The sequence below is a fragment of the Schistocerca piceifrons genome, chromosome X, assembly GCF_021461385.2.
Source record: "Schistocerca piceifrons isolate TAMUIC-IGC-003096 chromosome X, iqSchPice1.1, whole genome shotgun sequence".
NCBI classification, from domain to species: domain Eukaryota; kingdom Metazoa; phylum Arthropoda; class Insecta; order Orthoptera; family Acrididae; genus Schistocerca; species Schistocerca piceifrons.
The window spans coordinates 821,799,584-822,087,941 of record NC_060149.1 but is presented as its reverse complement, the minus strand read 5'-3'; the positions used below and the strand labels follow the sequence as shown (position 1 = coordinate 822,087,941).

The 288,358-nt window shown below is 41.4% G+C and overlaps 1 protein-coding gene across 1 annotated transcript; it reads left to right on the top strand.

Moving 5' to 3' along the window:
- Positions 1–112,687: 112,687 nt before the first annotated feature.
- On the top strand, positions 112,688–279,592 carry LOC124722897 (trafficking protein particle complex subunit 10). Its single transcript, XM_047248038.1, has 20 exons — positions 112,688–112,931; positions 113,033–113,250; positions 113,329–113,522; positions 114,557–114,752; positions 118,959–119,070; positions 119,233–119,420; positions 130,838–131,053; positions 138,421–138,606; positions 142,107–142,339; positions 145,136–145,242; positions 159,944–160,232; positions 181,835–181,963; positions 184,725–184,851; positions 216,314–216,529; positions 228,871–229,056; positions 231,318–231,548; positions 238,536–238,718; positions 259,809–259,986; positions 270,921–271,064; positions 276,478–279,592. The coding sequence occupies exons 1-20, from the start codon at positions 112,898–112,900 to the stop codon at positions 276,627–276,629; spliced, it is 3,519 nt and encodes a 1,172-aa protein (XP_047103994.1). The 5' UTR covers positions 112,688–112,897; the 3' UTR covers positions 276,630–279,592.
- The last annotated feature ends 8,766 nt before the right edge of the window (positions 279,593–288,358 follow it).

Genomic DNA, 288,358 nt, shown 5'->3' with positions numbered 1-288,358 from the left:
TTTCTTTGAGTGATTCTAAGTCTGTCACGGTTGAATCGGGTGGCCGGTAAAGGCATCCGATAATTTACTTGAGTTCACCTTGACCTGTTACACTCGACGGGATAACTTCATAGACAAACCCATTTTCGACTTCGACAGACACAATTTTTTTGTCTGCTGCAATGAACACTCTCCCTCCTATGGTCTTTAATCTGCCTTTTCGATATATATGTTTCATGTCTCGCTAAATATTTCGGAGCTTTCTACTTCATGTTTCATCTAGCTGTCGGTTCCCAGAATAATTAGAGCCCAACAACTTTCTTGGAGGGCAATGAAGTCAGGAACTTGGTTACGAATATTTCAACAATTTATTGTTGATATTTTAGCAGTCGATATGTCTTACATTGTAAGCTATCTAATTTCGTTCTCTGGGTATCGACTTGGAGAGCATTCATTAGAGTACCTCAAACTACTACTTCGCCTAAAAAAAGTGTATGTTTCACAAGTGCTCTGCTATTCGAGAACGTACTTCCTTTATGTAATGCATCCATGATATATTAACGGGAATCGTACAATTCTCTACCCCACAATGCACGTCCAGAAATCTGCAGGCAGTATCGTCACACAATTGACGGCACCTTTGGTTGAGACCTCCAGTTGTGATCTCTGCTTGTACTCAGCGAGCGAGGCCAGCTGTCTTCACCACTTCCGCCCATCACTCGTACGAACTAAGGATGCCTCAGAACCTAACAGGCACGCGTCATTGGTGACGACATGAGCCACACATTGTTCTGTACCGAATCAGTGCATGCCAGGCCAGTGGGGGTGCAACGTCGTACTGATAAGTGAGCTGATACTGCTAAGTTTTCTTTCCTTTTTTTTTATAATTTGAGCAGATTGTGTAATCACATACCCTCACAACCTGTGAAGTTTCATTTCCCTCTTCCCCTTCTGGGAGCCTCACTGTTTTTGTCAGGTAGTGCGTATTTGTGGTCGTTTGCTGTTCAAATGGGTCAAATGTCTCAAAGCACTATGGAACTTAACATCTGAGGTCATCAGTCCCATAGACCTAGAAGTGCTTAAACCTAACAAACCTAAGGACATCACACACATCCATGCCCGAGGCAGGATTCGAACCTACGACCGTAGGAGCAGCGAGGTTCCGGACTGAATCTCCTAGAACCGCTCGGCCACACCGGCCGGCTCGTTAGTTGTCTATCTCAAAATATTCTGTGTCGGATTCTCTACCTTCTCTGTAATTTAAGCCCAAAAGGTTTCGAATAACCACATGAAAACTCAATATCCTGGCTGGCATTTAAATTCTGCTCCTTCTTAACCACATCTCCATCACATACAGCGAGGGAAACGAAGTACGAGTATACAACTGATATTTCTTGCCAGTGAGAAAATAACCTTTCGTTTTCGGTGACCAAATATTAAAGTGACGCTACATGACAAAAAACAACAGCAACGGATATGTAGGCTGTTGTAATAAGTCAAGTATTTTAAATAGTGTAATTAAATATCTCAAAACATACCATTTTTATGGTGCCATTTATTTTTACTGTTTTTATTTATTTTCTATGTTATAGTGATGAAAATCTGAGATGTTAATGTGATCAAATTTTAAACTACGGCGTTATACATACAGCTGACCAAATACAACGTGAATCGTCGTTTTGTCTCTGAAATGTTGACACGTTTCTTCGGCTGCCAAGCGATCGTAGCACAGACTTGGCTGTGGACGGAATCAGCTTGCCGTAACATTTTGGCAGCGTTAACAGGGTCGTCGTTTCTCAGCTGGGCAGGTGCGGAATTTGGCCAGCCACTATGAGTGTGAAATACCGAAAGTATCACTGGTCGTTGGTGTGGCATCGAAAGTCGCCAGAATGGAACCGACGTGTGCGACGTAAGTAAAATGCCTCGTAAGCATCCGAACGTAGATCCACTTTCTCACAGCATCGTGTCTGTGCCTTTATTTAATAAGTTGTTTCCTCATGACAGACAATGGGATTTACTTATTATGTTCGCCGGCCGGAGTGACCGAGCGATTCTAGGCGCTTCAGTCTGGAACCGCGTGATCGCTACGGTCGCAGGTTCGAATTCTGCTTTGGGCATAGAAGTGTGTGATGTCCTTACGTTAGTTAGGTTTAAGTAGTTCTAAGTTCCAGGGGACTGATGACCTCAGATGTTAAGTTCCATAGTGCTCAGAGATTTTTTTTTTTCTTATTATGTTCGTCGGACTAGTGTTGACAGGCGTCCTTTTAGTCAGCAACGGCATGCAATACACGAGAGCATACACTCGAATAATAACTTATTTATATTCTAACAGCTAAAATACGAAATCAACAATTGAACGACAAGAAAATAAGAAAAGATTAAAAGGAAAGGATTGTTGAAAACAAAATTTTATCTATGGGGAAGAGGGCTTGACATATTAATCACTTCATTTTTTTTTAGACACAGTCGCATAATATGATGAAAATCATATTAAGTTTCGGGTAGATTGTACAATAGGAAAAGAAAAAAATAATTACATTAAAATCTTAAAATCTGTAAAGTTTTTGCCTTGTGTAAACGCAAACCTATTGGAGTAGAACATGAGGAAAGTCTTAAGTACCTATTTCATTGCAACTATCTTACATAGTTCCTTTTTTATGCTGCATATTTGTTTGTGGGATGTCTATTGATTTTTGGGATACTATTTACTATGAAAAATTCATTTGCTTTTTATATATAATTATTTCGTTTTAGTGCGACTAAACTATCACCTTTACGATACTGCAGTGTCTGTTGTGCTGAAGTACGATGTGGTGCGGCGACTACAGCCGTTATGAAATGCATGAAATGAATTCGCGGTTGCGAATATGGACAACCATCAGCTGTATAATAAATGGAATGACGACATTGAAAATTTGTACCGGACTGAGATTCGAACCCTTATTTACCGCTTACAGGCCTGTTTTTTTTTGTTATTTATTTATGTTCCTTAAACGTTACAATTTGCTACTCAAGTAAGGATTAAACAAAATCGTAGTTAATCTTACATGCTTTCTGTCACTTAAAAAATAAAAGGTAAGTTTCATTTCCAGTAGTTATTGCAACAACGTTTTGTTTATTTTTTATTAATGAAAAGAAAAAAGGCAAGCTGGGCGACAAAAATGAAATAAACTGTGTAATGATACATCTGAAAAGAGGCCTTGACGAGAATACGAGTACATACGAGGGCTGGTTAACTCAACCGATACCTTGACGATGAAATACAACGTTCAACACGTGGGTGAATATGTCACGATACCGCCGCAGGCACAAACACTTCCAATATGCAGTGACCATACATTGGTGCAAGGCGAGTGGGTCCCTATCAATCCCTCCATCTACAATATAATGAACGTACTGGCCTAATAATCAAAAATGGTTCAAATGGCTCTGAGCACCATGGGACTCAACTGCTGAGGTCATTAGTCCCCTAGAACTTAGAACTAGTTAAACCTAACTAACCTAAGGACATCACAAACATCCATGCCCGAGGCAGGATTCGAACCTGCGACCGTATCCGTCTTGCGGTTCCAGACTGCAGCGCCTTTAACCGCACGGCCACTTCGGCCGGCGCCTAATAATCATGCAGTGGTATTTGACTTTGCCTTCGGAAAGTAGGAGTCTGGATGCAATAGGATATCAGCTGAAATGGCAGTCTCACCGGATAGAATTAGAAACGCTAATTGTTCTCTAAACTAGTGCCAGTTCCCTTCGTGACTATGACAGGTAAATCTCTATTGTAGCGTGTCTACGACTGGACTGCGACTGCACTGATCAGTGACACTAAGTGGAATACGAAATAGGCGCTCATTGGTGGATATCAGATTGTGTATCACTTGATACCACTAGGACGCAGCCGCCATTGGTAGGACAGGAAGGTTGAGATGAAATCATACCATCTTCCAAGAAGTTTGCGGTGATGCCCGTTCAACCGGCGCCGTACAGTCATTCCCTCTCCCCCGCATTAACAAAAATGCGGTAGTGAGATGCTGCATCTGTAGAATAGCAGCTCTCAAATAACTGACAGCAATATGAAATTCAGGGACATGTTTTAATCGGAAATTCACTCGACCAACATCTATAGGCGGATCGAGACTGCCCAGCCGCAGATACTGAAAAAACCGAGACGTGAATGTGTGGATTGCATGAGAAATAGTCAGCACAGTGCGCCCGACAAATAACACAGACGATATCCTTTGAATACAGGAATGTCTCAAACCCACGAGAGAACGCGCACGCGCAACCACCTCGTATCACCTGACGAGGTTAGCACACTGGGACTCGCATTCGGGAGGTAGACGACTCAAACCCCCGTCCAGCCAACCTGATTTAGGTTTTCCGTGATTTTCCTAAATCGCTTCAGGCAAATGCCGGCCGGCCGAGGTGGCCGAACGGTCCTAGGCGCTTCAGTCCGGAACCATTCGGCTGCTACGGTCGCAGGTTCGAATCCTGCCTCGGGCATGGATGTGTGTGATGTCCTTAGGTTACTTAGGTTTACGTAGTTCTAAGTCTAGGGGACTGATGACCTCAGATGTTAAGTACCATAGTGCTTAGAGCCATTTGAACCAGCAAATGCCGGGATGATTCCTTTCAAAGGGCACGCCCTACTTCCTTCCCCACCCTTGCCTAATCCGATGAGACCGATGACCTTGCTGTTTGGTCTCTTCCCCCAAGCCACCCAACCAACCAATCACCTAGTATCGTAATCGAAAAATGTGATAGTCCACAAGAAACGACTAGACAGCTGTTATAGTTTCACAGCTATCACCGCGGTAAGGGAAATTTCTGATCGACATAATATGCTTTCACAAAAAGTTGATATGCAGAATCCGAACTTTCTGAAGCAGCGTAAGGGAACGCCGTTCATGTTCCAGGATTGCGCCTTGTATCTTCTTCGTTACCGACTTCCAATTAAATGGAGCCATTTGAAGTTGAGAGCGGACAGTTATGAGTCCTAAAGATTCATGTTCATCGACCATCGTAGCCCACAGAATGACAACATTATCAAAACTCTATCAAAAATCTACATTTGCCTTCTTTGATAAAAGGCAATAGACATCCAACGTAGTCTTGAGCAATGGAATCTCACTGGAAGAACGGAGTAACACAAGCACATATCCGCGAATGCGCGCACCGAGATGTCTCACCGAACAGTATCCATCTGTGTAACTGAGTGATGATTCTTCGAAGAAGCGCTCACGTGAGAGAACGTATAAAGACACTGAAAGCTGAATTCACTGAGGATAACCTCTAAAGATGGTAATCGGGTGTGTGAGTGGGTCATTGGCAGCCACCGAGGTTTGGATATCCGTAAACAATTTATACAAGGCCCTGCGCGCCACAGTTGTGAATCCAGCGGCTTCCAGTACCTGCAACAGGAAGGCTGACCCGGTCGAACGTCTTGTCAAAATCCAAAAATGCCAGAGCACCAGGACATGACATCACGACATTCAGCTACCAAGACCAGAATGGTACGACCAGGAATACCGCTTTGATTATCAGCAACAATTTTCCCCAGTAACGCAGACAACCGACTATTTACCGCCCTCCCACAGTCTTTTAATTAAAATTTAGTAAGATAATTGGACGAAATTTATCAGTTTCTGCCTGGCCAGAACTTTTAGGAACTAACACAAATTTTCCAGCTTTAAACGAGTCAGGCACAAACCCTCAACATTTCATTCAAAAGCAATGTAAATATAGTACCCAGAAAAGGCCAAAAACGCACATGAAACTCCTTAGGCATGCCATCCAACCCCAGCGGCTCACAGGACGACGATCTGACAATAAAGTCATAGGCATAGTCACATTGAAAAGCTCCTCAAATCGCAGCATTATGAGCCGGCGTGGTGGCCACGCGGTTAAAGGCGCTACAGTCTGGAACCGCGCGACCGATACGGTCGCAGGTTCGAATCCTGCCTCGGGCATGGATGTGTGTGATGTCCTTAGGTTAGTTAGGTTTAAGTAGTTCTAAGTTCTAGGGGACTGATGACCTTAGAAGTTAAGTCCCATAGTGCTCAGAGCCATTTTTGAGCAGCATTATGAACAGGTGTAAGTCTACGATCCAGAGTCTGGATAAATAAATCGGATGACGTATCGACAGTAACGGGGACCTCATACAGCCCAACGTAGAGCTGGTGTAGAGCATGCAATATGTCCATTTGTGCCGTCACAACACTGCCGTCCTCTGTCTTCAGAGACGTGATACATGCACTTTGACGACGAGTATGAATTCGAATCAGATGATATAAAGGAGTCAATTCATCCGCTACCAAGGATCGTGGTTTGCATCGCATCCTTAACGCTTCCATTTGACGCTACTTGAACCGTAACAATTGCCCCTTTACACGCCTGACGTCTGCAATCTGTAGCGGAGCCTGATGGGCACTTTCATAAAAGTGACTTAAGAGAGAGTAGTAAAATTCTTGCGTTCTCCGAAATTCCCGCACTCTATCAGCGCAGAATCGCATCAACGTTTTTCTGAGCCTCGGCTTTGCAGGCTGAACCCACCATTCCAAAACAGAGGCGTATCGAGCAGTTGAACGGAGACCGTGGTCCCAACACTTTCCGGATCATCTCATCGACGGAGAGATGCTCAAAGTGCACCACATTCAGCGTCCAAGGCGATCGAAACAATTTCATACTGTCGCGAGTGATTTAAAATAACAGTAATTGTTCAGTGTCAATGAAGCTAGAGGGGATAACATTGACAGCCAAAATCCTATCACACATCCTATCAGACAAATAAAGTCAGTCAAGCCTGCTGCTAGAAGTTGCTGTAAAATAGGTGTATTTGACAAATGTCGGATATTTACAGACCGAAACATGTAGCAGTTTCTTGCAATCCCGACAGAAATTAAAATTTGGCGACTGATCTACAGGACGCCACACACAGTTAAAGTTAACACCTATCAAAATATTCTGCCGGCTTTTCCGTAACAAGTAAACCACCTCTTCCTTATAAAATCGGGAGCGGTCCAAAGTGTGTCTGGTACGGGACGATGCATACAAGAGAATAAAGGTCAGGTGAAGAAAATTATTCTTCTACCGTTATCAAAAACTTCAATCCCTGTGATTGGAATGTCCTCCCTAAAAAACAAGGCAGTTCCCGTGCAACATTCGGGAGCCACCTTACACACAATGCAAAAACCAGGCAGAGATAAGCGAAAATAAGCATAAGGATCGTAGATAAACTGACGCAACGAAGCGGGCCGCAGGTCCGATTCCTCCCTATTAATATTCAAAGAAATAAATGTGGTGTCACCGCCAGACACCACACTTGCTAGGTGGTAGCTTTTAAATCGGCCGCGGTCCGGTAGTATACGTCGGACCCGCGTGTCGCCACTATCAGTGATTGCAGACCGAGCGCCGCCACACGGCAGGTCTAGAGAGACTTCCTAGCACTCGCCCCAGTTGTACAGCCGACTTTGCTAGCGATGGTTCACTGCCTACTTACGTTCTCATTTGCCGAGACGACAGTTTAGCATAACCTTCAGCTACGTCATTTGCTACGACTTAGCAAGGCGCCATATTCAGTTACTATTGATATTGTGAATCATGTACCGTCAAGAGCGACGTTCATCATTAATGTATTAAAGTTAAGTATTCCACCAGCTACGTTCGTTTTTCTAAATTCTAATTTCCTTGTCCTGTTCCAGACCTCACGCCAGCCTGCGTGAGCTAAAACGCGTGCATTTCGGCCTCCTCTAGTAACACGGTGTTGGCTCTCCTGTCAACCACAACAAGAAATGTATAAGCCTGCATACTTTAACAACAAGAAACGGAATTCGAGCTGCTGACCAAATGAATTACGCGATCAACGTGTTTCAAGATCAACTGTGGAGTCCAGTGACGAGTCAAAGGGTAGGGGGCCCCCATCCCTGCCTCTGGAATCTTTATGTTTCTTCTTTTCACGAGCCACCGCCCGAGCTACTACGAGACAATACAGCATCAACAGTCGGGGAAATAGGTGGCTCTTAAAAATTAAACAAAGTAATTGGCAAACGAGGAGCCACAGAGGGCCACTCCGTAGAATGGGATGCTTGCAGTTCAGGTAGACACACAACAGATGGGTCAGGCATCACAACATCTGGGTCGACAGGTAGGACTTCATGGCCACCAATCGCCTCCATTGGCGTAACAACGGGTTGTCGTTCAGACGACTCCTGAATGGGTGACATCAAGGAAAATGAAATTTTTGGGGCGTATCATTTGCTACTGTTGAATCATCGGAGCAACAGAAGTCTCAATGAGTTCCCCATCCTTGACTGGTTTCGGAGGAATCACCTCAACGGCAGGAGGAACACTAGGAGAGGAGAGTAGCTGTTTCCGCGCTATCGATCCCATCAGGAACGCAGAACTAGCACTACAAGATACATCAACCGACAAAGTTACTTCAGGGAGCGGTGGATGAGAAGTAGACATACCTGATTCCTCCCCATCCTGCATACGACGTCTCTTAACTTGCACTGAGGACACTGTCAGCTTGGTAACATCAGTTTCAGGATCGTGCTGCGAGGGTAAAGGCGGAAAGTCGGGAGCAGTAAGTGACGCATCCCTCTGTTGTTCCATTGCACCCGGGGAAGACACGGCGTCAACGTCGTGAGTAGAAGAAACGAGATTAAATAACGTCAATTTCTGTTCGAGTGAGGACTTCAATACAAATACCCGCCGCGAGCAATTAGATCTAAGGTGGCTACTTTCTTTGCAGGAAAAGCAAGCCGCCACTTGCCAATTATACTTAATATGAATGCGGTAAGCCAGGCCTGTAGATGCTATAACATTGCAACCGGTGTTGAGTGGACCAGTGTTCGCGTCGTATGCCCCTCACATCACCATAAGGGAGGTCCGCCCCCGGCAGCTGAGTGGTCAGCGCGACAGAATGTCAATCCCAAGAGTCCGGGGTCGATTCCCTGCTGGGTCGGATATTTTCTCCGCTCCGCTCAGGGACTGGGTGTTGTGTTGTCCTAATCATCATAATTTCATCCCCATCGACGGGCAAGTCACCGAAGTGGCGTCAAATAGAAAGAATTGCACCCGGCGAACGGTCTACCCGACGGGAGGCCCTAGTCACATGACATTAATTGATTAACCATATGGGAACAACATATTTTTAAGGAAGCTGTCGTCAACATTTGGCGGGAGACTGAACACTCGGACATTGACATCATCCAATGCTGCGTTAGCAATAAGCACCACAGTAATGGAACCATTATGATGCTTAAATGGAACTGCAGAACCATGACGCAAAAGGTACCTATCTACTTGCATTGGGCCCAAGAAATATAAGACAGTATGAACCGGTTCAGATGTCACATGAATTGTATTAACGAGCGAATCGTCAATTTCCAATGATCCGAGCTGCACAGAATGCGTGGATTTGTCGAAACTAAAGCTGACTGTACCTTTTCTTGGAACACACTTGGAACTCATGGCGGACATTACGAGAGGACTACGCCGCTGGCAACGGATACACACAACAACTAACGCTACGGACCAAACAACGATGTGACACACATGAAGACACAGACAAGACAGGAAAAACTGTCCATACGCGCGAGACGCTGCGATGAGGCGATAAACTAACAACCTTCCCGCCCGGTGCTCGAGGTGGAACTGAACGAACCCGGATTTCCCGCTTATCACGAGCGATCACCATTCACTTTACCACTAGGTTACCCGTGCACGACTCACGGCCACACCCAAACTTCCATACGTCGTCAACCATGTGTCTACTACCTGCACTCGTACATTCATTACGTATATTCCTGTTCAAGGGGAATATTTTAATTGAAAATCGTTTCCCCAGTGCTGGTGGATAAATGTGATATTGCGGTGCTTGTGTTCTTCCGAATTACGATGCAATGTTCCTTTGGACATACAGGGCACTGCTGTAATGTTCGTAGTGTTTAATTTCCATCAACATGCGGTGATGGAACCCGGTTTGCATTTAATACTGATTGATATCCGCAATTCTATCTGAAGCCAGCATTTGTCAGTTTGCAACATTATTACGCAACTGCGAGGAACATCATCAGAGGAATCTGCATCTCGAAGCAGATAGGAGTCTGTCTACATGCGTGCTCACAAGATTATTTTTCTTGCCTCGTTACCTTCAGCTTGCATCCCTCAGTGAAATATTTATGCTCTCTGTGTCTGTACGACACCAAGGTTACTGCTCTCAAGCGAAGCGACTGCTTCTAAACAACAACATTAGGGGCCAGGCATGACAGAGATATGAAACCATCGCGACCCATGACTGCTCAACTAACGAAGACTACTTTAAATTGGATACAAGGTACGCACATCTCACTCGACTGAGTCCCAGATATGCTCAACAGAACTGAATGAAATGATAATTAAATCAAGACCGTAAGCTCTCGACAGGTGTTGATATGCACATCAACGGGGACAGTTGAAAATGTGTGCCCCGACCGGGACTCGAACCCGGGATCACCAACGTACATGGCAGACTTTCTATCCAGCTTTTTTTTTCGTTGATGTTCGTTGCATTTGTTCGGGATGGACGTCCATATGACACCCGTTGAAGTTCAGCGTTGATCCATTAACTCAGTTTTTTTATTACAGAGGGCAGCTAACCCTCTGACCGAACACACTGAGCTACCGTGCCGACTTCGGACATGTCCAAAAGAACAAATACCATCTTCATACAACAGAACTGAGGTTACGTGACTTGAGTGTCTAGATGTTAACTGTTCACAGCAGTTGACTCTGGAGGCAGCGGTCTTCTGTAAATCGAGGTACTCAAGGTATACCCTTGACACGGCGGCACGTGGAAAGCCCAGGGCCTGCGTGACCTCGGAGGAGTGTCTTATATGTCGGGCAGCCACGATATGGTCGCTTTCTAAGGCACTTATAGGGCGCTCCTTCCCATCCTATACAGGACTGTCACGCCGACCCTCTGTACGAAGCTAGACGTGCATCATTTGCAGGATCCTAGAACATATTCTAAGCTCGTACAATGCGACGTACTGGGAGGAAAGGAAGCTCCTCTAAAAGAATCATCGTGTGCTATAAAGTTTGTTCTGTTCATACACGACGTCGTGAAAACAATAGATTCAGGTGATAATGTAGAACCTGTCTTTCTAGATTTCCGAAAGGAGTTCGACACTGTAGAACGTCGTCGCCTACTGATCAAGATACGATCATACGGGGTATCTTCGCAAATATATGACGCACTCGAGGAATGTTTGAGTAAAGAAACCCATTAAATTATACTGGACGGAGAAAGTTCCGGAGAAACGAAAGTAACATCAGGTGTGCTCCAAGTAAACGTAATAGGGCCTCTAATGTTCTACGTACATCTAAATCGCTTATCTGATAGGATCGACAGATATAGGCAATAAAAAACCTCATTCGTAGCATTTAGAAGTGCAGCATTCATATAAATAGGACAATTGCTGCATTTGTAAATGGTATGAATGAGTGTTTTGATTACGTGTTTCATGTGGACTAAAATATTCAATGCTTTGTGTTTCAATATTCGTGACGAATGCAATGTTTTAAGTGATTTTCGTACCAGATGATCCTACGGCCGAAACCGGTAGTAACAATAATACCCAGTCATGCAGTTCAGTGTCATGAGTTTTTGAAACATATATCGACATCTGAGAATTGCCTGAAAAATATCTACGTAATTTTTTTCAGCGTAAATCGATTCTGCATTAAAGCATTAAAATATCTAAATTTCACTGCCATATGATAATTACAGCCCACACTTGACCTCTGTCAGTAGCTGCACTTCAGTTGTAACCAGCCGTTACACCGTCGTACGGGCCAAGCACCTGCTGTGATGGTACGGGTTGTTGTTGGGTACATAACACAATCACCTCTGGTTCGCATAGCCACCTCGATAACTAACGGATCTGGACTTGTGACAGTGGCCATCACGGCCTTTCTATGTTGGTACTGTGAACGACAGAAAGCAAAGGGAAACTAAAACCTTTACGTTACCTGAGGAAACAGAGCTCTACTATTTGGCTTAATGATGACAATATCTTCTTAGGTAAAGTAATCAGGAGGTAAAATAGTTGAGGAGACAACACAGGAGGGTGCTGTCATCAGGGAAAACAAAACTGGTCTTCTACGTGTCAGTGTGCGGAATGGCCGATCGCTTAATCAGGTAGGTATGTTAGAGAATACATATTATAAATAGCCGGAATTAGTGGTGTGCGGTGACAGGAAGAACAAGACTCCTGGTCAGGTTATCAACGAAAAATCAAACAGGGCCAATGGAGAAGCACACTATCCGATCAAAAGTATTCAGATACCCCTACGTAATGCAAAATTGCCCACCAGATGTCACGAAAGGCAGACCCACCAGTATAAATGGAGGTGGTGAGTATTTTGTTGTCAGTAGAGAAGCAGGCTCGGTCAGTGAAGAGAGCTCTGTGACTTTGAACGTGGACTAGCCACCGAACGTCCTCTGAGTAACAAATCCATCACGGACCTTTAATCCTTCTAAAGCAGCCAAAGTCGACTGTTGGTGATGTGATTATGAACCGTAAACACGAAGAAACAACCACAACTAAACCAAGACGTTAATTTCTTGTAGTATGGATCCAGAGCATATAGAAATTTTTAATTGATATCACACTGCTTTTAGCTGTTACTGTTTTTATTTTACCATTGCAATTGCAGCATCTGTGCCATTTCCAAGCATAAGATTCCTGATTTGCAGGTTGACCATGGGCAGAGATAACAGTCGCCCAACGTCTGTCTGCAGGTCAAAAACCTTATGCTTAAAATGATACAAATGCCGCAGTTGCAATAGCTAATAAAAAGAGAGACAGCTGATAGCAATATGATATCATTTAAATAACCGAGCCCAGGCAGATGTCATACACTTACAGACAGAGACCGTCGATTATTGTCGAGAGCCGTTGTCAAAAAATCGCATGAAAACAGCGGAAGGAACTATACGTGAGTTCCAAAGTGCTACCAGAGATCCAGCTAGGACAGTGACTGAGCGTAAAGAGTTTCAGCATTCTCTACTGCGTACAATAGAGGATCAGTTCGGAGATAATGATTGTATCAGCAAGACAATGCACCCTCTCATAAAGCAACGTCTGTGAGGCAATGGTGTTTGGCAATAAAATTCCTGAAATGGACTGATCCTCCCACAGCCACAACCTCAACCCGATGGAACACCTTCGCGGTGAGTTGGAACGTCAGCTTCGTTCCAGACTCATGCGTCCAGCATGACTACCTTCTTCGGTTTCGACTCTTGAGGAGGAATGGGCTGCCATTCCATCACAGACATTCAGACTCCTCACTTAAAGTGTTTCCAGCACCAATCAACTTGTCATGAAGGCGAAGGATGGACACACCCTACATCAAAGTTCATTAATAGGTGTCCGGATACTTTTCAACAAATAGTGTTAGTTTACACTGTGTAAGAAAGTATCCCCTTCAGCTTCTATGAGCAGCGTGGTCAACGAGTTATCACAGTGGTACAAGTTTATATCCATACTAGTTCCACAGATACTGAAGAGATTGAAAGAATGCATGAAGAGATAAAAGAAGTAATTAAGATAGTTACAGGAGTGGTATCGGAATTCAGTTCTAGGAAAGACAGTTTTGTTCAGAGCATAATTTAATCATTGCCGTCACAGGGTTTAACAATTATGAAAGACAGACTATTGTGGACCAGATCTGGAAATGCGAGAAGATTTCAGATAGATTATGTAATGGTAAGACAGAAATTTCGAAACTAGATTTTAAACTGTCAAACATTTCCAGCTTCATGGAATGTAGATAAGTTGAAAGAACTACATGTTCTTCAGAATTTCAAAGGGGGCATTAGGCAACGATTGACTGGAACGGGAGAAATGAAAGTGATAGTACACTAAGGGTAGCTGTTAGAGATGAAATAATAAAGGTTACAGAGAATCAAATAGGCAAAAATATCAAAATAAAGTAGAAGACCTTGAACAACACAACACATGCTGAAATTCTGAAGGCAGAAAGGATGAAACACAACAAGTGAAAGATTATCTATAACTTGCGTAGGAACCAGATTGCAGTTATAGGAGTAGATGAACATTAAACAGACGGAGTATTTAAGAAGAGAGTGAGAAAGGGTTGCAGCTTATCTCCGATGTCAATCAGTCTGTACATTGAGCTGTCAGTAAAGGAACCCAAAGCGAAATTTCGAAAGGGAGTTAAAGCCAAGTGACAGGAAATCAAAATTTGAGATTTGCCGACGACATAATTATTCTGTTAGACACGGCAAAGGACTTTTAGGAGCAGCTGAACAGAATGGATAGTGTCTGGAAAAGATCTTATAAGAATAACAAGAATATGTCTGAAACAAGGGTAATGTATTTTATTCTAATGCTGAGGGAACTAGATTTGGAAATGAGATATAAGAATTAGTAGATGAGTTATGATTATTTGAATACGAAAATAACTGACGTTGGTCGAAGTAGAGAAGGTACAGGGTGACAGTTATTGAACTACATGAAAAAAAAACGTAAATTAGTTACAAACTACGGCGTGCACACACTTAATTCAACATGTAAACGTCTCTACAGATATTCAGATTTAGGTTATGATATGTTCGATATGTCTGCCATCATTGACAATGATGTGGCGCAGACGAATAGCGAAATTCTGCATGACCCGCTGAAGTGTCGGAATATCGATGCTGTCGATGACCTCCTAAATAGCTGTTTTCAGCTCAGCAGTGGTTTTGGGGTTATTGCTGTACACCTTGTATTTAATTTAGCCCCACAAAAGGGAGTCGCATGTGTTCAGATCCGGAGAATATGGCGGCTAGACCCTGAATGCGGTCCCCAGAGTGCTCCTCCAGGACATCAAACACTCTCCTGCTTCGGTGGGTTCGAGCTCCATCTTGCATGAACCACATCTTATCGAATTCAGGGTCACTTTTGATAATGGGGATGAAATCATCTTCCAAAACCTTCACGTATCGTTCGGTACTCACCGCGCCATCAAGGAATATCGCACCAATTATTCCGCAACTGGACATTGCACACCACTCAGTCACCCGTTGAGGATGAAGAACCTTTTCAATCTCGAAATACGGATTCTCAGTCCCCCAAATGCGCCAATTTTGCTTACTGAATAACCCATCCAAATGAAAGTGGGCTTCGTCGCTAAACCAAACCATCATGCCACGCGGCCAGCCGCGCAGTCTGAACGTCCTAAAGCAAACCGTTCAGAAGTTATGACGATTTTATTTCATATAGTTCAATAATTATCATCCTGTATGTAATATAGACTGTCAATAGCTAGAAAAGCATTTTGGGAAAGGAGAAATTTGCTAACGGCGAAAATGAATTTAAGTGTCAGTAAGTCTTTTCTGAACATGTTTGGTTGGAGTGTAGCCTTGTACAGATGAGAGACACTGGCTCTGAGCAGTTAAGTATATGCTCTTGAAATTAGATGGTACAGGAGACTGCTGAACAAAATTGGGGAGAAAATAAATTTATTTCAGAACCTAAAAAATTGGTTCAAATGGCTCTGAGCACTATGGGACTTAACTTCTGAGGTCATCAGTCCCCTAGAACTTAGAACTACTTAAACCTAACCAACCTAAGGACATCACACACATCCAGGCCCGAGGCAGGAATCGAACCTGCGACCGTAGCGGTCGCGCGGTTCCAGACTGTAGCGCCTAGAACCGCTCGCCCACTCCGGCCGGCTCAGAACCTAACTAAAACAAGAGATCATTCGATAGAACATATAATGAGGTATCAACGAATCGTCAATTTGGTAATAAAGGGAAGTATGGGAGACAAAAGTTGTAGGGGGAGACCAAGGCTTGACTACAGAAAGCAGGTTCAAAGAGATGTAGCTTCCAGCAGCTATGCCGAGATGAAGGGGCTTATACAGAATAGACTGCTATGAAGAGCTGTATCAAATCAATCTTAGGACTGAAGACCACAATGACAGCCGCGCGGGGTAGCCGCGCTGTCTAAGGCGTCTTGTCACGGTCCTTGCGGCTCCCCCCCGTAGGAGGTTCGAGTCCTCCCTCGGGCATGTGTGTGTGTGTGTGTGTGTGTGTGTGTGTGTGTGTGTGTGTGTGTGTCGTCCTTAGTGTAAGTTAGTTTAAGTTAGATTAAGTAGTGTGTAAGCTTAGGGACCGATGACCTCAGCAGTTTGGTCCCATAAGACGTTACCACAAATTTCCATTTACCACAATAACAACAACGTAAGACGCATGTTGCGAATGCAGGTCTGAACTATCTCGATGCAGAAGGAGTTCTATCGTTTTCTAGCTAGCACTTTCCCTAGATTTCTCACCCACTCAACACATGGTTTCCTAGATTGCCAAGAGACTGGCTATCCACATGTTGCCAGCCACTATGATTGATGAACTTTGGTATAGGGTTCGAGTGGTAAGCAAAGACGTAACCGTATCTGTCATGAAAGTTCAGTTGGGTTAGGTCGTTCTTGTTGCTGTCGGAGTCTGCAGGTCTTTGTACTAACTTTCGTACCCTGTATTCCCCAAAATCACCTACAAATTTAATCATGTACTCCTCTTGCTATACTGTATGTGTACAATAAGTGGAATTTCGTTATTTTATATCCTTCCTAGGGCTGGAGTTCTAATGGCCAGGAGTGTACAAAGATGCTCCCGTGTTTCCTCATAGAAATATTTCTTTTCAGTTAATAATATTTTGGCACGTTAACTTGCATACACTCCTGTTTAGATAAATAGCGTCATTAGCTATCTTTCAGCTATGGAGACGACGGCTTTGGCTTCGCTGCTGTGCAGCCCACATGATGTACGACCCCATATGACTGTGTCCACGCTATTCACCTGGAGCAGTCTTGAGCTTCAAGCCCGGACCTCAGACTGTCTTACGTTAATCCGCAGACATCGTGCCTGCTTAAATATCTGTTACTATTACTTACATTGTTTGTATCGCGTAGCCACTGGTCTGGGCCACTTTTATTTGCCCCACACTGATTATTCATAGAGGCGTGGGCTCCTGACCAATACCGCAATCTCCATAGACCACAGTTCTGCTATTATCGAAGTCCGGCCAGAGCTGGTAGATGTTTCTCTATCTTATACGAGAAATAACACATTCTTCTCACAGAGGACCAACATTCAAATGCGATTTATGGATGAGAAACCCCTCTATGAAATCTTTCCCTGTATATACAGAATAAAGACAGCGTTACTCCTATCTACTTTCTGTGGTTATGCTGAAATGTTAATGGTTTGCATATCCAAGTATTCAGTACACTTCATGCGAATTTGACGTTCTTCATGATGCTGCAGTTTTAATGGTCAGTAGTGTATTTAACTTCTATTTCATATATTACTTTAGATATTTTGTAAATAAAATTAATAACAATTGATTTCACTTTAACGAGAATTTCTGAGTGTGGCTGATGTACACGATCACAACTAACGAAAATATGTACACGGAGATGTCAATCAGCGCCCGGACTTTACTGGATCCTGCCACATTACCACGTGTAGTTCACGACCACGATGAATAGTAAAATAAATTCCCTCGAAGAAAACGATTTACTGACAAACAGCACGAGTTCAGAAGATTTCGGCCTTGGGAAACACAATTAGTCCTTTTTTCACTTGAAGTAATGTGTGCTATCGACAGTGGTTCTCCAATTGATTCCATATTTCTAGATTTCCAGAATAATTTTGACACCGATCCTCACAAGCGACTTACAATCAGATTTCTTGTCGACGGAGTATCATCTCAGTCGTGCGACTGGACTCGTGGTTTCCTGTCAGAAATGTACAGTTCGTAGTAACTGACGGAAAGTCATCGAGTCAAAAAGAACTGATATCTGGCGTGCCTCAAGGAAGTGTTATAGGCCCTCCGCTTTTCCTAATCTATACAAAAGACTTTAGGAGACAATCTGAGCACCCATCTTAGAATGTTTGCAGTTGATGCTGTCATTTATCGTCTCGTAAAGTCATCAGATGATTAAACTCAATTGCAAAATGATCTGTACGAGATATCTATCAGTATGGTGCAGAAGTGGCAACTGACTCTAAATTATGAAAAGCGTTAGGTCATCCACATGAGTACTAAAAGAAATCCACTAAATTTCGGTTACACGATAAATGACACAACTGTAAAGGCTGTGAATTTAACTAAATACTTAGTGATTACCATTACGAATAATTTAAATTGGAACTATCACATACATAATGTTGTGGGGGAAGCCATCCAAAGACTGAGATTTACTAGCAGAACACTTAGAATGCAACAGCTCTACTAAAGAGACTGCCTACACTACACTTGTAATGAGTCCTCTGGAGCACTGCTGCGCGGTGTGGGATCCGCGTCAGATAGCACTGACGGAGTACATCGAAAAAGTTCAAAGAAGGTCATCTCGTTTTGTATTATCGCAAAATAGGGAAGAGTGTGTCATGGATATGATACACGAGTTTTCGTGCTAATCATTAAAACAAAAGCGTTTTTCATTGCTGCCGGATCTTTTCACTAAGTTTCAATCACCAACTGTTGTGTCCTCCCCCGGTAGCTGAGTGGTCAGCGCGACAGACTGTCAATCCTAAGGGCCCGGGTTCGATTCCCGGCTGGGTCGGAGATATTATCCGCTCAGGGACTGGGTGTTGTGTTGTCTTCATCATCATCATCATTTCATCCCCATCGGCGCGCAAGTCGCCGAAGATAGCCGGCACGGTAGCTCAGCGTGTTCGGTCAGAGAGCCGGTTGGCCTCTGTAATAAAAAACTGAGTGGAAGGACCAACCAACGAACTTGAACAGGATGTCTTGCGACGTCCGCAACGACCAAACGCAACGATCAATAAAAAAAAAAAAAAAAAAAAAAGTGGCGTCAAATCGAAAGACTTGCACCAGGCGAGCAGTCTACCCGGCCCTCGTCACACGACACAACTGTTGTGGAGTACGGAAGTACACTCTCCGGCACAGTGGTGAATTCTTTGGTTTGCTCCTGGAGTATAATGAGCGGAACTCAAATTTATAAAATATTAGATGGCATTTTATTTTATTTATTTTTTTTTTTTTTTTTTTTTTTTTAGTCACCGGTCTCCTGACTGATTTGATGCGGCCCGCCACGAATTCCTCTCCTGTGCCAACCTCCTCATCTCAGAGTAGCACTCGCAACCTACGGCCTCAATTATTTGCAGGATGAATTCCAATCTCTGTCTTCCTCTACAGTTTTTGCCCTCCACAACTCCCTCTAGTACCATGGAAATCATTCCCTGATGTCTTAACTGATGTCCTATCATCCTGTGCCTTCTCATTGTCAGTGTTTTCCACATATTACTGCCGGCCGGAGTGGGAGAGCGGTTCTAGGCGCTACAGTCTGGAACCGCGCGACCGCTACGGTCGTAGGTTCGAACCCTGCCTCGGGCATGAGAGTGTGTGATGTCCTTAGGTTAGTTAGGTTTAAGTAGTTCTAAGTTCTAGTGAACTGATGACCTCAGAAGTTAAGTCCCATAGTGTTCAGAGCCATTTGAACCATCTGAACCACATATTACTTTCCTCTCCGTTTCTGCACAGAACCTCCTCATTCCTTGACTTATCAGTCCAGCTAATTTTGAACATTCGTCTCTAACATCACAGTTCAAATGGTTCGATTCTCTTCTCCTCCGGTTTTCCCACAGTCCATGTTTCACTACCGTTCAATGCTGTGATTCAAATATACAAAATTTCTTCTTCAAATTAAGGCCTATGTTTGATACTAGTTGATTTCACTTGGCCATGAATGCCCTTTTTGCCAGTGCTAGTCTGCTTTTGATGTCCTTCTTGCTCCGTCCATCATTGGTTATTTTGCTGCCTAGGTAGTAGAATTCCTTAACTTCATCTACTTCGTGACCATCAATCCTGATATTAAGTTCCTCGCTGTTCTCATTTCTGCTACTTCTCATTACTTTTGTCTTTCTTCGATTAACTCTCAGTCCATATTCTGCACTCATTATACTGTGCATCCCATTTAGCAGCTCATGTAATTCTTCTTCACTTTCACTCACGATGACAGTGTCATCATATCATTGATATCCTTTTACCTTGAATTTTAATTCCAATCCTGAACCTTTCTTTTTACTTCCATCATTACTTCTTCGATGTACAGATTGAACAGTAGGGGCGAAAGAATGCATCCCTTCTTACACCCTTTTTAATACGAACACTTCGTTCTTGGACGTCCACTCTTATTATTCCGTCTTAGCTCTTGTACGTATTGTATACTACCTGTCTCTCCCTACAGCTTTCCTCTATTTTTCTAAGAATTTCGAACATCTTGCACCATTTTACATTGTCGAACTTTTTTTCAAGGTCGACAGTCCTATGAACGTGTCTTGATTTTTCTTTAGTCTTGCTTCCTTTATCAACCGCTACGTCAGAATTGCCTCTCTGGTGCCTTTACCTTTCCTGAAGCCAAATTGATCGTCATCTAACACATCCTCAATTTTCTTTTCCATTCTTCTGTATATTATTCTTGTCAGCAACTTGGATGCGTAAGCTGTCAAGCTGATTGGGCGATAATTCTCGCACTAGTCAGCTCTTACAGTCTTCGGAATTGTGTGGATGATAATTCTCCGAAAGCGAGATGATATGTCGCCAGACTCATACGTTCTACACACCAACATGAAGAGTCGTTTTGTTGCCACTTCCCCCTATGATTAGAAATTCCGCTGGAATGTTATCCACCCCTTTTGGCTTATTTGACCGTAAGTGCTCCAAAGCTCCCTTAAATTCTGATTCTAATACTGGATGCCCTATCTCTTCTAAATCAACTCCTGTTTCTTCTTCTGTCACATCAGACAAATCTTCTCTTCATAGAGGCCTTCATTGTACTCTTTCCGCCTAGTCCACTATGTACATATAGATTTAGATGTAGAGTACACTATAAATATAGAGATTTATTTAACCTCGTATAATCCATTTCCACAATAACGCTCTGAGTATTTACAGCTGTCTCTGACTATTAATGTATCGCTTGATACAGACAAATTTGCAAGACTCTTCCCTTCAAGACTAACTGACATAATGTTCACATAAAGTTCTTCCTCAGACATTTATTACACTTGTTGCCCATCTGAGACGATTCTGTCGTCCTGATCGTTAACTGCGAACTGAGCCGTGCCGTAAGTAGATAGTCGATTGCGACGGCGTAGCAAAGCTCTAGAAGGCGTGGCTATGCTGGCGTTTCTCAGTCCTCTGTGCGGGATGTAGCGATTATCCTTTTCCGTGGTTTCGTTGCGAGGTACCAGCCTTGCTATGGAACCCCGCTCTTTGGACGACACCGCACCAACTTTCTCCTCAGAATGTGAAAATATTTTGTTGGTACCCATCTATATACGAAAAACGATCATCAGAATAAAACAAATCAGAGCTGACACGGAAAGATTTAAGTGTTCGTTTTTCCCAAGCACTTTTCGAGAGCCTAACGGTAGAGAAATACGTAGCTTGAAGGTGATTCGCTGAACTCTCTCCCAGGCACTTAATTGTGAATTGCAAATTAGTCATGTAGCTGCAGATGTAGATGGAAAAAGGAAGTCTCGGAATTTCTAAGCTATTGTGACCTGCCGTTATCCACCATCCTTCTACGAAGCCACACGAAATGAGCGCAGTTAATCCAAATTATATCCTCTGCAACATTAGACAAAAGGGTGTATAATCAGGAAAGAGGATTCTTGATTAGAAGGAAGTAGGTTTCCCCTCAAGCTATTACTATGTTCCCCCAGGCCACCACTCTCAACATTCTTTCACCCATACTGAAATAAAGACGCCACAAAAATCCTCAAATGACAGCAGCGCGTCCGACAATCCTACTCATGATACAGTGGTGTGCCAGGGACCTAAGACAGTAGTGAGCTATGTGGACAGAGATGACCTAGGCGGAAGTATGCTCTATGTTGTTCTCACAGCGGTCTCAGCCCATTTGTGAGTGCTTCGAAAACTCATAGCCTGTGGCAGAATAGGCCAGTACATGCGTTTAACTGGCGAGTAAGTCAGAGCTTCCGAATAACGCACTCCGTCCGAATATCTGAGGTACTACACCATAGGTGACACACAAGTTTGAAGCTGACGGGAAAACAAGACATTCGACAGAACGTGAGCTGGCCTGTGGTTGCGAGTTATCAGCTTGTGTGCTCCAAGTGAATATTTACTAAACTGCTATATGCGATGCGAAACCGATGGTTTCGCTCATTTCACCCTGTGTGCTCTGCTATAGTTTACATACCATAAAGAGAAGCATTTTCTCTGTGAATGCTATTGCGATAGCTTTCAAAGAATTATTTAGTTTTAGTTACGTCTGAACAATGATACGTGGAATTTTTTTTCTCAGAGCCAAATACTTATTCTTGTCAGAAACAAAAGTCTGTATTTCATTGTTTCATTTTAATTTGCTTTACTACTTGTCAATGGAAAAAATTTCTGTTATCAACATCAAAATTAAAAGTACTCCGCCGCGCGTTTCGAGGCGCCATGTCACTTACTGCGCGGCCCCTCCCGCCGGAGGTTTGAGTCCTCCTTCGGGCATGGGTTTGTGTGTTGTTCTTAGCATAGGTTAGTTTAAGTAGTGTGTAAGTCTAGAGACCGACGACCTCTGCAGTTTGGTCCCTTAAGAACTCACATACGTCGGAACAGTATTCCTTTAGCTTAAATCCAATCGCTATCAACATCCTTCTGACAATTTCTTCATCTTAGGCAGCAAAATGCTCATGGTAACCACCAAGGCACTTTACAAAGGATTCACTGCTATGAATTTTTGATGTTTTATTCTAAGGTGTTCATAAGAAAGCATTAAATCTGAAACATTGATTCTTCTCTTCACCCCCGCTCCGAAGAACTTGTTGTTGTGGTCTTCAGTCCTGAGTCTGGTTTGATGCAGCTCTCCATGCTACTCTATCCTGTGCAAGCTTCTTCATCTCCCAGTACTTACTGCAACCTACATCTTTCTGAATCTGCTTAGTCTATTCATCTCTTGGTCTCCCTCTACGATTTTTCCCCTCCACGCTGTCCTCCAAAGCTAAATTTGTGATCCCCTCATGCCTCAGAACGTTTCCTACCAACCGGTCCCTTCCTGAAGAACGTACAAATACGAAAATTTCTGAAAATATTTATATGTAAATGCATCACAAGCTTCTGACAGCAACAGAGGGAAATCAGGTTCAATAATCTGAAGTCCCCGCTTGTTGTTCAACAGGAGGAAATTGGAGTTTCAGAACCAAATGTCGTGAAACCGCCGTCTCTGGGAAAACCACTTCGTGACCAGCACTATCAAGCAATCAATACGAGTGCTGTTCACGAGCCAGCACGGATCTCGTCACCTGTCAACTTCGTTATTTAGCAGTCTGTCTATATGCGCTCCGCAGTACACTCACAAGGGGAGGCCACGACGTTTGGAACGCGGATTTACTGTAAACTTCGTACACTCATAGTACTCCATGAGGACAACAAAATGTGTAAGCAGTAGCGCGTACTTCTCAAGCGTTACTGAGAAAATCACAAGATAATTTCGATTGTCATATATATGTGGCTGTGCGTGGCCATTTTTACCATGAAGCGGCGGCAGCCGAGTGGTAAAAAAAAAAAAAAAAAAAAAAAGTGGTTAGCGTTCAAAACCCGTAATCGCTGGATCGCTGAATCGAGTCCCGTTCGTCAGTTTTTTATTACTTCTAACACAATCATTTTCTTTACTGTTTATATTGCAGTTGATATAATGGGAAAAATGCGTGTAAACGGATGAACTTTTATTAAATTTACAATGTTATTTGGCAGTCTACAAATTTTTAGTATCACAAGTGATATAATATTCTTAACTATTGACTAGTAAACGACTAAACGCATGATGTGATACTAAAAATGTATGCTTGTCCATGATTTGAGAAATCCCTTATACCTGGAAGGAGCCCGAAACTACTTGTTACCTGCAAGTATTGACCGGCACGCTTTCGACATTACGAATACAAGTTCAAAGATGGTATTTTTCGTAAAAACATAGAAAACATAAAGTTAAACGGCACCAGCAGCATTGATTAAATGCTATGTTTCTGCATACGCAAGGTCTTTTGAGGTTTTCCGTGGACAAACAAACCTCGTTAACATTTTCAAAAACCTCTTTCTCAATCGATAATTTGGAAGCAAACCATGCAGAACGCAGCACTTCCTTAAATATCGACGCTGATAATTGGTCATGCAGTATAGAGTGCATTTCAATAGCGTCTTCACTAGAAGCAATTTCTCGTTCCCTTTCGATTAAATACGAACAATTTTGAAGAAACGGACAAGCATACAAGTTCAGTATCACTTTATGCGTTTGGTTGTTTACTAGTCGATACTTATAAATATTATATTATTTGTGATAGTAAAAATTAGTAGACTGCCAAATAACATTGTAAATTTAATACAAATTCATCCGGTTACACGTATTTTTCCCATTATATCAATTGTAATATAAATAGTAAAGCAAATGACTGTGTTAGAAATAACAAAAAAAACTGAGGAACGGGACTCGATGCAGAGATTACGGGGCTTGAACGCTAACCACTTTTTTTTTGTATATTGTTCGTTGAATTTGTTCAGAGCGGACGTCCGAAGATATCCGTTTATGTTCTTAGTTGATCCATTCACTCAGTTTTTTTATTACAGAGGGTAGCTAACCCTCTGAACGAACATGCTGAGCTACCGTGCCGGCATCACTCGGCTGCCACCGCTGGGTGGTAAAAAAATGGCCATGCACAGGTGTATATATATATATATATATATATATATATATATATATATATATATATATATATATATATATATATATATATATATATATTTCGTTCGTCATATATATATATCGACCGAAATTTTCTTGCGATTTTCTCAATTACGCTTGAGAAATACGCGCTACTGCTTACACGTTTTGTTGTCCTCATGGAGTACTACGAGTGTACAAAGTTTACAGTAAATCCGCGTTCCAAACGTCGTGGCCTCCCCTTGTTAGTTCAGAGCCTAGCAGACTTTGACTTACCATGCCGTCTGCAGTTCGAGTTGATGAGTCTCCATATCCGTTCTTCACAAAGCGAGCCACCAAGATTGTTATCTTATGCGTAATAACAGCTGCACGACCGGGCGAGGCGGCGCAGTGGTTAGCACACTGGGCTCGCATTCGGGAGAACGACCGTTCAAACTCTCGTCCAGCCATTTAGGTTTCTATGAATTTCCCTAAATCACTTCAGGTAAATGCTGGGATGGTTCCTGAGAAAGGGCACGTCCGACTTCTTTCCCCATCCTTCCCTACCCCGGTGGGACAGATGACCCCGCTCTTCGGTCCCTCCCCCCGAATCAACCTACCAAACAGCTGCACGACGTACTCGTATACCGTACGTCTGGACTGGACATTCGGATGCATCTTGGTTGGTTCCATTAACCGTAACCGAGACATAATGAAAGGCTATTCCTTCACTTATTAGCACAGCCGTGTTTTGCAGTCTTGTAAATCTGATACAGCCTAGTCAGCGAAGGGGCTTTGTCTACTGTATTGTTCCATTAATTTATTTTCTTAAAGCAGCAATCATTGTATGCAAGAAAAAGTTTGCAAAAATTAGTAAATCCAGTATAGACTGTGTTATCTGTTATTTTGCCACCTGTTTTTTTTACTGCGCACGTAAATCTCTAGAGAGGTTCTTCGTACTGAACAGAAAGCTCGAGACCTTATCAGTTCATGTTTTTCAAATACCTGAGCAAATTACAGATAGTTGAAAGAGTGCAAAATATTCTCGGAATATTTTTCTCCCATATGGTGCGTAATATTATAATACACCAATTATTTATTGTTACCGGCCGGGGTGGCCGAGCGGTTCTAGGCGCTACAATCTGGAACCACGCGACCGCTACGGTCGCAGGTTCGAATCCTGCCTCGGGCATGGATGTGTGTGATGTCCTTAGGTTAGTTAGGTTTAAGTAGTACTAAGTTCTAGGGGACTGATGACCTCAGATGATAAGTCCCATAGTGCTCAGAGCCATTTGAACCATTTATTTATTGTTCTTTACAGAAAATTAGCGTGATTACAAAAACATTAACATACAATTAAACAAAGTGCGTGGGAAGAGTGCGTATTCGAGACTTAATATTTTAGGATACCAAGCACACTAAGGATTGATATGTTATAATCTGACAGCAGGAGTTGTGCCTAGTCTTCTAAAGACATTAGACTTTTATTCAGATGGAGCGGAGTTAAAATTCCCGTCCGGTAATGAAGATTTAGCGTTCCACTGGTTTCCTCACACCAATTAAGGCAAATGCCAGGATGAATATTCAGACAAGAACACTGTCGATTTGCTTCTGCATATTTGTCTAATCTTAACTTGTGTTCCGCCTCTAATGATAATGACGTCATTATTTGTTTAAATCCATCCTTTCCACTCTTGTCTTCCTATTGATTTCTTGAGTGACTTTTTAGTTGCAGTTGTGCTTCAGCCACTCATTTGTCTGTGGTGTTTGTAGAAATAAGGAAGTTAAAGAAAAGATTCAAAGAAGAGCTGAGCAAATTTTCGGGGATTTGGTTACTTAATGAGAGCGTCACAGAAATGCTCAACAAAGTACCATGGAAGGTGTGTTGTCCAGGAATCCTTCACACTCGGTTCGCTAGACAAACAATTAACCAACTCGTACAAATGAGTTTTATTACAAAAAGACACTTACAATACTTAACTTTGATACGTGTCGCAAGCAAAGGGCGACATACAAAATAACCAGTCTTCTTCAGAATAGAGAAACACAAGTCTATGCTACATAGAGATAGCTAACGAAGTGGCTAGCATTGAAGCTGCTATCGAAGTGTGCTGACACCAGTCGGGCGCAGCGCTTATGTCCTCTTCTCCTAGGGGCCACTGCTGTCGCGTTGTCGTCCTGGAAGGTGGTCGGCCAGCGTGTGATTGGCTGACTTCTTCTCACAGCCGTCTCTTCTCTTTCGTTCCCGACAGGAGCACCGGCGCTGACTTGACGTCATAACAGAAGGCACTCTCATAATTCCGAGAGGTTACTTTGCAGTACGGGCCCAAAACCATAATACATTCTCCACCATACAGCTGACAACGAGAGATTAGGTGAGATATATGTTGGAGGATATAATATGTTTCTTCACTCGTATTCGAAAGTGGTTTCCTGGGGATTAAAGAGTAAGAAAGTTACTGTTAATGCATTATGTGAAATAATCGATTATCATTTTCAGATTTGGTCAAGACTGTGTAAAGTGCAAAGAATTTTAGTTAAATTGAAAAATTTCATATATGACATTAATTAGCTGAAGAGAAGTGAAACAGAAGAAGTAGCGCGATGGAGTAGCTCTTGATAATGACTGTAATAACACATGACTGCATTTTTTTCAAAAGTCCCACCTTCTACAGTGACAGGGAGTAAATAAGTCAAATTGTACGTACTTCTTGTGAATCAGCGCTAGCTGTGGCACCAGTGTCAGTTGCAGGAGGCGGTTAACGACAAGTCACCTGCTCTAGAATCTTGACGGGGACGGGCAATGCAGGCTACCCGCATTGTTAACCCACGTTCGGCGAATAAGCATGAGAACAGTAACCTGAAACATCTGCACGTACTGCATGAAGCTTTCACAGTATGCGTCAGTGTCAGACAATGTATTACTCTACCACAACTCAAATTCATAAAAAGAACATGAAAATGATTAATGGCATAAGTGAAAAAGAGTTACTGGTTGGCAACAACAAAAGAAAGAGAGAGAGAGACGAAGAGACCAGTTAGGCAGTTAGTCCTTAAGCAGTCAAGGCGGTGGCAACATTAAACATTATTTAGGTGCAACGGACCACGTGAGCCCACGCGAGTGACAGGGTCTGTGACCACCGACACAGAGTTAGCACCTATACTTCACGATGAGCTATCTGAATCATTATCAGGCTGTGAAAGAATACACGGACCTCTAAAACTATGTCCATGAAGACGAGATACAGTACAGTAGCTCGCTGGGAAACAGTAAAACATCGAATGTTGACAGTCGATCACATAAGTCCAGACTGGTCTTGGTGACGTAGACAATAAGGTGACAAAAGTCATGGGATACACCTAATATCGTATCGGACCTCATTTTGCGGGCGTAGTGCTGCAACTCGACGTGGCCTGGACTCCACAAGTCGTTGGAAGTCTCCTGCACAGATACTGAGCTATGCTGCCTCCACAGCCGTCCATAACTGTGAAAGTGTAGCAGGTGCAGGATTTTGTGCACGAATTGACATCTCGACTATGTCCCATAAATAATCGATGGGATTCATATCGGGCGATCTGGATGGCCTAATCATTTGCTTTAACTGTCTATAATGCTCTTCAAACCAATCGCTAACAGTTGTGGCACAGCGGCATGGCGAACTGCCATCCATAAAAATTCCATCGTTGTTTGGGAGCATGAAGTCTATGAATGGCTGCAAATGGTCTCTAAGTAGCTGAACATCCAGAGGACCCAATGCACTGCATGTAAACATAGACCACACCATTACGGAGTTACTACCAGCTTGCACAGTGCCTTGTTGACAACTTGGGTCCATGGCTTCGTGGGATCTGCGCCACACTCGAACCCTCTCATCAGCTTTACCAACTGAAATCGAGACTCATCTGACCAGGGCACTTTTTTCCAGTCGTCTAGGGTCCAACCGATATGGTCACGAGCCCAGGAGAGGCACTGCAGACGATATCGTGCTGTTAGCTGTGGTGTCACCGTCAGACACCACACTCGCTAGGTGGTAGCTTAAATCGGCCGCGGTCCATTTAGTACATGTCGGACCCGCGTGTCGCCACTGTGTGATCGCAGACCTAGCGCCACCACAAGGCAGGTCTCGATATACGAACGAGGACTCGCCCCAGTTGTACGACGACATTGCTAGCGACAATACGGACGAAGCCTCCCTCTCATTTGCCGAGAGACAGTTAGAATAGCCTTCTGCTAAGTCCATGGCTACAACCTAGCAAGGCGCCAACTGTAACAGTGCATGTATCTTACGAGTCGCATTTGTATAGTCAAGAGAGATGTATCACAAGGAGACAGTAAAGTTAAGTATAAAGCAGCTACGTACTTTTCTTGCTACCATTCAATAGTTATCCTGTTCCAGACCTGACGTCAGTCGGCGTGTGTGTACGCGTGCCTTTCAATCGGCTACTTCAAGTGGCGTAACCGTCTTGTTACGTCACTACATTAGCAAAGACACTCGCGTCGGTCGTCTGCTGCCGTGGCCCATTAACGCCAAATTCCGCCGTTCTGTCCTAAAGAATACATTCGTCATACCTCCAACATCGATTTTTGGTTACTCTACACAGTGTTTCTTGTCCGTTAGCACTGACAACTCTACGCAAGCACAGCTGCTATCGGTCGTTAAGTGAAGCCTGGCCACTGCTTTGTCCATGATGAGAGCTGATGCCTGAAATTTGGTATTCTCGGTACACTCTTGACACTGTGGTTCTCGGAATATTGAATTTCCTAAAGATTTCCGAAATGGAATGCCTCATGCATGTAGCTCTAACTACCGTTCCGCCTTCAAAATCTGTTAATTCCCGTCATGCGGCCATAGGTACGCTGGAAATCTTTTCACCTGAATCACCTGAGTACAAATTACAGCTCCGCCAATGCACTGCCCTTTTGTAACTTGTGTATGCGTTACTACTGTCGTCTGTGTATGTGCATGACTTTTGTCACCTCAGTGTACTTTGTCAGCGTAACTTCGTACACATACACACTGTCGGAAGATATATAAATGATTAGAGTTGCGATTCTCTATTCCAGGTTAATCGGCCACCAGAGTGCATTCGTGTAGTTGTGTTCAGTGTTGTTACCAGGCCTGGTAGGGTATCTAAGGGACGCGAACAGTGTTATATGTCGTGTGATCACTGTGAAGGACACACAGATGTCACATAGTCGTATGAGACAGTGTTGTCAAAATCTGACAGAAATTCGAAGCGGAATCATTGTGGTTCTCCATTTGGACACCTGCTCAGATCGTATGATATCCAAATTTGTGTAGCATTCGTATGTGACAGTGGCCTGATGTTGAAGTGCTTGGGAAAAAGAAGGGTGGCATACTTCTCATCAATGTTCTGGTTGACCACGTCTGACCACCACAAGGAAGGATCGCCGTGTTGTGCACCAAGCACATCGTAACCCCTTCACATCTGCATCTGTCATCTGAGAACAAGTAATCGACTATCTTTAACAGTCTGTGTCGTCCTGCTCCATTTCTCGGAGACTAGCAGCAGCCAGACCAGAGAATTACCCTTTTATGTGTAGGCTGCCGTTAACAACTCAACATAACGGATACATATGGAGTTGTGCCATGTCTAGAAAGAGTGGATTGCTTACGAATGGGGTCTCACTGCGTACAGCGACTAATCGCTGTTCTGCACTACCCCAGATGACCACAGTCGGCGAGTACGGTAGCGACCTGGGCAGAGGTTCCATTCTTCCAATGTTTTGGAGAGGTATAGTGCGTGGAGCCATCGAGTGTTACTTCAGGTCACAGCTGATAGTGGTTGCGGTAAGTCTGATGGCACAATGGTACATCACAGACATCCTGCGTCCTCTTGTATTACCTCTCATGCGACAATAGCTTGTTGTCATTTTTCGACAAGAAAGCACCCGTCCACTCATGATACATGTCTGTCTCAATTGTGTACGTGATATTGGCATACATCTGTGGCCAGCAACATCCCCATACCTACTCCTGATAGAACATGAGTGGGATCAGCTCAGCATCAACTCCATTCCCGTGTCTATATCCTGGATATCAGTGACCATTTAGAACAATTGTGGGCCAGATTGTCTCAGGAGAGGTTACCACTTTATGTCACTCTTCCCAACTGAAGCAGTGCATCCAGGGCATAGAGGTGCTACCTCATACTGGTAAACGGGCTCCTATTGCCAAGTTCTTTGTAAATTTGACTCGAGTTTGTAATCAATGCAAAACATCAATAACCTTTCATCCTGTAAAGTTTTATTTCGATCCCTCCTCTCTCCTTTTGGGAGATTCATTCTTTTTGTCAGGCAGAGTATGAACAAGGATAATTGCTATTAATACCTTTTTTTTTAAAGTAAACAAGATTTCAGCTGATTCAAACGAAAGGGTTGTGAGAACAAAGAGATCCCAATAGTGAAAACTGGTGGTGGCCACCTTCAGAATCAGTCGAACATCTCTACAAAAGTGAAAAACCCCTTTCCCATGACGAAAACGATGAATCTTCGTGTTGGGGTCTCCACAGGACATCAGAAGCATGTGGAGGGTGGTGGTGGTTGCATGGGTATGGGGCCATGGGTACACTGTTCTACAGTCACTCAATGGTAGTCCAAAACTCATGGTGATTGGTCGATTCAATAAGCAAAATGCACACACCATTCTCGACAGACTGAGACATTTATATAAGAAGACATTGGGGCCACATTAGTACCCCCTCGTCCATGGGGCTTCCATGAAACCAGTCCAACAGTTTTGGATCGCGGTTTAGAACGTAAAGTTCTCCAGCTGCTCGCAAATACTGACAAATAAAAGCGTGTACAAGGTAAAGACTCAAATTTCCCCATTGGGCAGTGAAATACTGTTTTTCTGAGGTGAGAAATACAGTCCTCTTTCAGGTCAGTGCACTCTGATGGACGTCTTTTCCGGAATAGATTTGATTCTCGAAGTGCGATTCTCGAAGGCCTGCAAAATATCGATTTGTGGCTATCATAACCTCTCCATCGGAAACAAAACATTCAGCAGCCACAGACTGCTTAAAATGTGAGAATAGGTATGAGAAGCAGGCCACAAAGTCTGATGATACGATGGATATTCCAAGAATTCGTACCTAAATCCCTCAGTTTTCTTGTAGCTAAAACCCTTTGTGATCAATTTCGTTGTCCTGATGATAGATGAGTTCTCTCCAGACCCTTTCTGAAATTTTTTTTATTTCACTTGTCTATAAGTAATTCGTAGCATTTGTAAGATATCTAAAATATATGATTAACTCTTTGCAAGGTGTTACATAAGAAGTATCTCTTTTGCATCCCACAAGACACTCAGTGTTTATGCCAAGAATATAAAGGATAAGCAGCACTTGCTCTCTGTACCACGCTTGGTGTAAGGCACAATGGACCCTCAAATTAAATATTTTACACATCTAAATTGTTCTGTAACCCATGTCAGGAGTTACAGCATTAATCTGACATCTAAAATGTTTGCAAAATGATACCAGTAACACAAAAAACAATGACTATGTTGACTGTTACAATGTTATTTCCACACACATATGTCCTTCAAAACTGATATCTAAAACATGAGTGCACACTCTCAAATTAAGTGCCCCAATGCTGTTCCCATTCTAAATTTTTACAAAGCACATGTGGCTCAAAATAATATCCTAAGCAGATAGCTAACATTCCCTTTTTAGGCTTAAATGATATGATGTATCTAAACGAACTTGACCGACACTGTAACTACACAAACACATGTTGGCTACAATGCTATGCTAAACAGGCAATCACACAAACAAGCTGTCACAATTACTGGCAAGTACTGAAAGATGCAATTAATTTTATTTTTAGGTCCACTCTTGGTGTAAGGTACAATAGATCTTGAAATTAAACGTTTCCACGTATATTTGTTTCATAAAACTTTTCAAGTGTCACAACGTTAATTCGGTGTCTAAAATGTCTACAAAAATACTTCAACAATACAGTGTTTATTTCTATTTGATATCCTCATCTTGTCAAAAAATACATCAGCAAAACGCACATACACACACGTGCGCGCACGGGCACACACACACACACACACACACACACACACACACACACACACACACGAACATAAACAGTGTTAATGTAAAGCGTTAGAATGATGTTTATGTCAAGTGTTAGAATGGTATCTCCACATCTAATATATGTATCAAAATACATGAAGGGTGTTGGCATTTCGATTTGATGCTGTATGATTCGTGGTTCATAGAACAAACTGAAATCGCTTAATGTTTTACGAGTTTTTCAGGAAGTCTTCACTTTATCAAGCACCGTTTTAACGGGAAAGAAGATAATGCATCATGTTCTACACTACGAAAATGTAATCAGTGATACTGACAGGGGAATATTGCTTTTTATTTGCATTTGAACTAGGCCTTCTTCAGGCTATGTACGAAAACGAACTTTTGAGGAATGCTGCAACATTTATTGATTGTAACTATGGTACCGAGGTTCGCCAAAACGTTTACACAATGTATTTATATAATCAGATGCTAAATAATATCAAAATCTAATCGGAATCCTTCAAAATACGAAATGTAAAAACACACAACATAGCTACAGACAGACTGACCAAGCACCATTATATAATGGCAAGAAAGTGTTTTGACAAGGCCTTTATTGTCATATATCACTATAATTACTTATTTTCGTAACACACAAACAGACCTTCATAAGGCACAGAATACAAAATATTTGCATACAATGTGGCCAAAGACAGTTGTAGAACAAAGAGAGATCAAACATGGCCTAGAGAAAGGGTGGTAAGAGACAGAGATGAAACTTCAGTGTCTCGAAAATACCATATTTGCACCAAAATAAAATTATTTATCAGGATAACAAAGACTTCGGGTATGAATCACTTGCAGGTTGCTTATCGTAATACACAATTATAATTACACATACCCGATCATGAACAAAAATTTGAGCTTTGCCCCAAGATTAAAATTATTCTCAAAGTATGTAAGATTTCGAGTACAAAACACATGTGGCATTACTATCATAACATCCTTGCACTGTAAGATTTAGAAAAAAACACACATGGCTTGAATAAATTACAATTTTAATGATAAGCATAGTTCTATCTTCGTAACACCCATTCAGTTTATCAGGAAACATAAAAACGTGTTCTACAACTTAAGACAACACATATTGACACTGCTGTCTTACAGCCTAAAGATCACTTGTCTATGAGAATTACCAAAGTAAGAAATGTTATTCCCACACCTAAATCTGTCAAATATTCTTCTGTAAAACTGATACTAATATCATACAAATGTAATAGTGATCCCTACACTATGGTATGAAATTCATGTTGCAGTTCAAACCATTTGTCATCTTTGCTGTCATACTGTGTGTACTACATGACACTTTGATGAAATCGCATAATGAACAGCATAATACACTTTCATATAGGTAGGAATTGAATGTGTTCTATACTTTAAAACACCCACTTTCAAAGTCAACAAACATTATACTGTGACAAATTGTGCCATGTTATAGCCAAAATGTAAAAAAAAAAAAAAAAAAAAATGCTCCATTTTACTGCAAAAATTGTAATAAATTGCTCCATACATTGCCATGCTCTAGCAAAATTGTAACAAATGGCCCCTATGACGCCATTGTTACAGCAAAACTGTAACGAACTGTACTATAAAAAAACCAATATCTGACAGTGTGTATGTGCCATGGGTTTTAGCCACTAGATTAACAGCTACTTAGGACGTCAGCCACTGGAGGTGTCAGCTATGGGTGCTGTCAGCCACTGGAAGTCTCAGCTAGTGGGGGTGTCATAAAGTTCGTTTTCTTTGTGGTCTGTGTGAACGAAATTCCGTTCCGCTCCATTGTATTCCATTTTAACGGCCTGTGTGAATGAAATGCATTGTGGAATTTTCAATCTATTCTGTTCCTGAATGCACACAATTTTCTACTTACAAGCTAAGAAATTGCGCTCCATGTCACAGCAAAACTTTAACAGATCGATCTTCATGTTACAGTGAAATTTCAACAATTTTCCCGCCATGTTACAGCAAATTGTAACAAACTGACCCATGTACAACAAAACCGTAACAGTTACCATGACTCATCGAAATATGATAGGATTTCAAATTGTGTTAATGCACATGCACAGATGTCAGCACAATTTAGAGACTGACTAGCACCCCCTTTCAAGGTGACTACCACTTCCACTCCCACCCCCACCCCCACCCCCAATGATGTTCAATTTTTTGGGGTGACCACCATTACCACCCTGGGAGCAATGATTGTCAATTTACATGCTGACAACCAATCCTACCTGAAGGGGGTGGGGGGAAGGGGATAGTGGTCGGCTTACAGTGTGACCACCATTCTACTCTCAGGGATGCTTAGTTTACAAGGTGACCACCATTCACTTCTGAGAGCTATGATGATCAAAATGTACTTTACATTGAAAGTTTGATCATCATTAGTGATCATGTTTGTTTTATAATGTGGTAGAACAAATTTTTAAGTGTTGTGATAAAGTTAATGTATGGTACTAAGATCGAATCATGCTCATTGACTGGCCTATAATTTCTTTTAGTAGTGCCTTTAAGCAAACAGCATGTATTAGGGTAAATAATATAGGCGATTTAGATGTGGAAATATTTAATTTGAGAGTCCATTGTGCGTGTAAAGTATAGTAGGCATATCGAATTTCAGTCATCAAGAAGTAATGATTAACATATAGGTTTTATCAGTAGTGCTGCAGTGTAAGCCATTAGTATCTTTTAAAAATCTTGTAAAATAATTAAGTTATGACACTAGTGCTATGTCTCTTGTCCTCAAAATCTTGCATATTTTTAGAAATTTTTTTATTTCAGTGCAAAGCTCGAATTTTCATTCATGATTAGAGAACTGTACAGTGTTACGCACTCGAAATCTTTACATATTTTGATATGTAATTTTATATTGATGCAAAAATTGAATTTTCAAGATAACAACTTTCATTTCCGTTTGGTTATATCAATGTCTTTGGCCAAGTTTAATCTCTCCCTTGTTCTGTATTTGAGCACATTTTACGTATATATTTCGTATTTCGTGATTTACAAAGGTCTCTTTGTGTATTATAAAAATCTTCAGGTTAAGTGATACATTACAATAGAGATCTCGTCTGAATATCTTCTTTCTAACGCATAATGGTACTTGATCTGCTTGTTTTTCTGTGGCTAGAAATGCCAACAGCCTTTATATATTTTGCTACATATGTTGGACGTGGTGACGCCATTGTAACACTTGACATACAACACATATGTACACACATGAATGTGTGTGTGTGTGTGTGGAAATACTGCAAATATCAAAATTTACGTAATGTCTTGACAAATACTGTTGGCTCTGAGCACTATGGGACTTAACGTCTATGGTCATCAGTCCCCTAGAACTTATAACTACTTAAACCTAACTAACCTAAGGACATCACAGAATACCCAGTCTTCACGAGGCAGAGAAAATCGCTGACCCCGCCGGGAATCGAACCCGGGAACCCGGGCGCGGGAAGCGAGAACGCTATCACATGACCACGAGCTGCGGACGATAAATACTGTTGAACATGGTTCAAAATTAGATACTTTTGATAGTTCTGACGACAGCCAAGATACCTGCTCTGTTGCCGCATTGTCACTAGCTGTTTCATTCTAATGGCCGCTAAAATACTAGGCTGTGATTAGTTATTTTGTTTTAATGGTGGGTAATACACTAGACCCTGACTTGAGGAGAGGGAAATGAGGGGAAGGAAAGGGGGAGGGAGAGGAGCAGGGGGAGAAGGAGGGGGAAAGGAAGGGTGCAGCTTCTCATGTGATGGTGACAGCATAATTAATAAGACTGATGAAATCATTGATAAGGGACATGATCTCCTAGATAAGGGGTCATGGCTTCTGACATCATATATTTATCCACGGCATGTGTATAGTTCTCATTAACAGTTGCACTTTTCAGTGTCATTGTAGTGAAAATTGGTGTGCAGTTTTGACAGATTTACTACTACTACTTCATCTTCCACCCAGCGCTTTGATACTTTTTCATTGCTGATATGTAGCGGCAGCGAATCGTTTCAGAAAGTAAGTTGAGTGTTTCAAAATGGGGGAAATACCGTTTATTAAAACGTTTTCGTGTTTTCTTTTGGTCAACTGCCTCATCCATTTTGGATAAAACTTGCTCGAACTGTCTAAGGTGTCATAATAGTTAGCACAATGGATTCGGATGGATGGCAGCTGGAATTCCAGTCCAGCCATCTAAATTTTGGACTCCCATTGTTTTTCTGAATTTCTTAAGGCAAATGCCAGACTAGTTCCTTCGAACAGAACACAGCCAAACTTCTTTCTTGCATTTCGAATATGTGTTCTGTCAGCTATTGAGCCTGAGTCCTCGGTCATCACATTCTACATGTACAATTTATCATATTTCTTAGACAATTATTCGTCGAGTGTCTGGTACCATATTGTGCACTCTCTCAACATGTTCATATATATTTGCAGTTTTGGCACTTAAGGCCACGGTGTAATTCAGTCACCCAATTTTAGTTGTTGTACATATGGGAACAGATTCCTTATATACCATAATCAACTTTGAATGACTTGGTGTTAGGAATGAATATGCCAAAAGAAGGAATTTTGTGATGGCACTAATTTTGAATATTTGTGTTCCTATGGGACCAAAGTGCTGAGGTCATCGGTCCCTAGGCTTACACACTACTTAATATAAAGCAAACGAGGAAGGACTCGAACCCCCGACGAGGGTAGCCGCACGAACCGTGGCGAGGCGCCTGAGACTGCGCGCCTATGGCGTTACACTCCAGTTTATTGATTCAAAAGAAACATAAACAACATGGCTATTTTAAAAAGCTGTTTGAACATACGTATTCCGCAGATGAACTTGACTCTTGTGTTTCGTTATTGCACATGTATCAGCGAAACGGAAACAAATTTTCATTGATGTCAACGCAGTATTTCCACTATGCAGCGATCTTTTCACTTTGCCACTATATAAAATGAGGCGAAACAAGCGAATGTGTCTCGTGATAGTGACAGGGCACACGTCACAATAATAAGAGAATGTGAGAGGATTCAAACTCGACAGAACGATGAGCCTCTGGAAATTACGTTTGTCACATTGTGGCAATTTGCGTCGCGCAGTGCATGATACTACTACAGTGGCACAACATGTGGTTCAAATATCCTTCTTCTTTCTTCTGATATTCGCAGAAAGAGATATCCTTGATGATTATCAGATGTAAACGGGAAGAAGATGGACCACTGTTGGCACGCATTCTTGCTACAGTAGACAACAGCTTCCCGCTCCCCTGAAGTTTTCTAAACCAGGGGAAGTCTCTAATTATTGCTTGGACCACAGCGCTGTATTCATCTTACGCCAGATTTAAAGGCACCAATCCATTTCTCATTCTTCCGCGGCCAGTTTCCATAGCCATAATTTGAAGTCGGAGGATGGTAGACTGACGTTCATTATAGGACCAGAAATATTGCCCCCTTCGGCAAGTGTTCCACCTTGCCTCTGCAACCTGCAGAAAAATTTGAAAAATGAGCGGCATACGAAATTTCTTGGAGTATTTCTACTTGGGAACAATAAATGCACATGCTACTGCTGTGTCCTCTTGATATCCAGAGCCATCAGTGTACACATGAACAAAGAGTGGCGTACAAAGATTAACTTTGTAAGAAGGCTGTTTAGATGTAAGTAGGCTGTTTAGGTTTTCATGTTGGTAACGCCACGTAGCGCTCTGTATGAAAATCACTGGCTGTGCTGTGTGAAGTCTGTGGCTGGTTGGCATTGTTGAAATAGTCGCCGTTGTAGTGTTGGGCAGTTGGATGTGAACAGCGCGTAGCGTTGCGCAGTTGGAGGTGAGCCGCCAGCAGTGGTGGATGTGGGGAGAGAAATGGCAGAATTTTGAGAGCGGACGATCTGGACGTGTGTCCATCAGAAAGAGTAAATTTGTAATATTGGATATCATGAACTGATATATATATGATGACTTTGGAACATTATTAAGGTAAATACATCGTTTGTTCTCTATCAAAATCTTTCATTTTCTGACTATGCCTATCAGTAGTTAGTGCCTTCAGCAGTTAGAATCTTTTATTTAGCTGGCAGTAGTGGCGCTCACTGTATTGCAGTAGTTCGAGTAACGAAGATTTTTGTGAGGTAAGTGATTCGTGAAAGGTATAGGTTATTGTTAGTCAGGGCCATCCTTTTGTAGGGATTTTTGAAAGTCAGACTGCGTTGTGCTAAAAATATTGTGTGTCAGTTTATTGTTGATCAGAATAAGTAAAGAGAATAATGTCTGAGTACGTTCAGTTTTGCTCAGCTGTTTGAAAGGCAAATAATGTAAGAGGTTTATCAGCACAGTCATTCGTAAATTTTTCTAAGGGGATGTTTCAACGTAAGCACTGAAACTTGAATTAATTGTGCCGAAGCCATTTTTGATAAAACTTTAATACTAAAATCGAAATTTTCCAACTGGTATCTAAGTAAAATTCAGACAGGGAGAATGTAGATATCGGATTGAATCCAACGATCTATGGATGCACTTAGTCTAATGCTACCATTTGTAGAGGACAAAGATTCCGCATTTCCGTTGTGGATCTTATGAGCCGAGGATCGTCTGTCATTTATCGTATGAGGGTAGTTAATTTACAGGGTGTCCGAAAAGACTTTCCCTGATTACATAAATTGATAACTCAGGCTAGAAGTAAGGTACAAATATGAAACTTGTGTCGAATTGTTTACAACTATCAGAGGTTTGTTTTCTGTTTTAGGTTCGCAGTTCGTAAGTAGTGGATGAGGTGCAGTGCCCAAGAAGCCATGTTAACCAATCAGGAGAAGGCACAGTAGGCAGTAGTGGTACCATGAGACACGATCACCAACCACGGTGCAGAGACACTTCCAGACAACATTTGGAAGGAATCCACCTGATGTCAACAGCATTAAAGCCTGGTATGAGAAGTTCAAGAACACAGGATCGGTTGCTGACCTTCCGAGGTCTGGTCGACCGAGAAGCTCAGCAGACAGGGTGGAAGCTGTAAGGCAGTCTTTTCTGCGAAGTCCGAAGAAATCGGTGCTTAGGGCCTCACGTGAATTACACATGCCAAAAAGCTCTCTCCATGGCATTTTACACAAACGTTTATTGTTTCGAGCATACAAAGTGCAAATCGTTCAGACCTTGTTGCCCAATGACAGTACACGTCGATATGACTCTGCGGTCGAAATTCTATCACGTATTGAGGACAATGATGGTTATCTCAGACGAATTGCCTTTTCCGACGAAGCGACCTTTTTTGTCAGTGGAGTAGTGAATCGCCATAATGTGCGCATTTGGGGTTCGCAACCCCCTGGCGAGGTCATGGAGTGCACTAGAGGCAGTCCAAAGGTGAATGGTGCGCGCTATTGCACGATCGAATTATCGGACCATTCTTCTTCGCTGAGGCTACCATCACATCTGCAGTGAATCTAGAGATGTTGCAACTGTATGATGTTCTTCAGCTGCTTCAGTATCACCCCGATGTCTTGTTTCAGCAAGACGGTGCACCGCCTCATTGGTGTTTGGACGTCCGTGCCTATCTCGATATGACCTTTCCTGGAGGATGGACTGGTCGTAATGGGCCAACGGTTTGGCCTCCACGCTCTCCTGACATAAACCCATTAGACTTCTTTTTATGGGGTTATGTCAAAGACGAGGTCTACCGAACACGTGTACCAGATCTTGAAACCCTGCGGCAACGGATAACCACAGTCGTTGAATCGATCCCTCCAGTGATGTTGGCTAATGTGTGGACGGAAATTGAACATTGCCTAGATGTGCTACGTGCTACCAAGGGTGCTCATGTGGAAGTTTACTGATGCGTGAAAGAAACTTTGATAGTTTGTAAACAATTAGACACCAGTTTCATATTTGTATCTTACTTCTAGCCTGAGTTATCAATTTATGTAATCAGGGAAAGACTTTTCGGACACCCATTAGACTGCTGACTATTGTGCCAAATAAATTTCCTCGCCCGTACTGACGCCGAGCATTCAATGGAGGTTCAACATCTTTTATTAGTAAGATGTACCTTGAGTCCATGACATTGTCCCATGGTATATTCGCAGGTATCGAAGAGGTACCGTTTCAAGTTTCCGAACTACGCGTTTGGCAGCGTTGTGGTATGAGAAGCATCCATAACCCACCACAGAGCAGATGAGGCCCACGTGTATGGTCAAAAGATTGTAATGATCCACATGCCACAAAGAGGTACACATTGCTCTGCAAGTAATTACGGATACGGGAAAGAGACAAACCAAATACCTGAAAGTGTTAAGAACGTTTATCATTTCTGTAATAACTAAGTAGTAACCATTTGTAGTTTTGATTATGGTAGCTGTAACAGTTTTAACATTCGTTTTAATACCCAGTCACTGTTTTTCCTTGGATACTATGTGTATAATGATTAATTATAGGCCTGTCTGTCATGTTCGTCATGATAAATTTCTGCAGAAATAACCTCGTCCTAAGGATGACTTCTCTGCGTAGTGAAAAATACTTTATATCCGTCCAGCGTTCAAACAGGAAAGAAACTGTGAGTCTGCCAAACATATGGCGACATACGCCACGAGGAAAGTTTCAAAAGATGTCAAGGAAAACGACCGTCTTCGCGTAATGCAAAAACATAGCAACTTCTTCAACTTAATTTTGCAACTGCTGAATACACCCAGTTGAAAACATCGCTCATCAGTTTAAAGGTAAAAACTCCTAGTTTAAGCGCAATAATAGCTACTGGACAGTAATTTATTTAGTGCTGAGGACTTCCTTATGCGTTCAACGTTATATATTGCATGTTATGCATAACTTTCACACACAACCTTTAAGCATTGGCTAATGAATCAGAAATCTAAATGTATTTGCGTGGTCAGGTATGCATGGTATATTTTCGGATTTCCAACCGGGTGGTCGAGTCAAGTTTTAAGGATAATATTTTGACGATTAACCTAGTCATCGTCTTCAAATGGCTCTGAGCACTATGGGACTTAACATCAGTGGTCATTAGTCCCCTAGAACTTAGAACTACTTAAACCTAACTAACCTAAGGACATCACACACATCCATGCCCGAGGCAGGATTCGAACCTGCGACCGTAGCAGTCGCGCAGCTCCGGACTGAGCGCCTAGAACCACGAGACCACCGCGGCCGGCCATCGTCTTCAAGTGGTGTAGCAGTTGGCTTGTCTCCAACCAGGCTGCGAAGTATTGTTGGCGTCACGCCACTGTTTCTAATCGAGATTGTCTCCAAGCGCCCTCTGCACCCTTCAACGAGCAGTTATTTTCTGTGCCCTTGCCGTAATTCCACGAAACACACATCCCGTAATTGTTTCCCTTCTCTAACGGATGAGAGCCCTAGGAAAGCATTAACAAACTGAAAGCAGTATTCAAAATGTTACAAAAACTAAAACTTCTGTTCTTATTATAAAGTTCTCCGACGTCCTTATCTCGATGGACTTTTAAATTCGCAGATGAAAGAACTGCACAACGACATTGGCTTTTTGATTACATGACGTACACGATTCGTTTCTTAGACATTCATGAGAAAATCCTCGAGGAACTGAAACATGTTAGAAAAACAAAAACACATAAAACGTATTTACAAAAGAACCGATATACTTGCCGTCCGGTGTGGCCGAGCGGTTCCAGGCGCTTCAGTCTGGAACCGCGCTATCGCTTCGGTCGCAGGTTCCAATCCTGCCTTGGGCATGGATGTGTGTGCTGTCCTTAGGTTAGTCAGGTTTAAGTAGTTCTAAGTACTAGGGGACTGATGACCTCAGATGTTAAGTCCCATAGTGCTCAGAGCCATTTGAACCATCTGAACCGATATACTTCATACCTTCCACAGATCTTAAGTTAAATTGTCGTCACGGGTACTGAAAGATTAATAAATTATACATTTTTCATCATACATTAATTAACTATGTTATCAAAAGCAGTTAAATATATGCATATTAAAGAGCGTAATATAATTCCTAGGCTGTTTTAGCCAATAATCGTCAGATCAAAAAGAGTTTGCAAAGCACACTTCACTCTGATCGTATTTCTGCACTTATAAATTTGCTAAAGTCAGATATTCCAAACATTTTTGAAGTGTAATATGATTCAAAATAAGTACATCAACTGGTTGCGCTAAGAAAATTATCAATACAGTAGGAGTAGTTGGTCACCAATACATCCTTCTCGTTCATCTTAAACTGCCGTTTGTTAATAGCTAAACGTCTTATGGTTTCTGTTAGTCTTCTGCTTCTTAACGAGGGACACCTTCCTGGAACAAATTGAGTGACTTAATGAAGATTGTATTTATTCCTAATATTCATTCCGTGAACTGAGCAGTTGAACTGAAATACATATGTATTACTTAAGATAAATTCCATTGGGGAATAAATCTACTGAGAATGAGTAAGTCAGTATACTCGGTATTTTGAACAAGCGTCTGTAAGAAGCTATGAATTTAAACCACAAATAATTCATGTTATATATTTTCAGACTTTGGCTTGGTTTGATGAGTTGCAGAAAAGTATCTCGTTTTATGATAATCCAGGAAATGTCGGCGACAGTTGATCTGCATGGCTTCTGTCGGTAATGTTATTGATGTTCATCGCTTCTGTCTTCGATTGCTATGGTAGTCAGTCACACACTTGACACACGACATTGGTGCAGGATACGGTATATTCCATCTTTACTAAGCCTAGGTCATTTTCAACATTACAAATAAAACGTTTTTCTCTGTTGGTGGGAGCGAAATGTAATGAATGTCATGTTTTCTTATGAGTCTGTCGACGTTTCCGAAGACTGAGTCCGAATAGAGCAGACCCTTGGTACTTCTTTTTTTTCTTCTTCTTACCCGACCTCGGTCTCTTCCACAGGCGATGTCGATTTTAACTACAATGTCCGCTCGATTTGTCGTTCTGAAATGAATATTCCTTTAGTGTCTTGGTCCGGTGAGGCTCTCTATTTTTGACAGCACGTAATTTTTATGTGGACCACTTACGATTCAGCAGTTTAGCCTTCAGTCTCAGCAAAAGAAACGTGCTGCAACCGCTTTGCCTTGTTTTCGAACCGTAAATTTAAGGAATGATGCGTTGTACTGAGTTACTTACTCCACATGACGCCAATCAACGTGTATATCATCTTTTAAATTTCTGATGATGAAAGGTTGTTGAAGTTATATATGGGACTGCTGTGGTGCCTGTTCGTATAATTTCAATATTACGAAACTTTCCACAATGGTGGAGCGATCAACGCTCGGGGTGAATCACATAATGGCACCAGCGGAAAAATGCTTCCATAGGAGCACAAATAAGGCGATTATACTCCTGTTTACTAAAAGACTGATTCAAAAGTGGGGCACTACCTGCCTCATTCTACCTTTCTCAGCACCTGTAAAAATTTTCCCACAGTTCTGGCATACGGATACATTCTCATTTTTTTAAACATGAAACTCACACAAGCTCCCCTACCTGTAACTTGCTCACACCCGCTAGTTCATTGTTGTTAAGTCGCTTATTCCCATCCACTCTCGCTTGCCAATTCTAACTCACTCACTCAGCCCAACTCATTGCCACTATCTCTTCATGGCTCTCTAACTGTCTCACATCCGAGCCACAGTCTCCTTCGTTCTGTCCTACTAATAATGTCCCCTCTCACTGACAATGTCACTGTCTCATTCTTGCTCTCTCTAGCCGCTGCTATCTCATTCATTCCTTCCCCCTGCTACTGCATAGCTCACTTTCAATATCTCTCTCTTCTTCGTTGTCATTGTCATAAATACTGTCTCTCATTATCACTGGCTGTAGCCCACTTCCACTTTCTTCTTCTTTTTATTCCTCTCATAATGGCACTGAATCCTTTACACTTTTCCCAGCACTGTCCTGTCACTGTCAACTACACTACTGGCCATTAAAATTGCTACATCAAGAAGAAATGAAGATGATACACGGGTGTTCATTGGACAAATATATTATACTAGAACTGACATGTGATTACATTTTCACGCAATTTGGGTGGTTTAAAATGGCTCTGAGCATTATGGGACTTAACTTCTGAGGTCATCAGTCCCCTAGAACTTAGAACTACTTAAACCTAACTAACGTAAGGACATCACACACATCCATGCCCGAGGCAGGATTCGAACCTGCGACCGTAGCGGTCGCGCGGTTCCAAACTGTAGCGCCTAGAACCGCTCGGCCATTCCGGCCGGCCAATTTGGGTGCATAGATCCTGAGAAATCAGTACCCTGAACAACCACCTTTGACCGTAATAACGGCCTTGATACGCCTGAGCATTGAGTCAAACAGAGCTCGGATGGCGTGTACAGGTACAGCTGCATATGCAGCTTCAACGCGATACCACAGTTCATCACGAGTAGTGACTGGCGTATTGTGACGAGTCAGTTGCTCGGCCACCATTGACCAGACGTTTTCAGTTGGTGAGGGATCTGCAGAATGTGTTGGCCAGGGCAACAATCCAACATTTTCTGTATCCAGAAAGGCCCTTACAGGACCTGCAACATGCGGTCGTGCATTATCCTGCTGAAATGTAGGGTTTCGCAGGGATCGAATGAAGGGTAGAGCCACGGGTTGTAACACATTTGAAATGTAACATCCACTGTTCAAAGTCGAACAAGAGGTGACCGAGACGTGTAAACAATGGCACCCCATACCATCACGCCGGGTGATACGCCAGTATGGCGATGACGAATACACGCTTCTAATGTGCGTTCACCGCTATGTCGCCAAACACGGATGCGACCATCATGATGCTGTAAACAGAACCTGCATTCATCCGAAAAAATGACGTTTTGCCATTCGTGCACCCAGGTTCGTCGTTGAGTACACCATCACAGGCGCTCCTGCCTGTGATGCAGCGTAAATGGTAACCGTAGCCATGGTCTCCGAGCTGATAGTGCATGCTGCTGCAAACGTTGTCGAACTGTTCGTGCAGATGGTTGTTGTCTTGCAAATGCCTCCATCTGTTAACTCAGGGATCGAGACGTGGCTGCACGATGCGTTACAGCCATGCGGATAAGATGCCTGTCATCTCGACTGCTAGTGATATGAGGCCGTTGGGATGCAGCACGGCGTTCCGTATTACCTTCCTGAACCCACCGATTCCATATTCTGCTAACAGTCATTGGATCTCGACCAACGCGAGCAGCAATGTCGCGGTACGATAAACCGCAATCGCGATAGGCTACAATCCGACCTTTATCAAAGTCTGAAACGTGATGGTACGCATTTCTCCTCCTTATACGAGGGGTCACAAGAACGCTGGTCAACTGCTGCTTGTGTATGAGAAATCGGTTGGAAACTTTCCTCATGTCAGTACGTTGTAGGTGTCACCAACGACGCCAACCTTGTGTGAATGCTCTAAAAAGCTAATCATTTGCATATCACAGCATCTTCTTCCTGTGGTTAAATTTCGCGTCAGTAGCAAGTCAGCTTCGTGGTGTAGCACTTTTAATGGCCAGTAGTGTATATTCCACTGCCTCTGCGTCCCTCTCTTACTCTCAGACTCCCGTTGTCTCCTTCGCTCTTTCTACACCACAACTACTATCTGCTACCTTCCAGTATTTATTAATTTTCTGTCTCTTTCCCACTCCTATTTTATTTTCTTTCTCAGTATAAAAAAAGCTCTATGTTCGCATGGCATAATTTTTGGTAAAACATTTTAAGTTGCTGAGTAGAATGAGATTGGTGGTAACCCATTTTTCAGTCAGTGTCTTTTAGTAAACCAGACCATATTTGAGCATTTTTCCGCTGTTTCTGTTCTTTTCCCTGCTACAGCAGAGTAAGACACACATATGGAAGGAATTTTGAAGTAAAGTCCTTCCGAACAGGCCTCGGAAGGCCCAACGGAACTGACCGATGAAAACAACTTTATCTATCAGTAAAATTTTGATAGTTTGCTTATTTGGAACTGAAATAATGCAAAACTATATAGTTTTGCACTTCAGCCGGATTTTATGTACACAAAAATATTACAAATGCTTCGGTACAACAACTAGCACCTCTTATGAGTACACTTTACAGCATATTTCACCGTGTTATTCGCTCAGCAAACTACGTTTTCGCCTCATACCGTATTTTACGTGCGTAATTTACGTGTACCAGTAGGATAACTTTGAACTTTTGTGTCTAGGAAAAGGATAACGATACAAAGAAAATTTTGAAAGTTGTTCAAGGTTGGTATCTTAGAAATGTTATATCGTAAAAATTACAACCATTTGCTGTGCATTGCCGCTTTGAAATCCGCGGCTCGGTTTAGCTACCCAAAAACCATGTGTTTCGGATTTTCTCAGAAACCGCCCGTGAACGAAATGGTGCCTCCATAAGCCCCTTAAGGTTTTGGTACCCAAAAACCATGTTTTTTGGGTGTGTATTGATATCGAATAAAGTTTTTTAAAAACTGGAAATTGGCACTTCTACATAAATGCCTAGAGAATATACCGTTAAGCTTTGAGCAACTTGATGCGGTTGTTTATTAATTAGATTTCGCCTCACGCCGGATATTTCGCGCTTATTTTACTTGTACAAGTAGGGTAACTTTGAACTTCTATACCTCGTAAACGGATAATGATATCAAGAAAATTTTATAGAATATCCGAGATCAAGATGTTAGGAATATACAGTAACAATTTCAGCCACTTTCTGTTCATAGCCGTTTTGGAACCTGCAGCTTGATTTTGGTACCCAAAAAACTTGTTTTCGGGTTCAAAATGGCTCTAAGTACAATGGGACGTAGCATCTGAGGTCATCAGTCCCCTAGACTTCGAACTACTTAAACCTAACTAACTTAAGGACATCACACACATCCACGCCCGAGGCAGGATTCGAACCTGCGACCGTAGAAGCAGCGCGGTTCCGGACTGAAGCGCCTAGAACCGCTCCGCCATAGCGGCCGGCTCATGTTTTTAGGGTTTTCTCAGGAACCGCCCATGAACTAAATGGTGCCTTCATAAGTCACTTAAGGCGCACCGTAGATCACATCTAATGCAAAAAGATCCAACCGATTTGTTCCATTTGCCATAGCTGGAGGAGGTTATAATATTCAAACTTTGACCCTGTATTGTAGGATAGTTACAGTAACACGATCCTTCTGTTGGGTATACAAATGAACCGTAGCCCAAGGGCTGTCCAAAACACTGAACCTACCTTTGTATCACCAACAGAACCAGATTTATAAGGCTCGTAAAAATCCCGTTTCTTTTTCCGGCGTTTTGGAGCATATTAAGAAGCGCATGCTCTCACATGCGTACCGATTAACTACAAGAGGAAACGTAATCCCGTAAGTTCAGAAATTAAGTACGAACATATAAATGTAAATTGAAGATCTACCTATCACTTACTTTGAATAACACTGAAATACAAGAAAACGATGAACAAAACGCCCCTTCGTCGTACTCCAGCTTGTGTCCCACAAGAAGTAAACACTTCATTTACAGTTATAGTTTGTATTGTTGGTTGATAAGTCTCTTCTAGCATCGTCCACAGAACATAAAGAGGGTAAATCAGACCGGGATTCAAAAACCAAACGTTCCATCTGACGAGACGTCACAGCAACGCACTGGACTCGTAGCAGGGAGAATCGGAGTTTTTCGGAACTGGGCCACAACCGATTTTCTTTCCCGATTCTTGTCGAATCGAAACTTGTGCTCTGCTACAAAGACCTTCATGTCAATGGGGCGTTGAACCACAAGCAAGCAAGGGTGGAAGACTGGGTTTAACGTCCCGTCGACATCGAGGTCATTAGAGACGGAGCACAAGATCTGATGGTGCCAAGGATGGGGAAGGAAATCAGCCGTGCCCTTTCATAGGAATCATTCCCGCCATTTGTCTGGAGCAATTTAGGGAAATCACGTAAAACCTAAATCTGGATGGCCAAACGCGGGTTTCAACCGTCGTCCTCCCTAATGCAAGTCCAGTGTGCTAACCACTGAGCCACCTCGGTCGGCACGTTGAACCACAACCTTCCTCCTCGGTTCCTTCCGCAACCTGCGAGTGACAGTCAGTGTCTTACTAACGAGTTGTATCACCAAACGTGACTGGGCGACTCGTAACTTTTCCTCCACTTTCCCTTTCTCCTCTCCTCCCATATTTCATCTCCTAGGGCGCTCGCCATAAATGGTCCGCAGGAGGATCTCCGCGTGTCCTGTAAGAGAAAAGATGTGATCTTAACTTCTCCCACGCCCCACGATTATAATCTGCGGTGCTGTGTCTTCATATCACCGTCCGCTTCATTGATGAAAAAAGATTCTCCCTGACTCCTTTAACAAAGCGTCTGCACTAGTTTAAGTGTTTTACTCACTGTACGTCATGTACAAACACTGCGCGAAAATTGAATCACTATGAATGAATGCTCAGAGTAGCTTGAAATAATATTCCATGTAATAAATGAGTAAAACCTTCATTATATTTTCCGCGATGATGACTTCTAAACATTGTGACTTGTGGATAAAAATCACCTCAAGAAATTTAGCCAATGACCAGTATTTAAAACTTTCTTTACGTCAAGAACCATGGCGAGCTCTGGCCTATTTTCAAATGGCTTCATTGAGTTATACAGGGTGATTATAATTGAAGTTAAACTTTCAAAACGCTGTAAAAATAACACCACTGGTCAGAATGACGTCAAATTACAACGGAATATTATCGGAGAAGGGGGAAAACGTATGGCACAAGAAAAAAAAAAGTGTGAAAATTGATCAGTAGATGGCTCTTTATGTGTCAGAACACGTAAATGAAAATACCTGCCGGCCGATGTGGCCGTGCGGTTAAAGGCGCTTCAGTCTGGAACCGCGTGACCGCTCCGGTCGCAGGTTCGAATCCTGCCTCGGGCATGGATGTGTGTGATGTCCTTAGGTTAGTTAGGTTTAAGTAGTTCTAAGTTCTAGGGGACTGATGACCACAGATGTTAAGTCCCATAGTGCTCAGAGCCATTTGAACCATTTTGAAAATACCTGTCATACGCACGACCCATTGAAGTTGGTATAAACTTGCCGGGTACATGGCTTTTCCTGATTTCGCGTCCGCGACGTTCGCCATGAGTGTCTCAATGCAGGATCGTGCTCTGCTTCTAAAGCCGTATTACAAGAATGATGACTGTGCACACGTCGCTCTGCAGAAGTTAAGGACACTGAAGGGTTTGAAAATACGCGTTGGTCCGATGACTGCCGTGGGTCCGGAGAAAATGTTTAGGAAATTAGAAAAGACTTTTTTTTTTGTGTGAAACCTGGCAGAGGGAGGAAATGAATTGATTAGGCGTCTGTGGGAGCAATGACCACAGCAATGCAGGAGGCAACGACTGGTGGTGTGCAAACGTGTAGTGTACGGAGAATTGCCCGAACACTGGACATACCCGTGAGCACGGCGCGTAAAATCCTACGAAACATCCTTCTTTGTTATCCATTCAGAGTTACCCATGTGCACGAGTTGCTTCCTGTTGACCTGCCAGCAAGAGAGAGGTGCTTCCGTTCCTGTTACCTGTATCGTCACTGGTACGCGCTGTGAGTGTCTTTTCCGCAACCACGTCATTCTGTGGATGTGTGGATGGGATCATTTTTGTGCAAGATGGTGCACCTCCGCACATTGCAAATCCAGTTAAGCAGCTCCTGAAGCGCCGTTTCGTAAATGCTAGAATTATCAGCCGCCATTTCCCTACAGCCTGGCCGTCCCGATCACCTGAACTTAATCCATGTGACTTCTGGCTGTGGGGCTATCTGAAAGATGTTGTGTTCAGCGTTCCGATTCCAAACTTAACTGCATTGGAGCCACGTACTGCGCAACACATTCTGAACGTGACCTCGGAAACACTTCGATCAGTTGTGGAACATGCTGTTTCTCGAATTCAACTTGTTGCAGAAAACGGTGGACAGCATATTGAACATACATGTTTTGCCCCAGTCACAAGGAAATTAATAATCCGATTTGATTTTGATTGATGATTTTTATGCGGTTTTTGGCCTCAGGACAATTACAAACCGATATGATTGATGCTTTTTATGTGGTTTTTGGCCTCAGGACAATTAAAAACCCATTTTTCCCAGCCGATGTGATATGACCTTGCTGTGGCGTATAGGCTTACTTAACTAACAGTATCACTCATGTACACCCATGCACACTGAGTAGTACAGTTTGTTTAATGTCAAACGTACACCTTAGGCATTGTTGTAGGATTCATTCGATATTTGAAGTCGACCACTATTAAATTATGAAGCTTACAGTGCTATCTATTGCTACATTTTGTAACTATTTATTTTTCTTCTGCCATAGTTTTCTCCCTTCTCCGATAACATTTCGTTGCAATTTGTTGTCATTCTGACCAGTGGTGTTATTTCTACAGCGGTTTGAAAGTTAAACTTTAATTATAATCGCCCTGTATATTTATAATTATTTAGTGGACTTTATTGTGACTGTTGCACCTGTCCTGTGCGAAAAACAATATGATGCTGCAGGCCGTATAAGAAACAGTCATTAATTGATTTTTATTATGTTTGAAGTCCACCCCGATAGCTGAGTGTTCAGCGTGACGGATTGCCGTCCTACGGGCCAGGGTTCGATTCCCGGCTGTGATGGGGATTTTCTCCGCTCAGGGACTGGGTGTTGTGCTGGCTTCATCATCATTTCATCACCATCCGGCGCGCAGGTCGCCCAATGTGGCGTAGAATGAAATAAGACCTGCACCAAGGCGGCCGGACCTGCCCCGCAAGGGGCCTCCCTGCCAATGGCGCCAAACGTTCATTTCCATTTCCATTATGTTTGAGAATATGTCGACATTCCAAAGATAATAATAATGAATTTTTGTAGTACCGTCTGTAGCTTCAGTTTTTTCATTCATAGATATACCAGTGGCAAGGCTGTAAGGCTTCAGCACTGAGTTCTGTAATGTAACTTATGGGTAATTTTCGAACGTATACGAAAATTGCAATTTGACTCTAGTAGTAAGTTCCGACTAACGTGCCGAGCGAGGTGACGCAGTAGTTGAGATGATGGGCCCAAATTCTGGAGAAGTGGAGATCAAACTTTGGTTTTCCGTGGTTTTATCAAAATCGATTAAGATGAATGGCGGTGTGGTTCCTCTGAAAAGGTGACGAGCGTTTTCCTTCTACATCCTTCTCTTGCCAGGGTTTGTGCTCCGCCTCTAATGACCTTGGAGTCGACGGTATGTTAAACTCTAATCTCACATCCTTGCGACCATAATAAACGCGTACGGGCAAGTGCAGCAATAGTGCGCAACTAAGCAAAAATTATTATTTTGAGAAATTCATGATATGTAACCTAAAGCCAACTGAATGCAGGTTTGCTGTAGTTTCTTTAGTTTTACTATAACAAATCAATTTACAAGTGAGAAATAGTACAATGAAATTTGACTGCAAATACCGTAAGATAGTTATCCGCAGTGGTTGCGGAATTGTGCGCTCGAGAAGGAAACGTTATGTTAAATACACATGAGTGAAAATAATCGCCATTTAAATTATCTGCCAGTTTTCGTTAGAAAATTAGAATATTGAAACGTATTTATACTGTAACATGGAATGTCTAATCACTTTCATTTTCACATTTCAAAAATTTTACAATGTTAATTTCTTGTATAAACTGTTATCGCAAACAAAATCTTGGGGTGTCTTCTCCAGTAGTGCATACATGCAGCATGATTCCAAGAGTAGCTCCCAACACACCAAAATTCTTTGTTTTTGCCTGCTTCTCCACAGATGCAGTATAACTCATTAAATTCTTTATTACGTGTAGGCAGTGGTTTCCATGTCCCACTAAAGTGGCTATCGTAATTATCGACCTCAAGACAAAAGTTGGAAACATCCGGTACCTCTGGTGACTCTGGTGTTTCCTCCTTACTTCGAGTTTTATTTCTCCGCTGTCATATTATTATTTCTCAAACCAGTCTTTGTGTCTTTTTAGTCCTCACTTTCTTTTTCATTTCAGCTCCTTCCACCATTTTTTTTAAAAAAAAGAGAAAAACACGGTGGTGCTGAACTCTTCTCTTTCAGAGTACCACTGACCCAGCATATTTCCTTAGTAAGGCAGTTCCTCAGAGTTGGAACAGTACAGTAATTTTTCTATTTTACAAAAAATGATGACACACAAGACATAAAGTATTATAGACTTAATAGCTTCCTCCTCTCTGTGACGTACACACATTCATGAAAACTTTCCCCAGGCGCATATAAAAATCATTGAATTATGATCAGGCATCGGAACAAGCTGGAATTACAAGTGAAAGACGTTTCTCAAGTCGTGAAAGAAATTATTGTCCGGAGAAGTAAGTCTGAACTAGGCCGCCCTGTTGGCCGTGCGGTCTAACGCACTGCTTTCCGGGCGGGAAGGAGTGCCGGTCCCCGGCACCACGAATCCGCGATTCGTGTCGAGGTCCGGTGTCCCGGCCAGTCTGTGGATGGTTTTTAAGGCAGTTTCCATCTGACTCGGCGAATGCGGGCTGATTCCCCATATTCCGCCTCAGTTACACTATGTGGGCGATTGCTGCGCAAACACCGTCTCCACGTACGCTTACACCATAATCACTCTACCACGCAAACATTGGGGATACACTCGTCTGGTGTGAGGCGTTCCCCCGGGGGTTCATTGGGGGCCGAACCGCACAATAACCCTGGGTTCGGTGTGGGGCGGAGGTGAGGTGAGTGGACTGCTGTAGCCGGTTGTTCAGTGACGAAAAAGAACTCAAAAAGGAATCACGCGGTTATTCAGAGGAATTCACAACAAATTTTGAGTCAGTTGGCATTTCTACTATTTTGTACAAGGACAACAACAATGTCAGTTTCCTCTCCACTTTTGTTGGAGAACTTCCAAAATCAGAAGTGAGAAGGTTTGATAGGAAGAAAAAGAAGCACGTGATAGTGCCTTCCCCAGCAGTTGTTTCTGTATACAGTTCTCACAGGGGGAATGGGAGATTTGGTGAATCACGCACTGCATATTGCCAACATCTCACATGACAGATACATCATAGACATAATGATCGATATGCCTTGGGTATTCGGTAATTTATTGTGGCCTCTCCTGTTGAACGAAGCTGGCAGGCTGCCCCATGTGCCACTGTAGCGGACTCCGAGATTATTGCACAGGGAGACGGGTGAAACTGGAATGTCACAGAAAGAAAGTAGTGAAAGATATCATCAACACAGTTGGCACGGAGCCACTACTGAACCAGTCACACGATACAACAAGCACCAGAGGTTGTATCAGCTATATAGATGACTGCTAATAATAGTATCTGTGAGAACAACGGAAACTTTAGGAGAAAACAGTGGGCTAGCTCTCAAATACGAACCAATTGACACGTAAAATATAAATTAACTATAACAACAACAAAACAATTTATACACTGATGAGACAAAACAATATAAACACTGCCCACCACGATATTGACTGTCGTTACGAACAAGTGGCGCAGTAAGAAAAGTATTCTATCGACGATACGGGCTCCAAAACGGGAAATCCATTGGCATGAACGACTTTGATAAAGGCAGGCTGTTGCGGCCCGGCGTCTGGGAACGAACAGGTCGGAAACGGCGAAGCTGGTCGGCTGTGTTCGCATGCTACTGTCGTGATCATCTACGGAAATTGGTTGAATAACGGTGAAACGGCGAGTGGGCGACGTGTTGGACGTCCACGCCTCATCACAGAACGTGGAGTGGGGAGGCTTGGTCTCCTTGCAAAGATCTGTTGCAGACCTGACGGAAGAGTACAAGGTGATGCAAGTACAAATGTTTCGGATCACTCTGTTCAGCGCACTTTCTTGAAGATGGGGCTCTTCAACAGATGATTCCTATGTGTTTCCACGTCGACCCGACGGCACGGACAACGATTTCATTGGGGATGGGATCATGGAGATTTGACCGTGGATAAACGGAAACGTGTCGCCTGCTCGGATGTATCATGTTTCTTGTTACACTAGGTCTGTGTTCACGTCTGGATACGCCGACATCCTGATGAACGACTGCCTGAAACACGCACAACGGCATAGATGCTGGCCGACCCACCATTTCATGGGTCAACCAAGACTGCATCAGGTGCTTACAAATCGTCCAGCGGTCTTCGCGGAAGCACCACCCCTGGACGGTATGCCATTGATCCTCAGTGGGAGGACAGTCTTCTTTTCATCTACGATGGCCAGTGTGCAGACCATGGCTGCATCAGGTTTGCTGCGTGTTAGAGTGCAAGTCGGCAAGTGGATAGCAGGCAGACCATGATCGACCGGCTTGTCGTGGTTTCACTGAAATTCAGTAGACTGTCATTCTCTCTGATTCTTGCGACACGGAGAGAATGGCGGCGTTACTGAATGAATCTTTGAGCCCGTTATTTAAAGAGCCCAGTTCACATACATGACGCGGTAGATCTTATGAATTTACCCTTGTTTATTGGTCTCATCAGCGCCCATTGCGTTGCTGTAGTGCCTCAATAAATATTCTGGATTGTCGAGCTCGGAACTTTCTGCAACTCTTCACTATAGCTGTAACGCTCAGGTGCTTGAAGTTATGGAGCATTACTTCATACTGCACTGTTATGTTGTATTGCGAAGTTTGCTGTTTCGCTTCCATTAAAAAAATGGCTCTGAGCACTATGGGACTTAACATCTGTGGCCATCAGTCCCCTAGAACTTAGAACTACTTAAACCTAACTAACCTAAGGACATCACACACATCCATGCCCGAGGCAGGATTCGAACCTGCGACCGTAGCAGTCGCGCGGTTCCAGACTGAGCGCATAGAACCGCTAGACCACCGCGGCTGGCTCGCTTCCATCACTCGGAGGTTGTTTGGCAATACTCCATTACATTGTCGGTATGACATGTTGACATTGTGATTGGCATACCGGCTCCGATCTGGCTTCCCCGTCTCTGAGTTCACCAGGTAAAACTTTAAAAAAATTAGGCTTGCACAAGGAATTCATTCTGGGGCACAACATCACCTTATGGTCTTGAATCCAATTTGTTTCTGATTTTATGTACCTACCTTCCATTTGGTCGTCATCAGTCTTTTCTTTTCTCTTAGGCCGGCCGGAGTGGCCGAGCGGTTCTGGGCGCTACAGTCTGGAACCGCACGACCGCTACGGTTGCAGGTTCGAATCCTGCCTCGGGCATGGCTGTGCGTAATGTTCTTAGGTTAGTTAGGTTTAAGTAGTTCTAAGTTCTAGGGGACTGATGACCTCAGAAGTTAAGTCCCATAGTGCTCAGAGCCATTTGAACCATTTTCTTATCTCTTAGAGACCAGAAAAGAGTTTCCTTGATCCATATACCCTTTGCTTGCCTTGCTACGTATCCCATCCGTCTTTATATCATTTTCACTACAGCTGTAATTCCTTCTTCCATTCCACTTCCTTCGAGGATCATTTGTTTTGTTTTCCCGCGATGTATCTCCATTTATCCTCGGACAACCTTCGGTTTTCGAATGGTTTTCTCATTAAAAGTCCTGCTGTAAATAAAAACTGTTGACTGAAAATTTTCTTTTGAGGCAAACCACAAGCTTCGTTTTTTTTTAAAAAAAAGAACGTATTTAGTTTATCAAAGGCGTCCAGGCCATTTTTAGTCTTTTGTTTATTTCTCTTTCCCTCAGTGGAGTCATTGCCTCAGACTGGTCTTAAGTTCAAAAGCTCAGGTACTGCTTCCAGGACTTCATAGTGAGTTTGTACTATTCTATCGTCAGTATGTTCGTGATACGTTACTTAAATGATTTCCACTGATTTTCACTCTTGCTTTGAAACTTGCTATTAAATTCTTCAACTAGATGTTGAAAGTGTCTCACAAACTGCACAATGTCACGAGCAAAACGAAAATGGTTCATACATATTTCCAGTTTAAGAACCTGGAAAGTTTCTCTATGGTTGATGAGAATAGTTTTAGTGACATGTATTCTTCTATCACCATCTTGACGAAGACTAAGCAGTAGCACTGACTTCTACATTCTTCATTATATTAAAGAAAGTTGAACCAGTGTCTCGTTTCTCAAATGTTTTTAGCACAGGGTGGGGCAAATAAAAGTTGCCCAGAGAATAGGTCCAGGTGGAGTATTCGTCTTCATGACTGACGTGGTATGACGGTCTCTTGCGACAGGCGTCGGGTTGATTTGGTAGGACTCAGAAGCATTTACTAGTAAACTGCAGACACATTTCTGGTGTGTGGACACTTCTCAAATGTTTTTTGACTTGTTCAAAACAGATCCTACCTGACGACATTTTCGGACTAAGAGTTGCATTGAACTAACTTTACTGGCACTTTGACACCATTAAACTCCTCAGCAACCAACTGACGACACCGTTTCCAAGACTTTGGTGTCGTGTACCTTTGCACAACTAACACCCGCTGCTGCGCTGTGAATACCACCATCCCCTTGGCACCGCTCCACTGCTGAAACAGACCGCATTACGCTCTGAACCGGTGTGGATCACGTGGCGGACGTAAACGTAGTGTGCGCGTCGCGGGGTGTGGTTATACACATAACATTCACGTCCAGTCGTATCCACTTGTCTGGACCACTTTTATATGCCCCATTCTGTAGAACATTCGTGACCCTGGATCAAAGGCTTTTTCAAAATCTATTAATTTAAGGTAAAATGGTAATTCGGACTTGTATTGTATGGAACTGGGGACCTAGAAACGACGGAGAGGCTGCGTCCCCGCCGTAGCCCATGGGTACTGAAAGACATCTTTGGTTCAGGTAGTCTAGTATTGGCCTTATTTCGTATAGTTTCTCACTTTCAGTACCTTGGAGGTCTGGTCGCCTCGAGTTGTCATTGAAATACAAAGTACTATGCAGCCCCTCGAAGTACTTCTGTGACAGTCTGTTTTACCAACTCAACTCCAAATACATCACGGATGTTGGCTGGTGGGGCCAATGCACTGATGATGCATATGTCAAAATATTAATAAATGTCATAATTTGTACAATCAGTTGCCTTGTTTGGATTTTGTTTCTTCCACAATTTTTGATATAATTTCATCAGTGAGGAAATATTTAAAATACTGGTACGTTGTAGATAGCTCTAGAACTGATTGCTGCAATTTGTCCTTTCCTGTGAATGGGAACTTGTCAGAAGAGGAAGAAAAACTTTGCTTTTCCCGTAAAAGATGATTGTTTTTTTATATTTCTTCTATTGGCAACAGGAATTTTAGTTCGAATTTCCTGTATCGGATATATTTGAAATTGGTTCTGTTAAGATATCAGTTCCAGGATCACTGTCGCTATCTGCAGATTCTAGGGCTTCGGCATTTATTGTTGGATCTTCGTCAGAATCGTCAAATTCCAGCCCATCTTCACATTCTGAACGGCAAAGCATCGCCATCAATTCATCTGATGTCAAAACCTTACATTTCCACTATCAAAATACGCAATGGAATCCATCACAGTGATGTTTCGTCAACAAGTGTACAGGAAACTGAAACAAAAGCATATAGTTGTAATTTGTATAATGTAAGAGTTCAAAACAGCATTACAACCATATCATGCACTTTTGCAGATGTGCAAACAGGATAATATTACTTATTTGTAAATTAGCAGAAATGTGCATGAACACGAAGACACATTCACCACTGTTAGAGACTCGCGAATATATATATTATTTTCGTTTTCACCACGCGCACACACTCTCACAAGATGGCGCTTCATGCCAAACTGAAGTTTCTGTGTACGCGACGACTGTAAGTCGTGTAAGTCGACAGTGGCAAATTCTTGTGCACAGTTTTAGATACTCAGCATTGCAGTTGTAGTGTTGGCAGGAGAGCCAACACCGTGTTGCTAGAGGAGGCCGAAATGCACGCTTTTAAGCTCACACAGATTGGCGTGAGGTCTGGAACAGTTAAAGGATTTGAGTCTAGCAAGTAAAGTACGTAGCTGTTGGAATACTTAACTTTAATCCACAATTGGTGAACATCTCTCGTTACTGTACAAGCTTCACAATATTAATTATCAAATGCTATGGCGCCTTGCTAGGTCGTAGCAAATGACGTAGCTGAAGGCTATGCTAACTATCGTCTCGGCAAATGAGAGCGTAATTGTCAGTGAACCATTGCTATGAACGTCGGCTGTACAACTGGGGCGAGTGCCAGCACGTCTCTCTAGACCTGCCGTGTGGTGGCGCTCGGTCTGCAATCACTGACAGTGGCAAGTGTGGTGTCTGGCGGTGACACCACAGCAGTTGTGTAAAGGGGACTTCAGTGTCAAACTAGCAAAGACACTTGAGAAAATTTCGCTTAATTCCGCTTTGCAGATATGCAAAGCTGCGTAGTGAAGGACTAAATGAGTTTGAACATGGTGTTATCGTCGGCACACGAGCGATGGGACAGAGCATCTTCGAGGTAGCGATGAAGTGAGCATTTTTCCGCTCGACCATTTCACGAGTGTACAGTGAATATCATAAATCCGACATCGCTGTGACCGAAAAAATAACATGAATTTTCTGAAGATTTCTTATTCTCACAGTCACAAATAATTCCACTCAGTACTAACTGGGATATTTTTAAAGGGGAGGTAAGATTCCAGACCTCCAGGAGAGGCACCACAGGACATTTTAATTTGCAATATCCTGAATATAGGTTTGAAGGCTTCCGTTACATAATATACACATTTGAATTCTACAGAGCGAAATATAGCGACGTGAGATAGAAGAATGCTGTGTGAAGACATGTGGCACTGCACTTTGGCACAGTTAAGACCGAATAACAAGTCTTACATTTCCTCGAACCTATAAGTTTCATACATCAAACTCTTCCAAATGATGTGTGCTACAAAATGAACACTTTTTGAAGAATTTATTTATTTATTTTTGACGTCCTATCAAGTTTCTGGCCCGGTGCGGAAATATCGTAGATATGGGGCTGTTCCAATGATAACTGGTGTCTCGCCCACGATTCACCGTGCTTCTGTTCACTGCCAGGTCTCCTAGACATTCTGCAAGTGCCTATGAATATCTACGATTCCGGTTTTCCGCCAAAAGAAACTCAATGACGCTCTCTAGTTGGAGCGCACCTCCGTTACAGACACCATTTTGAAAACTATGCATAGCGCCGCCCCCTGTCGGAATTATAGACACTGAAGCGGGGATATTCCACGATGTCCGACAACAAATACCGCATATTTTCAACCGATACTGGACGGAAAAAAACATACTCCATTACTTATTGAAGGCCCCTCGTACATTCCAAGTAATGACCTTGTCGTCGACAAGGTCTTTACTTGGAATGTTTCATTTTTTTGCTTCTAGAGAAGTATGGTGAGTTTAATTGTCCGTTCCTTGAAAGCTCAAAATGAAGCGGCAGCCTCGTTATAGATCTCCACCAACGTGGGTAAATTTCCTTTGGCCATAAATTGAAAACAAAGAATTTTTTAATAACGTGCTATTCGAGATCATTATACGCATAGCAACACTCAGACTATTTTCAAAATATGGACAGAACTTTTCCAACAGGTCAAGTTAACAAAGGACTTGCATTACGGCACATACAGTGACAACAAGACTAAAATTTTACAGTTCTCCTGGCGAAAACTTTCACCTTGTCCTCATAACAACCTAAAATCCGACGTAAGGTGTAAGACACCTTATCGAACTGCCAACCTTATAATAATAACTATAGTTACTGTTCTCGCTGTGAGTGCCGTACAGCGCAGGGCTGTCCCCGGCAAAGCGACGCAGATACGTGTCCTCGATTTTCAGGTCAGCTCAGCTGATTTATAACTTAGCATGCTTCCAACTGGGTGGGCCGTCACTTTCGTATGTGGCTACTATAAAACAGTAGTCCAAGGGCTCCTTTTGGCTTCTGGCCATACACGTGCTCCAGAGACCTGTCGACCTGATAGCTTAGGAACAGAGTATCGGAATACTGATGGAAAACCCTCTCCGAAAATCACAGCAGTCACACAGATATCTGCATCTACTACATCGATATTCTGCAGTAGGGTAGTTAACATCGTACCACATGTAAGGGGTTGTGCATGTTCAAACCGCGTATGAAATGCGGGAAGAGTGACTGCTTAAATGAGTGACTGCTGCTTGTGTGCTTATTGTAATCTAGAAGCACACAAGTTTTAGACCGGTTTAGGCGCTTTCAACGTGTAAGATGAGTGTTGAAGGCCAACTTCGTTCTGGACGCCCTCCAATATCGCAAAGCGAGAAAAACATTGAGAAAGTAAGTAAAAAAATCAACGAAGATCGTCGTTTCACGATCGACCAAATTTCAACAGAGACAGGCGTGAGTTGGAACTTGTGCCAACGGATTTTGAGTGAGGATTTGCACAAGAAACTTGTTGCCACTAACTTTGTCGGTCTCCATATTCGCCAGGCCTTGCCCCATGCGACTTTTTCCTGTTCCTATGAATGAAAAACAACGTTGAGAGGGAAGCGTTATGATGATATGGAGGCAGTAAAAACAGCCTCGCAAACGGCAGTGGGAAAAAGAACTTAACAGGTGCCTCACATGTAATGGAGAGTACTTTGAAGGTGACTGAAGGAATATTGTAAAAAGGTTCATGAATAAATTTTTATAACAAAAATCCGTTTTTTTTTTTTTTTGGCCCACACCCTAGTGGAAACATGGCTCAGCGTAAACACGATGCCAAAATACGGCATGCATTCATCTAATTACATCGTAAACCTCATTTCGTATGAAACAATGCGTACGCAAATTCATTGTGACCATTTCTCATGTAGTATATGACATGTAGAATATTAAAGTAAGTAACCTACCATTGTAGCAAAATTTTCCTGAAAATAGTCAATTGTGTTGTCACGCAGTTTACTAAAATTATATTTATAAATGGTAATTTTTTATTTGAGGTTCCAGGTTTCTTCTTGCAGAGACTTAGTGAATGTTCCTCATTGAAGGTTACGTGGGTCAATGTTTATGCGTTAGAGAACGGAATGAAAAACAAAAATTCCTAATAACTGTGATATTTTGTTCTCTTTGGATTTAAAAGAGACCAGAAGACAGCAGAGGCAGCTGGAATGATTTGTACCGTGTATGGGGTAAGTGCATCTAAGAAGTGATCTCAGAAAATAATTCTTTCGTTTCACGTGCGATCGTTTTGATGTGATTTTTCGCCACATGCACGTGAACTGACGAATGAAGTTTTTTTTTTCAATTTACCACTATTCAAGTTGTGCCACAAACTCCTCTTCTCCCCAATTCTATTCAATACCCCCTCATTAGTTATGTGATCTACCCATCTAATCTTCAGCATTCTGTAGTACCACATTTCGAAAGCTTTCCCTTGAGTAGTCCCCGCCCGGAGATCCGAATGGGGGACAATTTTACCTCCGGAATATTTTACCCAAGAGGACGCCATCATCATTTAATCATAGGAAAATAATACTTGGTCATAATAAAACACTGCCTGAAGCAAAGACCAATGTGAGTCCTGAAATGTAACTTTTTGCATATGGTGGCACAAAGAAGGTGATTTGTGTTAGGAACTGTATCCCAAGGCTGGTTCTATCGCAGCTGGCACCTATTGCCAACAACTAAGATTCATTGCGGTTCCAATATAAGAAAAGCGACCAACGAAACTGCGTCGAGTGTTACTACTGTGAAGTGAACATCTGTCTCCACTTTGCTGATTTTATAAAGGAATCGATCCAGGAGCTTGGTTAGAAACCCATCCATACACTACTTATTCCAATGTTGCACCCTCGAACGTTTACCTTTATCGCTCCTTATCCAGCAGGCATCAAGAAATTTTTTGTGCCTGAAAATACATTTAAACATGGATTGACGACAAATTTATTTCCAAACCAGGAGCTTTCTACAGGCGTGGGACCCAAAACCTAACTGAGCATCATGAGACAGTTTTAGTTAATGTGAAAGACTGTCGTTGGTGATTAATTTCTCTCTCATGTTTTTCTGTTGTATTGAATAAACGAACAAGAAACGCTATAAAATATACACTGCTCATTTACAAATGAATTTCAACTTACCATCATGAACTTACAATGAAAGATTAATTTAACAGAATAATTAGTGTACACAACATGAGACAGCTCAGATGTGTACGCATTAGTAATGATATTATGCACTTTTGACATCAATGTCATCTGTGTCAACGTGCAGTCCTGAGTCCTATTCAAGAAGCATTTTGGGACACCACAAAAGTATGTAAATTTGGCAGCGAGAAAATACTCAAAAAGAAACCCAATTAAATCATTCAGTGAACACATACATCAAATAATGTATTCACAAAAACCAAAAACTTTGGCTGATATAACCAGAAAAACATAAATTTTAACAAGGTTGCAATGTCACAGTTTCTTAAATTTTTAGATTGAGATATAGGCATACTAAATCAAGGTTGTGAGAAGACATTAGAGGGCGAAATTAAGATTTCTTTACTGATTATCGATCTGGAAGCTTTTAGCTAAATAAGATAAGAGGTAAAAATGTGACATTGTTTAGGTCTCCAGCGAGACTGGAACCAAGTGCTATTACAGCGTCCCCTAACCATTTAACTGGTGAGCTGATACTGCTTGCAGTACATTCTCATTTCCGTACTGATTTTTAATGCAGATACTTTGTAATGTAAAATATATGATTAGTTATTGACTCTGCATGGAACAACGTTCCTGGAATCATTTCATAAACTTAATAATCCAACATTACACCTTTGAAATGAGAAACATACAGATTATTTGTTGGAAATGACCAAAAATATCAAGTGAATTTAACAGCCACTCCAAGAAATAATTTGGCAATCACACAGTTGCCAAACATAGTCAAAAATGTTGCCAGTTCTCCGTTAGATTAGCAACACGAAGGTAAGTTTGACAGCCGATGTGCTTCCCGAGCTGGCTAACACTTGGTAAACTCACGCTTTGAAAATGCAGTGGTACCAGCTACTTACACATTGACTGGGAGCCAAAAGAAAGCGTAGACCGGTGGGTTTTACTTGCATTCCTATAATTATGATTTGGATCAAAAGTGTTGTTACAGGTAACATCAAGAAGCATCGACTGCAACTCGAACAACATAACTGCACAGCAGAAGGAATTATTTGGGTGACTCTCTTCTTCAATATCTATTGTAGCTATTTCTCTCTGCAAATTAAAAATCTCATTCGGCGGAAGCGATTCGCTACTTTAGCGTCTCGAGGCACTATTAATATTATGGGTAAACAACTTGTTTTTTGATATTACACACTTAAAAACAGTTCTACTTAACAATGCCTTCACTGGCACCACTTTTAATACATAATAACACAAATGAAAAGACAAAATAGCTTTGATTATAAAATGCGAACATCCACAAATTTCATAAGCTTTCGAAAAACTTACAGCTGCAAATTAGAAAAGCAAACTGCACAACGAAGTCTTGCACAATGACAGGATTTCAAAAGTTATGAAAAAAATTAACAAGTGAATGAGTGCACTACGACTTTTTTTCCACCCTCTGATAGCATGAATGGAGAAGTAGTTGTGATGAGAATATGCTGCGAGGAGCATAAAATTCTGTCAGTAATTTTAGATCGGACCAGATGTCCTGGTAGAGGTGTTCGACCAAAACAACTGTAACTATGACAGTGAATTTGAAAATGCTGGTAAATCGCATAAGAAATACAGATTCAGATGGTATTGAATGCTTTATTGTGCTTATGACACACTTCGGGAATGGCCCATCATCAGAAAACCTGGTGACAAATAATAAAGAGAAGTGCAAAAATGATACCGTACAATACAGCTTTACCAAAGAAATGAGGTTATATATACCTCAGATGAAGTTAACTGTGCACAATTTTGAAGAACATCAGTACGTACCATCTAAAATCATTCATTATATGCTTTGGCAAGGACGTTGAATAATGTCTGCTCAAATGTAAAGCAAAACATGTGCTGTCATATACTAGAAGTACACCTAGCCCTTAGTTGACTACAGTTTCACTGTCAAGGCACTACTGACAGAGCCATAGCGTAAGCTCGCATTGCTAGAGAGCAGTACTTCTGATGACGTGTAAAATAGAGATGTTCACATATGACCACGTGTAATTTTATTAGTGATCTGTTTTTCCTAAGTCGTATTACAAACACAAAGATGATACGTAACAGTATGTTTGTTTTATGAAACCTGAACTACTGCATTGTGCATTACTGTTGACTTTCTTGTGCAACTGTGCTGGTAAAAACGAAATAATTATTTTAATTAATTTTGTTTTATTGAAAAATAATTATGTTAATTAACTTTGTATCGGATATGATGACCTCTACTGAAGTTATGAAGAAATCATACCGAATGTGCTCAGTGGCGGATACAGAAAAACCTAAAGGAGGGGGCGCTAAATATAGGTTTAGGTGCCTTTACTTTTACCGTAATAAAAAATAATCAAGTCACATACAAAATTTAAGAAAGTCTTATTTAAACTGATTATACACATATACAAGACAATATACAAGACAATATTATGATATAAAAAAGTTACAATTGTGGTTCTCTTCCTTTAATTATGTATCCTATGCACCTATTCTTCTTGGCAAATTGGTTAATTACATCGTCAATAGGATAATCAATGTCAGGGTCAGTGTTCAACAGAACTAAGCCATTAAGTCAATCCCCCTTCATTGTTGACCTCAGCCATGTCTGTAAGCCGCAATGTTGAAAAACTTCTTTCTACTGTAGCAAGAGTTGCAGGTGGACAAGAAAATATCTCGTACAGCGTGTGCAAAGTAGGATAGTCAGATCTAGGACTAACAGACAACACTTGCATAACAGAATCACGATCATTAAGGGCGTTTATGCTCGTAGAATCTCTTCTATTAGTCTCTTTTTAACCGCAAAGAGTGATTCTTCTTCAAAGAACGGTAGTTTAGTTAAGCACTGATTCAATTCATGTGCCAATCATTACCGTCATGTTTCAGTAGTTGTGAGGGCAGAAGTATGTTGAATTTTAAATCATAAATATTTTCTTCAGCAAAACGTTCTCTCATGTCAGTCGTAACATGGTCCTGTGTTGGAATAAAAAAAATTCTTTTCCAATATGTCACAGCATCATCATTACGATCGCAGTTTTCCCTGTGTCTTCGTCTGCCTGTAAGAGGAGGAACACTTATCTCCACGTCTAACTTTTCCATAACTGCCTTCGCCTCCTCAACAATACGGGCAAAGTGGCTACCAGCATTAGCTCTCATGCCACCGTACACCTTGAGCGTCGTATCTTATTTTGTTTTTGCCATCACGACGTCCAAGTTAGGGTCTTGTAAGATTCTGCTGACTGGATATGTTATGCTCATAATGTCACTCAGAGTAAACAGAGTGATAATAAACTCGCAATTAGAGGGAGCTCGAAGGAGAATATTGGCTTTGACAGACGTTGTTCTATCCCTTCGACACTGTATTTCCTTAAGAACTTTGCATGGCCACCACTTTTCTCGTAGGTATATTTTAGCTATCTACGTGTCAGACCGAAACGTATAAAATACGATGACGCGGACGCGCGTGCTACATAGGAAAGTAGAACAACTCGATAACTCGATTCAGTCGAGTTGACTGACGAAAGAAACGAACGAATAGCGTGCAGGCTGACTGCCGGGGGCGGCGTGGGTGGCAGACTGCCGGGGGCGGCGTGGGTGGCAATGCGGGTGGCCCCGAAAGGGGGGTGGAGGGTGAGGCGCGCGTGCCCCCCATATGTATCCGCCACTGAATGTGCTTCTATATGACGTTATTGTAAAAGGAATGTCTCGTAGTATTATACGGTCTTTACAATTGACCTTATTGCACTTAAGTGCTGACAGAATTCTTATTACACTACTGGCCATTAAAATTGCTACACCAAGAAGAAATGTAGATGATAAACGGGTATTCATTGTAGAAATATATTATACTAGAACTGACATGTGATTACATTTAAACGCAGTTTGTGTGCACAGATCCTGATAATTCAGTACCCAGAACAACCACCTCTGGCCGTAATAACGGCCTTTATACGCCTAAGCATTGAGCCAAACAGAGCTTGGATGGCGTGTACAGGTACAGCTGCCCATGCAGCTTCAACACGATACAACAGTTCATCAAGAGTAGTGACTGGCGTATTGTGACGAGCCAGTTTCTCCGCCACCATTGACCAGACGTTTTCAATTGGTGAGAGATCTGGAGAATGTGTTGGCCAGGGCAGCAATCGAAATTTTTTTGGTGTCCAGAAAGGCCCGTACAGGACCTGCAACATGCGGTCGTGCATTATCCTGCTGAAATGTAGGGTTCCGCAGGGATCGAATGAAGGATAGAGCCACGGGTCATAACACATCTGAAATGTAACGTCCACTGTTCAAAGTGTCGTCAATGGGAACAAGAGGTGACCGAGACGCGTAACCAATGGCACCCCATACCGTCACGCCGGGTGATGTCAGTATAACGATGACGAATACACGCTTCCAATGTGCGTTCACCGCGATGTCACCAAACACGGATGCGACCATCATGATGCTGTAAACAGAACCTGGATTCAACCGAAAAAATGACGTTTTGCCATTCGTGCACCCAGGTTCGTCGTTGAGTACACCATCGCAGGCACGCCTGTCTGTGATGCAGCGTCAAGGGTAACCACAGCCATGGTCTCCGAGCTGATAGTCCGTGCTAATGCAAACGTCGTCGAACTGTTCGTGCATATGGTTGTTGTCTTGCTAACGCCCCCATCTGTTGACTCAGGGATCGAGACGTGGCTGCACGATCCGTTACAGCCATGCGGATAAGATGCCTTTCATGTCGACTACTAGTGATACGGTGCCGTTGGGATCCAGCACGGCGTTCCGTATTACCCTCCTGAACCCACCGATTCCATATTCTGGTATCAGTCATTGGATCTCGACCAACGCGAGCAGCTATGTCGCGATACGATAAACCGCAATCGCGATAGGCTACAATCCGACCTTTATCAAAGTCGGAAACGTGATGGTACGCATTTTTCCCCCTTACCCGAGGCATCACAACAACGTTTCACCAGTAAACGCCTGTCAACTACTGTTTGTGTATGAGAAATCGGCTGGAAACTTTCCTCATATCAGCACGTTATAGGTGTCGCCACCGGTTCCAACTTTGTGTGAATGCTCTGAAAAGCTAATCATTTGCATATCACAGCATCTTCTTCCTGTCGGTTAATTTCGTGTCTGTAGCACGTCATCTTCGTGGTATAGCAATTTTAATCTCCAGTAGTGCATTTTATATCAACGTTTCTATTTTACAAATCATCAGAAGTGCTGCCCTCTAGCGATACGAGCTCATATTATGGCTGCGTTAGCTGTGCCTTGGCACTGTAACTGTAGCCAGTTACTGGTCAGGTCCACTTCTTGTGTATGACAGCACATATTTTTCTTGACGTTTGCATGTACATTATTGAACATCCTTGTCATTGCATATACTGAGCTGCTATGGTATGTGCTTACGTTCTTCAAAATTGTGCACAATCAATTTCATTGGAGATTTATATAAAGCCATTTCTTTCGTAAAGCTGTATTGTATATCATTATTTGCACTTCTCTTTGCTAGTTGTTACCAGGTCTTCTGATGACGGGCTATGCCCGAAATGCATCATGAACACAATAAGGGATTTCATACTATCTGAATCGCCATTCCATAGTCAGCATTTTTAAATTCACTTACGTAGTTGCTGGCAGTTATGTCTCGAATGTGTCGTTCTTCAGCGAAACTGTCGTCTAAAAGGTGTCCCACTCGAAAGAAGCCCCACAAATATGTGTAGTAATTTCGCCGAAATTGCACCTTGTAATTCGTGACGTTTGACGCGGCAACACTGCACTCTACAACATCGTTTGACGCAACAGTGTTTCCGCGCGTTGCTGTGGCTGGAGTTCAAAATGGCTCTGAACACTATGCGACTTAACTTCTGAGGTCATCAGTCGCCTAGAAGTTAGAACTAATTAAACCTAACTAACCTAAGGACATCACACACATCCATGCCCGAGGCAGGATTGGAACCTGCGACCGGAGCGGTCGCTCGGCTCCAGACTGTAGCGCCTAGAACCGCACGGCCACTCCGGCCGGCGCTGAAGTTCAGTGTTCAGTATTCAATGATAATGCATCGCTATTCTGTCGAAGAGCGTACGTTTCTTGTGAAAGAATGTTGTATTTCTGGTTCCATTACGACATGTCACCGAATATTTGTTGGACGGTTTGGTGACCAACATATACCGTCTAAATGCTGCATACTGCATACGAAAGTTAGTGAACAAGATGTAGAGCAGTGTAACGGTTTCCGTTCTTAACGGAGGGGGACAGCCGCCAACTTCGGAAGAAAAAGTGACTGATCAGAAACAACGATTATTGGCCACTTCCGCGATGTCTGTTCGACGTTTATCACAGGAATGTGGAATGCCATGGATGCTATGGATGCTAAGAAAGCCGGCATGTATCCACACAGGTTTAAAGTCGTTCAAGACTGAATGTCAATGACAAAGACAAACGCATCCTTTGGTTTCAGCAATTTATTGATCAGAGGCCAGGAATATTGTAGTACACATGGTTCAGCGATGAGGTGTGGTTCCACCTCTCTGGGTACGTAAACTCTCAGAATACACGTATGTGGTGTAAGAAAATCCACGTGCACTGGTCGAGCAACCCTTGCATTCACAAAAGATTGACGTGTTCTGTACAGTATAACAGCGTCTCGTCATCCGACCACTATTTTTCGAGTCTGCTGTGACGAGTACAGTTTACATCGAAATGTTTCAGGAATTTGCGAACCAGTTGGACGATGAAGAACTTACCATTATCTGGTAGCAATAGGATGGCGCCACACGTCACACGTCTCAAGTGACCATGGCTGAGGTCGAATCATTTTTCCCCGCCAAAGAGATTCCGAAAGGACTGTGGCCCACAAAGGCACCTGATTTAACACCAACTGACTTTTTCCTATCGGGTGGCCTAAAAGGCAACGTCTACAGGAGCGAACCACAAAACGTGGAAGACTTTTGAGAGAACGTCATCCGAAAAATCCAGGTAGTGACGCCAAAAGTTCTGGCAGCAACATTCGAGAATCTGCAGCATCGTGTTCAACTTTATTTACAAGCCGAGGGCGGTCACTACCAGCACCTTTTGTTGTTGATTTTTATTTCCCCATGAACAAGGTATGAGATGTTCATTTCATTTCCTGATTTTTATACAAAGCCTACAAGTGCAGTTTAAGCGAATGTTTGTTTGTGGGGAATCTTTCGAGTGGGATACCAAGAATCTATATAAAGACAAGTCGTTGTTTAACGTTCTTACCAAATATCTCGTAAAGCTCTTGACGGATTTACTTCAAATTTTTACAGAATGCTCTAATGAATATTCAGACAGACACATTCCATAAATTTTAATACATGTAATACACACACACACACACACACACATATATATATATATATATATATATATATATATATATATATATATATATATAATCCTGGAAATTGAAATAAGAACACCGTGAATTCATTGTCCCAGGAAGGGGAAACTTTATTGACACATTCCTGGGGTCAGATACATCACATGATCACACTGACAGAACCACAGGCACATAAACACAGGCAACAGATCATGCACAATGTCGGCACTAGTACAGTGTATATCCACCTTTCGCAGCAATGCAGGCTGCTATTCTCCCATGGAGACGATCGTAGAGATGCTGGATGTAGTCCTGTGGAACGGCTTGCCATGCCATTTCCACCTGGCGCCTCAGTTGGACCAGCGTTCGTGCTGGACGTGCAGACCGCGTGAGACGACGCTTCATCCAGTCCCAAACATGCTCAATGGGGGACAGATCCGGAGATCTTGCTGGCCAGGGTAGTTGACTTACACCTTCTAGAGCACGTTGGGTGGCACGGGATACATGCGGACGTGCATTGTCCTGTTGGAACATCAAGTTCCCTTGCCGGTCTAGGAATGGTAGAACGATGGGTTCGATGACCGTTTGGATGTACCGTGCACTATTCAGTGTCCCCTCGACGATCACCAGTGGTGTACGGCCAGTGTAGGAGATCGCTCCCCACACCATGATGCCGGGTGTTGGCCCTGTGTGCCTCGGTCGTATGCAGTCCTGATTGTGGCGCTCACCTGCACGGCGCCAAACACGCATACGACCATCATTGGCAACAAGGCAGAAGCGACTCGCATCGCTGAAGACGACACGTCTCCATTCGTCCCTCCATTCACGCCTGTCGCGACACCACTGGAGGCGGGCTGCACGATGTTGGGGCGTGAGCGGAAGACGGTCTAACGGTGTGCGGAACCGTAGCCCAACTTCATGGAGACGGTTGCGAATGGTCCTCGCCGATACCCCAGGAGCAACAGTGTCCCTAATTTGCTGGGAAGTGGCGGTGCGGTCCCCTACGGCACTGCGTAGGATCCTACGGTCTTGGCGTGCATCCGTGCGTCGCTGCGGTCCGGTCCCAGGTCGACGGGCACGTGCACCTTCCACCGACCTCTGGCGACAACATCGATGTACTGTGGAGACCTCACGCCCCACGTGTTGAGCAATTCGGCGGTACGTCCACCCGGCCTCCCGCATGCCCACTATACGCCCTCGCTCAAAGTCCGTCAACTGCACATACGGTTCACGTCCACGCTGTCGCGGCATGCTACCAGTGTTAAAGACTGCGATGGAGCTCCGTATGCCACGGCAAACTGGCTGACACTGACGGCGGCGGTGCACAAATGCTGCGCAGCTAGCGCCATTCGACGGCCAACACCGCGGTTCCTGGTGTGTCCGCTGTGCCGTGCGTGTGATCATTGCTTGTACAGCCCTCTCGCAGTGTCCGGAGCACGTATGGTGGGTCTGACACACCGGTGTCAATGTGTTCTTTTTTCCATTTCCAGGAGTGTATATATATAAAGAAGAAACGTAGTTAGCAAAAATCTCAGAAATTTCTTGACTGATTTACTTCAAGTTATTTCACGATTTCATAAAAAACATTCGAATAGATATAGACCGTATATTTTTAGTGTATTTAATATGTATATATATCCATCTGCACTGCTATATAAATCCAAGTTGTCGTTTAACGTTGTTACCAAAAATCGTGAAAATTATTTGACCAGTTTTCATCAAATTTCTCGAAAAATACTTGACCAATTTACATCAAATTTGTACAAAGTACTCTAATAAACGTTTGGACAGACATATGCTGCATATTTTTTAGTATGTGCACCTACAGAACTGGTTGGACATACCGTTATTTCCACATTACATTGTTCTCATTATGATGTATTATGTTTTGTAGATGCCTGAAAGTGGCATAATGCCGAAATTGCAATCTTAAAATAAAGCACTAACAAGTGACAGCAAGATGACTTCATTTAAAAAATTTATAAAAGCTGTGGACCCACAGTGCAAGAAATTAATATGTATAAGACACTGACCAACTTACTTCAGAATTATGTATATACATAAAGAGGAAACAACAGCAGAAATTTCGAAAAGTTCTTGACCGATTTACTTCAAATTTTTACATGATACTCTAACAAACATTTGGACACACATAGGCTTCAAATTTCCTTAAAGTATGAAGTGAAATGTTGTTAGCAAGTATTTCGAAAAGTTCATTGATTGATTTACTTTAAATTTGTGCATGGTACTCTAATAAACGTTCTGATATATAGGGAAAACGTTGTTAGCAAAAACTTCTTCGCCGATTGACTTCAAATTTTTACACAATACTCTAATAAAGATTCAGAAAGACATGGGCTATATACTTTGTTAAACAGTGATGTACAGGTTTTCTGTTAAAACCAACTGCGAGAAGGAAAATGTAATCCTATTGTGTGAAAATCTGCGGTTTCGTTTTCTTTCTTGCAGTCAGTTTTAAGTATAACTTATTTAATATAAACAGTTATGATCGCATTAAGTTGTTAACTTTTATTTTTAGATGACCAGCTTCGATTTTCTAAGAGATTATCATCCTTGATGACAGTTGGAACCGCTGGTGAGGGATAGGTTCGTTTGTGCAGGCGTAGAGAACACTGAACTGTGTCATTAATAAGTTATATAATATTAACAGATAGCTATTTTTCCCGGAACAATGTTCCAAAAATTTTTTATTTGAACTTCGATAGTAGGGCATTTAAACCGCTACACAAAGTGTTTCTGCAATATATATTGTCTCTGCTTACACATAATTTTAAACTAACATGTGCTCTTTTGTTTTCTACATCGCAGTCGCTTTTAACAGAAAACAGAAAAGTTTTATTTATGGCCTACAATTAGAACACTGATAAGGAATCTGAATCGTCCAAAACTTTGTATTCCTACCTGTGCCCCGATTAAAACTATGCGAAATACTGTCACTGAAGCTACTCTCCTCATAGTTCCAGGTGCTGTAGTGACCTCCCTCATACCCTGTATACCAATGACCCCTACCGAGTTACATAACATCCGTTTTAAGCGACTTCAGTGCCCAATCAGGTGCTCATTTGCACTAACAATAAACTAGGCTCAAGGCCTGAGAGAGGAGGGAGGAAGAGGTGGGCAGAAAGGTGGGAGGAGAACATTGTCATTTAGGGAGGAGGAGGGGATGGGCAGAAGAGAGAGGAGCAGGAGTTTAGGACGTATATCCAGTTCCCATACATACAGGGTACGTCAAAAAATGTATACACACTTTGAACTCTCGTAGACAATTTATTTCCCGTTCTACAAGGTTAAATATCTGTGAGAAAGTAATGTTATGTTTCTTCAACAGGTGGCAGCAGTGGCAAGGAAGTAACTGCAACATGGTGGACGTGCGTTTGAGCTTTAAAGCGCGGAAGCAGATAATTAAGTGTTACTGGAAGTTTGAGAATGTAGCTGGGGTTCGAAGACAGTGGAGAAGTGAGTATGGTACAGAACCACCTTCAAGGATAACAATTACACGTCTGCGAGACAAATTCGTAATTCATGGAACAGTGTGTGATGTACATAAAGGTCGATCAGGGCGACCTCGTACAGCTACAAGTGATGATTCCACAACTGCGGTCTTGGAACTGTTTCAGCGTTCGCCTCAAAAATCTTCAAGAAAAGCGGCACGTGAGAGTAACCTCAGTGCTAGTAGAGTGCTACGCATTCTGAAGAAAGGCAAGTTTCGTGTGTACATTCCAAGGCTGGTGCAACAGCTAAGTGACGACGATCCAGATCGAAGGTTAGAATTTTGTGAATGGGTTCAGAAGATGGTGGGACGTGAACCAGGATTTATGGGTAGCATAATTGGTCGGATGAAGCCTAATTCAAACTCAATGGAACTGTCAATAGGCACAATTGTGTGTACTGGGCTGAAGATAATCCTCACATTACAGTTGAAAAGGCTTTGAATTTGCCTGGTGTGAATGTGTGGTTTGGTTTGTTTGCAAGGGGACTCATTGGGCCTTTCCGCTTTGAAGGTACTGTTACTGGAGAAACGTACCTAACAATGCTTGCTGACTCCACATTCCCTGCCATTCGTGCATTATACGGTAATGATGAGTTTTATTTCCAACAAGATGGCGACCCGCCGCACTATCATAGGGACGTACGAACATACCTGGATCACAATGTGCCAGGCCAGTGGATAGACGCAGGGGACCAATCGAGTTTCCTACACGCTCTCCAGACCTCAGGCCGCTGGATTTCTTCTAATTGGGCACAGTAAAAGATGAGGTGTACAAACGTAAACCACGTAACCTGGACACACTTTGGAATAAGATTCAGGCGGTGTGAGCAGAAATCTCATTGGACACTTTGGTACGATGTACGGAATCAGTGGTGACTCGTACTCAGAAATATATTGATGCTGAAGGCCACCAGTTTGAACATTAATCACATTTGCAAAGTACATTTATTTTTCAAATTGGACTTTAAGCTTTCCGTTTCCAGAAATTTAACATTGTAGAACGGGAAATAAATTTTCCATGACGCTTCAAAGTGTGTATACATTTTTTGACGCACCCTGTATTTTGCAATCGCGAAGCATTGTCGGTTTGCTAGTTAAATTTATAAAAACTAAAGGAACAAAAAGTATTATCTATTCGTAATGATTACAACATAACGGCTGGATATGCTTTATCATTGAAATCGAAAACCGCCTGTTTAATGAGCTTTTCAGTCTTCAGAAACCAAAGTAACAGGAAAAGGTTCACCTGCGTGAGCACGGGCTGGAATTTGTATGCAGCTCCTCGCAGTTGGCGCGTTTTGCTCGCAGTTTATTTCCTGATTGTTTCACATTAACGACGCCTCTAGGCTACTAGAACATTTGTGTGAGACTTATCTAAGTGTAATTGATAGAACAGACTGCTACATTAAATATTACTGTACTTGCCGCCGAATCTGCCTCAGTGATCAACGCTAATTGTAATTTCATTTCATCCTGGGGACTCTTGAAAAGGTTTATACCGCTTACAGCATGGCCCCTGCACACATCATTTTGTCCCCTGATAGTATTGCTCATTGGCTCCTATTCAACTACAAAAATAGAGGTAGCACAAATAGGGCAAAACCAGAACCCAAATAGACATGGAGACTACACAGCCGGCCGATGTGGCCGTGCGGTTAAAGGCGCTGCAGTCTGGAACCGCAAGACCGCTACGGTCGCAGGTTCGAATCCTGCCTCGGGCATGGATGTTTGTGATGTCCTTAGGTTAGTTAGGTTTAATTAGTTCTAAGGTCTAGGCGACTGATGACCTCAGACGTTAAGTCGCATAGTGCTCAGAGCCATTTTTTTGAGACTACACACATCGCTCCTGGCATCACCGTGGAATAACTACTAAAGTCGAAAACTAACGAGACAACAGATTTAGATAATATGATGTTGATGAACTAAATTAAACATTTAGAGATCAAACATAATTCATTACTACCGTAAGTAATCATGTTTTGAAATCTCCCCTGCAAGCCCTTTGCCATGTAATTTTATTTTAGTGCTTACAAAATCATGTCAAATGTAGGCATTAGGCAACGAAGACAGCTGTTGAATGGCAACCCGGTAGAAAAAGGAAATGAGTGTTTTGAATTGCCTGTACCCCATGTCCAGGAGGTCAGAAATCTAATCGTGAGCCAGGCGTATGTTTAGGTTAGTGATCTGTTGGAATGATTCTAATTTTGTAGTTGTAAGATCCGAGTTTGATTAATACTTCAGACAGCCGCTTTTAACAAGCACGAACAGACCATCTTCACCTCCGGAAACAGAAATTGAGCACCGTAAGGTTGTAGCATAGTTCCAAATCGATATTAAACACTATATCGACAGGAGGAGAGTTGGCTTAGGTTGGGCCATGACACAGACGGCAGTCCGACCAGTAGATACTCCGGCATTAAGCATTCTTACAACAGAAATTTTATTTTATTTGCGAAGCAATCGTTATGTCAGGTCTCACGGCACTTATTTCTTATTGAAAATATTGATGATGGGCTAGCATTCGAAATCAGATGTCTTGTTTCACGGGATTTGAACCCTTCAGGACGATGCAGTTCCATCGTTACTTTGTTTCCCCAAGATTCCAAACTCCTGATGATCTCCACAAAAGGAGCGAGTTAGGGTTCGATTCCTTGGCCGTAACATAACTTTTCATCGTGTCATTTCAGGCTGTGGCATGCGCACACCAAACTACAGGTAAAAAGTAAATATGATTTTTAACGACTCAACATGCGATGTGAACAATAACGATACCGGTAAGAGGTGTTTCGACTGCCAGTCAGACACATAACATTTCATCGCATGATTTCACGTTCAAACATGTCATTCCTAGCTACTGGTGAAAAAGAATTCGATAGTTAACGGTTATTCATGTGTATTCAGCAATGACGATATGTGCAGGTTCGACTCCATGCCAGCACAGAACTTTTCGTCACGTCATTTTCAGTTCAGACATTCTGACATCTCGCTACTGGGGCAATAAGCCGATATTTAATTCGTGACCAGAAAACGGTGATAGGTGAAGTCAGATGCCTATCTTAAGACACAATGGTTCACATGTTAACAGGTATTTGTTTCGGGACGTACATTTGGAGACTTTTTTCCTAGCCCTCGCCAGTAATATCTCCTGAAAGAATATGGGTAAACTTTTTCTTATCCCCATATGCAGGGAGTCTTTTTAGTGCCTGTGGAAACGTTATATGCAGAAATTACAGATAATTTGCGGACCATAATTCCTCTTCCATTTTTTGTTTTATCAACAGTTTAGCCAACAGCCGACGTCAAAGATTTTTTTGTATAGTAGCGAACTTCGACACCGCGAGTGGCCGAACACGCAACCACGTACTGATATCGAAACATGCAGCCATGAGGAAGACTACATAGCACGTGTTGACAATGCACATTTTCGTGGATTTTGGGACCAGTGTGCTTCATTCAGACAAACTAGCTTCAGGAAACTCATGTAATGTTGGCTTCGAGCACTATGGACTTAACATCAGGGTCATCAGTCCCCTAGAACTTGAGAACTACTTAAACCTAACTACCCTAAGTACATCACACACATCAATGCCCGGGGCAAGATTCGAACTTGCGACCATAGATGTCGCGTGGTTCCAGACTGAAGCGCCTAGAAGCGCTCAGCCACAGCGACCGGCGTCGTTTTAGGTATGAACTAATTAGTTTAATATCTTCTGACTTGTCGTTTGTCAGCTACAGAAAGATAGCAATGTTCTTTAAATATTGGTATGCTTGAAAAATGGTATGTAACTTTCGATTCCTTTGAGCATTATGTGTACGGCATTTGATTTTCCATCCATATCCAAAAGTCAGAGTTTGCACAGGCAGCATCTCTCCTAGGACCCGCGTAATGGATAACTGAGCAACCCTTCATAAAGTTTAGTATAAGTAGCCCATGAGAGGATGAGGAACAAATAGAATTCAATGAGAATATCTGGAAATGTGTGTTAGAGACCACTTGATTCACACTATGCAACACACGTACAGCACATTCCAGTGGACGACGCACTAACTGTAGGAGACCATACAGAGTTACATACATGCACTGGCTGTCGAAGAACTTTTGAGCAATACTGTGTTGGATGACTCCCATAATAGTACCCGGCATATCTCACGCCTGTACTGAGTAAGCCAGGTGACCTCATTGAACATCATCCCTAAAAACTGTTACTCATCTGCAAAGCGTGCCACATTGTTTACTGACGGTATTGCCCTTGCTACAACAGTACTGTCATTCATTTGTCCATGAAACCACCACTATTCTGAGGATTCTGCTTTCCATCCCATTCATTTAGGGATGACACCATCTTTAAGAAGGACGCCTTTTACCCCCAGAAAAGAACCCCGGTACACATTTGATAGCAGGCTGAGTGGACATGGGTCCGTCCTAGGGTAGAATCCCAGATGTCCATGTTGGCAGTCTAGTGCTCTAACCACTAGACCACTGCGACAACACAACCATCCAAAGCCTTTCAGATAAAGAAGTGAGTATGGCCGCCATAACACAATATACCATCTCATATTAGTTGAAACTATTTTAGCAGAAGCTGATACTGGGAAAAACTAAGTAATTTCCACAAATTTTTTATAATCTATCCCTCTACTCTTCCAATATGGCTGACACAGTTTTGATATTTCGCTCAATAAAAACTGTCTGATATTTCTGGAGACCAAATGGAACCAACATGGGTTCCGAAAACAACGATCGTATGAAACCCAGCTGGCTGTATTCGTCCACGAGACCCAGAAAGCAGTAGATACATGCGCACAGGTAGGTGCCGTGTTCCCCGATTACTGGAAGGCTTTCGATACTGCTCCGCAATGTCGCCTAATGAACAAAATACGAACGTACAGTATATCTGACCAACTGTGATATTGGATTGATGAGTTTTTAGCAAACAGATCACAACATGTCACTCTCAGCGGGGACAAGTCTTCAGACGTAAAAGTAACTTCGGGCGTACCTTAAGAGAGTGTTACAGGACCATTACTTTTCACAGTATATTTATAAATGACCTACTTTATAACGTCGGAATTTCCGTGCTGCTTTTCGGCGATAACGCAGTTGTACACAGAGGAGTGGCAACGCCGGGGCATTGTAGCACAGGGAGAGGCAATTGATTCTCGACATACAAATGTAACGTATTGCGTACAGAGGGGTAGAAAAACGTTGTTGCATGATTCCACGAATGCTGAACAATCACTATAAGCAGTTACTTCCATAACATATCTAGCAGCGTGTTTACCCATCGATTTAAAGTGGAACGACCACATAGAATTAATCGCGTGTAAAGCAGATGTCAGATTGAGATTCATTGGAAGAATCGCCAGCAAATGTAATCCATGAACGAAGGAGGTGATTGCAGGGCCGGTTTAAGGCTACCCCAAGAAGCCCCTCTAGTTTGAGGGTACCCCGCCATGATCCCTCTCGAAAGTGTCCTGACTTAACGAACAGTCTGATTTTCAATTAAAATCACTCCACTCTGTGATTACTACAGTGGCACTGGTGCAACCACCTTAATAGATACCTGGAACAAAAAAAAAAAACAGTTTTGGTTGCACAAGATATATTTGTTTAATCTTCACATGTGACGTGTCTCGCCTGTTCTAGGCATCATCAGACAACTTATGTTAATCGTAACCGAAGCGTCGAACGTAATTAGGAGGCCCATAGAAGTGGGAGGTAACAACCAAATAACCACGGTCAATGCTTCATTACGCTACCGATGAAATTCTTCCTACTCGTAACCGAAGCGTCATACGCTATTAAGAGTCCCAAAGAAATGAGAGGTAACAGCCAAATAGCCATTGTCAATACCTCATTACATCAGCATTGTAATCAGACCATATTTGTGTTCATGGGGTGGTTTCTTCATGTGTGATGTAACGAAGTATTGACAGTGGCTATTTGGCTGTTACCTCCCATTTCTTTGGGACACTTAATCACGTATGACGCCTCGGTCACGAGTAGGAAGAATTTCATCGGTAGCGTAATGAAGCATTGACCGTGGTTATTTGGTTGTTACCTCCCATTTCTTTGGGACACTTAATCACGTATGACGCCTCGGTCACGAGTAGGAAGTAATTTATTGGTAATGTAATGAACCATTGACAGTGGCTATTTGGCTGTTACCTCCCGATTCTATGGCCTATTAATTACGTTCGACGCCTCGTTTACGAATAACAAAGTGTTCATCGATTGTCTGATGATACCTAGAACAGGCGAAACGTGTCATATGTGAAGATTAAATAAACCTATCTTTTGCAACTAAGACTGTTTTTTCTGTTCTAAAATCCTGGTTTTCTGCTAAAAAAAGTCTTCAAATTTAGAATGTTAATATGCTACATTCACACTAGTTCCAGTGTGCAGAACACCTTCCTAGTTGATTTTACTTTTTCTTCAACTGGGCAGCTTTGATGAATACCGCGGCATTAGCTTTCCACGTGAACCGACGACAATACAGAGTTCACTTTCTCTCCCAGTCGGTCACCGGGTTGTGCAGAAATAGCAGAAACGTTTGATGTCGCCGACCGGCGCGGTACGCCTTTTTGCCTACAATGCTAGACAAACCGCAGCGGGTAGGACGAGATCGACCGGTAGTCCACGGTGACAGCCCTCAACCCTTGCAACTGGTACGCATAGCTGCCAACCGTAGGGACATGTCCCTACCAGTAGGGACTTCTGGCTCCTTTTTCCAAAATGTAGGGACATAAGGGTGGGTTTCCGATCTATCGGTAAATGTAGGCACTTTTTGTCCGAGAAAGAAAAATTATAAATAAGAAATTAAAAAGAAAAAGCTGCCAAACTGTATAAATTTTAAACGTTGTATACGTTTGTCCCCATTGCGTACGGGAAGTTGGCCTATAAGGACCTTCAAAATGTTCAAATGTGTGTGAAATCTTATGGGACTTAACTGCTGAGGTTATCAGTCCCTAAGCTTACACACTACTTAACCTAAACTATCCTAAGGACAAACACACACACCCATGCCCGAGGGAGGACTCGAACCTCCGCCGGGACCAGCCGCACAGTCCATGGCTGCAGCGCTTTAGACCGCTCGCCTAATCCCGCGCGGCTATAAGGACCTTCCTCACGGACGAAACGAGGTGCAGAAGGAAAGTATTTTAGTCACTGTCTGGAGAAGCTACGTGACAGGAGAAATACTGAGGTGTTCGTTGCTTAGCGCTCCTCGTGCCAATGAGCTGCTTGCCTCCTAACTTACAAATTTTGCATTGATTCGCTGAATGCGTACTACGAGACAATCATTTTCAAATGCGGTTCTTATTTGTAGCAAGGAACGTAAATCAAACTAAAGCTGTTGCCATACAGCGCAATGATTAGAAGAAAGAAGGTCAATCAACGCGAAGTGATCCGAATCGGGCCGACTTGAGACCACCTAAACCAGGGGTCCATCAGGCAACTTTTAACGCGTCTACTGTAATCTCTGCACCATCGTTACTTCAAAAATTACATTCTTAGCTTCCGCGGCGGCAATTGTGTTTCTGTCTTTGTTGTGTGTTCACGTGTTGAAAATACAGGATAAACAGCTCCTGTAGGTCGAATGGTTCAAATGGCTCTGAGCACTATGGGACTCAACATCTAAGGTCATCAGTTCGAACCTGCGACCGTAGCGGTCGTGCGGTTCCAGACTGAAGCGCCTAGAACAGCTCGGCCAGAACGGCCGGCTCCTGTAAGTCAGTTCAGTACCTTTAGCCTTAAGATAAGCCTCTAAAGTTTCTTTTCTTTCGGTATGTAACTGCAGCATTAGTACTTTCTTTATTATCATGGGTTCACCACCGACAAAGAAAAGAGAGTTACAACACTGTGACAGTCAAAGCCAAAAACAGAAATTTAGAGATGTGTGGCAGGAGGAAGAACAGTTTAAGCGACAGTTATCGTGTTCGTTGCAGGGTGTGTGCTGGAAGAAGCGAGCTTTTGGAACACGCAAATCACGATTCACACAAAAGTCGAGTGCCACAATTTAATAAACAATCAGTATTTTCATCGTGGGCGCATCAACCTATTACAAGCACAGCAAATCTTAAGCTAGAAGAGGGCACCAAAGCTACTGAAAGGAGATCGGTGACAGCATTTGCTGAGCACTCACTATCCTTGTCAACAATGGATCATATAGGTGAGCTCATAAGAGACATTGTCGACGATTGTGAAATTGTCCAAAACGCTAACAGCAGTAAGCTTCCCAAATAATATTATGGATATTTTGTTTGAAATCAGTGACAGTTCAGTGTACAGAATTGTTAATAAAGGCAAGATGTTACTACCAATTACGTGATTAGCTTTTCTTTCTTTTTTTAGTCAGTCTAGAATTTTTTAACGTCCATAGGGATTTTAAAGGCGAATACGGACTTTTCACATGTTGTACAGGAATACGATCGGAGATGAGTTGGCAACACTAGTGTTAATCTGCAGGTCGGGCGCGTTTGAGTAAAGGGCCCTAATGTTTTCGGTATCTTGGTTCAACAACGCAGTCAGGCATGAAGTACAAATGCAGTCTGCGTGACTATGCCTGTTGCTATAGGGGCTTGTGATTTGTTTTACGCAAGCATGTGGGATAGTTCGAAGTAGTTCTCGGTACAGAATGATGTGAAAGAATGCTGTGTTACTGAGGTTTCATCAGTAGATAATGCTGAAGAATCGTTGTATCGTGCATGCAGGAACTATAATCCGATTAAAATTACGTGATAGTTTACACTTCACGGGCTGGAGCTGGCCTCCAATCAGAGCCCTCAACGACACGCCCGAACCGTTCGCCGTTGGTAAACAGCCACAACAACTGCTCAGTTCGCCTTGTCCGCTTTTCTTCCAGACTAGACGCAATTCAGCGTCGCATATACAGTTATTATAATCACAGAGATCGGCTTACATTAGAAAAGTTTCTTACGACATTAGATGGAGCCGAATTTCTGAAGGTATCAGTTCATTGTTGCTACTGGGGTACCACAATCATAAATGCAGTAACTATATACGCAGTGTAGTGTAGCACAGCGGTTAGCACAGTGCCGCGCGGGATTAGCCGAGCGCCGGCCGCGGTGGTCTAGTGGTTCTAGGCGCGCAGTCCGGAACCGCGGGACTGCTGCGGTCGCAGGTTCGAATCCTGCCTCGGGCATGGGTGTGTGTGAAGTCCTTAGGTTAGTTAGGTTTAAGTAGTTCTAAGTTCTAGGGGACTGATGACCACAGAAGTTAAGTCCCATAGTGCTCAGAGCCATTTGAACCATTTGATTAGCCGAGCGATCGCAGGCGCTGTAGTCATGGACTGTGCGGCTGGTCCCGGCGGAGGTTCGAGTCCTCCCTCGGGCATGGGTGTGTGTGTTTGTCCTTAGGATAATTTAGGTTAAGTAGTGTGTAAGCTTAAGGACTGATGACCTTAGCAGTTAAGTCCCATAAGATTTCACACACATTTGAATATTTGGTTAGCGCAGTAACATGTCGTGTAGAAGATTGTATGTCTGAATCTCATAAAAGATAGCAATATTTTTTTCATATATGACCAAAAGACTTTCATTATAATTTTTGTTCACTTAACTGATTTAAATGTAGTTTGTTTAAATTTCTAATACTTTACTATTTTTCTTCTTATCATTCTCTTTTCATTTGGAATCTGCCAGTATCGTCTATAATCTACAACCAAATGTCAGCCAGGACCGCTCATCGGTTGGTAAAGTGGTATATCGTGTAGGCAGTGTGAGGAAAGTTTCAGGTAACCAATGAGTAATAGCGAGAAATTACAGTTTGTTTTTTTAGCACTGACGTCTTAAGTTTGGTCGTAGCGATTAGCTTCAGTCTCCGTTATTTTAGTTCAGCCGTTGATTATTGACCACCGTTTTCTCGGATACGTTGCACATCACGAGGTTGTGCTTAGTTAAGGACATATGTATAATTCAGGGCTACAGAAGTCGTCGCTTCGGCTCGGGTGGCCGAGTGGTTCTAGGCGCTACAGCCTGGAACCGCGCGACCGTTACGGTCGCAGGTTCGAATCCTGCCTCGGGCATGGATGTGTGTGATGTCCTTAGGTTATTGTTGTTGTTGTGGTCTTCAGTCCTGAGACTGGTTTGATGCAGCTCTCCATGCTACTCTATCCTGTGCAAGCTTCTTCATCTCCCAGTACTTACTGCAACCCACATCCTTCTGAATCTGCTTAGTGTATTCATCTCTTGGTCTCCCTCTACGATTTTTACCCTTCACGCTGCCCTCCAATGCTATATTTGTGATCCCTTGATGCCTCAAAACATGTCCTACCAACCGATCCCTTCTTCTAGTCAAGTTGTGCCACAAACTTCTCTTCCCCCCAATCCTATTCAATACCTCCTCATTAGTTACGTGATCTACCCACCTTATCTTCAGCATTCTTCTGTAGCACCACATTTCGAAAGCTTCTATTCTCTTCTTGTCCAAACTAGTTATCGTCCATGTTTCACTTCCATACATGGCTACACTCCATACAAATACTTTCAGAAACGACTTCCTGACACTTAAATCTATACTCGATGTTAACAAATTTCTCTTCTTCAGAAACGTTTTCCCTGCCATTGCCAGTCTACATTTTATATCCTCTCTACTTCTACCATCATCAGTTATTTTACTCCCTAAATAGCAAAACTCCTTTACTACTTTAAGTGTCTCATTTCCTAATCTAATTCCCTCAGGATCACCGGATTTAATTTGACTACATTTCATTATCCTCGTTTTGCTTTTGTTGATGTTCATCTTATATCCTCCTTTCAAGACACTGTCCATTCCGTTCAACTGCTCTTCCAAGTCCTTTGCTGTCTCTGACAGAATTACAATGTCATCGGCGAACCTCAAAGTTTTTACTTCTTCTCCATGAATTTTAATACCTACTCCGAATTTTTCTTTTGTTTCCTTTACCGCTTGCTCAATATACAGATTGAATAACATCGGGGAGAGGCTCCAACCCTGTCTCACTCCTTTCCCAACCACTGCTTCCTTTTCATGCCCCTCGACTCTTATAACTGCCATCTGGTTTCTAAACAAATTGTAAATAGCCTTTCGCTCCCTGTATTTTACCCCTGCTACCTTCAGAATTTGAAAGAGAGTATTCCAGTTAACATTGTCAAAAGCTTTCTCTAAGTCTACAAATGCTAGAAACGTAGGTTTGCCTTTTCTTAATCTTTCTTCTAAGATAAGTCGTAAGGTTAGTATTGCCTCACGTGTTCCAACATTTCTACGGAATTCAAACTGATCTTCCCCGAGGTCGGCTTCTACCAGTTTTTCCACTCGTCTGTAAAGAATTCGCGTTAGTATTTTGCAGCTGTGACTTATTAAACTGATAGTTCGGTAATTTTCACATCTGTGAACACCTGCTTTCTTTGGGATTGGAATTATTATATTCTTCTTGAAGTCTGAGGGTATTTCGCCTGTCTCATACATCTTGCTCACCAGATGGTAGAGTTTTGTCATGACTGGCTCTCCCAAGGCCATCAGTAGTTCTAATGGAATCTTGTCTACTCCCGGGGCCTTGTTTCGACTCAGGTCTTTCAGTGCTCTGTCAAACTCTTCACGCAGTATCTTATCTCCCATTTCGTCTTCATCTACATTCTCTTCCATTTCCACAATATTGTCCTCAAGTACATCGCCCTTGTATAAACCCTCTATATCTATCTACCTTAGGTTAGATAGGTTTAAATAGTTCTAAGTTCTAGGGCACTGATGACCTCAGAAGTTAAGCCCCAGAGTGCTCAGAGCCATTTGAACCATTTGAAACGCGTCGCCTGCCGCAGTTCAGTCATTGGTCACTTAAAATAAGCTATCGTCACAGCATCTCGCATTTCCTCCATACTCCGCGGCGTCTGTTTCCAACATTGCTCCGGGTTGCACATTAACAGCATCTGCGAAGTGACCCGCCGTCTTCGTGTGTCATATATAACTGAGCGTTAGGTCGCAGCGGATGTAGCAACACGGCAACACTGTACAGCAAGTGACAGACGTCAACTATCAAGTAATTTTAATCTGACTGTAGTGGCTGATGCAACTGTTCCACTAGCGGAAGTAGCTTGTGACAGTGCTACTGTAGAAGAGATCAGAGCAGGCCACCATCACTGAGGAAAAAAAATCGTCTAAGGAAGATAACGGCGTTCAAGTTGTCGATGGTCTTGGTGATCTGGGAATTATAGAAAAAGAGCAATTGAAGAAGGTCCGCAATACAATGAAAAAAAGTAAAATATCCTGTGGATAGCGAGACAAGATGATATTACTGTTTTTCATTGCTTCCGACATCTTTCAAACGATGAAAAAGTTAAGAGAACGTTGCTTGTTTATTCTCGAAAAGAAGGTGCTGTGTATTGCTTTCGTGATGGCTGGGTGTTGTGTGCTGTCCTTAGGTTAGTTAGGTTTAAGTAGTTCTAAGTTCTAGGGGACTGATGACCATAGATGTTAAGTCCCATAGTGCTCAGAGCCATTTTTTTTTTTTTGTATTGCTTTTGTTGCAAGTTGTTAAATTCAGGTGCTGGCTCTTTCAAAATAAATGGTTTAAGATGGTTAAGATGGCTCGGAGCACTATGGGACTTAAAATCTGAGGTCATCAGCCCCCTAGAACTTAGAACTACTTAAACATGACTAACTTAAGGACATCACACATATCCATGCCCGAGGCAGGATTCGGCCGGCCGCGGTGGTCTCGCGGTTCTAGGCGCGCAGTCCGGAACCGTGCGACTGCTACGGTCGCAGGTTCGAATCCTGCCTCGGGCATGGATGTGTGTGATGTCCTTAGGTTAGTTAGGTTTAAGTAGTTCTAAGTTCTAGGGGACTAATGACCACAGCAGTTGAGTCCCATAGTGCTCAGAGCCATTTGAACCGAGGCAGGATTCGAACCTGCGACTGTAGCGGTCGCGCGGTTCCAGACTGTAGCGCCTAGAACCGCTCGGCCACTCCGGCCGGCAAATGGTTTAAGAGAATGACAAAGGTTGTCGAAAATTCTCTCTAACCATGCACTGTCCCACAACTCTATTACTGAAATGTGAAAGTGAAAAGAGCTTTTACATAGGATTAAAAACTCCAAATTAATTTTTTTTAATGTTATTTGTGTTATGTGCGATCTTGATTCCATGGGTTTTCAATCCACAACACAAAAAAAATTACAACACATCGTGTATTTGCCGTTTGACGACGTCAGCGTACTTGGTCAAGATTAATGGATGAGACAACTCAGGATCAAACTGATCAGGAAGGAAAGAAGTAGAGATCGGTTTTGTTAAGCTTATTTTCGATATGTTTCCTTTCCGGAAGAAATCTTCCATTCAGAAGCGACCATGAAGTGTTGGGTAATGCACATTTATTAGGGCAAATAGGATTAATGGCCAAGATCGATCTCGAATTAAATGATCATATTAATCTTGTGGCTCAACTTAAAAAACTGGTTACTTACTTAGGTAAGCGCATACAACATGAAATCACTACCATAATATCTGATGAGATTGTATCTACACTACTGGCTATTAAAATTGCAACACTAAGAAGAAATGCAGATGATAAACGGGTATTCATTGGACAAATATATTATACTAGAACTGACATGTGATTACATTTTCACGCAGTTTGGGTGCATAGGTACTCAGAAATCAGTACCCAGGACAACCACCTCTGGCCGTAATAATTGCCTCCATACGTCTGGTCATTGAGTCAAACAGATCTTGGATGGCGTGTACAGGTACAGCTGCCCATGCAGCTTCAACACGATACAACAGTTCATCAAGAGTAGTGACTGGCGTATTGTGACGAGCCAGTTGCTCGGCCACCAATGACCAGACGCTTTCAGTTGGTGAAAGATCTGGAGAATGTGCTGGCCAGGGTAGCAGTCGAACATTTTCTGTATCCAGAAAGGCCCGTACAGGACCTGCAACATGCGGTCGTGCATTATACTGCTGAAATGTAGGGTTTCGCAGGGATCGAATGAAGGGTAGAGCCACGGGTCGTAACACATCTGAAATGTAACGTCCACTGTTCAAAGTGCAGTCAATGCGAACAAGAGGTGACCGAGACGTGTAACCAATGGCACTCCATACCATCACGTCGGGTGATACGCCTTCTAGATTGAATAGTTCAAGAGAGAGAGATACTTAGGCAAGTCAGTGCAGAACGACCGGATAATTTTACACACGCACTATTAACTTTGAAATGATAAAAACTACACATCCAACTGGAATTTTTCGACAAATAATGCATCCAATTTTTCAGGAGAGATCAAATATTAATAACAGATAATAATCCGAAAATGTCACTTTTTGACCAATTCCGCCATACGTACTCCCCTTAAGTTTTCTTCGTGTGACGTAGTGTCCTCTGCCATGTCAACAGAATCAATAAAGCAGTTCGCCAACAAGGTATGCTGTTAGACACTACAGTAAAATTAATAAAATCAAAACTTAGTGTTACTGAAGAATAGAGAGCCTATGGTTTTGAAAATGCTAAGAAAGAAGCAGAGTAATTGGTTGCAGCTTTAAGGAATGTTGCTGAGTTAACAGAATCCAGTAAGGATGAAACCATTCTAGCGGAATAGAACTGCTTTACGGTAAACTTCTATGTTGTGGCGGATACCGCTGTTATGTGTTTGAAGGAAAGGTTTAAGCATCTCAGTAACTACTGTGACGTGTTCAGTGTTATTTGTGACATTAAGAACTCGGCAACAAAGAAATACTGCCTCAACAGACAGTGCAGAAATCTTGTAGATAGTTCGAATGACCCCAAAAAGGAAGTCAGGAGACATAAATTCCCACGATCTTGAAAATGAATTTGAACTGTTCTCCCCTATGCTTTCACAAACTGCCAACATTTCGTTAAAAAAAATGGCTCTGAGCACTATGGGACTTGGCATCTGAGGTCATCAGTCCCCTAGAACTTAGAACTACTTAAACCTAACTAACCTAAGGACATCACACACATCCATGCCAGAGGCAGGATTCGAACCTGCGACCGTAGCGGTCACGCGGTTCCAAACTGAAGCGCCTAGAACCGCACGGCCACTCCGGCCGGCTATTTCGTTCATTTCAAGTGAATATTCATATATTTTTGATGTATATGTTTCTTGTTTTAGTGTGTATTTCTGGTATTTTTGTGCATATTTTAATTCACAGCTACATACATTTAACACAGCAAAGCCAATTGGTGATCTAGCCATGGCGACAACACCGTCATGCTTACATTCGGAAAAAAAATAAACGGAGATATTATAAAATCTAGATTATTCGGTATTCCTACAACTCGAGCTGAACACGCTACACTCCATATAAAAAATCACTAAGTTAAAATGTGTTTTTACCAACAAGTCCTAAGTCCATGCGAAGTTGCGGGTAAATTAGTACTTAATTTTATTCAAAGAAACCTCAATCCATTATTTTCATGGAAACTGTTTGGGCTGTACACACACACACACACACACACACACACACACACACACACACACACAGGGCAGATCTCATGTATTGACGAGCAGGAAGCGTCGAGAGTTGTGTAGGGTGGTTGTTAACAAATCGTATGAAATCAGTAGTAGGAATCACTCGTGAGGCCAAAGTGCTACCAGCAGTATAGTTAGCACAATGTGTGTGCGTGGCGAGTTAAAAAGCAAGGGGACAAAGTTAGAGCACCTCCTCATAAGCCCCACGTTTCCGTAGTCAGTGCTAAGAGTCGCTTGAGGTGATGTGAAGCGCGCCGCCATCGGACAGTGTATAACTGGAAAATAGTGGTTTGGGGTGATGAATCACGCTATACTAAGTGACAACCCGATGGAAGGGTTTGGGTTTGGTGTATGCCTGGAGAACGTACCTGCCGTCTTCTGCAGCGCCAACAGTGAAGAACGGCGGAGGCGGTGCCACAGTATGGGGGAATTTTCCGTGCTTAGGGTGTCATACCCTTATTGAGCTTAAAAAAACTCTTCATTCGGAAGGCTGTAAACACATTTTACAGCATTCGGTACTGCTTAGAGTGCAGGATCTGTTCAGAGACGATGACTGTTTGATCAGCATGACGATGCATCCTGTCATAATTCAGCATCTGTGAGGCAAAGGTTTGCGGAAAACAACATTCCTGAAATGGACTGGATGCCAAGAGCCTCGACCAGAACTCAATGAAACACCTCTGAGATAAGTTAGAACGTCGACTTCGCACCAGACCCCAGCATCCAATATCACAACCCCCTCTGGTTTCGGCTGTTGAGGAAGAATGGGCTGCCGTTCCATGACAGATATTCAGACACCTCATTGGAAGTGTCCCCAGCTGAGTTGAAGCAGTCATAATGGAGCAGGGTCTACACATCCTATATTAATGTGCACTTATAACTATCCTGATCACACATTGTATACATCTATAAGGCCTCCGTTTATGTAGACAAATTTATACTATCTCACCGGAGTGATTTTATGCCCCCTCCATAAAATTTCGTCAACTAGTATCTTAGCTGCGCACATCCATAAACTAAAAACATTTGGAAACTCCAGCTGTGTTGGTCAGGGATTTTCACCTTCCTCGAGATGACTGGATGTCTGTGTTGTCCTCATCATTTCATCTTCATTCATGAAGGTGGCGAGATTGGGCTGAGCAAATGTTGGGAATTTGTACGGGCGCTGATAACCGCGCAGTTGAGCGCCCAACAAACCAAAACATCATCATCTTCACCATCCTTCTCTATTGCTGCTGCTCACCTCTGGAACAAGCTATTCCGAAATGTGAACCACTTCTTTTAAACGATTTTCCTATAAGTTTATCTCTTTAGACGTGTGTCAGTGTCAAACTGCACATTCATTCTTGGCGACTGTTTGGTGTATCAATATGTATTACTTTAAATAAATTTGCAATTACTCTTTATACGACTTTTAGCTCAATATTAAAAGAAAAACAGTCTCTGGCCCCTGTGTAGATCCTGCAGCAAGCGCGCCTTCGCTAAAAAATACTGCCGGCTTGTTGGAGTCCATCGATTTGGTTATACTGCAACGTATTTCAATATGGGTGGTTGACTGGAGTTTCATTTTCTTTAATATCGGTGTAGAGCCTCACATTAAAGCCGCTCCTTCTCCACCTCTCTGATCCACGTATAATGAAGCCCCACTACCATCTAGCCCTGCAAGGTGACATACCGGTATCCTGGCTCCTTTAAAGGCAATCTGTAATGTTAAATGAGTGATTAGGGATTTCCGTTAGCGGCTAACGTCCCTGTTTACATAACTGGAATGGAGTAGTTCGGGGGAACGTAATTAGCAGAACGGGCGGAGAGTAACGATAACTTTGTTGATGCTGACAGACAAAGAGAACAAGTTACATCATGTGCATACAACTTCACCGGTAGAAAGCCCTGGTAGGAAGCGCAGCGGCGGTATGGGAGGTACATGAATTTCCCTTGTCTTCCCGCAGAATCTGCTTACCATGAAGAACTGCCACAGCTCCCTATACTTCATGTACACTGATCAGCCAGAACATTATGGCTACCAACCTGCTATCGATATAAACCCGTCCAGGTGATAGCAGCGTCACCTGGCGAGGAATGACTGGTAGCCAGACACACGCATAGTGCGTGTAGTACCAGTGAGCATGCTATCCGTGTGTAGAATGGGGAAGGTGTGCGATCTATCTCAGTTTGATCAACGGCAGATTGTGATGGCCTGAAGGCTCGGCATGAGCATTTCGGAAACTGCACAACTTTTCGGGTGTTCGAGGAGAGCTGTGGTGAGTGTCTTCAACACGTTGCGAAATCAAGGTGCTGGGCGGCCACCACTCATTGCAGATGTCGGACGTCGTAGGCTGGGCAGACTGGTAGAACAGGACAGGCAGCGAACTGTGGTAGAAGTGACATCGGACTATAATGCTGGGCAGAGTACAAGAGTCTGAACGAACAGTGCGCCGAACACTACTAACGATGAGCCTCCGCAGCAGAAAAAAAAGGTTCAAATGGCTCTGAGCACTATGGGACTTAACATCTGAGCTCATCAGTCCCCTAAAACTTAGAACTACTTAAACCTAACTAACCTAAGGACGCCACACACATCCATGCCCGAGGCAGGATTCGAACCTGCGACCGTAGCGGTCACGCGGTTCCAGACTGAAGCGCCTAGAACCGCTCGGTCACAGCGGCCGGCTCTGCAGCAGGCGACTCATGTGTGTGCCAATGTTAACACCACGATATCAGCAACTACGACTGAACTGGGCACGGGACCACCGGCACTGGACGTTGGTGCAGTGACAGAGCGTTGCATGGTCTGATGAATCCGTATGCCTTCTTCATCATGCCGATGGGCCGGAGTAAATAGATGGGGCCCCTCCACGCCCGCACCAACGTGGTGACCAAACCAAAAGTTCTACTGTCACCTCCGTAAACATGTTAGTTGTCTAGTAAGTGGATCACAGGATGCTGGGCTGTGATGTTGTCCGTGCGTCTGGGTAAGGCTACGTATTAACACGGTCCATCAGGTGATAGATAGTGGACGCAACGCGAGTGAGGGTAGCGATTTGAAGAGCAGAGGGAAAAAAGTGCCATGGTTCGTGCCGTGGGAAAAAAACCTCTGCGACAGTGGGATGGGTAGAAAGAGCAGTAGTGGCTTACTAGCTGCGATAGCTCATGCAAGGTTGGATTTGTTAGTGTAGGTATCATGCATCATTACCATGACAAGCGATGGCGATGTGTCCCAGTTGCTGCTGCTGCTGCATTCCTGGAACAATCAAGATCGTTATACAGTAGTGGGAGATCGGCCATAGATCATCTCACTGTGTGAGGGATGTGTGGCGCTTGTTTCCATGCAGTGTACGGTACGGCTTCCCTGTGTGGTGCCAGTTATTCGGCAGTGTATTCCAGCTGGATATCCAGTAATGGCGTCTGATTAACAGGGGCTCGCCTGTGCCGTTATGTTTGCGTATGCTTGGCCATAGATGTTATGTCCTTACAAGTATGTCTTTTGGTCTTTTATGTTTCCATCTATGGTTGTGGTCGTAGTTCCCCAGATTCAGAATAAACGGGTTCTGCGAATGTCTGGAGTTTCTGTATAGTCTTGTGGTGAGTTTGTGGATTACCTCCGTGAGAGTCTCAAGTCGGTATTCCCGGTGAAGGTCCGCGATGCGTGTGTATCGTGGAGCATTGCTTATGATTTTGAGTACTTTGTTTTGTATGAGCTGCAGACGGCGCAGGCGTGTAGGCGCAGCGTATCCCCAGACAGGAGCTGCGTACGTCATCAGGGGTCGGATAAGTGTCATGTACATGGACCTCGACACCCTTCTGTTCAGTGTGCTACGCCTGTTGAGCATAGGATAGAGCTGTTTGAGCCTCGCGCTAGCTCGGTTGGTCATGTGTTGTATGTGGTCCCCTCAGAGTAATTTCCGGCCCAGCCAGACACCGAGGTATTTGACTTTCTCGCGGAAACGTATTGGACGTGCATGTAGAGTTATTGGTCTGCAGTAGCGGTGTTTGCGCAGTTGCTTCGGTCTTCTAGTGAACAGAACGGGCCGGAGTGAATCCGTCGTCTTCCAGGGGAACAACTCCTTCACACCAGTACTGTGGGACGAAGACAAGCTGGCGGCGGCTCCATCATGCTCTGGGAAAAAAAATGGTTCAAATGGCTCTGAGCACTATGGGACTTGCAGAGAAAGCTCTGGGAAACATCATCCAGTGGAGCTCGTGCAAGGTACCATGACGGCCAAGAAATATCGTACTATGTGAGACCTTAACTTTTCCCGGCGAATTGAATGTTCAAATAACTTACGGGTTTGCTGCCAGGTGACGTCGTCGACCACCGCCGATATTTCGTCAGGAGCACACCCTGCCATTTTCAAGGTACAACTGCAAGGAGGAAGCAATGTGCAAGGGAATTTAATACCTCGGTTCACAGAGGTGAAACAAGGAAGATACCACACACAGAACAAGTAACCGCAGAGTCAACACACAACCAGAGATAACTAACATCAGAAATATCGATAGTGACTATTAATCAGCAGGTGAGATAGCACTAATTCTGTCCTTCTGTTTTTTGATGAGAGACAGAGCCGAATTCCAAGCAGCATTTAAACAATGGTGGATTTTGTGTCATCAAAAAAAAAAAAAAAAAAAAAAAAGGAGGGACAAAATTAGTGCTACCTCACCTACTGATTAATAGTCACTATCGATATTTCTGATGTTAGTTATCTCTGGTTGTGTGTTGACTCTGCGGTTACTTGTTCTGTGTGTGGTATCTTCATTTCTTCTCCTCTGTGAACCGAGGTATTAAATTTCCCTTGCACATTGCTTCCTCCTTGCAGTTGTGCCTCGAGAATGGCAGGGTGTGCTCCTGTCGAAATATCGGCGGTGGTCGACGACGTCACCCTGCAGCAAACCCGTAAATTATTTGAACAATATCGCCCTATAGTTACACGCCACGTACATCGCCTCATGACGATCATGTTTGCCAACGACAGTGGAATTTTGCAACAAGATAATGCGTCATTTCACAAGGCCAGGACTGCGATAGAGTGGTTCGACGAACACAGTGACGAGTTACAGTCGATGTGCTGGCCCCTCAGCTCGCCAGATCTGAACCCGATCGAGCACATCTGGGATGTGATTGAACGTGGCGTCAGAGCTCAGCACCTCCCTCCTCGGGATTTAAGGGATTAGGTGACTTGTGTGTACAGATGTGGAGCTAAGACCCTCCAGCGACCTACCAAGACCTCATTGATTCAACACCACGACGCGTCGCCACTGTTATCCGTGCCAAAGGTGTACATACCGACTATTACGTAGGTGATCATAATGTTCTGGCTTATCAGCGTATATCTGTGTCACGTTTGTTTTTCTGACGACGCAGAAAGAAAGAATGGAGAGGATGATACCGATTCTAGCACGTAGCGTAGTTGTGTTGTATAGCACCAGCGTACCATCTCGATCCGATGGACGGATCACCGTTGACAGAGGCTTGGCGCACTTGACCATTTTTCGGTCGGCTGACTTTCTTCGGCTGATAATTGGAATCAGCGTTATTTGAACTTATGTAAGTCAGGCAAGAACTGACCGGCTACGGTCGTGGTGCCATCGAAAACGCTCTCCAGACGTCATCGCTGGAGATCGCCCGATAACATCTAGCGATTGGTTGGTCATAGTAGTGCGCCCGATCTACTTCATCAGCTTATGGCTGGGCGTTTCTGTGCGTAACGGACAGGTCCCGCATTGCCGCTTTCGCTATTAAAAGACGACGTGAATGAGCTATATCTGTCCTCAGAAGAATGTCCCGGATACCCTACACCTTTTCCTCAGTTACCGGAACAAGCATGCAAGTTTTATGTATATATGAGAAAAAAAGAGAGAAATGTTCTATTATATACTAGAGATGTTTCGTGGTGACACTGAAAAGCAATGCAACTTTATAAAATGCATTTCAGCGCAAGATAGGCTAATCTTAACCATATGGTAACATTTTTTTATTCATTCTGTTTTCATCCTCGATCAAAAATTTTCAAAAATGGTTCAAATGGCTCTGAGCCATATGGGACTTAACTTCTGAGGTCATCAGTCCCCTAGAACTTATAACTACTTAAACCTAACTAACCTAAGGACATCACACACGTCCATGCACGCCAGCCAGGATGGCCGAGCGGTTATAGGCGCTACAGTCTGGAACCGCGCGACCGCTACGGTCGCAGGTTCGAATCCTGCTTCGGGCATGGATGTGTGTGATGTCCTTAGGTTAGTTAGGTTTAAGTAGTTCTAAGTTCTAGGTGACTGATGACCTTAGAAGTTAAGTCCCATAGTGCTCAGAGCCATTTGAACCATTTGAACGTCCATGCCCGAGGCAGGATTCGAACCTGCGACCGCAGCGGTTCCAGACTGTAGCGCCTAGAACCCCTCGGCCACCCCGGCCGGCTTCAAAAATTCGTAGTTGCTCTATTTCTACAGTTAGCTCCAATTCTGCTTGAGTATTACTCGGCATAACATTTCACATTAATCCTGGTGAAGTAATATAATGTGGAGGGTGTAATTTTTTCATAAATGTGCTCGAATTCGCCCGCATCCTTCAGTTTATGCAGTCAGTTAATTTTAACCGAATAACTTTATTTTTCTTATAGCTCAAGTATATTTTGTACTTAATAAAGAAATAATGTCACTGATTTGAAATGACAGTCGAATCAAAACAATTTTATTACAAAAATATCGAATACCTTTCTACAAATGATTTTACAGTAGTAGATTCCAAGATACGAGATTTGTTCAAGAAATTCCGGAACTTTGTCCACAACATTTTTATACTCTTACCTTTTACTTTCTGTGCATGGTCTCCTTCTAAATACTCTCCTCCACAGTTGATACACCGCTCCCAACGCCGTTGCGACTTCCGGAAGCAGTCTTGGTACGCCTCTTGCTGGACCACGCGAAGCGCCGTCCGCGAATTTTCTTTTATCTCGTCTATTGTTGTAAATCTTCATCCTTTCAATGGAGTTTTCAACTTTGGAAATAAAAAAAAGGGCCGCTGGGGTGGAGAGTACGGAGGACTAGGCAGCAGAGTGATTTCGTTTTTTGTGCAATAGTCACGCACCAACAGGGATGAATGTGTGGGTGCGTTATCGTGACGCAAGAGCCATGACTTGTCTCGCCACATTTCAGATCGTTTCCTTCTCACATATTCTCGCAGGCGTCGCAATCCATCCTGATAGTGTCATCGATTAACATTTTCTCACCGTGGCACGAATTTGTGAAGAAGCAATCCTTCAAATTCACGGAAAACTATCAGCATGGCTTTGAGATTTGACCTGACCTGACGAGCTTTTTATGGTCTTGGAGACCCTTCCCCGACCCATTGTGGGGACTGAACCTGCGTCTCAGTATTATAACCGTAGACCCACGTGTCATCACCAGTTACGCTTCTCTTAAGAAACATCTCGTTCTCATTTGCGCGATCCAAAACGTCTTTTGTCCGCAGCTCGTGGTCGTGCGGTAGGGTTATCGCTTCCCATGCCCGGGTTCCCGGATTCGATTCCCGGCGGGGTCAGGGATTTTCTCTGCCTCGTGATGACTGGGTGTTGTGTGATGTCCTTAGATTAGTTAGGTTTAAGTAGTTCTAAGTTCTAGGGGACTGATGACCATAGCTGTTAAGTCCCATAGTGCTCAGAGCCAAAACGTCTTCACAGATTGCGAGGCGCAGGTCATTCTGGTCTTGACTCATGGGCCGTGGGACGAACTTGGCAACAGCACGATGCATTCCAAGATGCTGTCTAAGGATTTCATGACATGATCCAACTGAAATGTTACGTTCTTCTGCAATCTCTCGGACAGTCAGTCTTCGATTGGCACGCACAATTTCATTGACGTTCCTGACATTAGCGTCGTCGGTACACGTCGAAGGCCTTCCTGAACGAGGGTCATCTTTAGCTTACGTCCGGCCATTTTTATACCGTGTGAACCATTCGTAACACCGAGTACGGCTTAAGCACTCATCACCGTGTGCTTCTTGCATTATATTGTGTGTCTCCGTAAAGGTTTTCTTGAGTTTCACGCAAAATTTAATGCAGACACGTTGCTCCTCGAACTCTACCATCTCGAAATTCGCAAAGTTTGTGACACAACGTTCTACTTAATATCGCACTGAACATTAACTAACAGACATACAAAAAATGAAACTGCCGGCAGTTACACATTAAACACAGACGTGCGGAGGGATGCCAACCGCATTTTGCTACAACACACGATTGGCGCGAAATTACGAATGTTCTCGAATTTTTTCGAATTTTTTGAATAGACCTTGTATGTCCCTCATGTTACTCAACTTCAAGATGGCCCAAACTCTATTCCTATAGCTCTCTGACAGCCCACGTTTTGCGTGTGGGAACGTCATCCAATTCGACCAAAGAAGACAAAATGATCTGATTTCGGTCGACCATATCCTTAAGTTTATATGTTTGGGCGCTGAATTCGGTTATACTGAGACTGCGCCGATGTCGGTCGTCGACGTAATCCCCCGATGTTGCTGCCACTGTGGCCGCAGTCTTCAAACACATCACAGATTATGGATCAATCGACACAGTCGGTAAGACAGGAACGAAATGATCAGAAGCCTTCGAAATGTCGTGGTGCAGGAGATCGTTGAAGACCAGATGGACTGAACGAGTAAGGAACGAAGATTTGGTGCATCGAGTCGACGGAAAAAAAGTCTAGTAAAAAAGGAATGAAGCGATGGGAGATAATGGTAGGGAACATATTAAGATACGAGTCATTACGCAGAACAATAGTTGAAGAGATGATAGAAGGGAAGAATCACAGGGGCTGACCTAGATATGAGTACAAAATATTTCAGATCATCGGTGATGTAGGATGCAGCAGTTATACTGAAATGAAGAGGGTAATAGCAAACGACATGAATAGAGAACTGCATCAAACCATCCTTAGGGATGATGACCAACACCCACACAACAATTAAGAGGAAAATATGTTTTGAAATTGTAGCTAGAATTTGCGCTCCATTTCTAAGATCGAGAAAGAACCAACGATGCATAAAATATTAAGTACATACACCCAGTAACATGTCCAAGGCAAGTGAAAGATCAGTCCTGTAGGTCATATAAAGACCTGAGACAACACCCATCAACATTTTGGAACTACACAACGATGTCAGTTCATGGTTTTGATATATTACTTCCAATTACTTAATCTCATATTGTGTATCAGAAAATTGTTCGTGATAGTACATCAAGTATTGAAAGGCTTTTAGTCACCTTAAAGCGAGTACAAATTTGAAATAAGACACATTGTTAATTTAAGTAAGTTAGATTTTGATTATTTGAAATTTGGAACATATGTCGACAAAAATCAATCCATCGTTGCCCTCTTTCGTTGTTGCCACAAAATGTAATTCAGTCGGCCGCCTAATACCAACACATCCACGGCCAGACATGCTAAATTGTATGTGTGAACTCGGGCGACAACAACAGGTCGATAATTTTGGTTGTTGCTGGATATTTTATATCGGCCAATTTTTCGATCTTCCATGCCCTTACTTTTGAACAACATCATTATCGCAACAAAACGATTCTGCGATTGCCCGAGTGCAATCTCGTTCACGCCTGCGTAGCCTAGCCTCATATAGAATCGTTAGTATCGAGACAACTAGGGAATAAAAGATTGCTTGAAGAAAGTCCTGGGAAGCTCCAGCACGTAAAGGAAGTGCAATGATATCAGTAGTTAAGCCCCTATTACACTATGCGCTGCCGGCCAGGGTGGCCGAGCGGCTCTAGGCGCTACAGCATGGAACCGTGCGGCCGCTACGGTCGCAGGTTCGAATCCTGCCTCGGGCATGGGTGTGTGTGATGTCCTTAGGTTGGTTAGGTTTAAGTAGTTCTAAGATCTAGGGGACTGATGACCTCAGAAGTTAAGTCCCATAGTGCTCAGAACCATTTGAACCACTATGCGCTTAAACCGTATACCTATGCATCAGTGCCCCAAGTGTACATATATGTAACTACAGGCTGGTTCATATAGACCTATTACAGCATCCACACGGGATATCCCTGGTGCATATGCGCCATAGACTGTGATAACGCGCGAAACGCAAATAGAACCGTCTGATCTCTGGTGAAGTCGTTCGTTCTAACACAAGTGGGACCGTTTGACATATTGGAACGTCATTTGTTCAAATTATTTTTGTCAGCTCAAGGTTTCTATTTAATATGAAATTGTTTTTTATCATTATTTATTAAGTAATTGTTATTCTATTATGTAGGTTACTACTGGTCTGAATTGCAGACTCAACAGTCAGTTTTATATGACGACACTTAGTTACACAGGTACATGTGTATCTAAATTTACGTTTCGCACCTGGGGGACCAACTTGTCATTGGAGCTATTGCCCTGACAGTGACAGTAAATCTTCCGATTAAGGCAGAACGACGACGAAAACGGAAAGCCAGACATCGTGGAGTTCGACCCTGGCTGGAGAAAAGGAACGAAGGCAGGGGATTATGTTGCTTATGAAAGAACTGAGGCCCAAAGATCTGTAAGAATTTCGGAACTTCGTGAGCTTGGATATGGCCTGTTTCAAGAAGCTGCTGTCTATGTTAGAAGATGGAATTAGCATGTGTGACACAGGCCCGCATGAGGGACGCTATCTCACCTTCTCGAAAGTAAGAATTAAATCCTATGCTTGTATGTTTTGTAATCATACCAACCTAGATCACTGATAAAATACCAGTACATGCCCCGTTATGTTGCAGGCTGATTGTAACATTACGTTTTCTGGTGACTGGAGAATCTTTTAAAAAATGGCTCTGAGCACTATGGGACTTAACATCTGAGGTCATCAGTCCCCTAGAACTTAGAACTACTTAAACCTAGCTAACCTAAGGATATCACACACGTCCATGCCCAACACCGCGCGGTTCCAGACTGTAGCGCCTAGAACCGCTCGGCCACCCCGGCCGGCAAATGTTTTAAGAGTCTGGCTTTTAGCCAGTGAATAGCATAGCGCACCATTTCAAAAGTTGCTGGTGCATGCACTGCAATTTGCAACACTTTAAAGGACCAATACTTAAAGGTGAACTTGTGTTGTTTTTCCAAGTTTGGAAAATGGAATGCAATGTGAAATGTGCTACACAGAGTTTTGCAGTCATTGTCTGTCGCACTGGGCGAAACTGCACGGACTCTGTCGCCATCACTTTTACGGGACTCGGTGGATTGTTGGTTTGTTGTTTGTTTAAAATAGGGGGGAGGGACCAAACTACTAGGTCATCGGTCCCTCGTGGATTGTCTGCCGCGAGTAATGGGTATAGTGGCAGGGACACTACGAAAGTAGTGTGTGGACTATAAGTTGAGAATGTGGGTCTCACGGGGAGCGAGCCGGCGATAAATCTCTGCAGTCGCACTATCCTCTGTGCCCTCGGTGGCGCAGATGGACAGTCGCCTTTCGGCACGCTAGCGGCACAGACGTCTTGTTTACGTCTTCGCCGCGCAGCTCGCTCGCGGAGTTGTTTACGTGATTCTGCCGTCTGAGCGCTATATTTCCTTTGACAGAGAATGGCTTATGCCCACAGAAAATCGACACTGAAGATTAGCTTTGCACCTGAATATGCCCGACCAAAAGCACTGGAAATCGAACTGTTTATCAGAGATGAATTCAAGATTGATTTTGGAACGATCTTGTTGGCATCCACCTGTCTATAGTGAGCAGTGTGGTGTACGTGAAATTGGTTAACAAAGACATATGTGACAAAATTCTAAGTGCAAGTGGTGTTAAGTTCCATCACTCTGATGGACACATCGGTGCCATAACTGTGGAACATGCAGGACTTGGACTGCATACAATAAGTGTATTTGAACTCCCTTTCGAGGTGCCTTCAGAGGCAGTTGTATCTGCATTCCGCCCATATGGAAAGGTGATTAGTCATACAGTTGAAAAGTGGGTTCAGTTCACTACATACCCAGTTCTCAATGGAGTATGACAGATCCGCATAGAGGCAACCAAACATGTGCCGTCCTACTTATATATTGGTGGCTGCCGTGCAATTCTTATTTATGATGGCCAGTCGAAGACATGCTCGGGATGTGGAAAAGGACACCTCCGTTCCAGCTGTCTGCAACGCAGAATCACACAGTTACCGCCTGGAGACCAGCCGGCCACGACAGCTCCGACGACGCAACCGCTGACGTTTGTCGAAGTTCCCCATAACGAACCCCGACAGCGATCACCACTGGCTCCTACTACTGCCACATCATCGTCTCCGGTAACGTCTCAGGCTGTTGCGCAAGGACCGGCGCCTTTGCCTCCTCCTCCCGACATGTGCATTAGTGAGCAATCTCTGGGACAGGGGACGGCCCTTGACTCCACGGTTGTGCCCACCGATGCTTTTGTGCCCTAACATCCGGATCCCCAGGCGTCTTCAGACACTGAAGATCACGTGCGCAAGCAACGGTCGCCGAAGAGACGTCGGAAACGGCGGATCGCCCCATCTGACATCTGCAGGAAGCAGTCTCAAGACGATGAGGATCACACCTATCAAGATGTTGCCCAGATGGACGATTCCGTGGTGGAAGCACCAGTCTGCACCCCGTCGGAGGTACAACCATCTTTGCATGCACCAGGCGCTGTACCTATGGACGTTGAACAGCAGCTGAGCCAGCACCACTCTTCCACCGCCGACGTGACGCCGCCTTCGGATTACACAGGTACTCCACCGACGCACACCATCCACGCACCTTTGCGTGGTCTGACGATGTAGACGACGAAACACCCACCGTTGAGACAGGAGCGAATGCTGCTGCTCCAACCCACGACAGCTAATCGACAAGGTTGCTGGATGGGGATGTGCAGCCTCCTGGGACAACATTTCTGTTCGCTGCAGCTCTTCGTGCCTCCATGACCGTCCCAGCAGTCCCAATTCCACGACAAGCTTACAAGACTGGATCCATCAATGTCAACACCATTGGCACCCCAGTCAAACTACAATTGCTCCGTGAAATGTTGAGGGCGTCGGACCTCGTGTTGCCCTTTTGCAGGAAGTTCGCCTGGCGACGTTTCCTAATATCTATGGCTATGTGTCCTACCTCACGCCGTTTGCTGACGGAGGCAGTGGGACAGCTATTCTATTAAAGGACGGCATTGAGTAGACGACGTGACTTACCTACCATCGGCTAGGGGTCTTGCTGTGACTTTCCACGGTGTCCGAGTTATCAATGTTTACGCTCTCTCGGGCAGAGCCAAGCGACGGGAACGGCCGCGATTCTATTCAGAACAGGTCGCTCCTTTGTTTGTAGGCCGCTACGACCATATTATTCTTGCCAGCGACTTCAGTTGTGTGTTATCCCAGAAGGACCATCATCCGCATTTCACCACATGCCAGGAACTCAAGCTGCTCGTGCATGAACTGAACCTCACCGATACTTGGTACCGCGTGCGTGGTGACCGGCCTGGATCTACGTACGTCACCAGCCATTCAGCAAGTCGTCTTGACCGTGTCTACGTTTCCCAAGGAATCGTAACTGCCACGCTCGACGCTGAGTTATGGTCTACCGCCTTTTGCGACCATATCGCCTACATTTGCACTGTTTCGCTGCAGAGGCAGAAGGAGTGGCGCAGTCGAGACCTGTGGAAGCTGAATGTCGCCCATCTCAAGGATCCGGAATGCAGACAGGTCGTAGAAACGATGTGGAACAACTGTGTGAGACGCCTTCCAGCATATCCTTCTACACTCCGGTGGTGGCTCGACTGCACCAAGCCTGCTTTACATCGTTCTATGATGAATTACGGTCGCGACAAAATGCTGTGGCAACGACATACCGTGGAATACTGTCACAATTCTCCGGGAACTCTCAAACCATGCCCCCTCTGTTCAACGACAGGTTGAAATTCAACGTATTAAGGTGAAAATAATTTCTCTTATGCGTCACCGCCTTGAAGGCACAATAGTACGCGCAAGGTGTCACGATTGTGTACTAGGAGAGCCCCTGTCCATGCATCATATTATCCGAGAGAAGCAGCGGTGTCGGAGAAAGCTGGTCAACACCCTCGACATGCCAGATGGTCGTCGATTGACCTCCCAGAATGACATCGTAAAAGCCTTTGTGGATCACTACAACCAGTTCTATGCAGCAGAGGACCAGAACATATCGGTAACGACTGATGTCCTCCGTTCCTTGACGGGTACCCTGGATGAGGCTGCTGCGGAGATTCTCACAGCGAAAATAACGTCTGATGACGTCGCCGATGCTCTTCAAAAGGTTGCGGCCAATAAAGCCCCAGGTCCAGATGGGTTCCGGCTGGAGTTTTACCGCACATTCCACGACATTATGGGTTCACGCTGGACTGCGATGTATGAAGAACTGATGAACCCCAACCTTCCCCTCCCACCCGAATTCGTAGAAGGCTTGCTTATCCCGGTCCCCAAGCCATCGGGAGGTCTAGAAGTTGGACATTATCGGCCGCTGACCATGTTAAATTGTGACTTCAAGATTTTTACCCGGATTCTTGCCGCTCGCCTTTGGCGCGTCATTCCTCAAGTCATCTCTCTGGATCAAACGTGCTTTGGTGGTGATAGTAACATTCAGACGGTACTCAGCGATTACCGTGACGTCATAGCACTGGCCGCGACCTGCCGCCGTCGCGGTGCCTTAGTGACAGTGGACTTCGGCCACGCCTTTGATAGAGTGAGTCATGCCATTCTAGAAAACGTACTCAGACGGATGGCCTTTCCCGACAGGTTTATACGCATCGTCTTGCGGCTCCTCCGAGGTACCACGTCGCGAGTGCTGGTCAATGGCCGTATGGCGGGCCCTATTGATGTCATGCCGTCGGTCCGTCAAGGATGTCCGCTGTCGATGCTGCTATTCGCCATCGCCCTTGAGCCACTGTTACACGGTTTGAGGAGCCGGCTCACAGGGATAACAATGAGGGGGAGTGCTTTCATCTGCCGCGCCTATGCAGATGACGTGGTGCTCTTGGTTCTAGCGGAGGATGAAGTGCGAGAGGCACTGGCATGGATCAACCAGTACAGGACTGCTGCGGGCAGCCGTGTACACCTGACGAAATCTAGTGCTATGTCCGTCGGTAGAGGTCTTCCAGCAGAGAGTGTGGCTCCATTTCCATTAGTAGACAAGCTCAAATGTTTGGGGATCATCTTCACGCGTAATATACAGCGCACGATCTCATTTAACTATAAACGCCTGCTTCAAGCTATCCGCGCGAACGTTCGTGGCAACCTCCTGAGAGCACTGGACATATTACAAAGGGTGGATTTTGTTAACACTCATCTAGTCTCGCGAATGCCCCATTTAGCACAGATGCCAAAGGCACTGGCACACAGACTTCAGGCGGCGTTCGGCTACTTTGTAAGCGCGGGTCTTATCCTCAAAGTCCGCTACGACACGCTGGCACTTCCTCCTCGAGATGGCGGCCTCAGCCTTGTCAACGTCCAAGCGAGAGCAGCTGCCCTTTATGTAAGTACGATTGTTAAGTCGTGGATCCGCCCCCGAACCGGATTATCGGGAAACCTGATTGACGAACAGGTCCCTCCCTCTCGAGTGGCACCTGTTGCAGTAGCCCATATTTCTTCCTCGCTCTCACATGTCAGGACCTTTTTCATCTAATACAGTTATGTCCATGCCGACTTGCCTAGTACAAGAAACCCTACTGCATGTGATGTTTACCATCTAATGGTGAGAAATCATACTAGGAATGTTGTGGAAAGCCGACATCCAACGATCGCATGGCCCTTGGTTTGGCGTTCTGTGCACCATATCCTCCTCGACAAGAGGGCTCGTGTGACCTGGTATATGGTCGTTAATGGAAAATACATGACACAGCTTCGTCTACATGCCATAAAAATGACAGATTCGCCGCTGTGTCCTCGTCGTCACACACTTGATACGGACGAACATCGACTGATGTGTGGATCTTCTGCAGAGGTGTGGCAGCTGATTCAGAAGATGCTTGCCTTTCTTCTACGTACAGTTCCCCATGCCATTACACCGCAATCTCTTCTGTTCTCCGATGAGACATACTTCCCACGTACGAAGACCAACGCTGTGAACTGGATAAAAGGCCTCTCGATCTGTTACTTGTTCCATGAATGTGATAAGAGTGTTCTTGATTTTTGGACGTTCCTGCAAGATCGCTTTACTTTTCTCGTGCACCATCCGCGATAGTGTCAGTACTATACCAACTTTTTGGGTAGTGCCTTCTTCGATCCCTCCTGCAGCTGGGGTGTCCCAGGTATGAGAAGGTGATTTCAGTGGGATTGTGTAATACCAGGACTCGATCCAATATATCGGCAATGCAATATTCTTCGTGAAGACGTGCCTGGAACAAACCTGACTGCCTTGGAATTCAGTGCGCGTCTACCCACAAGTTGGCGGGACGCGGATGCCATTTTGTCTGTTCTGCCAGGAGGGCGTTTTCTTTAAATTCTATAATTCCCTCTTTATTTTGTTTGTTATTGATGGTTATTACACATAATTGTTTTTCGCCTGGAGGGCGTCCTATGTGATCTCAACAAATATATAAAAATAAATAAATTAGTAAAAAAAAGGATGGATAGAGCGTCTGCCATGTAAGCAGGAGATCCCGGGTTCGAGTCCCTGTCGGGGCACACATGTTCAACTATCCTCGTTGATGTATATCAACCCCCGTCAGCAGCTAATGGTATTGATTTAATTGTAATTTCATTCTAGAGAGCTGCACGGTCACCAATGGCATCTGTTCTTTCGGACATGTCAGAAAGAACAGATGCCATCTTCGTATGGTTAATAGTAAGATCGTTAGGGGAAGGTGTGGTAAAGTGGCCAGGACGGGAAGAGCGACCATTGCATTGTTTTTGTCCTGAACAGTGTTGCTGACTAGTTCTAATATACAGACTAGTTCGATTATACATCATCTCTGTTATCAGTGACATTGGCAGAGGAAGCTTGTTCCGTTATTTTGTAGTAAAAACTTTTTTTTTATTTCGAGTTGTCTGATATATGGTAAGTCATTTATATTAGTCTTGTTACCTTACTTGTATGAAGAGTAATAATACCTTACAATTTCAGAATTTAAACAACGTCGTTCGCCCTGAAAATGCAGTCTCTTGTTATTTCTTTCAGTTTGCTAGTTTCTTCTGTGGATCGCTATTACCGACATGGCACCTGATCGGGAAAAGTCGGATAAAACTGACTTCTAAACCCTTTTATGTACAATGCTGTCGATCACCATTCTATCCCTCTGTGGTAATCTTGAACTAATAAATTTATATAATTGCGTAGGCTTCCGCGGCCAAAAGACATCACACACATCCATGCCCGAGGCAGCATTCGAACCTGCGATCGTAGCAGTCTCGCGGTTCCAGACTACAGCGCCTAGAACCGCACGGCCACTTCGGCCGACCTTCTCTTTGGATTTTAATACCTATTCCTAGTTTTTCTTTTGTTTCCTTCACTACTAATAAATTTATATTATACAAAACAATCTTTGTTCTGTTTTATTTGGCCTAGTACACGAGCCGCACTGAAAATGGACTGCTGCAACCACTTGGTATTGTTTCAGATACTAGGGCATGAAGATGCTTAGAAAACATCCCTGGAAATCAGAAAAAAAGACTTGGGAAGCTACTGTGATGGACCTAGCCACATTACCTGCTTGTGTACGGAAAGTTGCTCACTATGTGTTGTTGTTGTGGTCTTCAGTCCTGAGACTGGTTTGATGCAGCTCTCCATGCTACTCTATCCTGTGCAAGCTTCTTCATCTCCCAGTACTTACTGCAACCTACATCCTTCTGTATCTGTTTAGTGTATTCATCTCTTGATCTCCCTCCACGCTGCCCTCCAGTATTAAATTGGTGATCCCTTAATGCCTCAGAACATGTCCTACCAATCGATCCCTTCTTCTAGTCAAGTTGTGCCACAAACTTCTCTTCTCCCCAATCCTATTCAATACCTCGTCATTAGTTATATGATCTATCCATCTAATCTTCAGCATTCTTCTGTAGCAGCACATTTCGAAAGCCTCTATTCTCTTCTTGTCCAAACTAGTTATCGTCCATGTTTCACTACCATACATGGCTACACTCCATACAAATACTTTCAGAAACGACTTCCTGACACTTAAGTCTATACTCGATGTTAACAAATTTCTCTTCTTCGGAAACGCTTTCCTTGCCATTGCCAGTTTACATTTTATATCCTCTCTACTTCGACCATCATCAGTTATTTTGCTCCCCAAATAGCAAGACTCCTTTACTACTTTAAATGTCTCATTTCCTAATCTAATTCCCTCGGCAGCACCCGACTTAATTCGACTACATTCCATTATCCTCGTTTTGCTTTTGTTGATGTTCATCCTATATCCTCCTTTCAAGACACTATCCATTCCGTTCAACTGCTCTTCTAAGACCTATGCTGTCTCTGACAGAATTACAATGTCATCGGCGAACCTCAAAGTTTTTATTTCTTCTCCTTGGTTCAAAAAAATGGTTCAAATGGCTCGGAGCACTATGGGACTCAACTTCAGAGGTCATTAGTCCCCTAGAACTTAGAACTAGTTAAACCTAACTAACCTAAGGACATCATACACATCCATGCCCCAGACAGGATCCGAACCTGCGATCGTAGCGGTCTCGCGGTTCCAGACTGCAGCGCCTAGAACCGCATGGCCACTTCGGCCGACCTTCTCCTTGGATTTTAATACCTATTCCTAATTTTTCTTTTGTTTCTTCACTGCTTGCTCAATATACAGATTGAATAATATCGGGGAGAGGCTACAACCCTGTCTCACTCCCTTCCCAACCACTGCTTCCCTTACATGTCCCTCGACTCTTATAACTGCCATCTGGTTTCTGTACAAATTGTAAATAGCCTTTCGCTCCCTACATTTTACCCCTGCCACCTTCAGAATTTGAAAGAGATATTCCAGCCAACATTGTCAAAAGATTTCTCCAAGTCTACAAATGCTAGAAACGTAGGTTTGCCTTTCCTTAATCTAGCTTCTAAGATAAGTCGTAGGCTCAGTATTGCCTCACGTGTTCCAATATTTCTACGGAATCCAAACTGATCTTCCCCGAGGTCGGCTTCTACCAGTTTTTCCGTTCGTCTGTAAAGAATTCGCGTTAGTATTTTGCATCCGTGACTTATTAAACTGATTGTTCGGTAATTTTCACATCTGTCAACACCTGCTTTCTTTGGGATTGGGATTATTATATTCTTCTTGAAGTCTGAGGGTATTTCGCCTGTCTCATACATCTTGCTCACCAGATGGTAGAGTTTTTTCAGGACTGGCTCCCCCAAGGCCGTCAGTAGTTCTAATGGAATGTTGTCTACTCCCGGGGCCTTGTTTCGACTCAGGTCTTTCTGTGCTCTGTCAAACTCCTCGCGCAGTATCGTATCTCCCATTTCATCTTCATCTACACCCTCTTCTACTTCCATAATATTGTCCTCAAGTACATCGCCCTTGTATAGACCCTCTATATACTCCTTCCACCTTTCTGCTTTCCCTTCTTTGCTTAGAACTGGGTTTCCATCTGAGCTCATGATATTCATGCAAGTGGTTCTCTTTTCTCCAAAGGTCTCTTTAATTTTCCTGTAGGCTTTATCTATCTTACCCCTGGTGATATACGCCTCTACATCCTTACATTTGTCCTCTAGCCATCCCTGCTTAGCCATTTTGCACTTCCTGTCGATCTCATTTTTGAGACGTTTGTATTCCTTTTTGCCTGCTTCATTTACTGTACTTTTATATTTTCTCCTTTCATCAATTAAATTCAATATTTCTTCTGATACCCAAGGATTTCCACCAGCCCTAGTCTTTTTACCTACTTGATCCTCTGCTGCCTTCACTACTTCATCTCTCAAAGCTACCCATTCTTCTTCTACTGCATTTCTTTCTCCCATTTGTGACAATTGTTCCCTTATGCTCTTCCTGAAACTCTGTACAACCTCTGGTTTAGTCAGCTTATCCAGGTCCCATCTCCTTAAATTCCCACCTTTTTGCAGTTTCTTCAGTTTTTTCGGAAAAATGCATATAGTTCCTATATAGTATTTTCTTTTGCACTTAAATATTTTGTGTGGTATAATATGTAGATTCAAAATATGGAAGTGATAAACTAGAATAACTAATCATGGTTTGATGAAAATTTTATTTCCCTTTGATTGGCCACTGGACTCCCCCCCCCCCCCCCCCCTCCTTCTCCTTGTTTGACGACCACTGCTATAGACACTAGTCTTGGGTGACTCCATGTCCCTTTATTCTAACCCCTTGGGTACAACACAGCCGACTTCCCACCAGCCGGAGTCAAAAGTGGCAACTCTGTGAAGACGACCTACTATCAACTGTGTTCGGGGAAATATGAATTGTGATCGTTTCGACTTCAATTGTTGTGAGACATACAACGCCTAGTAAAACGTTTCCCCTTGACGTCCAATGACCGCTGATCTGTGACGACAAGGTTTCTTACTGGTTTGTTATTATAGAAAACGTGTTAAAAGATTTAATAAAACATCGCGTGTTTCTTGTAATAGATGTGCATTATTATTATTGATTAAATAACATTTTACAAATGTCATACAAATATGTTGTATCAGGAAGTGTGAACAGCTGTCGTTACAGAGGTGAAAAGAGTTACATCGCTGTATTTCGGTTCTCAACAGATACAGACACCCACGGAGCAATTCCGAAGAAAAGGTGGATAATATCCAAGAGGTCCGTGGTCTACGTGAAGCATTTTTAAGAACAGAACATTAATAAAAATTAATATTTTTCAAGGTCTGTAAGTAAATGAGCAGAAGTACCGATACCAGTACTCAAGAGTTCGACCAAAATTACGTAAACGGGCTATTCCCCGATCTATTACATTATTTAATTAACAATAATCTGAACCATCGAAGGATCGTAATGGAGTAATACGGAAACGAGAACAAGATCTTCGTGAAAGAAATGAAGAGCGGGTTTCAAGAAGTGTGCTTAAAAGGTTTACTGACTTCTATGAAAATGTATGTAAGATTGTGGGAAGTGACAAAGTGTACTGAACTGTAATAAACTACACTATGTGATCAAAAGTATCAGAATACCACCAAAAACATACGTTTTTCATAAGGGGTGCATTTTGCTGTCACCTACTGCCAGGTACTCCATATCAGCGATCTCAGTAGTCATTAGACATCGTGGGAGAGCAGAATGAGGCGCTCCGCCGAACTCACGGACTTCGAACGTGGTTAGGTGATTGGGTGTTACTTGTGTCATACGTCTGTAAGCGAGATTTCTACACTCCTAAACATCCCTAGGTCCGCTGTTTCCGATGTGATAGTGAAGTGGAAACGTGAAGGGAGACGTACAGGCCGACCACGTCTGTTCCCTGACAGAGACCGCCGACAGTTGAAGAGGGTTGTGATGTGTAATAGGCAGACATCTATCCAGACCATCATACAGGAATTCCGAACTGCATCAGGATTCACTGCAAGTACCATGACAGGTAGGCGGGAAGTGAGAAAACTTGGATTTCATAGTCGAGCGGCTGCTCATAAGCCACACATCACGCCGGCAAATGCCAAACGACGCCTCGTTTGGTGTAAGGAGCGTAAACAGTGGACAATTGAACAGCGGAAAAACGTTGTATGGAGTGATGAATCACGCCACACAATGTGGCTATCCGTTGGCAGGGTGTGGGTAAGGCGAATGCCCGCCGAACGTCATCTACCAGAGTGTGTAGTGCCAACAGTAAAATTCGTAGACGGTGGTGTTATAGTGTGGTCGTGTTTTTCATGGAGGGGGCTTGCACCTCTTGTTGTTTTGCGTGGCACTATCACAGCACAGGCCTACACTGATGTTTTAAGCACCTTTTTGCTTCCCATTGTTGAAGAGCAATTCAGGGATGGCCATTGCATCTTTCAACAAGATCGAGCACCTGTTCATAATGCACGGCCTGTGACGGAGTGGTTACACGTCAGTAACATCCCTGTAATGGACTGGCCTGCACAGAGTTCTGACCTGATTCCTACGGAACACCTTTGGGATGTTTTGGAACGCCGACTATGTGCCAGGCCTCACCGACCGACATCAATACCTCTCCTCATTGCAGCACTCCATGAAGAATGGGCTGCCATTCCCCAAGAAACCTTCCAGCACCTGACTGAACGTAAGCCTGCTAGAGTGGAAGCTGTCATCAAGGCTAAGGGTGGGCCAACACCATATTGAATTCCAGCGTCATCGGTGGAGGGCACCACGAACTTGTAAGTCATTTTCAGTCAGGTTTCCGGATACTTTTGATCACATACTGTATTTATTATGTTTCTAGAGGTTTTTAGTGGAAGGAATTGCAAAAAACTAATGAAAAGAATCATAGTTGCAAAATTATGACTTCTTCACGCAGTTCAGCTAAAAATTAGTCAAATAAACCTATATTCAAGTACTCTCATACCTCTTTTGCATATGCGTGATTCTGATTTTTAATTGTTGGTTTTTCTGGTGAACTAACTGTGGCGAGGAAACAGCATAAAGTGAAGTTTATACCAATTTCAAACAATATCACACAAAATCTTATCGTACCTCAATACTTACTTAAATTGAACCTGTGTTCACAGTGCACATGTATTCCGGCTTTCCGTATCCTTTTAGATTTCCTTTTCGTAACTGCTTCTGGATATGAAAACCTGATTCTACCCAAATAAGAGTGTCATTTGTCAAATCATACAGTGAGGAAACAGACAACGAAATTCATTTGAATTAAGCGATTGCATAGTAACATTACAAACGGCTTTGTGCATCCATACATAACAGCAATTTGTCATCGTCTCTTACGTTTATTGCCGGCCGCGGTGGCCGTGCGGTTCTAGCCGCTTCAGTCCGGAACCGCGCGACTGCTACGTTGCAGGTTCGAATCCTGCCTCGGGCATGGATGTGTGAGATGCCCTTAGGTTAGTTAGGTTTAAATAGTTCTGATTTCTAGGGGACTGATGACCACCGATGTTAAGTCCCGTAGTGCTCGGAGCCATTTGAACCATTTACATTTATTGCCGTGGAAAAAATGTTTTTTAACCTTTTACGTATGTGCATACCGTACATTCTGCACTATACCTGATAGCTGCGTAATGTTTGGTTTTCGTGCATCATAATTTTCCTGACTTGTTAGAAGTCCATTCTTGCTCGTTTAAAGTGGGAATGATATTCCGATTCGTTCTCGTGCACATGTGTCAGTTGCAGCATCGCATTTACGCACGAGAATATGACACATCCTGCTACATAATTTACTCGATTTCAGCGTTGTACGCAACACTCCGTTCTCGAGTTTCACAATTTTCGGTACTTGTTAAAATTACATTTGTGGATTTACAAACAGGAATATGTCAGTGACTCATTCTTGTATACATGTGTTCGACACAGTTGCAGTATGAGAGTAAAACAGCTTCGGTTCTGATGTGCAACGAGACATCCACTGGCCGTCAGTTTGACAGCTGCGCATTGTTGTTATACTGAAGCTCCGGCTTATGTAGATTAGACTATCGGTATAACGGGTATATAATACCTCCAGAGTACAATCTACCAGAAAGTACGTTTTAATCTTTGACTATAGAAGTGGTGTATCTTCGAAGTTGTATTGTAAGAAATGCACGTCACGCGTGTTGAATGTTTGAGTGGTGGCTGTTTGAAGTTGTGATAGAAGCTGAAGTAGGCCATGAGATGTGTGTGACATATACAAACTTCTGTTAATGACAGTGAATGTGTACCTAGGAAATGGTAGTTGGTGTAACATGGTTTGCGATAGTTGTTGTGCTTTGTTGTCTCCTAACTCTATTTTCAGATGTTACAAGGAAGATGAATAATGTACATTATGGACAACAAACCGATAATTACATGTAAGTACAATGATACTTCCCAAAATGATGATAGTGTGACACGAGAATGCCGTATTATCCTTGAGGTGTCCCCGTTTATTTGTTAATTCATGGCGTTGCAGATTCTGGAGATAAAGCATTGGTTTCTAGTCTTGAAACCCTGTTAGAGAAAGGAATTCCTCAAGAAAGTACGGAGTGGAAGAGATCATATGGAAGAGCCGTTAAAAGTGTATTTATTGAAGCCAAATTTATTCCTTTTTCGAAGGAAATATTGCCGAAAGACTCAGATTGGCACTTGACTAAGCAACCAATCTTCCATACATTTTGGACAGATTGTTCTGTAAGTTTGGCTTCTGTGTATGTTCAGTTATTAAGCCGTGTGCAATAACTTGAAAGTTCCATTATTTACTTCTTCCAGGACGTAGATGTGTACAAAACTTCCGTTCGTGATGACATTGAGAACTGGATGAAAATTCTAAACCAGCATAACATTCACGACTGGTTAATTGTGCTTGTCGAAACTTATGATGTAAAGAAAACTAACAAATTACTACTTAGAACGTCTGTATTGGACAAAATTAGAAGTGACTTTGCATCGAAACATGCTGACAGGTAAATATATTACATCAATCATTAGTTTCATGATTTAACATAGTGTAGGTGATAGAAATACTGTTTAATTGCATTTTAGCACGTCATTGTTGTGGCACACATTGCAAATTTTGTAGTAGAAATGATCTAAACTTTTTGCATGTGAGTTCTTTATTAGAATATGATAATATTAGCAGTTCAGGTTACATACCATAGCCCTACAGTGTTTATTTGTTTGGCCCAATAGGTGGATTGAATGACGTACAGTTTTTGAATGAAATGTTTTTTCCTGGGTCTCCTTGCAGTGTTTGTAAATGTTTATCAAACTCTGTATTCGGCTATAGGGCAAAATTGCACCACTCACGAACAGTATGAGTATTGATGCCAAATTTGGGAAGGAATGTAACACATGAGCTAGGATTGAAAGTGCTCATGGTGTATTTATTGTGTAAAATGAAAAACCACAGCCTAAAACATTTTTTGATATTTTGTATGTTTGATATGAACACAGTGCTTTCTATTGTAAAGTGGTTACCATTAGGTACACATATGAAAGCACCAAACAGAAATGTTACGATGCAAACTCTGCATAAATGTGACCAGTTCAGGAGTGACATGGAGAAACTAAAAAGTAGTAGACCTATTTGCAAATAAGAGTTGCATTCCCCTCCCTCCCAAATAAAGTAAATAAATGAATAGAAATGCCTTGTTGAAAAGACCATAAAATTGATAGTGTTGGAAATGTGTATTACTAAATTTTATGAATTAGTTACAAATTACATACTTAACTCAGTTGCTGTTCCTTTCAGAGAGTATTCACTAATGACACAGTTACTGATAACTTAAGAGGATGTGTGGTTTCAAGGAGAGACACTTTCTCATTCACAGTATTTCCCTTCTTATTTCATTTTAGATCAGACAAGCCAGTTGCAGAATATGGCCTGGCTAATGTCATTGCATTGTGTTACATTGTATTCTAAAAGGTACCTAGATAATAGTATTTCCCTGTGTACATCTATTGGAATGATTGTTAGAAAAACTGGCATGTATTTCAGGTGTTTATCTGTCATTAATCCTATTCGATCAGAGTCCCGTTCTGCTGAATCTTGGCGGGGTATGTTGACAAGAATTAGAGTACTGGTTTTGGCGGCATACAATAGGACATTGATAAAGTTTGAAGAAGTAATTAGGGAACAGAGAGAACGAAGAAATGAGCCTGGATGGAACTTCTGTCATTATTTTCTTTTGCAGGTAAAATAACTGTACTATTATGTAATGACATTGCTGATTTATGTTAATGATTTTGTGTAGCATACTTAACGCAACACAGTATAATTGTGTTGCGAAGTTAGATTTGAATTGTGGAACTGTGGTATCTTCCATTGTTATGTTAATTCTGAATGATCTCAAACAAACATGGTTTTCCCAGCAGAAAAGGTTCTTGAGCTAGTATTTGGTTAGAATGGATATGCATTAATACTATTACTTAAGAAATTTTTAAAGTGTGAGTTATTGCCACTGGAGTGCCTTTGCTGGCATTTACACCAATTGTAGGTTACAGAAGGCTGTTGGTGACAGCAACATGCATTATTTGTCAAAAGCGCTTACATTTTAGCAAATGGCTAGAATACTAACAAATGATTACTGTACCAAAACAGTTAAACTGACAACTGAGAGCAGAATTAATACACTGCATGGAGGCTATCTGCCTTGTAGACAAGTGAAATGTGTAAAGATGAAGAAACTTAAGTACTCAGTGATAGGCCCTACTGTGACATGTATATGTTTTATGTAGTGATCGGAAAATTATGTAATTTTAGAAGGGGAAGTTGTTAACTTGTCAAGAAAAAGTTAGTATTAGTAGGAAATTCATTTGTTAGAATTACAGAATAAAAACAAAGGTAAATAAAGTGTCCTACCCGTCCGTAGGGTATTTCTTTTCAGTTGACTGGAGTGAGATTGATGCTGATGCTTGTCAAAACCTAACAGTATTAAGAAGGAAACTGTTTCCTAATGTTGTGCAAAAAATTACTTATTTGGTTGTGGGCCAGATTTTAGCTTATTAGGCCATCATCAAATGATAGCTGAATGTTTTCCCTATTTAATATTACTAATTTCAGTTACTTAGGAGGAAGGAAGTGGTATTAACAAAGATTTTTCTGGCATGCAGCCCTGTGAAACAGGGCCATCTCTTTGGGTGAAAGAACCAATTGTGTGTGTCAGTTACATTGGGTTATTGTTGATGCAAAACATTTTGTTAAACTGGTATTAAAGCAATATGAGACCTTAAGGTTATTCATTGTCTGAGCTATAGCACTGCCCAAAATAATTACTGAGTGCCTTGTTTCAACACTTACTTTCCCCACAGCAATGTCACACCCAAGTGATGCAGCCAGTTCCCATCCCCAACCTAAACTTGTGACCGGTCTCTAACATCATCACTGGGATGTTAAACAGTATTCTTCCTTCTCCCCTTCTAAGTGGGAGCCTGAGGGTGCCAATGTAAAGAGTTTCACAAAGAGAAATAACTGTTGACTTCAGACAGAATTTCAACTTGACCATGCCAGAACACACAACTCCAGTTTTTATCTGATTAAAAATAAAATGTAAGTATCTAACTCTGCATGGCACTTAAACTATGAGAACTGTGGTTATGGTGTTGTTGCTTGTAAAAGGATATTGTGTGTGGAAAATGCAGAAAGAAAATTGACAAAGCTCTTTGGCTTCTATATTTTGCATGTGTTGCCCTTTGGTGCTCTTGTGATAAACTTGTAATGGCTCAATTCAAATTGAGATTATTGATGCCAACACAGCAAAACTGCAGAAGAAAATTGTGTTGCTAATGTACCTATTGTTAGCTCCAAAATAATGCTAACAAGTAGTCATGTAGGCTTAAACAAATAGCTCCACAAATACATAAAATAAGTAGTGTTTACTTCCACTTGTTGGATGTCCTCCAGAATGGGAGAAAAATGCACAGGATATTCAACCAGAGCTTACGAAACTATGACTGAAGTACCAGCACACTTAACATGTACAGTTGGTGGTGGTCATTAAAATGTTTACAAAACAACCATAAAGTAAATGTGCCCTCTAGGCACATCACAGTGCTAGAGAGATAAAGGAAGAGGGGGGAAAACACAGTACATATCTCATAATTAATGGAACTTTCATCAGATGCAGGACTCATGTGGAAGAATTAGTCCATAAAACAACCAAATGTTTTCACAGGAACACATTTTGATATGCTTTCCTGTGGAAATCAACTACACTGTACATTGATTTCTATTTTCTAGGTTGTGCAGACCCTTTTCAGCAATAAATGAAAACTGATGTACACTGTAACAGTCACTTTTCAGACAGGTGCCATCCTTAACAGAAAACAGTGCAGAGTACAAAGAGGTCTAAACCAAAAGAAAGCAGGGCAACCTGGACACAATGCCACATTTAAAATCTTATCTTTAACCCACTCTAATAGGACAGAAATCTTGTTTTTATTTGTGACTGGTTTATTTTGTATATCACATGATAAACCTGTGTAACCCTTTTATTATTTTAAACAATTGTGCAGTTATTTGTTTTTAATTTGTTTTTCAACAGTAAGACTGTAACAGATTCTTGTGCAGTATGAATGAAAATTAATTTGTGGAGTTCGAATTGGAATGGAAACTTATTCCTTTATAATAGCAAGCCTAATACTTTTATTGTGTTGTCATCATTTTTCACTTCAGTGTTTTTAAAGGAATGACTTTTTTACTATGTGAAGACGTTCTGACATGGATGTATACAATGCCCATATGGATGAGTTTCTATCACATTCATAAGAAGTAACATTTGTTATGTCTCTGCAAGACATTGATGTATTTATTTAGGTGGTCTAATGGCTATAGTGCATCATTACCTCAGTTGAGAAGAGATGGAGGTAACATGGCCAACCTTAACTGTGATCACTTCTATACCTCCAACTATTCTGTTTATCAATTACAGTGAGCAGTCTGTCAGATGTGCAGCACTGCATATGGTGGTGTGCTTTTTACAAGCGCCACTGCAGATATTTGCAGAAGCCAATAGGAGAAGATTCTCTGCCCATTTCTCCTCTTTAGAAATTTTAAGCCACATAAAATCCTAAGCAGTCCTAGTAACTTTTTTCCCAGTTGTGACATTATTTGAAGCCCCCTTCTTGGGAGGGAATGACCCCTGCTTCAGTATGGTAATATGTGTTGTTAGTTATCATTCTTTCATGTGCAACCTTTCCACTAAAGGCCGCCAGACTATTATAAGTTGTTAGTTAGGGATGGATTTGTGAGAAAGGTGAGAACTCTGGAATAAACAGCAAAGGCAAATGCTCAGGAGAGAAGATAGTCACTGTTCAGCCAACTGATTTTTGTGGAAACAGTGTCTCAATGTTCTTGACAATGTGAGTTACATTAAATGCGTTTATTAACCTGGATGCTAATATATCCTATTCAAAGTGTTCTGGTGGTATGCCTTTTGTGGTGCAGAATTGAACATCAATACCCAACCGAGTACGGACCACAGTTTCTTTGATGACTGAAATTTGTCAGTGCATTAATCGAGGGTAGCTGGGTATCAGTTATCAAATGTAATAAAATTACTCATTCCAGTTATGGAAACTGCTTACTACAATGTATGTGCATTTAAAAAGTCCCAGAATCAGATGCTGTTCAATAAATCATGCTTCATTATTTTAATGTGAGATTGAACCAGCTTCTTTTGACAGTTATTAATAAAATTAGTCAGGAGAAAAAAGTATCTGCACCTGCAGAGAGGCACTTATCACTAACATCCAAGGCCATGAAAGGTTTTTACTTCAAAGTGTATATCACTGTTCCATAGGCAAACTGCATAGTGCCAAAATCCATTTGAACCATTGCTCATTTTTCCAATTGAGTGAGCAGTGTAATTAGCCTATTTGATATTTATATTCGAGAAAGAGATTACAAATCTGTATTCAGTCATCTCAATTTAGGCTCTCCGTTGTTTTCCATATTACTTTAGCTGAATCTAGATTATATTTTAAGCAAGGCAATGACCAGTTCCTTAATCGTTTTTATCCAAATCAAGCATATACTCGATCTCTAATGACCTCAGTGCCAGTGAGATGTTAAACTTTACTCTGTTTTGTCAAAAATTAACATTTTGAAAAACTTGGCTGTAATAACATAAAGTTTATTATTGAAACAACCACCAGCCACATGATTACTGTCACAGTTACAAACCTGAAACTTTAATTCCGATTTATTGGTCATGTGGATCCTTGAGACTAGATAATGTAACAGCCAACTGCAGCATCAGTTAAAGACGTACCAGTTAACATTTTGATTGTGTGTGTGTGTGTGAGAGAGAGAGAGAGAGAGAGAGAGAGAGAGAGAGAGAGAATGTAAATGTAATAAAATGTGTAATGATTAACAACTAAATTTCCTTTTATACTTTCAGGAAGAATTAGCATTTGTGCTTCAGATGCTTGGTTTACATGATGAAGCACTAGTACAATATGATGAGTTGGATGCCTTATTTACTCAGTTTGTCTTGAACTCAAATGTTGGAGGTAAGAGAAACAGTTTTTTTCAGTTCAACTTATTTTATATTGGAGCACCTAAAATGTGTTTTTAATGTTTACTATAGTCTAATGAAAAGAAATTAATGTTTTTGAAAGGAAAATAAATATGTAATGTGCATTACATAGTATTATTATGCCTTTTTCTGCCAGACACACCTGCATGGCTTAGTGACTTCCAGAAGCCGTTTGATAGTTGGTCTAGCATTGTTTTGAGCAAACAGCTGGATGTGGGACGGCGGTGTCTACTTACGGAGTGCAGAATTTCTTTGCTAGACTTTCGTGGCTACCTGTTTTCACGTCAGAGTGCAATGCTCCTGCTGTTACTCCGACCAGGAGAGGTATGGCAGTATGTAAACCTATCTGAAGTTAATTTGCAACATTTTAGTAAGTTTTAGAGAACATGCTTGTAGGTAAAATGGCAATTATTCCAAATTATTACTTAATAAAACAGTGAAAATTGCAAATAAATAACTGATTGCCTGTGATCTTTACTGTTTCCTTAAGTGATAATTTTAGTTAGTTTCCTTTGTAAGTCAACTACATTCTGCAAAACATCACCCATGTAGACCACCTTTGTGGTCGTGCCAAATGGAGAGCACCTCGGGCAGTTCAGTTAGCAAGCACTGAATTTGAGTTTGCTGGATCCTGGGTCCCCATTCTGGTGCTAGTCAGTGTCATAATTGGCTTCCTTAGGTTTATGGGACTGTTCCTGAGCTGACATACTTAGGAGTCCAGTGGTTCTACTCTCTCATACTGCAAATGTTGCTGAAGCTGTGTCTACTGCCTGGCAGCAGAAGCACTCAGCCTAACTTGTGAGCACCCTGAAGCCATAATAATAATAATAATAATAATAATTATTATTATTATTATTATTATTATAATAATAATAATAATAATAATAATTATTATTATTATTATTATTATTATTATTATTATTATTACCCAGTCAGTCAAACCATCTTTAGACAATAGTACTCAGAGCCATGCGTCTTAGAAAAGCAATGTACAATAACAAAACATATTCTGTGATACTAAGTTGTATTCAGTAGAAAAGAAAATATCTTTGAAAAGTAGTATTCTAGATATGCAAATATCTACGATGTATTAGTGACACACACAAATCCATGAAAAAATTGTGCATTATTTACAGAAATATTAATGTAGCCACAAACAACACAGATAAAACATTATTACTCTTCCTACTCATTTGTGCTGCCAGGCTGGTTTCCTTAAAGTGCAACCCTGTGTGCCAAATCCAATGAGGTGCTTAAAATTTCATTGGTACGGTCATATCTCGGGTCTTTCAAGTGCCAAACAACCTATTGCCTTGTTACTACCACCCCTCAAGTATCAGTAAAACATCATTGGAGTGGCTTCCTCCTTACTGGATAATATTAGCCTGTAAATATTTACATAAATATTTGACCTCAGTTGCCACCATGTGAGTCACTCAGCAGAAAAAAAGTTATATATATGAAGATGGTATCTCTTCTTTCGGACATGTCCGAAAGAACAGATACCATCAGTGACCATGCAGCTCGTTAGAATGAAATTACAATGAAATGAATACCCTTAGCTGCATACAGGCATTGATACAAGTCAACGGGGACAGTTGAAAATGTGTGCCCCGACTGGGACTTGAACCCGGGATTTCCTGCTTACATGGCAGACGCTGTATCCATCTGAGCCACCGAGGACACGGGATAGTGTGACTGCAGGGCCTTACCTCTGGCACGCCTCCCGTGAGACTCACATTCCCAACTTACTGTCCCGCACTATATTCATAGTGCCTCTGCCCATTATACTCATTACTCACGGCTTTTTGCCAATTCCTGTAAGAGTTCAGGCACTGTTTGTGCATCTATATATAGATGGTATCTGTTCTTTCCGACACCCAAAGGCACCAGCCCAGCTGGGAGTGGAATCACCGGGGGCAGCTAAGCATTGCAGGAAGGTGCCAGGGGACTGGGCCCCAGTGAAGGCAGGATGTGGTGACATCCATAAGGAGGGCTAGTCTGCCCCTGCAAAAGGGACACTCTGCAAGGCCAGAACAGGCACTGAGGGAGGAGGCAGCAGTTGATCCCACGGCCCTCGCCATGGCGCGAGGACACAGCTGGTTGTGGTGGTGTGCCGTCAACCCATAACTGTTGTGAACCATACAGAGGCGGTGGCTTCGCCAGCTTTGGGCTCTGGATGGAAAGCAATTTGGTCGGTGGCTGAACGAGCAGATTTAGATACCAAAAGCATATATGTGCACTCACAGGCTGGTGTCTACTGAAAAGGAACATTGGAGGGGATGGGCTAAATCAGCCACACCTGGAATAAATTTGTGATACTAAGCTCTTCTACCTGAAAACCCTTGGCATTCTTTGACATTTGTTGGGCAAGCCAGTTCTGTGACCATGGCAACATGATGACGTAAAGGCTTACACTGTCCGAAGAAACCTCAAACCCAGTGTACGCAATGAATGCAGAGCCAGCAGCCGATCATGATGAGCGCCATGCCAACGAGCATTAGTGGAGCGACATGAACAGATGTAGAATGAAATGTTGGCTGGCGGCGACCTTTGAGCATTTTGACCTGACTCTGGTCTCTCACTAGTATAAATCCATAGGAACTCTAAGAGTGTGTCAAGATTGTGTCTGTGGATGGATAAGTGATGTACCTCTTCATTTACCCCTTGAATGTGTGGGTGAGATGTGCCACATCACCATTAGATTGCGGGTGAAACGGAGTAGTAGTTCAGTTGTGAATGCCTTGGTGGTCCATTACCCATCACAAGCATATAAGGCAATTCTTCAATAGAAGGAAAAAAAAAAAATTGGAGAGGGCCTGAATCACAGATGTGGCTGATATCAAAGGACAGTGGATAACATGTGGAAATTTAGAAAGCATCGACAACCAACAACCAGGAAGAATTTATGAAAGGTCCTGTGAAATAACGTGGATGTGTTCCCATGGACATTGCGGTGAGGGCCATGGACAGAATGTTGCCTGTGGCACTGCCTGTTGGATTGCACAATGAGAGCAGGCCACAAGAAGATGCACAGTTTCACCATCAGTGATGGGCGAAAACACGTGTTCAAAGGCCAGTAACTTGGTACACGAGACCCCTCCCCCCAAATGTCCCTCATGTTGGAGCTGAAGCACAGCCTGCTCTAGAGTGGCTGGGATCAGAACCCTAGGCAACAGCCCTTCGTAGTTAAGAGAACACCACCATCAGACACTAAAAGGTGGTGACAGAGGGCAAAATAGTTACACAAAGGATCAGAAGCACTGTCCGGCCAACCATGCTGAATGAGGCGAAAACTTAATGAAAAACCAAATCGACAGCAGCTGTGATATGGGAGCCCGTAATAGGAAACCGTTCCCCTGTACATTGCCCTTCAGAATCTAAGTGAAAACAAGAGTTCATCCTGATCAAAAGTTGGATCCTGCTCTGTCGAAAGCACGGATAGCGCGTCAGTGTGCTGCTAGGTAGTTGTAGCGAGACATAAACAAGGCCCAATGCCTTGCCGGCCAATGAAGCGGAAGAATGAAATAACAAAACCAAGGACTTGTGGTCGGTAATGAGGTGGAACATGGAGCCATACAAGAACAAATGAAACTTTTTGAGGGCATAAACAATAGCAAGTGCTTCGTTTTCAATCTAGGAATAGCGCCACTGAGCAGAGTTCAGCATTTTCAATGTGTAAGCTATCGGTTGTTCGGAACAATCCTCATATTGATGTGTGAGAACAGCCCTGAGTCCATACCGAGAGGCGTCCATAGTGAAAACCAGTTAGTGGCCAGGATGGAAAGTAGCCAAACAAGGAGCACTCACAGGCTGGTGTCTACTGAAAAGGAACATTGGAGGGGATGGGCCAAATCGGCCACACCTTGAATAAATTTTTTGATAGTAAGCTCTTCTACCTAAAAACCCTTGGCATTCTTTGACATTTGTTGGGCAAGCCAGTGCTGTGACCATGGTGACATGATGATGTAAAGGCGTACACTGTCCCAAGAAACCTCAAACCCAAAGTACACAATGAATGACTGAAAAAAGTGTGACTTGGCCAAGTTGAATTTCAATCCTGCAGTACTTAAGACCATGAACAAGGTGCATAAGTTACATAAATGCTCTTCTGTGGATGCACTTGACACGACAGTGTCATCAAGATAGTTGATGCATCCCAGAATGGACGTTCAGTTGTTCTGAAAAACACTGAAAAATCACCGGAGTGTTAGCCACACCAAACAGGAGGTGCTGATATTGGTGCAACCTGAAGGAAACATTTAGAATCCTCATCCAACAAAACCTGTTAACAGGCCTCAGATAAATCAGGTTTGGAGAAAAACTTGGCCCTGTGGAGTATAGTCACCAACTCGTCGGGACGGGACAAAGAGTAGGTGTCAGTGATGGGGCATCAACTAAAAAAGTCACCACAGAGGTGAAGCTGATCAGTCAGCTTCTTGACAGTGACAATGGGATTAGACCAATCACTTATAAAGTGCAGCTGCAGTTTAGATTTCAGGGTAATGTGGGCTGCAAAATTAGTGACACAACTTAACCCATCTGCGAAAAGAGATGGGAACTCAAAAGACAGAGAATCTAACTGCTGGTAAGGGACCTGGTTGGAAAAGAGGAGAATGATATCCAAAATGGAAAAACCAAAATCATTGAAAGCATACAGACTGAACAAATTTGTCGTGTCAGTATCATTCAGTACCAAAAAAGTCAAGGAACAAACCACAGATTTATAAATAGTGGGAGCCAAAATTGCTGTAAAACTGGAATATACTGCTTGCTGTAACTCATGAAACATAATTGGAGACAATGCTGGAGATCCCATATCCACCTAAGTTTGCGAGCTCAGTAAAGTCACAGCTGCACCCGTGTCTAATTGTAGTCTGAGTACTTTGTCCATCATTTGCACTTTGATAAAGTTACGATTTTTAAGCACTGGAGACATACAGTTAAAATCCATATCCATGACCACAGGAGGGGTGGGAACGACACACAGATGCTGTATGTTGTTTTTTCCTACAGTTGTTGCAAGTCGCCTAGCATGTAGGGCATGTGACCCTGTCATGTTACACAAAACATTATGGGCAAGATGAATGTTGTTGTTGTTTGACAGTTATCAAGTATGATGCAGAGGCCACATTTGTATGGCTGCCACGTCGTCCTCACCCCAAGAACTGACTGACGCCCGACAACCAGGAAGAGGAACCACTGCAGCTATGTTACACTCAGCCGCAATCTAGTCGCCAGCTGAAAAAGATAACTTGAAAGAGTGAGCCATGTTTAACACTTCAGCCCAAGATGGATTCTCACACTGTTGTGCACATTGACACACTTCCTTGTCAGGAGCCAACTGAATGATGCATGACAGACCATAGGATCGGTACAAGAATCATGATGAGCATAGTCAACAAACTGACATTTATGACTGAGGTCATGGAGTTTGGCAACGCAGTCCTGGTTGGACTGGTGGAGCTGTCTATGACAACAATAGAACGTGTGCTGCAATGATTTGCTTGCATTTACGGTGATAATTTTGTTGAACAAAAACGATGTAGGTTTCTGGAGGGGTCTAAATGCCACAACTAGTAGATGTGAGGAGAAATCAAGAAAGAAAAAAAGCCTTACACACTTTAGCATCGGTGGCATCAAAAGAGATGAAATGTTGCCAAAGCTGCTTCTCATAAGCCTCCCAGGCTTAGACTGCATTGTCATAATGGGGAAAGGGTGGTAGGTATGCCAATGGTGTGGAAGCCTCCACAGTCAGTGTGGTTGATGAGATCATTATGGCAACAGTAAGAGTCTGCTGTTGCTCGAGGGGAGATTGGAACACTCCCTCCATGGCAAGAAGAACCAAAAGAAAAACCAGACAGACTGGGCACGTGGAAGTGAACATCATACTCATCGCCAGTTATAATGTACTGCAAGATAACAATATCACAGCCAAAAGGAAACGCAGTTTATTCTTCTTCCACATACAGGCAAATGACAGTTGAGAACATAGACACAAACACTGAAACAATCCAGGAACTGATACAAACAGTTGGTGACAGTAAGTATGAACACAATATGAGGGTGAGTGTCTGCTGCACAGTGCTTATAAAGAAGAGGGGTCCAGTAGACATTGTGGCTGATACCACCCAGTGTGCCTCTGGTGGTCAGCTCTCGCAGATGACATTGGTGGAATATTCAAACTGTAGCGCGCCAGCAGCCTGGTGCCGCAATGTTTATCCAAATATTACACACAGGCTTATAGAAGTTGTGACATACTGACAAGATTTGCGGGAGTGCAGCGATTCCATTGTAGTATAAGATTTTTATGACAGTGAATGTAAGTTGACATTCTCTAACTTGTCCAGTCTTTACTGTTCTGAAGTAGTTGAGAAGTGCACAGTTTATTTCTTTTTCATGTTCTCCCCCTTACAGCTTTAAAGTATTTTTTCCTCATATTCAGTTGTTGCAAGTATATCTTTCTTCAGATTATCTCAGTCTTAAGCAATTTATTTGGTTGTGGCTTATCTTAATTTTGACTGTTTGTCTTGGACATTATCTAAGTCCCACAAAGACATGGTCAGATGCTTATGTAATTTCTTGAACATACACACCATCTACAGTTTAGTATCCCCGCTAGCGCGCATACATATAAACTTAGATGAGCTGTTGTGGGTCTTACGGCAGAATAGTGTGGAAAGCTATGATGGATGGTGCACGTGGAACATAGTATGGGCAGACCCACTCACCGAGACATTTACTTGGCGGCAGCAGTCGTCCAAGCCAGCCAGTTTTTAGGCTGAGATCAACTAACAGGGACTTAGCTTCTATACTGTGCCATACTTGTTCCATGTGCCAGATGTTTTGGTCATTTCTGCTGACTATGTTTGTGCCTTCTCTGTGTCAGTCTGTACACGACGTTTAAGCTCCCTGTTCCCTGTAGGTTGATCGGCATGTCGAGTTTTCGCTGCTTTCCGTTCGAGCGCCCGCTGTTGGTTAGAAAAATGACATTTTTGCCAACAGGACAGATTAGCATCATTGTCACATCTATGCAGAGACAAAAAGTGGGGATGTAAATAATTGGAGTTTATTAATAACTTGAATACAATGTATTAATGTTTCACAATAATATTTATTAGTTCGTTATCAACCAGCTTTCGGCTTCTTAGGCCATCATCAGATAACTTAATGCTGAACAGATAGCCCACACAACTTTAGTGGGATTTAATATCTGAACAAAGAGTGCCGTACAAAGATAGCTGACATTTTATGACAATATCGATACAAAACACAAGAATCATGTAATACATAAAGAGACACTGAACAAACAAATCTTACATTACACAGATTGCAGGAAATTCTATAAATTCCATTCTGTTCTAAAGATGGAATCTTATCTTCACTGTCCGTAGTGTAAAAAGCTGGAGTAAATTTCCTAGATTTTAGTTTCCTGGCAAGCACCCGTGAAGTCGTACCCACATATAGCATTGGATCCCATTTGCTATCGGCGTTGTTTTGCGTTGTCTGAGGTGGATAAAGGAGAGCTGTTATCCTCTGTCTCTTCTTTTTGCTGAGTATATTGTCAATCGGTGTAGGACTGTAACCATTACTGTATGCTATTTCTTTAACTATTTTCAATTCATTTTCAAAATCTGGTTTGGTTTGAGGTACAGATAGTAAGTGTTGCACCATGGAGTGAAAGGCTGGATGTTTGTTATGAGATGCTGGGAAGTGGCTGGTATTATTGTGTCTGTTGAGGTTACTTTCCTGTATATCTTAAATAAATTCTGTTGGTTACAGATGTCAACAGTTTGCAGAACATGTCATTAACCTATCAAATCTAAATTTGTTTTCTGAAGAAATACAAATTTTAAATAAGAGAATTAAATATGTTCTGAAATCCAATGTTTCCAAACAACAGCTAGACATACTGGAAAGTGGATCTTGAACATTCTTTATCAGGTGATGTGTCTGTGAATCATTTGGTAGCTCATGAACTAAAAACTGAAAATAGAGATGCATTTAACACTAGTTGTAGGGAGCAAAAAGTGTTGTGCACATTACAGAAAAAACTATCTTATCAAGATGTGATTGCCACCAAGGGTGACGAGGGGAACAGTTAAGTTTTACTTAATAAGTCATAACGTATTAAACAAGTATTTACATTCCTCAACCCTGTAGAGTTCCCTAAGTTACATGAACGATCTCACAATGAAATATGCCATGGAAGTGAAGAACCTTATTAAAACCTGCAAATCTTTATTTATTGGTAGTGATGTCAAATACCTCACAAACATGAATCAAATAGAACCCAGGTTATATGGGTTACCTAAGATTCACAAAGATGTTCCAATAAGACCTGTAGTGTCTTCAGTTCAGCACCTTGCCATAAATTAGTGAAAGAGGTACAATCACTAAATAAAACAAAAACTAAATTTCAAGCAAAATTTGGAATACCTACTTCACTTGCATTAGTGAAAAACTGAAAGATGTACCCATTACACCTAGTGCAAAACTAGTCCCATTTGATGTTAGCAGCCTGTTTTCTAATTTTCTTGTTGGAGAGACAATGGAAATTTTAGCAAAATAGTTACATAAAACCAGAACAAATCCAATGGAGATGTAAGATACCAGGATGGCAACTGAAATGTGATTAAAGCAGAAGACAAATTTTGACTTGATAGGTTAATGACATATTCTGCAAACATATGACATCTGCAACCAACAGCATTTATTTAAGATATACAGAAAAGTAATCTCAACAGACACAATAATACCAGCCAGTTCCCAGCATCCCATAAAACACAAACATGCAGCCTTCCATTCCATGGTGCACTGCCTACTTTCTGTGCCCCAAACCAAAACAGATTTTGAAAATGAATTGAAAATAGTTAAAGAAATTGCATACAGTAATGGTTATAGTTCTACCCTGATTGACAATATAATCAGCAAAAAGATAAAAGGATAACAGCTCTCCTTTATCCGACACCAGACAGCACAAAACCACACTCATAGCAAATGAGCCCTGATGCTGTATGTGGGTAGGACTTCACAGGTGCTTGCCAGGAAACTACAGTCCAGGAAATTTACTCCAGCTTTTTACACTAGAAATATTGTTGCCCACCATCTCTTCAACAGTAAAGACAGAATTTCATCTTTAGAACAGAATAGAATTTCTAGAATTTCCTGCAATCTGTGTAATGTAAGATTTGTTTGTTCAATGTTTCTAGGTATTACATCATTCTTGTGTTTTGTATCAATATATTCATAAAATCTCTCACATCTTTGTACAGGATTCTTTGTTCAGCTATTGTAATGTCTTCACATCTACGCCTGATATTCGAGAACAGGTAATGGACACCCTGCAACATTCTGCATCATCCCACACCATTGGCTAGAGACTAGCAACAGCCAGACTAATGAATTATTATCTAGAGCATAGGCTTCCATTAAAACAGCAAATATGGCTCCGTGTGGAGTAATGTCTTTATAGGGAAGCTTGGAGTACTGATGGATGGCATTGGACAGTGATTAGTGATGAGTTGTGGTTCTGCACCACCACAAATGACTGTTACCAGCGAGTATGACACCAACATGGGCAGAGGTCCCATTCTTCCGATGTTTTAGAGTGTTGCTCCTGGCAGCATGGCATGGGGAGGAGTGGGGTATCACTTCAGGTCGAAGCTAGTAGTCACTGAGGGAACTCTGATGGCACAAGGGTACGTCACAGACATTCTATGTCCCCATGTATTACGTGTCATGTGACACTATTGTGATCTCATTTTTCAGTGGGTCAGTGCTTGTACACACATGGCATGTGTGTCTATACACTGTCTGTGTAATGTTGAGGTACTCGTGTAACCAGCAAGATCCCCAGATCTGTCCCTGATATAACATGTTTGGGATGGGCTTGCACTTCAGCTCTGTTCCACTTTCGGTATCCAGGATATCAAAGAACAGTTAAACACTTGTGGTCCAGCTTGCCCAAAGGATGGATACAATCACTCTAACACCCTTCCCAACTAAATCCAGCCCTGATAGGGTGTAATGTCTTTCTGATAAGTGAGCCCATACTGCCAAGTTCTTCATCATTTTTACTTGGTTTTGTAATTACGGAAATAATATCACATACTCTCTAGACCTGTCAAGTTTCATTTTGTTTCCTTCTTCCTTTCTGAGTGCTTCACATTTTTTGTCGGGTGGTATACTTGAAACATTGTAGTTTACCCTGTCTCATCTCTTCACTTCATAAGTGTCTAATTTATACATTGCTTTTAGTGTACAACAAGAGTCTGCAGAACTGTGTAGACTGCCCAAACTCGCTACCCCCACACTGCTGCTGCATGTTTCATTGAACTGATGGAAAAGTTGCATTTGTGAGTGAAAGTGCTTACGATGTAACATGAATGTTGCCAATAGAGGCCGAAGCATTTTGTCTTGTGTGTGCCTTCAGGTGGTAAAGATTTCTGCAACTGTGCACTTCATAGCTCATGTGGCATGCTTAGCAAAATTATTTCAAGAAGAAAGAAGGTAGAATATGGCAACATGGTGCAAAGAATACATGAGTGTATTAATCGATGATATGAACTGAAGTTTACTCTTTTTGACATCAAAAGTAAAGATTATAAAAATAGGAACAAACATGGTGCAGCATTAAACAAAATATGCTGTATGTTAAGAGTGTAGGTTGCAGACAACAAACTGTTCATGACATTAAACAGAAAATAAAATGCCTGCATTTACAGTATTGCTGAGAAGACAGGTCATTGAGACCTCAAAGAGAAAGGGTTCTGTCAGTTAGGATGTTGATGTACCAAAAGTATAGTTCTTTGGCGTACTTTGATTCACCAGTGGCATGGAATCTTAGAGTAGCCAATAACTTCTTGGAAAAAGTAATTGCTTTTCTTACACCATCTCCTGGTGCATTAAATTCTGTTGCATGATGTCCAGTACGAATTGATGATTATACCTGTTCATCCTCTGTTAATTTTGGAACACACACACACACACACACACACACACACACACACACACACACACACACGAAACAAAACAGATGAACACTACATAGCTAGGCAGAAACAAGAGAAATAATTGCTTTAACATGTCACAAACACAAGAAATGAGACCACAAAAAAAAGGACCCTGCAACGTGCTAAATAACGCGATATGCAGCAATTTTTGTTTTGAAATTAATGAAAGACAGAAAAATGTAAAAGTTCCATTGTTTGCAGGTGACAAACTGTATCGTATATTATGGTAGTTTAGCATTCACAACTAATAGTGTCATGTGAGTGTTAACAAATATACATTTGTATTATTTTGAAATTTAGTACCATAGATGTAAGCTAAGTGTAATGTAAGTGAACAATGCATAATTCCTCAACTTAGTGGCATATGTCTTAGCTGTTTACTCTGTGTAAACTAATGTAAAATATTTGACACTTACTAATCAATCCTTTACAAATGTAAACTCCTTTGAGCCAAAAATTCATGTAACCTACAAAAGAGGTTAACATGTAACAATACTTCCTCAAAAAAAAAAGTTAAACAAAGACCCTGCTAAAGACAGCCTATAAAGTTCTAGAAAATGTTTGGGTGATAACAAAACTAAAAAACTGTGTATTGCACAAGGCATAATTGCTCTCCAGTTCTGCTGAGTAAGCATGGAAAGTAGAAGAGCTACAACATCCTAAAGATTATTATTGTATATGTTGACCTGCACAAATAAAGTTACTCATAGTGAAATTTATTTCCAGTTAGCAATGCGTGCACTTCAGTTCCTACACATGTGTATCAGAGAGCTGGAAATCCTAGAAATCTCTACACCACCAGGTGCTGTAGCATGCTGGGTCTTCCTTTGTTGTCTTGAAGTCTTGCAGACATGTGAGAGTTGCCCAGGAAGTACAGATTGTGATAGTGGTGATTCCTATCCAGTGCATGCAGCAAGCCTCTGGGCCTATGCCCGTGATAAGGTAACTCATTGTAGTTGCACTAAGATACCTTGAAGATGTTCTCTGTTTACGCTAGTCTCTTATTTAACATACACATTTTACTTTGAGATAATTACAACAATCTAATCACTGATAATGTCTTCTACATATTTTGATTAGACAGTTCACTTGAATTGTCATAAGTATCCATACTAAATCGATTTTTTGAGGATTCCACATGGTTACTTAGCAGCCAGTAATTGAAGTTCCTATAATCCTTCACAGGTGTTTGTAACTTGTAGCTAGCATAAAGAGAAGCTGATTTTCTATGTATTTAAAGCTGTAGTGTTTATTTTTGTGTAGTCATATCTAGTTCCACTCGTATCTAGCTCTAACCTCCTCCTTTTATAACTATTTTATAGGTGTGGACTAACAGAAATTAGCTTCCTGTATTGACCCCTACTTTGAGAGTGGGAGGAGGATTAAACTGTGATCGTCACTGTGGGTAACATTTCAAATAAAAAAACAGTTGATCGTAGGAATATCACATGGCAATATATGACTGCAGAACTTGGATTTCTTTTGTAATTTCATCAAGACGATACAGGAATTGGAGCATTAGAATTCCCATTGTTTTTTAGAAGCATAGAAAATTACATGAAGGTACTCAAGTGACTTAAAGTTAACAGCTGCATTATTTGTTGTTGGGCAGTGTGAGGCTGCCACTTTGCATCATTTATATTAATGGTTTTTCACTTATGATGATGTAAAGTTATGTATAGATAAAAAAAACACACAAAAACCAGATGGGAAACCATCTTGTCTCTTAGAGACCTATTGTCATATGATATATTTTGGTACTTAAACGTTTTACATATTTTTATACTAAACAAAGTGTGTGTCACTATTCATTCTTGTGTTATGATTGTGTGAAGTTTCGTTTGTTTCAAAGTGAGAAAAACTATAAATAATGAAAGTCACAATTTATTGTGAGTTAGTGGCCAGTACTATGACTTTCCTCAAAAAGAGGAGCCTCGGGGATGATCTCCAAGCATAACTGTGACAACAGTTTTTTGTGAGTGGTAAAGATTTTCTTTCAATATCTGAATTGTTCCAGAGGGTGGTTCGTACACATACATGAATATAAATGGTAGACATCAAGATACTAGTATCTGTGATATTGAGTACTGTCATTATGGCAACTGCTTCCAAATGTGGCCTTTATAAAAATGTGATTAGCGATGAGATTTGTTTGCAGCCACAACACTTTTGATCAGTATTTCCCATTGGTGTGAGGATGACTGGCTGGAAGTGACAGACAATAAACTCTGTCTAGTAAAGCGCACAGCGCTGCCATGGCATACCTCCTTCCAGTCATCTTGACAGGACTAGGTTTCCCTTACCCATCTTCACCTAGGCCACAGCCTTATGTCGTGTGGCTTCTTGCTCCAGCGAGAGGACCTTCCAACGTGTGGTGCTTGTGGCGTACAGATCACTGTGCGCCCCTTTTTATTAGACTGTGTTTTGTTTCCCAACCAGAAGGCAGTGGCAGATGGTTCTGTGATTTGTCCAACTTGTTTCCAAAAATTTTAGGGAAATTTTCTTAATGTATTAACAGGGTGACGGTCTCTTCCAGTTTATTTGTAAGTGGTCAGCCAGTCACAGTTCCCTGTCCCATTCTTTTAGCTCTCCCATGGTTTCACTTCTGTTTTAATCCCATGTGTAGTATCTTCTATTTTTCCCCATTGTCTTATGGTGTATGAGATAGTGATTCAGTGCAAGTGAGTGAATGATGCTTAGTAGACTTGTTGCTTAGTCTATCAGTACTGTATTTTGTATAAAGTGGCACACATCTGCAAGTAGTTGTCTGGCATTACTGGGGATACTTTGTTGACTCTTATACTGCTTGTATCGTCATAAAGTATTGTTAAGTTTGCTTGTTTTGTTGGATGATAGAGGTAGGTCAGAAACAGTCCAGGACAGGTTTTTTTTATTATTTATGAGTTTGCAAACTAAAAAGGAACAAATGTTTTTATGTTGCCTGGTATGTGTGCATCCTTCAAATGACCTTGGCCATGTTTTCATGCGAACTCACTAGGTGGCAGGGCTGTGCTTAGCAACACCTTTGTTTGGGTTCATGGTGCATTAGTTACAGTGACACAATGGAGATTGATTGTGAGCAAAGAATGAACATTAAGTTCTGCGTTAAGCTGTGGAAAACCCCCTAGTGAATCAAAGATAATGATTAAGCAGGCAAGGCACTTTCAAGAAGTCGTGTTTTCGAGTGGCACAAAAGTTTTTTTTTTGAAGGCAGAGATTTAGTGCAAGACAATCCCAGAGCTGGTCACCAGTGTACAGCACATACCAATGCAAATGTGGAGTGTGTCAGGCAGTTATTGCAAGAAGACAGTCTTGTAACTGTGCATGCAATATCAGAAGTTAATTTGAATTGTGATGTGTATCGTAAGATTTTACGGGACGATGTAGGGAAATGTAAACTTAATGCAAAACTCATTGCTCACACACTAATGGACGAACAGAAAGAGGAAAGATGAAGAATTTTTGCTGAGGTACTGGATAGAGCCAGATGTGATCCCACATTTGTGTCAAAGATTATTGTTGACGATGGAAGTTGGTGCTACCAGTATGACCCTCACACGAAGCATCAAAGTGCTGAATGGCAGAGACCTTGCTCACCAGCCTCAAAAAAAGTCAAGCTGCAACGTTCGAGAACTGTCACAATGTTGATCACATTCTTTGACAGTAAATGATTAGTTCACCATGAGTATGTCTCTCCTGGTCAAACAGTGAACCGAACTCTTTATGTCAAACTCTTGAAACGCTTGTGACAAGCAGTTTGACGTTGCTGCTCTGGTTTGTGGCATTCTCAGGACTGGTTCTTACTGCGTGACAATGCAAGACCCCATACTGCTTCATCTGTTACTGAATATCTGGCCAGACATTCTGTTATTACCATCCCACATCCACCATATTTATCCATCCTCTTGCCTTGTGATTTTTTTCTTGTTCCTGCGAGTGAAAATACAATTGAAAGGAAAGCTTCATCAAGATCTCACAGACATCCAACAAGCTGTGAATGAGCTTACAAGCATTGCAGTTGAAAATTTCCCTGCTTGCTTCCAAAACCTCCAGAAACATTGGCAACTGTGTATAGATAGCCAAAGGGACTACTTCAGCAGGAGCTAGGACCATTGCTTGGTAAATAGAATTGTCTGTTTAAAAAAAAACCATATCCTGCAACTTTTATAACAAAAGGAGTATAAATAAGAAACAGTTGGAGACCAAAGACAGAGTCGAACGGGAATCCATAATGTAGTGATCGAGATTATTCCATAATGTACCATTCACAAGTCACTGTATCCCTCAGTCCAATTTCTTATTTATATCTAGGTTTGAATGTTTTGTCTCTTGTGTATATAAGATTTTAGGCAATTATTTATGAGATTCTGTTGTTGCATGCTGTAATAAAAAGTATTGTGAGGTAGACAATTGAAAGCCTAAAAGAAAAAAAAACTGGCTATGTCTCCTTGTCCAGGCATTTAAAATATAGTCTCAAAGTGAAAGTATGACCTTATTTTCAAAAACGGAATTTATGTTTGCTAATAATATCAATGCTGCTAACATGCTGCTCAAACAATACAAGGTAGTTTCCAGGACCTGAGAGGACTCAATGAAAAAGCATGTGAATGGATGATCCTTAACACCAGGACCATCACCTTTTTGTAAAGTAGCTTCACAGTAGGAAATTTTGTTCTGTTGGAGAAATCAGATTGATCAGTTACGGCATTGAATATATGAGCCAGGATATTATTTAACTGGTTAAAGCAGGATCTTAGCAGTAATCTTACAATATTGTCTGTACCTGTTGATCTTTCACTTTTAAAAGAAGTGACCATATACTTTTCTTGCATTTACAGTTACAGGTGTTGTAATTACCTAATGTAAAGGTGTAGTGAATGCCCTTTGGCATGTTCATGGCTTTTCTTATATATAAATAATAATAATAATAATAATAATAATAATAATAATAATAATAATAAAGCTTTTGCATTGTTTCCTCAACAGCATTTACAAAATTCTTGATAAAGATTTCTGCTGTCATCTATGGATTGTGGACATTTCTATTTTGAATTTTGTAATAATAATAATAATAATAATAATAATAATAAAGCTTTTGCATTGTTTCCTCAACAGCATTTACAAAATTCTTGATAAAGATTTCTGCTGTCATCTATGGATTGTGGACATTTCTATTTTGAATTTTGTAAAATATCTTCAGTTCTATTGTAGTTGATCATAGTTCTCACTCTTTATCATTTCCAACTTCATTTTTAAAATAAAATATTTTTTTTGAACTTAAATAAAAACTGTTAGATTGCTTAACTTTTCCCTTGCATTGAACAGATAATGACAGATAAGTACAAAAAGAGAATACAAAGCAAAAATGTGGAAGATGGTTTGTAATTCTCTATTCAGTTATTGAAATTAATGCATAATGGCATTATTGGCCAGGAGACACCATCTGGGACTGTTCTACTTGGTCCAAGTCTTTCTATTTGACGCAAATTTGGTAACTTTGCATTTTTGTGAAGAAGATGAGAAGAGATGACTAGCTGGATATGACCAAACAATATTACTAACAAGGCTTGCTCAGAATTAACTTGGAATTTGTGTGATGCACTTCACAATCCCTTGGCCAGTGCATATATTTTCCACAGTGGATGTAAAATAACTTAATGGTTCTAATGATGGTCACTCAGTGTATTACATTGCTTTACCCTTTCTTGAAAACAGAAAAGGGTGACATGAAAATAATGTGTGCTTTTGAACTGGATAATATTCCCAAAACAGGAAATAGAAGTGCCATGTGCAGTCTGATATGAATGTAGACAAGCAGTGTTTGTGCTATTTAGCAGGCTTTTAGAAATAAAGATGCTTTTGTAACTGTTTATGTTGACAGTACGATGTTAAGTGCAGTGGCAATAGTCCAGGTTCTAATTGAATTTTCAGAAGAGTGGAATCATTTTTTGTGATTTATCATTTGTTGTGGAATTGCGTCCTGAGTGTCCATAGCATGCCCCAAGGTGGTATGTTATTTGAGTCTGTTTCATTACTTGCTGTGTGACAGGTTGCTACACTTACACAAAATCTTCATCATGCGAAATTTAGTTAATGGTGATTTTTTAAATTACATACTATTTTTGGGATGAATGCTAGAGATTCTTGGTATTGTTTTGTCGGTGGGTAATGAGTCACATTTCCGTTTGGACAATGATGTAAATACTAAATTTTGGGTAACAGGAAAGCCACACTGCTTCCTCCAGAATACACCAGTGGTGAGTTCAGATAATTATGTAATATCTTTATTATTCAGATCATTGGACTATACTTCTTTAAGTGCTACACAGTGTGTCACATTGGGAAATTATGGCAGCCTGTTACACAGTTCTGTATTTTCAAACATAGGGCTTCAATTTTGAACATAGGAACAAATGTGATTCTGGCATGATGAAGACTGAGGCTACAAGGCAAGGCTTGCAGCGCAAGTTTTTTGAAAATAAACGTCATTCTTTGGCCTCTGTGCTTCACAGATTTCTAACACTGTGATTTCTTTCTTTGCACTTATCTCAAATCCAAGTCAAAATTTCAATTCCCCTGCAGCAAAGAAGCTGCAAGTTACCAGTCTTATACGAATTATGGCTGTTTCACAGAACATATTGTTTAGTGGGTTGATTAAAAAAAATAATAAATATATATATAGGAAACATTCCACGTGGGAAAAAATACATCTAAAAACAAAGATGATGTGACATACCAAACGAAAGCGCTGGCACGTCGATAGACACACAAACATACACACAAAATTCTAGCTTTCGCAACCAACGGTTGCCTCGTCAGGAAAGAGGGAAGGAGAGGGAAAGACGAAAGGATTTGGGTTTTAAGGGAGAGGGTAAGAAGTCCTTCCAATCCCGGGAGCGGAAAGACTTACCTTAGGGGGAAAAAAGGACGGGTATACACTCGCGCACACACACATCCACACACACACATATCCATCCACACATATAGAGACACAAGCAGACATATATATGTCTGCTTGTGTCTGTATATGTGTGGATGGATATGTGTGTGTGTGTGCGCGAGTGTATACCCGTCCTTTTTTCCCCCTAAGGTAAGTCTTTCCGTCCCGGGACTGGAATGACTCCTTACCCTCTCCCTTAAAACCCACTTCCTTTCGTCTTTCCCTCTCCTTCCCTCTTTCTGATGAAGCAACCATTGGTTGCGAATGCTTGAATTTTGTGTGTATGTTTGTGTTTGCTTGTGTGTCTATCAAGCTGCCAGCGCTCTCGTTTGGTAAGTCACATCATCTTTGTTTTTATATATAAGAGACTGGTTTGATGCAGCTCTCCATGCTACTCTATCCTGTGCAAGCTTCTTCAACTCCCAGTACCTTCTGAATCTGTTTAGTGTATTCATCTCTTTGTCTCCCTCTATGATTTTTACCCTCCACGCTGCCCTCCAATACTAAATTGGTGATCCCTTGATGCCTCAGAATATGCCCTACTAACCAATCCCTTCTTTTAGTCAAGATGCACCACAAATTTCTCTTCTCTCCAATTCTATTCAATACCTCCTCATTAGTTATGTGATCTACCCATTTAATCTTCAGCATTCTTCTGTAGCAAAAAATTTTGAAAGCTTCTATTCTCTTCTTGCCTAAACTATTTATGGTCCACATTTCACTTCCATACATGGCTACACTCCATACAAATACTTTCAGAAACGACTTCCTGACACTTAAATCTATACTCGATGTTAACAAATTTCTCTTCTTCAGATACTCTTTCCTTGCCATTGCCAGTCTACATTTTATATCCTCTCTACTTCGACCATCATCAGTTATTTTGGTCCCCAAATATCAAAACTTCTTTACTACTTTAAGTGTCTAATTTCCTGATCTAATCTAATCCCCTCAGCATCACCCAATTTAATTAGACTACAGTCCATTATCCTCGTTTTGCTTATGTTGATGTTCATCTTAAATCCTCCTTTTAAGACACTGTCTGTTCCGTTCAGCTGCTCTTCCAGGTCCTTTGCTGTCTTTGACAGAATTACAATGTCATTGGTGAACCTCAAAGTTTTTATTTATTCTCCATGGATTTTAATTCCTACTAATTGCTTAATATTAAAGTTGATAGTTGACTTTACTTATTTGAAAAAATGGCACCTCTTACTTTACGCCATCTATTACTTTGCCCTTGCACATTTATTTGACTAATGCGGTGTGCAGTTAGGAAAAGTTGAAATTAGGTAATTTTAGTTGCTTTCATGAAAACATTGTTTATGCTACATTAACCAGTCGCCACAACTAGTAATTTTTGCATTTACAGCTGAGAGAACTGGGTGAATTGTGTGGTCTTACGCCGGGTTTGGAACCTACAAGTGAGCAGCTTCATACTGTAGTGCTACTTTCAGCTGGTATGGGAGATCCACCTCCAGGCATCAAACAGCCAACGCCCACTGACAAACTGAAAGAAGCTCTTTCATCAAAAGAAGCTTTTAGGAAACATTATCTGGTTAGTTTAACGCTTGCTTTGTTTGTTGCATGTAAAAAAATAAAAAAAAAATCAATCATTTTAAAGGGTCCTTTACACACTCAGATATTGGCACTGACTCATCTGTACCGTCAGTGTTCATACAGACAAATCGTTAAGAGTGAATGAATCGCCAACTGAAAAATTTGTCTGCGTTACTGTCTGTGTTCCGCCTGTGTTGAGTTGGGAATTGCTTGAATAGATGCGGACCAGAGTGAATACTTTAGCACTTCATATATGGCATGAAACGTTTCCAGAAAGATGTGGCTCAACAAGGAAGGTGATAAAACAGCATAAAATTTTGGATCAACAAAACTTCTGCTAGTTGCCAAGTACCTCAATGTTACTGTAGGTCATTCATAAGCACTTACTGATTTTTCTCATTACAGAACCATTTCTTCTTATATGCAGTGTAACATACTTCAACAACACAAAGAATATCTCTTTGTCCTAGGTAGTTAAACGAGTCTTCTTCAATAATTAATGCCTTCAAAAGATTAATATGCAAGAGAGTTTTGTGTGTTTGAAGCCACTCTTTTGTCCATATTCTCCATACTAGTCTTCTTCTTTATATAACTTCCAAAGTATTGGCACAACACAGAATAATTCTCTTATAAGTTCATTTAATTAATATGGCCATGGCCAGAAAATACTCTGCACTATCAGACTACTGCTTCTGGACTGTGTGAACTTGTGATTGAAAGGTGTGAATGTGAATTGAGTACTGCAAACAAGATGCGCAGGTAGTCATTGAGGACATGGTGGTCTTCAACAAACCTGAGCGTGTAAATGACCCTTGACATATTTGTGACTTTTACATTTCTGCTAAGAATAAGAACTAAATAATATTGGGAACTGACTAAAAAAATTAGTTTTTAAAGCCAATAATTCGCAGTAGAATACTTTCGTTACAGAGGCATGGAGTATGACAAGTGAGCATCTTGAAAACAGAGTTAAGTTCACCATTGGGTCTGATCTACTGTATCTGTAGCTCTGTAGGATAGCCATGTAATGTGATGTCAACAGTGTTCAAACTTGCGGAAGTCTCCATAGGGGCTGTGCAAGAACAAATAGCATTAGTCAAACATGTGATGGAAATGTTCCTTGATTCCAAGGTAAAGAACAATTCAGGTAGAAACTGCTTCATGTTTGGAGTGAAGCTACTTCTTTGAGCCATAAAAAAGTAACATTTTGTTACAGAGCTGCGGAGATATACTCTTGACAGTGTGGCCTTGTCTATAGAATAATTAATAAGATGTAACAAGGTTAATTCATTGATAAAATGCAGATCAATGGCACTGAACGTTTAGCTAAGCTTGGGGACAATGTATTCCATTAGTTACCTAATGTGACATGCACTCACATGTGTACACACACAGTTACATTGTTCCCAGGTGGCCTGCAGTCTTTAAATTAAGTAACCCTATTTGTTAATGAATATTCAGGCCTGTGCAGTGTTCATCATGGAATGGGTTGGTGGTGGAAACTGCATTAAAGCAAGTACATAGGTATCAGGGGAAGTAATCCACAGAATATAAGACAAACAACAAATGGTAAAACACTGACAAAAAAATCTCAAGTTAAAATGAAACAGTAATGGTTGCAGAACAGAAAATAGAGAGACCATGTTAGTTGAAGGGATGAATGAGGCAGAGGTGGGATGACACATATTTTTAAAAAAGTTAGCATAGTGTGTTGGTGGCTTTACATACAGTACTGGTCATCAAAACTGCAGGGTGTAAAATTTAGTACACAGTGCTGCCACCTCTTGCAGCAACAGTGGCTCTAACCTGGCTTGGCATGGAGTCCAACTGAGCACGGCTGACAGATAGGGTTATGTCATTTCATGATACTTCATCATAGTCCTGTTGTGTCAGTCTCTCAGCAACCCATGACCACATAAGTTCCACGGGTGATAGATCTGGAGAATATGCTGGCCATGGTGATAGTTGAACTCCCTCTGCCGTGAGGTAGGGCAGGAGAGCAAGGGCAGCATGCTGCCTCGTGCTGTTTTGTCAACAGATAATGTCACACAGACCTCAAAGACAAGGCTTAGCCGGCAGCCTCAACATGTAAGAAACAAAACAGCTGCTGTGCAGTTTACTGACTGTAGTGGTTTCGTTGTATGCCCAGTGGAACCCTACACCACTATGCCATTTGCTAGGACCCTGTGATAATGATGAGTGACATCTGTCAGTGTTCATTCCCCTCAGAGTCTCCACCCATTGGATGCTGTACACGGAACTGGGACTTGTCAGAATGGATGACGTGGTGCCACTCCTGTGTCCATTGTTTTCATAGTCTACACAACTGTCGTTCCCCTCTCTGCTGTTGTGTAAAGGGAAGCCCCAGCAATTATTGCTTTACTGACAGCCTTTGGTACTCCAGGTGTCTTTGCACTCTCTCTTACTGGAAGCCAGCCCACATCCTGACCCAAGATCCATGATGTGGTTGTATGACCCCACAAAGCTTAGTGAACAATATGCCTGTTCTCTTGGATGCTAGTGATGTGAGACCACAGAGTTCCTGCATGGGATTTAGTATGGCTTCCTAAACCAATCGGTTACTTGTTTCCATGGAAGTCACAGCATCCCAACTGACATGAGAAGTAATATTGCAGAACAGTAAACCACAGTCCCTACAGGCTAAAATCTTGCAGAAGGTAAACCACTACAGACTACAATCCAGTTTCTGTTAAATTCTGATACATGCTGGTTGACATTTCTTTTTCTTGTACAAGGCGTAACATGATATTTTCACAAACAACAAATTTCTGATTGAGAAACCTGCTGTGTAATTTTTTTTTGTATACAGAATGTAGATGTTGTGGTTGCACTGAAATGCTTATCATTTGCATGTCCAAGCATATGGTACACTTCATAACAACTTGATGTTTGCTGCATGTCACCTTCATGGTCTTGCAGTTTTATTGGTCAAGAGAGTAAATGGTGTTGACATAATTATAGCAGAACTTTCGGTAAAGAAAAGCTGATGTAGAGAGAACTTTGTACATAGCTTTGTAATACTGGCATCAATAAGTGAGAGCACCTGACTTCTGTGATCTTCGTGGTATTAACCATAGTTATACACAGATTTTGCATTAGTTCTGTGTTTGTTTTTTGTATTGAAATACACACATTAATTTATTTTAAACTTTTTAGTCTTGTCTAAATTAAATTTACTCAAAAAATCATTTTTCATTTTTGGTACGTACAGTGCATTTATAAAACTTCAAGAATGAAAGACTAGGATAACCATATGGATAATATTGGCATTATTACCTCTTACTATTTGTCTGATAATACTTTCACATTATTGTGAAGGGTGTACAGATTTAGTAGTGATGAATCAATTTTAAGTGAGTGATAATGATGTAAGTAGAACAGCAATGGCATGTGAAGATTTAGGGGAAAAGTAGTTCCATATGTGCAGTAATAACGTATTAGAAGCACTTGCTAATAATTTTTAATTTCTGTGTCCAGGAGCTTGCTGAACTTGCAATGGGGACATTCAAACATATTGGTAGATTTCGTTCAGCTCGCATGGTTGGCAGAGATCTTGCTGATTTTTATATAAAAATGGAGGAGCCACATAAAGCAAGTGTTTTTCTTGCTGAAGCATTTTTACAGTATGAAGAGGAAGGCTGGTTGAAGTTAGCAGCTGAAACACTATTGGAACTTGCTTCGTGTTATAAGAAGACTGATATAGTTGACAGGTACTGTAGTGTTTTTAATTGTTGTTTGATTCCTTCAACATTGTTGGTTTTCTGAGTATTCTTAACTATTAGCTTTTCAGTATTCTGTTTGATCAGAAAAGTATTCTTTCTTTCACCTTCATGTACTAAGCTCATTTATTGTATTCTCTTCACTAATTTTTAAGTAGAATGTTTATTTATTAGGAGAAACAAAAATTATGTGAAATTTTGCTCTAGTAGATCAATGTGTATTATTGTTTTTTATTATTTTTTGTATTGTTTGTACTGCCTGTAAAAACAAAAAGAGGAGGAAAAACTAAAACAAAAATAATGATCAAATGAAAATAGTTCTGTGTAACACTAAATTCTGTTGAGGTGTGCCAGTATGCTATTTCCGCACACCTGTTCTGTTAACCATTGGCCTCCTGCATAAAAATGAACACTGGTGGTCTGTCATTCTATCTAGAAAATTAAATTATTGTTTTATATCTAAGGAGAGACCCTTGCATAATAAGCATGCTGATCGCAAAAATCTAAATCTGCAAATATGACATTACTTGTTGTTTGAGGTTGTTTGTATGCATCACTTTCGGTAAGACACAAACAGTGCTGATGATCCGATGCAGTTCAGTATAGATAGTTGTTTAAGATCAGTTCACAGGTTTACTTGTACTAACTGCACCATTACCCTCAGGCTTGGGGATGCTGCAAACAGCAAGGTGTTGACACACATGAGACAAAGGCCACGGTGCAGAAGTTCATGTGAGTTGTAAGGGGGGTTAATGATGTCACATTGGCACTAAATTTCACCAATCATGCCCAGTGCCACTGTGGATTTGTCACATAATGGGAATGTCGTCACATCCCATGTTACTCATATTTCACGCTTTTTCTTTGATGCCTCTGTGATAGAGGTCAGAACCCAGACATCCAGACATGAAAACATGTGGTCTTCTTCTGAATGGCAGAGGAAAACATTCCAGTCACACCACTGCTCAGAATTAACATGGAAAGGGCTCTTGGGCATGACGTAAAGGATGTCGATGAAACTTCACCTTCCATCGGGGCACTGATTCCTACACATTTTGTGGTCGAAAACTACAGTTCACTGGGTGGTGATCAACATGACGACGTTCTTGACAATGTTAGACTCCCTGCCACTCTTGGAAATTACAAACCCACTCTAAAAGCATTGTGGGGCTGCAACTCTGCTGAATGTGATATAATCCCTATGGAGTATAGTGGAACCCCAATTTTTGATCTGGTATATAGTGTGGAAACACTAGGGATCATTCAAAACCATTTGATGAAATTAGAAAGTGATCTGAAACAGCAAAAGGTGTTAATGTTTTTTCAGTCCTCTGCCATCCTGTGGTGTGATCACAGGGATGCAACACTGACATGTGCATGAATAAAATGGCAAAGGGTCCCTCTAAGACACCCCCTCCCCCCCAACCCCCTAGTCTCTGTTTGGCAACACTCTTTTGTTGCCACCCACAGTTTGGTGAGGAAGTTAAAAATACAGCTTTCAGAGACTTTGGAACTTCTTCAGCATCACGGCTGCTCTAGTGCCAGAGGACAGTCAAACCTGTTGAATGGGTTGCCTAACCCTCATGCACTACAGCAGCCAGGAAGCCAAATGGATGTCGAAGTTTCTGACAGGTACATTTTTAACATGCGCAACAAAGGTGCATGGGTGGTACTGCAGGTGTTGCCAAACTGGAGGGGAGGGTCTTAAAAGGACCCTTTGCTGTATTATTCACACACATATTAATGTTGCACACCCCTATGATCATGGCACAGGAAAGGAGGGGGGCAGGGTTGAATCAGGAGGGCTGAAAAAGCATAAAATACCCTTTGCTACTTCGAACCACATTCAGATTTTGTCGAATAGTTTTGAACGGTCCCTGGTGGTTCTACCGTGTATACCAGAGCAAAAATTGTAGTTGCAGTACACTTCAGAGGGATCAAACCATGTTAAGTGTGATTGCAGCCTCCCTCCCCCCCCCCCCCCCCCCCCCCCCGATGTCTTTAGAATAGGTTTGAAACACCCAGGGGTAGCAACAGTGTCTAACTTTGACCTGTTGCTCATCACTCTGTGAATGTTGTTTTCGACTGTGAAATGTGTAGGATCCATCCACACATATACAGACACAAGCAGACATATATATGTCTGCTTGTGTCTGTATGTGTGGATGGATATGTGCGTGTGTGCAAGTGTATACCTGTCCTTTTTTCCCCCTAAGGTAAGTCTTTCCGCTCCCGGGATTGGAATGACTCCTTACCCTCTCCCTTAAAACCCACTTCCTTTCGTCTTCCCCTCTCCTTCCCTCTTTCCTGATGAGGCAACAGTTTGTTGCGAAAGCTTGAATTTTGTGTGTATGTTTGTGTGTCTATCGACCTGCCAGCGCATTCGTTCGGTAAGTCACCTCATCTTTGTTTTTTTTATATATATATATATATATATATATATATATATATATATATATATAAAAACTTCGTTAAACAGTCGACAATCACATTCATCTGAGGATAGAAGGGAATGTTCTACCCGCCATCCCCCACCCCACACGCCCCAGTCTCTCTCTCTCTCTCTCTCTCTCTCTCTCTCTCTCTCTCTCTCTCACACACACACACACACACACACACACACACCTGTCCTGCATTTCTCCTTTCTCTGTCACATGGTTCTCACTTTGCTTTGATGGAAAAAAAATGGATTGAGAGATATAGAATTAGCATTCTTCAACTTTTATCTCATAGTAACAGTGTGGTTACAGTTCCTCTTAAATTTAATTTTTTTATTTTCTTTTCCAGGTTTATCAGAACCTGTGCAAAAATTGCAGGTGCAAAAGATCTGAATTGTCAGACCAGAATATTCTATTTTGATGAAATGATGAGTGCGCTTATAAAATTTAGTAGTGGTAAGCAACAGATTTTTTTGCATTATTATTCTTTCTTGCAACACATGGTATAAAAAAATTTAATTATGCATGAATAATCAGCTTGAGAGAATGGAAAATGTAACAGCATGCTAGTGTAAAATATTGAATAAGAGTTCACCTAATTTACTTTTGCATTATACTTGTTTTTGAAGAGTTTTGTAAGCTTTGAAAGTTATTAGTTGCTGTTCTGACAGTGCTTTTCCAGGTTGTCCTGTTTTGGCATTTAATTTCTCATCTAGGATTTTTATTTATTATCTTACGTCAAATAGTCTATGTCTACCAAGAGATGTTCATCCTGAGGGTATTCTGTATGCATGCGATGGGTTTTTCTTTCTTCCTGAGCTTGAAGTACCCTTGCAATCCAACGATGTTTCCTAGCTTTAATGTTGGGTGTGATTTGTGCCACTTCACATAAACTGTAGACTTGAGTGTTTGTTAGTTTTCTCAGTTCTGCTGTGATTTGATGTTGGATTCCTCCAAATAGCTTTCTCAACATATTACTTCCAAATATTGTTGGTTTTACTTCTTTCAAATTTGTTAATGTCCAATTCTCATTGGCATATTTTAGAACAGGTATGCTAAGAGTTTTACGTATTTGTTTGGTTCTCATTCTAGAGATCAGGCTGCAGCTTATTGTGCCCAGCATTGCAAGGTAACAGCTATATGTCTCCAACAAAATGTTCTCAGTTTACAAGGAGTGTCATTTTGAGTAAAACACTCGAGCTTTCGATAGCTGTCTCCACCGTCATCATCAGGAGTGAAAGTCACTAACTACCTGGGCTGGCACAGTGTTGTGTTTATGTAGATCAGGGCCGGCCAAACGCTGCACAGTGTGCAGACGTGCGGAAGTGCTGCACAGGTGCACACGTGTGCCACAGCGAGCGACAGCGACATCTGTTACTAGACATGTGTCCTAAATGAACGGCGGCGGCTCCACTTCCCCATTTATGTGGTACAAGCAAGAGCGCAACATACCCAGTCTTGTTTACTCCTGGTGACCGTAACCTTAACAGAGAAGTGCTGAGAAATGACAGGTACTGTGCAAAAGCAAAGGACGGGAGATGTATGTTCTCAGTCGTTTAAAAATGACTGGGAACTGCAATTCTTTTTTGTAGCCGTTGGCGAAAACTCAGTGTTTGCTGTACCGCTGAATAATAGGCGGCCAGCGTAAGTTTTCAATTGAAAGACACTACAATACATACCACAAAGACGAGTGTAGTGTACTCAACAGTAAAGAACGGCAATAAAAATTAAATATTCTTCAGAAAATGGATGAGACACATCAACTCGATTTTACTGTATGTCAAAGTAACTGTTACTTCTTGAACTCTTAGTTTCTTGTATTACATTTATGCACGGTGTAAAATTTACTGTTTTCAATTTTCCAGAATGACAACCACACCAAATCTTCACTGCGAGCAAGTTTTAAAATCACATTAAGAATTACACAATCTGGGAAACCCTTTTCTGAAGGGGAGTTTGTGAAATGGTGTCCGATTGATGCTGCAGAACTTGTGTGTCCCACGGACGTTAGCAGGTTTCAAGAAATCAGTCTATCCAAACAAACAGTGACAAGACGTATCAGTGCTATGGCTGGCGATGTGCACAGGCAGCTAATAAATAAGGCTAAAGACTTTGTTGCTTTCTCTGTTGCGCTCGATGAAGCAACAGATCTTACAGATACAGCCCAGGTTGTGATATACATACGAGGTGTCGATATCGCACTTTGTGTAACAGAGGACGTATTGGACTTAGTACCTTTGAAAGGGACTGCTACAGGTGCAGACTTACTCCAAGCTGTCGAGCAAGCGATTGATGGTGTCGGTATGGACTGGAATCGGTTAGTCTCAGTGACCACAGATGGAGCACCATCAATGCAAGGCCATCAGAGAGGACTCATAGCACAGATGCGCAAAAAGCCAGGGCGCACAGACGAGGCGTTGTGTGGAGTTCACTGCATTCTGCATCGAGAGGCGCTGTGTGCAAAATCAGTAACGTTAGCAAACGTCATGCAAATTGTTGTGCCTACACATGGGCTTACGCATCGCCAGTTACGGCGGTTCTTGGAGAAATTTGGAGCGGAGTACGGCGACATACCTTACTATACCGAAGTACGCTGGCTCAGTTGAGGTAAAATGCTGAAAATATTTTTTGATTTACGGTTGGTCATAGTAGCATCCTTACATGAGAAGGGAAAAAGTGAACCTATGTTGGAAGACCCTTGTTGGATATCAGACCTTGCATTTCTCGTGGACATTACGTCTCACATGAACAGCCTGAATGTCAGTTTGCAAGGTGAAAATAATTTAGTTTCTGACATGTTGGAAAAAGTAAATGCCTTTGAAAGGAAGCTTGCGCTTTTAGGGAGCCAGCTATTGACAGAAAACACTGCACATTTTCCGACTCTTCGACTGGTCCATGAAACTGCTAGATATCAAGAATACGTGTCAACAATTATAAAAATTAAGGAAAAATTTCAAGCACGATTTGCTGATGTTAAAGAGTTTGTCTCCTGTCATTTGCCTCTTTGCTCAACCGTTCTCGTCGTCAGTTGAAAATGATCCAAATGATCTACAGATGGAACTGATAGACCTACAGTGCAATACAAGACTGAAGGACAAGTTCTTTGCCGTGCGAAGTACAAGAGAATTCTACGAAAAGTTTTCATAACAAGAATTTCCACGCCTGCACTGAGAAGCTGCGAGAGTTATGTCCATCATGTTCGGGTCGACATATGTTTGTGAAACATTTTTCTCGGTGATGAAAATGAATAAAACAAGGTTTCGATGAAGCATAAGTGGTGAAAAGCTTCGCATCAGCTTGCGCTTGTCAATGAGCCGTGCTTTTGTGCCCAATATTAACTATATCATTTCTCATGACCAGTGATAAACGTGTTTAGATTTATTCCTTTCATAATTAAAAATTATTGTTTACTAACTGTGCATTATTGCCTCATTCTGCTCCAGGTTACATTATTATCAGGAAAATTGGTCATTAAACCGATTGTTCCAATGTAGACTCACATTTAGGGGTTTTTTTTTTTTTTTTTTTTTTTTTTTTTAAATGTGTGAAGGGCTATGCTCAGCTGAAGTCGATAAAACATAACATTCATCTAATTGTTGGTTATTATGCAGATTTCAGACAGAACTGATGAAAGATATAACAATAATGGTATTGAAATTACAGGTGATCATCGAGAGGTCAGTGAGACAGAAATTATGTGGGTGTAACTGAGGTAACCGAGAATTAGTTATAGGAAACCTTGCATTACTTTAATGTTATTTGAAATCATGAATAAGGTTCGTTGGAAGTTGCTAAGTGCTCTCTTTCTTAAATACTTGATCAGAAACATTACGCGTATTTACATGCCATCAGTCAAGCTGCCTTAATAAAATCCACGGTTGTTAACTGTATTACTTGTCTTACTGGGTTAAACTGTTAACATAAAAGTAGATGTCTCAATGAGTAGACTGTGACAGTATTTTAAATGTTTAATACGTGAAATACCTTCCCATGGTTGGCTTGCAAGCTGTGGAAAGAGCACTAGAATGCGCCGGTACAGAGTATACCAGCAAGTGGGTAAAGTGACATCTGTGCCAAGAAACATGCACTACGTGAACGCTGACGGCTGTGGCCATGCGGCGTGCACACTGTGACCCGGAAGTTGCACATGTGCAGGAGCACCGCACGTGTGCAGAATTTCTGGCCGGCCCTGATGTAGATCCAATGGCAGCTTATCCTTATATTTTCAAAATTGATACTGTTCATTCCTGTTCCCAATACAAACTGATTTGAGCATATGATGATTCAATATGCTATCCAGTCAGTCTTTCAATTATGTAGTGTGAAACAGGGATATTATATAATGTATGTTGCCATTAGAGGTATAGAGAAAGTGAACTCTTCGGTTAAAATATTGGTCATTGTTACAAAGCCTATAGAGGTATTCCTAATGATAATCTTGTCTAATGCTTTGTGGATTTCTGTGGTTGCTGTTGACAGTGGTCAAAAGCATGACATGAGAATTTGGAGCTGGTATTCAAAAACTCCCTATGGAGTTTCAAATTTTTCAGCAGAATAAATTTAGTGATTACGTAATGCCTATAATAAATTTTATTCATTTTGATGCAAATTCAGTGCCTGCAGTAAAGGAAGGCCTACTATCAGTCCCAACAAAATAATTTTGTATATTCAGTGTGTCCAAAAGGAATATTTAGTGAGGTGGCTTTATACAGCTGTCAGATACTTGAACTGCATTTTGGCTATTAGCTGTATGGATTATTCTTTTTATTTGCTGGCTTCAACCCTAGTGACCATCATCGCAGGAAGACTTTCAACAAAAATGAAATATGTAATGTACGCACAAGATAAAGTGAATAGGTTAACAAGTATGTGAGATAATTATATGAAAGTACTAATAAAAGCAGTAAAACAGATGGAGAAGCACTTGATCTTTCCTGTAGATGAATTGAAAGTCACAAGGTGTTTACTTAACCATATGTAGTATATCATGGCTCAAACAGCATATGAAATTGGCCCCACTACAGTTCACAACTGTGTATCAAAGATAAATCTGAAATACTGATCACAGTTAAACAGAGACTGTCAACTAACACATTAAGAACTTTCAAGAATACAATGCGAATATGTTGTATCACATTCAATGTATGTTACATACAAAGATCTACACTGCCAGCAATCAAAGAGGTGGAAGAAAATACACATATGTCTGAGAAGTATATTACAATGTATCAGTGTTGTCTACAGTATGAAGACACAGTTTTTGTGGAAACACAATGAAAATATCACTCAAAGAGTATTGCTTATGAATAATGGGATACCTAAAGTGTAATATTGTAACTTACATCCTGTATGTACAAATGTTTTAGTTTGAAAAATATTTGTTTTTGATGTTGTACAGACCTGATGTGTAAATCATCCACGTACCAAGGTTTAGGCTATTGATTTTCATGATTTCACTGACTAGTGCCAGATCTCTAGGTATGAGATAACTGATTAGAGTCTGTATTTTAGGTTGTATGATAATACAATTTCAAATTTTTGTTATTGGTCAACATTGTTCCTTTAGATAATATCATACATATGCTCCTGTATTGTCCAATACCACACTGGCAACATTGTAATTTAGAAATTATAGAGAACTTCACTATAGTTCTAAACTTGAGTGAGTAGGTTTCTGATGTTTTACCATTAGTTCTATCGCCTTCAAAGAGGAAGAAACATGTAGGCCTAGTTATGACACTGTTAAACTTGACAGTTGCTTAGCTGTTCTTTATACTTACGAGGATATAGTGCTCAACATATAGGTCAGTGGTGCCGGAGCTTTGTCATTATTAACCCCTAGCTTAAGTGATATAGTATCCATTATTTAAATGGTTGCTACCTGAGATTCAGGTTCATACTACAATAGAATCTTTGATAGCTTTTTGGCTGCATAGTTCATGCTGCTACATTTAAAGTGAACATGTCGTTCTGATGTTTCTATACAGGTTTTTGTCATTGTACAAATGTACCAGTATTTACTTAACAGAGAAATTTGTATTCTTGACATTGCAAATTGTTATTGTCAGCCAATGTAGTGAAATAATACTAATAGTATGAGACAGCTGCTTCGGCAACATATACAGCAGTTCATACTTATTGATTATCTTATGTTGTCCCCGATTTTTGTCATCTGTATACTTATGTCATGTTAGTAATGTTTGTAATTTAAATGTTTGCTGCCCAGTACCTAGGTTGTATCATTACCGATTAGCACTTGATGTACAAGTTCTATAATATTACAATTGGAAACTGTTGCCGTTTATCTACATAATGCCCTTTCAGAAATTAACAGATATTTGTTCATGTAACTTTATACATGGTATTATACACAATATATGATTAAATTATCTTGTACTAATGAGTGTACAAAACTCTGTGTACTTAATTCTGACATAACCTTATAGTTGCAAGTATTATAAATGTCGTATTTTCATGATGTGTGTGTTACTGATAACTAACAGATTTATTGCTAGGGTATTGACTGGAAATTTATGATTTACGAAACATTAGAGTCCTATTGTTGGATCTATGGCTGTATGGAATGTAAGTTAGTATATTACTCTTCAGATATCCCATTACTCATAAGTACTAATTTTTGAGTGATATTTTCATTGTATTTCCATGAATACTGTGCCTCTACACACTGTTGACAACACTTATACATTCTAATATTATCTTCTAAGGTATATGTATATCATTTCCACTTTTCTGGTTGCTGACAGTGTCTCTCTCTGTATAACTTTAATCGAATATGATATGGTGTACTTCGCATTGTATTCTCCGAAGTTCTTACATAAGTACGTGTACATTGATGGTCTCTATTTAACGGTGATCAGTTCTCACACTATTTCTTTCATACTCAGTTGTGAGTTATAGTGAGGGAATTGTTTTGCTGCTTTGAGTTGTGATATATAACATATGGTTAATTAAACATCATGTAACATTGAGGACTTTGTCTTCATCTAAATGAAAGATAAATTGCTTGTACATCTAATGTATTTCCTGTGATGATGGTTGCTAGGGCCAAGACTGGTAAAGAATAAAGAATAATTTATACATCTTACAGTTAAAATGAAGTTCTTCCTCTGCAAGGGTCATCGCACTTAATTTTGTTGTGTTATTGAACTGACTGCTCAACAGGCACCAATGCCTTACTTTAAAGGTTTGCCGTATAATGTATTTTTCTGTTTAACTCCGTGTATGCACTGTTGGGTAGCTGAATATTTTTATTGTACATGTTTAAATTTTTTAAAGTTCTGCTAGTCAAGCTCAAAATAGAGAAGAATAGCTCTGTGTTGGTGTGCCAATTGCAGTGTCATCAAGACATACCACCAATGCAACAGACATCAGGGCATGAAGAAAGCCTTGCCACACAATCTCCGAGTGAGGAAAGCAGAAACAGAAAGACCCAAGCTCAGTGCCCCAACATAATTACTGAATTATCACAGCTAGGAAAGAGGCACTGATGGGACCGATAAATAGGGGCAAATGCATTCATACACCCAGAGTCACCATGTCATAGGTGCAGGCTCGGCCCTTCAAGTAATGAGAATTTTGGAGCTCAAAGGCATCTCCAATCATGCTGCCATTTTTTTCTGTGTCACTAGGACCAGATAAAATGACGATCTGTTGAGTTTCAGTGAAACCAAGAAAAGCTGATTGATAATGGTCTGCCTGCTACACACTAGCTGAGTGCAACACTGATACGCAGCCAACCTGATACCTATCACAGCTGTGGTCTGCTGTTACTGCCTACTGGGACATTGCAGATGCGGAGAAGACTGATGTGCTGCCAACCTTTACCCCCATATGCCGCCGCCCCCCCGCCTCCATCCCTACCAGCGCACCGAGCGAGGTGGCGCAGTGGTTAGCACACTGGACTCGCATTCGGGAGGACGACGGTTCAATCCCGTCTCCGGCCATCCTGATTTAGGTTTTCCGTGATTTCCCTAAATCGTTTCAGGCAAATGCCGGGATGGTTCCTTTGAAAGGGCACGGCCGATTTCCTTCCCAATCCTTCCCTAACCCGAGCTTGCGCTCCGTCTCTAATGACCTCGTTGTCGACGGGACGTTAAACACTAACCACCACCACCACCACCACCACCACCACCACCACCACCACCCTACCAGCGCAGCAGGTGGCCATGGCTCACATCTCCCTGATGAGGCATCTTTGAGGCACATGCTTGTATCTGGCTGCCGATTGCTGCCCTGAAGACACTTTGATTCTGTAAACTCAACATGAGAAAGAAATCTTACTGCAGATACCACTGTCACTGATGCATCCAGGCATGAACTGGAGCACTCGTCCATACTCTGTGCCCGGCATCCTGCACACAACGCAACCCCAGCTTTACAAGTCGCAACAGCACCCAATACTTCTAACAGTGCAGTGAAGACCAGCTTTTTACATGAGCCTGTTCTGTTGAAACTACATACCATGTAGTTTCCCTTCTTTGATGAGAATATTGCACAATAGTTAGCAAACCACCAAACGTGATTAACCTGGTCGTGTAGTGTATGTACAGTTAATGTGGTTCTGACTGTAAAATGTATTGACAATTAAAAAAAAAAAATTGCTGTAGTTCATGGAGTACTACTTGCTTCTTCTGGACGTCAAGTTCAGAAGATTAGGTGAGAGCAAACTGTTCAGTAGCTCAGAAAATGGGAAGTTAGAAGTGTAGTGTATCAAAAAGCTCGGACAATTTATAAATTTCAGGTAAAATGTTTGATGTGGATATGGGTGACAATGAATTACATTGTTTGGGTGTAGCTAGTAACCTATAAAATGTCAGAAGTTGTGCAATTTCAGAACCATTCCCAATACCATAGAACCTAAAAAGTGACATTAAATTATTATTTCTGTGCTTTTAAAAATACTTCTGTTGTCTAATCCCATTATTGAGAAATACTAGTAAATGTACCTAGCAGTAAAACCTTTCCTCGTGTATTTTGCAGTTTCAGAAACAATCACAGTCATGCTTTGTTTCCGGATACGAAATTAGTTGTGCAAATATGTGTGTAAATATTTCATTTCCAGGTAATGATTCATAACTAACAGCCACAATCTCTAGAATTTTCTTTACACATAACCTTTCATGCCTTGAGTTACTCTTTATCAGTTTTGTGAACAGAATACCATAATTGTGCAGTGACATTGGCTTGCAGAGGCATTGAGATTATGTAGCAACATTGTAGTGTGTCTAGACTGTCTCAGTGGTTATGTGCCAGTCCGTGGATCCAAAAGTCTGATATGTCCTAGGATTTTTCTAGTCACTTATCACTGCTAGCAATGTTCATTAATGTGAAAAATGTAATGTTACATCTGGAGTCCTCCTGTAACTTGCTGTGTAAGTTATTTCAGAGGTGGGAGGAAAGCAAGGGCATACCAGCTCCGTTAGGATAACACCTAGTAAAGCACTGTGGCGTTCAAACCAAGTCTGGGGTTCATGACAGCTTAATCAATCATTGCATGCATTCAGCCAGTGCCTGATGTGTTTCTGAAGTCGTGTGTCTGAGTACTAGAAAAAAAAGACATAATGTGGACTTACGTGCAGAGGGCTACATTCTGTTGAACATGTATGTGGTGTTACACATTAAAATAATTTCAGTGTGCAGTTCTTGTTAAATTACTGAGTGGCACAACCAATCTGTCTAGTTGGAAACACAAATGATTTTAGGCATGCCATTGTGTTTATTTTCCGAGTTTGACAGTTGAGTGATAATGATTTCCTATCTGTAATGTATAGGTTTCCAACCTCAGCAATGTGAATAGTGACCAATACGTTCTTCAACATTTTTAACCATACTGAGTTGCACTAATCGTGGCCTACAGGTATTAAATAAACTGATGGAACTTTCCAAGCATGTTAATAATGAAGAAGCTTCTTTTTCAGTCCATGAATAATTTTAGTGTACTTTTGTTGAAGAAATTTTACTACAGTTATTCTGTTGGATTTTTGGTATGTTGAAACAGCCCAGCACTTCCTTGACAAAGTTTGCTGGAGATGCTACCTCATATAGTCTGTGGCTTGGAAAAGAGCACTTTTTGATTATAGATTAACTGATTACACTTGATGAAGCTTAACCACACCTATAATGTTGTTGTTGTTGAATGGGTTCACAGAAGTGAAAAATGGTAATGGTTTCATAAGTGAAACTTCCTGGAAGATTAAAACTGTGTGCCCGACCGAGACTCGAACTCGGGACCTTTGCCTTTCGCGGGCAAGTGCTCTACCATCTGAGCTACCGAAGCACGACTCACGCCCGGTACTCACAGCTTTACTTCTGCCAGTATCTCGTCTCCTACCTTCCAAATTTTACAGAAGCTCTCCTGCGAACCTTGCAGAACTAGCACTCCTGAAAGAAAGGATATTGCGGAGACATGGCTTAGCCACAGCCTGGGGGATGTTTAGGTTCGCAGGAGAGCTTCTGTAAAGTTTGGAAGGTAGGAGACGAGATACTGGCAGAAGTAAAGCTGTGAGTACCGGGCGTGAGTCGTGCTTTGGTAGCTCAGATGGTAGAGCACTTGCCCGCGAAAGGCAAAGGTCCCGAGTTCGACTCTCGGTCGGGCACACAGTTTTAATCTGCCAGGAAGTTTCATATCAGCGCACACTCCGCTGCAGAGTGAAAATCTCATTCTGGGGTTTCATAAGTGATTGATATACACACTGTAGTGGCTGTGCGTGTAGTGAGAATTTTGTGATTTTTCATAGTCCAGAATTTGTTTGCACAGTTCATAAATGAACAAAACATGTTCTTACGGAGTGTTAGTGTTAGAATGGAGAATGTCTGTTACTTGATTCTAGTGTTAGGTATTTACATCATGAGTATACAACAGCATTAGAATGGAGGATGTTGATTGTACAGCTGTATTGCTCCCATTAAATTAGGCTTCATTCTCTTGTGATGATTGTCATAGCAGATACTGCTGTAAAAACTAAAGCTCCTAACTGTTCCCCCCTTATACATTTACAAAACCATGTTCTTCGTTCCTAGGCACAACAATTTTCTGGGGAGGAAATAAGTTCGCCCGTATTTGGAACACAATAAATAAAGGCAAGTACGTGTTTCTTGCACTAAATATGCTGAGACTCCACAGTATACTGTCTGCAAGCTGGCAGCTGGGTGCCCACAGGCAGAGTTACGAATGTGATTCATCAATACCACTGGACTGTAGCGTACCATCTGTGCCTGCCCAATATGAGCTGACAGGTGCTTGTGCCCCATGGGTCATGGTTGGAACAGTGTGGTACACGGGGACAGAAATATGTAATAAGTGGACAGACAAAACCATCCTCAATTTGAAACTGGATCCTGTTAAAAGAAATCAACAGGATGTTTTTGGGGGAAATTCCTACTATTTGGTAAAGTAATTCATGTTCAATGAAATATGTTGACCAATGTGAAACTTAGAATAAGATTTATTGAGTGACCATTTTCCATAAGGGAACACTTTTAATACAGTAGAATTTGAAATCGAATATGCCGCAAACTCAGTTAACTCATACTAGCTGTTCAGTCCCAGCCAATTTACATTGAAAAATGTACCGCTTACACCAAATTTTGGATAATTTGTACTACAAACAAAATTTTGGTCCCTAAATTACGTATTCTGTATCGTACTCTTCATCTAAACATAAAAGTATGTACATATGTAGTGCTGTGCACTATGGTACTTTCTGTTACGCATGTCACAAAATTTTTCTCAATAGTGTTACTGTTCTGTACTTTCACGACAATGGCATGATCACTTTTTTGGTGCCCATGTGTCATTCCCTAGCACAAGAGGCTAGGGCGGGGGAAGAGAGGGGTTTGTTGTTTGAATGGTTCCAGCACATTTGCTCACAGCAAATTCAGTGTTCCAGCCTCATGCTTCAAGAAAACGATAATGAAATGGCCCAGAAAAATGAAATTTCCGGGTTTGTGTTTTCCGCAGGCTGGCTAAGGCATTTTCAGGATAGGCATAAAATCACAGTGCTGTCATTGTCTGTGTGGAGAAACATAGAGTAAAGGAGGAAGATGCCAATGAGTGAACATGGAGAATTTCAGTCCAAACTTTCTCATACCAAAGAGATATGTGTATTATGGATGAAGCTGGTGTTTCCTATAACTTGATGCCTGAATAACCCTACAGGTCAAGGGCAAAAAATGTAAGGGAGGAAAACACAGTATGTAGAGACTGGCACTGGTCTTATGTTGTAATTCAGGTTGTTCTGAGAAGCTCAAACCATTAGTGAATGTAAAATACAAGAATCCACATTATTTTAAAAACTTCAACCTATCCGTATGAAGATGGTATCTGTTCATTTGGACATGTCCGAAAGAACAGATACCGTTGATGATTGTGCGGCTTTCGAAGAATGAAATTAGGAGTACAATGAAATCCAGACCATTAGATGCTTACAGGCATTGATAAATATCAACGGGGACAGTTGTGCCCCCTGACCCGGACTCGAACAGGGATCTCCTACTTACAGGGCAGGCACTCTATCCGACAGCCATCGAGGACACAGAGGATAGTGTGACTGCAGGGACTTATATCTGGCGTGCTTCCCGTGAGACCCACATTTCCAACTTACTGTCCACACACTACATTTGTTGTGCCCCTGAGCATAGTGGGCCAAATATAAGCCCCTACAGTCGCACTATCCTCTGTGTCCTCAATGGCTCTGTCGGATAGAGCATCTGCCATCTAAGCAGGAGGTCCTAGGTTCGAATCCCGGTCGGGGCACACATTTTGAACTGTCCCTGTTGATATTTATCGATGCCTGTAAGCAGCTAATGGTCTGGATTTCATTGTACTCGTAATTTCATTCAACCTATCCAGTCTGCCTGCCAGTATGAGAATAACAATAAAGCTGAAATGACCGAATCTTTCTCCAGTAGCTGGCTCTTGAAGGCTCAACGACAAATGGCAGTGAGGAAGAGAAATATTTTGCTAACTTTGGAGCACTCCTCGGCACATCAGTTAGATCGCCTGGAATTTCTGAACGTAGAAGAAGTCATCTTCTTACCGGCTAACAGTGTGAGCCCTCTGCAGCCATTAGACTGAGGAAAAATAGCCTCAGTGAAGTGTAATTACAGAAGTCAACTTATTGGGGCTGCTAGCAGTGTAATCAAACTACAAGAAACAGTTCCACATTGTAATGTATTGCAAGATGTCAGCAACATATCTGCTGCTTGGGATGAAATTACAACAGACACCATAACTAACTGTTTTAAGAAGGCCTGGGCAGCAGCTGATACCACCATTGAAATTGACGAGGAAATCTATGATTCAACATCTGAACTTATAAATCAGGTAAAACTTTTGATTCTGATGCTGCCCTTCTGCAGACTTTAAACCCAGTTGGTGCCCTCTTTTACTGTCAGTATAGAAGAATTAGAAGACTGGATGCAACCAGATAATATTGATCCTGCTGAAGAACCAGTCATCAATACCGCTGATGATACAGAAGAGAATGATGGCACTTTAATGTCACGCTGTGAGGTGAAACATGATGATACGACACCACCACCCGGTGCTGAAGTTGCAGCTGCAGTCACGGTTCTCAAGAGATTTGCTGCCATTTGTGATGTCTGCATGGCATTTCAGCCTACTTTGTGTGTGCTGTTTTCAGGGTGTGTCATAATATTATGACAAACAATAATTAATGATTTTCTTTTCAAATTGATGTATAGAAGTAAAATGTGTAACTGACAAGAATTGTTGTAAATAAAATGTGCTATGATCAAAACTTAGTGTTTCAAAGAATAGTACATAGGAGTGTTTATTAAGATCATTGTTTGTACTGTTACATGACGTACTAATTCAATGAGGACAATACTGTTCTACAATATGTGTGTAATTGTACTGTTTGGAGAAAAAAAGATGACAAGAATTTGACAGTATGTACATATAGTTTCTCAATTAAACAAATGCCATAAATAGTGTTGTACATGTACAGTGTAGCTATTCTTACTTTTTCCTGGAGATTGTGAAAATAGAGCATACTTATTCATTGGTACCCATGACGAGAGAAAAGGTGAAAAAGTGAACTCAATGTTCAAATATTTTACAAAGTATCTTGTTACTTAAAATTTTGTCTAACTGAATTGTCTGCTTTTCGGTCCCCTGTAGAATGTTTGACATTTTTGATGGACGCTCAGTCTCATTTATGCTTGCACCAAATCATCACTATCAAAGTGAAGTCCTCCAAAGTTATCTTTGAGTTTTGGAAACAAATGAAAATCAGATGGGGTCTAGTCAGGACTGTATGGAGGATGATCAAAGGCAGTGAATCCAGAGGTCGCAGCACTCGTGTGTGGTCTGGCATTGTCATGCTGAAGGATAAGTGCTCCATGTGTGAATGACCTTTCATCCACCGTGTTTGAATGACCTCTTCGAATTCATAAGTTGATTACAGCATGCCATTTCTCACACACCCAACATAAGTTAGGTTACTCACCACCATGTTACATGCTACAATTCGAAGCCCTCTAGTGTTGGTAGGCCGCAACTTGGGTCAGTGAAGCAGGGAAGGTGACCTAGTAATATGCATGACATACCTTAACTAATATTGAGAGGAGAACAAAAAATTTGAAGGCATTACTTTTCAGCATGATCTCGTAAATTGACATATTTGTTGGTTATTTTGTACCTTTAGGAGGTGAAATGTGTAGTACTGCCAATGGACACACAAGTGACACATTACAAAGCTGTAGGTTACTGCTGTTAGCATTTATTGTACTTTAATAGTAATATTTATCACAAATGTCAAAATATTTTGAAACGTATGTAACTGTTGTTTAATCTGTGGGTTTCCTCAGTTTTAGCAAATAAAGGTTTCACCGGTTATTGCCAAATCAGTGAGAATGTACTATATCATAAAAGAGTAACAGTTCCAGTTTTAATAAGAAGCTTGTACTCAGTTTGAAACTGAGACCATATGAGTCACTATTTTGGGAAGAGTTAGTTACATAAATAGCAAAATATACTGCAAAATCCATAAAATACTGCAAAATCCATAAAATGTAAATATTGTCTTACAGGAGGCATACATTTTGTGTCAAATGAAATGACTAAGGATCTTTCTATTTAATTTTATTTAATATTTGTTTTTTTTTGTTACAGAAAATCCAGTAACTACACAGTTGTCGGATGCCTTTCAACTTAACAGAGTTGAAATAATAAAAGCAAGCAAACCAATTATTAAACATTCAGTTGTGGAAGTAGAGTTTGAGGTGGAGAGCTTACTGCCTAAGGAGGTGTGTTGCAAGAGAGCATCAGTCCTAGTAAATGAAGTTAGAGAAACTTTGAGGCAAAGTGGGCTACCAGATCCTCGTCCCCATGAGATGGTTTCTGAGAAGAAATTGAAGCAGCATAGTGAAGATGCTAAAGCATCTTTAAAACTTGTAGATAGGTATGGCATTTCTTAAAGAAACCCATAGCATTTACAACAGATTCTTTCATGTTTTACTGATAAATGCTCTAATAATTTTGCAGTCTTTTTGATACGTCTCCCACATGATTTGGTGAATGTTGGGGTTTTGTAGTTTGCACATAACATTAATTTCTTAAATTGAATCCTCTCTTAAAATGCAAAAGAATGCATCATGCCCTTCTAAATTAGACAGCCTCCATTACATTCAACTTTGCAGGGGACGGTCCTACTAACACATTGTTCCAAATATTAACACTATTTGGAGCATTGAAATTTCCTGCAATGCCAAAAAGAGAGAAAACTATTTCGAAACTCCTTCTAAAAAGTTCTCTAATACAGGCACTTGGAAATAACAGAGAACATGAAAATAAAAAGAAGTGCGTAACAGTCTTCCGAAGAATTGGTTTCCTATTATTAATCAAGTCTTGCGTTGTGTGTTAACCTGAGTCACTGTAATACAGTACCACTGTTGGAAAGCATAAAACATTCGATACTGAAAGGAGGACTTCTACTAATCATTGTTAGTACAGGTGTGCACAAGTAGTGACATCCCTTAACAAAGTGAGAGCAGGAGAGCTGAAAAACCCCAATGTGTTTGTGTATTCATTTAGAATACATTTAACAATTTGATATGGATTCATTTCTCAGATACGAGCTGGAATCATTTAATCCACTTCATGATTTCAGTCTCCAGTTCAAGCAATAGTTGATCAAGCTCTGCAAAAATGTCTCTCTAACAGTACCACTAAAGTTAGCAGAGACCCTCCTCAATATACAAACAATGACATCAGAAACTTTTTAAGAAACAGCATCTGCTGAGAAACAGGTATGCGTAAACTAGCAGATGGGTACATATTAATCAAAGCAGTGCGCTACCAGGAAGGAAATGTTTGAAGCAATCAATAACTCCAATGTTATACCATTGCAAGACTTCTCCTAAAGTATCAACAAATGACAATATCAAAGCCAAAATTTTAAAAATTTACCTTTAAATGTTTCCCACAAAGGAAGTCTAAAAATAGTGTTACCATTAACCCTTCTGCTGCCACAGACGTTCTTTCTGTGGGGACAGCTTTTGGCCTGCTGAATAACCTACAGCAGCCTTCTGCCCTCCTTTTGAATATTTCAGCCATAGCTTGTGAGCTAAATGCTGTACAGTCTGCATATCCACTCTTTTCAGTTCGTCTCTGTCTTGGTGCATGCTGGCACAATAAGTCATTCAAAAGGGAAACGAAGTGTTTACTGAAACACACTATTGATGCATCTGAATACCTTAAGAGTATATAAATAAAATGATTTGTTCTGATACAAACTTCATACCAGAGATCAATGTTTCCAAATACGAAAATCTTTCCTTTATGTTGGGATACTTTGATGATACCCTTAATAGGTGAATCTATATAATTTTTTATTAACTGATAATATGTAAGCTGTGTATTTACTACATTCATGGAGTAAGTATTGCTGCATATGTAGAATCGTATCCATATGATGCCAGCATACTACTTCACCTAGAGAGAGACACTTACGTCTCGGAATCTTTTAGTGTTTAAATACTTCGTAAAAAGTGCAGTATGTATTTTCAATCCTTTTCGTGTCACTACAGTAGTCACAGCCAAAAATTGTGATACATGAATATAATTGTGTATATTAGATTGAATTAATTTTGACATATCATTAGAAGACGAATGTGTAAAAGTGCAGTTTTACCTGTGCAACGTATGCTACATAATTACATAATCTACAAATAGATATAACATCATCTGAAACAGAACAGCAAGTCAGTTTCTTGCCAACATACTTCTTCATTTGGTCTGGTGCTCCAAAGGGAGGAAACTGAATAGTTTGAGTACTTTCTACAGTACTCAATATGTGCATTCAATTCTTGTATACACCTGTAGTCAATTTTCAAGGCTTAAAATCAAGGTACCCAAACATAATTGTTTTGTATCATGTTACAATAATTTCATCACATTGAAGAGTGATGAATATTTCCAGTTTCTGTTTAACTGGTGAAGTGAATCACGTGTATTTACGTCACATAAAGTGTAGATATTGTAGAACACCAAGCCTGTTTGTTGCTAGCATATTTGATCATGTGGGGAGGTACTTCAGACTCCAAAACTTAAAGCATCTGAACACTGGTTTGTACACATAGTATGTATGAACCCAGAAGCGTGTCACAACTGTCAACTGTACACACACTCGAACTGTAATGTGTGGGAAGTGTTCAGATGAAAAGGTACAAAACGTCGTAACAACCTGAACAGGTTGAAATTTGCGTATGCCACTTTGGTTTAATGTAGTAAGACACGAATGTAGTGTCTGATGTGGTTTTGCACAGGTGTAACCTCTTCATAAAAAATTTAAAGCTGTGCCTGTAGCAGGCAAGGTGGTACTCACCATCTTTTTCAGCATCTGAGGCCTAATACTCGCCGAATACATCAAACATTGAAAAACCGTTAACACTGGATGTGTACTGAGACACAGTGTAGCCTATGCAAGTCCATCGAGAGCAAACAGTGGCTGCTCACACAGAAAGTGATTCTGCTCCATGATAACAAGCACCCACACATCTCCAAGGTCACCCAAAGTGTAATGCTGAAGTTTAAGTGGGACTAGCTTGAGCATCCACTTTACAGCACAAATGTGGCACCTTGCAGTTTCCATGTGTTTGGTCCTCTAAAAATATATCTTGAAGGGAAGCGCTTCAACTCTGATGATGAACTGAAGGACACAGTGGAGGACTGGCTCCTGCCACATCACAGGAATTTTGGCAAAGGGGAAACCTTCGGCTCGTGAAACAATGGGTTAGTTGTGTTCAGGCCTCTGGTGTTTACTTTTGAATAAAGAGTTCAGCTAGGCACACAGTGGTGTTTCGTACATTTTTCCTTTTTTTTTTTTTTTTTTTTTTTCCCTTCTTTTTCTTCCCCCCCCCCCCCCCCCCCCCCCCCAGTCTTCTCTGTCTTCTTCGTTTCAACCATTTGTGTTGTGTTACATGTTGTCAACATCCACATTTCTCTTTTATCACATCACTTGATAGCAAGCATCTTGTCAGTTGACTTAAACTCAGTTTCTCCTTGTTTCAATTTCTTTTGCAGTTTTGGAACATTGTGCCCATTCTTACGAACAATGCCACACCTGGTTGTGAACCCAGAGAAACATGTCTGGCCTGGAATACCAGTTGTCAGCAGAGTATGCCCTTGTTGCATACATGGTCTCATAAGTGCTGCCACTATGTCACCACTTTTCCCTAAATTGTGGAAACCACTTTCTGTTGTTGCACCTGTATATACAGCGAAATCCAAAATGTATCCAGTCTGATAATCACAGAACACAAACGTCTTTATTCTGAATCTAATTTGCTTCCACAGAATAAATTGTTTAAAAGATAATCAACCTTTCAACATCAAGAGACTTACCATCAGTGCAAAGCTTATCATGTGAAATAAACACACTGGAAAACTTCATATGAACTATATCGCAAATATCTCTAATTTTAAACAAACTGTCGCCTCCAGTACTCGCAGAGCTGTCACTAAAGTGAGGTGTCCGCGGAAGTAAAATAAAACGGTTTCAGGACATAATTTCTCAAAGAACTTTGGTGTTTAAAAGTTTATCATGTCACAAATAATTACTTTATCTTTTTAACTGGACTGTTAGAAAGGAAATAGCAACAAAACAATTAAAGTTCCCCAAATCCAGTAGCTTTCTGCTTTGACAGTTGAGAATGCACAGATTCAGGAATGTTTGTCTTGGTGTACACACAAAATTGATTCATTTCATCTGCTATAAAGTGAAATAGGTGTTTTGATGAGAATATCATGACAAATCACAGAATGCTGGAGTCATTAACCAGTTAACATTTGTGCCCTTAAGCTGACTCATCAAAAACTTGCTTTAATTGCAGGAAATTGATTTGTTCCCAATCAAAAAGGTCACTAAGGCATGCACTTCTTTGAAGTGTTTTACTGCCACTTTCTGATTCTTCTGATTCTGAATATCCACCAACTGCACATCATATAGAAACATCAAACTAGTGTGCTTTACCAGCTGATGTATGGGCCTGAGGACTATTGCTTAGAGATTCCCTTGAAGACTAATCACTGCTATCGACATCAGAGAATTCGCATTCACTATCACTCCTAGTGAGTACCTACAGGATATCTCTATCTGTACAACCATTGCGATGTGATATTTCCATTGTAGAACAGAAATCACAAAGTTAATACTGACAAAAATATGTGAAGCGAAGTCAAAATCTGCATTGAGGGACTGCAGCAGCAAGCACAAATTCAGCTGGGTGTGTTGTCACATCTAGAGCATGCAAGTTGCTGTGGCTTAGTACTCAACAACAACAACACTGAGAGAGTGTGCAGAATGGAATGCGTAAACACGTGAATAGTGCTCAAGGAAAACCCAGAGGTTGCACTTAAACACATCCACAGAACCTGGGGAATTGTGGAGTATGATGAGTTAACTCAGCGACAGAAGTTGTAGTGTTAAAATTACTTTACTGTAAGAGAGTAACAAGTAGGGCTATTTTAATAATATACTGTCTCTAGTCTTGGAAGGTGAGCAGGATAGTATGGATAATTTCACTGTTATGCCACCGGAGTGTGCACCTTTCCTCCATTAGTGCTTTAGTTCACTCTTGACATTTGTGTATATGATTAATGTAAAAGTTCTTTACGGGGTAAGAAAAATGACAACACTGTGTTTCTGGCTGTAACAAAGGTGATGGGCAATAAGTCTGTGTCTTGTGTATGAGTGAATGTTAGAAGCAGTTTTCTGAAGGTGGAGAAAAGCATGACGATGATTATTTCAGTTGACTCCTGAGTGTGAGCAGTGATGAAAACGTTCCACAAATCAATAAAATTCTGTAGACACAGCTGAGCATATGGCTGTTGCAATATTGAAAAAAATTAACAAACATACATTCACGTATGATGACTTAAGACGCGATAGAAGATACGTGCAGAAAAGATGGTAAAAAGAAAATGTTGATGAGGGACAAAATGAGTTCCTTATCCAGACTATGAAGGTCCAAGGGATGTCTACAGGGCCCGCTGTGTCATCCTATGCCTTGTGGTGTCATGGAGATAGGGTATGGAGGGGCATCTGGTGAGCACACCCCTCTCTTGACCGTTTTGCAGACTCTCCAGACCGTGGAGCTGCTACTCCTCAGTCAAATGGCTCATGAAGCTGAGTGCACCCTGTACCAGTCATCCTACAAGGGAACAATCCTGGGCAGTACTGGGAATTGAACCCGGTACCCCACATGGTAGCCATGTGCTCTGACCACTCAGCTATGGAGAGAGAATTAGGGACAAAAAGGTAGTCAAAAAAGCATTTGCTGGGACATCAAAGAACAGTTAATAATAGCAAAAAGACTTCCTGCAACATAAGGAAAGAGACATTTCTGAAACTGTACAAAACATTCTCACTCCCAGTTGTACTACATATATGGAAGCAAAACCTGGTTAACAGCAGGAAAGGATACATTAAGGATCCATAGTGAGATTTCTTTAACACGTAGCAGGATACGCAAGAGAAGATTCAAAGTGAAATGCGCAAAGAAAGATTAGGATTAGTGTCTCTGAGACCACATCTGGACTTACAACTACTATCTTTAATAGACACAATTTGGAAGACAGAAAACATGCCTGCAGACTGGAAAACCACAGTTTGCCCCATATTTAAGTACAATGAGTCCCTTGGGTGCGATAACTACAGAGGAATTGCTTTACTGGATGTAACTTATGATACCGTATTTATGTGCACATTAAACACACGATCCCAATAATTGAAAAACTAATTAATGACTTTAAAAGCTGTTTCTCCAGAAGTACCTCCACATTATATCATTTATTCACTCTAATACAAATAACTGAGAAGGCGTGGGAATTCAGTGTAGATATCCACATATTATTTCTAGATTTCAAAAAGGCCTATGGTAGCATACACAGACACACTCCTAAATATAATGAGGGAATTTGAAATACCATAATCTAATCAGATTCATTAAAATCTTTATGTATAAAACTTTGTCTTATACACACCCTTTGGAGAAACAGAAAAGTTTAAGGTTTATGCTGGACTGAGACAAGGGGATGCTATTTTATTTAACTTTGTCTTAGTGAAGATCGATAGAGAATTTAGTGAAAATATCCAGAGGGGATCCGAATGCAGGAGTTAAACATTACTAGACTTCGCTATGCAGGTAATGTCGCATTAATAAGTAGTCCCAAAACAGAATAAATCAGAATAATGCAAAACTACTACAAAATCACTGATAAAACAGGATTATTTGTTACTGAAGAAGAGATAGAATATCTGGTCATAAGTAAGAAAATCCAAAGTAATGCACCTTTGGCTGTAGATGGATTCACTTTCAAGTCAGTTGACTACTTCAAGTACTTAGAGGTCTTTTTAGTAACAACAATACAATGAACATAGAAATATATGCCTATCTAGCAACTGTGGACGAAACACTTTTTAGTTTATCAAAATCTTGAAGGAAAAAAATCACTTAGTACTAACTGCAAAATGCACATGTATAAATAGTTTATTATACCGGTAACATTATACAGGTGTGAAGTATTAATATGTAGAAATATAGATGAAGAAAAACTGTTAGCATTCAAAAGAAAAATACTAATAAAAATTTACAGGTTGTTATGTCAAGAAGATAACATGGAATGGAAGATAAGAAAAAATGAATTAAGATACCTGTACAAATATTGTAACATCATCGAAGTGCTAAAAAAGAGAAGGTTGAACCGGCCAGGCCATATAGCAGGAGTGAAGGTAAATAGACTGCCTTAAATAGCACTGAACTGAAAAGCAGTGCACTAGATAGAAAGAAATGGAAGAGGCTATTAGAGTAGGCATATAGTTGACAAGGCCCTTGCACATGTAGAGTAAAGTAAATCTCTAAATGAGAAAAATGAGTACATCTGTGAGATGGAGGAAGAAATGAGGTGAGGTGGGAGCATGGCTTCATAATTGCAGCATCACACTGAGAATTAATAGCAGTCCTCAGGTTTGGAGCGAAGTGAAAGGTTTAAACCAGAGGCTCCAATGATCCTGCATCAATCTTGGATGTAAATTTCTCTGTCTCAGCTATTCTAGACCCCACGCCTTCTCACCCCCCTCTCGATAGGTAAGGTATATAGTATGTAAGGAAAGCAGCTACTCAGGATTTACTATTATTATTATTATTTATTATTATTATTATTACTTCTTTCTTGTCTCAGACGTTATGTCTGGTTAAAAATGGAAGGTGACGCGGACCTTGATCAAGCGTGACTTCCTTTTAACTGTACGGTATATGTTACATTGCATTTAGGAACTTTCGGGTAATTGAACAAGTGTCAATAATTACAGATTTCTGTAGTTGTATATATAAGTTTGGATGTAGCTGTATTGCATTGATGTACTGGTGGATATTGTGTGGTATGACTCCTGTAGTTGATAGTATAATTGGTATAATGTCAACTATCCTGATGCCACATGTCCTTGACTTCCTCAGCCAGTTGGATGTATTTTACAATTTTTTCTACTTTTTCTTTTGTATATTTGTTGTATTGGGTATGGATATTTCGATTAGTTACGTTAATTTCTTCTTTTTATTGGTGAGTATGATGTCAGGTTTGTTATGTGGTGGTGTTTTATTTGTTATAATGGTTCTGTTCCAGTATAATTTGTATTCATCGTTCTCCAGTACATTTTGTGGTGCATACTTGTATGTGGGAACATGTTGTTTTATAAGTTTATGTTGTAAGGCAAGCTGTTGATGTATTATTTTTGCTACATTGTCATGTCTTCTGGGGTATTCTGTATTTTCTAGTATTGTACATCCACTTGTGATGTGATCTACTGTTTCTATTTGTTGTTTGCAAAGTCTGCATTTATCTGTTGTGGTATTGGGATCTTTAATAATATGCTTGCTGTAACATCTGGTGTTTATTGTGTGATCCTGTATTGCAATCATGAATCCTTCCGTCTCACTGTATATATTGCCTTTTCTTAGCCATGTGTTGGATGCGTCTTGATCGATGTGTGGCTGTGTTAGATGATACGGGTGCTTGCCATGTAGTGTTTTCTTTTTCCAATTTTTCTTTCTTCGTATCTGTTGATGTTATGTGATCTAAAGGGTTGTAGAAGTGGTTATGAAATTGCAGTGGTGTAGCCGATGTATTTATATGAGTGATTGCTTTGTGTATTTTGCTAGTTTCTGCTCGTTCTAGAAAGAATTTTCTTAAATTGTCTATCTGTCCATAATGTAGGTTTTTTATGTCGATAAATCCCCTTCCTCCTTCCTTTCTGCTTAATGTGAATCTTTCAGTTGCTGAATGTATGTGATGTATTCTATATTTGTGGCATTGTGATCGTGTAAGTGTATTGAGTGCTTCTAGGTCTGTGTTACTCCATTTCACTACTCCAAATGAGTAGGTCAATATTGGTATAGCATAAGTATTTATAGCTTTTGTCTTGTTTCTTGCTGTCAATTCTGTTTTCAGTATTTTTGTTAGTCTTTGTCTATATTTTTCTTTTAGTTCTTCTTTAATATTTGTATTATCTATTCCTATTTTTTGTCTGTATCCTAGATATTTATAGGCATCTGTTTTTTCCATCGCTTCTATGCAGTCGCTGTGGTTATCCAATATGTAATCTTCTTGTTTAGTGTGTTTTCCCTTGACTATGCTATTTTTCTTACATTTGTCTGTTCCAAAAGCCATATTTATATCATTGCTGAATACTTCTGTTATCTTTAGTAATTGGTTGAGTTGTTGATTTGTTGCTGCCAGTAGTTTTAGATCATCCATGTATAGCAGATGTGTGATTTTGTGTGGGTATGTTCCAGTAATATTGTATCCATAATTTGTATTATTTAGCATGTTGGATAGTGGGTTCAGAGCAAGGCAGAACCAGAAAGGACTTAATGAGTCTCCTTGGTATATTCCACGCTTAATCTGTATTGGCTGAGATGTGATTATTTGAATTTGTTTGGATATTAAGTGTGGTTTTCCAATTTTTCATTACTATGTTTAGGAACTGTATCAATTTAGGATCTACTTTGTATATTTCCAGTATTTGTAGTAACCATGAGTGGGGTACACTATCAAAAGCTTTTTGGTAATCAATGTATGCATAGTGTAGCGACCTCTGTTTAGTTTTAGCTTTATATGTCACCTCTGCATCTATTATCAGTTGCTCTTTACATCTTCGTGCTCCTTTGCAACAGCCTTTTTGTTCTTCATTTATAATTTTGTTCTGTGTTGTATGTGTCATTAATTTCTGTGTAATGACTGAAGTTAATATTTTGTATATTGTTGGTAGGCATATTATGGGGCGATATTTAGCTGGGTTTGCTGTGTCTGCTTGATCTTTAGGTTTCAGATAAGTTATTCCATGTGTAAGTGTATCAGGGAATGTGTATGGGTCTGCAATGTAACTGTTAAATAATTTAGTTAGATGTGAATGTGTTGAGGTGAATTTCTTTAGCCAGAAATTTGCTATTTTATCTTTTCCAGGGGCTTTCCAATTGTGAATAGAATTAATTGCTTGGGTGACTTCATGTTGCAAAATTATCACTTCAGGCATTTGTGGTATCATCTTGTACATATCTGTTTCTGCTTGTATCCACCGTGCATGCCTGTTATGTTGTACCGGGTTTGACCATATATTGCTCCAGAAGTGTTCCATGTCTGTTATGTTTGGTGGATTGTCTATTTTAATGTGTGTGTTATCTATTGTCTGGTAAAATTTCTTTTGGTTTGTGTTGAATGTTTGGTTTTGTTTCCTTCTATTTTCATTTTTTTTGTGTCTTCTAAGTCGTTTGGCCAATGCTTGTAATTTCTGCTTCTTTTCATCTAATTGCTCTATCACTTCTTGTTGTGAGATTTTACCTAACCTTTTTCTTTTTTTTTTTTCTGACATTTCATTTCTTATAAATTGTGTTACCTGTCCGATGTCTTTTTCTCAGTTTTTCTATTCTGATCTGTAGCCTGTGTTGCCATGCTGGTTTTGTGGGTTTCTTCTGTGTGTTGGTTGGTTCTGATCTCTGCCTAGTGTGTATATTTAGTGTAGTGAGTGCTCCTATATAAACCAGTAGTTGTAACTCTTCCATAGTTGTTTTCATTTATTTTGTTGTGTATGATTGTGTTGATAGTTTTTATTGTTGTTTCGACTTGTGGGTTATTTGGCGGTCTATGCAAGAATGGCCTAATGTCTGTATTTGTGTCTTTGTATTCTATATATGTCAGCTGAAATTTTTCTTCTATATCTAACACGTGTGTCACTTCGTGTTCTCTTTGTGCTTGTTCTGTGGGCTGTCTTAAGATTTCGTTTTCCTCTGACTGTTTAATTGATGCGTGTTGTTCTTTGTTTGTTTGCTCCGGGATGTTTGAGTCCATTACTGTATTTTCTTCTTCTTCTCATTGCGCATTATTTTGTTCCAGTATTTGTTGTACTTGTTGTTTGATGTCTTCTAATTCTGACTGGGGTATTCTGTTATTTTTGATTATTACACGGATCTGATCAGCTAGTCGTTGTTCTGTTAAAAATTTTAATTCTGGGTATCTGGTAATAAATGTTGTGTATACTTGTGATCTGTATCCAGTTGTGTTGGTTCCTAGGTTTGTTGCTTGGTAATAACAGAACATGAGGTGTCGATTAACTTCATCTGACCATCTCATCCTCTGTCTTTGTTTTCCTTCTAGGGTGGTTGCAGGAAGCATATCCTGCAAAACACCTCTATTTGGATTTGAATCATTTTCCAGTTGGCTAGCAGTGTCGTTACCATTGTGGGCGGGCATAGGGTTCAAGCATCGTCCCCGACCATGACGGCGCTTGTCCGAGGCTTCTTTAGTTCTGTCCTGAACCAACTAATCACACTAAAAGGCGGGTTAGCCCTATTAGTGGTTTGTTCTTTTCGTCGCCTTTTACGATTGACAGAACATACCGGAGGCCTATTCTTTTCCCGGGCCTTATTATTATTATTATTATTATTATTATTATTATTATTACTACTACTACTACTACTACTACTACTACTACTGCTGCTGCTGTTGCTTGGGGCCAGTGTTCAAGTTACATACTGTAAACAGAGAAAGGTCATACATGTTACCTTTGGATGGGAATTTAGGTTCTTACATATCAGAAACACAAAACATTAATGTGATGTTAGTACACTAGGAGTGTCAATGGATAGGTATTGAAGATATAATGCCCATGTAGTCTTAGGAACAGGAAGGTAGTTGAAGGCAGTAGTGAACAGTGAACTTCGAATTGGATTATATATCACAAAGATAACCTGGACAACAATGGCAGTGGCATATTTATTGCTATATAGAATGTAGTAATATCTAGTGATGTTATTTCAGAAACTGAATGTGAAATAACCTATGTGAAGGTAAGCATGAAAGGTAGGTCAAACATGGTACTTGGAGCCTTTTATGGACCACCTTCTTTAGGAGCAGAGCACTTCAGAGAATACTTGGAGAATAATGTTAGTTTCTCAACCATACCATTGTAATAGTGACATCTACATACACGTACATACTCCACATGGCACTGCACAGTGCGTGGTGGAAGGTTCATTGTACCAGTGTTTCCTGTCCTGTTCCATTCACATATTGAGTGAAGGGGAAAAGTGACTGTGTATATGCCTCTCTAAATGTGTTCCAATCTCTCACACAATCTTCTCACGATCCCTACAAAAGATATACTATTTTCACACAGTATTCTTGGAATACAGGTTTTCTAAATTCACCTGACAGAATTTTGTGAGACCTATGTCATCTTTCCTCCAAGTATTCCCATTTCTGTTCTCCAAGCATTTCTGGTACACATCCATGTGGCCCATAATGACCTGTAACAATTCTGACAGTACATCTCTGAATTTGTACAACATCTGTTGTCATAACTTTTCGATAAGCATTCCAAACACTGAAACAATATTGTAGAATTGGTCACACTAGGATCTTGTATGTGATTTCCTGTACGTATGTGTTACATTTATCCAGTACATTTCGAAAAAATGTAAGTCTTCTCTTCACTTTCCCTAATTACTGATTTTATATGACTATCCCATTTCATACTGCATCAGTATTACCCCTAAATATGATAGTGTAGGTTTTCTCAGCAAAATTCTTGAATAAATCTCACCATATAGCGGAGATGCTGAGTCCCAGATAGGCACAACATAAAGACTATCACAAATAAAGCTTTTGGCCATTAAGGCATTTGTCAACAGTGGACACACACACACACACACACACACACACACACACACACGAGCATGCATGCGCAACTGTAGCCTCCTGCAACTGAAAAACATTAAAGGTGTTTAGCACTTCCTTTGGGGTCTCTAGATGTTACTGTTGTCAGCTACAGTGGGAGACAGCACTGACACAAACAAGGAAGGAGGGAAGTTGCATTGGTTGGTGGCAGGAATCCAAAATTATCTGTACATTAAACTTAAAGGTTAATGTAACACTTTATTTCTAAAAAGAAAAGAAACAAAACTTCTCTTTATCAAGTGGCTGCCTGTGCTTTTTACATGCAAATACTTTTGTCCCTATTACTACTCGCAGAACGCAGGCTAATAACGTACTCAGTACTGATGCTCTTGAAGTCTGTGACCAAACTGGACTGGCTAGTTATGGGCAGCTGGTCAAGTCCGTGTTGACGAGGGGCAGTGAACTCTCTTCCTGGAGGTGTGGCACTGCCTGCTATTTTCACTGGTTTAGGGGCCAGCACCTTCTTGATGCTGTTTCACGGCACTGCACTGGTTGGTGTGCAGTCAGTGCTTTAGGGACTGCACAGTTACCTTTATTTCTGTGGAACATTTGGCGTTCAATATAATCTGTTGGGCTCATTTAGTGGAATATTTTTCAAGGCTATCACATTTTTCCGAAGACTCCCTACACTCATATCTTAGTAGTTGAAGTTGTGAGACAATTTGGAACACCTTTCAGAAATCTAGGAAATGGAATCTATATGTTACCCTGCATCTACTCAATTCCAGTCATGTTGGACTATTCGCTGCACAAGAGATTTTCAGTAAATACGAGCTTGGAAAAGAGCTAATTGTACCACACGTTCAGTGTAAAATCTAACTGGGATTCTATGAGAACCTGATGTCTTGTTCACTTTGAGTATCAACGGGTGCTGGTATTGATGCGTTTCATTTGAGTCTGTATGGTGTCAAACACCGGTGTGACAGTACACTCCTGCATGCATGCCTTTTAAGTGCAGAACTTAATACTTGTTCTTTCTATCTACTGTCTCCAGTTTGAGCACAAAACAGATCCTCGAGACATTGAATGGAAAGTTTGGACCCATTCATTGTTATATGTTTGAACAGAACATCTAGGATTTGCTGATACCTATAGAATCAAAAGGTCATATGATTAAAACTAAATTAGTGCCAGAGGTTGGGAATTGCATGAGAATATCTGAATGTTTTATCTGAAATTTACTTCCTGCAGATAGAGAACCGACTCATGATGGGAATACTCCTAGTATCAAGTACACCCAAACTTCGTGAATTAATTAATGTGGAGAAGGGCCTAAGTGAAGTGATCTTAATGCTGTTTAGCTGTAACAGTATTGTGGACTACAGGTATTATAAGAAATGGTAGGAAAGATAGAAAAATATTTTTGCTTAGTAAGAGTGACAGTAAACAAGTCACTGAATACCTGAGTAATCAACATCAAATATTTAGCTTTGACGATAAAGATATATAGCACCAAAATTCAAAAGCATTGTCCAATACACATTACAAGTGGGAGGCCTCAGATGCAGCCATCGATTCGGCTCATGTTTGGCCACTCCGTTGTGTACAACCTACTATATAGGACTCGACGTTCTGGCTCAGTACTCCCACTCCCAATTTTGAGAAAACCACCCCTATAATTCATGACTTGCAGTAGACTCAAAATTGACAAGTTAGGTAGATTGAGCATTTTTTGACATATAGATGGAGTCTGCAAATGTATATTTTCATAGAAATCGAGGGGAAAAACTGTTACTGTTGCCACTTATGCATCAAGGTAAATGCTGTTCAATTGAAGTGAGGCTGGTATAGCGATCAAGGCATCTGGTTGGGGAGCACAGAACTTTAGTTCAATTCCCAAAGGCATTTTGAAGTTTTCCCCTTTGTATTATTCTCCATATCAAAATTGATAGGAATAGGAAGGTAAGTAAGGTAAATAAGAACTTTTAAACATGGCTGCATGGTCAGTGACCATTTACAAATTAAAGTTAAAGCAATTACAGACTTAGGTCGCAAGATTGTAATGGCTTTAACTTTAAGGTAAATAAATTAATCAAAAATAATAAAAAGCTAGGCAGGTATATATATCTCAAACAACTTGGATTAGGAAAGAATTAAAATTTTAATCCTTGTCACCTTACAATGGCTCTTTCACTCACTCTGTTACATGTCCTCACTTTTTACAAACAAGATGCATGGTTCCTGTCATATAAATCTCAAGGCAAATATACTCACATTGCCAAGAACACCTGATGAATGCAATGTTTGCACATCATCATCATTCCTTCCAAAGCTTTGGTGGAAGGCAGACTTGGTTTACATTTAAAAATATTTCTTATTCAGGACTTAATTTTGATGCCTACCACATGTACGGCAATAAAAATTCTTGTGTGCATTCTGCCCCATGCCCCACTATAAACAACCGTCATGTGGTTGGATGTCTTTAGTCACAAGTTCACAGCAGTCTTACTTGAAATTTTTCTCTTACAGCGAGGCTTAAATTTTAATTCTTTGTTGACCAAGTTGGTTGAGAAATTTGTGTAACTTGTTACTCCTTATTGACTTACTTACATTATTAACCCTCATTTTCCTACCAATTTTATTATAGGAAAAAAAGAAACCTATAGAATGCGTTCCGGAATTGAACACAGGTTCTCTGCTCCCCAGAGTGCCAGTGGCACCTTCATTGAATTACATTAACATTATGGGCACCTAAGTGACAGTTGCACCAGCTTTTCCTTGATTTATAGGAAAATAGGAGTTTGCAGACCCTATACATGATGATGAAAAATGCTCAACTTTCAGTTATCTGTCACTCACCAGTTTTGAGTCAATTGTACATTTGAAATTAGCAGAAGTTTACTTTAAACCAGCGGTGGGGCATTATTGGGCCAGAACCTCTCAGAGGCCTTAATTGTAGTCTGTACACAAGCAAGCTGCCAAATAGGAGCTGAATCATTGGCAATGTCTAATGCCCTCCCCCTTGTACGACCAGTATGTGCTGAACAAGGTTTTAAGGGATGGGAAAGATCCACTGTGGTTCAGTAACCATGATGGAAGTTTGCTACGAAATGCAAATAGTGCCACATCACAAATTTTAAGATAAGCTGTAGTCTTGTTTCAAACAAAAGCTGCACAAAACCAAAATGAACATAAAGAGAGCAGGGTGAGAAATAAAACTTTTGTAATCTGATCTGACTAAAAATTTTAAGAAATTTTGGTTCTATTTAAAGTCAGTCAGCATACTGAAATCATCTATTCAGTGGCTCAGTGATCATACTGGCACCAAAACTGAAGATGGCAAAAGGCTGAATAACAGAATTTGATATTCCAAAATTCTTTCATCGTGGAAGAGGATAATATGTTTCCTCATTTTGGGTATCACACAAATGTCATAATTTAACATATTTGGATAAGTTTATATGCCAACTAGCTCTGCAGATGACGAAGAAATTGAAGAAATGTATGATGAAATAAAAGAAATTATTCAGATTGTGAAGGGAGACGAAAATTTAATAGTCATGGGTGACTGGAATTCAAGTGTAGGAAAAGGGAGAGAAGGAAACATAGTAGGTGAATATGGACTGGGGGACAGAAATGAAAGAGGAAGCCGCCTTGTAGAATTTTGCACAGAGCACAACATAATCATAACTAACACTTGGTTTAAGAATCATGAAAGAAGGTTGTATACATGGAAGAACCCTGGAGATACTAAAAGGTATCAGATAGATTATATAATGGTAAGACAGAGATTTAGGAACCAGGTTTTAAATTGTAAGACATTTCCAGGGGCAGATGTGGACTCTGACCACAGTCTATTGGTTATGACCTGTAGATTAAAACTGAAGAAACTGCAAAAAGGTGGGAATTTAAGGAGATGGGACCTGGATAAACTAAAAGAACCAGAGGTTGTACAGAGATTCAGGGAGAGCATAAGGGAGCAATTGACAGGAATGGGGGAAATAAATACAGTAGAAGAAGAATGGGTAGCTTTGAGGGATGAAGTAGTGAAGGCAGCAGAGGATCAAGTAGGTAAAAAGACGAGGGCTAGTAGAAATCCTTGGGTAACAGAAGAAATACTGAATTTAATTGATGAAAGGAGAAAATATAAAAATGCAGTAAATGAAACAGGCAAAAAGGAATACAAACGTCTCAAAAACGAGTTCGACAGGAAGTGCAAAATGGCTAAGCAGGGATGGCTAGAGGACAAATGTAAGGATGTAGAGGCCTATCTCACTAGGGGTAAGATAGATACCGCCTACAGGAAAATTGAAGAGACCTTTGGAGTTAAGAGAACGACTTGTATGAATATCAAGAGCTCAGATGGAAACCCAGTTCTAAGCAAAGAAGGGAAAGCAGAAAGGTGGAAGGAGTATATAGAGGGTCTATACAAGGGCGATGTACTTGAGGACAATATTATGGAAATGGAAGAGGATGTAGATGAAGATGAAATGGGAGATATGATACTGCGTGAAGAGTTTGACAGAGCACTGAAAGACCTGAGTCGAAACAAGGCCCCCGGAGTAGACAATATTCCATTGGAACTACTGACGGCCGTGGGAGAGCCAATCCTGACAAAACTCTACCATCTGGTGAGCAAGATGTATGAAACAGGCGAAATACCCTCAGACTTTAAGAAGAATATAATAATTCCAATCCCAAAGAAAGCAGGTGTTGACAGATGTGAAAATTACCGAACTATCAGCTTAATAAGTCACAGCTGCAAAATACTAACACGAATTCTTTACAGACGAATGGAAAAAGTAGTAGAAGCCAACCTCGGGGAAGATCAGTTTGGATTCCGTAGAAACATTGGAACACGTGAGGCAATCCTGACCTTACGACTTATCTTAGAAGAAAGATTAAGGAAAGGCAAACCTACGTTTCTAGCATTTGTAGACTTAGAGAAAGCTTTTGACAATGTTGACTGGAATACTCTCTTTCAAATTCTAAAGGTGACAGGGGTAAAATACAGGGAGCGAAAGGCTATTTACAATTTGTACAGAAACCAGATGGCAGTTATAAGAGTCGAGGGACATGAAAGGGAAGCAGTGGTCGGGAAGGGAGTAAGACAAGGTTATAGCCTCTCCCCGATGTTGTTCAATCTGTATATTGAGCAAGCAGTAAAGGAAACAAAAGAAAAATTAGGAGTAGGTATTAAAATCCGTGGAGAAGAAATAACAACTTTGAGGTTCGCCGATGACATTGTAATTCTGTCAGAGACAGCAAAGGACTTGGAAGAGCAGTTGAATGGAATGGACAGTGTCTTGAAAGGAGGATATAAGATGAACATCAACAAAAACAAAACAAGGATAATGGAATGTAGTCTAATTAAGTCGGGTGATGCTGAGGGAATTAGATTAGGAAATGAGGCACTTAAAGTATTAAAGGATTTTTGCTATTTGGGGAGCAAAATAACTGATGATGGTCGAAGTAGAGAGGATATAAAATGTAGGCTGGCAATGGCAAGGAAAGCGTTTCTGAAGAAGAGGAATTTGTTAACATCCAGTATTGATTTAAGTGTCAGGAAGTCATTTCTGAAAGTATTTGTATGGAGTGTAGCCATGTATGGAAGTGAAACATGGACGATAAATAGTTTGGACAAGAAGAGAATAGAAGCTTTCGAAATGTGGTGCTACAGAAGAATGCTGAAGATTAGATGGGTAGATCACATAACTAATGAGGAAGTATTGAATAGGATTGGGGAGAAGAGAAGTTTGTGGCACAACTTGACCAGAAGAAGGGATCGGTTGGTAGGACATGTTCTGAGGCATCAAGGGATCACCAAGTTAGTATTGGAGGGCAGCGTGGAGGGTAAAAATCGCAGAGGGAGACCAAGAATGAATACACTAAGCAGATTCAGAAGGATGTAGGTTGCAGTAGGTACTGGGAGATGAAAAAGCTTGCACAGGATAGAGTAGCATGGAGAGCTGCATCAAACCAGTCTCAGGACTGAAGACCACAACAACAACAACAGATAAGTAATCATGTAACAGAAGATCAACTAACATCACTCAATTGGAATCTGCCATCCAAAGAGCTTTTGATGAACGTCAACACCTTATAGCGGTCTTCTTTGACGTGCAAAAGGCTTAAGACACCTCATGGCGGCACCAGATCCTTGCTACCGTACACAATTGAGGTCTCTGCAGTCTGCTCCCAATTTGTATTCAGAAAATCTTATCTCTTGTATTTTCGGGGTTCAAGTTGGTGCAGACTTCTTGCAGGCACCCAGTTCTCTCCATATCAAAGAGAATGGTGTCTGGCAGGTCTCTGTACTGAATGTCCCTCTCTTTCTAGTAGCTGGGGGCCTCAGTATCACTCTCCTTGTATACTGATGATTTTTGCCTTTACTATTGCTCCTCTAGTGTGGGTGTCACTGAATGTCGACTGCTAGGCACCATACAAAGTGTGCAGGTTTGTGTCCTCACCATGGATTTTCGTTTTCAGCCACCAAGACTCGTATCGTGCACTTCTGTTGACATAGTACCAGTCAACCACAAGGAGAACTTTACCTCAACAGCCAACTACTCAATGTGGTGGAGATTTATCACTTTTTATGTCTGATCTTCGATGCTTGGTGAATGTGGATTACCCATTTTTGCCAGCTTAAACAAAAGTGCTGGCTGCATCTTAATACACTTCACTGCCTGAGTAACATAAGCTGGGGTGCAGATTGCACTACCCTTCTGCAGGTTTACAAAACCATGATACAGTCCGGTCTTGATTATGGGAGTCTGACATATGGTTCGGCATCACTTTCAGCATTCCGAATGCTGGATCTGATACACCATTGTGAGGTTCAACTTGTGACACGAGCCTTTTGACATAGACCTGTGAACAGCTTAATCATATTGGCTGGGGTCCTTCCATTGCAGATCAGGCACCTACAGCAGCTTGTCATTTATGCTACTTGTTTGCAGCTCTCCTAAGCATCTGAACTACTGTCTCCTCTTTCCAAGCACGGAAATCCATCTCCCACAGTGATGGCCCAGAGCAGGGATTACGATTGCAATCCATGGCCGGTCCCTCCTCCCTGAACTCCAGTTGTTTCCTCTACTACCTCTCCTCTGGGCCCTCTCATCTACAACTTCATTGTGCATCCCATGGCCACAACTTTGTCCTGATGTATCTCAACTTTCTAAAGACTCGGTTCATCCTGAGGCCATCCGCCACCAATTTTTCTCAATCCTTGGTGCATCCCAGGGTTCAGAAGTAATCTATGCTTATGGCTTGATGGTTGCTGATCGCGCAGGCTTTACTTACACACACACACACACACACGGACACGGGACATACTGAACTGTACTTCTTGCCAGATGGCTGTAGTGTATCCACTGTGGAGTTGGTCACCATATCTGGTGCTCTTGAGCATATCTGTTCTTGCGCAGGTAAGTCCTTTCTCATCTGCAGTGACTCCTTGAACAGTTTGCAAGCTCTTGACCAGTGCTACCATCGCCGTCCCATTGTTGTGGGCATCCAGGATTCTCTGTATGCCCTTGACCAGCGTGGATGCTTGGTGACCTTCGTGTAGACCATGGGCCGCATTGGGATCCCCGGGAAAGAACTCGCCGATAGCCTGGCCAAGCTGGCTGCCAGTAAGCCGACTCTTGGGATCCATATTCTGGAAACAGACCACCGATCGGTATTACACCCTTCACATTTTAGGGGTCTGGAATACAGAATGGCGCACTCTGACTTCAGCAAACAAATCATGGCCAATAAAGGAGACTACGAATCTGTGGAAGTTCTCCATGCAGACTTCTTGCAGGCACCCTTTGCTGGCTCCGCATCGGCCGTACTTGGCTGATACACGGTCATCTCCTCCTACTCAATGTCGTTGTGGTTCTCGTTTGACAGTGGTCCACATTTTGATAAACTATCCCAATCTAGCCATTTTGTGGTAGACTCTTCATCTCCGTAGCTCGCTACCCCTAGTGTTTGGAGACAGTGTCTCAGCAGCTGACTGTTTTGCATTTTATTTGTGAAGGAGGCTTTTACCATTCTGTTTAAGGGAGCCCTACTTAATCTTATCGGCCCACTGAGTGGTTGGCAGAACATTCTGTTGCCGGCTCTGCTCAGACCAAGCGGCGGCTGTCAGGACTTAGTGGTCCAGCCCAATCCTCACCCTACCTGCCCTTTTGCTCTTCCTCCCCTCTCTTGTGAGGTCTGTTCGACTTGTTCATCTTCTGTTTATCTGTGCTTATCTTGTCATGTCTGTGTTGCTCATGTTTCTTAGGCAGTTTCTGAGTGGTTTACCTCTGTTAAATGGCGGGGGTGAGGGATGTATGTCCCCTCTTTGCACTCTGCTTTCGGGGGCTTCCAGCTGGTCCCTAGATGGGGCACCTTGCCTGCCTTTCTTCCTGTGTCTCCTTTTTTTCCATCCTGTATTAGCCTTTGTTGACCTTTGGTAGACCTTGGGATTTTCTTCCACTGAGTTTTGTGCAGTAGACCTCTGATGTACAGTCACGTAGACCTGTCTGTTCGAGAAAGAAGGTACTGATGACCTAGTAGTCTGGTCCCTTTAATTACCCAACTAACATCATTCGCATGTTTTGTAGGCATGAGAACATTACACAAATCTTCAACAAACTCCAGTATCAGACACTATAAGAGAAGCATTTTGCTTCATGGAGAAATCCATTGTTGAAATTCTAGAAGCATAAGCTGAAAGAAGAGTTGAACAGCATATTACTTTCTCTCTCATGTGTCTTGCAAAATGACCACGACAGGAAGTTTCCTGAAATTAGAAACCATATGGAAGTTTATCAGTAGTCATTCTGCGTACGTACCATTCACGAATGGAACAGGGAGGGAGGAAAACAGTAGTGGTACCAGAAGTATCCTCCACCGCACTCTGTAAAAGACCTGCAGAGTATTGATGTAGATGCAAATATTCTTCGTACACACAAATGTAACAGAGAGAAACAATCATGTAATTCAATGAGAAGTGCACATTGCCATGCACTTCATTATGATTTTCAGTGTATAAATGTACTTACGGAAGTTGGTTAAAGATAATACACAACAGTTTTCCTTAAAACAACATATTCATACTGGCTTGCCCTTTTTATAAAAGTGTGAGTACCATTTTCAGGACAGAATACGCATTAATTTCATTGAAAACAAATGCAAAGGCAGGAAACCTTCCACAGTATTAGGACATGGCACATGCATTTCCTCATGTTCAGTTTCAGTTCTCCTGATCAGTTAAAAAACTGTTTTCCATCGTATTTATTTTGTCAATGCTTGAGTGAAAATTATTTTCTCTATGTGTAATATTTTTTCTGCCAGGTACATTAAACCAGAAGCAAATAGTGAAATCGCTCAGAAGTTGGCTATGCTGGAACATCTAGATTATAAACAGGACAAAAATCTTGCTTCCGCCAGCGTTGTTGCGAAAAACCCAAAACAGTTCCTCAGGTATTTATCTGCTGCATTGCACTTTATCTCAGTTCTTAAAACATTATGTAAATTGTTAGTGCTAACTTGTTTGTTTTATAAGTACAAGTCGCATGAAATGAAATGTAAATCAACTGAGGAAAGTTTCTACAATAATCAGCTGTCTATTTTTATTTCTATATACTGCAGTAAATTTATGAACAGGTTACCTTTATTAATTTAGTCAGTTTCTTTAGAGAAACAGACTAGGTTTTTGTGTTGCTTGTTTTTAAGTCTGATATTCAGTTCAAGAATTCCTCACTTTCTGTTAAACATTGCCCTTCTATTTAAACACATTATATTTGTGGAAGATCCACAATGTGTAACTCCTTTGAAGCTGTGAATATCACATGGCTTTTATTGCTTTAGTTGATACGCATTTTGGCTTACTGAGAATACAACATTTAAAGTATTGTAATGAGAAAGTACAGTTTAGGTTATTAATGAAGAACACTGATATAGTATAAAGAAATTTCAGTCCATCTAATTTTGCCAGTGTACTTTAATCCAAAGTGTACACTATAAAATTTAATTTTGCGAGTGCTGATCTTGGAAATCCGAAATATACTGAGAGCAAATGTGTGATGCAATTCTCACCTTATAACAGTAGTTCCTGCACATGATACTGAAAGTACTTAAAATTGTTAGATTTATAAAAATTACATTCTCTTAATTGTGTGTGAAAATTTGAAATGTATAAAGGTAATTGTCAAAAAGTCGTACAATTTTGTGAAGTTAGTAACAAATCACCCCCTTCTCTTAGTACTATTACATGGGGTGGAGTGCTACTTGGTGTATTAAATAAATCATTGGCCAAACTACCTTACACCTGGCATTTTGTAAGAAGAATTTTGGAGAGGGGTTTGGGGCATGCACGTACTGCTGTAATAAGGGATGGAAGTTTTTAAAGATATTCATTTCTGAGAGAGGTAGTTCAGACTTTCGATCAGTTATCTTTAAAAATGAACAACTGCACGTTCTCCACCGGCAGATTGGCATTGGTGTTGTCTGCAGTTCATAACACAATAGTTGATAAAAAAAATCTGTCGTACCATGCTGTGGGGAATGCTGAAGAATCCTTCTCAACATTTTCCATCTTACTGTCTAAAAGAGAATAATTTACCATCTCACAGAAGGAAGCTATCTTTATCAAGAATTCTTCTTAATATCTTCACGGGGAAGACTGTGGAGCAGGACTGGTGGTTTTTTCCATGAACTTGGGCAGCATTTTGATCATTCAGGGAGTTTCTTGTTTTTCTTAATGTATCACACCTTCTTACGAGTGAATCATTTTTTTATATATAGTTTATAAGAAGATAATGGATGTCAAATGGCTGGAAGGACAAAAGTGTTGTGGTGTTGTACAAGTGACAATTTGTAACTTCAAGGAGCAATTAAATTGCACATGCCTCCAAGAAAGTTGCGTATATGGAAATTTAATACGTGCTGTATGTGTAGCATTGTGACAGTCGAGGAGAGTTTATGGTATTTTTCTCATACTTAACGGATTTGAAGCTCAGTGCATGGACTTAAGTTCCCTGAAGCAGTATGACATAGTTCCCAAACAATATCGAAGAATCATGTGGTGCTGAGGGAATTAGATTAGGGAACAAGACACTAAAAGTAGTAGATGACTTTTGCTGTTTGGACAGCAAAAGTAACTGATGATGGTTGAAGTAGAGATGATATAAAATTTAGACTGGTAGTGGAAAGAAAAGCTTTTCTGAAGAAGAGAAATTTGTTAATTTCAAATGTGGATTTAAGTGTTAAGAGGTTTTTTTTTCCAGAAGGTATTTGTTTGGAGTGTAACCATGTATGGAAGTGAAACATGGATGGTAAACAGTTTAGACAAGAAGAGAACAGAAATTTTTGAAATGTGGTGCTACAGAACAACGATGAAGATTAGATGGGGAGATTGCGTAACTGATGAAGAGGTACTGAATATTATTCAAGAGACAGGAAATTTGTGCCACAATTTGACTAAAATCAGGGATTGATTGATAGGACACATTCTGATACATCAGTGGGTCAGCAGTTTAGGATTGGAGGGAAGTGTGGGTGATGAAAATCATTGGTGAAGACCAAGAGTGGAATATGATAAGTGGATTCAGAAGGATGTTGTTGCAAGAGTTATTTGGAGATGATGAGGCTTGCACAGGATTCAGTAGCATGGAGAGCTGCATCAAACCACTCTTTGGACTGAAGAAGAAGACGATGATGACATTTCTTTCACCTCTAGCAAAGATATGTTAATGGAAAAAGAATGACAGGTTGCTGTGCAGTTCAGAGACCATGTTAAAATACAGGAGCCACTCTGACTTAATGGGTAAACCAGTTCATAGCCAGTAGAAAAGAACACACCACCTCCAATGGGGTCTAGCGTAGTAAAGCATCATGGTGTTCAAACCAACCCTGTTGAAGACAGTTTTACCTTTAGTCTTCAGGGTAGAAAACATAAATAGAACACACTGTAAGAGAAACTGCAAATATAGTGTTAATGAAGTTGAAAAACTTGACAGTGACATCCTTTTATTGGTCAGACAGTATCATCCTTTTATTGGTCAGACAGTATCAGTTTTTAACTGTCATTGTAGATATAATTTTAAAAAGTTTTTAGTTCCTTGAAACGTGCGAAGTATTCAAATCTATGTATACTCAATAAGGAACATTTGCATTACATTCCATAATAATAAAATTATTTTTAAGATGTTTTTAATGATATACAATCTTCTTCATATTTCAGGAGGACAGATAGTCAAGGAAAATATAAGAAAGTAAATGCAGCAGTAAAAAGTGATTTTATATGCGAGTTCAGTTTAGACAATTTCACTTTATATCCTGGAGTCAACACATTTGTATTGAAAGGAAAGGTAAGATGAAATTCATGTAACTGCAAACACACACACACCCACACCCTGGGACGGCAAAATTTTGGGTCTTCGGTTATTGAAACTGCTACTTTATAGTGAACATTCTGTGAAACAGATGATGCATATTGGAAAAGTCTCCACCTGAGATATACTCCATTACTTACAGTGTAACTGCAACTGTTCATGCATTCACAATGCTTCAACATGAGAGATCTGTACAAAACATGCTATAAACTTCAGCTACATTTTGATAATGTCATTATTTGTGACTTAGGGTGAGAGGGTGTACAAAATTCAGTTAATTTTTTTCCTTCAGCATCTTTCTTTGAGGTTGACACTAATGTTATTGCATTCATTATTACAATCCTTCAACATCTTTCTGATTTATTATGTAGTTTTTGATTATTTCAATCCTATCCCAGTATGCATTAGATGAAGATGGCAAAGAGAAGGCCAGATGAAGCTGAAATTGGTTACAGTTTTGTGACATAGAAGGTACAGTGAAGGTGAAGGAAATGACACTCTCATTTGCTGTGTAATTACTGTAGATGGTGCCATTCCACCTTTACCATATAGGAGCAGCTAGAAACATACACATGTAGGAAAGGGCATTGTGAGTGTAAAATATCGTAATGGTCAAAACATAAAAATATATAGCTTAGGATGTGGTAATATCATCTCTGAAATGGTAGTGCATATGTTCAGAACTGGCTCTTTGTGGTTTAGTGTACTAGGCAATTGAGGTATTTAGCTTTAATTGAGCCACAAATTTCTTTAATAAGAGTTTGATAGATTTACTTACATAAGAACGAGGTTCCATTTTTTAAAGTTTTGCCTTCTACTTGGTTCAGGCCAGAATTAAGGTTATCCATTGCCATAGCAGTCAGCCATTTCAGGGGCACCAGCTGCTGTTGGGGCATTCATTGACCACCACACCACTGTTGAGTGAGGTTGCTAATGAGTAGCGTAGCTTGACCACAGTAATAATGCATTTATATTGTGATGCTGGTAAGGAGGCAGAATTGACAATGACATAAACAGATACTAAACTCAATTTGTGTGATTTTCTGGATTTTTGCCCTAAATTGGGTACTCCTGAAATGTCTACATTCTAGGTTGTTTAAGAGTTTGCCTATTCAGGTGTGCCACCTGTTGCCAGTAACTGTATAGCCTAAGCAGTTGGTAAACATTCTCTTTTTGTCAGTTATTTGCTCACTTCAAAAACTGAAGGACTATTTAATTGGTTAATATTTAACAAATCAATTAGGTAATACAACACATAAGTATTGCAAAATCTGTTTCGTGATGTTGAGCAATATGGGATGTTGACAAACTCAGTGGACCTGTGTTCAGGAAGGTGGGATCTGGCCATACAGATTTAATTTTCTTGTCATTTCCTAAATCTCTTCTGGCAGGTGCTGGAAATGTTCCTCCAGCAAAGTCACAGTATATTTTCCCACCACTTCCACTGACTAGTGGTCTATTTCTAATGACGATAAAGCCAATAGATAAATACTCTTATTTTTATACACTCTAAGAAAAAAACACACACCACAAATGAATTATTCGAATGGGACAGAACCCAGTAGATGTGATGTAAATGTACAGACAAACAAATGGTTATAGTTTCAGAAGAATTGGATGATTTCTTCAAGAGAAAGAGCTTTACAAATTGAGTAAGTCATTTAACATGTTGCTTCACATCTGGCCCTTATGCAAGCAGTTATTCAGCTTGACATTGATTGATAGAGTTGTTGGATGTCCTTCTGAGGGCTATTGTACCATATTATGTCAAATTGGTGTGTTAGATCATCAAAATCCCAAGCTGTTTGGAGAACCCATCCCATAATGTTTCAAAAATTCTCAATTAGGGACAGGTACAATGACCTTTCTGAGCAAGGAAAGATTCGGCAAGCACGAAGACAAATAGTAGAAAGTCTTGCTGTGCGTGGAGAGGCATAGTCTGGCTGAATTGTAAGCCCAGGCAGTAAAACAGGATGTTGAATATTGTTAGTATATTGCTCTGCTGTAAAGGTGCCTTGGATGACTACTAAAGAGGTTCTGCTATGAAAAGAAATGATGTCTCAGACCACCACTCCTGCTTGTCAGGCTATATGGTGGATGACAGTCAGATTGGTATCCCACTGCTACCCCTCGAGCCCCCGTTGCAGGATGAAGTGGTACTGGTAGATAGATATGTTGATTTTCTGTTGCCCATATTTTGCAGTTCTGCGTATTGACCTGCCCTTGGAGGTGGAAATTGGCTTTGTCTGTCTACTACAGAATGTTCCATGGCCATTCATTGTCCACTTCATGTGAGCAAGAAATTGCAGGGCGAACATTTGTATTGCTGCCAGGTAGGCAGGAAACAGCTCCTGAACATGAGTGATTTTGTTGGGATAGCAATGTAGGATGTTCATAGGATTTTATGCACCACACTTGCAGGCATGTCCAATGTCCAGGCAATTCCCTATGCTGTCCAGGCAATTCCCTATGCACTGCATGTTTGCACACCCCTGCTCAACTCCTACTGCAATGCTGTGGCCACATCGACAGATGTCAAATCAACTACTTTCCTCCCTCTGCCACACTGCACTTCAAAATTACCTGTCCTCGAATTTTGTAATCTTATTGAGACCCTTAGCGGGCATCAGACCAATGCCTGTTTTCATACCCTTGAGTGTCTAGGACTTCTGCAGGGCTACTGACGCACAATCACCATCCTTGTAAAAGAGCTTTACCAGCAGAACGCTATCCTTCGTGGAGACAGTCATGTTGGGCATCCCAGACACAAACTGAGGAACAGCTGTGTTCCACGCATCAGTTGGTGAGCATATTCTGACCCTTACAGCACTATCTATTAGTAAAATTTTCATTAATTTTTTCCCATCACTTATCCCCTTACCTCAATATTTTACTGTTCAAATTTGATATTGTTCTGAGCTGTAGTTCTCTTTCTACTAAGTTTTGGAACTGTAACTTTAATTATGGGCACCATGAAAACAGTGATTGCCTCATAAGCTTTCAATGAAGATTTCATCTTTGAAAAATGTGATCTCATGATCATTAATATTAGGTTAAAATTCTGTAACTGGTCTAGTGGGTCTCTAATCATCTTGAAATGTCTGCCTTTGAGTTTGTAATTGAAACTATTTTACTTGCTGATTTGCACAACTGTCTATCCAATTTTCATCAGAACCTCCACCATATGTGCAGTTGTATTTTTAAGTGGGGGAGGGGATTGTAATATGTGCTGTCATATCCATTTCAGTATGTGATTGAGGCAAGAAAGAACAATTAAAAACAGTTAACTAGATTTGAGGAGGACTGGAGCATTGTTCAAATATGCAGTTACAAATAACCACGTGTACACTACAGCAAAATTTTCCTCCATCAACCATTTAATTGTAAAATGACGTACTTAAAGGCTAATTGTTGTTGAGAATGCAATTTTTCAGGGATTGGTTGCATTCTTGTGGTTAATTTGTTTTATCTTATATGGTGAAGATAAGTAAATATCACTCTCATAATCTTAGCTAATGATTAAAGCATCTCAGCTGTGCTCCATTCTCATACATCAACTACCCATCTTTTATTTGTTTACCAAACATTCCTTCTTTCCTTTCATGCCAATGGTTCAATGCTTATTTGCTACTATTATTGGCCCAAGTTTTTAAAATTTAAACTAGGGTTATTTTTTGCACATCCAAAATTCATATTGAGTGTCCATATAGCTGCAGGTATTGTTCGTAGCTTTTTACCAATGTCACTGTATGGATGAATATTGCTACAGTTGGCTGTAACTTGAGGGGTTCTTGCGTGACATGCAGGTAAAAATAACTAGATTCTCAAGCTTGGTGATAACCTCAGTAGTTAACTTTTTGATTTGGAAAAAAAAAGTGGATTTAAAACATACACCCTTGAAAGCTTTTAGTTTGAGGTTCTGCTGCCAGAGTACCACCAGATGATATTTAGAACATATTGCTGAATGAATGTTTTTTATAACGCTCTGAAAAAAGCATTGATAATGAATTGGTGTCACTAATTTTTTGTCATTGTGTAGTGTAAAAAGAATATTCTATGAAATTGTTAACTAACAGACTAAATTGGGTTGTTAAGATGCCTATTAGCAGATTATTTTATCCTTCACACATGTTCTTACTCTGGCTTTTTATGAATGAAGGTTAATCATGCCAATTTCATTATGATGTCATTCAGTGAATGTGGAGATTTAGTCATCTGATGTTAGTACATTTATTACATTTAGAATGTAATGATGCATTTATGCTGCCACCTCGTTACTCGCTGGCACGGCACTGTGATGATGAATTAAACCCACTGTGTCTTACTGGTCCATTTAACCTGTACCATTGCTGCTCGCCCCACTACTCACCCTACTTCTTGCTACGATCCATGCCAGGCAATGGTATCAAGCTCTTTTGTGTTTCACGCTGCGACCATCACTGTTTGTCCTGAAACTTGGGCCGCGATTGCTTCAAGGCTACTCCAGGGCACCATATTTGACTCTGCAGCACTCTTCTCAATATATGAACAACTGCAGGGCGATTACTCCCTGCGGCAGTGAGGCTGCAGCATAAATAAACAAAGCACCCAGTGAGTGGCAAGGTGCGATGTGCCAGCTGTGTGTACAGAGATGCCAAAGTAAGGCTCCAACATAAACATTCCATAAGTGAAATTACTGGTATAGTTAAAAAACTGCTGGTGCACCTTGACTACAATAGTAGTTGCAGATATAACCATTGCCTAGAAAGTCTTCTTGAATTACAAGCTACAGGTAACATGACTTCACCTTTAAATATCAAACATCCAGTGACTACTATACTCATTTATGTCAGTGAATGTAATAGTATGCTGTACTAAGTGTCAGTGGCTTCGTAACATAGGTAGTGCTACTTGTTCCAGGATGTATTGTTTCTGCTAGTCAGAATCCTGCTCTCAAATTACAGATTAATAGTTCTGACACACATGAGACGCTGCTGTTCCACTGGTAGCCAATGATCACTGTGGAGAGGGGAAATGGGGCCACTACTGACAATTATTCTTCCTATTTATTGGAATATCGGTCTTACATTATCACTGGAGTTATTACTCCAGCCCATTTCTGTAGGCAGTGTTCAAACTGATTGACTTTTAATGGAAGTAACAGAAATGGGTTCAACAGTATTGAGCAAGGTGAACTAAAAGTAGAAAGAACCCAGTGACAATGTTGTGCTCCAGTAGACAGTGGCAATAAAATTGAAAATAATTACTGTTTATCCTCACCAGTGTCGCTATGCTTTGGGTCTCTAATCTATATTAATCCCTAAATTCGAACAGAGAATTCAAATTTAAATTGTATTTGCTAAAGCACTGTGTAGCACTGAAACAAGCATGAGCTGTATATGAGGAGGCTTGTTAAAGTTGGTTGTACACAAATGGATTATTTGTGAAATGGCAACTGTTCGGTAAATGGTCGCACTGCTGTGGCACACGAGTTCCAGCCCAGTCACCCATAATGTGACAGAAATCGAATGACAGCAGCCGCAAGTGCTATGGGCCAAGAGATTCAACCAGCAAGCCACATGCTCACCACAGCTGATGTCTGAAGAGGATGCGGGACCAGTTGACAATAGGCAGTCAGTGCGAAGAGTGGAATGGCCAGCTGACAGCAGGCAGTGTTGCATTCTCTGTACTATGTTTATCTACAAGTATTGTACACAATGTTTCCTATAGATGTAGAGAAAATGGACACAAAAAATTTAGTAATGAAGCTAGAAAAAGGCTTTGTATTTGGGGCGTGAGGACTGATAAAGACGTGCATAGAAACATTAAATACGTGGTATGACATTTATTGTGAATTATTTCCAGACTTCACAGACCCATAAAGTAGAGCGGGAAAATCTGTTGGTATTTCTTTTCCAGCTCTTCATTATTCCAATGATATTCTGGTCACAGGATCAATTAGTACTGCAACAAAATTATTGAGTTAGTGTCCCCAAATGTATTCAGCATTTTGATTCAGAAAATCATCTACAGCTACAAATTTCAAGAAACTCCTAAATTTCTCTATTGTTCACATTTTCCATCTTCCTCCTTCTGACACAATCTGTAAGACAGACTAATTCAGTTGCAGCTATGATGGTATCTGGTGATATTTTTTTTTTTTTGTAAACTTGTAACTAAGACGAGAGAGATCAGTGTATATGATCATTCACAGTTATGTGATTTCTTGAAGTATTCCCAGCGTGACTGAGTGATGGTTGGCTACTGGGAAACAAGTCTTTTTGGTATAAAAATAAATGTGTAATTAGTTATTTATTATATTGGAATTATGTACAACAAATACAAGGAATGACCAGAAAGAATGAAACGTAGGTGCCAGCATGCATTAAAGGTTCTTACAGGGTTTGACATAGGGTACTGTTCATATGTTTATGACATGAACAAGCGGCAGTAACAACCTAAGATTCCTTTATATCAGATGAATTAAGCCACATGAGCAACATGGACAGTTACATTATTCGAAAGAGTGACACTTCGATCAGTAAACATATAACATAAACAAACCACGATTCAGTAAGCATTACTCTAAATTGGATTTGTGGATAGTGACAGATTAGTTCATTCTGTTATGTTTCAGATGAATTTACTGGTACAGTTACTGAAAATAACAATCAAAGTAGAGAAATCAAATTACCAAACTAGTACATATAAAAGGAAATGCTTATGACAACTCATATTCTACCTTATGTTATGTAACACCTCAGATTTTGCTATCCTACCAAAGCATTTTACCAGCTTCACTTCCATTGCTTACTGCTGACACATTTCTTCTTTTTTCATCAAAGTTTATGGCAGACTCAAATCCTTTCACAGCAAATGTGTGTCCATGTTGGTGGCCATCTCTGTATGTGTGGCTTATATAGCAAAGTGTCTCCAATTTAAGAAAACATGTTAAAAATAAAGTATATTTCTTGTAATTTTATTTGTATTCCTGTCGTCATTTAGTTGCAAGGTAAATTGTTGTCAGGTTGCCTATACTTACATTTTGTAAAACTTTAACAGTAACAGTTAGTAGATGAAACTGTTAGTTCAGACAACAAAAAAGGAGACTTGCGGTATATAGACAACTCTCCCACTGGATCTGTAGTCTTTCTCTTTAAAATGAAAATAACTCTTAATGCAATGTTAATGTAGAGTGTGACTGTAACTGACTTCATAAGCTAAACAATTTCAGTGTGTTAGCTATGATTTGTGTGATCTAAAATGTACAAAATATAAATAGGTGTAAAATATAAACAAAATATAAATGGGTATAAAATATAAACATGTCAGCAACTGCAAACTTTCCGAAGTATGTGCAGTCAGTTACTTAATTTTGAAGGACTGTAATTACTATGAGCAGTAAAGGAGAGAGAGCTACTTCATTATCAAGCTACGATGTGAGACTACCATATGCCAAAGAAGTTTTTTCTTTTTTTAGTTGAATAGTCTCCTCATAATTGAGTGTGGGAGCTTGCCTAGCAGAAAACATACATGAATTCAAAGACCAGTCGCTTTCAATTTTTTTACCTGAAAAGTAAAATTTTTTATGAGAAACTAACTAAATTTCCATAAAACCATTTTTTATAAGCTCAGCAGATGACTTTATATTTCTCTCTTCATGCCATTCCACAGCCAGCTGCATGGCAGCATGATTCTATGTCTTACTGTAGTATATCTCCTGTTGTGGAAACATTTTGTGTGTGTGTGTGTGTGTGTGTGTGTGTGTGTGTGTGTGTGTGTGTGTGTGTGTGTGTGGTCCGAGCCTAAGTATGGTATAAGTTCCAAGTCGCCATCCATACAAGGGGGTGGAGACAGTTTCCATGAGCTCATGTTTTTGCAACTAAATTCTTCATGTGAGGTACCACAGCCATATATCTGTTGAAAGACATTTTGAAGTTTTCCAGCTTGGCTGTTTTCATCAGATATTCACTTTTTTACATCTTCCACGATTGGCCTTGTCGGCTATTTTCAAGAGCAGTCTACAAAGAAGCAGATCAAAGGTACGTGACCCATAAGTTTGGCGTACTGACATACAAAAATTATATTTTATAATGGCCACCTAAAATTGTACTTACAGGTGCTCATGTGTTGTGCACTTATCTTGTTATAAAATGGTGGATATAGCTGATCAGGAAGTGAGCACATCATGTGGATGCGTCAGAATTGAAAACAGAAAGATTACTGTGTGCATTAATAGTCAGGTTCATAACTAGTGCCATGATACAGGACACAATATGTGCTTGTTCTCATTGTTGTACACCAACTGTCACTTCTGGGCACACAGGAAACAGTTACAGCAATCAGTGTGTCCATAGATCTACAGATGTGTCAGGGACATAATGTACTGTATGCTATTGTAGAATTGTAAAAACCAGATCCAGAACAAACAGTGTGTCAGGGCATCAAATGTGTGTATAGAGTGCAGTGAATACAAGAAAATGGGGGAAGGTAGCATTTATTACATTCTGAACGCAAAATAATTAGAAGTAACTGGCTATTATTTTAGTATATTATGGATTTTACCGTCATGTGAATGTTAACCCTATCATTAACTTTTGCAGTAGTGAACTACCTCTCTCTGCTTTTAAATATTGGCAACTTTATAATTTAGGCTTTCGTATATATTTTACTTGATGCATCATCCAGCATATTTTAGTTGCTAGTAGCACCTTTTATGTAAGATAGCGGGAGCTCCATGATGCTATATTATAAACTGATCGTCGCCTCAGGCTATGTTATGTTCTTTCTTTTCAACATTTCATTCCTTTGCAGTAGCCAACTACTTACGTGACTTTTCTTAATATATCTTTATGCTTGTCATTTGTTACAAAAATGTTGTGTGTTTATGTGCCATCTGACAGAGCCGTCCCCTCATCTTGTTTGTTTGCCACTTGTAGAACATTTTATGTTAGACTATCTCAGACCAGGCTTTGAGATTAACTGTCCATCGTTTTATCGTGTATGCTGTCACTATGCTAGAATTACACCTTGTCATGTTTGCTGTAGCATACAATTTTTTTTAATCTTTCAAATATTTTAATTTTACTGATTACCTTAAGCTTTCAGCTTGCTGTGATTTTTAATTGGTGTACCGCAGCTCCCATATAACCCCATTTTTAGCCGTTAGTAAAACTTTTACATAATATGTTCACAGACCATAATATGAGAATAAAATAACTTTCATTTTACATATTACACATTTTACCATCATAAGTTACACTCTGTCACTAATTTTTGGTGTGGCAAACTAAGGGGGGCTCTAAAACACCTTCAGACTATTTCTGTATCATTCCACCCTTTAACAGCATGTGGGAGAAATGAACACTAAAATCCTTCCATACATCTCTGATTTCTCTTTATTTTATTACGGTGATCATTTCTCCCACTATAGAGTGGCAATAATAAAGTATTTTCACATTCAGAGGAGGAAGTTTGTGAAAAAGTCTTTGTTTTTATGCCTGCCACCCCAACTCGATTATCATATGTGTGAAAATCTCTCCCTTATTATTTCGCGGTAATACAAACTGGGCTGCCCGTCTTGGACTACTTCAATTTTTTCCCTCTATCTCATCCTGTAAGGATTCCATGTTGTACAACAATACTTGCACAAAGGATGTACAAGGATATTGTAAATAGTCTGTAGTAGATCTGCTGCATCAAATGGCAGCAGCATCTGCAAACAATCGGAGAGGACTGCTCAGATTGTCTCCTAAATGGTTTATATGGATCAGGAATAGCAGAGGGCCTATAACACTTCCTTGGGGAACACCAGATATCACTTCTGTTTTACTTGATGATTTTCCATTTGTTACTACATACTGTGACCTTCCTGGCAGGAAATCGCACATCCAGTCGGATTGCAGAAGAATACTCTCTAGGCATGAAGTTTGATTTGAAGTCTCTTGTGAGGAACAGTCTCAAAGCCTTCAGGAAATCTAGAAATAGGGAATCAGTTTAGAACACATGTCGATAGCAGTAATTACTTGGTTTGAGTAAAGAGTTGATAGTGTTCTACAGTAATGATATTTTCTGAATCTGTGCTGACTTAGTCAATAGACCATTACCGTCAAGGTAATTCATAATGTTCGAACACAGTGTATATTCCAAAAACCTGCTGCAAATTTGTCAGTTTTACGTGTCTATAATTCACTGGATTACTCTTATTTCCTTTCTTGTGCATTTTTGTGACCTGTGCAACTTCTCAGTCTTTTGGTATGGATCGTTCGTTGAGTGAGTGGTTGTGCATGATTCTTAAGTATGGAGATATTGTATCAGGTACTCTGAAAGGAACCTAATTGGTATACTGTAAGACTTACCTTTTGCAAATGATTTAAGCTGCTTTGCTAGGCTGAGGATATCTGCTTCTGACTTACTCTTGTTCACAGCTGTTCTTGATTTGCACTCTGGAATATTTACTTTACCTTACGTGGTGAAGGAATTTCAGGAAATTATTTTAGAACTCTGCTTTAGTGGTGCTGTCATCGGTAATATTACCACTGGTGTTGTGCAGTGAAGGTATTGATGGTCTTGTTATTGGTGTTCTTTATGCACAGCCATAATCTCTTTAGATTTTCTGTCAGATTTTGAGTCAGAGTTTTGTTGTGGAAGCTATCAAAAATGACACAATTTTACAGTGCCTTTTTTTGTTGTGGATTACGATGCAAATTTCCTTTGGACATGTATTTATTTTGCTTGAAAGTTACTTGCCCGGTGTCAGTTGATAAATACAATATTGCAGTGCCTGTTTTATTCTGAACTACGAAGCAAAGTTCTTTTAGACTTGCATGCATGTTCAAAGGAACTTTGCATTGTAATTCAGAATAAAATCGGCACTGCAATACTGTATTTTATCTGTTGACACTGGGCAAGTGACTTTTAAGTAAAATGTCTCACTTGTATATAAATACACATAATGGGTGTATGAGTACAGGCTGCAGACGTACGGTTGAAGACACATGGAAGTTTGGGTCTGCCCGAGAGTCATGCATGGACAGCCAACTGGTAATGCGACTGCTCACGATCAGGGGGAAATCGAGGTCTGAGTCTGGTACGGTACAAATTTTCAGTGTCGTCATTCCATTCTACAGCTGACGGTTGTCCATATTTGCAATTGAAAATACATTTAACACTATTAAAAGCATCTCACATTTGTGTCTACACGAAGTCTTGAGCTTCAGCAAAACATTGGAGCTTTTGTGTTCTGTTCAATTTGGCATGCCTTTTTTGTTGCTTTTGCAACAGTGTTGTGACCTGTCTTTTGTACCAAAGGGGATCAGTACAATATTTTATCGATTTTATTGGTATAATTTGCTGCTGATACTGTTTCTTTGAATTGAAGCCACATCTGTGGAAACTTACGTAGTTAGCTGGGAAGGAGTGGAGACTGTCATCTACCAAGGTGTGAAGGGAATTTTCATCTGCTTTTCTAAATAGATATATTTATTATCTGCCTTCATGTTTTAAATATTGACAACCATATAATTTAGGATGTAATATTCTTTACTTGATGCATCATTTAAAGTGTTAGCTGCTAGCATCACCGGCCTTCCCACTTACGTTCAGTGACCTTAGGTGCAACATGCTAAATTATAAACTGATTAATTTTTCTTTTCAACATGTAATTTCTTGCTATAGCAAACAACTTTTGTCACTTTTTCTTAAAATATCTTTACATTCATATTTTGTTGTGCAACTTTATGTTTCAAACAATGGAAACTCCAGGTGGGAATATCAACAGAGTAGGAAAAGATAGATTGCTACTTACTGTAAAGATAACACACTAAGTTGCAGACAGCCACAGTTAACAGACACTTACACGTAAACTTTTGGCCACAGCATTGGTCAGAAAAACACACACACACACACACACACACACACACACACACACACACACACACAAAAGCAAGCACAATCATGCACATGACCACAAACTTTCTCTTGTGATGACTGATGGAAACACTATCTGGTGGAGTTTGCAGGGACTAGAATGCCAACATATACAGTGTCAAGACGTGGAAACTGTTGGGTGGAGGGTGTGGGGACGGTATGTGACTGTAGGTTGAGGCTGGGATAATTATGGGAGCAAAGTGTTCTAAGGATACTCCCATCTGTGCAATTGAGAGAAGCTGGTGATGGAGAGGAGAATCCAGATGGTTCAGGTAGTGAAGCAGCCATTGAAATAAAGGATGTTATGTTCAGCTGCATGTCATACCACAGGATGGTCTGCTATGCTGTTGACCATAGTTTGGCAGTGGCCATTCGTCTTAGTGGACAGTTGGTTGGTACTCATACCAATATAAAAAGCTGTGGGATGATTTCAGCAGAGGTGGTAAATGATGAGGCCTGGCCCCAGATAAGGTAAGATAAACCTGTGATGATGACTGGAATAGGAAATACTGGATGGGTGGATTAAGCAGGTATTGCCCCTGAGTCTTCCATAGGGATATAATCCTTGCAGCAAGGGATTAGGATTGGAAGTGCACAGGGATGGACCAGGATGTTGTGGAGGTTAGCTGGGCAACAGAACACCATTTTAGGAGGGATGGGAAGATATTGGGTAGGACGTCCCTCATTTCAAGGCATGAAGATAGGTAATCAAAGCCATGTAGAACGATGTGGTCCTGTTGTTCCAGTCTGGAGTGGTATTGTTGTGATGAAGCGGGCACTCCTTTGTGACTGGTTCTTGGGGGGTGTGAGGGGAAATGGCACAGGAGATCTGTTTGTGGGCTAGGTCTGGGGATACTGTGCCTGTCTGTGAAGGGCTTGGTGCGACCCTCAGCATAATGGGCAAGTGAGTTCTTGTCACTGCAGGTATGTCATCCCCAGGTGGCCACACTGTATGGGAGAAATTGTTTGGTGTGAAAAGAATGACAGCTGTCAAAATGCAAGTACTGTTGGTGGGTTTAATGTGAACAGAGGTGCAGATGGGGCCAGTGGAGAGCAGGAGGTCAATATCTAGGAAGGTGGCACACTGGGTTGAGAAGCACAAGGTGAAGTGGATGGGAGAGAGGTTACTTACTAACTTTATCCTAAGCCACAACTACTACTTTGAAGTGAAGGTACATAAACACACTCACAGCACAGCCATGGGCACCTGCATGGCAGCCTCCTATGCCAACCTGCCCTGTATGCTGAGGGTCTCACAAAGGCTTTCACAGACAGGTACTGTTCCCCGAACTAGTCTGTGAACAGATCTCCTGTGCCATTTCCCCTCACACCCTCAATCCTACCACCATCCCCAAGAGCCAGCCCCAAAGGAGTGCCCCTTCGCCATCCAGTACCATCCAAGACTGGAACAGCGGAACGACATCCTTAGCCAGGGCTTTGATTACCTATTGTTATGCCCTGAAATGAGGACATCCTACCCAATATCCATCCCAATCCTCCTAAAGTGGTGGTCAGTCACTCGTCCAACCTCCATAACCTCCTAGTCCATCCGCATGCCACTCACAATCGCAACCTCTTGCCATGAGGAACATATCCCTATGGAAGACCTAGGTGCAAGACCTGTCCAATACACCCACCCAGTACTTCCCATTCCAGGCGTCACAGGCTTATCCTCCTCCATCAGAGGCCGGACCACCTGTGGAAGCCGCCATGTCATTTAGCAACTGTGCTGCAATCATGGCACAGCTTTTTGTGTTTCATATTGGTATTCAGGTGCCGGGTATGGGCTTGGCGACCCCGGGTTTCCTGAGCTGGGTACTGGTAAGCGCCGCCAGTCCCCTGTCACCGTAAGATCTGGGCATACTTCAGCGACCACCGTGCGGCGCGGTGGTGGAACATTGTGTGTCTCAGGGAATGGGGATCTTGGCTTGACCGCCCGGATCATGAGGATGGAATAAACCTCTACAAACAACCCCTTAATCTCAAGGTGTGCTGCGTGCTGCTAAGCTCTCGAGGTGGAACAGTCGTCGGCGGGCAACCTCTGGGGAACCTGTCGCACATCAGTTGTATAAGGCTTATCTAGGAATGCGGGGCTCTGTCTAGGTGGACTTCTAGTTCCCTAGCTGCTCGTGGGACCGAGATGGATCCTTCGAAATCCTCTTTTCCTCTTCTCATATGAAAGGGTGGGCTGCTGGAAGGTTCTAACACCCAGTCTCTCAAGAGGGCTCGTGCAGTCAGTCCCCCTGACTCCGGCACTTCTTTAACAAGTAAAGTTTTTGATAACAGAATGCATTCTGGTAATCGGAACGTGTTTCTTATTGTGAAACTGAAGGAGGGTAGTTTTGAGAATGTTTCGCCCTTCTACATACAAAAGGGTTTGGAGGGAACCTGTGGCTCCTTAAAATCAGTGAAGCGCTTGCATAATGGAACCTTGCTAGTGGAAACTTCCACTTCCCAGCAAGTAACTAACCTCCAATCTGCTAAATGCCTTGGGGAGTATGCCATAGATACTGAACTACACAGCACCTTGAATTATAGCAAAGGTGTTGTGACATGCCAGGATCTAGTTGACATTCCCAAGGAAGAACTGCAATGTGAGTGGGCTCTGGTAGGTATCGTTGATGTACAACATATCATGAAGAGGGTTGATGGCAATCTTGTAAAATCCAACTCCTTTATTCTGACCTTCAGTAGCACGAAACTCCCTGAACATGTTAAAGCTGACTTCCTTCGCCTTAGTGTGAGGCCTTATTTCCCAACTCCAATGCACTGTTTTAAATGCCAGCGTTTTGGGCATACCACCTTAGGGTGTAAAGGTGAAGCGACTTGCGGCAACTGTGGTAAGGCTGCTCATGAAGGAGTTAGTTGCTCATCTCGAGCCAAATGTATCAATTGCTCTGGAAACCACCCTGTATAGTGTAGGGACTGCCTAATATTTTTAGAGGAATGCAAAGTCCAGGAAATAAAAACAACCAAGTATATCCCCTATAGTGAGGCCAAAAAGATCTACAAGTCGATGCAACCTCCCACATTTGCTACATCTTTCGCATCCATGGTTCAAAAGCTTACTCCAAAAGCCGATGCCTCTATGCAGACAGAGGTGGTGAGTGTTGGCACTAACACCTCCAGCTGTTAGTGCACTTGCAACACAGCCAGTGTTTCAGAGCCTGTAGCCCCTACTCGACCGGCAGACAAGGTACATTAGCGAACTTGGGCCAGCCCCTGGCGCCTCCAACAGCTGAGGCTGTTCCGAAGCCCACTATGGCCATCACCACTCCCATGTCGGCTTCCCCGAAGCCCACCAAACTGCAGAAAGGTCCTATACAGCAGCAACAGCGGGTCAAATGACGTGGTAAACCTTCTGATCATGCAGATGTCGTTTTACGTGCAGCTTCTTCTGACTCTTCCTCAGAGCTGATGGAGTACGACGTATGTGTTGGGCAATCATCTCGCCCCATGGCTGCCCCTCCACCTGCTGAAGTCTCCCCACCATGTCGGAGAGACAGGATGAATGTGCTACCCCCGTCATAGATGGCTCCCATACTTCAGTGGAACTTGCAGAGGTTCAGGACGCATGTGGAGGAACTTCGTCTACTCTCTCAGGGTAGACCACTGTGTTTCTGTCTCCAGGAGACTTATTTCCATTCATCTTACTCCCATGGGCTACGAGGCTATACACTCCACAAAAAGAACGACCTGCGCGGGGAGAGAGCTACAGGGGGGTATAGGTATTTTTGTCAGGACGGACTACCATTCCTCGCCTCTCTCGCTTACGACGAGTTTACAAGCTGTTGCTGTGTCCGTGCACATGCGTCATCCATTGACTGTATGTTCTCTTTACTTGCCCCCACATGATGCACTTGATGAAGAGGCCCTCACCGACCTTCTTACACAGCTCCCCCAGCCGTTGATTCTTTGTGGTGATTTTAATGCCTACATTGTGCTTTGGGGCTCTGCAATTACCTGTCCCAGGGGTAGAGCAATTGAGAGGCTTCTCCTGTCATCCTGTGCCTACTTGCTCAATGCAGGACAGAGCACTCACTTCTGCACAGCAACTGGGTCGTTCTCTGCCATTGATCTCTCACTTAGCTCTCCAGCTCTTGCTGCCACTGCTCAATGGGAAGTGGTCGCTGACTTGCACGGCAGTGATCACTTCCCAATCTGGATTCATCTGCCAGATGGCGTGGGCCCCGAAAGGAGACCACCATGATGGGTGCTCAGTGGGGCCGACTGGACACTTTATAGCCAGTTGGCCCAGTTCGAACACTGTGCGAATGTTGAGGTGTGGGTGGATCATATTACCAAAATGGTCCACCACACTGCTGCAGCATCCATTTCACAGTCCACAGGCCACCGGAAGAGGCAACCTGTCCCTTGGTGGAGTGCCAAATGCTGCTCTGCAATCAGGACCGGGCATGCGGCTCTGCGTAGGTTCCAGTGTCGGCTGACTGCTGAGAATCTTGCAGCCTTTCAGGTGGCGTGGGCAAAATGTTGCCGCATTATTCGAGAGAGCAAGAAGAGGTCGTGGCAACAGTTCCTGAATACCATTAATCGTTTCACCAAAAGTTCCATTGTGCGAGAGACCATCAGGAGAATTTCTGGGAGAGGAGGGAGGTGCCCCATGGCTTCTGTAATGAATAACAGCACTCTCCACATGGATTCGCGAGACATTGCCCAGACTATGGCAGCGTATTTTGCCATGTTTACTGCAACAACCAGTCAGGATCCAGGTTTCCATCACCATAGAGTTGTTGCCGAGAGGTTTAGTCTGGACTTTCAGTCCACGTCTAACGAAGTTTACAACTGCCCATTTTCTATGTGGGAGCTGGATTCTGCATTGTCTGCAGCTCGTGACACATCCCCTGGTCCCGACAGGATCCATTACAGTATGCTACGGCACCTTACAAGGTGCAACAAAGAAATCCTCCTCACACTTTTTAATGCCATTTGGGTGTCAGGTCACTTTCCTGACTCGTGGCGTTAGGCAGTTTTAATTCCTTTTTTAAAACCTGGGAAAGACTGCATGAGCCCAAGTAGCTACCGTAGTGTTGCCCTCATTAGTTGCATGGGAAAGACCTTGGAGCAGATGGTCAACCGCCACCTGGTCTGGATGTTAGAATCACGGCAACTCCTTAGTCGCTTTCTGTGTGGGTTCAGGAGGTTTCGTTCCACCTTCGACAACCTTACCCTCCTGGAGGCGGCTATACAACAAGCTTTCCTACGCCGTCATCACCTTCTAGGTGTATTTTTTGACATGGAAAAGGCCTATGATACTACTTGGAGGCGTCTCATCCTGGAGCAGCTTCATGAATGGGGTTTTTGTGGTTGTCTTCCTCTTTTTATTCCGTCTTTCCTCTCACCACAATATTTTAGGTACCAAATTGGTGATGTCGTGTCTGACTGCTTTGAGCAGGAGAAGGGGTAACGTTTTAAAGGTACTATTTCGCTGCAACTGCCAGCCGTAGCGGCCGGCAGTGACTGCGGGCAGTTGACTACTGCTCTCAGGCAAAGCAACGGAACATATGTCGTTGTAACAGCTCGGCAGTCAGCGGATGTGACTTCATCGCGACTGCCGCGTGTCGGCTGCTGCAGAAGCAGTCAAGCAGTTGGGCCGCGACTGCCAGGTTTGTGACGACTGCAGAAATTAACGACGCACTATATCGAATAAAGGTTTTCATGATGACGACGACGAACAGTTAGTGGAGTATGTTAGCAGATACTCTATACTGTATGATCATAAGCATACAGATTTCAGAAATGTGATGGCAAAGGATAAGGTGTGGAAGAAGATAGGAGAAGCAGTGAAAAAATATGGTTAGTGTTTTGCATATACACAATCATTTATTTGTTTTTTTCATACTGTGACAAATTGTACAAGATGGAGGCTACAACAATGCTTCGATTCTTTCTGTCACCAAACGATTACAACAATAATTACGAGTAGTAACAATAATTTATTTCCTTTATTTGAGCCTTAGTTCTTTTCCAGGTTGTAATCATTGATTTGTAGGTTCACAGAAGTAATTCTTAAATGTATCTCATACCTGAAAGCCTTCAGCTTGGCCGGCCGGAGTGGCCGAGCGGTTCCAGACGCTACAGTCTGGAGCCGCGCGACCGCTACGGTCACAGTTTTGAATCCTGCCTCGGGCATGGATGTGTGTGATGTCCTTAGGTTAGTTAGGTTTAAGTAGTTCTAAGTTCTGGGGGACTGATGACCACAGAAGTTAAAGTCCCATAGTGTTCAGAGCCATTTGAACCATTTCAACCTTCAGCTTGGTAGAATCCCCCTGTTCGGGGCAGGGGAATAATGTTCTGTGGTAAAGTCACGTCATGGTGAAGTTCATAAAAAGGTCATCCTCTTTTTTTCTAAATAGTCGTCCCTGAGGAGATTGTGTAGACAGCAACAAGCTGTAACAAGTTTATCACATGTGTTAGGTTGTAGATTAAGATTTGTGTAGAACACTCAAAATACCTGACACAAAAGTCCAAAAGCGTTTTCAGAAACTCGGCGCGCTCGTGACAATTTATAGTTGAAGGTCGCTTTTGATTTATCTTGCTGGGCAGACGAGCGAGTGTAAGGCTTGAGAATGTGCTTCCGCAAGCGGAATGCCTCGTCGCCTACTATAACAAATGGCATCCTGATGTCAGTTAATGGAGGCTCTTCATCTGCTGGAAACACGTCTCCTTTCATGATCATTTTCCCCATTGCTGACTTACTAAATATGCCACTGTCTCCTTCCTTCCCATATGAACCTACGTCTATCGCAACGAATTTACAGTTCGCATCAACCAATGCCAAAAGTACTATTGAGAAGTACCCTTTTTAATTCCAGAAAAGGGAACCACTTTTTCCGGGACACCATATCCTTATATGTTTCTCATCAATCGCAGCACAGCAGTTAGGGAAACCCCAAAAAGTGTAGAATTCTTTCTCACCTTCCCTGAAAGATTCTCGAGATGGAGGAGGCAGGAAGACAGGTGCCAAGTGTTGGCACATAGCTTCTACTGTTTCACGAACTATGATGCTCACATAGCTTGGTGATATCCGGAAACAATATCCAAGGGAGACGAAACTCTCCCCTGTAGCTAGAAACCTGTAACACAAACCATAATTATTATTAATACATGAAACATAAATAATATGTCTTGTCCTAATTACACAGCTAAACAAATATTGTTCCGTTTTAAGTAACCAGTGTAAGAATAGATGGAAAGGCATCAGAGATAACTACTGGAAAACAGTTCGTAAAGAACAATTGCAAACAAGTTCTGCAGCACCAAGTTCAACAACAAAATGAGCGTTGTACAACAGACAAGGTTTTTTGAGAGATGAAGAAAGGGAGCAGTCATCTTTTTGTAGTGTTCCGCTAAAGGAGCCAACAAGTGTTGAAGGACTGCTATCTGATGAAGATGGACAAAATGCCAATGAAACAGGGCCTGACACTCCACAACCATTGCTTCCTTGTCCTCTAGTGACGCACCTGCTGCCAACTCTTCCATCTCAGCTCGCAGATCGAGGAAAACACACTGGGATTCAGTCAACCAAAGGGGCCATCAATGATTGGAATTGCTGCAGCACTTGACTAATAATCGGCAGCTGGAAGATGATGTGGGGCTGTTCATGGGAAGCATCACAGCGTCCATTAGGAAACTACCACGTCACTTCATTAATAAAGCGAAAATTGACATTTTAAGCTATGTTACGGGACTTGACAGTTCTTCAGAATCATCTCATGTGCCACTACCTGTCAGCATCAGTCTTTCTGGCTCGGCTCCCCTTTCATCCCCATTCGAACAAACTTCATCAGTTGAAGATGATATGTACACTTTCACCCCATTAATAAACGTTGAACCACCAGCAGGTGATACTACTTTTGAAAATAATTGCTAATCATAATGTAAACTCAGTGTGAAGATAATGTGAAAATAAACAACAAACTGTATAGGCCCTGAGTCGTTTCCAAATAAACCTATTATTTTAATAGAAATTTATGTTATTTCACAGAGATACAAAAGTATCCCTTTTAAACCATTGTTGATGAATACGTATGTTTTTATACAGCTGCTTACCGTAAAGTCACTGCCATGGTTTTGTCGGCTTCTGCTGGAGTTTGCACTGCACTGGTAGCTGTTCCTCCTTTCACCAGACTTAAAACAAAGTCAAACTGAGATGGGTTAAGTCTAAAGAAATTTCTGACCCCTTCTTCATCATTTCGCAAGTGACCGGTTACTAAGTTAACATGAATTCCTTCACTTTTCCATGTTTGGAAAATGCTTTGGGGACAAGATCTTGTAAGCATTGCTATAATTTCCTCTTCTTTTTCCTCGTCCACCAAAAAACCTAGAATGGTATTGGCATCCATGTTGAGAACTCGCATGCGTGTTCCTTTCACAGAGGTAACTCACTGAGTGGCATGGCCGCTGCGGTCGGCGGTCTCAACAAAATACACAGGCAGTGACGGTCGGCAGTTACGGCTGGCAGTTACTGCCCGCCGCTACTGTCCGCCGCTACGGTGGGCAGTTGCAGCGAAATAGTACCTTAAGTGTGACTGTCTTTGCCATCGCTATTAATAGCACTACCTCCATAGTGAAAAGTCCTGTTCAGTGTTCCTTGTTTGTGGATGATTTCTTTGTTTTGCTCTTCTTCAAGCCTTGCAACAACAACACGTCAGTTGCAACTTACTCTTAGACGTTTGGATGACTGGGTCAGAAGAGTGGTTTTAAGTTTTCCACCGAGAAGTCCATGTGTGTGTTCTTTTTCACCATTCTCGTTCGATTTTAACCTTTCCTGGGTTGAGGATGAAGGACACTGTCCTTGCTTTTAAAGACACGGTGAGATTTCTGGGGCTCATTTCTGACTCTAAGCTTACGTGGTTACCTCATCTTAAAAACCTGAAATTATGGTCACTCAAGGCTTTAAGTATTTTAAAATGTCTTAGCCACAGTACATTGGGAGCCAACAGGAATTGTCTGCTCCAGTTTTACAGGGCGTTTGTGCGATCTCGGCTCGATTATGGGTGCATGGTGTATGGGTGTGCGAGGCCTTCTTACATCAAGATGTTGGACGTTGTGCACCATGAAGGGCTTCGGTTGGCCACTGGGGCATTCAGGACTAGCCCCATACCAAGCCTCTGCATAGAGGCTGGTGAGCCGCCACTTCATATGCGGCGACGGCTACTTATGGTGTGCCAGGCATATAAAACTTTGTCCACACCATACACACCTGCATACCATACCGTTGCTCAGCTTCCTCTGGCACGGCTATTTCATAACCGGCAACGAGCGACGCGGCCCTATGGGATTCGCGCACAGGATTGACTCTCTGCAATGGATGTGGCTGGTCTTCAAGTTTTATGTCGCGGTTGGAGCAGATTTCCACCTTGGCTACTCCGGAGACCCAGACTTAATTTAGATTTGACTAATTTTAAGAAAGATAGTACACCAGATTTTACATTCCAATTTCTGTTTTTTAACATTTTAGATGTGCATCAAGGTTTTACCGTCGTTTACACTGATGGCTCCAAACAAGGGAATTTCCTTGGCTGTTCTGTTGTGTTCCCTGATCATGTTATCCGGATTTGCCTCCCTGATTAATATACAGTTTTCGCAGCGGAGCTCCACGCAATTGTGAAGGCACTGGAGCAGATAAATCGTGTTCAGGGCAATCTATATCTCCTCTGCTCCGATTCTCTTAGTGCCTTACAATCATTGCAGAATCTGTACCCAACTGAGGAGATGGTCCAGCTGATATATGACCAACTCTACCTACTCCAACAACGGGGTAAGGAGGTGTCTTTCTGCTGGGTGCCTGATCATGTAGGAATATGGGGCAATGAACAGGCCGATCAGGCTGCCAAGGATGCCTGCAGAGAGCAGGATGTGGTCCAGTGTCCTATTCCCTTGTAGTCTGTCATTTCTGCACTCCACAAGAAGTGCTTGGAGTTGTGGGAGGAAGATTGACTGGCAGTGACAGCCAATAAACTGTGGTTGGTGAAGTCAACAACTCAGCCATGGCATTCCTCCTGCTCAGGCGGGAAGAAGTGACCCTCACGCGTCTTCGGATTGGGCACTGTTCTCACACACACAGCTTTCTATTACAGCGGGAGGATCCCCCGTTTTGCGATGCTTGTGGTGTGCTCATTTCTGTGCGGCACATTTTAACAGACTGCATTTTATACTGTGATGCAAGGGCAGAAGCACAAGTTGATGGGGATCTGCCTTGTCTTTTATCTAATGATGAGACGTGTGTGTCTAGGGTTTTAAAGTTTTGTGATGCATCTGGACTCTGGCCTAAACTTTTAGGCTGGAGGTTTTAGTGTATTGCACAGTGGCTGGCTTCTCCCTTTTTCCTTTCGGTCAGCCAGCCACTTCCCTCTGCTATATTGTTTTAGCTCCCTCTACCACTTTCTTCCTGTGTTGTCCATGTTTTACTGCTGGTGACATGCTTCGTCCCACGCTTCGGTGTGGGTAGGCACATATTTTTCCAAGCTTGTTAGCTGTGTATTAGGTTCTGTTTTACCTTACTATTCTGAGTATTTTCTTGACACATGTTACTGAGCGGGTGCTGAATACATTGGTGTCGTGTGCCCAGACAACTCTCTACTACTCCTCCTCCACCAGGATGAACAGTCACTGCCAAACTGTGGTCAAGAGCAAAGTAGTCCATCCTGTGGTAAAACATGCTGCTCAACATAACATTCTTGATTTTCATGGCTGCTTCACTATTTGAGCTATCTGGATCCTCCTTGCCACCACCAGCTTTTCTGAACTGCGCAGATGGGTGTTATCCTTACACTGGGTGTATACACCCTGGGACAACTGGGAAGTCTGGGATAAACCTGGGAATTTTTTCATCTGGGAGAAATCCGAGAAAAACTCTGGAATTTTTTAGACTTCAGGGAATTTTTCATTATTTTAGTTTCCAACAAAATTTTTGTGATTTTGACTAGAAGAACAGATAACTCTAACAAAGAATTTTACCTTAGCCCACTACTGCAGAATAATACTGCAGCAGTAAAACAAAACAATGCACACACAAGAATCTGCAGAGTCTGCCAACAGCAGAATGTGTCAAAGATTATGCAATACTTGTAACAACAAACTGCTTTCAAGGCGTCTTTCCAATGGGCCTTGTTTCAATGAGCATGACGTCACAACTGTTTGTATTTCTAATAGGTCATAGGAAAATATTGTGAATGATGATTTGAGAAGCATTACTTTCAAAGTAAATTTCCATTTACACAGCATGAATTACGTTACGTGTGAGAATCTGGGATGAATTTCTTAAATTGCAAAGTGTTTGAATCTCACACTTTGAGGACCAACCACTTAGAAAAGTTTCAGTTTCAGAAGACCAGCCATTTATGTCATCATTCAATATTTTGCATGCGCACACATACTAAAAGAGACCAAGTCTCAAGACTACTTTTTCATATTTATTTTAGCTCTTTCATAGATTACAAATTATGCAGCAATGATGGCAAAAGATACAATCATCCTTCAAAAAAAGTGCAAAGTGAATTCTTGACAAGTTGTGCACATAAATAGTGCTTCTATGGAAAACTCAAAGTTCTCAACAGAACATGCATTCAGCTCAGTAATCCACGAAATGTTTGGTGCAGAGCAGTGAAGTATATAATCATGCTTGTCAGAAATACTTAGCTGCTGCAATTTAATCTGTGTTCTTAGGAACCTGCCTAATCACACCCTCAGAAAAAAGAGCAAAAAGTTTTGATGACCAATGTTACATGTGAAAGATTAGCTTTTCTTGCAGATATGCTGTATGTATATTAATTTAAACTATTGACTTTTAACTGTTCGTGTGTTCATGCTACTTAATAGTGATATTACTACTGGGTGACTTCATCAAATGTTCTATGCTCTGAATATCTGCTCTCATTGGATGGTGAGATCATGTGACATGAGCCGTGATTGACTTACAAAAGCTCATCGCAGTCTCGATTTTAGTGCTTCGGCAGCTACTGTGCTGTATTTGGTGGAGTTCCTGTTGCTGTGTTTGGTGGAATACCTTTTTGTATTTTTGTAATGTAAAAAATATGCTGTGTAAATGTTTCCACACATCAAAGATCTTTCTGAAACACACTGTTTTTTGCTGGGTTTCATTTCCTAAAGTGCCGGGAAGTTCTATGCTGTTGCATAAAACCTTCACCATTCAAAGGATTGATAAATCTTACAGCTCTGTGGGGAAAGTATATTGTCACTTACTACAGGAAAAATGTACTTTCACCAGGGATATAGCGTATTTCCACCCGGGAAAAAGTGTATTTTTAACTGGGAAATCTAGGAAATATGCGGATTCCCCCCCCCCCCTCCCCTCATGTCTGCTTGTACATCCTGTTACAACAGAGTTTCCACCTCTGTAATGTTCCTGGCTTCAACATACGGTAACATACTGCCCACTCTCACCCAACAGTGTCCATCCCCCTGTCCTATCCCCCCAGGAGGCTGGCCACTCTTTGGCGGATTCATGCTTTGCAACCACGGGCAGCATTTTTTCACTTCCATGCTGCATGTCTATCCTCTTGCTATTCTTTTTCCCCTCCCTTGGGGAACGTGTCTGGGATGCCATTGGGAACGTTCTGCATTGTCTGTCGCTGATGTAAGAACAGTCATATCGTTGTTTTTCGCTCCCTTTTCCTTTCTTTGTTTCCCTTCTCCTCTCGTTCCTCCGCTTCGGCGTTTGAGATTCCTCCTTTTCTTCTTCCTCCCTGTGGGTTCCTGAAGGCTGGCACACGCATTGTACGTGTAACAGGTGATTCGGTAATGCTTAATTCCCAGCCCCTGGTCGACAGGTAGGGTTCGCACGTGCCCTCTGGTACAAGCCAGGCCCAGGGAGGGGTGATTGCCTGAGCTGCAACCTTCCCCAATTTGCCGATTGCTCCCTCTGTCAGGTGTTCGGGAGATGGGGCCTGAGGTGTGAACAACCACCTAAGGTGGGTGCTCCCCCTTCTGAAGGGGGCTCCAGTTGGAAGGAGAGCGGTATCAGAGATGCTGGCGATCATGGGGATTTTGTTGCAATGAGTCAACTGTCTTACCAATCAACGTCTACGAAACGCAAACGTAAAGAGGTTAATGACTCAAAGAACTTTCCCACTGCACCACGGTTCGTCGTGGTCTCACGTGCTGAAGACGGTCAGTCCATTGCCACAGTCAGTCCGTTTATTATTCATAAAGGTGTTGATTCAATTGCCGGCCCTGTGAAATCCTGTTCTCATTTATGGAATACCACTTTGCTTTTGGGGACTACTTCTGATTCTCAAGCACAACAACTGCTTGTCGCCTCACTTCTCCCCAACTACCCTGTTCATGTCGAGGCTCATAGGACTTTGAATTATTCCTGTGGTGTAATTTACACCAGGCTGCTTGACAGTCTGAGGCCGAAATCCAATCTTACCTCTCTGATCAGTGTGTTGTTGCCATCCATCATGTAATGAAAAAGGTAGATTCCTCCTTAGTGCCCACCCGCACTCTTTCCTCACCTTTGATAGAGTGGTGCTGCCATCCAACATTAAAGCGGGCTGTGAAATTGACACAATCCGGCCATACATTCTGAACCCGATGCGCTGCTTCCAGTGTCATTGTTTCAACCAGCTAAATGTGTAACATGTGGTATGGATGCACACAAGGGCGATTGTCCACCTCCTCCTCCCTGCTGTATCAACAGCAATAATGGCCATGCCACCTCCTCTTGGGATTGTCCCGTGTATCTTGATGAGCAGGCTGTCCAAGAGATCTGGGTGAAGGAAAAAGTGCCGTACCCAGCAAGCGTGCAAGTTACTGGCTAGTAGCAAATCCTGTGTTCCTGCTTCTGGCACCTATAGTTCTGTTCTTGTTTCCCCTCGCTCCATGAAAGACATGGCCGCACAGACATGTGACCCCAAATGCAGCTCTGAGGTTGTAAAATCACCCAGTGTCAAGGTAGCATCGCCATCCCCCCATCCAGCTGTGCAACAAACCGTCAACTTCTCGCCACAAGGGCAAAGCCACTAGCTACACAACCAGTAGGCCAGAAAGGACAGAACGAGTACTCCTTTGTAGACTTCCTCCGCCCCTACAGCCAAACAACACCTGAGTCTTCCTCTAACCGGAAAGGCTCGTAGAAGTCCACCAAAGGCAAATGATCTTCTCCTCCTCTGACTCAAAGATCCTCTTCGATGGTGTTGCCACGTGCCCAGCCGGCCTCCGTATCACCAGTGACCACCACCAACCATTTTTCAGCATTGGACTCCACGGACAGACTGCACAAGCAAGCTGATGCTTCTGTGAACCCCATGGAGCGGGATCCTCCTGTAGTAGTGACTCTACACTGGCTGTCACTTAGCAGCCACTGAGTTGACACCCCTACATCTCTTCATCATGACTGTCCTCCAATAGAACATTCGCAGCCTTCGGTCCCACAAAAAGGATTTACATCTGCTTTTAGCATCACAGCATACTCTTGTACTCGGCCTTCAGGAAACAAAAGTGTGCCCTCACGACCACTTTGAGCTTTCACTTTACTTACCGATTCATTTTGACCTTCGCCCTGAGGTCGGCATTCCATTTCATGGGAACATCATGTTGCTCATACGGGATGACATTCACAGTCAACACATCTCTCTGTGACTACCCATCTTCAAGCTGTTGCAGTTCACCTTTTCCTTCCCCACGTGACTTTTTCCCTCTGTACCATTTATGTCCCTCCGTCATTTGATGTCACTAGTGCAGACTTCCTTCAGCTTATTGGGCAGCTGTCTCTCCCTTTTTTGCTAGTCTATAACTTTAATGCACATCATCCCCTTTGGGGTTCTCCCAGGACCTGTCAGAGATACCCTCTTGGTTGATCTTCTTAACCAACTTAACCTATTCTGCCTTAACACTGGAGCACCCACTTTCCTTTCCAATTCCTCGCACATCTACTCCCATTTGAACCTATCCTTTTGCACAGCTCAGCTTGCCCATCATCTTCAGTGGTTCGTTCTTTCTGGCACCTACTAGAGCGACCATTTCCCGTGTGCTATCCATTTGCTGACTCCTACCCCATCCGCGTGCACTCCAAAATGGCAGCTTTACTCCTCCCTAGCAACCTTCAGAGAACAAGATTTCACCAGTTGTCATGTCCATGTGGATTATCTCACAAACATTATCCTTACTGCTGCAGAAAGTTCCATTCCATGCACTTCCTCTTTACCACGTAGTGTCCCAGTCCTTGGTGGACTGAGGTATGCTGCGATGCAATTTGTGCACGGAGACATGCTCTCATCCAATGATATCAAACTGCATTCATTATAAACAGATGTGTGCAAAGTGTCATTGTGTTCTTCAGGATAGCAAAAGAGCTAGCTGGATTTCATTCACTATTTCTTTTAACAGTTCCACCCCTTCCTCTGTTGTGTGCACCAACCTCCGATGGCTCTCTGGGACCAAGATCCATTCCCCAATTTCCGTCGTGACAGTAGCAGATGATGTTATCGTGGACCCTCTTGGTATCTCCATCACCTTGGGCCACCACTTCGCAGAAGTTTCGAGCTTTTCCCACTGTCATCCTGCCTTCCTCCATCGAAAACTAGTGAAGGAGGCTCAGGTGATACCCTTGTCTTCTCCGAATCGCGAGTTCTACAATGCCGCCTTTACTATGAGGGAGCTAGATCATGCTCTCAGTTCATCCTGATCCTCCGTCCCAGACCGAGCGAGGTAGCGCAGTGGTTAGCACACTGGACACGCATTCGGGAGGACATCGGTTTAATCCTGCGTCCAGTCATCCTGATTTAGGTTTTCCGTGATTCCCCTAAATTGCTTCATGCAAGTGCCAGGATGGTTCCTCTTCACAGGGCATGGCAACTTACTTCCCCATCCTTCCGTAATCCAATGAGACCGATGACCTCGCTGTTTGGTCTCTTCCCAAATCTACCCACCCACCCTCTACCCCAGGGCCAGACGCTATCCACATTCAGATGTTGCAGCACTTTCTGCTTAACTCGTACAGCTGCATCTGGGCAGAGGGCACATTTCCTGGACACTGGCGTGAAGCCACCGTCATACCCATACGTAAGCCTGGTAAGGACAGAAACCTTCCTTCTAGCTACTGCCCCATCTTGCATACTAGCTGTGTTTGCAAGGTGATGGAACCTATCATTCATGCCCGGCTGGTATGGTGACTGGAGCCTCGCAATTTACTGATTAATATACAGTGTGGATTTCGAGTGCGGCATTCTGCAGTTGACCATCTCGTTACTTCGTCCACCCATGTCATGAATGGTTTTCAGTGGAAATCCCAGGCTGTGGCCGTATTTTTTGATTTGGGGAAGGCCTATGACACCTGCTGGAGAACTAGCATCCTCCGTACTCTTTACACATGGGGCTTCCGTGGCCACCTGCCCTGTTCCCTGCAGGCATTTTTAAAAGATTGAGTTTCCAAAGTGTGTGTGGGTTCTGCCTTGTTGGACATACTTATCCAGGGAAACGGTGTACCTCAGGGTTCCATCCTGAGTATCATCCTCTTTGCTATCACCATTAACCCTGTAATGTCCTGTCTCCCGGCAGGCATCTCTGGCTCCCTTTCCGTTTACAATTTTGCCATCTATTGCAGTTCTTCATGGAGCGGTGTCTTCAGTGATGTCTTGATCGTCTTTACTCCTGGAGCATCGACAACGGCTTTCGCTTTTCTACTGACAAAACCGTCTGTATGAATTTCTGGCGAAGCAAGTGGTTTCTCCCACCATCTTTACATCTTGGGCCTGTTGCCCTTCCATTCATTGAAACTACAAGATTCCTGCGGCTCATCATCGATAGGAAATGCTCTTGGTCCTCCCATGTGTCTTACCTGGCAGCCCGCTGTATGCGGTTCCTCAATGTCCTACATGTCCTCAATGGTACTTCCTGGGGTGCCAATCAAACCACCCTCCTTCATTTGTACCGGTCCCTTGTGTTTGTTCGAAACTCGACTACAGGTGCTTTGCTTATGCATCTGCACACCCATCCCTCTTAGCCCGTTTCAACACTATCCACCATCGTGACATCCGTTTGGCGATGGGCACCTTTTACAATAAACCGGTTGGGAGTCTGTATGCTGAAGCAGAAGAACTACCACTGTCCTAATGCCGTGAATTTCTCCTCAGCAGGTATGCATGCCGTTTGTCTGCCGTGCGTGGCTACCCATCCTATGCCTCCTCCTTCGATGATTCCTTTGTCAGTACGAGGTGTGTCCCTCTTCTCTGTTACCTCCTGGAGTCCGCTTTCGGCACTTGCTATGGTGGCTTAACTTCACACTACCTGCAACTTTTTCAGTGGATGTGAACCCTTCACCACTTTGGCTTTGTGAAGCAGCCCATGTTAACCTTGGCCTTCATTCGCTCAAGCCTCAGTCTATCGCCTTCAGTTTCACGACCTTTGCACGGAACTTTGCGATAGTACTTTTGTATACACTGAATGGCTCTCGGACTGACGGTGGAGCCGGGTGTGCCTTCGTCAGCCGAGCTCTTCACCCTGTATCAGGCCACGGAGTACATTCAGTGACACAGCTTTTTCAATTGTGTCCTCTGCTCAGATTCACTCAGCGCCCTTCAAAGTCTGTGTGCGCTGTACACTGCCCATCCCTTAGTACAGCGGGTCTGGGAAAACTGTCACTTGCTCACTCTTGGTGGAGCCGGTCTGATGTTTCTGGTCATGTCGGTCTGGCAGGAAACGAGGCTGCTGCCAAGGCTGCAGTCCTTGTACGTCAGCCCGCGAGCACCTATATTCCCTCTGATGATCTCTGTGTTACTGCCTCTCCCAGCGGCTTGGATGACCACCTCTCGGCCCTCCTGCCGGGAGGAGGTCATTTTAACTAGGCTGCATATTGGCCACTGCCTTTTTAGCCATCGTCATTTGATAAGTGGTGCTACCACACCACCTTTTACACATTGCGCTCAAATTTTAAATGTATGCCGCTTCATGACGAAATGCCTATTTTTTAACCATTTACGTTCCTGCTTGGGTTTGCTGTGTGGTTTATCGGGCATTTTAGCAAATGAAGCACGAGCTGTCGGCCACATTTTACTGTTTATCCGCCAAAGCAAAATGGTGAAGGCGATTTAATTTTTAGTTTTGGATCTACACTTCTGTATCTCCACTTCTGTATGGTGTCTTTTTTTTAACCCTTTTTTCCATGTGCTGTATCTCCACTTAGCCCCGTCTCCTACACTCTTTGACACAGTCTGCCAATGCACCTGCCCGTCTTTCCTGCTCCTCTCCTTTTGTGCTCAGTTTTCCCCACCTCCCTGCGCCACAACGTCCTGACACAGTACCTGTTGGCTTTCTAGTTCCTGCACGCTCCACCAGACAGTGCTCCTACAGTGTTATCCCTTCCCCTTCACCCCCCCTCACCCCCCCCCCCCTCCAGATTGCTGCTGCCATCCCATGTGATAGCTACATTCTAACCTGAGCTGCCAGAGTCGGTGGGTTTCTCTTTTTTCGAGCAGAGGGTGTGACCAAAAGCTTTTAATGGTTCCTGTATGCAACTTACTGTGCTATATTTATGATAAGTAGCAATCTATCTTTTCTTACATTATTGAGTTTTTAATGTTTGCGTCATTTGGCAAACCATATGTTACAATAACTATTATGACTTGAGTGGAAGCTATTTTAAGTCATAAATGTCACTTTCTAGCTAAGGCAATTTGTCACGTGTAGCTAGTTATGTAGTCACAGATTATATTCTAATTGTGTACCGACTGGCAGAGCTATATTTCTAGTTATTTTATGCCCAAAATGTAATAAAGACTTTCTTTCCCCCTTTTCCTGGATTTCACCACAGTCTGCAGACACATTTGATGCCTTGCCATTCTGTTTGTTCTGGATTTGGGTTTTCAATTTTGAGTTTTTAATGTGTACTAATAACATACAGTACATTATGCTTGACACACTGATTCAAATTGCTGTATCTTTGCTGCAACTGTTTCCCACATGGATAGCAGTGACAATTGGTGTCCAATAATGAAAGCAAGCACATTTAGTGTCCTTTAATGTAGCATTAGTTATGAAGATGACTTACTGCATGCAGTAAGCTTTCTGCCATTAATTCTGATGCATATATATTTGTCCTCTCTTCCTGATAAGCTTTATCTGCTATTTTATAACGGGATGGTTCTACAACACACTGACAGCTCTATGTACAATTTTAGGCTGTTCGTTACGAAATATTATTTTTGTACATCAGTAAGTCGAACTTATGCGTCCTGTATCTTTGATCTGTTCCTTTATAGACTGTGCCCGAGAAAGCCTGTAAGGCTGAAATTGGCCAATTGTGCGAGATGTAATAAAATGAACACTTGTCAAAAGCATCTGAGGTGGAAAACTTCAAAATGTCTTTTAACTAAATACTCTGTTTTGGAATCTGAGAAGCATTTTGTTCTCAAAAATTAGAGAGACAATACCGTTATATGCATGGTATAGATTGAGATTTTTTTGTTGATAAATATTGTACAAAATGCATGTACAGGCACAGTTTTTCAATTTTTAATAAATAATATATGTCTTCTGTTTCTCTTTCAAGGCACAACAAAAGGGAATTTATCAGCTTGGTCAGTTGTCTTTAATGGTGGAAGGAAAACTGGAGTTCCTGTCACCTATTATATTACCTCGCTTAAGCTTTAGAGTAGTAAGGGAACCTTCATCAGTTAGTCTTAACAAAGGTGAAAAGGATCTGCTCGCAGGACTGGAACAAGAGATGGTACTCACAGTTTCGTCAGGAAGCTTTTCCATTGATGAGGTGAGAAAGTAACTTTTTATGTACTGATACTTCCTAATATAAGGTATTTGTAAATGTATAACATCAGCATGATAGAATTTTCCTCTAAATCCCAGCTACTCTAAAATAAGCACCAGAACTTTTTTGCCAGAGTAACCACTGGAAACCAAATTTCTTTGTAACTAAATTTTTCTGATGTAAATGATACACTAAAAATATAACAAAATAAATCTTTCCATTTAGGTATTTCGATTGGTATTTAAGGTGTTTAGATTATTGGAAGTAAAGAAAAGGACATACGTATGTTTCTCTCGGGCCGGACTATGGTAGTGTCAGTATGTGCAGAAACAAAAGGCTTTTGAGGCACTGAGATCACGGTGTCAACTTCGAAGAGTTACGTTGTTGAAGAAATGTTGTGTTCTGTGCTAAGACATTACAACGTTACAATTTCAACAAAATGGAAACATTCATTAGTGAAAGAATTCAGGAAGATGTAGCCATGTCAGTCAGTGAAGAATTTTGTTATTCAACTCTTGTCCTTAACATTGACTTACAAGTATTGGTAATTGTGTACCTAGAGGAGGCTAGTGGTGTACTTAATCTAAAAGCCCAAGGTTATATATATGCATTCGTATCCTGTAAGTATTATCTTTCATGAACATTCTCCAACAACTTTGTCTGAAAGACTGGAATGTGCAGTACGTGTTACAACAATCAACAGCCATTATCATTCATTCCAAAAGCAATTCATGAGTAATTAATAGTTTAAAGGACCTCCTTTGGAATTTTTAGCAGGCTTAATCTTTGAGAATGGCTTTCCACTATGTCCTGATACGCTGGAACACTATTAATAGTGTTTTTGGATGTTTGGGTGAATGGCTCTGGCATGCATGTAATACTTCAGTCGAAAAATTACTGGTTTTCGAAGTGAGAGAGGGGGGGAGGGGGGGGGAGAGAGAGAGAGAGAGAGAGAGAGAGAGAGAGAGAGAGAGAGAGAGAGAGAGGGGGGGGGGGGGTTACTACATGATGTTCTGGTGATCATCACTCTATGAAACCTCATTACGCTCCTCCAGTCACCAATGCTGCTGCTGCAGACTCCATAAAATCATGTTACAAAATATTAGAGCAAGGGGAAAATTTCTCCACCTAGCACCGATGGCATTGATATCAGTGTAATTTTGTTACTTTTTTATTTATACATTTCATGAAATTTCAGTAGTCAACTGTCAACATGATTTGCAAAATAATGTGGTTTATACGGTTTTCTGAAGTAGTCATGTTGTGTGTTTAATTGAACTTGATAAACTGAGATAGAATGCTGTCATAAAATGTCTTACTTTGTAAAGTTTGTTGTTAATTTAGGTCATTCAAAGATGGTGAACATTTATAAGGAGTTTGGTGCAACATTAGCATCACTTAAGATTTGGACAGCTGAATTCAAACATGTGCATATATTCTTGTAGTTGATTGCTGTGAAGGCCATCCCAAAATTGATAAAAACACTGATAAAACAGGCTATATGTTGTTGTGCACTCAGTAGTTAACTGTGTATGAAACAGATAATACCTTATTACCTTATACATATATTAAAAAAAGTGCATGGTTCATTTCAGATAATAGAGTAACTAACCTTCGTATCATAGGGGAACCACAGTAATTGAATGCTGGCTGAAAACGAGTGTAAAAGATAATCCTCTTCCTTTTCCTGGGCTTATCCAATGATCTTCTTGTCTCCCTTCCTTTCCTCCTCTTCCAGCAGGCCATTGTGTTTGCTCCCTAAGGTGCTTTGGTGCTTGTGAAAATGACAGACTGGAAGTGTGACTTGTTGGAATATCTGTCCTTCTCATCAGATTTCTCCCCCTAAGATTTCCACCTGTTCCAACTTTAAAAGAAATTTGTTGCAGAACCAATGACCTCGCTGTTTGATCCCCTCCTCGCAAATCAACCAAACGGATTTGTTGGTGTAAAATGTTTAGCGTACAGTGAAGAGGTTATGGTAACATAGACGGACAACCAGCATTGGTGTCATAAACATTATATTGTTGTTGTTGTTGTTGATATCACTTATTATTAGAGGATCAATTAATAACAACATTTTGCTGTACCTCTGTTACCTTTTGGCAAGCCTCTCTATTCAGGGCATCCTCCTTGTGTTCACCATGACGCTCTGTTATTTTGTAGATCTACATCTACATTTATACTCTGCAAGCCACCCAACAGTGTGTGGCAGAGGGCACGTTATGTGCCACTGTCATTACCTCCCTTTCCTGTTCCAGTCGCATATGGTTTGTGGGAAGAACGACTGCTGGAAAGGCTCCATGCACGCTCGAATCTCTCTAATTTTACATTCGTCATCTCCTCAGGAGGTATAAATAGGGGGAAGCAATATATTCGATACCTCATCCAGAAACGCACCCTCTCAAAACCTGGACAGCAAGCTACACCGCAATGCAGAGCACCTCTCTTGCAGAGTCTGCCACTTGAGTTTGCTAAACATCTCCGTAACGCTATCACGCTTACCAAATAACCCTGTGACGAAACGCGCCGCTCTTGTTTGGATCTTCTCTATCTCCTCTGTCAATCCGACCTGGTACGGATCCCACACTGATGAGCAATACTCAAGTATAGGTTGAACGAGTATTTTTTTAAGCCACCTCCTTTGTTGATAGACTACATTTTCTAAGGACTCTCCCAATGAATCTCAACCTGACACCCGCCTTACCAGCAATTAATTTTATATGATCATTCCACTTCAAATCGTTCCGTATGCTTACTCCCAGATATTTTACAGACATAACTGCTACCAGTGTTTGTTCCACCATCATATAATCGTATAATAAAGGATCCTTCTTTCTATGTATTCGCAGTACATTACATTTGTATATGTTAAGGGTCAGTTGCCACTCCCTGCACCAAGTGCCTATCCGCTTGCTTCTGTTTGTCTGAGAGGTTTTGGCTGTGTTTAAATTTGCAGTTAAGCTCTCTTTGCTTTCGCAGTAGTTTCCTAACTTTGTTGTTGAACCACAGTGGGTTGTTCCCGTCCCTCAAAGTTTTACTCGGCACATACCTGTCTAAAATGCATTCTATGATTGCCTTGAACTTCTTCCATAAACACTCAACATTGTCACTGTCGGAACAGAAATTTTAGTTTTGATCTGTTAGGTAGTCTGAAATCTGCCTCCTATTACTCTTGCTAAACAGATAAACCTTCCTCCCTTTTTTTATATTCCTTTTTACTTCCATATTCAGGGATGCTGCAACGGCCTTATGATCACCGATTCCCTGTTCTGTGCTTACAGAGTCAAAAAGTTTGGGTCTGTTTGTTATCAGTAGGTCCAAGATGTTATCTCCACGAGTTGGTTCTCTGTTTAATTGCTTAAGGTAATTTTTGGATAGTGCACTCAGTATAATGTCACTCAATGCTCTGTCCCTACCACCCATCCTAAACATCTGAGTGTCCCAGTCTATATCTGGTAAATTGAAATTCCCCCCCCCCCCCAGGGGGTCCACAACTCTTTTGTGGATACGTCCGTAGCGAGCACGGGACCCCGAGCTACTGTGGCCCTCCTTCCTTTCTGGGCTGCATACCCTCCCTTTCCGCATCCTTCCCCGTCCCCCATCTTCGCCCCCCCCCCCCCCCCCCCACCCCTGGCTCTTTCTTTCCCTTTCTTCCCCTCTGGGAGTATGGTCTGTGCCTACGTCCGGAGACGGACGCTCGAAACTGTTACAAATTCCTTGCTTTCTACACTTGCAAGTCTTCGTCCTTCCTCTGTCCTTCTCTTTTCCTTCCGTCTTCTCTTTGCCCTTCTCTCGGCTGTGGTGTTTGACACCCCTCTTCTTTCCTTTCCCTTTCTCTTTTTTCCTCCCTTTGCATGTCTGAAGGCCGACCCACGCACTTTCATGCGTAGCTGATGACGGGGTAACGCGTAATTCCCCGCCCCGGGTAGACAGGTAGGACACGTACGTACCCCCTGGTAACGGCCAGGCCCAGGGAGGGGTGATTACCCGAGCTGATACCTTCCGAAAGTGCCGATTGGTCCCTCCGTCCGTTTGTCGGAAGGTGTGACCTGAGGTGTGAACAATCACCTAAGGCGGGAGTGCCCTCAGAGAGGGCCCCCACAAGGGAGGAGCGCGCCATCGGAGACGCTGGTAATCATGGGGGATTCTTCCGCAATGGTTTCCTCACCTTACACTATGTCTGCTCACAAGCGTAAGTTCACTGAGTCTCAGCCACAGACAGTTCTTCCATCGTTGCCACAGTTCCTTGTTGTTTCTCGGTCTGACAAAGGTCACGACTTCTCCACGGTCAACCCTTTCATTATTCAGAAAGGTGTCGATGCAATTGCAGGTCCTGTAAAATCTTGATCCAGATTACGGAATGGCACCCTGTTGTTAGAAACAGTCAGTGCCCTTCAGGCACAAAAATTGCTGCGTACCTCACTACTACACACCTTCCCTGTCCGGGTGGAACCGCACCGTACTTTAAATTCCTCGCGTGGAGTCGTTTATACACGCTCCCTCGATGGATTGTCTGACGAAGAAATTCAGCACTACCTGTCTGGCCAGGGCGTAATGGCTGTTCATAGGGTTATGAAAAGGGTTGACACGAACATCATTCCAACCCGCACTGTCTTCTTGACATTTGACAAAGTTCAACTCCCATCGAAAATCAAAGCAGGGTATGAGATAATTTCCGTTCGCCCTTACGTCCCAAACCCTACGCGTTGCTATCGGTGTCAGCGGTTCAATCACACCAGCCAGTCCTGTTCCAATCCGGCCAAATGTGTTACGTGTGGCAAGGAGGCCCATGAGGGTGCTTGTCCACCTCCATCCCCTCGCTGCATCAACTGTATGGGTGACCACGCTGCTTCTTCTCGAGATTGTCCCGTTTTTAAAGACGAAAAGCTCATCCAGGAAATTAGAGTAAAGGAAAAGGTGTCGACCTTTGCTGCTCGAAAATTATTCGCCAGTCGACAGCCCACCGTGCCTCCGACAGGAAAATACTGTCCTTGCTTCTCCTCAGCCAACAAAGGAGGCGGCCACGCAGACTTGCGACCTCACCTTTAGTGCCACAGTCGTCAGATCGGCCAGCGCAAAGATCGCCCGTTCCACCTCACCACTTTCGCCTGCCCACTCTCTGGCTCACCTTTCGTTGAGTTCTGCTAAATCTCGAGCCCAAAAGTCAGACGCCAAGACTTCGAAAAAAGAGCATACTCGTGAAGAGTTTTTACGTACTGCAACTTCCCAACCATCGGTTCCTCCTTCCTCTAAACATCATACTTCCAAGAAGGCTACAAAGAAACCCAGTTCCTCTCCTTCTCCGCCAAGGCGTGTCCCATCTACAGCACCACCTGGCGGAAATCGCCCTCGGCCGTCTTCTGTGTCGCCGAGGCGCACTGCTGGCGGCCGATCAACCAGCCGATGGTTGGTGGCAGGAGCTGCTCCTGACCAACCTATGGATCAGGATCTTCTGCCTTCGGCTGAATGCCATTCCATGCTGTCGGTCGCAAGCTCTGAGCAATCGTTGAGTTGACAGCGACCTTGGTCACATTCCTCCATTTTCTGTTCATCCTACGTCCATTATCCACTGGAATATCCGCGGTATTCGAGCCAATCGGGATGAATTGTCGATCCTCTTACGATCCTACTCGCCGGTCATCTTCTCTCTTCAGGAAACAAAGCTGCGTCCCCATGACCGCTTTGTTCTCCCTCATTTTCAGTCCGTCCGATATGATCTCCCCTCTGTTGAAGGCACTCCTGCACATGGAGGACTCATGATTCTTCTCCATGAAACTCTCCATTATCACCCAATCCATTTAAACACTTCCTTCCAAGCTGTCGCCGTCCGTCTTTCCCTTTCCGGATACACGTTCTCTTTTTGTACTGTATACATTGCATCATCCACACCAATGGCACGAGCTGATCTCCTTCATCTTCTTGGTCAGCTTCCACCCCCATATTTGCTGGTTGGGCACTTCAATGCCCACCACCCGCTTTGGGGATCTCCACATCCTTGTCCACGTGGCTCACTATTGCTAGACGTCTTCCACCAAGCAGATCTAGTTTGCCTCAACACTGGGGTCCCTACATTTTTGTCTGCCTCCACGACAAATTTATCTCATTTGGACCTTGCGGTCGGTACTGTTCCGCTATCTCGGCGCTTCGAATGGTTCGCCCTTGATGATACGCACTCGAGTGACCACTTTCCATGTGTCCTTAGACTGCAGCCTCAACTGCCCTACATGCGCCCGCGACGCTGGAAGTTTGCCCAAGCTGATTGGACACTTTTTTCGTCTCTAGCGACATTCGATGACCGTCACTTTCCCAGCGTCGACGATGAGGTCACACATATTACCGACGTTATTCTTACAGCTGCGGAACATTCAATACCACGCACCTCCGAATTGCCCCGGCGCCCCCCAGTTCCTTGGTGGAACGAGGCATGCCGTGATGCAATACGTGAGCGGCGACGTGCTCTCCGCGTTTTCCGCCACCATCCTACTTTGGCCAACTGTATCCGCTATAAGCAGTTCCGAGCGCGATGCCGTCGTGTCATCCGCGATAGCAAGAAGGCAAGCTGGAAATTCTTTATTAGCTCATTTAACACCTTCACTCCCTCCTCGGAAGTTTGGAGTCGGCTTCGACGGTTCTCAGGCGCGCCTAGTTTCTCCCCGGTCTCTGGGCTCACTGTCGCGCATGACACATTAGTGGACCCCGTCGCAATTTCTAACTCGTTGGGTCAGCACTTTGCTGAGATTTCGAGCTCTTCAAATTACCCGCCAGCGTTTCTCCCGAAGAAACGTGCAGCGGAAGTGTGACCTCTTGCTTTCTCCTCTCAAAATCGCGAAAGCTACAATACTGTTTTCTCCATGCGAGAACTCCAACATGCACTCTCTTCTTCTCGCTCCTCTGCCCCAGGACCGGATGGTATCCACGTCCAAATGTTGCTGCATTTATCAACCCATAGTCTGCATTACCTCCTTCGCCTTTATAATCGAATTTTGACCGACAGTACTTTTCCCAGACGATGGCGGGAAGCTATCATCGTTCCTGTTCCGAAACCTGGAAAGGACAAACATCTCCCCTCTAGCTATCGCCCCATTTCTCTCACGAGTAGTGTCTGTAAGGTTTTGGAGCGTATGGTGAATTACCTTTTAGTGTGGTGGCTGGAATCCCGCAGTCTTTTACCACCTGCCCAAAGCGGATTCTGAAAGCATCGTTCTGCAGTTGACCATCTTGTTGCTCTCTCCACTTCTATCATGAACAATTTTCTCCGGAAACGCCAAACAGTAGCAATATTTTTTGATCTGGAGAGAGCATACGATACCTGTTGGAGGACAGGCATCCTCCGCACACTGTTCTCTTGGGGCTTTCGAGGTCGGCTACCCCTTTTTCTTCGCAAATTTATGGCAGAGCGCACATTCAGGGTGCGGGTGAACACTACTCTCTCCCGTACTTTCTCCCAAGAAAACGGGGTACCCTAGGGCTCCGTGCTGAGTGTTGTACTGTTTGCCATTGCCATCAATCCAATTATGGATTGTCTCCTTCCTGATGTCTCGGGCTCCCTCTTTGTGGACGATTTTGCGATCTACTACAGCTCTCAATGGACCAGCCTTCTTGAACGACGTCTTCAAGGATGTCTCGATCGCCTCCGCTCTTGGAGCATCGAAACTGGCTTCCGTTTTTCTCCCAGTAAGACCGTTTGTGTTAATTTTTGGCGACGTAAGGAGTTTCTTCCGCCCCCCTTACATCTAGGTCCTGTCAACCTTCCGTTTTCCAATGTCGCTAAATTCTTGGGTGTTATGTTTGACAGAAAACTGTGCTGGTCCTCCCACGTTTCCTATCTTTCGGCTCACTGTCTGCGATCCCTCAACACCCTCCGTGTCCTGAATGGTACCTCCTGGGGAGTGGACCGAGTGGTCCTTCTCCGCCTGTATCACGCCTTAGTGCGCTCGAAATTGGACTATGGAAGCATAGTTTACTCCTCTGCTCGACCGTCTATTCTTCGGCGTCTCGACTCTATCCACCACCGTGGATTACGTTTAGTGTCTGGAGCTTTTTACACCAGCCCTGTGGAAAGCCTTTATGCTGAGACTGCTGAACCTCCGCTGTCCAATCGGCGAGCAGTCCTTCTGAGTCGTTATGCTAGCCATCTGTCTTCCATGCCTGCTAATCCAGCCCATGACCTTTTTTTCGACGCCTCCTTTGATGTAGGGTATGCAGGCCGCCCCTCCTCCCTACTACCACCGGGAGTCCGCTTCCGTCAACTGCTCCATCCTCTTTCCTTCCGCTTTCGTAAAACCTTCTTGACAACTTGGGGTACAGCACCGCCTTGGCTCCGTCCCCGGATCCACCTGCTCTGTGACCTTTGTCGATTTCCCAAGGATGGTACCCCTTCACTTGTTTATCGTCGGGCATTTGCTGCTCTATGTGCAAAAATGACGGAGTGCCTATATTGTTGGCGACACCCCAAATCACTTTCGGCTTCCCGACCAGTGTTTGGTCTATACTGCGGAGCTTTACGCTGTTCTCCAGGCTGTCCACTACATCCGCCGCCATCAGCGGATACAGTACGTTATGTGCTCAGATTCTCTCAGCTCTCTCCTCAGTCTCCAAGCTCTTTATCCTGTGCACTCTCTGGTCCACCGGATTCAGGACTGTCTGCGCTTGCTCCACCTCGGGGGCGTCTCCGTGGCGTTCCTCTGGCTCCCAGGACACGTTGGTATCTGTGGTAAAGAGGCGGCCGATCTTGCAGCCAAGGCTGCAGTCTCTCTTCCTCGGCCAGCTATTCAATCGATTCCCTTCGCCGATCTACGGAGCGTTTTATGTCGACGTGTTGTTCATTTATGGCACGCGCATTGGTCGACACTTACCCATAATAAATTGCGGGACGTGAAAGCTCTTCCTTGTGCTTGGACCTCTTCCTCCCGAACGTGTCGTCGGGAGGAGGTAATTTTAACTAGACTCCAGATAGGGCACTGTCTTTTTAGCCATAGACATCTTTTAAGCGGCGATCCTGCCCCACTCTGTCCCCACTGCTCTCAGCTGTGGATGGTAAGACACCTTTTAATTGAGTGCCCCTATTTTAATCTGTTACGCTCCCGTCTACAGCTATCGCCTGATATATCGTCAATTTTAGCAGATGACACGCGCTCAGCCGACCGCGTTCTCAAGTTTATTAGTGCCAGTGAAATGACGTCAGTCATTTGAAGCTTTTTTTGGGGACAACCAATCCCTTTCTGTAGTGGATTTTTAAGCCTTCCTTCTGCTTTTAGTTTCTCCAATTTTATGACTTTCGTTCCCATTGCTGCTGGTTTTCAATTTCGGTTTTTTACTGTTTCCTAAGTCACGGACCGGGCGCTAATGACCATAGCAGTTCTGCGCCCTAAAACCAAAACAAAAAAAAAATATTGAAATCTCCACCTAAGACTATAACATGCTGAGGAAATTTATGTGAAATGTATTCCAGATTTTCTCTCAGTTGTTCTGCCACTAATGCTGCTGAGTCGGGAGGTCAGTAAAAGGAGCCAATTATTAACCTAGCTCGGTTGTTGAGTATAACCTCCACCCATAATAATTCACAGGAACTATCCACTTCTATTTCACTACAGGATAGACGACTACTACCAACAGCGACAAACACGCCACCACCGGTTGCATGCAAACTATCCTTTCGAAACACCGTCTGTGCCTTTGTAAAAATTTCAGCAGAATTTATATCTGGCTTCAGCCAGCTTTCCGTGCCTATAACGATTTCAGCTTCGGTGCTTTCTATCAGCACTTGAAGTTCCGGTACTTTACCAACGCAGCTTCGACAGTTTACAATTACAATACCGATTGCTGCTTGGTCCCCACATGTCCTGACTTTGTCCTGCACCCTTTGATGCTGTTGCCCTTTCTGCACTTGCCCGAGGCCATCTAACCTAAAAAAACCACTAAGTCCATGCCACACAACCCCTGCTACCCGTGTAGCCGCCTGCTGTGTGTAGTGGACTCCTGACCTATTCAGCGGAATATGAAACCCCAGCACCCTATGGCGTAAGTCGAGGAATCTGCAGCTTACACGGTCGCAGAACCGCCTCAGCCTCTGATTCAGACGCTCCACTCGGCTGTGTACCAAAGGTCTGCAGTCAGTCGTGTAGACGATGCTGCAGATGGTGAGCTCTGCTTTTATCCCGCTAGCGAGACTGGCAGTCTTCACCAAATCAGATAGCTGCCGGAAGCCAGAGAGGATTTCCTCCGATCCATAGCGACACACATCATTGGTGGTGACATGAGCGACTACCTGCAGATGGGTGCACCCTGTACCCTTCATGGCATCCGGAAGAACCCTTTCCACATCTGGAATGACTCCCCTCTGGTATGCACACGGAGTGCACATTGGTTTTCTTCCCCTCTCTTGCTGCCGTATCCCTAAGGGGCCCCATTACACGGCTGACGTTGGAGCTCCCAACTACCAGTAAGCCCACACTCTGCGACCGTTCAGATCTTGCAGACTGAGGGGCAACCTCTGGAGCAGGACAAGCAGCCATGTCCGGCTGAAGATCAGTATCAGCCGGAGACAGAGCTTGGAACCGGTTCATCAGACAAACTGGAGAGACCTTCCGTTCAGCCCTCCAGAATGTGTTTCGCCCCCTGTCACACCTCAAGATGACCTCCCACTCTACCACGGGTGACGGGTCAGCCTCAATGTTGGCAGTATCCCGGGCAGCCACAGCCATAGTCCGATCAGGGGATGCATGGGATGACCTGGCCGTCCCCGACAAACCCCCGTCTGGACCCCCACAGTGATGCCCATTGGCAACAGCCTCAAGCTGTGTGACTGAAGCCAACACTACCTGAAGCTGGGAGCAAAGGGATGCTAACTCAGCCCGCATGCGAACACAGCAGTCTCAGTCCCTATCCATGCTGAATACTGCTGTACAAAGAACATCTGAACTAATCTACAGAGAGCACAAACAATTCAACACAAAATTTAAATCGTTATTAAAATACAAGACTGCCTAGTAAATGCAGTAATGCTGCTACTTGCCCACTGCTGACACACTGCTCAGCGGCAGAAGGCTAACTGTACTGTCAGTAACGTAAAAAGATTATTTGAAAGAAATAAACAAATGACAGACGACTACGCGACTTTACACGTCACATATATTAAAATGCAAATATGCCCATGCTAATTACGAAACTACACAATGATTTGACAGATTTAACTAAACAAGTGTGCTCAAACAAATTTTAAACTTGACTACTACACTTATATGAGTGCTAAATAAGCCACTAGCTGCTACTTGCGCGCTGCTGACACACTGCTCAGCGGCAGAAGGTAGTCATTCCAAGAGTGTCATGCTCTGCTGTGTTTACATCTGCCAGATGGTTTTCATTCAGAAATTTTCTTTGGCCACCGATGAGATGGCATTCTCAACAAATTCTCACATCACTTTAATGATTCTCTTTCAATTATTTCCATCACTTGTCTCAATCGCCCTTATCACAGCTCTTACTTCATCATTAGTTTTTTTTCTCGATTCTTGATATTCTGGTACTCCTTCAAAAATAATCCGTTTCCACAGCCAATAGTCATCTCCTGAGGTCAGAATTCATAATTCACAGTTCTGAACCATAGCATAGGTCAGATTCATCCATTAGTCTAACCACTTTTTCTTGTCCCACCACAAAGAATTCATACACCCTGTTACTTCTGTGCTTCATCGTATTCTGCATTTTACTTCTTATTGCCCAATCCATTTATCAGGAAAAACATTGGAAAGAGTAGATTGACCTGACCTGTGATTAAATAAAATGCAGTTACATTCTTTGCAAAACAAACATTTCGTGGCTAAGGATTTCTCCTTGCCTTCGTTGCATCATTCTGAAGTAGTTAACAATTGCGCCTAATATTTGGTTTATACAATATTCTTGTTTCTTGAACCTAGTTTGAGTTCATTTTTTCCCCTGACATCCCCACTTAATAATAATAGTAATAAAGGCAGTATGAGATGAGCATATGCAACTTCTGTGAAGTCTCTCTGACTGAACACCAGTTTTACTCCAGCTGACTGAAAACACCTATTATGATAATAACACTGTGAGTCTGCTTTTACACTCTCTATAAATCATAACCTGATAGCATACAGAATACACTCAGTATGGTGTACAGACTTCTGACCACATGACTTCTTTTTCAGTCTCCATTTAAGTAAAATTATTACCATGGCTAACTGGCATTTGTTAAGCTGACAACGGTGAACTCCTAGCTTCTTACTCATAGTGGCTAGATAGAGTTGCTAACAATTCACTCAAAAATAGGAACAAATGTTTTGGTGTATCACATTTCAAATACACTATTTGCTTTTATTTTCCAGGGAACATGCATTCGATTAAGAACTTCAAGAGGCTTGTGTATGCAGTTAAAGGACAGCAGCGAACCTCTCTCAAATGAGGTGACTGTTTGTCTACCTGAAGCACAGCCATTTGAAACAAAGTCAATGCTCATGAAGGTATTGGCTGACATGCCTCCAGTGAAGGACAACACTGCTGTAGAGCATAAGGTAATTGCAAGGTGGGGTTGGGGCGTGAGGGGGGAGGGGGGTAGAGTGAATTCATCTTGTTTATGAAGATGAAAAAGGGCCCAGATTTTAATGACCTGAGGTAACTTGAAAATTATCACTCAAACGACCTGAAAATATCGATAAAACAATCTAAAAATCATACAAAATGTATGTAAAGTGACCTAGAGTAATGAAAACTTTATAAGAGGTTTTCTTTAAGAAATAGCCATTGTAAAGCCATAAACTGCAGTGACGGCCAGCAGGCAGACATTCTCAAAAGTGATGGAACATCTATTGTCATACAATATGTGCTAGTAGCTAGAAAAACTTTCAACATATGCTGAGTCAACTCGAGCACGCACTTTAATATTTTCATTTAGTTTAAAAAACGAATATAAAAAATTGACACATGAAATTTCACAAATTGACATAAAGTTTGGTATATTATTCATACAAGACATTTAAATTCTTGTTTCAATACCCATACCTAGTAAAAGTTAATAACAGTAATTGAAGTGACAATGAAAATGAGTAGATAAACTGTCAGTTTATTTCCCACATGTACGAATATATTCTTGGGAAGTTTTGTGTTTTTCCTAGAAGCACCTGCCTCATTCGTTCTTGCCAGCAATAAAAGAATGAATTATTGGGTCAAAAGTAGATACTAAATGCAAATGTATAAAAAACTGAAGTAAAATCTAAAAAAATGACGTAATCTTCAAAAAATGAATTACACCACAATACCATTATGGAAAAAGGCAACATTAAATTTATATCTCTATAGCCAGACTATTGGAGATTTCAGTATTTGTGACAATGCGTAGCTTATAAGGAAAGAAATAGTTATGCCAGCTATAATGAATTGGAATTAAGATATTGATGTACTGAGTGGCGAAACTACTACATGGGTATGCAGTCCCATTATGAAGGATAGCCAAACATGTGTGTATTGTCTCAGAAATGTTTCCTTCCTAGTGAGTACTGCTTGCGCACATCTTAATAAATATCAAATAGCTATTGCTAATTGGTATTTACTTAAATATTGCACAGCAGAGTATGATGTTAACTATCCAGGTATCGATTGATGTGGCGTGACGGTAATTAAGTAGTGACTGACAATTAGAGAAGTAATGACGGTTTGAATGTAACAAGTTGAAATGATAATGACTTCGAAGTGAGTAGTCCCAGTCCCTTAGCAGCCTCAAGGGACGCCTGTTTTTCCAGGCTTCATTCATGTCGTATGTCACAAGGTTCAGGATGTGCAGATTTCGAATTTACTGCAGGAAAGATAAAAATTAGTTGCCAGGGTTTCGTATTGCAGGTGAATGGATAGAATGCTTGCTTCTTGGTATCACTCTGCAATCCTAATGAAGAGTGTAGCATGTAATGTGTTTGACAAAGCTTTGATTGCAGTGAAGGTAAATTTGACCAACTTTACAGAGTTGAACATAGTGATGTGTTTCTTACTGAACTGTTAATTTAAATCCAGTTGTGTTCACTGCACAAGCCATTAATATTATGCAAAATAAACATCAGATTTTTTATGTTATCAAACAATTTATAATGGCAGGAAAACAATTTATTAATGAAGTAGGATTTTTGTGATATCAACAGAAAATAATGTAACATATTTTATATAATGGAGTCCCTCCTAAGAGACATCAAGCACATTTTCTCTCTCATTTTTGGGCAGATAAGTGCAGTTTCATTTTTGGAATGTGTAGCTGGAGTCAGCCAAAACAAATACTGTTCATCAAGTCTTTCATACGACCCCTAATGTTGATGGAAAAGTGTCTGTTTCGCATTACAAAGAAAATGATTTTTAAAGCAAACATATCCTTGTATGTACAGAGGATGCATAATTTTTAACTGGCATACTGACCTCCAAATCTATGAACACGGTACACTCACTGGTCGTTGTTACTATGAACGCTGTATGCCTTTCCCGTGTGTCTAAATCACATGTGTGGGGAAAATCTTCTGCCCCTACTAGTGCGAAAACCTGCAGGCACCTGTGATAAAGAGGTTACGGAGTCTATCCACACATTATTTCCTCCCACATATATGTTGTACAGAGTGATTGTGAGGGTCAAATTGGAGAAATTCAGTCTTGTACAAAGGCTTACCAATAGTTACAAAGTATAAATTAAATGTAGTTCTCAGTGTATGTATCATACTAATTACAAATGTAGTGACTTCATTTTTAGTTTATTGCAGTCACAGGATTGAAAGTGTTGCTCTTATGTACCATTGTTTTATAGGTGAGCTTGCATTTACCTTGGACATCAGAAGAGAAGAATATTACTCTGCACTTTCAGCCGTCTTTCAAGACATCATGCCGTCTTTACACAGAACATGCTAACAAATTCATTCAAATTGTTGTATGTGGTCTAAACCAGCAGATGATTGAATTGAAGGATCCAGAGCTCGTAATTAAGGGCAATAAAGATCATTCGTTGCTTTCCCATAATCCTACTGCTGGGCAGAAACTAGTAAGTGTTTAAAGTGATTTATAAATTTTTATGTAGTTTGATATGTTTTCTAAATACTGTTTTATTGAAACAGTTATATTCATAGTTTCAGGCTTTCGTATGTAAATGTGTTAGAAATCAGTATATCTTCTTTTGAAATACATATGTGACTATCTCCTGGAAATCATACTGCAGGACACACAATGAGGTGAAAAATATAAGCTTTTTGATTTCAGTTCTATCATTTGAGAGAACCTTGAACTGAGATCATAAAACTTGGAAATTCCATAAAAGCATTTAAAAAGTCATTCAAAGCAGACTACACATGCAGACAAAATCACAGCATAGTGAAAATACAAGGTTTACACGCCCTCTGCTGAACGATTTTCATTCATGATTTTGCTGTAGTTAAGTGTTAAATAGCAACATATTTGGCGTATTGATCGTACCTGTGCTGAATATCTAGATGGATAGCAAAGCTAGCTGGTAAGCCATCAAAATATGTTACCTGTGTGTCTGAGCTGCAACTGGTTGACACAACAGGGAGAGAAAAGCTTACTCTGCAGACCTGTAAATCTCCCAAGTGATACTAAGTTCCCTGATCATCAACAACTGCTTCCCTAATGTCTCAATGCAAGTAATGTAAAAAAGAAAGCAGTGACTGTAATCCAGGATTCAGTGTGAATATGATACGTTTTGGGAGATAGAAATTCTGTTTACAGAGTAAGGTAAGTCCGTGATTAAGGCACTGGACTAAGGGCTCAAATCTTATCTGGTTATCAAGTTTAAAGTTTCCTCGCAGTTTTCCTACATCACTTAAAGCAATTACTGTGATGATTCTTTTGAAAAAGAACACATCTGATTTCCTTCCCTAATTCAAGCTAATGCTCTTTCAAGTCCTCGTGATCAGTTGGATATTGACCTTCAATCCTCCCTTCCTTCCTTCCTCCCTGTGTTCTTTGCAATAGTGTGTGTCTAACTGCTTAGAATTGCTTACGGTACATGGGATAAGGGGGGAGGGGGTTGCAAGGGTGGTGGAAGTAATGTCCAGCCAGCACACAGTACATAGACTGTCATACACACAGCACATAGACTGTCACGGGGAGACAAGTAGTGTGAGGAGAGCAAGTTGTGCTTAATTCACATAATGCTGACACTACAGGTGTGATATGTCTCTCATACAGAGCATCATTACAAATGTGAAAGTGATACAGGGAAGTCGTAAACACACGGCTTGAAAAAATACCAAAATATGTTCATTTCCCCTACTTGTACCAATTGAAACGAATCTTGTATTAGTGCTCAAAAGCAGCATTAAGTAACATTGTTAATTATTTTCTTCCCTTCATTCCTCATTTAGTAAACTTTAACTGAGGAGTCATAGTCCCACAGCAGGCTTGAAAGTACTTCATCACACGTCTCAAGGCCCAGTACCACAACATGATATTCACTAACTGCAACAGAGGCTACTACAATGCTAATCATAATATTGCTGTTGTTGGATCTGTAATGTTGACAGTGTGTGGGCATTAACCATTAGCAGCCCGAAGTATTCAGACTACTGACAACTTAAACAGTTTCAGAACTAGGTAACCCAGCAATCAAGAGAAATCTGACCAATAGTACGTGGCATATCAGCGATAATTTTATTTTTATCATCATTTAAATGTAAGAGAAGCCTGAAGATACATTTCTTATATCTGAAGTGCTGTGTCATTTACAGTGGTAAGCAAACATAAAGACATCAGTGATCTCCATAACACTCCAGACTGTGGGGGACACCCTTATTGATTCTTGAGAAATCTTGACAGGTTCAGAAGTAAAGTTGATGAACTGAGAGAATCGAGCATTAAAGGCAAATGAAAGTGATCATACTACCTCTTGGTTAAAGAGAAGTCACTACTTCAGGACTTGTGCTACCAGTACAGATACATCATCACTACCATGTGTTATTCTAATTGGAGAGTAAAGCCTGTTCATCGTACATAAGATACTTTTAAGTAAGTATACACACCCTTGGAAGCTTCAGCAGGATTGGAAAGCACTATGGGTATGTAATTGTTATGTATATGGTACTTAAGCTCAGAAAAAGAAATTGTATCAGTTTATTTGCCCATGGTAATTAAATGGTGAGAATTGCCAAGGGAATGAGAGAAGATAAATCCAGTAGCCCCAAACCCATCTCAAAGGGTGGGGAAAAATGCAAAGATTAAGGAACTAGGCCATTTAGCATGTGCACTGGGAAGTGGCTGGGAACAGAAAAGAGAAACTTCTATGGTCACGGCTCAGAGAGCTCTCTGTCTCTCAATTTAGGTGATCTTACGATGTGATTTGATTAGCAAGGTGGCCTTGCTGACTAAGAGTCAACCTATTGTGACATGAGGGGGTTGGGTTGATTTGGGGAGGAGACGAAACTGTGAGGTCATCAGTCTCGTGGGATTAGAGAAGGATGGGTAAGGAAGTCGGTCATGCCCTTTGAAAGGAACCATCCTGGCATTTGCCTGAAGGAAGCGATTTAGGGAAATCACAGAAAACCTAAATCAATATGGCTGGACGCGAGATTGAACTTTCGTTCTCCCGAATGCAAGTCCAGTGTTCCAACCACTGCGCCACCTCGCTCAGTATTTTGTGACAGGAACTGATAGATCGTTGTCACATCAGCTAAAAGGTGTTGGGTTGTAAAAGGTGCTTCTCTGTAAAATTTAAGTAACAAAAATTGCCCATCTCCAGCGCGTGGGAGCACCTTGTATATTTCCTCCTCTCCCTGTGAAAGAATTCAACATGGTTGAATGTGACAATCTCAATGGGGTCTTAAATCTAGGGGCAACAGTATTTTAATTTCATTTAATAATTCAAACCTACACAAGTACTATAATTGTTGCATCACCATGCGATGACTACCGTTGTCGACACAGAGCTGTGAGGGCGCTCACACACACACACACACACACACACACACACACACACACACACAGTGTCCAATGTCCTTACAGTGACCAGGTAACCAGAGGGGGGGGCACCAATAGGGTATTAGACTGTTTTCTGGAAATCATCTTACATCATTGTGATATTTTGTGCTCATAACTTGCTTTCTTTCCTATTGAATTTGATTATTAAAAAAGAGGGGGGGGGGGGGGGGGAGTGAAATTCCAAAAATTTTGAAACCCATTGAAATGCTCAGTTTGAGTTGTGATGCCTATGATGTCACTGGCAGGTTCATTGTTCCTATTGTCGTAAAGCTCATTCACAGTGGTATTTTGGTTTGGAATTTACATTTAGGAAAATGGGTAACAAAGATGTGTAGTACCACATTGTACAAATAAATCTATAAAAATGCCTGAAAAATTGTTTTTTGAGTGTTCCAAAGAATGAGAAAATGTGTAAAATGTGGTTGCACTGTACTGGCAAAATGCTACGAAGTCAGTGCCCAAATTCCCTAACTAAATTAAAAAGTCTTGAATTCACAAGTTAACATCAATTCACCTCCGATATATGCTTTGCCACTGTTGCAAGGAAGGACAGCATCATTCTACAAAACTAAATTCACAATGAAAGTAAAGAGAATTGACTGTCATTATATGAAAAGTTACATTCATTGTTTGCTAGTGCAGTTGGTAGAGTGGTGGTCTGTAATTGTTTATAAGTAAACAATGGAAAATCCAGAATGGAATGTAACAATGCCAGAGAAGGAAAGTATTTTGTTGTGACTATCGCAACTAAGTATCTCCGCTATATGGTGAGTAGCAACTTTCCTTCTCTGGTATTGTTTATAAGTAGTTATTAATAGGTTTGTGGTTCAAATCTGTACCAAAGGACTATTTTAACTTAATTTGTAAATGACTCAACAGTCCTCTCTTATGAAAAGCGAGTCACAATTACAAAACTTCACCATGTCGATCAGAAACATGGTATTGTTGAGTTGTCCATGCTGTTTACATGTGCTTACATTCCCAATCGCTGTTCACACGTCACCTTCAAGATGATCTCTAGTTAATGTGACTACACACTTTTTACCTTATTGGAAACAATCCTTTCTTTTTTTCTTCGTACTGGCCAACTAGGATCCTTATTGTTTAAATTTTCATCACCATACATAAAGATAAACTAAGTTTATTTTGGACACTGATGTTAGTTTCCATTGTCAGACATCATAGCCCATACATTTGTGTTACATGGCTGGTGTAAATGCTTTATAACTTTCCGCATACAAAACCTCATCATCCTACACCTTGTTATGTTGTGGGCATGTGGTGATACCTTCACCACAGGCAAATTGTGAGTAAATTGTATGTATGCAAATTAAATATATTTATTCTCAGTTGTCTATTTCTCTGACCAAAATTAATGCAAAGCTATGCATAATACAACCCACTGTCGAAACAATAGCTACAATGATTTCTTCCTAATGCTATTTTCGTATTTCGTATAACACTTTTAAAAAGTTTATGACCATGCCAGGATTCAACCCTAAAATGCTCTGTTCTGTAGTCAGATATAATATCCGTTGCACCACAGAGCCGAACAACAGTCACACCTACACTAGGTTGCATTGTATACTGGGAAATCTGCACTAAGATTCACTAAGAATTTTACTCTGCTTTGGGTTGTATTTCTTGACTGATAGATGACAATTGAGGTATAAGATGTGGGCCCACTTGTATAAAATGATCTACATTTCCTTAGTTTTAAATAAGTTTAATGATGATGCAGGGAGTAGGGAAAAGGATGTCCGTCCTTGCACATGTCACTGCTGTCATTGGATGTAGCATAAATGCATCAGCTTCAGAAAGGTTTCCACTATTAGTGTTAACAAAGTTACTTAAAAGTTGTAAATGCATTTCCCATCACTGAATAGCTAAACTTTCTGCAGCAAAAGTGCAAAAAAGTAGTAGCTTTGGCTAACACTCCTATTACATGCACATAGCTTCAGCCAATGACAGAGCATTTTTGATCACATGAGCAGATATTGAAATTTAATAATTTTTAAGCTTTAATTACACAAGAACACAAAAGTGAACAGTTCATAAGACAGATAAAAAGTAACATTTTTAATTATAAGAAATCAATCATAAGTGGGAATACGAAATTATAGTTCGTGATAGTAGAAAAGTAAGTCGTCATTAACTTTTGCACTGGAACTTGGCCAAGGCACGTCGTAGTCAGCTGGAGTGGCTGCACTGTTCTGCTACATAACGTCCATGTGAAACAGTAGTACATAGACTGGCCCAGTATCAGTTTCGCTAGCAGGGCGGAAGTCACTGGAATAGTTATGTTAAGTTAAATATGGTAGGATGCTGTAGTAGGGGTGGTAGCTCGATCTAGTGAGATTTGTTTATAGTCCTGTGCCATCAACTAATCCAAGGACTTCCTCAATTCAGCATTGTGAATATCCAGAAAAACCAATACGGCAGTATGCATACCGAGATAGAAGTTGAATTCCAGAAGTAATATACAGGAATGGTTTCATAGTAGCATTCAAAGTTTCTTTAAACAGTGCAGAGAACTGAAATTCATGTTCCAGGATATTTCAGTGAACTGCTTTGAACAAAAGTCTGCTATTATGCAACATTACTTGATACGTGTGTGGGGTGAAATTCCAATGGGAACATAAAAGTGAAGCCAGAATGGGGTATGAGACGGCATATAACGAGCTGATTCTTGTGCGATGGAACATAGTGCGGGTTAATTCAACTATCATTCTGGGACCAGTATAATTTGTTATGTGTGAGACAAACTGTGTCCAATATGTCCGAAGAAGAAACAGAGTCCACAGAAAACATTGAATTGTATTGCCAGTGTGTACTTGGAAATCAGGCACACGGAGTGGTGCTGGGTTACGCTTATTCAGTGGTAGTTGAACAGTAGGTGGTGATTCGGTTTGGCAGAGAGTGAGATCTTATTTCTGCAGATTCCTTCCAAACAATGCAGCATCCTTCTCCACGATAGTGACTTGTGATCTACAATTTTCTAATGAAAGTTTTCAAGTTTATTAGACTTTGAACATAACGTCACCATACTGGACAATGGTGATATTAATGTTAAGCTAGTAATAGGAGATTTTAAGTTGTAAAATACTGTGCTGGAGTACTCAGGCAGTGCTTTCATTCACAATAGAAAAATAACTGTTTTCACTGTTAAAATCTGGTACGCACTAACATATCTCCCCTGCTTCCTTAACTAAAGATTCCCACTAATTCTGATTCAGTTTGAAGATTTCTGTCTCATTCAGTTTTTTCTTTGAAATATGTATGTTTGCATTTTGTGTTGTATAGTGTTAGTGCTCCATCTTGTCACATTCTCTGTCAGTCTCCTTTTCTGACCTGCATACTGTGTGTAGTTACTCTTTGAATTTCGTGAACAGTCTATCTGAACTAGCCTGAAGCATCCTTCATAAAGTTCTTTCTTTTTATCCGTAGTCAGTGTGAGACCTAAGAATTATGCCAGTAGGGTAGGCAAAACAGCAACTGCTATATAGGCTCACTACATGCTAACAGCTGCTGTGTGTATTAGTTGAGGGGGTAGGTCTGGGCTATTGTAATTTCAGAACACTAACCATGCTGTAATGCAAGTTGTGTGTGTAGTGATTTTTGGTTGTTGAGTTGTCAGGCACTATTAACTGTACCTAATTCATGTTTCTTGTACCTTCCATTTTATAGACAAGAAACTTTTTTAGTAGAACTGGACATACTTGTCAAAAGGAAGGTATCCATAATCCTTATTTGGAGAAAATAAACTTCCCAGTTTCACTGATAGTGGTCTGTTAAGATTTTAAGAAACGATTGGAAGATGACCGACACTACCGGAAGCCAGTCAGTCAGAGTTAATAAAAAAAGTGATTGAAAGACAAAAATACGTGTGAATTCCCATTAGCTTGTAACTGTCTTTTGTTCTTGAGACATGTTTATGGATACATAGAAAGTGCAACCTTGCTGGCTGAAAAACTAATGCTTTATGTACAGTTATTACAATGTTTGACTTGGCATTCAGTCGTTACCATTTATCTTTCAGGTGATAAAAACTGGACTAAAGTGTTCATTTTTATGGGGGCTAGTGCTTGGTGACACTGATGATACACCGCCTATCAAGACAGAGTTTTCAATTAAATATAGCCCCATAATTGATCCACTGAAACGAATGAGTAGTCCAGAATTCAAACCATATTCTTGTAGCTTTGAAATAAAAGATTACAAGGTAAGTTAGTGAAAAATAGCATTCAGCTTCTGCTTAACATAATTATTTTAATATATTTCAGTATCTTCCATTATCTTAATCACAGATTCGATGTCTGCTTGTTCTATCCCCCCACTTCCTGTTACTCAATTGTATGGTATTGCATTACTTGTTTAGTTAATCAATCACCTTCCATTTGCTTCAAAAGGTTTTTTTTCCATTTTTATTTCTATTGTATTATTTTATAACTTAGTTTATGAACACCACCCTTGTCTCGTGTCTTGATTCCTCTGTCTGTGTAGAGAGTACAACCTTTCACTTTCAGCAGAAACTTCATTTCAGCTGCTTGCATGTTGAAATTAGCATTTTGAGAGGGAACTTTAATTTCACTTGCGTAGAATATTGTAGTAAGTGCCATTTTCTTAAAGAATTTTAGGTATGTGTGGGTGGGGGGGATGCCCTTTTTAAAGTCATCTTTATTTTCATAAACAGTAATGTAATCATCAGTAAATAAAAAGTTGTTGTTATACCCATTTTGCTTGAAGTGAATGACATGTCTTACCTCAAAACTCCATTCCTTGAGAATATCATCATTATAAACATAAAATAGTGTTGGAGAATGCCTACAACCTTGTTTTGTACCTGGATTAGGTTTTATTGGCTGCAGGAGGTTGTCTTTTATTTGAAACATGCTCCATTACAATATTTACTACGTGTGTGTGTGTGTGTGTGTGTGTGTGTGTGTGTGTGTGTGTGTGTGTGTGTGTGTGTGTGTGTGAAGTGTAATGTTTGTGTTGTGTGGTGTGGTGGTGGTGGTGGTGGTGAAGAGAAGGGAGAGGGTGAAGCCCGGTGCCAATACATAGTCTACTTCTCACAAATAGCACCAAGAGGGCCACCAAACTTAATGTCCCCATCTAATAGATGGATCATCGTCAACGTCACATGCCCTCACTTCATGACGCACTGTGGAGAGGTTTGGTGTTTAAACTAGGACATTGGCACAAAGTCTGGTGATCAGGAACTTTACACTACCAGTTCTCCTCCCCTTGTCAGCCAAATACTGGCAGTGAAATTTTTTTCCAACTCCAGGGTTCGAACCAGCTTACCCTCAGGTTGAGCGCCACCGCAGAAGCATGCATTGACAACCTCAGCCATGTAGGCGGGTAAACTGCTGCAGTGGTGTGTGTCGAGTTTTATTTTAATGTTAGTGTTTTCTATAAAGACTGTTCATAGAGCCTATCAAATGCTTTGGAAAGACTTTTACTTTTCTAATAGTTCACAGCTTGTACCATGTCCGTCCAGAATCTATGAAGGCTATACAAGTCCATAATTTAAACTCACTACTCCTTTTTTATAATTTAGTTTAGAGACCACCTGCACAGGCAAATACTTAGCGTCTCTGCCTTTGGTGCTGAAGGACCCGGTTTCGATTACTGGTATCTCCGCAGGTCTTCGGTGGAAGGGTGGTCTGGAATGAGATCCACTCAGCCTCATGAGGCCAAATGAGGATCTGCTTGAATACAAAAGCAGAGAATCATCCAGACTCACCTACTGGCAATAATGGCTGGAGAGATTGGCAACATGCTGATTGCATGTCCCAGGATCATAGATGCCTCCTCATACTGCTTTGTAGGCAACAGTCGGCCAGTCACAACAGGCCTATCTGATCCGTGAGTGGTCTTTATACACTGAAGCGCGAAATAAACTGGTATAGGCATGCGTATTCAAATACAGAGATATGTAAACAGGCAGAATACGGCACTGCAGTCAGCAACACCCATATAAGGCAACAAGTATCTTGCACAGTTGTTAAATCGGTTACTGATGCTGCAACGGCAGGTTATCAAGATTTGATTGAGTTTGAACGTGGTGTTATAGTTGGCGCATGAGCGTTGGGACACAGCATCTCTGAGGAAGCAATGAAGTGGAGATATTCCCATATGACCATTCCACGAGTGTACTGTGAATATCAGGAATCCGGTAAAACATTAAATCTCAGACATCACTATGGCCGGAAAAAAGATCCTGCAATAATGGGACCAACAACAACTGAACAGAATCGTTCAACGTGACAGAAGTGCAACCCTTATGCAAATTGCTGCAGATTTCAATGCTGGGCCATCAACAGGTGTCAGCGTGCGAACCATTCAATGAAACAACATTGATATGGGCTTTCGTAGCCAAAGGCCCACTCGTGTACCCTTGTTGACTGCACAACACAAAGCTTCATGCCTCACTTGGGACTGTCAACACCGACATTGGACTGTTGATGACTGAAAACATATTGCGTGGTCAGACGAGTCTCGTTATAAATTTTATTGAGTGAATGGACATGTACAGGTATGGAGATACCCTCATGAATCCATGGACCCTGTTCGTCAGAGGGGACTGTTTAAGCTGGTGGAGGCTCTGTAATGATGTGAGCTGTCATCAGTTGGAGTGATATGGGCCCCTGATACATCTAGATACGATTGTGACAGGTGACACATGTGTAAGCATCATGTCTGATCACCTGCATTCATTCATGTCCATTGTGCATTCCGATGAACTTGGGCAATTCCAGCAGGACAATGAGACAACCGACACATCCTGAACTGCTACAGAGTGGCTCCAGGAACACACTTCTGAGTTTAAACGCTGCTGTTGGCCACCAAACTCCCCAGATATGAACATTATTGAGCATATTTGCTATGCCTTGCAGTTTGCTGTTCAGAAGAGATCTGCACCCTCTCGTACTCTTACGGATTTATGGACAGCCCTGCAGGATTCATGGTGTCATTTCCCTCCAGCACTACTTCAGACATTAGTCAAGTCCATGCCATGTCGTGTTGTGGCACATCTTCATGCTTGTGGCTGCCCTATGCAGGTGTACCAGTTTCTTTGGCTCCTCAGTGTATTATGATTTAGCAGAGCCAGATCCCAGCATATGTACGAGTAGTACCAGGTGAGTAGATTGTTTGCTCGTTATATTAAGAGCTTCTGATCCCAAATGAGTTACTTATTTAGCATTGTCTGTGTGCTTCTGTAGTTTAAATTGCAAATTTTTTGCATATTCATTTACGGTTCCACTGTCTTCAGTATGGGTGGGAACTGTGAATGGTGTGTTTGAATGTGACCTGAGTTGGTGACTGTTCACTCACAGCTCCAGGTAATGTGGCTTTGGTCATGTAGCTTAAGGTTGTTGCATCGAACGAGGGGTCTAAGGGATTTCTAGCACATCTCATGTGTCCTGTGAACAGGCCACTGCTGTGGCTGGCCCAGTTACTGCTCACATTGAGGTTGACTCCTCATCAGTGTTAGAGTGGGAGTTTCTTTTAAGGTGTGGCAGTTGGTGAAAGACTTTCTGGGGACCAATGGAAAGGCATTCCCAGTTTGTGTGACAAACAGATTTCGAGCGCGATCTGTGGCTGATTAAGATCCTGAGCCAATTGCAGTCAGTTGCTCTGTTTCAGTGGAAGCCTCTCGACCTGCAAAGTCCAAACATTCACAGAGGGTGGGATTATTGGTAGTTGGGAGCTCCAGTGTTAGATGGAGCCTCTTAAGGATAGTGCTGCCAAGGAGGGGAAGAAATCCAGTGTGCACTCTGTGTACATATCGGGGATGACTCGTGCCAGATGTGTAACAGGTCCTACAGGATGCTACGAAGAATACAGGGTGCGGCCAACTGCAGGTAGTGGCTTATGTTGGTTATAATAACATCTGTTGATTTGTATTGGAAGAAATTCTCTCTGATTTCCAGCGGCTATATGAAGTGGTAAAGACAGCCAGTCTTGCTTGCAAGATAGAGGCCAAACTCTTCATATGTAGCACTGTTGGGAGCATCAGTTGAGGACCTTTGGTACAGAGCCAAGTGAAGGGTCTGAATCAGAGGCTCAGATCGTTCTGCAACTGTGTAAGCTGCAGATTCCTTGAGTTGAGCAATAGGGTGGAGAGGTGTCAAGATCTGCGTAATAGATTAGGTGTCCATTACACACACAAGACAGCTACATGGGTTGTGGGAAATGTCTTAGAGTGGGCTGGACAGTTTATTAGATTAGATGGTCTTAAAAAAGTACAAACAGGGGCTCAGCCCGAAAGGGAGCAGGTCAAACATATGGTGAGGGTAGATCTAGGAACCACAGGTATGACAGAAGTGAATTATCGTAAATGTGTTGGCGAAAGAACCAGAGCTCAAAGTGCTAACAAAAAGCACTAAAGCTGAAATCAGTACAGATATCGAAAGAGAGTTCAGTTGAAGTTTTTATCAAGGGCCTAGTGGTGTTCAGAAACACCAGATTAAATTCAGTTGTTGATAGTGTGTTTGTTGGAATTGGAAGTAGTTTGTCTTTTAGTGAAATTTAAGTAAATAGTTGGTGTTTATTAGCATTGGTAGAAGTTACAATTGACAACCAGAATAAATTAATAAACTGGTTCCTTTTCTGACCTCCTGACTGGATGAAAAAGTTGCTGAACAGTTCAGAGAGAACTTGAGTCTCATTTCAAATACGTACCTGACGCACACAATTGTAGTTGGTAGTGGTTTCAATCTATCCTCGAAGTGTTGGTGAAAAAACATTTTTAAAGGCAGTGGTAGGCATAAAACATAATCCGAAATTGTAGTAAATGCTTTCTCTAAAAATTATTTTGAACAATTAGTTTAGGATCCCATTTAAAGTTTAAATTGTTTTGATAACATATTGGACCTCTTACCAGCAAATAATCCTGACCAGATAGGGGAGCATCATGAGAGGTGTATAGATTAGTGATAGTGAGACTGAATACTGTAACTTCCTAATTCATGAAAAATAAATGCAAAATATATCTGTTTAAGAAAAAGGAGAGAGGAAAAAACCAGTAAGAAGTCACTTCATACTTTCCCCAGAGGCAGTGTCCCTTCCTTTCAAACTAACTATGTAAGTGTACACAAGATGTGGCTTAAATTCAGAGAAATAGTACTGAAGGCAATTGAGACATTTATACCAAGTAAATTAATAAGAGACAGGTCAGGACAAAGTTGCAAAATTAACAAAAAAAGTGTGATTTAAAAGAACAAAAAATATTGAAGATTGCCATGCTTTACAGAGGATTAAAATTTATCACAAACAAATGCCAGATGCTTTTAATAGTTTCCTCAACAAAACTCTGTCTCAAAAGTTGTCAGAAAAGCCATAGAGATTCTGGTTGTATGTAAAGTACACCAGCCGCAGGGCCCACTCAATATATCCACTGTGCGACAACAATTGTTAAGTTACGGATGAAAGTGCCACTTAAACTGGAGATGTTAAACATGTTTTCGAAATTTCCTTCACCAAAGATAGCACAATAAATATTCTAGAATTCAAGTTGAAAACCACTGCCAACAAGAGCAACTTACAAGTAGATATCCTTGGTGCTGCGAAGCAGCTTAAATCACTTCATAAAGGCAAGTCTCCTGGCCCATACTATATAACAGTTATGGACCTGTAACAATATGCTGATACATAGCTCCATATTTAGCAGTCATATTCAACTGCTTGGTTAATGAAAGATCATGTCCCTAAGGATGTGAAAGTTGCACATATCACACTAATACATAAGAAAGGAAATGGAAGCAATCTGCTAAATTATGGGTCCAGATCACTGACGTGAATGTGCAGTAATATTTTGAAATATATACTGTGTTCTAACGTTATGAACTACCTAGAAGAAAAAGATATATTGACACACAGGATGGATTCAGAAAATATCATTCTTGTGAAACACAACTCTATTAATTCAAACAAATTAATGAGTGCTATTGACAGGGAATTTGAATGTAATTCCATATTTCCAGAGAGGTTCTGACATTGTTCCTCAAAAAGGCTTCTAATTGTGTGCCTGTCAAGTATCATCGCAGTTCTAGGACTAGATTCGTGGTATCATGTCAGAAAAGTCACAGTTTGTAGTGAGTTATGGAAAGACTTAGAGTGAAACAGAAATGGTACTTGGTAGTCCCCAAGAAAGCGTACAGATGTTGTAAGTGATTATCTCAACAGCTTTCTGGGATTGCTTGCAGATGATGCTGACATTTACTGTTCAGTAAGATGATGATCAAAACCAATTGCAAAATGATTTAGACAAGATATATGCGTGTTCTGATAAGTGGCAATTGACTCAAAATTAAGAAAAGTGTGAGGTCACCAACCCACATAAGTACACTACTGGCCATTAAAATTGCTACACCACGAAGATGACCTGCTACAGACGTGAAATTTATTTGACAGGAAGAAGGTACTGTGATATGCAAATGATTAGCTTTTCAGAGCATTCACACAAGGCTGGCGCTGGTGGCGACACCTACAACGTGCTGACATGAGGAAATTTTCCAACCGATTTCTCATACACAAACAGCAGTTGACCGGCCTTGCCTGGTGAAATGTTGTTGTGATGCCTCGTGTAAGGAGGAGAAATGCGTACCATCACATTTCCGACTTTGATAAAGGTCGGATTGTAGCCTATCGCAATTGCGGTTTATCGTATCGTGACATTGCTGCTCGCGTTGGTCAAGATCCAGTGACTGTTAGCAGAATATGGAATCGGTGGGTTCAGGAGGGTAATACAGAGCCCCGTGCTGGATCCCAACAGCCTCGTATCACTGGCAGTAGAGTTGACAGGCATCTTATCCACATGGCTGTAACGGATCGTGCAGCCACGTCTCGATCCCTGAGTCAACAGATGGGGATGTTTGCAAGACAACCACCACCTGCGCGAACAGTTCGACGACGTTTGCGGCAGCATGGACTATCAGCTTGGGGACCATGGCTGCGGTTACCCTTGACGCTGCATCACAGACAGGAGTGCCTGCGATGGTGTACTCAATGACGAGCCTGGGTGCACAAATGGCAAAACGTCATTTTTTCGGATGAATCCAGATCCTGTTTACAGCATCATGATGGTCGCATCCATGTTTGGCAACATCGCGGTGAACACACATTGGAAGCGTGTATTTGTCATCGCCATACTGGCGTATCACCTGGCGTGATGATATGGGCTGCCATTGGTTACACATCTCGGTCACCTCTTGTTCGCATTGACGGCACTTTGAACAGTGGATGTTACATTTCAGATGTGTTACGACCCATGGCTTTACCCTTCATTCGATCCCTGCGAAACCCTACATTTCAACAGGATAATTCACGACTGCGTGTTGCAGGTCCCGTACGGGCCTTTCTGGATACAGAAAGTGTTAGACTGCTGCCCTGGTCAGCACATTCTCCAGGTCTCTCACCAGCTGAAAACGTCTGGTCAATGGTGGCCGAGCAACTGGCTCATCACAGTACACCAGTCACTACTCTTGATGAACTGTGGTATCGTGTTGAAGCTGCATGGGCAGCTGTACCTGTACACGCCATCCAAGCTCTGTTTGACTCAATGCCCAGGGTACTAATTTGTCAGGATCTATGCACCCAAATTGCATGAAAATGTGATCACACGTTAGTTCTAGTATAATATATTTGTCCAATGAATACCTGTTTATCATCTGCATTTCTTCTTGGTGTAGCAATTTTAATGGCCAGTAGTGTACTAGAAGGAATCCATTAAATTTTGGTTCCCATATGAATCTCACAATTCTAAATGTAGTTGATTCAGCCAAATACCTGGGAATTACTATTACAAAGAACCTAAATTGGAAGCATCATGTGGAACGTGAAACAGATTCCATTTTATTGGCAGAATGCTTACAAAATGCAACATGGGCACGAAAGAGACTGCACGCAGTGCATTTGTCCATCCTCTTTTGGAGTATTGCTGCACTATATCACATCATTATGTGGTAGGAATCATGGAGGACATAAAAGAAGTCCAAATTTTGTACTGTTGTGAGATAGGGGATATAAGCAATTTGGGGTGGCAATAAAACAAAGACTTTCCTCATTGCAGTAAGATCTTCACACAAACTTTCTATTACAATTTTTTTCACCACCTTTCTCTTGTGAATGCCAAAATATATTGTTAACTCCCACCAGCATAGGGAGAAATATCCATTGTAATAAAATAATAGAAATTAGTACTTCCATGGAAAGACTGTTCATTCTTCTCAAGATCTGTTAGAGACTGGATTGGTAGAGAAATAGTGTGAACGTGATTCGATGAACCCTCTATCGATTACTTAAGTGTAAATTGTACAGTAGTAGTTATGTAGGAGTGTATAAAACACACTGCTGACCATGAAAACTGCAGCAGTAGGAAGGATAGCAAATAATGAAATTTTATCATACAGTGTAGGCTTTCACGTCTCGTATTGTCTTCACTTAAAACTTCAGGGCTGATAGGCCTTGGTCGATGTATAAAACTCTCCCCTGACATTTTGTCTCCAACTATGGGAGACATCCTCTGAGGTAAAGCAGCAAACTCCAAAGAGAACTTGAGGAAGTGCTGATTATATAGGCAGTACAGAGGGTGCAATGCTGATATCCAAATTTTATCCAGTTTGACACCTTCGTCTTTACTGTTACAACTATTATGGTGTTTATCAATCTCGATAGCCTCTCTATACTTGCACGCATAATAGGGCGAGGTTTTAGATATGACGCTCATCTCACTGAATTTTATTTCATGATGACCTTCCTGGTAAACATGTTATGCTACGGCTGATTTATCCGTGTGACCCAGGCGGCAATTCCCCCTATGTTCAACAAGATGAGTGTTCACACTTCTCTTTGTACCGATATAAACCTGTCCACAACTGCAAGGAATTTTATATACCCCCGGTGTAGCCAAAGGGTGTCGTGCATCTTTTGCTGATCTTAAATATTGTTTTATCTTCCTGGTGGGTCTTGTTGAACATAGGAGGAATTGCCGCCTGGGTCACATGGATAAATTGGTCGTAGCAGAACATGTTTACCAGGAAGGTGACCGTGAAATAAAATTCAGCGAGACGAGTCATACCTAAAATCTCGCATTATTATGCACGCATGTATAGAAAGGCTATCGAGATTGATAAACACCTTAATAATTTTAACAGGAAAGACGAAGGTGTTAAACTGGATAAAATTTGGATGTCAGTGTTGCACTGCAAGTGTGACGATCAATTACTTTCAATTGAGAATGTTGGCATTACCAGAGACAGTCTCACAGCAGATGCCACATGATGGTCAGTGTTGTCCTCTGTACTGCCTATATAATCAGCACTTTCTAGAGTTCTCTTTGCAGTTCGCTACTTTGCGTCAGAGGATGTCTCCCGCAGTTGGAGATGAAACGCCAGGGTCGAGTTTTATACATTGACCATGGCCTATCAGCCCGGAAGTTTTAAGTAAAGAATGAAATTTTACTTATTGTGCTTATACATCATAGGAGAAAGAACAGAAATTTTTAGGGTGTGTATGTGTGTGTGTGTGTGTGTGTGTGTGTGTGTGTGAGAGAGAGAGAGAGAGAGAGAGAGAGAGAGAGAGAGAGAGATTCCATGCTGCTGCAACTGTGTGGCAGAGTTCATCAGTTGTAGTGGCTAATGGTTTGGCAGCACAGTCTAACACTATCTGTATTAAGGTAGATCAAGACGCCGTGGGTGACATGTATTATTTTGTAATCTTGTCAAAAGATTGTGTCATCGTGACGTTGAAAATAGGGCAGAGCCTCTGGCCCTAATACATCATAAATTTAACAACTATAAATATAATGGCTGCTGTTCCAATTAACAGCTATGCAAACCTGGGGTGAGAGCATTGTGCATCCGTTGGCACACCATAACAACATGCCAGATGGTGGGTCCATATCACAGTTATGAGTGCAATCTCACAAGAATCATCATCCTGAGGGGGGGGGGGGGGGGGGGAGGGGGGGATATGGGTCTGGAGTGTCCAACATCATCATACAGTATTACACTGTTGGCACACCTCTCTCTGCTGTTGCATCAAGCAAAGTTGCAACAATGTTCACTGTGCTGACAGTCTGTTGTGTTCTTGACTTAGACACACTGTCAGTGTGCATACTCATCTCACAGCAAACAAGCTCATTTTCTAACTCAAGGTACTTAACTTGGCTGTACGATACTGCACGGTCGAGCAAACAATATATTTGTCCTCTCAAACAATAGGCACACAGTGCTACCATCAGCCTGTGTGGCACTGAGAGAATGTCTCCTATGAAACTATTAATTCTGCATAATTTAGTTCCTCACTGCATATTTGTTGATCAAATAGTCAGTTGGTGTACTGCCAGTCTGTAGTGTCAGATGAGCATAATGTTTCTGTGATCGGACTTGTTGCTGTCGTCAGGTACACTGATGAACTGAGCTTCTGAGGTTGCGCGGCTGACTTGTATCCCCTCACACCGTGATCTGTTCCCTCTGTGGTCCGAGCTCGAGAGCCCGACATTGATATGCAACTACTGCTAAAAGCGGCAGAAGATGTACGTTGTGAACCTTGTCGTGCTCTGGTGAGAACTGAGACTGAGAAGTCAAACATTACGAACAAGAGGAGGGTGGCAGAAACCTGAGAGAATGCCCAGAGATTGTTATCTTACCTTCTGACAAAAGCAATGCTGCTGCTGTTCTCCCCCTTGACAATTACTTGGAGGAGAAGCAGAATCTGCTAAATGCCTACTCCCACAGGAAGATCAGTGCTGACCCCACCAAGAAGGTGCAGAATGAGACCGTGACGCTTCTCAAGGAATAGGGGCTACCAGAGGGGGTCATCGAGAAATTGTCACCATGAGGACCTGTACCACTAAGACTTGACTCCCTGAGGTCCGTAAAGAAGGGGTGCCATTACACCCCATTGTCAGCAGCATCAAAGCTCCTACGTATTTTCTGGCAAAATACCTGACAGAGATAGTAAGTCCTTACGTGGGTAAATGCCTACATCATATGTGCGGTTTGGTGAATTGTACATCTGAACTCTATACATCCCAACATCAAATTTATGATGGAGACCAAAGAAGGGGGAAGACTACCATTCCTGGACGTCATAGTCTAGAGAATAGCTGATAGCACCCTGGACCACAGTGCGTATCAAAAGAAAACACACATTGATATGTGTTTGCATGCTGGTAGCTGTCACCATCCTACACAGAGCAATGGAGTACTAAAAACACAAGAATACAGGTGCACACCATCTTGGATGCAGAGTGTCTGCCACAGAAACTGGAACGCCCTAGGCGTGTGTTCCAAAAAAACAGATACTCTGAATGGCTGATGAAGCAAGCTGTTCACCCCTACAGAAAAACTTGCGGAGATGGAAGAAATAATGGAGAGAGAGGTAGTCACAGCCTTTATACCTGGCAGGCTTTCAGGATAAGTAGAAGCACATACTATAAAAGCACCATGTAAGAACTGTCTTTTGCCCGACCAATAAAATATAGACATTATTGTGGAGTGTCTGACATTGGTTTGTGGAAGGTTGGAGCCTATCACATTATTCCATGTCATTGTGACAAGACATAAATCAGACAACCATGGCACCGTCGAAGATTGGTGCAGAGAACACCAGCAGCAAACTCGAGTAATGCACCTAAACTAGTCGGCAGTTGCAAAGCATAGTTTGTCAGAGAATCACACTGTGGAAAATGAACATATAAGGATTTTAGCGCAGACTTCCAAATACTGGGACAGTGACATTAGAGAAACCATCAAAATTCACACCAGGGATAATCTTATCAATCGGGACTGCACACTGCAACTATAATCTCAGCAAGGCTTGGGAACCAGCACTGGGTCTAATTAAGAGACTTAGCAAACAGTGATGTGGCAACCCCCTAGACAGAGCAACTACATCAACACTACCAACTTGTCTGATTGTGTTCATTTCATGAGATGTATGTGGGAGGGAGTAATACGTTGCCTGATACATCTTCAGCCATATGCTCTCAGAATTTCAACACTAAACCTCTCTGTTATAAACAAGACCCCTCTTGTAGAGACTGTCACTACATATTGTTGAGCATTCCCATAACACTTTTGCTCTTACTGATCAATCCTTTGATGAAATGTTACATCTTTTCTGTCTTCCATTAATCCAACCTGGTAAGGATTGCAGATTGATGAGCAATACTGAAGAATCAAACTTAATAAGGTTTTGTTAGCCATTTATTTTGTGTATGAATTACACTTCCTGAACAACTCATTGTAAAGAAGACACGTTAAGTTGCAGACCGGCACAATTAAGACACTTACATAAAGCTCTCAGCTGCAGCCAGAGAAACACACACCATTCATACACACAAACAGGCACACTTGATGCACAATTGACGGCCAACTCCGGCACCTTGGGCCAGAGTGCTGATTCCTGCCCGGGGTTTCTATTGTTACATTTGCTTAAGATGTTCCCAGTGAATCTCAGCCTGGCATCTGCTTTTTCTACAGTTTATTTCATGTGGCCACTCCACTTTGGGTCACTTCATATGGTTAATGCTAGACTTTTTATGGTAGTTCCTATTTCCAGTGGTTTATAACTAGTAGTGTAATTGAACAGTAATGTGTCTTTGGCAATTTATACACAAAAAAACATTCTCTGTACAAAACATTAATCCTAGTAGGTGACCATAGATTTTACTGCAGGCTTCACACCCTTCCTGTAGACAACACCATTGCCTGTGAAAATCCTGGTGGAGCTTTCAATGTTACCTACTAGATAGTTTATAACACTGATGGAAAAAAATGCAACACCAACAAATAATTAATGTAGAGTAATAAAATTTCAGAAATACGTTTGTCTAGGTAACATATATGTGATTAACACTGCAAGATCACAGGTTAATGTAAGCACCAAATAAGTCATTCCAAATTTAAAATGCTGTTAAATTAATAACCATTGTAACTACCAGAATGTTGAAGGCAAGCATGCAAATATGCATGCATTGTATTGCACAGCTGCCAGATGTCAGCTTGTGATGGAGTTCCATGCCTGTTCCACTTGGTCAGTCGATACAGGGACAGTTAATACTGGTTGTGAATGACACTCCAATGATGCCCCATATGTGCTTGATTGAAGACAGATCTGATGATAGAGCAGGCCAAGCCAACATTTTGACACTCTGTAGAGCATATTGGATTACAACAGTGGTATGTGTTCAAGCATTATCATGTTTGAAAACACCCCCTGGAATTCTGTTCATGAATGTCAGCACAGCAGGTCAATTTACCAGACTGGCATACAAATTTGCAGTCAGGGTGTGTGGGATAGCCACAGAAGTTCTCCTGCTGTTGTACAAAATCCCACCCCAGACAGTAACTTCAGGTGTAGGTCCAGTGTGTCTAGCATGCAGACGGGTTGGTTGCAGGCCCTCAAGTGGCCTCATTCTAACCAACACCATCACTGGTACTGAGGCAGAACCATCGTTCATCAGAAAACACAAAAGACTCCACCTTGCCTTCCGGTGTGCTCTAGCTTGACACAACTGATCTCACTGGCATTGGTGGAATGCAGGGCATCTGGCACCAAATTGCTGCTGCAGATGCAATATGATGCGGCCAGAGCCATATGCCAAGTATTATGGTTTTCCTTCTCGGTAGAGCCACGTGGCCATCCAGAGCCCAGTCTTCTTGCAACTCTACATTCTTGTGGCCACTGCTGCCACTAATCATGTACCTTGGCTACATTCCTGCAAAGTTTTTATGCAATATTGCACAAGGAACATCGAGGTCCTTGGAAGACCTGTTGCACAACCTCGTTCAAACTCAGTGAGGTGTTGATAAAGGTGTTTCTTGTCACCTTAAAGGCATTCTTGACTTAACATCAGCTCACCTCATTCAATCTCAAAGATAAGTAATGCACACGATCATTAAATGTATATTTAAAGCAAACCTGGTTTGTGTCCTCATAGTGGCACTACTAGTGCCACTCTTATGAGGGTGTATACGACCCGGGATAACCGGGAGATCCGGGAAAAACCCGGGAATTTTTTCATCTGGGAGAAAAACGGGAAAAACTCGGGGAATTTTTCATTGTTTTAGTTTTTGGTTACATTTTTTAAACTTTGATTAGTAAGAACTAATATTCCAACAAAGAATATTACTGTATCTCGCTACTGCAGAATAATACTGCAGCAATAACACACGAACGAGAGAAAAAATGAAAACAAAAGAGAGTTGCAAAGGAAGTGCGCCATATACAGGAACAAAACACAGTGCTCATACAAGCGTCTGCCAACAGCACAATGTGTCAAGGCTTTAGGAAGACTATGCAATGTTTTATAACAACAAATTGCCTCCGATGAGCGTGACATTACAACTGTTTACATTAGATTCGTTTGGGCGGTTGCAGGCGAATGTATGCGCACGTCCAGTTGAGTTGCATATGAGTAGTACCTTCTCCCGCTACTGGCTACAGAAGTGTGGCAGTTAGCTGTATAAGCAATAGCACCAATCAGCCAGATGCTATCCGGAAAAGTTTTACCGGTGCACCTAAGCTGGCAGATTCACGTATGTGCAACAGGCCCGAAACTAGGGAGCAGGGGCAAACCGGGGTAACTATCTGTCCTGGGCGGCAATTTCAGTTTCAGGTGGGTGGGGGGGGGGGGGGGGGGGGCGCACCAAATTCATATTATTGAGGAAAGACCTTGTTTCACAAAGCGCCTAGCATCCAGCACACGTTGGTCTATCGATTACTCATATGATTTTGAACGCATCCCTGATGATGGTTTTTGGACTTTTTTCATCAAGTTCTAAGTTGATTTCTGAATGAATCGTAAATTGATTTTTGAATACGTGCATAGTGTACATGATGTTTCTGCCAGGGGAATCCCCGTCGCACTCTAGAAAAATACTTTCCTGCAGACAAAAGGGGGCGGGTCTATACGAGCTGAGTGAATAAAGCCAAAAGGATGAATGACAATCGCTGTTTATGTGGTTGACTGGGTTTGCAAATCATCAGCGTTGTTATAATTACTAGCGAATTACATAGATTCAGGGTACCAGAGTGGAAATAAACGACTAACAGGAATAACAGGCAACAAAGATTACGTGTTGTCTTCTCTGCGATTCCAAGAAAATGAAATTTCGACAGAAAATTTTTGACCAGACCGGTACACTACAGTCCCCAGCTAACTGACACTTAAGTTCTATTCTGGGAGTAGCACGGAAAACGTGTTGTACGAGCACTTAATAATGCCTAATCGGAGAACAAATGCGGGATAACTAAACCGGTGATTGTGGCAGGGTTAGTGAAGTTAACCAGAGAATAAATTTTGACACTGGCAGGAATAGTTACAGAAATAGTTCAAAAATGTTCAAATGTGTGTGAAATCTTATGGGACTTAACTGCTAAAGTCATCAGTCCCTAAGCTTACACACTACTTTACCTAAATTACCCTAAGGACAAACATACACACCCATGCCCGCGGGAGGACTCCAACCTCCGCCGGCGGGGTCAAAGGTCAAGCGCTCAGAGAGCTGACGTAACATGCTGTTGCATACTCTATGTCGACAGATTCGAGATGTACGCTTACAGGTTCTCAGCTACGCTACAGAATTCAGGGCTACGCTACAATTCAATTTATTTGTGAAAATACAATGTACAATCTCCTACAAATTTAACATATTCACAAGTACCTTTACCTTTAATCCATATAAATTAGTGATGACAAGATTGTTTGTTAGAATGAGGAAGGAGAAGAAACGGAGACTGTCACAAATTATGGAAGTATATGACGATTCCAAATTTATATAAAAATTACATACTACTACTTTTCGATCTCATGCTTTAGAAGCTAGAGTGTATGAATGAAATGTGAAATTATTTCCTAACATAAGACTTTTTTGCTTGTAGTAGGCCTAATGGGCTTTTGATATTGGTACTTCCTGAATTATATTCTGTCATGTTATAAAAATGACCATTTGTGCCAAAACAGTCTCGTTTATTTGGTGTGTGTAACAACTGCTGCAATATTAGGCAGGCCTATTTCGTTTTATCTAGCAGACATTGACAGAATACACGTAAATCGAGAAACCACACCAGTCTTGGGTACTATTTGTATTAACAGCTTTTCTAGTATTAGACAATGACATTTCGTTTTTTCATGTAGCAAAACGTTGACGAACTTTGGTGGCGTAATAGATTGTTTCCCAGAAAGGAAAGTATGCCATATAAAGCTGTGGCAAGATTAGAGAGAAAAAAAAGCTGGGACTTGAGGATTGAAGAAATGTGTACTGTCTTGCTTGCCTCTTGTCTTTACTCATTTTATGTATCGTTTATATAATTTTATTTCACACAGAACAGCAAGTTATTAGCTAATAGGCAGTAAAGACTGCAAATTTTCTGAAGAGTTCTTGTTCTCCCGGTTACAAATAATCCCATCCACTGTTAATTGCAAGATTTTTTTAAGCAGGGCAGGATGTCAAACCGGCCAACTGGGAGCAGGGGAGGCACCCCAGGACATTTTAATTTCCACTGGCCTGAGTATAGTTTGATGACACCCATTACAAAATATTACATGTTTGAATTCCACAGAGCGAAATACAGAGGTGTGCGATGGAAGAATGCTGTGTAAAGAGGAGCGGCACTGCACTTCGGCACACTTAAGACCAAATGACATGTCTTACGTTGCCTCGATCATACATGTTTTATGTATCAGACACTTTAGAAAGACGTGTGCTACAATATGAAGATATTCTTGAAAAGTCGATTTTTTTTTAAATTTTTGGTGTCCTACCTCAAATTCTCGAGGGATGGGGAACGCCACTATCTAATATTTGCCCAGTTCAGAAATATCGTAGATCCGGACCTGATGCACAGAGCAGTCTAAGTTGTAGTGGGGAGGTGGTATCCTCCACGTGACCTGTGGTTACGTTAAGTAATTTTGCTGTTTCCTCTTCGTTTATTGCTCTCACGTCAAAAGAAAACAAAACGGATTTCTGTGGTCAGGAGCTATCAAGTGAATTAAAATACATACACACAATTACGGAAGGCTAAAATAAGTTATTAGTTTCAGGTTTTATTTTTTTCCTACCTTTCTGACAGTCAAGCGTTAATCGCCTTGCAGTACAATGAAGTTATCTTTGTCGGTTTGTTAAAGAAATTTGACTTTTATTAATCTTTTCTGCTGAGGCAGTCAATTTATTTGAAATGAAGTGTTTAATTCCACACTATTGCCTAGTTTCAACTGTTTGCTACATTTCAAGTGCACCTTTTCATCGTCTAGCACGTATGGCATTATGCCATAATAAAGAACCAAACATGAAATAATGCAGTACTGGTACATCTGAATCTGGACATACGAATGTGCACTTTAAGCCGAATTATGCATTTTAGTAGGGTTCACAAAATTCCCATGCTCTTGGAGTATTCTCTAACGTCTTGTTTCTTTTATGACATAATGTAAGATCTTTTAATTTTTTACACGTACAAACGTACGGGCTTCCTGCGACATTGTAGCTGCGCAAGCACAGCGACGCCTGTCATCTGGTGCAACTGCAGAAACGAATCTAACAGGTCATGGGAAAATATTCCGAATGGTTGTTTGAAAAGCGTTATTTTCAATTAAAGTAAATTTCCTTTTACACAAGATGAACTCTGTGCGAGAATGTCCAATGAATTTCTTAAATCACAGAGCGTTTGACTCTCATTCAAAATTCAAATCTTTGCGAACGACCATTTAGAATATTTTTGAGCCCAGAGGATCAGACATTTATGACATTGTTAAAAAATTTACTGACACATTTCTGTGACGTATCTTGAAGTGTAACACGCACAAAAAAGATCAAAATTACGTGTGAAAGCCTAGCTTCTCTTGCAGCTTATTAATCTTAGAGGCCAATATTGTAGGGTACGTGAAAGCTTTTCTTTCCTGGTAGCAACACTGTGTATATTAATTTAAACCATTACCTTTCCTTATTTGTGTGTTCGCGCTACTTAACAGTGATGTCGCTATTGGCTGACTGCGTCATGTGTCATAAGCTCTGAATATCCGCTGTCATTGGCTGGCGAGATCGCTTGTTATGAGCTATGACCGGCTTACAAAAGTGCATCACAATCTCGATCTCAATGCTTTGGAGAGTAACATGTGGTGTTTGGTGGAATTCGAATTTATACTTTCGTAATACGAAATATGCAGTGTACATGTTGCTGCACATCAGACATCTTTCCAAAACGTGTTTTTTCCCCGAGTTTAGTTTTCTAAAGTGCTGGGAAAGTCTACGCTGGTGTATAAAACCACAACCATTGAAAGGATTGATAAGTTTTACAGTTCCGAGGAAAAGTGTACTGTTACTTAACACAGAGAAAGTGTATTTTCATCCGGGAGAAAGTGTATTTTTAACTGGGAAAAATCTGGGAATTTTTTTCCCTCATCCACGTATACACCCTGCTTATGCAACTGGCACGATATTTGAATAGACTTGATCTTTCAGATGTAGAAACATGCCTACCAACTTTCATTTAGAAGGTGACAATTATTTAACAGTATGAAGGGGGGGTGGGGGGGGGGGGGAGGAGAACGAACTTAGTTACAAACTACAGCGTGCACACACTTTATTGAACAAGTAAATGTCAATACAGATATTCGGATTTAGGTTATGACATCTTAAACATGTCTGCCATTGTTGTTGTTGATGTGGCGCAGACAAATAGCAAAATTCTGCATGACTTACTGAAGTGTCGGAACATGGATGCTGTCAATAACCTGAATGCTTGTTTTCAGCTCATCAATGATTTTGGGATTATTGCTGTACACCTTGTCTTAAAATATAGCCCCACGAAAATGAGTTGCATGTGTTCAGATCCAGAGAAAATGATGGCCAATTGAGGCCCATGCCAGTGACCACTGGGTACCCCAGAGCCAGAACACGGTCCCCAAAGTGCTCCTCCAGGACATCACTCACCTGCTTTGATGGGGTTGAGCTCTGTCTTGCATGAACCAAATCTTGCCAAAATCAGTCACTTTGGATAATGGTAATGAAATCAATGTCCAAAACCTTCACATACCATTTGGTAGTCACCGTGCCATCAAGGAATATCCCACAGATTATTTTATGACTGGACATTGCACACCAGACAGTCACCTATTGAGGGTGAAGAGACTTCTTGATCGTGAAATGCAGATTCTCATTCTCTCAAATGCCCCAGCTTTCCTTATTGATGAACCGATCCACACGAATGTGCGCTGCATCGCTAAACCAACCTACTAACTGCTGTCATGCCCCGTGGTGAGCTGTACAGTTTGAACATCCTAACACAAACCCTTCAGAAGTTACGATGATTTTATTTCATGAAGTTCAATAATTGTCACCATGTATGTTGCACAGTTTCTTCTTGGTATTGTGATATTTTCCTGTCACTGTATGTTGTAAATGCTAATAGTCTTTAAATTACCTTTATGTCAGTCATCTTTTTCCTGTTATGAACAACTGTTATGAATTTTTGCAGCAGCAGTGGGCTATGAAGTGGAAGTGGCTGTGATTGTGGGTGTGCAAATATATTTTTTTAGGTGCCACAATTTTATTACAAACACACAGTTGAACAAAAAAAGAAATCAGTTGTAAACAATAAATTTGACTGCCACAAGAAACATTAAAGAAACAATGGTAATAAAATAAGGATAAAATATGCCCAAAGCCTAAAATTCAGGCAGTGGATTATTCTAAAAAAAAATAATACAAATACACTCTTAAGACAAAGTAAGTGCACCATCTGGTTATTTAGATTGTCAAAATCCTGAGCTAGCTGGAGGACCCTGCCCATAATGCTCCAAACATTGTCAACTGTGGGCAAGATCTGGTGACCTTGCTGATCAAGGTGGGGTTTCGCAAGCATGAAGACAAGCAGTAGAAACTCTCGTCGTGTGAGGGTGCAAATTATCTTGCTGAAATGTAAGTCCAATATGGCTTGCCATGAAGGGCAACAAAACAGACTGTAGAATATCGTCAACGTACAACTGTCCTGTGAGGATGCCATGGATTACAACCAACGGGTTTATGCTATGAAAAGGAATTGCGCCCTTTCATCACTCCTAGTTATTGGGCTGTATTGGGGGCATCTAATCAGGTTGGTATCACCCTGCTGTCTGGGGCATCTCCATGCATGTCTTCATTGATCATTGGGCTCAGTTCGATGCAGGTCTCATCACTGAAGACAGTTCTACTCCATTCAATGAGATTTCAGCTCAAAGGCATGTGTGGAGATGCCCTGGGCAGTAGTGGATACCAACCTGACTGTTGCCATCCATACAGCACAGCAACCAGGAATGATGCTGTGGGGTACAATTTCTTTCTATAACAGCACCCTTTTGGATGTCAGCCATGTCACCCTTACAGCACAGCGGTACGTCGACAATATTCTACACTCCGTTAAGTTGCCCTTTGTGACAGGCCATCCTGGGCTTACATTTCAGCAAGATAATACCTGCCTGCACACAGTGAGAGTTTCTATTGCTTGTCTTCATGCTTGCCAAACGCTACCTTGTCCAGCAAGGTCGCTGCACTTCTCCCCAGTTTAGAATGTTTTAACATTATGGGCAGGGCCCTCAAACCACCTCAGGATTTTGACGATCTAACATGCTGATTGGACATAATTTGGCACAATAGCCCTCAGGAGTACATCCAACATTTCTGTCAATCAGTGCCAAGCCAAATAACTGCTTTCATAAGGGCCAGAGGTGGACCAATGCATTATTGACTTGCTTGATTTGTGAAGCTCTTTCTCTTGAATTCTCTGAAATTGTAGTCATTTGTTCATCTGCACATATCAATCACAGCTACCAATATCCGTCCCATTCAGATAATTTTTTTGTGGTGATTTTCTTTTTCTTCTTCTTCTTCTTCTTCTTCTTCTTCTTCTTATATTGTAGGAGCAATGTGTTACGCAACATCTCTGTTGGCAAGTTATAGTTACATGTCCAAAATGGCACTAAAAATGCAGTGAATGAACTAAAGTACACAATCAGTCAACATTAACCAACGCTGCCTCCTCCTGAGCTGCTAACCACCAACCCCAACCCCTCTTCCTGCCTCCCACATTTCTCTCTTCCTCCACCCACCCCACTTGACACCAACCCCACCCCAACCTAGTCCACCTGTCAAACTGCAGCACTGGCATTGTGCATTCAGCCAGTGCCATGTAAGGGCTTTATGATTGTGGTTACATAATTTTAATGGTTGCACCTATTGTGCTATTAGCCTGTACTTTAAAAGGAAATATCATAGTTGTGCAGAGGTTATGAGAAGCTTGATTTTCTATTTTTTTCCAGACACTGTATGAAGTTAAATCACAGGTTGAACCTTTAAAAGGGAACGAATTTTGTCGGGCAGGCAGCATGTGCCATCTCCAACTGCATGTCCGCCGAATTAATCCTAGTTCTCATAACTCCTTAATGTATGAAGTACTTGCTGATCAAACTATTTGGGCTGTGTGTGGGAGAACAGCTGGTAAGTTGATATAATTATTATAATTTAATTGCTGCACATTCAGTATAGAGGCATTTGACTGCAGTTTTGCAGAATTATTCTCAGTTTGTATTACATTTGTTTGTCAGTCCTGCATTTGATCTTACTGTTTCAGCTACATTTATCCTCAGATGTGTACATCTGCAGTCTTCAGGCTTCCTACAATACCACAGATTGTAAAGTCATATCCCATTTCCCAATGCACAGGCCATTTAAACATCCCAACAGTTCCCTGCATTGATCTTTCCATGTTTCTTTGGTGTTAATGCTTCAGTGGTTAGAGCCACAGAAACAATACATTTCTTCCTGCTTGCACTGTTACTTGCCATTTTTCACAGACGGAACCCTTAGAAAACCAACCAAGGACTTGGCGAATAATCTGTCTCTCTGTCTAAGCAAATTTTTAAATACTCTTGGCTTACATTTTCATTGATATAAACCACCCTGTGGTATTATAGGATGTTGTTAATTTGTGCAAATGAGGAACCTACTGTTGCCTTTGTTGGACAAGTCATGTTGTCGTTATTGTAAGTCTCCACAAATGCTGAACTTAGTTACGCTTGGTGCAGTATGTTAACAAGGACATGCATTTGTCACCTGTGCTATGTCTTTTGTTCATTTTTTTGTCCTCTCTCAGGTAATTCATTTTCTATTACCTGTACATTTTTCATTTTTGTTCTGTTATCACATATCACCACTACTGTAGTCTTACTCTTTACTTTTGTTCATCTCCCTCCACTGATACAATGCACAAAGTCTGCACGTGTTATCTTTGAGGAAGGGAGTTAACATTTGCCATATCTATAATATGTGTAATGAGTATTAAATGGAAAACAAACCAGGATGCGCAGCCAGGAGGGATGGGATTGGGTTTTGTAAACACAAGGTCCATGTGGATTGCTCAGTGACCCCAGTTACTTATCACAGTAAGATTTGTATGTGTGTCAGTGACCACTTAGAAGAGTATTAGGACTAGGAAACAGGCCAGTTATACTGTTATTTAAAGTGTTCTGCTACATGTGTAATTGCTGTATCTTGAAGAGTAATACATACTACAAAAAGACCAAGCTTCAAGATTTATTTTTCACATTTACTTTAGTTCTTTGATAGATATCAAATTTTAAAATAATGGCAATGAAAAGTGCAAATTTCCTTCCAAGAAAAAAGTGTGAGGTGAGTTATTGAGCAATTTCTTCCCTTTGAACTTTGAACATTTCTTGCTCACTCACCAAATGTGATGTATTTGCGGCAGAATTACAGCAAACTGTGAAACCTAATGAGTACATGCATGGAATTATGTTAATGTGATCACATATTGGCTCAGCCATTCGTGACAGCATCTACTACATTCAGTTGAGTCTCTTTTGAAATAATTCTAGAAATTTACAAAGAAATTAGCACCTGTCAAGGGACAGGTAGCAAGGCATTGTTCTCATATGAACTGAGTGCAGTTTTTGAGCAACAGGTGGCTCGAATGTCAGGAAAATCACAGCACGATCTACACTGGGACATGATCTTCTCAACAAAATTTTGTTGGGCGAGCTATGCTCGAGCTTGGTCTTCAAAGTGTTAACAGTCCATATAACGAAAATGATGGCTAAAAATGTTACTGTAAAATTGTGTGTTGACTTGGTGTGTAACTATTATAGTAAAACTGTCAATTGCGAGAAACTTTTTGAGGTCACTAAAATCTGTAGAGAGGTTTTGAAGTGGGTTACTGGTAATGCAGGCAGGAACATTACTGTAAGCAGCCAGCCAGCTGAAAGAAAAATTGGTATAATACTCTTACTATAGTTCACATAATTTTGTTTCCACATGACTCATTGCCTGATGCAAAAGTCATCTGCATTTGATGAGTGAATCATCATCACATTTAACACAAATCCCTACTCCAGTAGTCACTGCAGAAAAATATCTGACATTTTAAGCCCAAAATGTTGATATGGAGTGTGGTGATCAGGAACTCCACACCACCGGAAATTGGTGAAGGAAATGTCTTCCACTACCATAACATGAACAAACTATATCAGAGTAAAGTGTAACCACATAAACATACATGAATGATGTCAACTATAGAACTAAATCAGGCTCACACTGCTACTGCAAAACTTAATCAGAATTTAGTGGGAAAAGCAACTTGACATGCCAGTGGGAAATTTGGACGTAGACAAATGTTGGCTGTTGTGCGAAATGGCGTTCTTCTTCAATGTTCAAATATAGACTGAGAGTGGCTGTTTTCACACTATTGTGAAATGTTGGTTTTTGTGTGGTTGCAGAGTTATTTTTTCTGTAATTGACTAAATTTAATAGCTTCAACATATTGTTTTCAATAATATAAATAATTGTGATATGTGAGATCATTAAATGTAATGTAATTACTAAGTATATTTTCATTTTTCAATATAATCCAGTAAAACAATGAAATAATAGAAAAAGTAAAGAACATAAAGCTGTCTGAAAAAATACAGGAATTTGCAAAAATTATGCTGGAAAGTCCCTAAATATGGCATGTCATGGCACCTTGAGTACAGAGAGAGGTAAATCTCTAGGCAGCCTTTAACAAAATCTGGTTGACTGAAGGTTACATAAGGGACATCATCCCAACTTCATATGGCCCTTTCTTTCAAGTCAGTTTATCAGATACTTAGTTGGTAATATCATACACACAGACATGAAGAAAACCATGTCTCCCATAGACCAGTTTGTTGCATTAATATGCTTTCTGCTAATTGTTTGCAGACATGTTGACAGTTTTGCTGATTTATCATTCTCAAGCTCCAGTCTTGCAACAATTACTTGTTTGTTACAACTGGTAACAAAACAGAAGAGCAGTGGGTAGAGAAGCCATTATGTAGACCTAATTAGAGAAATGTGTATATAGTTTCAATTGCTCGTATCACCTTCAGATGAGGCACATTGCACTCAGTTTTAAAAATACAGTGATGTTTCTAGAACTCACTTTTGTGGAAAAGGTGATAGCATGTTTTAGGTATGGAGCAGATAACTGTTATTTTTCAAAAGAGCACTGTACTTAGCCTGTGGTTCTGAGTCATGTGAGCCACCACTTGCCATCTGGTGGCAGCTCCTCATGGTGCATGATATGTACAGTTTCTGCCATTCCATACTATTGCTTGCCTATCAGTGGACTAATTTTTCATGAACTGAACTGTCAGTGTAAACAAGGCAAGTGGTGTAGACCAAATTTCCTTCATCAGTTATAGAAGCAGTAATTCCTTACCATGAGTTGCAAAGTAGGTTCAGAATTATTTTAGATTTGCTGGAAGAACAAATGGTATCAAGGATATGTTTGTAAACAGCTGTTCAATAATAATTTGGTTGAACACTAAAAAACTGTAATTTAGTGTAAGCCGCCCCCTCCCCCATGCCTCTTAGTTGCTCTGCAGCATTCAACAATTCTCTGAATGATTTGTTCTCAAAATTTCCGTACCAGATCAACTTGTGATTTTTTTAAATTGGGTTTACAAGTATCCAGAGAGCGTTACACAGAACGGATGTTAACTATGCTTGAATACTTGTCATTTTCTCTAACACTGGGATTATGTCACTAAGCAGTCCAAAGTTTTCCAGCCATAAAAGAAGCCTAGGAATTCCTACAAAGATAGCGAATTACATGGTTTTACTGTTTACCTGGGCACACAGGGACAGGGAAATAAAGCAGCAGATAATGTAACTAAGAGATTGTCTTCTTTTTGTTGAGATGAAACAGAATTGTGCATCAAATGGTGGTGTTGTTTTGTTGTGGGGGATGAGATTCAAATAGCTGCTGCCAGTGAAGCCAACAACTTGGTCATTTCATACCAGTACCTCCATGTCAAGGATGCAAAATCAAATTGTTAAACACATCTTTGTGTAAGACTGTGCACTGTGACAAATTAATTCCTCGTCTGTGAAGAACCACCATCAGTGTAGTGTATTTGTAGCATACAACTTTACAGAGGTCCAACAAAAGTATGGAAACAATGAGAACTGTGTGCTTAAACGTAGATACATATGCTATCCAAGGTCACCTATGGTTCTGTTGTATTTAACCACATATGGCTCCTGTGTAATGCACTCAATAAGATGCAGCAGTCAGTTATGGTCAAAACTGTGTTCTGTGTAGCTGTGAGTGCATTATGTCAGAGCTAAGTAAATATGGAATGGGCAAATTGTTGGTGCTTGTTTGGTGTGTGCTTCTATAATCATGGTAGCCTAAGTATTTACTGTTTCAAAAGGCACTGAAGATTTATACTGCATTCAAGGAAAATGGGAAATTGTCATCCACTAAGCCACAATGTGGACAAAAGTGTGTGTTCAGTGATCATGAAAGATGGTCATTGAAACAGATTGTGATGGAGGAAAAGATGGGAGCTGCAAAAGCCACTGCAGAACGGAGTATTGCAGTTTCGAACCCTGTCAGTACCAAAACAACTTGAAGGGAGTTCTATAAGCTGGGAATTGCAGGTTGAGCTGTAATTGCAAAACCAGACATCAGTGATGCAAATGCCCATCACAGGAAAATGTGGTGCTAGAGCCATAAAACATGGACTATGAAGGAGTGGAAGAAAGTCATTTGGTCAGATGAGTCCTACTGCACACAGTTACCGTATTTACTAGAAATCTAAGCCGCACTTTTTTCCGGTTTTTGTAATCCAAAAAACCGCCTGCGGCTTAGAATCGAGTGCAAAGTAAGCGGAAGTTCTGAAAAATGATGGTAGGTGCCGCCACAACTGCCGTCGAATGTGTGTCGCACCACACAGGCATGCTTTGCAGGCACAAAGATAAATACTGGCGCCAAAACCTCTGAGTCGGTAAATAAATTTAAAAAAAAAAAGGTGGAAGACGAGCTTTTTTCTCCGCCCTGAGTTTCAACCACTGCATTTTCATACATTATCCAACGAAGTAAATACAAATTCCGTATTGTTCATCTTCGAATGTAGCAGCATTTCAGTGTACTATGAAAATCCGAGTGGCAAAACTGTTTGGGATGTTTGTCAATTTGGCCAACTCTACGTTCTGATTTTTTTCCTACCTGTGACAAGAGATCGTTGCTAATAGGAACTTTTATGAATTGTGAATCACATGCAGTATTCTCTCCACCATAAGAATAATATGAAAATAAATATTTTGCCATGTATTCTTTCGTGTTTGCTGCTATCTCATTTAAATCCTGTCTGCCTAATAAACTATGAAACTAGTGTGAGACAACAGCAAATGCTGAAGAATATACATATCACGTCATGTTTATATTTGTATTATTCTTATGCCTAATAGTGATAGTCAGAAATGAAGCACGGCAATTAACTAAATTTTTAAATTTAAGACTACTCTAATTTCTGTGCAGAACGTAATGTACAAAAGAGGCGTCTGCAAATATTTTCAAACAGCGAAAAATTTTAGCTAAACTCTCATTCAGAACATCTTCTATCATACGCAGTCTATTATTTGGTTCTTGTTGATCATTATCAAAGAAAGCAGCAGTGTAAGTAACAACAAATAGCAGTCTCTTGCCATTGTTTCGCTAATGAGGCAATTCCTCTCTTTTTTTTTTATCGTAAGCGGCGGTAGGGCGCATAAAAGCAAGCCATGCCGCGAGCGACGACAGGTCATAAACACACATCATCAAAATACGACAAACAATGCATGACACAGTACAATAACGCATTTTCAGCTTATAGAGTGATGTAAACACCTACAACAAAGAGAACAGCACTTATCAAATCAAAGAAAAATAAGCAATCGATTCAAACCAGACGAAGCACGTGAGAAAGGAAGGGTACCCGTATAAATATGGACGGAGCGCCTGACGCATAGCAATGGCTATCTGGTAAAGCATAACTGCTAAGCTTACGACTCGAACCAAACTACTGTAGCTGTATCGTCATTCATTCAACCTAAATTGTGTCTCATATTACAATGGACCAACTTTGTTTCGATTTGGAGGTGCGGCCTAAAACTTTTCTCTCCTTTGAATTTCGAGTCTTAAATTTCAGGTGAGGCTTAGATTCGGGAATTTTTTTTTTTTTTTTTTTCTCCTTGATTTCGAATCTCATTTTTCAGGTGCGTCTTAAATCAGAGTGCGGCTTAGATTCGAGTAAATACGGTACCAACTTCTGGCTGAGTTTATGTGCCAACAGTGAAACATGGCGGGGGTTTGATAGTGATTTGGGTGTCCATATTATGAGTTCGTAGGCCAATGGCTACTCTGCAAGGCTGCATTCCTGCTAAGGATTATGGGACCACTTTGTGTGATAAGGTCCAACCGATGGTACAGTGTCCATTCCCTAATGGTGATGCTGTGTTCCAAGACGGGGCCCCTATTCCCACCGCTTGTATCATCCATGAATGGTTTTATAAGCTTAAGGATGAATTGTTGCTTCTCCCCTGGCCACCACAGTTGATGGATCTCAGTATTATCAAGCCTTTATGGCCTACTTTGAAGAGAAGGGTGTGTGATGGCTATGTACCTGCATCATTGTTACCTAAACTTGCCACTATTTTGCAGAAATAAGGCTATATAAAATTCCCTTCCTGTTTGTGATCATTACAGTTAATATTATAAACTGTAATGAGTCCTGTTAGTTAATTTGCTCAATGTACTGATTAGAGGGAGGCTGGCTGACAAAATGATTGATGAACTACAGCAGTATTATGGGATGGCCATTAGAAATAATACTGAGAATTTGTTGAAAATGAAGTGGGTAGTATGGGCTACCTTCTTCCATAGACTGTCAACTGATGAAAAACCAGTACACCACCTGTGCCCTCCTGGACCTGGTTCATGGTGCAATTACTGCAGTGCCCAGTACTCAGACAGTTCATACAGCCATAAACATTCCATCCCAGCAGCAGTCATGGATATCATAAAACCTATTTACAGAGACCTGGCAAATCCTGAATTACTGAGGAACTGTCTTCATGGTCAGACTCAAAATCCCAATGAGTCGTTCAGTAATCTTATACAGACTCTCTTACCAAAAAGTGCTACAGCATATGGGAATTAATCCTGGAGCAAACTGCATCAGAGAACTCGAATGGATGGACAAGATTTGCATTGATAAAGCAGAGTATGCAACACAGTTGGCCACTAAGGAGTCCAGAAAAAAGAAAAGACGAAAAAACTTGGAAAATGGTCAAGAGGATGATATACAGTATGGTGCAGGGTGCTTCTGAGTGACTAAAAATAAAAAAAAAAAAAAAAGCATATATTAAGTGAATTACAGTCCTTTGAAACTTTAGAAGCTGTTCCTGAAAATTTACTTTTTTCTGTTGCATTTTTCCATAAATCTCTGAAACCACTTCGAGTAGAGTATTCAAATTTTCAGGGAGTAAGAACATACATATCCTGAGTCTACTGCACTAAAAAAGGGCATAATGTTATGTATAATTAAAATTATTTAAGATAATGTACAAAAAAATACACAAAATTTTAACCGTGTAATTAAATAATTGTATTTCTGAAAACAGTGGCTCAAACACAATTATTATAGTTCAGTAGACTCAGACATACAGTTTAATGCCCTGTAAAAGTTTCATGTCAATGGCTACAGTGGTTCCTGAAATACAGGAAGCCAAGTCACTAAATTTAACACTATCAGAATAGAGCGTTCCAGCTCCCCTTAACAAGCATTGTTAGCTACTTTCCTCCAGTTGCAGTACAGTTCATTGAAAACAGAAATGGATAATAAGTTCTTAGGAGACAAACTGCAACACACTTTTACACAAGGCAAATCCTCAAACTTTACAACAGTAACACAGGGGTTACCTTTGGCCCAGTGCACATATTATGCCAGTTGATGGTTCCATTAATGTTTAATTGTACTTAATTAGGCCAGACAATGTTAGTCATCAGTTCCAGTTCGCATGTAATGATCCCCTGATTCCATTCACAAAATTACACCATGCAGCTTGGGTCAAGACTACATTTCTGTTGCATGGTCCTCAGAATGAAGTAACGTAACATACTTCTCTTCTGAATGCGTTATTCACTCTTAGCATGTAAACACTCTCACATGGCCCTTGCCTTAAAGATTCTTATCGTGATTGCTGAAACAGTTCCAGTACTATGCTATAAAACAAATTCACACAGATAGCAGACATGTTTTAAGCATTTTCCTCATTTCTATGCATGCATAGCCATAGTCTGCAGACTTGCATTCACAGTTGTATTACTAAGTGAAATACTGATGATAAGTACACATGTCTACGAGGCCACCTTGATCATCCTTTCTGCACTACACTCACTGTTTTATGTTTCGTAGACATGCTTTCATTAACCCTGTAGATGGATTGGTCACTTACTCACATCCCTACTTTCTGTTAACTGTAGCAACATTGTCAGACTTCCAGTACCACTTAATAAGCTGCTTCCACTTTTCAAAGTTCAAATGTATGTCCACTATCTTGGTATTGGTGTTCTGCCACTCAGTGGATTTCACAACTAGACCGGCTGTTCTACAACCATCTGTTGAGGGAACATAAAATTACCTTCTCATAGGAAAAACCTTGTCAGGAGAAAAATAAATTTTCTGTGACAGACCAAAATGTACATATGGAGTTTGCAAATGAAAGATGCGAAGGTCTTAACCTTCAAACTGGTTCAAATTTGCATATGCTGCTGTGGGATACTGTACTGAGACACCTAGGGATGTGAGTGTGGTGTTTGGTGTGGTTCTTCGTATGCGTCACCTCCCCCTAAAAAATTAAGAGCTGTGCCCTCTGCAGGCAGGTTGATGCTCACAGTCTTGTTCAGCATTCGATACTCATCAAATTCCTTGAGCAGGCGAGTTACTTGTACTGTGAGGCACTCCACAGCCTATGCAAGTCCATCGAGAGAAAAAGGCCTGGGCTGCTCGATGGTAATGTGTGTCCACACATCTCCGACATCACAAAAAGCGAAATGACAAGTTGAGATAGCAGCAGCTTTTGCATTCGCCCTACAGCCGGGACATGTCATCCTGTGACTTCTTTGTGTTTGGTCCACTAAAACAAGCATCTCAAAGGGAAGTACTTTTAACTCAGACGACAAATTGAAGGACACAGTGAAGGACTGGCTTCTGCCACAGCCACAGGAATTTTGGAAACAGGGAATCCTTCCACTCGTGAAATAGTGGAATAGTTCTGCTCAAGCGTCTGATTATTACTTTTGAATAGAGACTTCAGTTATACCCACAGTGTTGTTTTGTACCTTTTCTTTTGAACACCATTTATTCTTGGTGTATCTTGTACATAGCATGCTTCCGCTTTGTGTTACAGTGTAAGTACAAAAACTGCAAAGGTGCTACATGGTGTCACGTGACTTCACTTGATGCAACATTTTGAAAATTAAGTACTCTTTCCATGTAAAACTCCATCGAGTATAGTATACGGTGCAGATTTTTTTGTGACTGTATGCAGTCAACGGACACAATTCTCTGTCATCGCAAGGCTGATTAAGTCCAGTGTAGCATTTATGCATGAACGTATTAAACCATTGTTTCCAGAAATTGTTGATGGCCTTAACCCACCATCTGTATTCCACTGAGACCATTTTGGTGTTTATATTAATGAAAAAGAAAATGTTTTTATTTGTAAAACTTCACATTAACAGGACTTCATAACACCATCGGAAAAATATAAATTTAAATCTGAAATTTAAAACTATGCTTGAAATTAGACCAAAATACTGAGAAACTGATAAATGTGTAATTAGTTCCCCCTGGGAATGAAGAAAATATATGGAATAAAAACAGAAAATAACTCAATAGTCAGTCTGTCAAGGTAAATGTAGGTATCTGTGGAGACTATTTGGATTATGAGTATATTAGAATTGTGTGATGTATCACAGTTGATCACACTATAATGTGATTAACCACTTTGCACATAGGTAATATCTGTCAAATATATTAGTCCTGTTACTCCTTAAATAGAAGATACTAAAATGTATCAACTGAAAGCTGTGCTGAATATATTAGTGATGCAGAAATCCAGAAGGTTTTTAAGGAGGCAAGGCCTATGACTGACAGAAAAGAGTTACATTATAATTTAAGAAACTGTTGGTTTATTGAAAAAAGTTCTGGATCACTCACTATAGTTTTTGTTTTGATATGGTGCACAGATCAGCTTCTGATCCAATACAGGGAAAAAAGAAGAAAAGTGTACAATAATAAAAAATTTGTGGGCTTTTAATATTAAAAGGTACACTACAACTAGTGCTAAGAAATTTAAGTTCACTTTAGTTCACTGTGCCTCCTTTGTGTAAACAAATCTGAAGATGGGTTACGTATTAATCCAGAACTGTCATCTGTGTTAAGTTTGTGATCCTGCTACATGACACTGATATAGCACTCTGCTCCTTCACAACTGTTCATATCCTAAATTGTATCATTGGAGTAGAATTCAGAATTGTAATTAATGAAATTAATCTTGCACAGTTTACTTCCCACATTCTTAATATCAGAAGTGAATATCTGCCACAACTTTATGGAAAATCCAGAGCAGTTTTTCCTTTGTGGACCTTCAGCCTTGAAAAGCCACGAACTCCAGAACGGATCTTTCCCACTGCGTGATGGAATCGTGGAATTTTGCCCATCCGTTATTTTATATTGTGTGAAGTGACCAGGGTACTTTACTGCATTAATTATTAATTCTTTCATTGAAGTGTTTTCTCCCATTTTCTGTAGTCATCCTATGGTGTGTTGTGATGAGGAACTCCTTTATTACTAGTGGTCTCCACACTTGGTGCCTGACTGATTTGTATTTCCATGTGTACCAAATTCTGGACCACATATTTAGAGGCCTGTAAAGAGATGTTAACATATTTTGTCCAACCTCTTAGGTCTCTAATCTAGTTACTAAGTCTGGTTACACCATCACGACTGTTTATATGAAGAAGTTACATATTGAGTTTATATTACAGAATGCTAATATTCTTTCAGGTGTTATATCTTTAGAAGACTCAGATAAACAGAGTGTAACATTGGATGTGATGCCTCTGATTGGTGGATATCTACCACTGCCATCAGTTCGCCTGTCTAAGTACATCCCTGCAGAAAAAAAGTCACCAGGAACAAAAGTTCAAGGTATAATATAAGCTGCAGTCTATCAATTTGTTTGATTTGTACTGTGATTTGACAATGGTGTCTAACCATTTAGTAGTACATTGCAACAGTACTGAACAACTGTGTTTCAACCATCATTCAAAACAGTGGACTTTATATCCAGGTTTAAGTAGGAGAAGGAGTGCCCCTTGAGTATTGATCCACTGGCAGTCATCAAGAGTATTAAGATGGCCAATTTCAATATCTAATTTCTGTATTGATATTGGTTGCTTGTTAGGTAATTCATCAGAAAATGATATCAGTTACTTATCTGCTTGCAATTATTTCTTATAAAGTTTTTCATAAATTAAAACTTCATTTTCAGGGCCAGTCTCTAACATAATGGTTTTTAAGTTTTCGTTTTGTGTTTGGAACAATCTACTTCACTTTCACAAAGTTAATTTTAGGTTATGCAGACATACATAGACCCCCACTGTGGCAATTTGTAGTTCTTTCCAATAAGAGCTGCTGCTACCTAAAAACCAAGAAACAGATTTCTATATCTGATCATTTTAACTTTCTGTCATCAGACTTCATTTGCAACAATTCAGTTATGAGAAGCAATTTGTAAAATCATTTTAATTTATCAGATTTGATGAAAAGCTCTCAGGTTTCCAGCTAGGTGTGATTGTTGAGATATGATGTTGTTTCAGTGAGTGTCATACGCGTCATTTATGCCAGAAGAAAAAGATACGCATTGAGTTTAGATTTCAGAAAGATAATATTCTGCCAGGTGTTATATATCTCTAGATACTACTTGTCATCATCATCATCATCATTATCATCGTCATCGTCATCAGAAGAGACAATATCATAATACTGCCACCTGGCCGGAAACCCAAGAGCTTTTCATCAGTGGATACGCCTTAAAAGTCTGCATTCCCACATTTAACAAATTTGTTCTAAGATACAGAGTTTCTTAAACTGAATGTCACTTATATCTTTATCATTTACTTTGCAATTTACAGAACTGTACATACTGTGGGTATGTAATTGCATGATAAATAACAATAAATCAAGAATGAATTCAAAAAATGTGATTATGGTTCAGCACCAGCTGTCAACTATTTCAGAACAAATGAAAATTTGTGTTGGACCAAAAGTCGAACCCGGATTTCCCACTTGTTGTGAGTGGTCACCTTACCCATTTTGGCTGTCTGAGCATGCTTGGAGGAGCAGCCCAAATCTCCATTTGTCCTGGTGTGTCTACATTCTCTTGTGCTCACACTATATTCCTGTGGTTTCCACACCGGTTGGGGCATTGTTTTCTCTCATCATATTGCCTTATCTTGGCATGAAATACTGTCATGCAGTTTCATGTTGTACTATATAGTCCAAAGCATGTTCCTTCAGACATGGAAGTGGTATTACATTGCCTTCCTACTCTTACCTTTGAACTGAATTATCAAGTTGTTACAGGAGGCTCTATAGACTAATAGGGCTCCAAATGGTGGTGGAGAGGGAGAGGGAGAGAAGGGGGGTGGGGGAGAGGAGGAGGAGGGTACAGATGAAAAGATCTGAACAGGTCTTCCTCAGCAACAAAACTATTAAGAGGAAAGGATGTTACTGCTAGCTGCCACAAACGGTTAACAGTGACATGGCAAAGCTCTGTGAGGTAGTTAAAGAGCTCTATAGACAGTCTGTCCCATTCCTTAGAAAGCCCCTAGCTGATGTATGGAAGAGTCTTTTATTGCAGTTGACCGACTGCAATCCATCCGCAGTGTCATACTGGACTTGTATTTAGGTGTGCTTTGGTTGAAGTTCCAGTCTGGCCATCCAGATTTATGTCTTCCATGATTTCTCTAAATCACATCAGTCTAATGTCAGGATGATTCCTCAAAAACGGTTGTGGCCAATTTATTTCCCCATCCTTTCCTAGTGCAAGCTTGTGTTTCTCTATTGACCACATCGTCAGTGAGGTGTTAAACCCTAATCTCCATTCCTGAAACCCTAATCTCCATTCCTGCCTTCCTTCCTTCCCTCAGGATACCACTACTAGCACCACCACCACCACCACCACCACCACCACCACCACCACCACCATATTGCCCTCTTTCCTGTAATTCCGTGATTATATCAGCTGTCATTTTCCCTATATATGAATGTGTGATAAAGTTGCCACTCTTGATAAAGTCAGCATTACAGACAAACAGTCTGTAGTTGTGGTATATATATCTAAATCTACCTGCATACTCCGCAAGTCACCTATGGTGCATGGTGGAGAGTACCACATACCACTACTAGTTACTTCCTTTCCTGTTCCACTCGCAGATACAGTGAGGGGAGAAAAGGCTGTCGATAAACGTCCATACGAGCCCTAATTTCTGTCATCTTACCTCTATGGTCCTTATGCAAAATGTATGTTTGCGACAGTAGAATTGGCCAGCAGTCAGCCCCAAATGCCAGTTTTCTAAACTTCTGCAGTAGTGCCTTGTGAAAGTAGCATCATCTTTCCTCCAAGGATTCCCATTTCAGTGCACAAAACATCTCCGTAATACTTTAGTGCTGACTGAACCCACCAGTAATGAATCTAGTAACTCACCTGTGCAATGCTTCAATGTCTTCCATTAATGTGACCAGTTGGGGCTTCTCAAATGCTTGAGCAGTACTCAAGAATGGGTTCCATTATCATTATATATGCTGTCTCCTTTATAAGTGAGGTGCACTTTCACTAAATTCTCCCAATAAAATGAGGTCAAGCATTTGCCTTCTCTACCATCAACATGATGTGTCCATTCTATTTAATGTCGCTTCACAGTGTTATGCCTGGACATTTAATCGCTGTGACTGTGTCAAGCAGCATGCTACTGATGCTGTATTCACATGTTGCGGGATTGTTTTTCCTACTCATTCACATTAATTTACATTTTCTACATTTAGAGAAAGCTGCCATTTATAACACCAACTAGAAATTCTTCTTGTCCCCTTGTATCCTCCTACAGTCACTAGACGATGACACCTTCCCATACACCACACTGCCATCAACAAAGAGCTGTAAATTGCTGCTGACGTTGTTTGTCATATCATTTATGTATATAGAGAATAAGAGTGGTTCTATCACACTTCCCTGGGGCACTTACAATGATACCATCGCCTCTGATGAACACTAGCCATCGAGGGCAACGTACTGGACTTTGTTATATAAGAAGTCTTGGAGTCACTCACATATCTGGGAACCTATTGCACATGCTCGCACCTTCATTAACAGTCTTCAGTGGTGCACCATTTCAAAATACTTTTCAGAAATCGTGGACTATGAAATCTGCCTGTTGCCGTTCATCCATAATTGCCACGATGTCGTGTGAGTAAAGGGCAAGCTGAGTTTTGCACAAGCAATGCTTTCTAAAACTGTTGTGATATGTGGAGAGAAGCTTTTCCGTCTCAAGAAAATCTGTTACATTAACACTGAGAACATGTTCAAGAATTTTGCACCAAACTGATGTTAAGGATATTCATTTGTAATTTTGCAGGTCTGTTCTTGTACCCTTCTTAAATGTACAGGAGGCACCTGCACTGAGGAAGAGATTCATGATAAATGCAAGCTAAGTAATGGGCTAGTGCCATAGAATACCCTTTTAAAGCTGAATTTAGATTCCATCTAGACCTGGTGACTTAGTTGTTCTCAGCTCTTTCAGTTGCGTCTTTACCCCAGGGATGCCTACGAGTATGTACTCCATACAAATATCTGTGCAACAGTCAATTAATTTTCCTTTTGCTGTCTTCTGTTACCACCCTAGACTGGTTGACAATTGACTGGATAGAAGCATTTGTCCTGCTTAGCGATTTTATGTATGACCAGAATTTTCCTGGGTTCTTAGCAAGATCTTTTGCTAAGATATGATGGTATAAGGTGTATGCTTCACACATTGAGCTTCTTATGGACACATGAATTTTTACCATCTTTTGCCTGTCCACATTTGCGTGATCTTTTTTGGACTGAAATTTGCCGTTTCCTCAGTAATTTCCAAATATGATTATTAACCCACAGATGATCTTTTCCATCCTTAATAAACTTACTTGGCACACAAGTCTCATGGGCATGATTTGCAATAAGTTTAAACTCTGCCCGTATTCCTCTGTGTTCATCATATTGGAACTAAATGATGTTAAGTGGGATGCTAACAACTGCTTATCTGCTTTTTCTAACATAATACTCTCCTAGCATCTTCGATGGATTTATTAAGTGACCATCATTGCTGTGGTATCATGATCACTAATCTCTGTCTCTGTACTGGTGTTATTGGTAAGGTTAGGCCTGTTTTTAGCTACAAGGTCTAAAATATTTCCATTACATGTGGGTTGTCTAAGGCAGTTTTTGGAAAATGTGTTCAAAAGTACTTCACAAGACTGACTGACTGTATCAGCTGCAGTGAATCACAGACGTCCCAATCTATACTCTCTAGATTAGTCACCTCCAACTAACACTGCATATCTTGGTATTTCTGTGCTACTGAGCATAGGGTTTCACATAGTTAAGGCCAGATACCAGTCTGCTGCTGTGGTTACTCTTGGTTGACCCTGTACTGACATATAAAAACTGGAATATAGCAGTTTCCTATTGCAAACTAAGTAGCAGCCAATGTTAACTAACCAACAATGTCATACTGTTCTCTCATTGTCCTGCTAACATCGGTTGTCTGTCAGTTTGCTTACCTGCTATTTTTGCAGTCACTGTTCATAAAATAACACTTTTCACATGCACATATTACTCATCTCTCTTTTTCCGTCATACTCCACATGGCACTGGGTGAGAGATCATCACTGTATATAGTTCAAAAGATGTGTATATTCTGAAATAAATCATACATTATTCAAAGTAGACACCACAGCATCATGCCCTAAGCAAACTGGGGATATACATAGAAGCTTAATATACTAAACATCTGTTGACCACGAGAACTAGTGAGTTTACTGTTTATTCCTCTAGGAAGAGACAGTGATCTGTACCAGATTAGTGACACTGATACATTTCAGCATTGTCTGTGTATTGGAACTGTCACCATAGCCTTCAATTGTGCTTTGTGGTAAACTCAACACTGCTGAGATAGTAGTCTGTCTTTGACTTGGTTCAAGGTGTCTAAAGATTTTACTCAGCAAAACAGGATGACATTCTATAGTCAACTTCACCAAGGGAACACACTTCTGTGACAAGGAATTCAGGGTTAGATATTGATGCATCATTTGGCTGTAAAACAATCGTAAACATAGTGAGAGATTTTGTGCTCCTGTGCTTCAGACTATTTGACAAGTTACAAAAATTATAAATTGATGAATAAGTAGTTATTTTGAAAATTTTTTTATTGCTTACCTGCATGCAATATTTCTGCATATTTTAATCTTTATTATTTTAAATCAGCACATATAATTCATTTCCATTTTAAACATTCTTTTCCAGGTCAGAAGAATAAAATTGATGTGTCTCCTGTTCATCCAAGATTGGAACCTTTCAGCCCAGGGCAAGTGTATAACAGCAGCAGTGGTGAACAGATTCATGTTCTGGCTGCAGTAACACCAGCAATGTTACTGGATTCTGCAATTCATCAGTAGTAAATTCTTTTTATACAAATTTCTTGCCATGAGAAGTGGGAAAATTTGCTGTCACAGAATACTTTATTAGCATCTAGTTCATGTTGAGGAAATATTGGTGTAACATCAGAAACTTGACTCATTACCTACTGCTTGTCCATTGCACTTTGGATTAATACTCAGAGATCTGTGCAACATTTTCATAACTTCTTTCGAGACACTATGTGCCTTTTTCTGGCTAAACTAACTAATTCCAAACCTAACTGGTTGTACACTTTATAGAAATCTGAAAACGGAAATGACAGTTGAATTTGCATATGCATTGTGGAATTTGTACGACCCCTAATCTCCATGTTGTGTTGATACATTACAAAAGAAGTTTTCAAAAATAGCAATTTTTGTATATTTTGTAGCTTTGCAATAATGCAGAATGTGCAATGGTATCAGGACCTAAAAACTTTCAAAGTTACAGTTTTGAAAGTGTGTGCCACAAATATTTGTGCCAATGTTCTACTGTAAAGTGGCAGGCATGAAACAATGAACTAGTTTTAATGTTACTGTAACATTTGTTTATGCCTTATATGTGAACAAACAGTGTGTTCATTAGCAGTGTATGATCTTAATATTAGTGTTACTGTAAAAAGTACAAATGTACGATGCAGGAGTGTGTGCAAAAAGTGACTTCGTTTATGAATAGACCTATGCTGTATGACTTGACAAATACTCAGTGTTTTATTTTCATGCAATTAATGTCATCTTTCATTTAAGTTAATGGAGATATTTACATCATACTCAGATTCATCATTCTGTATAAATTTCTTCATGGACCCTCACTGACTGTCCCTAAATATAAATAGAGTGTGAGAAAAAATGGTTTTCCATGGCGAAAAAGGTCTTAGATGTGCATTGACCATGACTTTTGATATTACCTCTCTGCAAATATAGGTAAAATTTAAAGAATGATATTATGCAGTATGTGCAACTGCCTTGTAAATATTCTTGAATGTATTATTAACAGAGGAAATAGTACTTTACATATTTTTTGATTTAAAGTGTAAATATATATTCAGATTTATAGTCATAGTGGCAGAAAAGCCCTTCCGTGCTGGCTTTGCTCTGTTGTAGGAAAATCCTGATGGCTGCCGTTGTAAGTGTCAAATTGAAAATGTTTTTGTGTGCCACTTCCATTTAGTTCTGTGCACATGCTGTGATTTTACAGATATTTTTGTTTCTTCCTTTATTTTTACTGTGAGCTGTTGATGATGTCAGCATAAGTATTTAGAAAATCTGTGTACCTCTGAAATCTTAACACATTCAAAAGTTATTTAGAAATCTCTTCGTGGTCTTTACATAAATCAAAGCTGCACAAGTATATTTTTTGATGTTACCTAGTTTCTAATAAAAAGTTCACTGTTTTGTGTGCTGAATATGATCTTGTGTTCCCACCTTGGGCAAGCTAAGTAACTTGGTGTATGCACAAACAGTGTAATATTTTGAAAGTACGAAAAGTAAGTGTCTGTGGCTACACTACTGAAATTAATGATAGAGATTTATATTGCTATTCTGAGCATAGCAATCATTTAACTCGGACAAAAACTTATTTTGTTTCTGGTTTACTCCTAAGTTCCTAGTTTAGTCCCTTGATTTGTACAAGGAACATCATTTGTGTTCAGGAACAAAACTTCTTCAATTTTGCAACGAAATTATATTAAAACTGTGGTATTATCTTCCATTAATATCTTTGTATGTTCTTGTGATGTGTTGAGTATATTAGCTTCATGCCCGCATGAATTCAAATTTGCAGGCTTTATATAGGTTACAGAGATTGTATTGCTCATATTTGTTAATTTATAAGTTAAGACTGTGGTGCTTGCAGATACTCAAAATTCTGGTATTTGCATTGTGAATTTTATAGACTGATTTGGATTCTAATATTAGTGCATAAATGCATCTGAGAATCCACAGATCATTAGTATTTGTGTGTTGTAAAACATAGTACCATTCTTGTTCCAAACAAAGTAAAATTTATTATGAAATGAATTTATTATAAAGAAGCACCATCATTTCATGTGGTCACATTGGAACTATCTTAACCATATTACCAGTTTAACTGGGGCACAGGATGTTCTCTCCTTTTGTTACAAATTAGGTGCGGAACTGATTTTGTTTACAGGAATCTGATTTTACTGACTGACACTGAGAGTGAGTAATTGTAATACAAATGTTTAGAGCTCATTTATGAAGCTAACCGACCACATACTTGTGAACACAGCTTCATTATTATGTTTGTCATGTTTCTCTGTCCTGGGTGTTAGACATGAGAATTACTTTACTTATTTTTCTGTTTTGTATATTATTTGCTCTCAGTGCAATGTAGTTTGCCAACTACATATTAGTCTAAGTGATTGACTTCCTTCGAGATGTCTGGTAAATAATTACAAAATGTTTCTTAGAACATCCATTTTTACATTTGATAACATTTCTTGTAGAAGTGTGTGTGTGGGGGGGGGGGGGGGGGGGAGGGAGAGAGAGAGAGAGAGAGAGAGAGAGAGAGAGAGAGAATGTCAGTATGTAGTTGTGTTGTAAGATCTAAACAGCATTTCTCCCAGTTCAGTGTTAGAAAATGTGAGAACTGTTTCATGATATTACATGGAAATGAATTCTGTTAAATAATTTTATTTGATTAAATTTATAGTTTATGTCACATATTGTAAAATTTTAGCCTATGCCATGCCATGATATGCAGTTGATGACAGCAGAGTTGTTTGTATTTTCTATGTTATTGTCAAGTTTGGATATGTCACAAATTTGTTAAGCTTTGATACACATAATAGATCACAGCTTGCCCATAAATATCTTCTTACAGTTTCCTATTCTTAACGGGAGAAATTACTGAAATTAAATATGTTTTTTGTTCTCAAATATTTGTTTGTTGAAGAGTTATATATGTTAAAATGTTTTACATGAAACAAAGAATTAAAGGCTGTGAGTATCTAAGTTAATTAAATGTTATGTTCCAAAGAAAGTTCCTGCATTTTTAGTGTTTAACCCTGAGCCTAATTTTAGCTGTGTGAAAGTGAGTTAACAAGTTCAGTTACATCCTGATCACAGAATGCTGTTTTGGGGCTAATCATGAAATTACAATAATAGCATTTTGCAAGATGGAATAGTGAGCTGGCTACCATGGCCATTTGCAAATATTTGGGGTTTATAAATGTTTCATTACAATACTGATACAATGTTAAGTGCTTATCTTATCTTATGGTGTTTTATTTTTGTTTGGGATGTCATTTCACATCTTTAGTTTCCAGGTCTGTGAGTGTTAATGGTGGTAGAATAAAACTTAGATGGCACAACAGAGAAAGATGATGTTTTAGAGTACTATAGATAATACAAGTTTTGGAGAAAATCATATCATAAGAAGAGATTCCAGTGGACTTTAATAATACTAACAGTTCCATGCTTCTGTAACCATTATATGCTGCACACACCAAAATACTGTTAACACTAATCTCTATCTAGTTTCTGAAGTTCATGGAGCTAACATGTGTTCAGCTGGAAGACTGTGAATCCTGACATGGCAGTTAACATGATGTAATAGGAAGCATGATTTGTTTGAATGGACAACTTGTTTCCATTGCTCAATGGTCCAATCAAGACATACCTGTGTGCACTGCAGCAGTTAACTGATACGGGTTTTGATTGAACAAAAGAATTCTGGCACAGAATCCCATTTACGAATGTCACCAGTGAATGACGTCTGGCAAAACACTTTTGACTTCCTCAGGACTGTGCTTATTTGTTGGTTGCACCACAAAGTGGTGCTTATTCTGCGTAACCCTCCAGAGGTCATGCTGTTATATTTTGTACAACACCTGTCTTTTTTTTAACTACCCAATTCTTCTGGTCAGCTTCTCGGGATATTGGTGCCAGCTGTTCCTTGTGTCACTATGTTTCTTGCCACCTGCCCCTCTCCACCCCTTTGTTGCAGCTACTTTTCTGCTTCTAAACAACTTGGTTAGTACGTGCCTGGCTGTTCTACAGAGTACAATGCGTGATGGCTCTCATTCTGATTGGTTTTGGTCATGTTTATTCTTCATTAAGCTGTGTTTTACATTATGTAAGTACAGTTCTTTTCTGTTTTTCATATTTTTAATGCTAGTGAGTAGGATAGTACACATTCAGAATGTTTTTATTAGGTGGGACCTGGTAAAACTTGAATATATTTCCAGGCTTTGTGAGCATTATGAGGAGAAGAAAATGAAAAAAAGGCTCAAAAACAATCAACTCAAAATAGTGGTGAAAGCAGTTCTGACTTGAGTGAGTAGAAATAACAAACACTGAGCACAATTCTAAAACTAAAGTTGAGGGTAATGATAGAGAGGATGAAGATGAAATAAGGGCTGAAGATTTTTATGTTGGGAAGGATAAAATTATGAAATGGTGCAAATCAAGTTTATTGAAATCTTCAAAAATTAAGGAAAATAGTAAAAGTTTTACCTGGTCCAAGAAGAATAGTAAGAGGTTCTGTATCTCCAGTTGATGTATTTTCAGAACTTTTCAATATAAAAGTTACTAATGAAATTTTAAGACATACTAATTCAAAAGTAGAAAAATTATGCCTAATTTATGCTTGACACTGAGATTGCACTGATCTAGCCGGTGAATAACTATTGTCCAATACACCTATCCTTATTGAAATCAATTTGAAAAATGGATAAATGTGGATGAAATGTGGAAGAGTTATAGGGAAACGATGGGACGGGAATGACACTACCAAGAGCAGCCATGAGTTCTTACAGGTTTCTACTAATTTTGAGTAGCATTTGATTTGATGATAACACAACCCAGCAGGGAAGACTGAATCTTGATAAAATTGCTGCCACAAGATGTAAAACAATTCCTTTTGCTTGTTACTTATATTATAAAAAATTTAATTTAATTATATACTCAAAACACTTTTTGCTTTGAACATAAAATGGGTAAAATTTATTTAATACATTAAACCTAAAATAAGACCAATAATTGCAGTGAAACAACATTTTGTGCTTTATGCAACATACGACTGCCACAGAGCACAGACGTAAGTGTGAGGCCTTTCCCATGTGCACAGAGCCCCCAGCGATTGGGAACCTACCACGCCTAGCAGAGCCTCAGGCTTGCTGCTGTTTTCTCTCTGTCTGCTAGCTTACTCCCTACCTCATCTTGACTTTGTTGGGTTTGCTTTAGTTTTCAAGTTACTTAAATGAATGAGTGAATCTATACATGTTATAAAGTGGATATACATACGTATGTATGTTCCAGATCTCCTCCTAAATCACTGGATCAATTTCAACCAAACTTAGTACCTGTATCACTTACTATCTGGAAAGAATTACTGTGGGGGTAATCGCTGTTAAAGAGTTGGGTGGGGGTAAAAGAGAAGTGTAGGCCACAACGCATGAATACCCAGACTTCATTTGTCCAGTGATAGAGAATGAGAGTGCTTAGTGACTTGCAACAAGCTTTACACATAATTTCAAACTGTTACAAACCTTTTTCTCGCTGACTACATTTTCATTGGTCGTGCAGTAAAACTGCTGCATCAGGCATGACATTTCAATTTGTTGCTACTTTGCTACTAACCCTATTTGCACCACATTTTGCATATGTACTGGGGGTGAGGTGTAGATAAGAGGGAGAGGGTGAGGAAGAGAGGAGGAGCAGATGGGCAAAGGGGGAAGAGGGGGAGATGGAGATGGAAAGAGAGAGGGGGAAGGAGGAGATTGACTAATAGAAAGTTAGATTAATTGCATTCCCAGGCAACACTGGATACTCGGAAAGAAAATTCAATCACACTTTGAACAAAATAATATAGGTAACATCGTTTCCTGAAACCAAGTAGCATAGACTGAAAAAACCCACGAGAGTCAGTATCTTGAGCTGAAGACTTCCAGTATCTTTTCATTTGATTAAGTTTTTCTTTCATTTCCAGTTTCGGTTTGTATTGGTAGAATTGCAATTATCTCGAATCTCTTGCCCAACGTAAAGTCCCGAGTGACTGGAAAAAAGTGCAGGTGACGCTTGTATATAAGAAGGGTAGAAGGATGGATCCTCAAAATTACAGACCAATATCCTTAACATCGGTTTGTTGCAGGATTCTCGAACATATTCTCAGTTCGAATATAATGAATTTCCTTGAGACAGAGAAGTTGCTGTCCATGCATCAGCATGGCTTTAGAAAGCATCACTCCTGCAAAGTGCAACTCGCCCTTTTTTTCACATGATATCTTGGGTGAAGGGTATCAGACGGATGCCATATTCCTTGACTTCCGGAAAGCGTTTGTCTCGGTGCCCCACTGCAGACTCCTAACTAAGGTACGAACATATGGGATTGGTTCCCAAATATGTGAGTGACTTGAAGACTTTTTAAGTAATAGAACCCAGTGCGTTGTCCTCGATGGTGAGTGTTCATCGGAGGTGAGGGTATCATCTGGAGTGCCCCAGGGAAGTGTGGTAGGTCCGCTGTTGTTTTCTATCTACAAAAATGATCTTTTGGATAGGGTGGATAGCAATGTGCAGCTGTTTGCTGATGATGCTCTGGTGTACGGGAAGGTGTCGTCGTTGAGTGACTGTAGGAGGATATAAGATGACTCGGACAGGATTTGTGATTGGTGTAAAGAATGGCAGCTAACTCTAATTATAGATAAATGTAAATTAATGCAAATGAATAGGAAAAAGAATCCCATGATGTTTGAATACTCCATTAGTAGTGCAGCACTTGACACAGTCACGTCGATTAAATATTTGGGCGTAACATTGCAGAGCAATACGAAGTGGGACAAGCATGTAATGGCAGTTGTGGGGAAGGTGGATAGTCGTCTTCGGTTCATTGGTAAAATTTTGGGACGATGTGATTGATCTGTAAAGGAGACCACTTATAAAACGCTAATATGACCTATTCTTGAGTACTGCTCGAGCGTTTGGGATCCCTATCAGGTTGGATTGAGGGAGGACATAGAAGCAATTCAGAGGCGGGCTACTAGATTTGTTACTGGTAGGTTTGATCATCACGCGAGTGTTACGGAAATGCTTCAGGAACTAGGGTGGGAGTCTCTGGAGGAAAGGAGGCATGAATCACTACTGAGGAAATTTAGTGAACCAGCATTTGAGGCTGACTGCAGTACAGTTTTACCGCCACCAACTTATATTTCGCAGAAAGACCACAAAGATAAGAGAGATTAGGGCACGTACAGAGGCATATGGGCAGTCATTTTTCTCTCGTTCTGTTTTGGAGTGGAACAGGGAGAGAAGATGCTAGTTGTGGTACGAGGTACCCTCCGCCATGCACCGTATTGTGGATTGCGGCGTACGGATGTAGATGTAGATGTAGATGTAGATGTAAAAGAAGAAAAATAGAAGGCAGCTTCACACACTGCATAGCAGGTGGCAATAGCCATGACAGTGGCGTATAGCTACCACCCTTGTTGCGGACTATCTCCAATATATTTCACTTATTTTCTCGAGAATGGAAATATGTATTACTCTCCTTCCCCTATTCAAAACAATTTCAATACATTAGCTAATGTATGGTGTAAAAGGGACATAATGTAAACAAGCCAGCAGTTTTTCACAGCAAACTTTTCAAAATACGCATGGTGTTGTACTTCACTCTGGAGTATGACAATAACTATGGGCACCAATGAAAAGAAAACAAGTTCATTAGCAGGCTGTAATGTGTGGCTATGGATTTTTTATTTATTTATTTTACCAAATAGTATCCTCAAAATTGAATAAGAAAGGCTGCATAGCAGAGAACATGTGCTAATCCCTAAAGGTTTTTAATTTCCTACATGCTGTAGCTTTGCCTCATCTGCATCATGTAGTTTTTTTTAAGCAAATCAACAAGCATCTCCGTGGGTACCCAAAGGGAGGGGAAGCTTGACACAACTTGCAGAAGTCCACTGCCCATGTGACAGATACTGGCATGACCAGTGGAAGGTTACCGTATTTACTCGAATCTAAGCCGCACTTTTTTTCCGGTTTTTGTAATCCAAAAAACCGCCTGCGGCTTAGAATCGAGGCAAAGCAAGCGGAAGTTCTGAAAAATGTTGATAGGTGCCGCCACAACTAACTTCTGCCGTCGAATATACGTGGCGCTATACAGGCATCCTTTGTAGGCACAAAGATAAATACTGGCGCCAAAACCTCTGCGTCAGTAAATAAAAAAAAAATTGGAAGACGAGTTTTTTTTCTCCACCCGAGTTTCGACCACTGCTTTTTCGTACATTATCCAACGAAGTAAATACAAATTCCGTATTGTTCATCTTCGAATTTCAATGTACTACGAAAATCCGACTGGTAATACTGGGATTTTTGTCAATATGGCCAACTCTACGTTCTGAATTTTTTTCTTCCTGTGAGAAGAGATGGTTGCTAATAGGAACCTGATGAAATGTGAATCACATGCAGTATTCTCTTCACCATAAGAATAATACGAATATAAACATTTTGCCATGTATTATTTCGTGTTTGCTTCTATCTCATTTAAATCCTGTCTGCCAAATAAACTACGAAACTAGAGTGAGACAACAGCAAACGCGGAAGAATATACGTATCGTGTCATATTTATATTCGTATTACTCTTATGACTAATAGTGATACAGTCAGAAATGAAGCACGGCAACAGACTAGATTTTTAAATCTAAGATGAGTAATTTCTGTGCAGAATTTGATGTACTAAAGAAGCGGCCGCAAAGAGTTTCAAACGGAGAAAAATTTTCGCCAAACTCTCGTTCAGAACGTGTTCTATCATACGCAGTCTATTATTTGGTTCTTGTTGATCATTGTCAAAGAAAGCAGCAGTGTAAGTAACAACAAATAGCAGTCTCTTGCCATTGTTTCGTTAATGAGACGATTCCTCTCTTTTTTTAATTGTAGGCGGCGGTAGCGCGCACAAAAGCAAGCCATGCCGCGAGCAGCGACAGGCCGTAAACACGCACTATCAGAATGCGACAAACAATGCATGACACAGTATAGTAATGCATTTTCAGCTTAGAGTGACTGACGTAAACACCTATAACATAGAAAACGGCACTTATCAGATCAAAGCAAAATAAGCAATCGATTCAAACCAGACGAAGCACGTGAAAAAGAAAGGGTATCCGTATAAATACGGACGGAGCGCCTGACGCATAGCAATGGCTACCTGGTAAAGCTTAACTGCTTAGCTTTCGACTCGAACTAAACTACTGTAGCTGTTTCGTCATTCATTCGACCTAAATTGTGTCTCATATTACAATGGACCAACTTTGTTTCGATTTTGAGGTGCGCCCTAAAACTTTTCTCTCCCCTTGAATTTCGAGTCTCAAATTTCAGGTGCGGCTTAAATTTAGGAATTTTTTTTTCCTTTATTTCGAGTCAAATTTTTCAGGTGCGGCATAGATTCGAGTGCGGCTTAGATTCGAGTAAATACGGTAGTAGCAACAAGAAGTGTTTTAGGTTCTTGGAAAGGACACGAAATTTGTCTGCTAACAGTTTCTCTATCACTAGTTCTTTGTGAATTGAAGCTTTTTGTCCATTCCACTGTTAGAAGATTGGTCATAAATTATGACAGACCTGAACCGTTTGTTTGAAGGTGTCATTGATTTGCAGTGCCACATGCACTGTACATATTTGGAACTTGACACTTTGTGTGATGGGTGCTGGCAGTGAATCCTGACTCCCACAAATACTAATTTCTTGAGGCAGGTAGCATACAAAACAAAAATGGATCCCTACAAGAGTACACCCCTCATGGGTGCTCGTGACCCTTTCATGAGTATGTGCTCACTCACTTCCTTACTTGTGCTGCAGTTTCTCGTTTTAGACTATCCTTCCTTCTCGTACTTTCTTTCTCATGATGGCAGCTTTTGATGTTGACTAGACTATCAGGTTTGGCTGTCCTTTCTAGATATATTCTTTCATTTACTGTACCTCACCTTTAAGGTGAAGTAATTTTTGGTACCTTTTTGAGTTTGTCCTTCATTCTGAAATTTTTTTTCTGTAGTGTGGACCAATTGGAGAAGATCGGCTTAAATATTACCTGTTGCATGCGGTGCATAGTCTCATTTATGCACTGAAAAACCAATGCTGTAACTAATCTGATGTGGTGGGGTCGTTTCGTACCCTTCCAGTAGAGCCCCCCCTCCCCCCCAAGACATCACAGGGATCACACTGCCCATGCCTGAGCTACTAGCTCCCCACACATGCAAAGGAATAGGTGCCCATAATCCGGGGCATCAGGCCTATGGGGTGAACCCTTGATCGGAGTGAGTGGCATAAGAGTAGATGTTTTGCAACATATCAAATTAAATCAAGGTAATCGCGTTTCTGATCTGGCCATCTCATCAGACAGGTATAGAAATTTCAATACAGATACTTACAATTCCACTGCTTTGCCTTCCCTGGCTACCACATTTGAAGTAGGATGAGCAATACAATTGGGAACGAAACAATTTATCCAATACCTGGGAAGTACGTGAACAGATGGACATATTTTTACTGCAATGAAACCAATATTTTTTGTGGTATGCATTGAAGATAAATTTGGAGAGGTTGAGTCATTGGGAAGAATGTGTAATGGATCGTTACTAATTACAGCTTCCTGTGGTACACAATCTACAGCTCTTCAAGCTTATAAATGACTGGATGACATACCAGTGACAGTTGCCCCCACATAAAACATCTGAATGTGGTCCAAGAAGTCACCTTCCACAGAGGCCTTATTCTCCAGACAGATGAGCTGCTACAGGCTAATCTCAAATAGTGAGGCATACATTTTTTCTGGCACATACGAAACATCTCGAGGAAAACTGAACAGATACAGGCACTTTCATTTTAGACTTTGAAGGAAATTATGTCTCGGAAAACGTTAGTCATGATGTACAGATGTGACATGAAACTTTACGTCTCACCGTCTGTGAGGTGTTTCCAATGCTTACACTTTGGTCATATGACATCCTGCTGCATTACGCACACAAAGGGCAGAAACAGTGAGCGATCATTCTGCAAAGATAGTCCTTGTGAGCAAGTGCCTTTGTACATAAATTGTATGGAACACCATCCTGCTCTTTCGCTCGTTTGCCCAATCTTTAAGAAAGAAAAGATTATACAAGATATAAATCTATTGACTGCATGACCAAATCTGAAAGTCACAGCCATCCTCCCCCCTCCCCAATTTCTCCAAACCAGATATACCACCGCCCTCCTCTCTTGATTCCCACGTTACCTAGCCAGATATGCAGCTTCCTCCTCCAGCATCTACCTGTGACAGCTTACTCTCAAGGCCATTCTCCACGGAAACCCAGAGATCAGCGATTGTGCAAGATGTCTCCATCATGATCACCCACACTGCTAGAACTGCTATTCCAATTTCTACAGGTTCCTTCGATTTTCAACCAGTGCCATAGTGGATCAAAAACATCGCAACAGCTATTCAGAATCATCATAGGACCCTGCAGAACCTAAAGCAGCATCTTTCACAGACCATCCTCCTCACGTTCAAGGGACTCTGCACTAACGCTTGCTTTCTAAGTAGTCTGAAGGATGCTGGGATCACTACGCCACTTTCTTGGGAACATATGCCCCTTTCTTCCATATGTGGACTAAGCTCTAGTCTCCTGGGCCACCAAAAATTGACAACTGTTTTGGGTCTTCTGTGTCAGAGAGGTCTGTTCATGCTGAACACCTTGTACCTGCTTTGTGACAGCTCTGGCATCCTCCTCTTACCC

What these genes read in the sequence shown, in the direction of transcription:
- LOC124722897 (XM_047248038.1), top strand. Translation starts at nt 112,898, where the DNA reads ATGTACATTATGGACAACAAACCGATAATTACAT. An exon ending in GCATCGAAACATGCTGACAG is followed by an intron (nt 113,523 to 114,556) that starts GTAAATATATTA and finishes CATGTATTTCAG; the next exon opens with GTGTTTATCTGTCATTAATC. An exon ending in GAAGCTTTTCCATTGATGAG is followed by an intron (nt 216,530 to 228,870) that starts GTGAGAAAGTAA and finishes TTTATTTTCCAG; the next exon opens with GGAACATGCATTCGATTAAG.